The following is a 288,358-nucleotide window of genomic DNA, read 5'->3' as shown; positions in this document are numbered from 1 at the left end:
ATGCATCATATGATTTCGATATCCTTGAGTTTGTTGAGGCTAGTTTTGTGGGCTAATATGTGATCTATTCTGGAGGATGTTCCATGTGCACTTGAAAAGAATGTGTATTCTGCTGTTTTAGGATGGAATGTTCTGAATATATCTGTTAAATCCATCTGTTCTAGTGTGTCATTCAAAGTCATTGTTTCCTCGATGATATTCTGTTTAGATGATCTGTCTATTCATGTAAGTGGGATGTTAAAGTCTCCTACTCTTATTGTATTATTATCAATTAGTTCCTTTATGTTGTTATTAACTGTTTTATGTTTTTGAGTGCTCCTATGTTGAGTGCATAAATATTTACAATTATTATATATTCTTGTTGGTTTGTCCCCTTTATTATTATATAGTGTCCTTCTTTGTCTCTTGTTACAGTCTTTGTTTTAAAGTCTGTTTTTTCCAATATAAGTATGTCTGATCGAGCTATCTTTTGACATCCATTTGCATGATAGATGTTTCTCCATCCTCTCACTTTCAGGTGCTTTCAGGTCTAAAATGAATCTCTTGTAGGCAGCATATAAATCGTTCTAGTTTTTTGTTTTGTTTTGTTTTGTGTTTCCATTCTGTCACCCTATGCCTTTTGATTGGAGGGTTTAGTCCATTTACATTCAAAGTAATTATTGGCAGATATGTATTTATTGGCATTTTATTATCTTTTGTTTTTGTTTCTGAAGATTTTCTCTGATTCTTTCTTATCTTTCTTTCATGGTTTGCTGATTTTCTTTAGTCATATATTTGGATTTCTTTCTCTTTGTTCTTTGCATATTTATTAGTGATTTTTGGTATATGGTCACCATTAAGTTGTATATAACCTCTTCTGCATATAGCAGTATGTATTAAGTTCATGATCATTTAAGTTTGAACCCATTCTTTACTCCTCTCCTCCCCACATTTTAGGTATATGTTGTTATATTTCACATTCTTTTGTTTTGTGAGTTCCTTGACTGATTTTTTTTACAGAAATATTCATTTTTACTCGTTTTGTGTTTCCTATCTTTATACTGTCACTTTTGATCTTTCTTTTCCACTCAAAGAGTCCCCTTTAATATTTCTTGCAGGGTTGGTTTATTGGTCATGAACTCCTTTAGTTTTGTTTGTCTAGGGAACTCTATCTCTCCTATTCTAAATGGTAGCATCGCTGGATAGAGTATTGTTGGCTGCAGATTTTCCCATTCAGCACTTTGAATATATCATGCCACTCTCTTCTGGCTTGGAAAGTTTCTGCTGAAAAATTCCCTGCTAGCTTTGTAGGTTTTCCCTTGTTTAACTGTCTTCTTTTGTCATGCTGCTTTTATTTATTTATTTAATTTTTTATTATGTTAGTCACCATACAGTACATCATTAGTTTTTGATGTAGTGTTCCATGATTCATTGTTTGCATATAACACCCAGTGCTCCATGCAATATGTGCCTCCTTAATACCCATCACCGGCCTAGCTCCATCCCCCAACCCCCTCCCCTCTGAAACACTCAATTTGTTTCCCAGAGTCCATAGTCATGCTGCTTTTAAAATTTTTTCATTTTCACTGTATTTTGCCAATTCAATTACAATGTCTTGATGTGGATATGCTTTTGTTGATTTTGTTGAGAGTTCTCTGTGCCTCCTGGATCCAGATGTCTGTTTCCTTCCCCAGAGAGATTAGGAAAGTTTTCAGCTATTATTTCTTCAAATAAATTTGTTGCCCCCTTTCCTCTCTCTTCTTCTTCTAGGACTCCTTATTATATGAATGTTATTACATTTGATGGTGTCACTGAGTTCCTTAAGTCTACTATTGTTTTGAATAATTCTTTCATCTCTGTTATATTCAACTTGATTACTTTCTATTACTCTGTCTTCTAGGTCACTAATTCACTTCTCTGCTTCTTCTAGGTCACTGTTCTTTCCATCAAGTGTGTTTCTCATATTGTTTATTGAGCTCTTTATCTCTTCTATGTTATTCCTTATCTCTGGCTAAGGGTCTCATTCATGTATTCCACTCTTTTCTCAAGTCCTGTGAGTCTCCATATGATAATTACTTTAAATTTTCTATCAGGCATGTTACTTAAAACTGTTTCACTTAGATCTCTGTCCATGGCCTTGTCCTATTTTTATTAAGGTTAAATTTCTAAATTTTTATTTTCTCATTTGTGTAAGTCTCTGTGCCTGTTTCTGCATGTTAGGAAAGTCTGTGATGTGTCTCTTATTCTTGATGGTAATAGGCTTATGAAGAAGGGGTCCTATAGTGCCCAATTGTGTAGTGTCTTCTGCTCCCCAGGGCACTTCTGGGAGTGTCTCCAATGTGGGCTCTGTGTGCTCTGCTGTTTTGCCCTGATCACTTTATTCTTCAGGTCAGTCATCTGCAGAGCCTCTCTTTGACTGCTGTGGGAAGTGTTTGGTTCCTGGCCTGAATGTGGTGAATTTTAATTAGGTGTACTCTGGCCTGTTTGTGAAATGAGACCTGTCACCACTACTGCCAGAACTGAGGCTCTGCAAAATTCCCAGGTTGGGAGAGGCAGTGTGGGCAGGGGATTGGGCTGTTCTTCTGGGGGAGGGGGCCCACTGCACTGGGACTGAGGCAAGTGGGACTGGGAATAGCAATTCCACAAGAGTATGGGGGACAGGGCTTTGTGTACGCAAGTTAGGTAGCCAATGTCCAAGCTGTGCTGGTTCCTGCAGATCATCCTCTGGTTATGCTGAGGGACATGGGAGGGAAATGGTGCCTGCCAGTTCCTCTGTTCCCAGAGGGAACTCTCCGTGAATGCTGCCTCTCTGGGACATATTCCAATAGGAGCAAATGACCTCCCCACTATGGGTCCCAGATGCTCTTCAGATCACTTTTTCCACACTGTATATCCATAGGTTGTTTGCTTACCTTCTCTCCAAGAGCAGTGCAATGCCTTCTGGGCTTTATCCCAGCCAAACCTGCTGATCTTTAAAACCCCAGGCTTTGAGCCCCACTCGTTGCCAGAAGTCACACAATTTGGATCCTCTAACTTTCTAAGCCAATTGCTATGGGGATTCATTTTCTGAGTGTGTTCTCCTGTGTGCTAGTCTGTTTCTTGCCCTTCTCCAAGACCATAGCTCACTCCCCACCACAGTGGCCATGATCCGTTTCTCTCCCAAATCACATCTTCATACTTCCTAACTTCTTCAACATGGCCTCTTCTCTACTTTTGTTGTGGAGTTCATTCTGCCAGTCTTCGTCAAGCAGTAGAACAGGTAGATGTTGAAGGGCACAGAACTCTGTGACATTCTATCTATTTAATAAAAACAAAACAAAACAAAACCTTCCTTCCACCCCTGTGGAAACCAAAATCCAGAGCAATATTCACTCAATGAAACAGACCCAAAAAGAGAAAATACACAGGTTTTCTCTGGTGCAAGCGCCTGTGGTGCCTGGATCAACCGAGGGTGCTTAGGCTCTGGAGTCCTGTCTCTGGGGCTGTTCCTTCTCCTCTTCTGTAGCCAGGAGCAATTACTAGACAATCAAGCCACATTCCTGGTGAGATGTCTCTGAAGTGGGGAGGATATGAGAAATGGAGGCTAGAAACATGAAAGACCAGTTTTATCCACTTTATGATTTTGCCCAAGGCTATTCTGTTTATATTACAAAAACCTTTCAATAGTTATTTATTTCTGCACCCCTCATATATTTATTTTGTGTATGCACTATGCCAGGCCTAAATTCTGAGCCTATGAAGATAAAGTCCCTACCATCAGAGAGTATGTAAGTAAACAAATAAAAGTTGTAGGTAAAAGTTTTTGTTTATTTGTTTTCTTTATGATTCAAACCTGCCTGAGGTGTAAGGTAGCATATTAGATCACACTTAGGGGCCAAATAATACCGCTTTCGAGAGACTTAGGTATCAGCTGAGGAGTCAAGTAATAAACCAAAGAAGACTAATTAATAATACAAGACGATTATGGTAAGTAATAAATCGCCTGCAGTAACAATAGATTCAGAGAAATAAAGATTCTTGTTTGTTACTTGTTATAGAGCTGTAAGAAGGTTTGGTCATGTCAATAGAATTTAATGCCCTTGTATAGCTTGAAGTTAGTTAGAGATTAAAATTTTAAGAATTTTATTTACTACTTAAAAATTTAAATAGCTATAGTAGTAGGAATACCAGTCACCTAATCTGAAATATAAAGCATGGACTAGACCTGACCTGCACTATATGACCATACATTTTCTACTACCTTTTTTAAAATGAAAATTCTATCAAACCAAACATACATAATAGTCACTGAATCAAATAGTCTTTATAAAACGAGATTTATAATATAACAAATGGTTAAGGTTCCTGTTAATATCTTTCTCAATAATCTTTTCATTTTTTTCAAATCAGTTTCTAACTTTCATACTGTATGCAACTATTAAGAGCCATCTATTAACTGAAATCATCTTTAAAACTCACTTCGCCCTGAATTTAATTGTGTAATTAAACCTTACCTGGGACTGCCAACAATCATCTAATTTCCAGAGAACTTGTCATCAAAAACCCGTGAAGGTTTGCCGATCTCCAAGCTTTAAGTGTTTTAATGTAGGGGAAAATTCAAATAACTTTTTATTTCACAGACTATTTCTAAAGTAAACTGACACGCACTTTAAATTCTCCTCTCTCTGACTTCCTTTTTCTTCTCTCCGTATTAGTAGTCAAAACAAATGAGGGCTCACTGTATATTATCAACATTATCTCCTTTAGTCTCCGTAATAACTGTGAGTTCAGTGATATTAACACCCCCCTCCTGTTACAGATGAGGAAATGCAGATATAGAGAAGCTAAATAACTTGCTCAGAGACACACAGCTCATAAGGGGAAAAGCCAGGATTTAAACCCAAGCAGCCAGACCCCAGAACCCAAGCTTTCACTATTAACAAAATACCACAGACATGAAAGAAAAAGACAGACAGCTTGACAGACTCTTTAATAAGATTTCTCTTCATTTGCTGCTTTATTCCCTAGATAAATCTACAAACATAAAATAACATTTGGATATCACAGTGCTGTTCCTCGTTATATCTTTGCAACAGTTTAGCTAACAGGAAAAGTACATATTAATTTATTAGTATATTTTTCAGCTCTCCTACTTTCCCCCTCACTTCTCTACAATCCAGTAACAACAATTTTAATGATAGGGATGTCAGAGAGATGGGTGTAGAGAAGAGAACAGAAGGTAGGCTGAGAAGGAAGAGAAAGATCTTAGCCATTGCAGTCTGAATTTTGGGGAGAGTTGTTTTTGTTTTAAATATGGAGAGAGAGGGAGAAGAGAGGTAATCTTCCTCAGTCTTTTCTGATCCAAACCTCTCAGAAGATTAGTTTATATTTCTGTCTCCACTTTTTCATCCATGCAATCATTCCTAATGCATAGTGATAAGGATTCTTCCCCATCACAACCTTGGACAAGATCTCACTAAGATATTAATGACTTCTTTATCACTGTATCTATAGGTACGTATTATTTCTACTGCTCTGGACTTTTCTATTACAAACAAAATTGATGGTTTTTCTATCTTTCTAGAAAGAGAAACATATGAAACTTGCTACTTAGTAGTCTTCGTTGGCACTTTATTCTCTAATTTTTACTTTCTAATACCTATTGCCAGTTCTATTCTATCTCCTTATTAGACTTTTCCTTCTCTGATCACTTAAAACTTCACAAAAAATGTGTTGTTGAGCCACTGGTCTTATTCCATATTCTTTCACAGGTAGATCTCAGCCCACACTTATTATTTTAACCACCAGCTATGTGAAAATTATTTCTGAATTGATATTTCTGGTTTAAAAGCTCCTTCCAGCATTGACTGTGTATATACCAATGTCTGCCAGATACCACCATTTGAATGGACAAAAGCCTTCTTTAAAATTAAAATGTCTCAACATCAGCCCATGCTCTTCCTCTCTAAACTTCTCCAGGATTTTTTTAAAGATTTTATTTATTTATTTATTTATAAATAAATATAGGGAGAGAGAGTGAGTGAGGGGGAGAAGCATGAGCCAGGGGGAATGAGAATCTGAAGCTGACTTTATGTTCAGCACAGAGCCTGATGCTGGGCTCAGTCCCATTACCATGAGACCACCACCCGAGTGGAAACCAAGAGTCGGTCGCCCAACAAACTGAGCCACCCAGGTGCCCCTAGGATTTTTTTTTTTAAAGATTTTATTTATTTATTTGACAGAGATAGAGACAGCCAGCGAGAGAGGGAACACAAGCAGGGGGGAGTGGGAGAGGAAGAAGCAGGCTCATAGCAGAGGAGCCTGATGTGGGGCTCGATCCCACAACGCTGGGATCATGCCCTGAGCTGAAGGCAGACGCTTAACCACTGTGCCACCCAGGCGCCCCACCCCTAGGATTTTTTAACACAGGTGACAGGCTTCACCATCTACCTAATCACCTACACCATAAATATTTATTCTTAATTATTCCTTTACCCTTATATTGTCACATTCAATAACTATCCTGCTGATATCACAAAAGTATATTTCAAATATATCTAGTTTTTTCCTACTACTACTGCATTATCTTTAAAATAGATTACTTTAGGGGTGCCTGGGTGGCTCAGCCATTAGGCATCTGCCTTCGGCTCAGGTCATGATCCCAGGGTCCTGGGATGGAGCCCTGCATCGGGCCCTGCTTCTCCCTCTCCCACTACCCTTGCTTGTGTTCCCTCTCTTGCTGTCTATCTCTGTCAAATAAATAAATAAAATCTTTAAAAATAATAATAATAATGATAACTGTTACTTATTACTGAGGACTTAGCATGTACCTAGCATTGTGCTAAGTTCTTTACAAACAACATTTCATTTAATTCTCTCAATTCTATGTGTTAGGAATTCCATATTACACAAATGAGGAGGAACCCAAGGATCAGAGACTAATAAGCAACTTGACCAAGATCACTCAGCAAGTTATTGTCAGCCTCTCAATTGGCTCCAAGCTAACCCCCTCAAATTCGTTCTCCATATGTCTACACCTGCTATAAGGGTTGTAAACCCTTCTCCACTCCTTATAAGAAAAAGGACCAAGGTCTCAAACATGACATAGAAAGTCTTCCATAATCTGGCTTCTACCCACACTTCTAGTCATCCATTGCCCCTTTTGATCTCCTATTTTACGCTTTAGCAACATTAGTAGAGTACCCTCGATATCATCTGTGTTAAGCCTCTCTGAGTACAGTCATCTTTGCTGATTCTATTTCTTTTTTTTTTTTTTTTTAAAGATTTTATTTATTTATTTGACAGAGATAGAACAGCCAGTGAGAGAGGGAACACAAGCAGGGGGAGTGGGAGAGGAAGAAGCAGGCTCATAGTGGAGGAGCCTGACGTGGGGCTCGATCATAACGCCGGGATCACGCCCTGAGCCGAAGGCAGACGCTTAACCGCTGTGCCACCCAGGCGCCCCAATGCTGATTCTATTTCTTGCCTCAAAAGCCTACCCACCTTTATCTGACAATTCCTGCTCATCAATTCAACCCCTTCTAGGAAGATTGCCCTCCTCTATTCTCCATAACCCTCAATTTAGGTTAGAGTCTCTTCACAAGTACTCAATCACTGTATTCACTGGATCATGCCCTATTTGAGGGAAAGGACCATAGTTTTCTATTATATAGAGTGATGCATAATAGACCCTTGAAAAATATTTTTAAATGATTGAGTAAGTAAATATATTCTGCCAAGAACAGTATTGATATACCAAATTTAACCTAAAAATTCTTCTATGAATGTCTTATTCTATACCCAGATATCACTATGTATTTTTGAGAGAGCTGTCATTATTTGACTTTCTCCTACTAATGATTATAAAGGTTAATTTTAATAAATTAATGTTGAGTCTTTGTGCCTTTCTTTCAGAAAAGCACCCTGTCACAACATCTGGAAATATAAAATGATGTTATAAAATTGTTAAAAATTATAAAAATTTTTATGATGGAAAAAAAATATGATCATAACAAAATTTTGTTTTACATGAAATAATCCATATAAAAATCCACAAATAATCTAAAAGTTTATTAAGCCTATTGTAGATTCTTTCTGCACCCAGCTCCTCATCCAAGATAAAATATATGATTTTTATTTTAATTTCCTTAAGTTGCCCTGCCTTATGTTTTGATAGCTTATAGACTATTATAGAGAGAAGCAAAGAATCAGAAACACTAAAAACAATTTCTAAATAATCTCTTTAAGATTATATATATTAGATGTGCAATAGGGGAATAACTTTCTACTAAAATACTGGGTAGAAACTGGAGTTCAGGGGCACCTGGGTGGCTCAGTCGTTAAGCATCTGCTTTGGTTCAGGGCGTGATCCCGGCGTTATGGGATCCAGCCCCACATCAGGCTCCCTGCTCCGCTGGGAGCCTTCTTCTTCCTCTCCCACTCCACCAAGATTTTATTTATCTATTTGACAGAGAGAGAGACAGCCAGCGAGAGAGGGAACACAAGCAGGGGGAGTGGGAGAGGAAGAAGCAGGCTCATAGCCGAGGAGCCTGATGTGGGGCTGGATCCCATAACGCTGGGATCATGCCCTGAGCCGAAGGCAGACGCTTAACAACTGAGCCACCCAGGTGCCCCAATAAATAAAAACTTAAAAAAAAAAAAAAAGAAAAGAAACTGGAGTTCATTTCAATGACAAAATGTATCTCTTATCCCATAAGTCAATGGCTATCCTCATTATCCAAGAAAGGCCCTTTATGAAACAAATAATGATCGGTAGAGGGATGACCTGAATTTAAAGATAAATTATATGTTTTGACTGATGTCAAGTTAAGAGATACCAAATAAACAAAACTCCATTACTTGAATTCAGCAGCTGAAGTACAGTCATCCAAACTTTCAGTTCCCATTCCACATAAAGACTGTCTCTAGAAGCACCAGCAAAACAGCACCATTCAATAACCACAGATGATATTATTTTAAACTATCAAAATACTGTTTTGTCCAAAGAAATAAAAATTACCTCCTGCAGAAACTTTGAGACTCCTGTTTAATGTCCCCTTTAAAATGGAAAAACACCCATAAATTCAGTAACGTATGTCAAATATAAAAAAATAACAAAAGAAAAGGTAACGAGAGTGAATTAAATTTTATTAAAGCTTCGGTCATTAAGCTCACCTGGTAACTATTTGTCAGGATGCAGTTTCTATGCAGTTTTATAATAACACTTTCTGTAACTTGATAGAGTTTAAGAAATAAGTTTATGATCAAGAGCATTCTAAGACTTAAGGATTATCTTTGTCAACTAGCCGGGTAACATTTAAAACGTCCTGGACCCTATTCCAGGAGTGGAGAACTTTGAGAGATCAGGGCATTTTGAACCTTGAACTTTTCAGTGGCATTTAGAATCTCTCAGAAGGAAATGGGGTGGTGACTTTTATATTCTAATGTTTCCAAAGGCTTTCGTGACATCATATCATAAGAGCTCAACAAATCCTTCCAGCAATTGGCTTCCTGGCAGCTTGCCCCTGTTTTATAACATTTGAGTACATGAGACTTCAGTCATTAAAGACCTCTCAATATTTATCAAGCACTAATTTGCTTTCTATATTTGTCTTTCTGAGTAAATTCCAATATCGTTGGGATGCACATTTCCTTTTTCTGCTCCACAGTGATGTTCTTCTATCAAGAGTTATTAGTGAGGATTTGGCTTTTATGATGATAAAAGAACAAGGCAGGCAGCATTACTAAGAGAGATCCTAATGGTACCATCAAGTCAGATTAATGAACAGAGGTTCCTAGTGGATTTCTAAAAGAATTTAATAACCACTTACATATAAGATGAATTTAACATTTTACTTTATAAATTTACTCCAAATATTATGTTTAAAAATTTGTACTTTTCTTCTCTTTTTTTGCCAGTTAAGCTAAAAACAACCATGTCTTTGATTGACTTTACTGTAATTAAGATAAAACAATATTAAAAGAATTTAAAAGGTGATGAGTTTTAAACAACACAAATACAAGAGCTATATTCTCATCATAATTATTTTAGACAGGAAACAATTCCAATAAACTGATTTTAGTAGTTTTAATATGACAAATTTTACATCCAAAATCTCCTTACTGAATTATTTCATTGAGTTTAAACCTCTCTGGAAAAGATTGTGATGCCTTTAAATTGGGCAGAGGAAAATAAACATTTCTTAGCAAACACTCCTGACCTTATAAGGCTTTGGGAAGTGTGTGGAGGTAAGCTCTTTCCTGAAATGTCATCGTCTCTGAGGATAGAAAAGGGATCTGGTTGCCAAGTGACGTTCTAATTCTCATGGTTGGGCCTCTTTTCTGGAAAAAAAAGTCATGCTCCATTTAGTAATTCCAATGTTTCTTCCTCTTCCTGTAAATGAAGGGTGCGGGAGTGGGGAACACATTCATTCACAAAAAAGGAATAGAAATATGTATCCCGTGGGAAGGAGCCATTTATAGAACTGTCTAAAAATATGTATTTGGGCAGGTCAGATGGTATTTTGCAATATTATTGCAATGACCATTGGATTTGTACTCTGGCTGTAGACATGTGTTCATTTTTGAAGCAAGAGTCATCTTGAAGAACTAAGAAACTGGGTTTGCCAAAGAGATAAATTGTTACATGGCTAATTTCCTTCTATCCAGTCCAAACCAGCTCTCCCAAGCAGAACTTATAGATATCTGTGAAATTAAAAAAGTAATAGTCTACTTAAAATTTCTTACTGATGGCATTATCCTCATAATATAGTCTTACAAGTTATAGTCTTTTTAATTTAGTATATAATTTTATGACGTATTAAATAGGTCATAAAAATAACTGGGCAAGAAAAAATTGAGACATTGCAGGAGAAATCCAGGTCGTACAGCTCATCGGGCACAGTGCACCAGAAAACTGATCATTCTTTGACTCTGCTGATTTGGGGCATGGATTAACTTTCACCACAGCTCATCAGGGCCATTTGAGAATAGGCACAGGATGGTGTGTTAAGGAACACAGATTATAGACAGAAGTCTTGGTTCCTAGTCTTTCCCACAGCCCTCCTCCCTGTCACACACTAGGTGATCTTGGGACAAGATTTTAACCTCTTTAAACCTCAGGTTCAAAACCAGGAATGAGGATTAAATAATTCCTAGGCTTTTTCTGGCTCTAAATTCTTTGATTGTGTGTGTTGTATTATTATTATTTGCTCTCTCTCAATTGTGGAAGAAGACCCTGTTTTGCTTGTGTTTTATGTTCATTCAAGTCAATATTTCCCCCTGGAAATTAACCATAGTTTTATTTTCTAAAATTCATCATTAGACTTTCTGACTTGGATTATCTTTTTATCTGTGAGACAAACAGGACGCATCATGCCCTGTTCTTAAGAAAAAGCTGTGTCTAGCTTGAGGATCAACATGGAAAGGACAGAGGTCACAGTCTTCCTGAGATGATGGCCACTGTCTGCATGGGAGTCTGCTTTCTATGAGGAGGATAAATCAGGTCATTTTACCTTTGTACTCCCTCATCCCTTTAGCCCTCCCTCCCCCTGTGACCATCATGTTATATTTGGAGCTATAAATGGTTTTCTTTACTATAGTGTTGCTGAAATTTAAGATGATTACGAAACAAAAGAAGAAAAACTGAAACTTTATGACAAATAATATATTTTCAGTTTCCAAAGTGAAAAAACACAGAGTTGAGTTCTTCACAAGGGAGTCTACTCAAAAGCACTTCCCCCATACTTCCTAAATTACCTCTCCCCCCCAACTCCCATAATAATATTAACAGCAATCTCTTCTAGTGTTTCCTTTTCTAAAACTTCTCTGAACTAATCTCCACCAATTTTTTTTTTCCAGGACACTTTAGCACTATTACCTGGATATATTTTTCCACAGTGCATTTTCCCATATTTGAGTTATACAGTCTAGGTTCTTGAAGGGGAAGGATTTTGACCATGTAATGAAGAGACAGGGACCAACTAACTGCCCAAATAACTCTTCCTTCTGATGGAGAAGAAAAGCAAATACCTCATCTCCAAGTCCTTATATAACTTTGTCCTAAATCAGAAAAGTGAAGTAAAGATCGTGTTTAGATCAAGAGATAATATCTCTTCTCTATGATCCCAGTCATTTGGAGGTACCTGGCCTATGTGAACGAAGGCAATCCTACATGAAAGTAGTTCAGGGAAAGAATTGCTCAGTAAAATCCAGCTTTAGCAGTAAAATGAAGGAGCCAACTGAACCATTATATAAGCAAAAACCAAGTCCTAATTGCAGTGTCAACCACAGAAGGTAACTTTGCTGGAATTTCTAAGGGGTTTCCAATGTTGTGGTGGTGAGAGAGAAGAGCTGTACGTAAATCTCACCAGCTCTGATTTCTGTTGTTGTTGATGTTTTAAATTGGTTTCTTGAAAGTAGAATCTAATTTTCCTGTTTCCATGGAATATCTCCCACAAGTTGATCAAAGAACCCCTAGTTACACTCTGATTCCAACATTTAGCAGCTCTGCCATCTGGGGAGCCAAAAGATTGCTTTACCACATCTAAACACATGCATTAGGAGGTTTATTAAATGTTGTTTGGTTTTTTGGGTGGTTCTCACCCCACACGGACAAATTCTGTACCAATTGAAAAGTAATCAAAAGGGCCAGATACAGATGAAATACATTGCTTACTTATATCTGATAAGGCTGGATTCAGAAACCTCTCTTGTGCCTGAAATCAAAATGGATTTCTTCACATCTAGGCACTGGAACTTACAACTGGAGTGAGCTGGATCTGCAAAGTAGCACACAGTCTATTAGCTGCCTCACACTGAGCTGCAGAGAGAGCTCAAGACGAAAGGTCACAGTGTTAACAACCTTGAGCGTATTGACATTGAGCATTAGAAAAAAGAAATGTAGATCAATGTAAATCAGTTCCTACCATCACACTCATCACATAATTCACTCCTCTTTCCAAGGAAAGGAACAAGTGAGAGGTCAGAGAAAGGTAAATGGTCTAGTTGTAATACTTTTGAGAGTGAAAAGTTCCTGATTTATGAACAAAGTAGAACATGGGAAGAGAGAATGTATGGTTTCCCTTGTAATGGTAATGAGACTAAAAACTCTTAGCAAATTAACTGACATTTCTACTACAAACCAAATTTTTTTTCAAATTAGTAGTTTTAAAACCTGAACCCTATCTGATAATTACTAGTGCTGCTATTTGTTTTTCTTCAGAGTTTGTGGTAGATTCATTCCTTTATTTACTCAGCAAACAGAGTTCTTACTTTGTAACAGATACTAGAGATATGGCAGTGCCCTTGACAAAAACATGATGTACTTGATGAGATAAGTGAGTAAACAGCTTTAACGTATGGTGGAAAGTATACAGCAGGGGACACGGAGAGGGAAAGCTTCACAGAGGTGGTGATACTGACATAGAAACTTGAAAGATAAGCAGGAGTGAAACTGGTGGCAGAGAGGGGAAGCATTCTAAGCTGAGAGAGAGTGGCATGCTCGAAGGGAAAGCTCTGCTGCCTCAGGGAGCTCCAGGCAAGGAGTGTGGTTTGCCTGGAATTTAAGGGACATTGGAAAGGTGGATTTCTTCATCTGCCTCAATTACCATTGTATCACTTCCTTCCAAGGACATCACTTCACACTTTTATGCACCCTCTTTCTCCTTCAAGGTCAGGACAATAACAAAAATAGAGCCATATTATTCTTTAATGTCTTCTCCCTACTTTCACAAGAAGAAAAGTACATTCTAGCAAGGCCAAGGTTTATTTCTTGGTAGCCTCTTCTTTAATATCCACCTTTGAAGGAAAAAGTTTTCTTATATTTATACTTTATTTTGTTTAGAGAGTAAGCCCAGTTTTTCCCATAAGTTTTTTGTTGTTGTTGTTGTTGTTGTTGTTGTTGTTTTAATTACTGTTGTGTCTTTTCCTGGCGATATTTGCAGTTCTTTGCTAGGACTCTTGTTTGCCCAACGATACTTCCAACTCCATGAAATCATAAGAGAAACTGTCTCATTCAAAAAAGCAATGGTCATGGGTGTATTATGCCTGAGAATTCAGAATACATATGGAACAGAGGAGAAAATTCGATCATGGAAAATTGGGCTTAAGTCTGCTGGTGAAGAGTCTTGAACCCTTCACAAAGAAGTCATTTGAAGGAAGCAACATGGACATATCTGTGTCTTAAAAGAATTTGTGGGAATGGACTTTCAGTGAAAAGACTGAAGACAAAGAGATTAATTATTAACCTGCTGCTGTATTCAAGCAATATTATTGGAACTTTAGGTTGAGGTTAATAGGAGAGAAGAAAGGAGTGGATCTAAGAGACGGTTAGGTCAGTTTGACCAGATGAGGGGGAGGAGATGGAGTAGTTGAGGGTAGAGGAGGGGAGAGCCCTTTGCTGAGATTAGACATACAACAGGAAAGGGACTTGATGGGACAGCAAGTGGAGGAAAATACTGAATTTAATTTTGGACGCTTTAAGCTTGAGGCCTCTATGGGACAATCAGATCACAATTTTTTGGAATACTTTCAAAACTAGTAAAAGGTTCTAAGGAGTGGATCTGATTTTTCAAAAACTGACACAATTACCTTAGAAGTAGAATTGCTATGCGACCTATGGTTGGTCTGCATGATTATAAATCGGTCATATATGTGGTTTTCTATAACCTTGCTGTAATGGAATTTACTTTTTAGACCAAGTCGAGGCAGCCTGGCATAGACTAAAGATTCATGAAAGATGGCTATGCTTAGGCAATAAAAAATAAGATTTAAAAAGTATAGAGTCCGAAAACTAAGGAAAACTTTCTTAGTGGAAAGATAGACGATTTCAGTCAAACCCCGCCCACTTCCCACTCATCTGCTTACTCAGGGCCAGGACGTATTTTTGTTCTATCAAGGCTCAGGTAATGTTTCCAATGAAACATTGTTTCTTGACACTTCAACATATCTTCCACAATGAGATAAAATTTCCTTAGTTAAGATCCATCTTCTTTTTGCAGACTTTAAAAAAAGAAGAATTTAAATAATAGAAGAGAAATATATTCTTAAATATAAAAGTCCACAAAATGGCCAATCCCTCATCTAGCCTACTTTCATGAGGTATCACCAAGAATTATCTGAGGATTAGTCAGAATATTAAATTGCAATTATCCCTATGACTAATAATGAGAGCTTAAAAATGCTATATTTTTCTTAGAGGATTAGAAATAAGCAAATGAATGTACCCTACATCTCTCTTGATTCAAAAAGTCAATGTCATCAATTGCTTTAGGAAAGCTATTCACATCCAGAATGTGCTGGATTTCCAAAAGGAATAAAATTGTATCTTACAGTTTTTTTCAGGTTGGGCAATGAGGGTATTCTGAGGGGCCCTCTGAGATGAATTGAAGTTTATCTAAATCCCCCATAGTATAAGAAATGGAAAGTAAATAGAGAATGGCTATACCATATAGAACTCTAGCAAGGTTTTAAACTCCTAAACAATGGTTTTTAAGATTATAGAAACTTTTGTCCTGAAAGAATAGATAGAATTTATTATATTATTCCGTAAGATTGCATTGTAGTCTCCCTTAGATCTATTTTCTCGAAGTATGTAGTGTATTAGAAACGGGCAAACAATAGTCTTAATTTACAGGTTCAATGCTAAGTAATTAAGTGATGTCTCATAATAAGCATATGCTAAAGAAGGAAGTTTTAGATTAAAATCTGTACCATTCCATAAGGCTCATGGAGTAATATTTTTAAACTGTTTTTTAAATTAAAATGACAATACATTTATATAGAAAAAATATCTAACAGAGGAAAGGCAATTAAATAAGAATTAAGTCTTTCTCTCCTGCCATCAACCCAGGACCCGCGTTCTGCAGCCTCCCCAAACTTCCCCTCCCCAACCTACCCAGAAGGAGCTACCGTTATCAGTTATCAGTTTTTCGTATATTCTGCAGGAAAAACCCTTTAGATATACAAGTATATATTATCAATCTATCTTCCTATCTCCTTTTTGACACAAATATGAGCACGTAATAACTTATTATACCATTTAATTTTATTTTCAGTTACTGTATCTTAAATATTATTTCATATTAGTGAATAAAGAATCTTTTTTTTTCTTTTTCATACTGCAAGCATGGTGTTCCATTGTATGAATGAACTGTAATTTTAGAAATAGCCTTTTCCCAAACATTATATACATTTGGGTAGAAACTACAATGGCATTTGAAGGATCAAGAATAAAAATTCCAGTTCCTCTTCAGGTCAGTTTCAATTTCATTTCACATCTCTGAATAATTTTATAAGTAAAGGAAGAGTGCCCCCATCAAAAAAAAAAAAAAAGATGAATTGAAGTTTATCTAAGTTATCTGTTTCTATCTCTCTGTCGAATAAAAAATAAAATCTTTAAAAAAAAAGAATACAGACTCAAAACACTTAGATTCTTCACATATTAAATTGAAAAAGTCAGTATAATAACAGATCGGTATTTCCTCCCTCTCTACATTTATTCTGAACCTTTAAAATGTTTCATATTAAATATATGTTAATAAGATTATTAGTTTTTAGAAACTCAATAATAAAATAAAGAACTTTGAGAGGATTGCAAGATCAGGGAAAAATTGTAGTCAGAGGAAATTCATGCATGTGACTGTTCACGGGAATCATAGATACCATTCGCGAGCCTCTGCCTCTTGCTTAATAGACTGAGACTGTTGAGTCAGGAAGTGAATTCCTGAGCTAAATAGTCTGGGAATTTCTTATGCCCTTCTCAGATTCTTTTTTGAAGACCATCAGCAGAAATTGTTTACTGTAATGGAAGTTAGGGAGAGCATTGATCTTAAAAGTTGACTCAGTTTCTAAGCTTGTCTGTCATGAATCCACCAAGTCAACACATCCTGTCAGAGCTCAACAGCAGGTGGAACTGGCAGAGTGTGTAATGTCCTGCCCTTTCCCTAGCCGCATCCCAGAGACCGCACAAGCTGCCTTCCAAAGATCCTGGCTACTACAAGACAGCTCGGACTAGGACCTGGCCCACTCCTCTAACTCAATAAAGCTAGGAGTCTTTGTGAGACTGTGTCTCTGACAAGGCTTTTCTAGTTGTTTCCCCTCTTTATTCTTTTTTTTTTTTTGAGATTTTATTTATTTATTCGACAGAGATAGAGACAGCCAGCAAGAGAGCAGGGGGAGTGGGAGAGGAAGAAGCAGACTCATAGCAGAGGAGCCTGATGTGGGGCTCGATCCCATAATGCCGGGATCACGCCCTGAGCTGAAGGCAGACGCTTAACCGCTGTGCCACCCAGGCGCACCCCCTCTTTATTCTTAGAGAGCTAATCACTTACCAGCATTTTACTGAAAATATTACTACAACTTGAAGTTTCTAGTTTGAAGGATTACAGCAGAAAAACCAGCTTACTGTGTCTGCAAGCATACTTTATTTCGGGAGGAAAGAATCTCACCAACAATGTCATGGATTCAGTAGAGCTGGTGCTTAAAATGTGTCCCCTTCGCAATAACAGAGCCTTCTGTGCACTGCATGTTGATCACACTATTTGACAGGATTCAGCCTGGGGTTCCTCTCTTAAGAGTCTATTGTGTGTTAATTTTTCTAGGCTCCACTGCTTTTGTCTTTGCCGGTGAAGCCTATTGAATTCAAAGCCAAGGGCTGCCAAGGGCTGTAGTCCTTTCCCAAGCCCAGATCCAGTCTCCTGTTCTCCCATAGAAAGTTCCTAATGTCATCTAACCTCATCCCGAATTCCCTATTGCATCACCTCCCCCCATTAGGCTAAAGCAACGGATATCAATGAACACATTATGAGAGCAACACATTTGTGAGAGCTTCCTATGCTCATTAGGCACTATGCTTTGAGTGGCCTATGCAGTTTCAGAGACCGTATCTGTAGCTAAATGAGTTTGCCCAGCTTCTTCTCTGCCTCAATCTTTGAATGGAGTTTGGTTACTCCTTCCTCAACACCTTGCATTATCCCAGTTGTAGAATGTCTCATTCCTAAATCTACCTGAGTTACCACATTTATATTTGAGGGAATTCTTCATTACAACTAATCTTCCTTTTCTGGCTATCAGTCGTATCCTGGGCTGACAGTATTCCAGCTGATAAAGCCATGTTCTCAAGAAGGCTATTCTTGATCACCTGAGGCCAGACGGACTGCGTGTACTCTTTCTGCCATAATCCCTTCTATTTATGCCAGTTGACACCTATCCCATTACATTGTCAGTTTAGTGTCAAAAGTGGTATCCTATTCATCACGGCCCAGGGTCCAGCACATTGCCTGGCATGGAAAAGGACTCCATAAATATTCTCCCAATGAGTAAATGAATGAAAATTGGAGCCAAAGAAGAAAGAACAAGCATAGAGAGGGATATGTGAACAATCAGAAGTAGAGATGTGGCAAAACCACCACAGATAATTTCTTTAAAAGTGTATTTGCATGAGAAGTTAGTCTGACACATAACCATGAGTAACCCTTGTGTAAACCTGCCCATCTATGGCAACGTAAGTGGGGATGGAGTGAAATGAATTCTAAACCAGAGAATGGGGTAATTTTTGAGAGAAAATGTGTTAGAACAGTTGGAGAAATGTAAATACACTTTATCACAGATTGTTTTAAAGGCATCTTGCATGTTATTACATGCAAGATGGCAAAATGATATTTAAAGAATATATACTTCTATTTGCCTTGTGTGTGTTTCTTTTTGAAGAGTAATTTTAATGAAGCAAGTCTGATATAATGTTATCTGAAAAATAATGAGGCAAAATGGGTAAATGATTCAAATACCACTACCACAGCAAAAAAAAAAAAAAAAATGTGCAGGTAAAATAAGAAGAAACATCTCAAAATATTACCAGGGTGTGTTTGGTGAAAGAATTATGACCAACAGTTTTAATACTATTTAGTATTTTCCCAAAATACTGTTTAATAAGTATATATTGCCTTAGTTATTTACAAAGTTTCTCTCTTTTTCTTGCCTAGATTATTTCAGTGAACCAAAAAATGTAGTTCCCACAGCAACTGGACAGGTTACATATCTCTTTCCCTGACTAAACATAATTTAATCATTGACTCTTTTCAACATAACAGGACAGTGAAACTCTATATGAAAAGAATTAATGCCAAAACGAAATGTCTCATTATGCCCTTAACATGAACACTAATTATTATTACAAAAACATTAATGCTTTAAGATACTTGCAGGCAGAGACCTGCAATTCTTCACTTCTCTATAAACAAGTGTCTCCAAGAAGGTGGGGCACCCAAACATGTCAAATAAGAGTTCTCATCCACCCTTTGTCACATCCAAATGTGCAATCATAATCATGCATATGCAGACATCAGTGTATAACACAGACAGATTGCTGATGTCGTATACAAGCCTGGAGCTCATTTTGAAAAAAAAGCATATGAAAGGATGTCTAGGGGATGCCTGCATGGCTCAGTGGGTTAAGCATCTGACTCTTGATTTCGGTTCAGGCGGTGATCTCAGGGTCGTGAGATCAAGTCCCACGTCTGGGACTGAGCTCAGTGGGGAGTCTGCTTGAGACTCTCTCTCCCTCTCCCTCTGCCCCTCCTTTCCATGCTCCATCTCTCTCTCTCAAATAAATAAATAAATCTTGGAAAAAAAGGATGTTTAGTTGAACAAATAAACTATAGAAGCTCCACTCATACTCTGAGTAGGGGTCAGATAGAAAACCAAATACTGTATCTGTGTGCATACCTATATGGATAGATAGATAGATAGATAGATAGATAGATAGATAGATAGAAAGAAAGAAGATAAGATAAATAGATCCCTGCCTTCCAGGATCTGAATATATCATAAAATATGTCATAATAAGTATTTTTCACTGAAATTTTTGGTATTACCACAACTTTTTTTACACTGTCATCATTTTACTTTTAAGAATTGAGTTATAGAAGCTTTGAAACAAAATTCTAATTATTTATATAAAAGAAATAGCTATTGGCTCTGGTCATAACATCATAACTAAAATCACAGGTAGTATCATTTGAGGCAAATGTCAACTAAAGATGGTCCGACTTATATTACCAGGTTTTTGCTCACCAGCATAATTACTAGTACGTCAATTACTAAAACATCCTTCCTTTTAATTGGTTTTTAAATTGTAAATTTCTGTTATGACCATTCATTTGCAAAAAAGAAAAAATCTTGAATTATAATCACTTCTGTAATGCATTCTCCATCTTCAATAATTAAATTTCAAACCCACAAAAGTTAATTGGGTTTTATAAGGGAACATCATAGAAGTTAATGTTTTTAAAACATATAGAAGAAATAATGTAGTGATGTTAAAATTTGTCTTTGAGATTTATTAGAAAATACATGACTATCAGGCTATTATAACAAATTCATAGAAAAAAATCAGAATTTTACTTTTAGTTTATGTGGTAAATATGAATTTTGTTAAATCACTTTCATAAAACTTTTGACGACTAGCCCATGACAAATTAACTCCCTAATTTTAGTCTCTTATCATAGAAGTTTGTTTCTTACGTAATAGACTCATTCCAGAGTTTATTGTTCCCGCATACATGACTTTCCTCTTTGTGGTGATTCAAAGATGCAGGGTTCTTCTACTTTATGCCTCTTCACCTCATAAGGTCTTGGAGTTCGTCTGTATATACCGGGCAGAGAAAAAAGTGTAGGGAAACACACCTACTTGGTAAATACCGTGACCTAGAAGTGATATATTCTGCTGCCACTCACATTTCACAAGCAAGAACTAGACACGTGGGCCCTCTGAGCTGCAAGAGGAGCTAGGAAATGCTGTCTCTAGCTGGGGAGCCACTTCCCAGCGAAAGCTCAACACTGCAGAAAGGAAGTCACACATTTGGGGAAACACGTCATCATATCTCCCCTCCCTAGCAGTGGAAATAACAATATTTTATTAATATTTGCTTCTTTGTGCCAGACATGTTTGATGTGCTTAATATATATACCATTTAACAACCCTATGGGGTAGGTAATATTCTCCTACCTAGTTTACACATAAGCAAACAGGTGCAGAGGATGTTCCCGAGTATTTTTTACGAAAGACTTTCTTATGATAAAAATTAAATCCTACTCTAATTTTTCAGAAGAAATGGTAAACTCATTTACATACAGTATCAAAATTAAATGTGCATGTAAGTACAGATCAGAGAATAAAGATTTTTTTTTAAAGATTTTTTATTTATTTATTCAACAGAGACAGAGACAGCCAGTGAGAGAGGGAACACAAGCAGGGGGAGTGGGAGAGGAAGAAGCAGGCTCATAGGGAAGAGCCTGATGTGGGGCTCGATCCCATAACGCCGGGATCACGCCCTGAGCCGAAGGCAGACGCTTAACCGCTGTGCCACCCAGGCGCCCCCAGAGAATAAAGATTTTATTTAATTAAGAAATACTGGATGTGTCACAAAGCAACATCTCCTGCTCTTTTTACAATCAATGTCATTTTTTGAATTTTCATACATGGAATTATTTCTTGATTAGTAAATGTTTTCAAATGCTGCTTTTAACTAACAGATAGAAATTCTATCACTTTATCATGCGTCTCTATTGTATAAAGAGTTAATTACCAAAGAGAGTGGAAATTCAATTTTCTCTATTGTCCAGTACTTCTGATTGGATCACTTTAACCTGAGGACTTTGATAATTTTTATCACTCTGCTTTAGATTTGAGCAAACTAGGAAAGAGTTTACTATCCACTTGATGATTGAGTAGCCTTCTTTGAATCATTTAAAAAAACATGATTTTGGAATGACTGGAAGCTTGCAAAAATGCCGAATGTTGTATTTTATAATGGAGTGGTTAGAGAATACTTAAGAGAACATACACATATTAAAAATATGAAATCATTATTTCTCTTTTCCATTTCTACACACTGTCATTTTTCATTCTATCATTGATCTTAGCCAAATAATTAGACATCACTGCTTATAATGTTTGTAATTTTATAGTGTGTGGAATCTGTTAGGTTTGTGTTTGGCTGCATTCTACAAAGAGCACAACAGATAGGGCTTAATCAGTTAGGTCATTCATTTTTCTCATACAAGTTGTCTGAGGGGAGCAGTCTTGACAATTGAAGCAGCTTCACGATGTTGTCAATTCTTCAGGTTCCTGTTTTCCTCCTCTTACCATCTTAGACATATAGTTTTTTATCCTCATGATTGCAAGATTGACCTTACACCTCCAGTCATCATATCTGTGTTCCAGGCTGTGGAACGTACAAATGGCAAAAATGCTTTTATCCTACCAAGAGTTTGCCTTTTGTTTGGGAAGGAATACCTTCCCCAGGGTCTTCTCATATATCTTCCTGTCTATTCCTGTCTTTGCAGCCACTTCTAGCTGCAGAGGAGTCTGTTTTTAGCTGGACTTATTAGTAACTTAAACACAAATCTGAGTTTTCTAAGGAAAAGAGTTCAACTGGTAGTGGTGTATTTTGTTTGTAAGAACCACAGTTAAAATTTGACAATTTATTAAATTTTACATATAAAGTTAAGACAAAAGCAGGCAACCAAATCTTCCTTACTGAGAATAACTTATCCTCTTGACATCTTTCAGGTATTTGCAAATGTACTCCAAAGTTGTCCTTTGATATATTACAGGGTTTTCAGAAATAATTGCAATGCCATTTTTTAAACTTTTCTGCAAAAGTTAATTTAACTCGGATAGCACTTAGATTCCACGAAAACTTAATTTAGATTTCTGGATGTTATTATGTCAGTTTTGAAGTGGGTTTTGTTGCTTTAATAGTATTTTCAATTTTTAATCGAAATTTGTAGGATGTTGTATATCTTAGGCTATATGGTTTGAGAAACATGCTGCGCTCTGATTGCTGACATTCAGTGTGTACCCAAATGTTCGCAGTGTAGTACATTAGTATGCAAAGAGAGAAGATACACAGTAGTATAATTCCATTTTCATTGCCTTTTTAAACTCCCTTTCCTGCTTTATTCTAGAAGATAAGAGCAAGTTAATCTAACATTTCATAGAAACATCGTGGCTACATTTTCACAAAGATAAAAGTGTAGATGATCCTGTCAAAACCGAGAAAACCATCCTCGTTGAAAGTGTTGCAGAACTACATGCTGAAATTGATAAAGACGCAGTTGCAAGATTATCTCCGAGTGTAGAATGTATGTCAAAATGGGCTTTGTCATCAGGGTTGATCGAGACCTAACTGTACACACAAGCCAGGTCTAATTATTATTTCCATGCAGTGAAAAGGTTGGGGTTTCACTTTATCTCAATAATGAACTCTTGTTTCAACTCTAGGAAGACACTTCCTTGAGCAAATACAAAAAATAAAGCAAGCCAGGAAGAATTGATTTGCTCAGTAAGAAGTGGTGCTTCATTTCTAGCTTATACATTGAGAATTCTTTCTTTCCTAAAAATACACCATTGGCATTAACTAGCTCCAGGTAAACCTCAGGAAAAACCATTGTAATGCTTTTTGATTCTAGTTTGATTGTAAATCAAATAGTAGGAATAATATTTTTATTTATCTATTCCTCAAATAGTAGGAAAAATGTGTTTTCAGTGATTGGTAGCCTATCATCAAGTTTAGTTCTTTATAGATGTTCTAAAAGATTTTTCCTTGGTTTTGGCTGAATATTCATTACTGTGCATTGCTCTACATATAAGTAGACCAAAGTGTGTATTATTAGTTGTCATTAGCTTTCCTACATCTATTTCTGTGGACAATAATAGAAGGACACTAATACCATTTATTAAGTGTTTTTAATCTGTCAAGCCATATTTTAAGTAATTCATATAAATTATCTTATGTAATTCTTACAGCAACTCCATATAGTGAGTACCATTATCACACCCATTTTCCAGATAAAGAAGCCAAGACTAAGAGAATTAAAATAACTCAACCAAGGCCATGGCTTGCAAGAATCAGAGTCAGGATTTAAACACAAACAGAAAACCAGGAAAATTTCCGTTTAATCAATCTAATTTAATAATAACATTTGCATCAGATCAGGAGAGGTGAATGACAAGAAATATGGCTAATGATTTTGAAATCATCTCCATCCTGCTGATATACGAGTTACATTATGAAATTTTTACTTAATGTTAAACTGGAATCAAGTCAAAAAAAAGAAAGACCTAAAGGAAATGATTATGACAAGAGAATGGTGCTTGGTTTTAAATCATGAAGACAGGGGAGATGCCATTTCCTTCTTCTTTTTTTTTTTTAACATAATGTTGCATTTTATTTTTTAATTTATTTTAAATTTATTTATTAGGGCACTTGGGTGGCTCAGTTAACCAACTGAGTTAACCAACCCACATCTCTTGATTTCACCTTGGGTCAGGGATCTAGCCCTGAGTCCCATAGCTCAATGCCAAGGCCAAGTCTGCTTGGGACTGTCTCCCTCTCCCTCCCCCATCCCTTCTGCCCCTCCCCCTGCTCTCTCTCTCTCAAAAAAATAAATAAAACCTTTAAAAGAATTTATTTATTTACTTAAGTAATCACTACACCCAATGTGGGGCTCAAACTTAGGACCTGGAGATCAAGACTCACGTGATATTAAGACTGAGCCAGGCAGGTTCCAGGGAGATGCCATTTCTAAAGAGTTCAGATTTTAATTGAAGTTTATACTAAGGTACCTGGATTCTAAGAAAAATCAGGAAATGTGCATGGTAGAGACTGTTCAGCAGGTATGAATGTGTATTAATACAGATCAATACCTCTTTGCACCGCAGTGACTTTGGGAGTACCGTCTGGATTCTGGAGGTGAGCAGGACAAGAGGAAAAAGGAGTAGCATAGGGAGGGTCTATGGCAATTTGACAAGCTAAAGAATAATTGTTTATTTGCTGTTTCTCAGAAGTCCAGATTGATATTATACCTCATTCTAAGACTAATTCTAGGATGTAAATCGCATCTTGATGTAGCTTCGGTTCCTGCAGCATTAACGAGAGTAGTAAGAGGACGAGGATTTTACCGTCCGTCGGGTCGGCAGCTTAGACCTGTACCAAGGCATCTCATTTGCCAATAACTTTTGTCACAGACCTTAGCATGGGGAAACATTTAATTCTGTAAGCCTTTGGGTTGTTTTCCAATGTTATTGGAAGAGTGAAAAACCAAAATCTTTGTGCTTTGGATTGTTTGCCCAGACTGGGGACTGTGACATTAAATTCAATCCCCTTTGACCTAACTACCTCATCTCTGACCCCTAGTCCTCCAATTGAGATTTACTGATCTGTGAATGTCACAACACAACAAGTAAAATACAAAACAGATTTCCTGCAGAAAGATTGGAGATGGAGCTCACATTTTTGAGATGTTAGAAAAATAAAGGGAAAGACTATCAAGGATGCACAGCAAAATATTTTTCCATCATGATTTAATGTGTGCCTTTTTATTTTTAAGCAATTTGAAAAAAGGTTAAGTAGAAATAAAGCAACTAGGGAAAAAAGTAAACTTATAGCAAAAATTGAGAAGGAAAAGTTTTTGAGTTCCACATTGGATATGGCTGGGTTACTTTACTTGGAAATTCCAGTTTATATTGAATTAAAGGATTAGCTAATGAGGAATAATTGAATTTATTTAAGATTAAATTTATTTAGTAATTAGTTTCATTACATTTTTTTCCTAAAGTTTTCTTTATATATGGCTTAGGAGGTCAGGATAATAGAGTTCAATCCTGGGTGTGCTCTGTGGTAATGTAGCCGTTAGCCACATGTAGCATTTAAATTTGAATTTTCATTAATCAAAATTAACTAAAATTTAAGACATAGTTCTTCAGTAGCATCAGCTGTGTTCCAATAGCCACACATGGCTACATCATTAGAGAGCCAAGAGAGATCAATTCCATCTTTGCAGAGAGTCCAGTTGGACTGGTATAGTGAAAACAGCATGGGCTCTAAATTTAGACAAACTATGGTCTTTAAGTGTAACATTTAAGTACAGGATAATTAATTTATCTGAGTCACAATTTTAATTTTTAGTATAGAGGTAACATTCTATAGTTCACGTCTTTGTTAGGATTAAACTCTAACAGTCTTAGATCAGGAAATCTCAGTTTAGGGAGTTAATAATGATGTAAGAGGGTTGGAAGCATGGGTTCTGGGATCAGAATGGTCTAGGTCTGATCCAATTATACTACTTACTAGCTATATGATTTGAGTAAACTACTTAGTTTTATAAATCTTGGTTTCTACTTCATAAGGGTGTTGTAAGAATTAAAGAATTATCTCAAAAAAATACAAGGACAATACTCGGCATAGTGCACAAGACCCATTCAATATTCAGCAAATGTAAGCTAGTAAGTGTTTAAAATGATGGTTACCTATCAAACCTAAGAAAAATTTATATGCTGCAAAGTAAGTTCCATAAACTCTATCAACCAAAATAAAAAACTATAAGATGCTGCCAAATATGTAAGTAATACTAATAGTAATAATTATCACTGCTGTTATTATTAAGGAGTGGGATGTTCCATTAATTCAATTCATCTGTTACTAAAATAAAGGTTTTTTTCTCAATGTTTTCCTAATGTCAATGTTTTAAATAACACTTTTTATCTCATAAATTATTTTTACCCTAAGAATTAATAAATAGATGTTAAATTAATGTTAAAATAAACTCAATAGAGTAGGGTTTCCTTACTATAATTTCACTTTTAAGTAAATAAACTTCCTTCTTGCCATATACTAAGGCATCTTAACAGATAAGGGTCTGTTTCCATATTGTATTTCAATTTTGAAAGATGACACTCACTCTGGGTTTCATGATCACACGAGTTAGATTTTATTTTATTTTTTTAATTTTTTTTAAAGATTTTTTATTTATTTATTTGACAGAGACAGGCAGCGAGAGAGGGAACACAAGCAGGGGGAGTGGGAGAGGAAGAAGCAGGCTCCCCAGCGGAGGAGCCTGATGCGGGGCTCGAACCAAGAAGGCCGGGATCACGCCCTGAGCCGAAGGCAGACGCTTAAAGACTGCACCACCCACGCGCCCCACGAGTTAGATTTTAAAGTGGTGGAAGGTTTACATTGTTTTATTTTTAGATGCTTCCACGCATGCACATTCAGTTTACTCCACAGAAAAAGCCTTCAACAGCTTTAAATTCTTTTTGGAAAAGCCTTGAAACTTAAAAAGAAAGATTTCCATGCATTAGTCGGTTTGTGGTTTTACCACTATGATTTTCATGGGGGAAGATTCTTTAAAGATTGTATTTAAACTTTATACCATATACTTTCATATTCTCATTTTAATCTATAAATCTTGTATACTATGTATGCACTTTATTAACCCTACTTAAGGGTGTGTGTGTGTGTGTGTGTGTGTGTGTGTGTGTGTGTGTGTGTATGCATATGGCTTGGACCAATGGACTATACGAAAGACATTTAAGATAAAAAAAATAGGTGAGGGGCGCCTGGGTGGCACAGCGGTTAAGCGTCTGCCTTCAGCTCAGGGCGTGATCCTGGCGTTGTGGGATCGAGCCCCACATCAGGCTCCTCTGCTATGAGCCTGCTTCTTCCTCTCCCACTCCCCCTGCTTGTGTTCCCTCTCTCACTGGCTGTCTCTCTCTCTGTCGAATAAATAAATAAAATCTTTAAAAAAAAATAGGTGAATAACTACTTAATAGAAAAATCTCAATACTTACATGGTTTACGTGTAAAGACTATTTAAAATGGAAAATAAAATCTACTTTAAAGTATAGTAAGAATCTTCCTGGAAAATATGTACAAAGCACTTGGTAGAATGTACGTATAATTGTTTAAAATACTATTTTTTTTTTTACTTAAATTTGGTGTTTTTGCAGAAAAGAAAAAACATCTGTGGTGTTAACAATTCAAAATTACAATTTATAGGTTGACTACCTGGAAATAAATACAATCAATATTATGATAAGTTGTCCTAGCCTAAGGTGCTAAGAACACCCATGGTTAACATCCTCAAGAAACAATTGAGAAATTTCCTGAGATAAAAGGTAACTATTGCAGTGAAAGCCAACTTAAATTTTTCCAGGGCTACTATTTTAGTATTTCTAGTGTATATTATTATTTTAGATAAACTTCATCTTTCTCCAGTCTTTGATCAGTTTATGAATTGCATGTCATCTTTGAGTACAGAAAAGTACAAATTTTTAACAAGTGTTTGTGCTTGTTGTTTCTAGGTCATAATTTTAAAATCTTGCTCTTATCATTTCGTCAGTTTTCAGAAAAATGAAGTACCCTTAAAAGGCAAAGGAGGGAGACTTCATAAAATCTTCTTTTGGTGGTTGTCTTTTCAAAAAAAGGCATGGAAAAACTCTGAAAGAAAGATATAAAATACATAAGAAAATATGTAAAGTAATGCTACATAGGAAAAAGAGAAAGGGATGAGGTAATTTGTTAAATATATCTACTAAACATCATTTGTTGATCACTCTAGTCTATACAATGCTAGTAAGAAAGAATCCTTGGGGGGAAGGGAGTGAGAGCATCGGGTAACTGGGTGATGGGCATTAAGGAGGGCATGTGATATAATGAGCACTGGGTGTTATATATAACTGATGAATCGCTGAACTCTACCTCTGAAACTAATAATACACTATACGTTAATTAATGGAATTTAAATTAAAAATAAAATTGTTAAACAGAAAGAAAACAACAACAACAACAAGGAAAGAATCCTTGAATATAAGAAAGTAGACTAGAAAAGGAAAGTTGAATGTGTGCTTGAGGGACAAAATGATAGGGGGAGAGTATTACAGATAAAGTCCTGGAAGTGCTATAAACAAGGCATGTCCAGGGAACATGAAATATTTCAGTTTGGTTGGAATATAAAATGTGAAAATCAGAATATTTAGAGATAATTAAGAAAATGTTCATTGAGTCGAGATTATAGAGAAGCTGCCTGCTGGATACTGTATTGAATCGATGGTTAGGAATCCTAAAATCATTTTGATCATAGAAGCAACATGAACAGTGTTGTTTGAAGATGAAAGAAAGTTGGGGATAAGAAAAGATTAGATGCAGAGCACAACTGGGTGATTCTGCAGGAGCCTAGAGAGAGGGTGGGGACAGCCTGTAGCAAGAAAGAGCAGTAATGGCAATGAGAAGACTTTTGGGAAATGTGCTCTGGGGTACTAGCAACAGTTAGGTGTGAGTGTCAAAAGAGAGAGAGAGAAGCCAAGAAGTCTGAAAATTTGGCGTGGGGTCTAGTAGACAATGGTAACCATGATAGAATAAGAGAACTCAGAAATACAAGCATTTGGGGAGTGAACTGACGTGATGAGTTTAATTTTTGTGCATACTTGTAGCAAATATTTATTGATATCCTATCATGTGCCAGAAACCAAGCTAAGTGCTAGGGATAAAATGCCGAGCACAAATAGATTACAGTCTATTAAGGAAGACAGCTGGTCTGTTTGATAATACAAACAAATATAAACAGTGTAACAAATGTGACCAGCACCTTAAAGGGGAGATATCTAATTACACTTGAGGCTGCAATAAAAGAAGTCTTTCCAGAGCTTCTGGGGAAGTACTTTTCTCAATAAAAGGACTCTTAATCTGAAATGTGAATGGTTGGTAGTGAGCCAATAGAAGAGGAAGCCAGCAAAAGTCCTTCCAAAGCAGAGTGAGTGTGTGCGTGTGTGTGTGTGTGTGTGTGTGTGTGTGTGTGAGAGAGAGAGAGAGAGAGAGACAGAGACAGAGACAGAGAGAGAGAGAGGTGTAGAAACAACCACCATCACTGCTATAGTACCTTGTGGAGAGAAAGAGGATGGTGTGTGTGAGAAATGGAAAGATGGTCATGTCACTGAAGCAGAGTAAAAGAAAGGAAGGCATGATTCTAAGTGAGAGGGGCAAGAAAGAGCTAAACCATACAGATCCTTGTAGTCTGTGTTAAAAGATCTGTCACCCTAAGAGCGATAGAATGACGTCAACAATGTTTAAACATGAAAGTATCATAATCAGAGGATGAGGTGTTAACACTGACTATCGTGGTAGGAGGCAGGGGAGAAGTAAATACATTTAAGAAATATTTCAGAAGGAAAAAGAGTAGAATTTTATGATAAATTGGAAATTGTACATTAAGAAGAAAGAAGGGTCGGGGTGACTTCTATATTTTTGTTTTACCCAATGGGATGGGTGAGATGGGAGTCGATGGAAAAAAATCCATATAAAAGGAGGACACTCTGAGCTGAATTTTGGACTCATGTGATTTAAGGCACCAACAGGATTTCCAAACAGATGTATCCATAGCTATTCAAATCAAAGAATAAATATTCCTGAAATAGGTGAAAAATGGAGGTGAAGATTTGAAAGTCACTGGCAAGAAAGCGATAGTTGAAGCCATTAAAGTAGATGAAATCCTCAAATAAGTACAGAATTAGAAGAGGGAACCAAAGGCAGAACTTTAAAAAACATTCACATGAGAAAACAAAAGGAAGAATTCCCTGGGAAGGTGGCAGGAAGGCATAATCACAGAGATAGGAGTAGAATTTGAATAATGAAATATTGTGCACGTTCATGAAGATGTAATTATATATTGTTCATATATAATCCCTGTTATTTATTTAATGATATGAACAGCATCAAAATGTGCAGAACATTGCCTTTGCCTGTCTTCTAGATACCCTTTCCCCACCACTCAGTGCGGGCGCGTGCGCACACACACCTGCTCCCCTGCTCTGTGAGGTAAGTGTGAGTAAATGGTTGTGAAAGTTTCTCTTTGTATTCCTAAATAATGGGTCTTTATTTATACCACCAGATTCTTGCTATATTCTCTTGAGATCTAAAACAAAATTTAAGTAAGTATCATATTATTTCTAGCATTAACTATCAAGAAATTATAGCTATTATTTGAGCTTAACTTGTTGAAGTCATGTGGCATGGGGCCAGTTTAACTCAACAATGGACGGTATCAGCAGGCAACAACAAAGTCATAGGCTTACATGAAAACTATAAAAGGATACTTGCTGTATTGTTCTTGCCCTTGGAATGCTCCTTCCTTCCTTTCCTGTTTTGTTGCTGCCATAGGATGTCAGCTCAAATTTACTGTCATCGTTGTCATTTGGCCAATGAATATCATGAAATGCGGTAGGCACTTAACCTTGTAAGAGTCCACGGAGCAGGCAGTCTGAAGTCTGACTCCTCTAAAGAGGTTATCAGATTGGCTGAATGTTCTTGGAATACAAATGTGACGTTTGTCTTCTTTTTCCCCAACTGAATGTACTTTTCAGAATTGCTTTGTATCTCATATAAAACTTACGGATGTTAGGAAATAAAATCGGCTTTCTCACAAATTTTCACAAGTAGTCTACAGATCCTGAAATTCCATAAAATTTCCCTAAAAACAAAGACCTATTTTCATGGGAAATAAACATAAGGCAAGATTTCTTAACCTCAGCAGGACTGCATTTGGGGTAGATCATTCTTTGCTGTGGGGGTTTGTCCTGTGCCTTGTAGGGTATTTAGTGGAATCCCTGGCTTCTGTCCTCTACATGCTAGTGGTACCCCTCCTCCCAAGTTCTAAAATTAAACATTTCTCCAGACAATGACAAGTGTCCCCTGGGAGGCAAAATCACCCAGGTTGAGAATGACTGGCTTAAGAGGAGGCCTTAACGTAAAGTTAAAAATGAGGAGAATTTGTGAAATGTGAACTGTGGAAACATAATTTAAATTTTCCTTTGCCTTTCTCTCATTATGTGGTATAATTGTATTTAAGGAAGAAATAGAGACTTTTAAATAGTAAAATCACCTATTTATAGTAATAATTTGCGAATCTTTCTTGTCCTAATGAAAAATTAAGTAAACACTCAGATATTTTGTTTTTTCTGTAGTGTTTTAAATTTTATATACCAGTTTCATCCATCCACCCATCTAACTATTCATTCAATAAGTATTTACCAAGCTCCGTTTATGCTCTAATCACCAAGTGTTAGGGAAAACAACAACAACAAAAATAAAACAATGAGGGAGATAATCAAAGTCACTGCTGCTCTCACAGAGTTTATTTATTTATTTATTTTTTATGGTGAAAATTTATATTTAGATTTGGTCAGCTGGACTCAGTTTAGATGATCCCAAGTTTGTTGGCAACATTCAAGCATCATAGTCAACAGCCAATTGAACATATACCTTCTTCTCTCCATTGGGCCTGATCAGGGTGCTGACCTTGGCCACATCAATATCATAGAGATTCTTCAAAGTCTGTTTGATCTGGTGCTTGTTGGCCTTGACATCCACAATGAACACAATGTGTGATGTCTTCAATTTTTTTTGTGTGGCTGAGTCAGTGGTGAGGGGAACTGATGATGTCACAGCGGTCAAGTGTGTTTCTCCTGGCATGCCCTTTTGAGGATATTTGGGCAGAGTTTAAATTTGAATATGTGAAAACACAGCACACAAATAAGATTCTGATGAACAGTGAATTAAAACAGCTTGATGTAATTGAACAGGCATTGGCAAAATGTTTTTGCAAATAAAGTTTTATTTCTTTACATACTGTCTAGGGCTGCTTTCCTGCTGCAACATCGGTCAATTAGTTGTAACAGACAACATATGGGGAGCAAGACCTAAAAGATTTGCTATCTGGTCCTTTACAGAAAAAAAGAAATTGCAGACTCCTACAAAAGACTGAGGTTGGGTGGTCATTTTTGATTGAATAATTGGAGAACAATTATGATGCTGTGATTTATAACAAATATATATTTCGTCTCCATCCTGTTCTTACACACAACTCTTTACCGTAATTTCCTAGCTGATAAGAGCAATTAAGGTGTCTTTTGTTATTCATAACAAATGCTTTTCAACCAGGCAACATTTATGTTAATGAGGAGAGTTTTGGAAAGCCATGGAGGAAGAGGGCTGATGGCCCGGGGAACCAACCAAGTGATTAGAGGATTGGAACTTTCAGTCCCACCCTTCCACCTGCCCTCTCTTACCTCCAAGATGGGGAGAATGGCTAGAGATTGACTTAATCACCAACGGCTAATGATTTAATAAATCATATGAATGTAATGAAGCCTCCATTAAAAACCCAAAAAGGATGGAGTTTGAAGAGCTTCCAGGTTAGCGAACAAGTTTGGCACATCCTGAACACAACAGGGCAGAAGCTTCTGGGCTCAGGACATTTCCAGACCTGGCTGTATGTGTCTCTTCATTTGACTATTCATTTGTATCCTTTAAAATCCTTTGTAATAATAAATAGGTAATCTAGTAAGTAAACTGTTTTCCTGAGTTCTGGGAACTGCTATACCAAATTAATCAAACCGAAGGAGGGGGTTGTGTATTGATGCAGAATGAAGAAACCTTTTAGAATCTCTAAAAGAAAGAAAGTTTTGTTGGAGCCCAAACTTAGCTGCCCAGGAAACACGCTCTTCAGAGGGAAGAAATTGTCTGGAAAATGAGCACTTTTTACAGGGTTAAATACTTTTTTTACATCTTGTAAAAGCTCAAAGATTATAGATTAACATATAGGCAGGAATCATAAGTTTTAACATCAAGGAATGCAGGGAGTGGTAGGGGCATTGATAGGTATCTTAAGGACAAGATGGCTTTCCTTTAGGCTACTGAGTTACAGGGTGGTTGTGCAGTGTATTCTTGGGGGACCATAAATTAGGCTTTTGGTTTAAACAACATTTATGTACAATCAGCTGACTTAGAAAGAAATCTAAATGGCTTCCCTATACGTCAGGCCTTTAGAGAGTTTTTCTCCCACATGTGGGAACCTCCAATTTCTAGCCACTCAGTCAGAAGCACAGGTAACCATCTAGACTTGTGATTGGCATCTAAAGTCTGGGATGGGGTCATCTTACCGGACTGAGCTCCTAATTTGTATGATCTAATGCTAACTCTCGGTGGATAGTGTTAGAACTGAGTGAATTTAGGACACCTAGTTGATGGTCAGAATTGGAGAATTGCTTCATGTGGGAAAAACCCATACACATTTGGAGTTCAGAAGTATTGAGTGAATAGTGAAGAAATAACAGGGGAGGTTTTCCCTAGAGAACATTCTGCACAGGTGAGATTTAGAGTGATAGCTGACTAGAAGGAATCAGTCTTGATGCGATGAAGAGGAGGGGTAGGCAATAGGAATGGCTGGAACAAAACCCCTGAGGCAAGAATGAGCCCCTGTGGGTGAGGGATGGGAATGGTCAGATCGGAAAGACATTGGGGGCCAGATCAAGTATGGCCTTGTAGGTAATAGTAGAGATGAGGGCTTTTACTCCAAGTGTGTTGGGAAGGTGAGTGAGATGTGAGAGTTTTGTGTGATGTGAGCTAAAGTATATTTTAACAAGAATACTCTAGCTGTTGTGCGGAGAATGGGATGCAGGAAGACAAGGGAGATCAATTAGGAGGCCCATAGTCAAGCCAAGTTTCTAGGGCTGGGATGTTAATAAGTAGAGATAGAAAGAGAGTGAGTTTGAGTTAAGTTTTGAAAGTAGAATTTACTTGACTTGCCAAAAACATGGATTTGAAGGATGAAGAAACAGCAGCAAGAATAATTCCTAGATTTTTGTCTTAAGTATTTGTGTGAAATGCAGTGCTATTTACTAATGTGGGGGTACACAGGAGGCAGGAAGTGGGATTGAGAGTCCATGATATCAGATGTTCTCCTTGGGTCTATTAAACATGGCTGTGGAAATAGCAGGTAGGTATTTGGATATATGAGTCTGGAATTGTAGGGAGAGGTCAGATTTGGAGATGGGTATGTAGACTGTACGTAGAAATGATATCTAAAGCCAGGAGAGAGGATGAGGCCATTTAAAGAGGTGTTGCAGTTGGAGAAGGGCAAAAGGTGGATATAAGGTAGAGTGCTAATCAGTTCCATATTCAGAGATCAACTACGAGGGGGCGATGCAGCAAAAGACAAGATGGGGTAGCTGGTATGGTAGCTGAAGTAAAACTAGGATAGTTGCTGGTATTGTCATTGTCTTGGCATCGTCATTCGATGAGCAGAATACTCTGTCATCTTGTGAGAACAACTATGTTTCTACCTCAGAGGAAACTGAAGTAAATGTGATTGGGTGACTAGTTACCAGGCAGTTATCAGTAGAGTGAGGACTAAGCTCAGAGCTTCTTATTCATCTTCCGTACAGAGCTCTTGGAACCATGAGATATCTTAGGGGACACTTGCTTTTCGTCCAGTTAGCATCTAGACCTCCCCATTTCATTCTCACTCCCATGAGGCTGCAGGGAGACCCCCAAATCAACACTTCGATCTCCTGGATCCAGTAACTGGGGGTTGGATGATGACACAAGCCAAGCCAATCAGGGCCCTCCCTGTTGGTTTCCTCAAACTATCGGAAGGAGAGCTTCCTTACAAGGATAATAAGCTATGTGAATGAGCAAAGGTTAAAACTGCCAGTGGCTAAATTCCTACTAAGAAGGACCAAGACAGAGGCAACGCAGTGTTTGAGCCCCTAGAACCCCGATTGGGCCTGAGCCAAAGGCACCGTTTCCCCACACCCCCTTCCTTCGTTATTTTACTTATACTGGTTTGAGATGGGTTTTCACCAGTTAAAACTAAAAATTTTCTGGTCCAATGCTGTTTCTTGTTTAGTTTGTGTACTAGCACACTCTGTACATGAAATAAAATGGAAAGGTCAGTGTTTAATGATAAAGTATCTTGATTTAAAATCAAACAGTTCAGCTATTTAACATAGACAAATTAAAGGATTTTTAAAGTTTTTCGGGACGCCTGGGTGGCTCACTCGGTTAAACCTCTACCTTCAGCTCAGGTCATGATCCCAGGATCCTGGGGGCAAATCCTGCTTTGGATTCCTTGCTCATCAGGGAGCCTGCTTCTCCCTCTGCCTGCCTCTCCCTCTGCTTGTGCTCTATCTCTTTCCCTCTCTCTGACAAATAAATAAATAAAATCTTTAAAAAATATATATATAAAAAAGTAAAATTTTTCTTCCCCTTGCTACTCAAAAATATTTAGTGATGTGAGAAAAATAGTTTCGACCAAATTGTTGGTCTATTAAGTGTCAACGCTTTGAGAAAGGAATAACTTAGATTTTTGTGTGTGTGCTGTTGGATTTTTTTTTTTTTAATTTAAAACAGCTCTCTTTTTTCTCCTCCCCTTTATTTTCATGGCTTGATGGATGGACAAAGAAATATTTCAGGGCAATGTTCTCCTGATGTTTTCATTTGCCTTTCTGTCTAGTTCTTTAAAGTGTACTCACATTTACCTTCTTGCTGCCCCTTGAGGTCTAACTTGATAAATCGGTCCCCGCCACAAGTGTTTAATATAATACTTTTGTATCCTTAAATTGCAAAAAAAACTTTTAAACTTTTGAAATAAATAATAAATTAACATTATTATGACTATTAATATAGTCAAGGTTACCATTGTTATTAGACCCAGTTGTTCTCCTGAAAATGCTACGGTGTAAGCCTGTATTGATTTATTTTGACTGAAGGTAATTAGAAGTACTTGTCTTCCATTGTGTGAGGAATAGAGTAGGATTTTCTATTACTCATTCCATTGGGATCAGAATGAAAAATCTGACTTCTGTATCCAACTGTGAATACAGTGGCTATCGTTTTGGTGCCATTTTTTTCTCTTGTGAAATTATATACACCGTTTCCTTTTTTATTATCGGGGGAAAGTAATCCACTATTTTCTGGGACTATCTTAAGGACAGAGGTAGTGAAATTATAGCATGGACCATGGACTCTGTATTTGCAAGTGCCTACCTCCAGGGCCTATTCATAATCTCATTCTATCTACTACAGTCTCTTAATTTCTGATACCTTGACATCACAAATTATAAATAATCTGTTTTCTCGTCACGAAACAGAATGGGTCCCACTGATATTCAAGAAGCACCAATCTCTACAGTTAACTTTTGTCACTACATAGCTCATTCCCTCCACTGCTGTATCTTTTTTATTCCATCAAAAGTTATTAATTCAAGTTCTACTTGCCCTTTTTCTGGCCCTGATCCGATCCAGCCTTGTGTTTTTACATGTCAGATGAATAATTCAATTTACACTGATACCAAGCAGTTTCCTTCACTCCTCAATTGGTGTACTATTTGGACAAGCTAGCATTTATTAGATAGTTTCACACTTTTTGCTTTAATAACTACACTTACCTCCTTTTCTATTTTTAATGTGAATTTTGTGATACATGCATCATTAAGACTTCTTTGGAATGAGTCCCATCTATTCCATTTCAGACTTAAGTAAATGTTTTTGTTTCCAGAGTGATAAGCTTCCTTAACTAGTTAAGTATGACTTATTAGTTTTAGACTTATTGAGATTCTCCTCAAATCCCAATTCAGCACAACTCTTTAATTATGTATTACATATGAAGTTATTGTAAAGATTTTTCTTCTCTTAAATTTCTATTTCTTATTAAAACTTAACCTTTGATGATAGCTCAAAAAAAATGTTGAGGCATTCCTAATAAATGGGCTTACCCATTTCAGTCATTAGCTAAATGTCATCTGATGTCTTGTCTTACATAAATGTTGAATTTAGTCAGTAAGAGAAATTACCTGAAGTGTATTTGAAGACTTTTCCTTTGATTCCGGTATAGAAGTTTTTTATGGTATACTTGAAAAACTTTCTTGGATTTGGGCCTGCTGTGTGGTAAATTGTGCTATCCATCCATAGAGATTGGGGGTGTGTGTGTGTACATGTGTGTGCATGTGATTGATGGTGAGAAAGTTTATTTATGCAATTAACAAGATAGGTAAAAAAATAGCTGAGTAACATTTTGGATGAAATATACTTGAGCTTAAACAAACAAATGAGCCAATAGACCACAACTAATCATATAGAAGTCTGCCTTAATAAACTTACAGTCTGTAAAATGACTAATCCAAATATACTCTGTCAGTCCACACATAACAGTATTCATATCTGAGTATCATATTTTTTAAAGACTTTATTTTCTTAGAACAGTTTTAGGTTCACAGCAAAATTGAGGAAAATGTACAGATTTTTCCCATAAACCCTCTGCCCATCCACATGCATAGCCTCTCCCATTATCAGTATCACCCAGCAGAGTGGTACATATGTTACAATTGGTGAACCTGCATTGATGCATCATATTCACCCAAAGTTCACAGTTTACCTTAGGTGAGGATCATATTTTAAGACATATAAACAAATTGGAGTATGACCAGAGAAGGAACACCAAAAGATAAAGGGACAGAAACCAAATAACTTGATGACCAGTTTAAGAAACTAAAGTAATTTATCCTAAAGAATAGAAGGTTCAGCACTTGTGCACTGTTGGTGGGAATGTAAATTGGTGCAGCCACTATGGAAAATGGTATCGGGGTTCTTCAAAAAACTGAAAGTAGAAATACCGTATGATCCAGTAATTCAACTACTGGGAATTTACCCAGAGAAAGTGAAAACACTAATTCAAAAAGATATACTCACCCTGTGTTTATCACTACATTATTTACAACAGCCAAGATATGGAAGCAACCTAAGTTTCCATTGATAGATGAATGGATAAAAAGATATGGTACATATAAAAAATGGGCTATTACTCAACCATATAAAAGAATGAGATCTTGCCATTTGCAAAAACATGGATGGACCTAGAGGATGTTATGCTGAATAGAATAAGTCAAAGAAAGACTATATGAAATGCTATATGATTTCCCTTATGTGTAGAATCTAAAAGACAAAATGAATGAATAAATAAACAAAAAGCAAAAACAGGCCCATAAATACAGAGAACAAACTGATGATTGCCAGAGGGGAGGGAGATGGGGGATGGGCAAAATGGATGAAAGGGAGTGGAGAGATTTAGCCTTTCAGTTATGGAATGAATAAGTCATGAGAATAAAAAGTACAGAGTAGGGGATATAGGCAATGGTATTGTAATAGTGTTGCATGGTGACAGACAGATGGTAGCTACACTGATTGTGAGCACAGCATCACATATACACTTGCTGAATCACTATGTTGTACTCCTGAAACTAATGTAACATTGTGTGTCCACTATACTTCAATAAAAAAGTAATAACAAATATTTTTTAAAAATATGTACTTAAAACAAGAATAGAAGGTTCAGGGGGCTATGTGTTTTCATAATGATATACTGTGAAGAACTTTCAACCAAAAAGAAGATTGCATTTTTCTCTGTGGTTCCAAGTGGCAGAACTGAGGTCACTGAATTATCTCTGAGTACATGGATTTGGGCTCTCTGTGAGGAAGAGCTTTCTTCTCACCATCAGAAGTGGCTAGACGGGAATGGAATCCCCTTTTAGTATGCTTAATCAAGGACTTTTCTATCACTAAGTAGGGGGTGTGTATGTGGAATCTAAGCATTAAGATCTTCTTAACCCAGTGATTTCCTCTATCTGAAGATTTTTTTCCCATTTATCAAACTAACACTTATTTTGCCTGATATTGTTAGATACTGTGATACAAAAGAAGACAATAAACCTCCATGAGAAAGATCTCTTTATCATCAAATATGGCCTCAAGCCCATGTATGTGAAAATGAATTCATTATAATCCCAAGTCTATCCCCCTTCTTGACTGTTCTGTTTTTACAAATACACATATGGTCAGATATGTTATTTTTTACTTCATTTAATTTTTTAAAGATTTTATTTATTTATTTATTTATTTGAGAGAGAGAGAAAGAGAGACAAAGAGAGTGAGAGCAAGAGAGCTCAAGCAGGGGAGTGGCAGAGGGGGAGGGAGAAGTAGGCTCCCCGCTGAACAGGGAGCCTGATGTGGGACTCAATTCCAGGACCCTGGGATCATCACCTGAGTTGAGGGCAGACGCTTAACTGACTGAGCAATGCAGGTGATCTGTTATTTTTTTACTTTATTTAAATTCATATTCAATTAGAGTCAAAGTCATGATCTTTCTCCTGCTTTAAAATGTGTCTAACATTCATCCTTCTAATTTCTTCCTAGTACCCATCATTCCAGATCCTAAACTGTTGAAACTCCAACTGGGTCAACAGTGTGGTAACAAGAGCCCTCACTACTATTCTCTTTATTTCCATATTTTCTTAGACAGTCTACCATACTAATAATGATGTCCGTCAAATACTGATTTTATTTTACTTTTACCCTCTTCAGTAACGCTTGAAGTTACTTTTTGACTGCAGAATTAGTACAAACTCCCAATTATATCATTTAAAACTTTCCATAATTGGTTTTTATTGTCTGTTGCATTTTGTCATTTTTAATGTGAACTTTCTGCCATAGAGTTGGCACCTTTCCTTCCCTTGGACACATAGACTTAATAGTTTGTTATGCTTCCTTTGTGCATTCCATTTAACCCCCATCTTCAAATTCACATTTTCTCCTTCAACATCCTTGAAAGTCCAGTTTGCTTTATCCATGGGGCATTCCCTCACTTCTCTTGCCCAAGTTAAATACTCATTTTTTTCTTACTTTTATAGTAGGCACTGTAATTATATACTTACATCAAATACTTGTTGAATAAACTAGTAGCAGGTAATTACAGCAGGTATGAGAGAAACTCCAGACTTATAACGTAGTCCTGTTCGTTTCCCACCAATAATATGGCTTAATTGTGCATTATATAGTCTCAATTTCACAATAATACTTATTTCCGACAACGTGAGAGCCTGAAAGAACACGTCTCTGTCAATATCGACAGGTGAGAGGAAATGTTTCCATCAGATGCACTGTGGCTAAGAGGCAGAGGATAAGCCATCTACACCAGAATTTAGAAAAGAAGCTTGCTTGAAAGCTGGAGAAGCCATGGTAGCATCTCAGTTTATTTTTAGTTCAGCCAAGAAATAGCTAATTTCATGCAAGAATTACCTTGTACCTGACCCAAAGCGAAGACTCTCTGACTATTCTTTATATGCATTGATGCAGTAGTAGAATTGTTTAATGCTTTAAAAAAAAATCAGCTAAGGACAAATGAGAAAAAAGAGAGAGATTTTTAGGGTATAAATTAACTCCTTCCTTCCTTCCTTCCTTCCTTTTTTGGGCAGAATTATTGTAACTGGGGGGAAAAAAGATTGTCAAGAGTTTTAGCAACTGAGAAGAATCAAGAAGGTTATTTACTCCAGGAACTTTTATAAACATTTTTTTCCTAGTGCTTCTTTAGGAAATTAACCAGCTCTAGCCAGTGGTAGTTAGGTTTCTCTCTCTGCTGTTGACATTCAACTCATACAATCCCCTCATTTATTTTTCTATGTACATTAAAAAAAATCAATGTTCACAATTTTGATTGCTTTCTCAGCAATCTTTTGTGACTTGTGAGAGTAACATGGAAAATTGAGAGGAGGTCATTTAGAGAGCAGGCATATGGAGAAGAAGAGTAGGAAATTAACTGTATTCCTCACCTCAGTCCCTTCCCAGAGGATGCCTTCCAAAATGCTACCTTTTATTTTCAAATCCATTTTTCTTCATATTTAGATGCGACTGTAGCTGGTAAGAAAGCCTTTGATCTATATTTCATAGGTCAGTATTATTCATGTGAATATTCCTTTTCATGAGTGTAGAAAATATAATCTGCTTATATCTCCTGACTGAGGTCTCTACCTCTCATCCTGGCGTGCTGGTCATAAAATTATATTTTAAAAGGACATCTGTTTTTTTCATCAATACCACAGATTAAATAACAACATGAAGCCTTCTTGATCTTCTCTTTTAATATTGGAAATAGACACTTTCTTCTGGTTAGCAGACAAAACGAAAACAAGATGTGACAGAGAAAAAAAATGTATATAAGTGGACCAAGCGACTTCCTGCTGGGGAGGTGTTTGATGTGGTGGTGGGGTGGTGGGGTATAGAACCCCAATCATCAGCCCTACACAAGCCTGACACTTCATAAAACGCTACCTGATGAAGACATCCTACTGCCCTGGAATAAAATGGAGCTGTTTGGAAAATGATAACACATTGAGTTTATATACCAATCATGTCAGAAAATCTGTCGTAATTTTTTAAACAAGCAACCGTGGAGGGAGATGGCTGCAGAGAAAGAGGGCAGAGAGAGAAAACAGGAGCTTGCCTGAAAAGATTGAATACAATCTGGATGCAATGTACACAGTGTGGGAAAACTGTGACGTTAAAGAGCAGGGACAGCTGAGTCCTAGAAACTTAAGATTGGTTAAGTAAAGCAGGTTTAGTCAGATGGGCCGCATAAAGGCAGTGTGAAAGTGTGTGTGTGTGCACACAGTGTGTGTGGGGCAATGCCATGAAGTAAGAAAGGAAAGCAAAAAGGAGATGGTTAGACTATCCCAGTCATACCCAGCTCCAACCCCTACTGAAAACACTGGAAATCTAATTGATAAATGGCATAGTCTGATAAAATGTCTGTGGAGAGATGCTGACAACTGATAGAAACAGAGTTTTGGTGATGAACTTAATACTGTTGATTTCTTTAGATGTTGCTTTGAGAGAGCTGGGGCTTGATTAGTACCCTTTCTGGTTCTTTGACATGCAGCGCCCTGTTGATGGAAACGAATCCCACTAATGATTGTCTATATACCTTACTCATAAATCAAGAAATTAAAATGACAGGTAGTAGGGGAGGTAGTAGTCCAGAAGTTTGTCCTTGGGGTGTCCCATATTTCTTGATGTCATCTTAGAAGGTTACTTTATTTCTAGATGATTGCTGTTTCACTCAGTGTGAAAAGGCACGTACAAAGTTAGTGGTTAAAATATGCAAATGGATAAAAAACCAATAACCCTCTTGGTTTTGAAAATTTCTTTTGTAGTCTGGGCAACTATTTAAAAATAGGAAAATGAAGCTAATAGTTTTGTTTTTTTAAGGTTTCATTATTTTGTGAAAAATATATTCCATGAATATTGATTGATTTTTAAAGATTTATTTATTTATTTATTTATTTTTTTCTTTTCAAGATTTTTATTTATTTGACAGAGAGAGACAGCCAGTGAGAGAGGGAACACAAGCAGGGGGAGTGGGAGAGGAAGAAGCATGCTCCCAGCAGAGGAGCCTGATGTGGGCCTCTATCCCAGAATGCTGGGATCACGCCCTGAGCCGAAGGCAGACGCCCAACAACTGAGCCACCCAGTCGCCCCATAAATATTTATTTATTTGAGAGAGAGAGAAAGAGAGTGCACACACCTACATGCTCACGCATGTGAGTAGGAGGAGGGGCAATGGGAGAGCGAGAGAGAATCTCAAGCAGACTCCCTACGGAGATGAATGCGGGGCTCAACCTCACCACCCTGAGCCCAAACCAAGAGTTGGACTCTCAATCGACTGAGCCACCCCGGAACCCTTCCAAGAACATTTTATTTTATTTATTTTTTAAGATTTTATTTATTTGACAGAGACAGAGAGAGACAGAGAGGGAGAGCACAGCAGGGGGAGCAGCAGAGGGAGAGGGAGAAGCAGGCTCTCTGCTGAGCAGGGACCTGAGGTGGGGCTGGATGCCAGGACCCTGGGATCATGACCTGAGCTGAAAGCAGAGGGTTAACCAACTGAGCCACCCAGGCTCCACTACCATGAACATTTTAAATCCAGATTTTATTAGTATGAGAAAGTATCTTATTTTTTTTTATTTCACTCTGGCTACTGGAAGAGAAAACTTGTAAAAGAAACAGAGTATGTAAAATTTATTTAACAACACATAGACTGTACATAAAAGTATATCTAATGGTATAAAGGCCATACAAAACTGCAAAATTTTACATAAGCACCTGCACACAGGCATGAGCAAGTGGAATAATTTCTTTTGGGGCAGGATTATTATGACACGGCTTTGCTGGTGCTGAGGTGTGTTGGTGTTTCAACACTGTGTGAAAAGATAACCATCTTTTCTGTTCTGTGCGCTCTCTTCCTTCCTGACCCATCTTGAACCCTATAGCTGATCATCTGAACTATACTCTCTCACCAAAAGATTTGATTTTTTTGATTTCTTGATGTCTTTCATTCTTGCATTTTTCAACAACTGTTCAATCAAAACACAAACCTGTGTTGAAGCTACAATCTTACTTCCCCAGCACCCTGCTAGAGAAATGCACAAATCCTTCCATGTTGGTATCACTGTCTAATTCATGGTCTCCGAATTCCACTGTGTCCTTAGAGTCGAGTCTGTGTCTTTCTCTTACTTGTCCTTTTTCTTTTCTTCAACTCAAAACCTTCACCCCTCCTAAGTTCCCTTCAATTTGAGAAGTCTATTTTGTTTACCACTTCATCTAGTAGAGTTAGAAACCTACAAACGTGATCACCCTCAACCTCTTACCACCTCTAGAAATATATTTATAATAGAAGTATGCAAGTTTCATAGATACTATTATTTAAATATTTCCATGTTTCTCCCTCTTCATTCTCAGAGGTCTTCTGTTTTTTCATTCTTGTATGATAACATGCCCTTTAATCTCTTTCTTTCTAATGTATTTTTCAACCTGTACACTCATGCTTAAAATTTTTTCCAAAATTTTGCCCTCCCTAGCCCCACCCAATTCTACATTCATCTGTAGATACTAAGTTCTCTTCTTCATCCTTACACACAGATTCCTTAAAAGACTAATCTCTACTTTTTGTTCCTCATATCCCTTTCTTTTCTTTTCTTTCTTTCTTTCTTTCTTTCTTTCTTTCTTTCTTTCTTTCTTTCTTTTTCTTTCTTTCTTTCCTTCCTTCCTTCTTTCTCCTTCCTTCCTTCCTTCCTTCCTTCCTTCCTTCCTTCCTTTCTTTCTTTTTTAAAGATTTTATTTATTTATTTATTTGAGAGAGGAGAGAGTACACGAGCTGGGAAGGGTTAGAGGGACAAGCAGACTCCTGCTGAAGGCGGAGCCTGAAGCTGACCTGTGAGATCATGACCCAAGCCGAAGTCAGACACTCAACCAACTGAGCCACACAGGCGCCCTCGTATCCCATTCTTTTCAACTCATTCTTCAATTGACATTGTTCTCATTTAGATCACAAATGATCTCTCAGTTATTAACTCCAATGGATGTTTTGCATTTTCTTTATTGGACCCCTCTCCTACAACTGAAATTGTTGTTTGCTCCATGCAAACACTAGGCTCCCCTGGTTTCTAGGATACTACCTCCAACTGGTTTCTTTTGTGATCCTCCATCATTTTATGATTTCTTCTTTTCTCTGATTTTTTCTGAATGTTGACCTTCAAGGTTCATCTCTCAACTCAATGCTCTTCTTATCCCAGATAATCTCCCTTTATGCCATCACGTCCCTCAGGTATTACTCATTTGTCAATGTTGCCAAACCTAAGATCATATATTTCCAATCACCTAACTTAAATATCCTGCTTACTTGATATACGCCTTAAATTTTTTATTTTTAAAAACCAAATTAATTTTCCCTTTCCCCCAAATAGACTGTCCTTTGATATTCTCTGTGATAATTGCTGAGGTTCTCTTTTGCAAGGTCATTAAAACTGGGATATTGACCATCATTCTTGACTCCTCCATTTTCTGCATTTTTTATACTCCTGTATTTACTAGTGATTACTACATTAACTAATCTGGTTCTCAGCCTCAGTTGCTGATTAGGATCCCCTAGTGAACTTTAAAATATTCTAGATCAGTGAAAGCAGAATTTCTGGGAGAACGGCCTGGGAGTTTGTTATTCTAATGAGCAGAGAGGATTGGAAAACATTGTTTTCAATATTTCTCAAATATCTCACTTTTTTCTTTTTACCTCCAAATACCACTGCTTCATTTTAGGTCATCTTCATCGCTGATCGCATATGCCCTCCCCGGCTACCCTGCCTTCAGTTTTCACCCTCTGCAGTCTATTATCAATCTGACCATCAGAAGGAACACTCTGGAATATGAATGTTACAATGTCATATGCCTCAGTTTTCTAATCCTGTGTACTCTCCCTGACTTAAAACCCTTCAGTGGTTCCCCGTCAAAGAAGATAAAATCCAAGTCATTAATTGGGCACCTGAGGCCTCATTTTAATTTACTTGTCATTTGTCACTTTTTTCCTTTGATTTACCTTTCTCTGTTTCCCATAAAATGGACCCACCTATTCCCTATGCATACAAAGTTGTTTTCTTTCTTTTATGTCCTTGCTCATGAGGCCTCCTCTGACTAGTAATGACCTTTTGCGATTAACAGCTAATCCTGTTTATTTTATATGTTTCAGCGCTGTAATCACTTTTTCCATGCTGGGTTAGGTGCCTTTCCTTAATTTCTCATAACGATCTCTGCCTCAAGAAATTACTGCTTTTTTACCACTTGAGTTTATAATGATCTCCGAATATGCCTGCTTTCTCTTTGAAAACAATGACTAGTGCTTAATCATCTTTGTATTCCCTGGTGTCTAGCATAATTCTTGGCATATATTAGATGCTCAAAAAGGTTTGTTGAATACATGAGTAAGTGATCTGTTAGAACTTATAGCTGATAAAGTTGGATGCCTAGATGTTTTGTCTCAAAACAATCAAGAGATTTCAAATAGAAAAGGATAACTTTTGTCTGTTGAGAATTGGGAACTTAGGATCCAGGAGACAGACTTTCTGTAGATTTAGAATATATTAGATCTCTGTTGACATTATTAAAGCTACTCCTGGAGGTAATGTGCTTCTGATTTATACATTCATTTCAGAACTTTCTGGTTATAATTTGGCTTCTTGAGTAGAAAAATGAAAATAGTCTGTATTAATACCGGTCTGATTAGCAATTATATTTCTCACACAATTACCTAGTTTGTATACTACACATTAATCTCCTGAATTTGAGTTTATTATCTATATTTTTAGGGTTCAGTCACCATTGACAAATTTTCCACTTTCCAGATCTGCCAAACTGAGTGATGTGATCAGTCCCAAGATCCCCTTCAGCCTTAAAATTTTGAATTTATATATTTTGTTTAATTGAAAAATTAAAATAAAAATTCAATTTTGTATTAATGTGGTATAAATCAAAATACACAGGGACTATAGAGAAATTACTGTGACAAATTCTATCAAATTTTACATTCTTTACACATACTCTTGAGGAAAAAAAATTATCTACATTTTTCTGAATCAAGGCATGTTAGGGAAACATGGAAAATGTACTGTGAAATACAAAGAATGCAATGGATGTACAAAGGAATACAGAACTGAGGCAAAGTAGTAGGTTTATTCTGAGCTTTGAAGTAGCTATATTTAACACTTTAGTATAAATCCTTTTTATTACAAATAACAACTGTCAAGTCATTTTCCAGAAAATAATTGAAATGATGGACCTGGGAATCAACTGTCTGGGAAAGAAGATCACAAAGAAGTGATTCTGAAGGTTTTTCTCCCCCCACATAAGTAACTGTCTAATCTGATAAACACTTTAGAGTGGAAATGCATGAAGGCAGTGGTTTACTTGATTTTGCCCATTCTGCACCCTATGAGATTGACTTGTTCAGGATCACTGAGCCCACATGCTATAATGAGAATTATATATCATTTACTATACATACTTTCATATGATAAACTTTAAGTGTATATGTATCCAGTAATAGCAGTTGCTAGTTTTTGCTAAGGAACTGGTAACTTATTATAATATAAATATTTATACATGTTACATTTTATGTATGTATTATTATACATATATATCTATATGTTCTGGATTTCAATGGAGTATCCTAAATTTTCATTCTCTCATTCCACCCGCATTGGAAACTCTAGGTTTTGCTTCCAGAACTGATTTATTAATCATAAGTTTAATTCTTAGAACAATATCTTTGTGGTAGGAGTTGCCAGTTTCTTGCCAATACCTATTCACCCCTTTCTCTTTAGAAGCCAAACTCTAATTTTAGGCTGGTTATATTGCTTCCTATTATAAAAAGCACATTGTCTTCCAGACATTTTTGCAGCTAAGTTTGGCCATAGGACTGAGTTCTGTCTTTTAAAGAGAAATATTTGTATGAGTTCTCTGAAAATTGCTTAAAGGGGATTGACTGAGCTGGAAGTTCAATACAGCCTTTTTTTTTTTTTTTAAGTTCCATGATTCATTACTTACGTACAACACCCAGTGCACCATGCAATACGTGCCCTCCTTAATACCCATCACCAGCCTATCCCATTCCCCCACCCCCCCTCCCCTCTGAAGCCCTCAGTTTGTTTCTCACACTCCACAGTCTCTCATGGTTCATTCCCTCTTCTGTTTACCCCCCCCCCCTTTCTTCTTCCCTTTCTTCTCCTACCGATCTTCCTACCTCTTATGTTCCATAAATGAGTGAAACCATATGATAATTGTCTTTCTCTGCTTGACTTATTTCGCTTAGCATTATCTCCTCCAGTGCCGTCCATGTTGCAGCAAATGTTGAGAAATCGTTCTTTTTGATGGCTGAGTAATATTCCATTGTATATATGGACCACATTTTCTTAATCCAGTCATCTGTTGAAGGGCATCTCGGCTCCTTCCATGATTTAGCTATTGTGGACAGTGCTGCTATGAACATTGGGGTGCATATGGCCCTTCTCTTCACTACGTCTTTATCTTTGGGGTAAATACCCAGTAGTGCAACGGCTGGGTCATAGGGTAGCTCTATTTTTAACTTTTTAAGTGACCTCCACACTGTTTTCCAGAGTGGCTGTACCAACTTGCATTCCCACCAACAATGTAGGAGGGATCCCCTTTCTCCACATCCTCTCCAACAATTGTTGTTTCTTGCCTTGTCTATCTTTGCCATTCTAACTGGCGTAAGGTGGTATCTCAGTGTGGTTTTGATTTGAATTTCCCTGATGGCTAATGATTTTGAACATTTTTTCATGTGTCTGTTAGCCATTTGTATGTCTTCATTGGAAAAGTGTCTGTTCATATCTTCTGCCCATTTTATGATTTGTTTATTTGTTTCTCGTGTATTGAGTTTGAGAAGTTCTTTGTAGATCTTGGATACCAGTCCTTTATCTGTGGTGTCCTTTGCAAATATATTCTCCCATTCCATGGGCTGCCTCTTAGTGTTTTTGACTGTTTCCTTGGCTGTGCAGAAGCTTTTTATCTTGATGCAGTCCCACAAGTTCATTTTTTCTTTTGTGTCTCTTGCCTTTGGAGATGTGTCATTAAAAAGGTTGCTGTGGCCGATGTCGTAGAGGGTGCTGCCTATGTTCTCCCCTAGGATTTTGATGGATTCCTGTCTCACAGCGAGGTCTTTCATCCATTTGGAGTTTATCTTTGTGTATGGTGTGAGAGAGTGGTCAAGTTTCATTCTTTTGCATGTAGCTGTCCAGTTTTCCCAGCATCATTTATTGAAGAGACTGTCTTTTTTTCCACTGGATGTTTTTTCCTGCTTTATCAAAGATTAGTTGCCCAAAGAGCCGAGGGTCTATTTCTGGGTTCTCTATTCTGTTCCATTGGTCTATGTGTCTGTTTTTGTGCCAGTACCATGCTGTCTTTGTGATCACAGCTTTGTAGTACAGCTTGAAATCCAATATGGCCGTTCACTTTCTTAGCTTATAGTCTGAAAATCAGTGGTGCTAGCTGGAGCACCAACAGCCATCTTGGGTCCTGGGATGATACAGAAGATAGGAGCTTGGATCCTTGAGAAAATTGTGGACCCACCATTCCTAGCTATAATTCCTACCTTCCAACTTTTTGTGTGTGTGAGAGAAATAAAGTTCTATCTTGTTTGCCATTCTTGTTTTTGTTGTTGCTGTCACTGTTAAGGGAGAATCCCAGTTGAGCCCAAACTTGTGGTCAAGAGTCTGGTTATGTCTGATGAAACCATATATCCACCACCCTTTATTGTCAGCTATTAGTATGTGTTGTTAAAGACAGATGGAAATCTATTCCTCTTAACAAGGAATGACTTGTTAAACCCAAATATAACTAGGTAGTAATGCTCTTATTTCTCTCTAGGCAGTGAATTTGTGTCCATTCCAAATGAATCTCTGGAAGATTCGTTTTCTGTGTTGTGTCATTTTCTATTTTTATGTTAGGAGAGGCACTGAAAATCTGCCTTGTAGGAAATGTAACATCTTGCTTAGAATTGTGAATACAGTGGATTCTCCATTGCACAGAAACAGGGAGAGCCTTATATTTCCTATATGATACCCTTAAACAGTCCATTCATTCATTCATTCATTCATTCATTCATTCATTCATTCAACAAGTATTTTGTTTTTGAGTAGCTATTATGGATCAAATAAATTAGGGGAAGGTTTTGTTATTTAGTCAACTCCTGTCTATTATCACATGGGACACCTGTGAATTTGGAGAAGTTAGAAAAAAAGAAAAGAAAAAAATTGAACTGAATGAAAAAAGTCTAAAAATTTGTTCCAAAGAGTTGTCTTCTTTTTAATTTCGTTTCCCCGTGTTCAAAGACAGGACTGTAATCCGCATTCCCCAGACGGCACCAGCCTGTGAGTACAGATATTAATGTTAAATATTAGTGCTCCAATTGCAAGGAGGCATAGTTGCCATTACAAAATTTCCCAGCACTCCTGCCACAAAGTCTCCCAGTCTTTTCTGGGAGTCCTAGGGGAAGGGTCTCCCATGTGCTGATGATCCATCTCTTCATATTATTCACCTACTGGCTGCTCTGGTGCTTGCAAGGCTCTTAGGGAGGAGTCTTTTACCATTCTGCCTCAGGTCAGGATCTTCCAGGAGAACACACCTCTCCTGTGAAGACACTCTGTCCCAGTTCTCTCTAAGTTACAAATCACCACATTGCCAAAGGATGATGCATTCACATTAAACTGCACTGTGTTGGAAATTGACTTCTTCTGTGTAGAAATGAGAAAAGTATTTCTACAATCAGCTCTGTCACCTTGAAATACTATGGTTTATGCTCCCAAGTCTCCTATGAACACATTTGTATGTGTGCACGTGTGTGTGTGTGTGTGCGTGTGCACATGCTTGGATTTATAGTCCTTCAGTATGCGGTCCTTTCTTATACTCAACCTTTTGTGTTCCCATCGGAGGCTCCTGGGGTATGAAGTTTTATCCCAACAGGTCTTTATTCTACCATGTACATCAACTCATGCTAACAGCTTGCAGGAAGGGCTACTGCCCCATCAGTTAATCAGATAACCAAATCCCGAATTCTAGTTTGGGCTCAAATGGGAACTCTGCTATGTCAGAACTTAACTTAGACTTTAGATTATGTTTACAAAGTTGAGAATGAAGCTGAAATTTCTTGATACTGTGTGTGCATTATATGTGTGTGTACATATATACATATATGTATTACTATATCCCATAAAGCTTGTAATTTGTATCAGTACAATATGCTTGAAACATAGGCAGTGCCATTTTCTCATTAAGTCATCTCTTTCAGTTGCAAAACTAAGGAATGCCACATGCTATAACATGTCTTTTACTTACTCTACATTTATCCAGATGTGAATATGAGTAACGTACTTATAGTGCTCCCTTAAGCCACTATTTTCCTACGTGGTGAAAAATCTTCTATACAGTTTATATATTTTTGAATTTATTTAAAAGGTGACCTAATAAATTTTTCCCTTTGCAGTCTCCCCTTAGTAAATGTAGCTACTGTCACCATGAGTAAAGGAAATATGAATGGGTGGAGGAGATATGGAGAGGTCAGCACTATTATAGATAAACTCAATGTAAAAACAAGGAACTACTCTTTAGTTATTGGCGTAGAAATAATGGCAAGAAACAAAATTACTTCCTGAACCACATTCTATCATCTGACTAGTTGCAAAGAGCTCGTTTTGCCTGTTTTAACAAAATGAAAAACTTAACCATCTGAATTTAGGGCTATAGAGTAAATTGTAACAACTCAGGATCCTTGACAGTAGTAATCACAGTACTAAATGAACATTTTAGCTAGAAAGTGGTTAGAACCATTGAGAAATATTTTATCAGGTTAACAGGTTAAAGAAAGAATATATATATATACATATATATATATTTAAAAGACACAAAATATCACAACATCTGAGAAGCCTAAGGTGTAAAGTGTATTCGGCAATTGTTAGTAGCACCTGTGGTATTTAACTGAGGTTAAATAGAAAGAAATAAAAGACATTTGTTTAATCTGTGATCTTGTTGAAACAAGGGTCCCAGCACAGATTTTTCCTTTTAAGATTAGCCAGATGTGGTTCTTTCTAAGAGCATAGTGGTGGAACCACAGAAGAGAGATCACAAATGTTAGGAGAGAATGGCAGATACAATAAGGTTTTTAAGACGGAGAGAAGTCTATATAAAGCTGACTCAAACAAAATACAAAAGCTGTTTCCTCTTCAGTCATTTATGCAGAAACTTGCACTAAATTAAAAGGTGTGATGCATATGTTAGCAATCCCTATAGTCTGGTTCTTTTACTGCTCTGGCCTGTTTAGTAGGGACTATTTGGTCAGCACTGTCAACTATATGCTTTTTCATCAGCCCGATGTCTGATCTGCACTTTCTCTAGAACTAACAGTAAAAGAGATACAGTCAGAAATCTAGAAGTTTTGGTTGGCAATCAGGTGTTAACCCTCGTTTACTCTATGCGAGGTTTATATTTCATCTTAGAAACTAGCTGGGTGACTGTTGCTCTTTTTTGACAGCCAGCAAGAAGCAATGCCTTAGACCTGTTTGGCTGCTGTCCTGGGTAGAAGAGTTTGGCAGCCCTAAGGAGATGAAATTCTTCAGCTTCGGGACCCGCCCAGCGTACACCCTCTCAGCCACTACTCTGTTGCTATGAAACAAAAGACTAGGAAGGTGAGCAAAGCAGGAAGTCCCGCCTTTTAGCCCCAGTTGGCTTTGGCTCGGGCTCCCAATGCTCACGCCCACCCGCCCACTCCTTATTGGTCAGTTCCCTAGTGCCTGGCATCCTTTCTTCCATTTCCTTTCCCCTTTCCACTTTCGTTCTTGGGCGAGTCCCGTCCCCCCATTTCCCTCCGAGTCCCTTTCTGTTTGGGACGTGCCGCGAGCGGGCCTTCCTTTGGGGCCATTGTGTACTGTGGGAGACGTGGACTGGGTGGTATTGCGAGGACAGCCGCCTCCCGCCCATTGGCGCCGCCCGCTGTCGGGCAGTGCAAGGGCGCGTGGGATTGGCCTAGAGGCGCGCGGCCCCGCCCCCCGGCTCCGCCCCGCTCCCGGGTCTCTATGTGTGTGTATCCTACAGGGGTGGGGTATCCAGCGAGTGGTCTCCACTTCCAGCTAGTGCTGCTGTGGCGTCCCGCGGCCTCCCCGAGAATCAGGCGTGAGGGGAGAGCGGGTGTGGATTGGTCTTGACGGTAATTGTTGCGTTTCCCCGTCTCGGTGGCTGCGGCTCTGGGTTGCTCCTTCCTCGGGAACGTGCTTTTACGGCGACCACACACTCCCTACCCGGGCTACCCACGCACCCTGGGCTCGTGCGTGTAAAGTAGGACCCGCGCACGCCCGTGTCTCTGGACAGCTACGGCGCGGAAAGGCCGGGAGGCAAGGGGACACCGGGGAGGCTTGCGGCTTCTTTCCGGCCAGGGGCCCTGGGGAAGCCAGCTGCGGGCCACGGAGGTACAGGGGACAGCCCTGGCTTCCAGTTGTTGTCGCTGCCGCCGGCACAGTTGGAAGAGGGGTATTTAAAGACCGGAACCCAGGCTGGGCCGGGGGAGGCGGGAGAGGGAGTGAAGGGAGACGGGCGGCTGGGATTGCAGACATCCCGGGTGTGTGTGTGGGGGTGCGTCCGCCCGGGAGCCGAAAGCTGGGAGCCCGAGACCTACGGGTCTGCGGGCGCTGGAGGTGCGAGGGGATACTTTGGCCTTTCTGTATCCACCTTCCTCCCCCAGCTGAGGTCCAGAGTGGCAGGGGAGGGGCCTGAACAAGGAGGGGACACCGACGTTCCGAAACAAAGCTTTGGACCCCCACTCCCCTTGAGTGAGACGCGAGGAAAGGAGCGAAATAAGTGAACTCTCTTCTCCTTTCTGTGCCCGCTCTTGTCAGTTTCTCACCCCTCTTTTTTTTAGTAGGTTATTTGTTGGTTTATTTGGCTCTTAACTTGGGGCTAACTTCTTACCGCGTTGGTTTAAAGAACTGTGTGTTCGTGTGTCCATGTTCCCGTGTCCGTACTTGTTGGCTTTAGCGGGGAAAATCCAAGTCCTAAGCCTTTGTTGACAACAGATATGTCCCTTGTGCTCGTGTAGAATAATCTTTACGTTTATATAACTCGGCGAAATCTAACAGTGAAAGTGAGGTTTTCAAGTGAGGCTCTCAAAGTGTTTTCTGGGAGCTTTAGTTCTGGTATACATTGAATTGAAATTAAGGCAGGGATGGGGAGAACATCGTGTTCTTATCTAGTTGGAGGAAACCTCTGTTCAGTTGTTGTTTTGTTTTGTTTATTATGGGTTTTTTTGGTTATGAGTTGGGTATCAATCAAGGCTTTGCTACGTGAAATTCGAGAAGGATGCATCTTTAACCCTTAGTGCTCCAAAAGCAAATCTAAGGTTACTGTTTGTTTTGTGTACAGATTGAGAGTGCAAATTCATAGCTACTGAGAATTTGAACCTGGGACCCTGGATTTTGTTCTCAGTGATGGAGGATGTAGTGGGTACAAATTAACCTGTTCAGTTTTCTGCTGGGTAAACATTTTCATGACCAACTAACTTTTTTTTTTTTTTTTTTTTATCAGCCTTTCAAAGAACTAAGGTTCCAGATGGCAAATTCTATGAATGGCAGAAACCCTGGTGGTCGAGGAGGAAACCCCCGAAAAGGACGGATTTTGGGTATTATTGATGCTATTCAAGATGCAGTTGGACCTCCTAAGCAAGCAGCAGCAGATCGCAGGACTGTGGAGAAAACTTGGAAACTCATGGACAAAGTGGTAAGTTCTGTATGCTTCTGCCTCTATGTAGCCTTATTTGCCCTGGATATGGTTTCTCCTTCTATGGTTTTATTTGTACCATCAATTAATATTATTGCTACCATTAATTAATAATTGTTGTTATGGCAACAGTCTTTTGATTTGGATTGACCATTTTTCTTGCATCAACTCTGTGTTTTAAAAAGTTGGATTCAGGGCAAAGACTTGTTTTTTTGCCTTTTGTCCTACTCTTCAAGGTTCAAAGTTCCTCTATATGACTCAGATATGCAAAGTTTTTACTGTTGGCTGCTCTTTGTTGGTACGTGGCCATAGAATGGTTTGGAAGTGTTTGCTCTGTCTTATATGAGGTTGTGTTACTGTTAAATAACAAGAGAGTGCAAACAAGTGTTTTAAGAAAACCCTCTGAGGGACCACTCATGACAATCACAATGCATGACACTGAGAATGTTTACTAGAGGAAGAACCAGATTAGTCCCTAAGTGGGGAAGCAGTATTTGAGAGAGTTTCCATTTTCATCTGTGAGAATTCATCTTCATTAAGAAACTTTTTGTTGTTGTTGTTAATGGTAGAGTTAGTTTCTCTCATCTATTCCATTTTGAAACAGGAAACCTTTTCGATTGCACATTGTTTATTGTGAAAGGAAAATTTATGATGGAGGTGGTGGGGCTGAGAAACCTCTGTGGTTTCTGCATGTTGCTTTCAGATGAATAATAATTTTACAAGAAGAAGTCAAGCTGGATGTCGGTACCCTGAGAAGTCTAGGCAACCTGAATATTTTACTGGAGTCTACTGATAAACTAGCTGTCGGTGTCCTATCTTACTAAGTAAGATTATGAAACAAATATGATTAAGATGTAGCTTGCTGCTGTGCAGAATTAATAGTTCTTATTTTTGAAGCAGTAGTACTATCCCCTGTATATTGGTAAATGTTTGTAGCACCATCTGGTTTCATTTCATAGGTATTTGGGGCTAATTATGAATTTAGTTGATGCAGGGCTCTTGATATTTTTGTGACTGCAGAAATGGAGGTTTAAAAAAATATCCTTTGTAGGGATGTGCTAAAGCCCCATGAAATCATATAGTAACAGTCGCCTTCATTTTGGCTTGTAACTGTGTATGAATACTTGCCACAAAAAGCCGCTGTCAGTGTGGTACTAGTAGTACAGGAAGGTGATAGGATTCAGTTCATTTTCATTTATCCTTATGGAGAGTACAGATGGATAGATGAATGATAGGCCTGCCATTCTAGGGCCGGTGGTGCTAAATGCAGAGCCAGAAATTTTTGCCAGATAAATATCCTTAGTTTGGGGCTTCATTGTGACCTATTTAAGCTTCTGCCAATTTATTCAAATTGTGATATTAAAATGCTCCAGACAGAATGATGTCATAGTGTCAGAACATTGCAACTTGCTGCTTGAGGTCAGGTTTGGATTTTAGCGTTGGATACTTAAGAATGAGGAGTATGCAGTGGGAAGAACTGCATATATTTGGCAGGCACAAGACTAACTGTCTTTGCTTTTCTGAAGAGGATGCAATTTAAGGTCACTCTCATTGCCTAAATCATTAGTTGGGCATAAGAGGAGGAATGCATGGTTTTCCCCTAACTTACCTGTTAATATGAGTGGGCAACACATGGGTCAGATTCTACCAAGGAGCTGCCTCTCCCTCCCCACCCCCTTCTGTGAGTGGTCAGAATTTGTACATTTGTGAGTGAATGTTAGCACAGCAAATAAAAAAGACTGATACGAGGAAGTGGTGAGCTGCAGTTAATAGAAAGTCATTATTTGTGAAAGAATTAAAAATTATATTCATAATTTTGGTTTGTAACTGATCGTTAACATACGTTTTATCCACTTTTAATTATTTCACCATGGCTTATGGTAAAATAGATGGTTTTTTGATAGTTAAGCCTCTGCCATTGTTTATTTTATTAACCCTTTTGTGGGTTTAGGGTTTAGCCTCTCCAATTGAGGAACCTGACTCATAAGGCAAATTGTTACTGAAAGTCTCTACTTACTGGAATGTGGGTTCGGGTGTTGGCAAAGGTGCATTGGTATGGCTTTCCCTATTCGTCTTCATTATTTGTCAAGAATGAAAATGATGGTGTTCATTTATGAATGCATCCATGGGCTTTGTGGAGGGAAAACACATAAATCACTATAAAGGGTGTTTATCACTACTCTATCACACAGTAATAAAAAGGCATTGATAAATTACTAACTGAAAATATATTTTATTTAATTGTGAAATGCAGAAGCATCCCTCACTTGTGTTTACCTTTTTTTTTTCCTTTGTCAGTGGTGAAGGAAGTGGTTCATAATCTCAACATTGTCCTGGTGATTACTTCAGGATCTTTATTATGAGTCCAAAAGTTAATCCCTTGACGTATCACCTAACTGTTTTATAAAATAACAGCAATAGCCTGAGTTTAGCTTGTGAATAACAGAAAATAGTAACTTTCAAGTCTAACCAGTAGTTACATGAAAGGCAGGGCTAGGTGTTTGGTTAGCATTTTTTCTTTAGGAAGCCTCTTCAACAAGGGCAGGTCTTAGAAGGATAAATGTGATGCGAACTTTAAGTTCAATACGTTGCACCTACCCACAAAGCAAAAGAACTTATTTTACAGGGGACATGAAGCAGTCTCAGACCATAGGAGAAATACCCAGTAAGTGTGTAGTTTTACCATTCCTTGGCCTCTAGAATTTAAAACAGTCAACTGAGACTCCAGTTCTAACTAACTGTCATGTTTTCAGAGGGCAGACTTCTTCTTCTTCTTCTTCTTTTTTTTTTTTTTTTTTAAAGATTTTATTTATTTATTCGACAGAGATAGAGACAGCCAGCAAGAGAGGAAACACAAGCAGGGGGAGCGGGAGAGGAAGAAGCAGGCTCATAGCGGAGGAGCCTGATGTGGGGCTCGATCCCATAACGCCGGGATCACGCCCTGAGCAGAAGGCAGATGCTTAACTGCTGTGCCACCCAGGCGCCCCCTCAGAGGGCAGACTTCTATACAAGGTCACTGAGAGTAGGAGGGAGTCATTGCTCAGTTGTGTTTGTTTGTGAGATGAAAAGTGTTTTGTAACCAAACATCAGTTTACTGAGAAAAAGAATGGTAGCATATCCCAAAGCATCCCATTTAGACATATTTTCTGGCCTTAGCTCTATGTGTCAGTTTAAGTCAATAGCTAACCCCAAACTCTTCCGGTCTGTGGATGCCTGTTTGATACTCATGAATACACATCCGGGTTCAAATATACCTGACATATGGAGTCTGTTCCAAAGCTATTATAGAGATGGGTCTCTTAAACACTTAATCAACATTTATTGAGAGCCTACTATGTTCCTACTAAGTGCTTGTTACTAGGGATACAAAGCTAGATAAGATGTATAACTCTGCCTCTGACCTGTCAAGGAACTCAGACACCAACATCAGAGCCAGGCATATAAATGGTAATTTATTATTTATATTATATTTATTAGGTCATTACCATGTCGTATGGACAAGGCTGTAATACAGACCTATGGGAAGTGCAGCGGAGGCAAAGTGAAGAAAAGCCTCCTTGTTTTTCTGGCTACTGTTCAGACAGTTGTCTGTCTGGATTCTGCTGGGCACTACCTTTAGGAACAGCATTATTGTACTCTTGTTGGAAATGCTGAGGTGAGGGTAAGGAAATGATTGCTAATCAGTATGGGAGGAATGATGATTTATTAATGTGAGGTTCCTGAGCATGGCTTTCACGAGCGTCTTAGCCAGGTGATGGAAAATGGAAGAAACAGTTTTCCAGCTAATAGATACTAAATGTACTGAGCTTACATGGATGTTCAGGAAATTAGAAAAGAATTAATTGATGTCAAAGAGCAAAGCAAGTTGAGTACCTGCCTACGTTTTGTCTTGCTGTCCTTGTCATTTATTTGAAATTACATCATTGAAAGAGTTTTAAAAGCATTTAAAAAGTGATGATGCCAAGTAGCCTTTTCCTGCATTTTACCCTCAGTACATCGAGTACATTTGTCAAGCTTGGAGTGTAATTCATTCTCCATCTTTATAATTTTACTGCAACTGTAATATATTTTAAAGGTTGTCAATCAAAGATGCTTGGAATACATGCAGCTATTTTAACAAACAATAGTCAGTATTCTTTTCTAAGATGAATTGCTCATACCTCTGAAAAATATTATATGTGGGATAAAACGTAGGTTTTGGATGCCTGTTGTTTGTGTTTGTTGAGTTTGAGATATCACCGTCCCTGGGCCCTTGGAATAGGGAATATCATTTATTTGAATTATTCTTCATGCATTTTCTTTTCTTCAGTGAAGTTGCTCCATGTTAGCAAAATCATGGGCACTGCTAAACCTGGGTAGATGATAACACATCAAGTGTCTGAACAGTTTTGCTTAATACTGAGATTTTGAACTTGTGTTTGGCTAAGTGAAGTGATCCCAAAGTTTGCTCCTTTCCCCTTTTAGGAAAAATTTTTGATAAAGTAAAAGATTTAAAGGAATCCTACCACATTGCCTTGGTTTATCCTTGTGACTTAGGACATTCATTTAACAGAAGATTTAATCAGTTAGTCATCTTTTCAACTCTTACAAAGTCTTTACCATTCAGATTTTAAATCAACTCCTCCTCTCTTCAAAGTTGCTTTATATGCGATCTATTCATTTCACCATTCATTTATCAAATTCCATCTATGGAGAGATAGATATTTATAAATACCCATTCCATTCTATGTAGTATAGTGTAGTATACTTACTCTAGAACGTAGAAAGTGCTGCCGTGGGTTGTAAATACAGTGCTGTGACATAGGCTGTGGTGGGGGAGAATGGCTTGCTGGGGGTGAAAGGTCGATAAGGAACGCAGCTTGGTAGAGGTGTTATCCAGCCACTCTTTCAAGGATGTTTTGGATTCCACTGAGGTACAGGACACATCAGGCTGAAGGAATGTGGGTAAAGGGAGATTGTTGAGAAGGTAAGTTAGAGAAAGATGAAGAGGCTTTCTGCTTTTTCAAGGAGTTTGGACTTTATTTATTTGGTAGAAGAGAAATGTTAAAGTCTTTGAGCAGAGTGTGAAAAACAGTCAAGGCTATGCTGTGGCAGATTACTCTCGACTCTATGAAGGATGGATTAAGAGAAAAGAAACTTAAAAATAGAAGTAGTGATCAAGAGGAATTAAAACAGACGGGGCAAGAAATAACGAAGGGCTCAGCTGGAGAATTGAGAGTCAGTATAGCAAGTGTAGGTTCAAATGTGGGAGGCATTTTGGAGGTAAAATTTACAGGTCCCAGTGACCCTTTAAATATAGAGGGTGAAAGAGAAGGTGAAGTGAAAGTGACTCGAGGTTTTTAGCCTGAAGGCAGTGATGCTCTTAATGAGATAAGGAACATAGTAAAAGGGGAAGCTTGGGAGCTGGTGCATAAGTTTGTTTTTGGCCATGTTGAGTTCGACATGCCAGAGTGAAATGCATTTTGAAGTAAGAAAGCTGAATGTGCAGTTGAAGAGAGAAGTTGAAACTGGAGACACTTGTTTGGTAGATATGCCCGCAGGGGTAGTATTTCAAGCTGTAGACCATCAAGAGATTTGCAATGCAGAGTAGTAGAGGAGAGTCAGAGGGAAAGTCAGAGATTGGCATTTTGTCTGTGTGTGGGGTTGTACTTATAATTAGATGGCAGTGAAGGAGAGAGAATCCTGCAAAGGACAGTGATGAGAGAGGTAGGAAAAGAATTAGGGCAGATTGATTTCTTGGGGAGAGACAGCTTCAATTAAGGAGATAGTTTCCAGTTCCGAGAAAACCAAATTCAAGTCCAAGTAGAGAAAACCAAGCAGGATAAAAGTTTAAGAAGTTGCTGAATTTCAGTAGTAGAGGCCATTGTTGACTTTTCAGAGTAGTTTCATTTACATGGTGGGGCTAGATTAAAAAGAATGTGTGGATAACTTAACAGTTGTTCTCTAAGTGTGACAACTGGTGAAATGGAAAGAAGTTCTGATAGAGGGCTTGAGGGTTTGAGCGGAGCATAACTTTGTGCATGGTGCTGTAGGAGAGGTTCACACATTGAGGGGAAGGGATGTAGGTAGGGAGCGATGTAAAGTGTAAAGGAAGAAGAAATAATAAAGGGTCATCCTAGATTACAACGTGGGAGGGAAAGGCTAAGAACAAGTAGATGAGTAAACCTTGGGAGATAACTAACTTCTACTTAGATAAGAGGGAAGTAAGGAAACAGGGTTTTGAGAGAATTTGTAAATTTTATGTTGGGTTGTCAGGAAGTGATTTACATTTGTAATGTTTAAACCACATTTTAAAATTATATATTATAGAATAACAATATATATTTTAATCAGTCTTCTAGCAGTTAAATGGATAAATAAGTAACACATTGAGATGGAAATAAGTTCTTCTCCTGTATAGTAAGATCATTTTAGAAACATGCTGTGACTTAAATGATGCCACAATGCTATTTTTATCTACTCTGCTTGGGCATATGGGTAAGTTGATTTGTTGTTGTTGCTGTTGTTTTTAGTATTTGCAAATTGCTGATATTTTCCTAGTCATAAAGGAAGCATTTTGAAAATAACTGACCAAATTTTTAGCTCTTTTACATATTAATATTTAAATAATTGTTAAGCTCATTCATGCCATCTTCCAATAGCAATAACAAAAATAGTGATTAAGGTAAATGTCCTACCTGTTCAGGTTGTACGTCAGCCGAGTACTGCTGATGTATTAATTCCTATCAGGAGTACTGACCTGGGCTTATTACTGTTAGCTGCTTTCAAGCACAAAACACTCCAGACTTTTACAGAGTTTCAGGTAGTATGAAGAACTCTAGGAGCTGAAAGAACTCTTAATGATCCTCAACAGAGCAGTCAGTGTCCCGGTCTAATTCTCATATGTTGGCAAAATCTGCAGAGTTTACCAGGTTGTGGTATAATACAAAATACAGAAAAAAGAAGTACTAGGAAGTCCTGAGTGCCAACTCTGTGCTAGGTACTGCGCAGAGCACTTTACATTCCCTCTTCTAAGAATCATCACATCCTAAGGGTTTTCTAGAAGAAGAAACTGACCCAAAGTAGCAAAGCTAATAAATGGAAGCACTAGAGCTAGGTTTGATTGACTCTTGAGTCTGTTTTCATAGTATGAAGATTCAGGCACACCGTTCCGTGGAATAATATGATTCTTCCTCTTTCCACGGGAAGGGAATCAAAAGGCTCTTTACCCCCTAATATTTGATATGATTAAATTCTTCTCGAAACTTTGTACTCACTTAGACAGGTTTATTCACCATAGTTATGGTTATCCTATTTGTAATACTATCTTCTGAGAAGTTCGTTGTTCCTTTCCTCCTTCTACACCTTCTTTCCTCCATCAAGTATTTATTGTGCATCTACTGTATGCAAGATTCTACGTTAGGTGAAGGAAACAGACCAGTAAGAGATACATTCTCCACCTTTAAGGAAGATCAGCTTTCATCTGGAAGGAAGATAGTGAACAAATGAATACACAATTGATATTTTAGTTACAGCTAGTCAGTTATTTAATAATGCTTATATTTAAAGAAAGCTTTTAAAGGAAGCTTCACTGAAAACCATAAATGATTTGCTAGTTGCCCCCAGATCCTACCTTAAGTAATATACTAGATTCATAACCAATTTTATATGCTAACCTTCTTGTTTTCCCCAATTAATATTTTATATAGAAAGAGTTTTGTATTATTTTTATACTCTTTACATTTTGTACTGTATACGTTTATGTACTTTTATGTACTTAGGATGATTTGCTAAATTAAGGTGGGAAGAACTCAAAGGACTCATGGATGCTTTTTATCATAATATACTTCTGACTAATTGCAATAAGGAACCTCTTAAAACATTTATGTGAGGAGCACAGACAAGGGATTCTTTCAAGCTTTTCATGCTGTTGTTGAAAATGGGGTATTTCACTTCGTGGGTATATTGCTTGATTTAATATAACTGAATCCTCCATGAAGTGAAGTGTGCTTTATAATGAAAGTCTGTTATAGTATAGGCACAATTCCTCACTGTTGAAGTATCCATTTGCTTCAGTAGAATTTCTTTCATACATTTCAGGGGCTGGGGTGAACCTAAGAAATATGTTAGCTGACCTAAAACCTCTTTGTTAACTTTTGATTGGAAGTTTTAATTAAAACACAATGGGGAAAATCTTTAAATACAGAGGTGTTCCAAGAATAATTAATAGCTTTGAAAATTGTTATAGCACTAGCAAATCCTGTGTTTATATTTGTGCCTTTGCTTTGATATGGTGAAATATGTATTTAATGTATGTGAATATACAGTATATATATATAGTGTGTGTGTGTGTATATATATATGACATATATTTTTATGTATGTGAAACGGTGCAGACATATATAGAGAGACCCCCTTAAAAATCTCTAAACACATTTAAACAGATACAACAGGCAGTTGCATAGTGTTATGGAGAGAGTGCCTGACTTTCAACTCTAGATGTTCGGGTTTTGAGCAGTAAACTCAGCTACATTCCGTTTCTTTGTTTTAGTATTATTCCATCACAAGGAGGGAATTGGTCATTGTGATTTCCAAGGTTCTCTTTAGCTCTAAAATCCTTTGACTCAATGACTATAATGGAATTTGTAGCCTAATTCAGTACTGCGTGTTTCGCCTGTTAGTTCAAGAGCAAAGAGTAACATTGCTAATGAGCCGATTCTTTCACGCACTAGTTGATGCCCTAAAAAGTTCGTCATTGTATAATATGACCGTAGATTTATTCTTTTTAAAGCTTTTCTGTGTTGGCAATAGGGAGCAACTTAGATATTTCTAGAAGACATCTAAGTCATTTGAATCTGAACTTGAACCTTGTGGTGAGCTTGATTTTTCTCCTTAACATACTGTTTTTAGAAAAGCAATTTTTCTTTCTCTGGCTTTTGCAGTTCCTTGCACATAGCAGGCACTCAATAAATATTTATTGTATTGAATTTGACCTGCTTAGAAGTCATAGTCCTGGTGTAGGGTTATTCATTTTTGGCAGGAGCTGTCATAAATCACAGAGTTTAATACTAATCCAGCTGATGAACTGTACACTCAGCAGCATATCATAGCTCAGCATTGTACGCTTACACTTTCCCAAATGCAAATTTAGAAAACTGCATGGCCTCCAGGAGCCCTGATGAACGGAATCTAGCCTATTTTAAATCTACGTGGGTCACTCACCTGCAGGTTTCCTATGCCTTCACCTCTTAGAATGACTGCCTTGACTCCTCATGCTACTGCTCTACTCTCTGGTGCCTCTCAAGCCTTTGCATACCCTTTGGCCTGGAATATACCTTTTGCAAATATAGGTATGCCTTTCTTGATACTCTTTTCCATGTCAAGATAGGAGGGAGCTGCTGCTTTTCTCCTCCAGCACTTTGTACTCTCTTCCATTACAGCCCTTAAAATCTCCTGTAATTCTTTTTTAAGCCACCTGTCTTTTTCACTGGAAAACTCCTTGAGGACAGGTCTGTGATTTATTTCATTCTGCATTCCCTAGGGTCTGAAACAGTGCCTGACACAGACACGTTTGTAAAAGTAACAAATGGGACTTGAAGTTCATGGAAATTTGCAAATGGTGTAAAAATAAAAATGTAAATGAGGTTAGCCAGGGATCATTAATTATATGCCTAATTCTAATTAAATTGTGAGATAGTTAGAAAGAAGATCAGCCTGAGATTCAGAAGATGCAGGCTCTTGTGTTGGAGTAATGATTTTTTAATAGTCCCTTAATCTTTGTAGTTCTTCGTTTCTTTATCTGAAAATGAATGGATTGTACAGGATCTTTCCGAAGATCCCTTAGAGCAAGAATTACATTGCTCCTAAGTTAATTATAGAGAACTAGGTCTCTTCTGCCAGACTCCTTGAGGCAGGAAGTATGTTCTAGTCATCTATAATTTCCTGGCAATAGCTCAGTACCTGGTGTATAGTAGTTATGCAAACAATTGTACCGAATAAAGCAATAAATTCCCAGATAGAATTACAATTTAAATAAAGCAAATGAGAAAAGGTCAGGTAGAGGATAGTAAATTAAAAATCTGTAACACTTAAAATAATCTGTTAAAGAACATTTACTTGGAATGTCTGAAGAAAATACCTGAGAGAATTTTTTTATCAGTTAAATGTTCACCAGTAGACGAAATTAATTTAAAACTGCCTAATCCCCTAACTACAAGTTAATAATTTATCAATCTGTGACATACTATACCAAGTTTTATGTCACTGAGATTAAACTGTGCCTGCCGTAGGATGTGGCTGGCGATATTTTTGAAATTTGTACGTACTTGTGATACTATTTTATAGTTTTAAGAATTGAAAAACTTTACCTCGCTTGGATTTGTTAAATCATTGACGTATTTGGGACTTCATCAGTCTTTAGGGTAGACTGAGCTTCTCTGATTATATCATAGTCACAAAAGTAGAAAGAAGGTAAAAAGCTTTATTAACCCCTTTATACTTTTCTCATGATTTGACATTATTTAATAAGTTATATGGCATCTTACCTTTCCAAGAAATTAAGGGCATCAAAATAATGTTCTTATATTTAATCTACATTGTGCCTTTACGTTATTGATTTGAATACTAGTATATTCAATAATGAAAATAACGGAGTAATGTAATCATGCAGTTTGTGTGTGTGTGTGTGTGTGTGTGTGTGTGTATGTATAATAAGTATGTACATGAAGTATTCTAGAGAATCAACCAAGCCATCTATGTATCCATTTGTTAATGTCTATACTATATGCTAGATACTTCTACATTGTATATAACCACAAGGAGGAAGATACGATAATGTCCTCCGCTAATGTGTGAAATGGTTGTCTTAAATTAAGGGCTGATGCTTGATAGTTTGAGCCAGATTTTTCTTCCCACAAAAATTGTATAGTTATTTCTTAAAACAAGTGTGATAGTAAGTGTGAATACTTTTTTCATTTGTTGTTTCCTGGATTTATTGTGTTTGTGGTTCTTGAAGCTATTACTGTTCAGCTGTTTTCTATTTGGCCTGAGCACTTCTGTGAGTAACTCAGGGGTGAATCCATGTTTTGTAGAACCTGAAATTTGGAGAAGTCCTTTTAAAGAAAAATAATACAGAAATACAAATACAAAATTGGGTATGAAAGTGAATATTTTTTTAGATTGATAAGTAAGACACAAGTTATAAATTTTTAGAACATTGATAAATCCACAAACATCAGAGAAATAATTTTGACTCTGTACGCTTTATACTTTGATTCTCTTCCATTGCCCATGTTTATTTCCAGTTCTGTAAGTGACCAAATCTGAGTTGGATCTTCCTGCTCCCATGCTATTTGCAGCTCCATGGACACTTGAAGTCTCCCCAAATCCATTCTTCTATTGCGTTGGCTGACAACGATTTAACTAGCTCTGAAAGTGACTGGGCATCTCACACACCTTCTACCAAAGCCACACTAAATGTATTTCCAACTCAGATTCCCATCAGCCAGATTTGAAAAATGCCCACAGCCGTTCCAGTGCCACCCAGCAGGAGGCTAAGTGCGATGAAAGGGAAGTCATACTGGAAAAAGACAGAAACCTTACCAATTATGTTTAAAATATCTTGCTCTGGAAAGTGTTACAAAGAATCCATGAGGAAGGCCTTAGGAGAGGGCTAGCTCTCTGAGGGACCCTCAAGCCTCTGCCTCACTGGCTTCTCAGGAAAGCTGCCCTTCTGTGTGAGAGTGTGCACTTTTACACTGTGTACGCTCTTGTGCCAGATCTAATGGTTTCATTTAAAAATGGTTTATCTGGGTGGTTCCTTTCACCCTGGTTCAAGGGGGAGGAACAAGATGGGTTACCTTACTTTTCGCAGAAGTTATTTTCAGTTCTGCAGGCATTCCCAAATGCGCCAGTGGTTGGGTGGCCCCTGATGGAATGACTGAACCGTTATGTAACATGTGTTTATAGGCATGGGATACGATGTGGGGAGGTGGAGGAGACTCGTTCGGGCCTGACACCTGTTTACTACTTAATAACTCAGTTATTAAAATTGCACCTCTTTTATTCTCCTCAGGGTTCAGGAACAATATACCAAAACGTTAATTAAAATCTATGAAAGACAGGTAACTGGGAGTTCAGTGTAGTAAAATAATACCTAAGTGTGAGACATTGGTTGCCAGCAGAAGAGACCCATTTCCTAATTTTTATTAAAAAAAAAAAGAGACTAGTAGTGGTATACAATACTTAGCACACTGGAGTTCTACAAAGCCATGAACAATGGGATATTGTAGAAGAGAGAATGAAAACTTGAGAGGGGGAAAGTAAAGGTGTGACAGTGACAAAGATGAATGGGTGGAGAAGAAAATTAGATTTAATTGTGTCAAGATGGATGCAGATATTTACCAGTTCTTTGTAGAATGGAGATAGTGTTTTAAGATCAATATTTATATTGTGGAAAATGAAGAAATAGTAGTTTGATAAATTTCTTAACTTTTCTATGAAAGAAATTATTGTGGTTCCTATGAAAATGTTTTATTTTTGTCTCTTTTTTAGGTCAGACTGTGCCAAAATCCCAAGCTTCAGTTGAAAAATAGCCCACCCTATATACTTGATATTTTACCTGATACATATCAGCATTTGCGACTTATATTGAGTAAATATGACGACAACCAGAAACTTGCCCAACTCAGTGAGAATGAATATTTTAAAATCTACATCGATAGTCTAATGAAAAAGTCAAAGCGGGCAATAAGACTCTTTAAAGAGGGCAAGGAGAGGATGTATGAAGAACAGTCACAGGACAGGTACGAATGCTTCAGCTTTTATTGTTTTTGCTTCACTGAATAAATGTCACCATGTATTTGTTTCAGAAGAAATTTTGCGTTTGTAAAATTGCTTTTCTTGTTACTTAAACCTTGTAGTTTTACTTAAATTTTTTCGTGATAATAGCTACTTTATGAGACCCTGGGTTTTTTTTAGACTTTGGTTTTTAGAGGAGTTTTAGATTTACAGAAAACTTACTCCAAAGTACAGAGTTCCCATCTACCCTCCTGTTATTAATATCTTGCATAGTGTAATACATTGATAAACCAATATTGATATAGTACTATTAACTAAAGCTCAGAATTTGTATTAGGATTCACTCTGTGTTGCACAGTTCTGAGGGCTTTTACAAATATGTAATGTCATGTATCTACCATTATAGTGTCATATAGAGTAATTCCACTGCCCTAGAAATACCCTGTGCTCTGCCTATTCATTGCCTGGCAACCACTTATCTTTTTACTCTCTGTATAGTTTTTCCTTCTTTAGAGTGTCATACAGTTAAAATCATGTAATATGTAACTTTTTCAGACTGCCTTCTTTCCCTTAACAATATGTGTTTAAGGCTCCTCTTGCCTTTTTGTAGCTTGATAGCTCATTTCTTTTTCTTACTGAATAACACTCTGTTGCATGGATGTACTGCGGTTTGTTGATCCATTCATCTCCTGAAGGATATCGTGGTTGCTTCCAATTTTTGTCAGTTATGTATAGAGCTGCTGTAAATATTCGTATGCAGGTTTTTATGTGCACGTAAGCTTCCAGTTCATTTGAGTAATGACCTAGGAACATGATTCATGGGTCTTATGATAAGCCTATGTTTAGCTTTGTAAGAAACTCCCTACTGTTTTCCAAACTGGCTATACCGTTTTTGCATTCTCACCAGCAATGAATGAGAATTCCTGTTGCTCTCCGTGCACCAGTATTTAGTATTGGAGGGAGTGTCTTTAACACGCAGTCTTGACTGGATATGTGCATGTCATAGATGTGGATGGAAGATGATGCTTGATTCTCACGGTTTGACTGTTAAGTGAGAAACTGAACAGGGGTGGCAAAGACTGAAGGGATGTCAACTGAATCTTCACTTTACAGCCAGGATTCCAGACCTAGAGACACCCCTTTAAAGTTTGTCGTCTGCTATTACAATGTTACATCTCATGATATATCTTAAATCAAATGAAGAAAAGTAGTTTTCCATTGCTGGGATATTTTAAATACATCTAGAATATTCACTAATAGTGATAGTATATTTAGATTTCCACATTTGAAAACAAATGTTAATTAAAATATATAATATCTTAATATAGGTAAGTTGGATTTTAGTTTAAGACACTTAATCTTTCTGGATTTTAGTTTCTTTACATAAAGGAAAACCTCCAAGAAACCTCTAGTGTTTCTTTCAGGTCAGAAAAGCTAGCCTCATGTAGTCTGATAAAACAGAGGGTTACATAATAGCAAATTCAGTTATGTAGGTGTGTAGGTGCTGAGCTTGTCTGTAAATAACCGCCAAACCAATACCCGGAATGAGTAAAATCATCAAAGTCAAGCGTGGAAAAACCCTCTGCCAAAATGTAAAATGGCATAAATGTCTACTTATTTATAATTTGTTTTCTAAATTAGTGATAAACTCTAACATAATCATGAATGTCTACCCAATTATAAGTCTAGGCTTCTCACTTAATATACTTGGATCACAGCGTGCACTTCTGGAAGGTGGGGAATCTTTCAGTTCCCTTTTAGTGTTAAAGCTCCAAGGCTTTCCAGGACTGCCACGAGGAATGGGAATCACCACATGGTATCAGAAGCAGAGTAGGGAAATATCATAGTGATTATTTCTTCTTACAGTTTTTTCAAGAATGACCAAGGTTATGGGGAGGCCAGCTGTTTATGTTTACAGAAACTGTATTTTTACTTTGTAGTTCTACCAGTGATTTAATAAAATCAAGTTGTTTTATAACTGTATTTATACTTCTTATTCAGACTTAGTAGCCCTGAAATTCTTCAGGAACCAGCAAAGAAATCCATTTAATTTCACTGATTAGGATATCAGGTTAGTGAGAAGGCATTTAGTTTCTCAGTCTAGGAATTTGAGCGGATACACTGTTTTCATTGGATGTAGTCATTTGCGATGTGGTAAACTTGTACCCCACTTTTATGACTTCTTTAGAAACCTGAAACATTTAATAACCCAGTGGATGTAATTACCATTTCATTTATAAATTTTGATATTTTTGGCTTTTTATGTGGGAGCATATCATGGGGGAATCTCTATAAATGTTGGTTGCTTGTGGTAGATTTCCACAGATGATGATAGGTTGCATAATGCTGACTGATCACATTGAGGTGGCTCTATAAATTCTGTGTTTTAAGTGTCCAAGTAAATTTTGTCACTCTCCTAAATTCAGCCCTAAGACAAAGTTTATTAGTTTCTATGCTGATAGTGTTCTGTGACCAGCTGTTTTTATGCAGAACTTACATTTCATACATTTAATCAGAGTTCATAATAATGGACCATTCTTGCTATACCATAACAAGGACACATATTTTGATTTATGTTTCTTTTGGTGGTAATATATTTTTACACATTCACTTCTAGGTTTCCTTAGGATTTTAAATGAAAGCTGAGGCCAAAGTGTGCCGTTGTACATGGAACTCTGGGACGTTTTGCTCTATAGAAATTAATAGCAACTTCTTAGAATGAATGTTCTTAAGTAGGCAACAAACTATTCAGTTTGGTAGGATGAACCTTATCGAACATGGATGATGCACTGATTACTGGGAATATTAAAAATTCTCTGAAAAATCTTTGCTTCTGCAAATAATGTCAATAGGGATGTTGGTATGATGAGCTAAAAACTGAAGGGAGCAGTAATAGGAGAAATAGTGATTTGGAGCCCACTGACTATACCAGCATTGCCCCGAGTGATTATGCACTCTATTGAAGAGAATTGTGCTGGGTGAGTTCATGAATCGAAGAGTTTATTTTAATGTTCCTGCTGTGTCAAAAATAAAGTTCTTTGTGGATTTGTTTTAAATGTAAGGGCAAATGGGAAAATTTCAGGTATCAACTTTGAATAAGCTCAGTTTTAATTGATTGCTGAAATATGAGTAGCCTGAATTTTTTAAAAACAATATTTACTTATTTATTTGAGAGAGAGAGAGAGACCACACGACCAGGGGGGAGAGGGAGAAGCAGGCTCCCCACTGAGTGAGGAGCCCCATGCAGGGCTCCCTCCCAGGACTCCGGGATCGTGACCTGAACCGAAGGCAGACGCTCAACCGACTGAGCCACCCAGGCACCCCTGTAGCCTGAATTTTTAAAGCAATTCCATAAAATTTGTGACAAATATCATAGGTAGAAGAATAAATGAAGAAATATAGCAAATGGCATGCAATGTGTTTTGTGTATAGGTGAGAGGTAGAAATATAGAAGAATTTATTTGCTAGTGAAATAGATATTACAGGCATCATGAAAGCCTCTTCGAGAATGGATGGAATGATAATTTTTGGTGAGAGGCATATGCTGTATTCCTTGCTGGACTTTTACAGTAAACCTCTTCTTCAGTATCACTTCTCCCAGGTTTTTCTTTCTTTTCTTTTCTTTTTTTTTTTCTCTTTTCCTGCCTACAAACAATTGAACCTCACACTGAGTTAGTATGTCTCCAGCTGAATGTCTAAACCATTCTGAGCTGCTATTTTTGGGAAGAGTAATTCAGTGATTTCTGGCACACAGAAAGTTTTCGTGTGTATGTGTGGGGTGGAGGCTGGGGATCATGTAGAGAAGGGAGAATTTGTAGTTTCAAGCACAGAGGAGAGGTGGAACTTTTTATCATCTGGCTTAAATTTTTAGTGGCAAAAGTCAAAATGAGTGTGAAGGTAGTTATAGCTAACAAATGTAGAATTGACAGGAGGGCCTTTTCTTCAGAGATTTGACTGGTAGTTTCATCAGTTGGCCATTTCAGTAGTGAAATTTACTCTTTCCTGTCAAAAGTTATGTGTTAATCACGTGCTCGGCAAGGCTAGGTTTTGGACACTGTTTAAGAACACCCAGAGGGAATGGCCTAAGGGTACTCACATTTTCCATTTTTCAGAGATGCTTCAGTGAACCAGAGTGCAACAACCCATCTTCCCCTCCCACACTCTGGTTTACAACCACTGAAACAAAACCAAAAGTCAACTGAGGTGGAAAAATAACTCTACGTTTGATGACCTATCAGTGAAGAAATAAAGGCTTTTAAAAAATTCAAGCCAGAGAGTAATACATAAATGCTGTCATCTTATTAATGTCATTTCAAAGCCACTGGACCATTCCTTACGCACATGAATTGTAGAAAATCATAGCGTGCAAAGCTTGTATAATAATATGCGTTCCAAGTAAGATCTTTTTTAAAAAAGTATTTCAACATAGAAAAATTAGTCCTGGAAGATGCTAGCCTTTATTTAAAATCCTTCAGGAGTATCAAGCAAAAATCTTTCTCTCCACTGACCATTTGATTGAACAAAGAAAAATTTATTACCTTCTGTATTAATGAAGTGTTTTCCCTCTACAGGACTACAAATCACTATACTCACTGTTTATACCTGTGCTGTAACTTATGAGATAGTGTACCAAGAACATTTTGGAACAGATATTTTAAAGATACATGGTTAGGTTAAAAGTGGAATCACAAAATATCAGCAACAGGGGTGCCTGGGTGGCTCAGTTGTTAAGCGTCTGCCTTTGGCTCAGGGCCTGATCCCAGGGTCTTGGGATCGAGCCCCATATCAGGCTCCCTGCTCCGCTGGGAGCCTGCTTCTTCTCCCACTTCCCCTGCTTGTGCTCCCTCTCTCGCTGGCTGTCTCTCTCTGTCAAATAAATAAATAAAATCTTAAAAAAAAAATCAACAACAATAACAGGAACAACAAAAACACAAAGTTGCAAACAAACCTACTTAGCTTTCTTCAGACCCCTGTATGCCAACATGGCTTTGGCCAAATAATAATGTATCAATTTAGATGTTTAAATTTGTATAAATACAAATGTAGTTGATTGCGTTGGTCATGGAAGTAGTAATGAAATTCCTTCTGGGTTTTCAGTTTAACTGTGTGAAGAGATCTACCTATATGCACAATTTGGGCTTTATGTAATAGTTTTCATTATTACTAGAATTCGCAGGTTAATGGCCTTGTTTAAAATGCCACATTAAGTTCTACATTTTCTCATAGGCAGCTCTGTACGTTGCGAGAAGGAAATAAGCAAAAGAGTGCTTTTGAATGTCTGATGCCATTTCTGCTCCAAGTGTTCTTTGTAGCCTTGGTTGGTTTCCTGACTCCAATCTATATTTTTTTAGTCTTTAAATTATTTTCTGGATGGCCACAATATTTTTTGGTTCAGACATTTCAACATCATAAAACAAAGATACAGTTTGTTTCAAACTAAAGCTACTGTTGCTGTATCAGTCTGTTAAATAATTTTTTAAATCCAGTAGTAGTTTCTAGTAAGAATACTGTTTTTGTTATTAGAATAATCATTTTCAGGAGAATTAGTCTTCGGGAAGTTATGTCTTTCTTTTATAAATAATTTGTACAGTATTGAATGTATTTCATATATTTTATGATATATCTATTATTTAATGATGCATAAGAGGGAATGGTTTATACTTTTTTAAGAAATAATCTGACATTAAGAAAATTAACCTAGGCTTTCTATTTCTCTCTCTCCTTTTGTTTTTGTTTATTAATGGTGGAAATTGTAGTGCTTTTGCATTTCATGAGGACAAGGGACAAGTTGCAAGTAGAAAAATATGGTCTAAATAAATTTTTTTTTGAACACAAGTGCTTTAGTATAAACATTCAGTTGTCATTTAATTTTTTCAATTTGCATTCTGAGCGTGTTTTTTCTTTTTGATGGAAGACTAGAAGAACTAAAAGATTAACTTTTGATATTTTAAAATAGTATGTAACTTGGATTGAGAGGACAAATAGTAGTCAACCCTTTTGAGTAGCAGTGTCTGCCAGGTAGGAAATGGAATTTTCTTTAGAAAACTTGAAAATATTCCTGAGACTGACTTATCATAAATGAATAGAAAGTTTATTTAGTCTTGATAAGAATGCTTTCATTCATATTTTTTAAGCATCTGAGAGATGTGAATATGCTTTTCTAAAGTTTGGAATTGAAGGGGCTTATTAACACACTGTGAAAGGAGAGACCACAAGAAAGTTATTTAGACAAATGTTTTCAAACTTAAACAAAGGGAGTCTGTTAGAGTGGGCAGGTGAGAGCTTGAAGAATCTTTGACTGTTAAGGACTTTATGACTAACTACATCTATGCTGCTTTTGCTAAGTAGATACAAAGTAATTTTCTTATTGATTTTCATGTAAGTGAAAAGTGAATGGGGTTTTGCCAACAATTTCTTCTTTGGAGTACATTTTTAAAATCCAAAGAAGTTATTAAGATATAATTTAAAACTAAATTCATTTTTTTAAAATTTTAAATAAAATGTTTACATTTAATTCATTTAATTTAATTTATTTATTTTATTTACTTTCCCCCCCCCGCCGTATGTTGATAATCAGGCAGCCTCTAAATAACTCCTGATTTATTAGCTTTTAAAAATTTTATTGCAATTTATTTGAATTTCTTCCAAGTCAAATTATATATTATACACATATGGTATTTTGATTTTATAATTGGAGAATTTTTTCTACTTCCAGTTTAGAGTTTATTAAATGTTTACAAATTCCTGAGAGCAGTAAGCATAGTATTATAAGACAGTAAACCAGCTCACAAGACTCAAGTGAACTTGGCTTTATGGTTGAATACCTTTTATGTTTTTCAGTCTTAAGGCAGCTTATTAAAATTGATGATTTCCTTTCAGTAAATATCTGGTGACATTCAAATTTGATAATTAAAATCCAGAAGCACTCAGGAAAGAATGCCTGTTTTTAGTTTCATAATAACAATACTCCCAACAAAGAAGGTTGATGAATGATGTCTTTCAAGCAGCAGATTTGGTATTTAGTTAAAGACAGCTCCTTTGGCAGTTTCTTAAAAAACTAAATTGAAGTCTGTTTATAAAACAGACAAGCTGCAGTAATAATCATATAGCCTGAGGAATGCTTGGAAATCTAGCCCAATAAGTGCCCCCCCCCCTTTTTTCTCCCAGTGATTTAACAAAGTGGAGTTTCCAGGAATCCAAACAGATTAGCATCCAGCCCTAATTGGATAGATCATAAAATAGTACTCATATCTGACTATTTTGAAATAAAGTGCTTCAAAAATGTTCAGTTTTCTAAATCCATTTTTAATATTAAACTTTTGTCTCTTTAAGTTATTAGAACTTGAGTTCTTGTTTGAATTCGCATTTATACATTAATTTATAGATGTGCTGATTATAGCAGGATACACATATGAGAGAATTACAGAAAGCACTCACTTATAGATTCAGATAATAGATTGAGGCTGCTTGGTTTGGTAGGATCATTGAAGAAAAAATAATTCAGATTTATTATTGCACTGTATTACTTTGAACATCTGATCATATGATCACGTAGTCCTATGTAATCAGACATATGTAAGTGTATTAGTTTCCTAGGGGTGCCATAAGAAAATATAAGCTGAGCGGCTAGAACAACAGTTTATGTTATTTAAGTTGATTCTCTCACACTAATGGAGCTTCAAAGTCTGAAATTGAGGTGTCAGCAGGGCTGTGCTCCTTCCAGCTCTAGGGCAGATGCTTCCAGGACCTTTTCAGTTTCAGTGGCTCCAGGCTTTCCTTGCCTTCTAGCAGCACAACTTTAATCTTTGCTGCAGTCATCACAGGGTGTTCCCGTCCCTCTGCATGTGTCCCCATATCCCTCTTCTTACAAGGACACCAGTCAGACTGGATCAGGGCCCAGCCTAATGACCCCATCTTAACTTTATTACATCTACAAAGATCTTTTTTCCAAGTAAGGTCACATTTAAGGTAGGGTTGAGGTTAAGATTTCAATGTATTTTTATTTGTTTTTGAGAGAGAGAGTGCGAGTGTGCCAATGGGGATGGGGGGGCATGGAGGGGCAGAGGGTGAGGGAGAGAGAATCTCAAGCAGATTCCACGTTAGGAATCTCACACCCAGCGTGAGCCTAATGTGGGCTTGATCTCACAGCCCCGAGATCATGACCTGAGCCAAATTCAGGAGTCAGGAGCTTAACCAACTGAGCTACCCGGGCACCCAAGATTTCAATATATCTTTTTAAGGGACACAATTCAAGCCATAACAGTGACCAAATAAATGGTAGTATAAAATTTATACTCAGGAGAAGAAAATGGAAACTCATTAGAGTCTATGTCACGAGAAGTATGGAAGACTTTTCTCCATTGAAGATAATGCCAAAAAAAATTACTTAAAACATTTTTTTGGAAGACTTGTAGATCAAATAGTTTTTGTAGTTTTTTTTTTCAGATTTATGATAAAAAGCATGGTGAATTAATTTCTTGATTAATTTTTCTGCATCTATTAAAAACATGGTGTGACTTACACTTTTATCAATATTTTTATATATGTCGACATAAATGAATTTATAAGTACCTTTTTACAACAGACGTTCTTACTGATTTCAATGTTATTTGTCCCTTTTTAGAAATTATTACTATAAATTCGTATATTTAATCAAAGGTTGTAATATTAGTAGCCCTGATTATCACTTGATTAAGAATCCTTGTTTTACTTTTTTATTTTGTGATAAAAACTCTGGAGGATTAATTAAAATAGTTGATTATGACTTACATCATCATTGTTAAATCTGTTTACAAAGTTTCCTGTATTGCAAATTAAAAAAAAAAGAGGTGCAAAGTGTGCTCCATGTTGGCATAGAGAAGGCTACACCCCACACCCACTTTAATATGAAGATATAGAGTATTGTAGGTATGGATTTCAAATAGGGAATCAATTCAAGGGTCTTAGTTTAAACAAGAAACACTTGTTTCTACAAGTGGCATGTTGAATAGTTTAGACCAGGGTCAGCAAACTGTATGGAGCTAGATAGTAAATATTTTAGATTTTGCCACATGGTCTCTGGCAACTACTCAGCTGTGCCTTTATGGTAGGAAAGCAGACATAGACCATACATAAATGGATTGGTTTGGCTGTGTTCTAATAAAACTTTATTTACAGAAGCATGTGGTAGACTCAGTTGGCTGTGGGCTATAGTTTGCTAACTCTTGGCTTAAAGTATTAATCTCATTTTTGGACAGTAAAATTTTGAAAATGTTTTATCAACATGACCAAGTATGTAAGTTGCATGAATTAAGAATGTGTTTGGCTAAAAGTAACAATACCTGACCAGTAGTAGTTTATGAGGGTAGGGATATATATTTCTCAACAATGCTGTCAGGAACCCAAGCTTTTTCTGGCTTTGTAATCTCCTTAGTTGGGTTTGTCCTCATTCTAGACACTTCATGATTGTAAAATTTCTGCTGTGGTATTGTCTTTGTTAAGGCTACTAGACAGGAAAAAAGGGCAGGGCAGCACCACATATGTCTGTCCTCTTTTTATCATAGATCAAAAAGCTGCCTGGAAGCTTTCTACCTGACTTGCTCCTTCAAGCAGATTTCTCTGAAGCCTTTTTAGTCCACCGAGTCTCCCTTGCTACAAAGGTGGCTGGTCTATTGATATTATAAATTTCAGCATTCATTCATATTAATGAAAGACAAGGGAGAAAAGGATTGGGAAAGGGTATTCAGTCAGTCTACAGTATCTGCCCAAATAGATAACCCAGCGTGTGTGGACACAATTAATTTAGACATATTTTATGGTGTAACTTGACTTTAGGACTTATTTCTTTAAAAAGTATTTTGTCAAGAACTAATTTTGAAGGTAATCAGCCACACTTCATAAATGCTGACAAAAGACATAAGAATGGTTGGAGAAAAATGACTGTTTATTAGTCGTAGTAATAGCATTAAGCAGAATATCATCATTTGTGCAGGTCCCTGAGTCCCAGTTCCCACAGGGGGATATAAAGGACAGGTGAGACTTGCCTATCCGGTGGGTTGCATTAGGAAAGAACCCTGAGCTTAAGGAACCTGCATCTTTTATAATGGGAGGTAAACTGGCCTAACCTTTGCACTGGAAAGAGATACTGGATAGTAAATCTTGTTTTTGTTCCGGAAAGAGACATTGTTGCTATCATCCAAGGCTGTTTGCTATATAAATGTTTCTGAAAGGATAATCCCAAACAAAGGGTGTCAGTATCTGTGATCCATATACATACAGACATGTGAGAGACCCATGGAGAATTTTATCCCAAAAATATATGTTCATTTCTTTCCTAGAAACCATAATTCTGTTTTAAGTTATGAAATTTGAATCTCACTTAATAATAAGATATTATGGTAGTATTTCAGATTGTTAGTAAGACCAAAATCTTGGGTTCTGCCATATGTAATAAGTTGTATGTTATGAAATATCAAATATTTTAAGAATCTCATATATATGAAATAATTGTGACATCTGGGGCAATAGTGAAAACTTTAGAGTAAACTTTTTCTATTCTCATTGGCTTTATAGGAAAACAGTATTTAAAAATAAAACAAGGAACAAATTTACTAAGTTTCATCTCAAACTTATCCAAAAAAGAGAAAACAATGTTTTCTTTTTTCATTGAGTAATACCTCTTTTAAACTTTGACTACTGTAAACTTAAGTTTAGACACAAATAATTGAAAGCAAATACTTTGTTTCAGTGGTAAGGATGATTAAAATTATCTTTTATAAGAAATGTATTTATCTTTGTCATCAATGACTACAGTTCAGAGATGAGTAGTTAGTATTCCAATTCCCTTTTTTATCTGGAGAAGCTAACTTGATTGGAAGTTACATGAGTTGACAAGAATTGTATATATTTACATGTGATGTATTTCTTTTTTTTTTTTTAACGTGTGATGTATTTCTAAATGATATCTCATTACCAAGTTGGCAACAGCCTGCAGCTGTTGGCATCTGAAGGGTATCAGCATTGCAAACCTTTTCACCTTTGTTTCAGGAGAACTCATTTGAACAATTAGCACATTTTATACTTGTGAAAATGAGGTGTTTTCTCATCTTCATTAAGCCAGTATTAATCCTGTATGTCAAATGGTCAGTAAATATGACTTTTATTTTAATAAGACAGTTTATATTTGTTAGTTAAATTCAGGACTGTTTATTTAAAGTTTCATTTCGCATGCCTTTTTTTGTGTGTGTAAGTGTGTGTGTGTGTGTGTGTGAGAGAGAGAGAGAGAGAGAGAGAAATGTTGCTTGAGAGAAGAATGCTGCCTGTAACTTTTTATGCTTTTAATTTTTCTAGATGAGCAAAGTATTTTTTTTTTCCTTTAGGGAAATTAGAAAGTTTACCTGAATTTTTTTTCTGAAAATAAATTGTTAACTCATTTTACAGATGCTGCAAACACTTCAGTTATGTTTCTATAAAGCAACTGAAGTTTGAAGTTGGTAATTTATCATATTACTTTTTTCCACTTTATCAGTATTTGGTAAACTACAGCCTGTGGGCCAAATCTAGTCCTCTTTTCTTTCTGTAAATAAGATTTCAGGAGCACGTGGACATGTCCATTCTGTGGCTGCAATGGCAGAAGTGGGTAGCTGCCACAGAGAATATATGGTCCACAGAGCTGAAAAAATGTACTATCTGGGCCTTCATTGAGAAAGTTTACCAACCCCTGCATGACTGATATAATCGCTTACGACAGTCATAGAAACTTGGCATTTTCTAAAGGAAACATTTTCTTTACTCTTTCTTTTCTTCCCGTTTCTGCCCATGATGCTTTATGAACTGCTGGCCATTGTGATCTTCTAAGGGCAATAAAATATTAATGGCAGGTAGTGCGTGACTGAGGGCTGCAGTTATTAGAGATCTCCATTGCCTATTTTGTGTTAGGATTCTGATGTGTATAATTTTAAAGTGCATAAAACTTAACTTTCCTTAGTTTTTTTTTTTTTTTTTTTTTTAAACACAAAATATGTCACTAATGTGTTTGGCAGTCATTTATCTAGTGGTTTCCCTACGGAGTCCTCAGACCAGGAGATGCATTCTAATCTTCTAATGATAAAGTGCAGATCCTTGACTTTGTACCTTACCTCTGTCCTTACTGGGTGGCATCTGAGTATCCACATTTTTAAAAGTGCCTTAGCTGTTTCTGATGTTGTGCTTGTTGTCAGAGTCTCCCTGAGTGGAACCATATCCCCTTCAGTGTGCAGTTACCAGTGACTCCTGAGAGGGCACAGGGGGACAAGGATTCTGGGTCTGACAGAGCTCTTTGTACTTGACTACACTTCCTTTATCACCACTGCAGGGCTCTACTCCCAGTTGTACGTCATTTTAAAGGATCCCCAGGAAGGATAAGTTCAGTAACGTCTTTGAAGGAATTTTGTTGGAAAAGAAGGATTGAAATTATCTTTTTACATTCTTTCAGATTGGCCAGTTCACTACCCTGAGAATTTACCTTGGCACGCCAACTTTGTATCCGACCATTTTCCCCCTCACCCCCCATTTTTGCAGATCCTTTCTTATTATTAATATAGCTAAAACCCCCACTTAGTCTCCACCCTCATGAGCTTTTTCTGATTACTCTTGCCAAAATGTCTCTTCTCCCATGGACTATAGCATTCATCAAGGCCTTTCATGTAACAAATGTATATTGTCAAATAGTGCTATCTTTTGTGAAAAGGACAGATCATTTTGAATATTTCATTATCTAATCTTTAAGGCAAAACTAATTTCTTCTCCTTATGTAATCTTTCACAGTATTCAGTATTGCATTGTTGGCAAACACTCAAAAAATACACACACACACATAATTTTTTAGAAGATTTATTTATTTTAGAGAGCGAGAGAATGTGAGTAGGGGGAGGGGCAGAGGGAGGGAGAGAGAGAATCTCAAACTCTGACATGGTGCTCGATCCCAGGACCTTGAGATCATGACCTGAGCCAAAATTAACAGTCGGACACTCAACTGGCTGAGCCACCCAGGTGCCCTGATGCTCATAAAATATATTATTCCTTTGGAATTGCTGTAAGATGATTTGAAAATCTTGCTTTATTCCTGGATTATGAGCAATGAGGTCCCAGAAACAGGAGAAAGTGAAAATGTTACACTGGAAAGTGTCCGTCTGATGAAGTGTCCAGAGGCTTAGCTTTTAGAATTTGTAGATGAGCTCTGAATATCAACTTCAAATTTAGTAATGAGTGCCATTGATTTTAGAAGGAAAAAACGTCCATAAGCATAATCACACCATTATTATTTATTGTAGATTATTTATATTTTGAAACAGTTTTTTAATTCTATGTGTACCCAAAATGTCGTTAATGCAGTGACAGTTTTGGATGAAGCTAGTGAAGTTACTAAGACTGGGAAGCACTTCTTTAATGGAGTGACCTGTGGCTACTCTTAGTACCTATAAGATAAAGCCCTTAAAACCGACAACTTCAGCATTCTGCCTGTTCCCACAAACTGCTCATGGCAACAAGCATATTTCATGGCTTTCCTATTGACTTATTAGTTCTCCATCTGAGCTCTTACGACTGTTTTCACTTCCTCTTATTCTGATTTTCACATTTCTTCAAAGACTGTTTTTGTTTCTGTGCTATGTTGTATACATGACTCTGAATAACAGGACTTTTCAGCAACTGGGGAATCCTCCCAAAATCTCTGCTTTCGACATGAAGAGTCCAGTTTCGTTTGTTACGTATTTTGCCAGAAGTACTTCATCCTCTTCATGGCTGTGCAGCAGACGGGGTAGTTACATCATTTCACGACTCTTCAGAGAGCGCCTAAGTACATGTGCACCAGTTTAAGAAGCCTCATTATGGCAATCATCTTGTGTTCTTATGGATGGAATTCTCTGATACGTACAAGGATTTTCAAACTTGAAAATTAGTTTTCAGATTTTAGGTAAAATTTTTCTGTAGGACTTGATCCCAGGACCCTGGGATCGTGACCTGAGCTGAGGGCAGATGCTCAACCAACTGAGCCACCAGGTGCCCAGGAGAGGGAGAGTCTTAAGCAGACTCTGTGCTGAGCATGGAGCCTGATGTGGGTCTCTATCTCACAATCCATGAGATCATAACCGGAGTCAAAACCAAGAGTCAGACAGATGCTCTGAGCCACCCAGGTACCCCTCTTTTACTTTCCTTTTAAAAGGCAAGTTTGGATGTTTGGGTCTGGTATTCCTGCCATATATGCTACTTTTTTTTTTTTTTTTTTCCATGAGCATACTAGCTGTGAGGGACATCTGAGACATTTTGAATTTATAAACAGAGCCTTTAAAGAAAGGAATTGCTGTTCTCTTATATCAACCAGGAAGACTCAGAAGCAGACTTAAAAGGAAAACAGAGGCATGTGTGTTCTCACTGTGTGTTATTGTTGCGCCCCCTCACATAGCTGTTAGGATTTGTCAGCAGTTTGTTTTGACTCACTCTACCAAGGTGGGGGTGGTTTTGTGTGTTTTTGTAACTTATCTAGTGTGGGATGTCAGTAATCTCAACTTTACCATTTTGATTGGCTATGATCCATCCATTTCTTAGGCCATATTTCAGTCCTGAAACTTGCCCTAAAAATATTTGCCAAATAGTTTTTCTGTTTCTAAAACAAAACCCGATTCTTAAGATACATACCCCCCTTTTTTTGGTTTCACAATGCCTTTATGATATATTCATGGTATTTCCCCAGACTAGTTTGGGAACCTCCTTGAGTTGTCCTTTTCAATTTATCTTGATAGTTTTTCTCATATAACAGAATTTAATTTTATTTATTATGTCGAGACTGGGAACACTCCTAAATACACTTCTCATTTCCTGGGAGGTGGTTTTAGACACATATAACCACAATAGATTGTTTTGATCAGGGATGAGGACATCTCTCTCTGAAGGAGAGGTTGGAGCTCCTGAAATGATTTGAATGGGTCTTCTGATTTCAGGAACCATTTATCAAGAGAAGGTGGTCTAGGCAGAGGTGTCTGGACCCCTTTACTATGTTCTAAGAGAAATGGCTCTCCAGGGAGTAATGCAACATGATGGTCCTGGTACATCTTTTACATGACTCTAAGGTGGGGAGTAAAGCCTTAGGATAAGACACAGAAGGCAAAGTGTTTTCCTTTCATCACCCAAGGTAACCATTACATTTAAAGATCAGCGTAAATGTCTTGCGGCCCTGATAACTTTCCATTATGTAACTGCTCTTTATTTTCTCTACTATATACTTGACATTATTCCAGCAGCAAGTTAAAATTTTCCTTGTATGCTTTTACCGTAAACTGTCATTTATGTGGGATTAAAATAACTAGAATAATTTTAGCATTTTCAGTACTTGACATTTAAGAGAGACAGATGGCAAGTAAACAAGGTAAGAGCAGGACTTTATTTGCTGTATTACAATCTCAAACTACTGTAAAGAATTTTAATTAGATGTTATTTTAGGAAGTTTCCAATTTACTGCAGGTCGTGAAGCTTGGACTGAAGCAGAATGTACACCATGTGTTTTAATAGATCAGCAGCCCACTGATGTGGCTGAAAGTTCGTCTGCGTCTAGTAGGTTATATTTGTAAGAGTGTGAACATTTTACTGGGTCCCACTGTGCATTAGAATAAAACTAATTTTCTTCTTAATTTTAAATACTATTTGAAACTTCTAGTTGCAGTTCAGAATCAAGTGTGTTTGGTTTAAAGATTCAAAATTTTCTTCTGATATCTTTCCTTTTTAGTAAGCTCATTTTTGTTTTTCTTTGTGGTGATTATTTTTAATTTCCCACAGCTCTACCGGAGGTTTTCTCCACTGTGAGGTAGTAGTTGTTACACGTAATTCAAAATTCAGTTATTCGGTTTTCTAAAAGAATTTCTGTGAAATAGGACTTCAAAGTTGTTGTTGTGTTTTTTGTTTTGTTTTGTTTTGCTTTTTGTTTTCAGATAGAAGCTAGTTTTAGAGCTATTCATGGTACAGGAAAATACATTCACGTGTGAAACCTTCTCAGGTTATTCTTTGTATAATTATTTCTTTTCATCTCTACAAATAATGTGAAGATCTTGAAAAAAACAGTTACTTCTCACCATTAAAATAAAAATAAAGAGCCTTGAAATATGACTGGTGCTATACATAGTTCATGGAGGTTAGTAAGTGATATATGCAAAAGGCAGACTGTTCTTGAATTGCAAAATGTTGCATAGTTTGTACATTTACCAGCTCTGGGGATAGCAGGTGTTCATAGTTGAATTGGTGAATAAGAAAACTTACAATGAAAAGTTCTATAGATGATTCTTTTCCCCTCAGGATTACAGCATTTCTGAAGAGCAGCAGTGTGTGTCGCGATATGGTAGTAGTAAAGTTAAAATTGAAAAGTCACTTTAAATGTTATAAACTTAAAGAAGATAACATTTAGAATTTTGAGAAAGGCCTGTAGACATTATGTGTTTTGTTTTTGTTTTTGTCTCTTTTAACATGAATGAGTCCTTTTTGTTTCTTTTTTTCATTTGGGTTTGTAATCAACGTACATAGTGAATTTTATGCCAAAATTTGTTGTAAATACAATATGATATCAATATTATGTAGTCCTCTCCCCTCCTTAGTTAGTTTTATTAATCTTCTGGGTTCTCTTCAATTGCTAGGAATATATTTGTGTTTCCTTCAGCTCTTTTGTTTAAGTAGCACTTAGCATTGTTTTATAGGAACAATACCACCTACTGTGTACAATTACATAAGAAGTAGTTTCTCAGATTCTTAGAGAAAGCCCTAGAAAATTACCTTTAGGAAATCTGTTATACCACTTGTACATTACAGAATTTTAAGAAATATTTCTATAGATGATGTCAATAGGGTATAAGAAGTGCACAGTCATGACATACTTATTTGGGCTAGATCTCCCCCATGTAATCTGTTCTTTTATTATCCGAATGACCCCAGTCCTTAACAATTTGTTTTCAAATTACTCAGCTCATTTTAATCTACAAATGGGAATTTTTGATTGATAAATTTTTTAAGGAGTAGAGCTAATTATCATTCACAATAAAAACCAAACCAAAAACCAAAACATCAGTAGTAAAACAGAGAGGGGTGACTTAATGGATGATTTGAGAGGGTCCGTTTATTCTGGACCTGAAAATCTTAAGATCTAGGAAAGGAATAACTTTCAGATCTTTTTTTTTTTTTTTAATTAAAGGTTTTACCTAATTATCAAGTTCTAATTCCTTTAGAATACTAGTCTTTAGTGATTGTTTTAACTGTCTAAGAGGAAACTATTCTATAATGCTCAGAGTTTTCATTTTAAAATTTATGCTATTCCAGGATTAAAAATAAAAAAGCCGTATCTCAAAATTATTCATTGTTGATGTCACTAGGTTTAAAGGGGCATATTTGATTTTTGAAATTTCTGTGAATAATAAAATTATTTGACTTTTAAGGAAAATGCCTAAGAATGTGAGTCTTCCTTTTTTTTCCAATCAGAATTAAAATCAGACACATATGATAACACCACCTCTGGATGCTGAAAACAAAGCAGCATTTCTTATTCAGAAAACTAAAGTGATCACAAGCAGAACGAAAATATCCTACCGATTGCTTGAAAGCCACACAAGTGGCAAAAAATGTAAAAACGAGTAACTTTTACATTAAGGTTTAAAATTTCGTCTTTAGTTTTAACTGGTCATGGGAATTAATGAGCCCATTTGACCCCGAGCAAGGTATTTAGTGTGCTTTCACTCTTCTGCTTGAAGCCCGACTATGGAATGCTGTCCGGAACCATCATGCCAAATGAGTCATTTTTATTTGCAAGTCTCAGAATTTGTTCTTGTCATCCAAGGCCATGTGGTTGATATGAGTGGAAGCTGTGACGGCTCAAACCTGGAGTCATAACACAGCAAAAAACACTATTTATTCATATGAGTCGTTTATTGTTTCTGTTTCTCCGTTCTCTTCCTTTCCAGCCTCATCTCAAGACAGTCTCCCTCAGGTCTTTGCTTCGGCCCCTCGTTTTTCGGTTTTTCACACTTTCAGAACTTCCACATCTGCACCAGAAGCTTCTTGAGCTTTCACTCTTGCTCATCCTTCAGGTCATAGCTTCCCTGTCAGTTCCTCAGAGATTTCCTTGACCCATCACTCTAGGTGATTCTGCGCTTTATTTTCTTTACGGTGCTCTGTTCTCTTCTCTCCAGATTCTCTTGTGGTCTATATAATCTTTCTTCTCTTCACCACTTCTCCCCAGGGCCTACTCCAAATCCGACACATAGTAGGTATGCAGTAAGCACGTCTGACTGGCACGAGGGCTGCGTGTAGGCTAATCTCAAGCCGTATGCTATCTAAGGAACATCCTAGAACTTGGCAGGCATTCTTGAACCTATGTATGGACAGAAGCTGTTGTTGCTGTTTTTGTTTTGTTCACTTTTGTTTTCTTTCTGGGAATAGGAGAAGAAATTTGATAGTTATTAAGCCAGAGAAATTTAATTAAATTGGGCTTACTGATCTTGTATGGTCCAGAGAGATTTCTTTTAATCATCTGAGGATTTTATTTTCATGTGACATTGTAGAGAGGATGAAAAGGACTTTGAAGCCACATGCGTCACTCTTTTGCCTGTTGATCCATAATTAGAACCAGTGTCTAGAATCTGTTTTAGCATAGAGCTGAATAGCACAGAAACATCAGAATTACAAGTGAAACCACTTTTCACATATTTGTTTGTTGTCCTTTACTGGTTCAAATTAGCATATTTAAATTTTATTGAGAAATATGAAATTGCAATCTGATGCATCCATGGTAATGTTTTTTCTTCATGCAAAGTAAAGTAAAATTTCAAAATCCCTATAGCAAAGGCGTCACTGGGTACATTCTTAGTTGTAACTCTTAAGTTAATGAACATAGTATTATGAATATATTAGGTACAGGGGTCTTTGATATATCTCTCTCTTCATGAAGCAGGTGAACACTAGGCATTACTTATTAACGTCCTAAATGAATTGCCATCTTTTGTTTTAAAAATTTTATCATGCATGATTATTTTTAAAACAATTTTTAAATGATTCCTTACTTACAGTTGTGTCAACCTGAAACTACTTTGACTAGCTTTTTGACTCCATCCTGCTTTTCTGAACTGTATTCTCTTCCTCCGTCTATTACTCAGTGTCCCAACTACAGTATTCCCTCCAAATAGTTTTGTTTATTTAGTTCTCTTAATTTGAAATAATTTAAAAAATTATCATTTTACTCTTTCGCTTTCTCTTGAATAACACTTAAACTTTAGCCTTACTTGTCTAATTTCAGTTTTTGGATTGTACCAAGATCGTTTCCACTTTGTTTCCTTTTCAAATCCCTTTCCCTTCCTAAAAAGCTCTTCCCCTCACTTTTCACGTTTTTAGGGGTTGGGACAAAGATTTAAGTGTACATATTACCTCCTTTGATGGGTCTTCTTTGACCACCCTATCTAAAATAGGTTGTCCCAGTTAGTATTTTGAGTTTGCTGATGTTTTCTCCTTTTCCCCAATTATGTCACTTTTCTTTCAAATAGAATTGAAGTTTTTATTCTTGATACATTTTCTCAGTAATTAAGTGCTAGAAGTGGAGTTTTCTGAGCTTTTACTGTTTGTGAAAACACTGATTGGTTGTGTGGAAACCGAGTTCTGTCTTGGTTCTTTGGATGCCCTATATCCAGTTGATGAAGCTCAGGGTCCTGAGGACTCAAAGAGGAGGGCACCTGAGCCCACCTGGGGGTCAGGGAAGATGTCTGGTGGGAAATTATGTATGAGCTGATACTTGAGGGTTGAGTAGCAGTTAGGTATGGGTAGGGCGAGGGTACCATGGAAGATCTTTGAAAGGAATGGCGAGTAGCCACCTAGCTCAGCAGTGTATGAAAGCATATTGTGTTGGGGTTATGTGGTTTTGGGTATTCAGAAGGGTGGGAATTTGGAGATTAGGGTTTCCTTTTCTAGACTTTTTCTCTTTTGCTCTTCTGACTTTTCCACTATGAGTATGGCTACGTTTCTGATGTGTGGAGGGGAGTATGTATTGGGGGAAAAAAAGAAAGGAAGTCACGCTGATAGTATACCACATAATTTCATATTTAAATGACAGTTTTGCATTTAGGATATTTTACCTGTTAGTTGTTTTTTTGAAGTTTGGTACTACTGATTTCTATTTTTGGTGTTTCATGTGTTTTAAATGCTTTATCCTAAACCATGTGGATATGCACAATGTACACTCAGTTAACACCTGAAAGAATTGACCAACTTTTGAGAAAAGTTTGACCTTTAATTTTGGTGAGTTTTCCTCCTTGTGCCCTGATTGAAGTTGCAGTAGACATTGCACTTCACATTAGGCTCATGTGATAAGTAGGTGTGTGTCTTATTTCCATACCCTAAAATGGTTTTGTCTCTGAAATTATATAATCAGATATTTTCCTGTCTTATAACTTCAACTTTAAAATATAATCTTAAAACTGCAGGATTGGTTTTTTGTTTTTAACAAACTATTAGTGACAGATGTGGTTCTTTAAAGAAAAAAAAAACATGAGTTCTCATCTGTCTCCTCTCACAATAAAATCTGATTGATCTTTCATATTATGATATCATACTTCACAAGGTTAATCCTGAATCAAAGTTACCAACACTTTCCCTAACAGAAGAAAAATATTCAGGTTCTTGTATTACTGACTCAGGGGAAAGTATTACAAACAGAGGAAAAGCCTTTGATAGACAATGTTGCTTCCTCCAGGAAATGAAGTGTGAGGATCTACATAAACGTCTGTCATATAAACAAGGCACAACCTTATTAGGCGATTTTGGACACCTACTCAGTGGCTTTATTAGAAGACCTTCCCCATCATGGTTCTCCAGGATTTATCAAGTGGTTATGCCACAGATTGTTTGGGTTCTTGGGTTTACATTTGTGCTGATTATATATAAAATGAGATAGCTCTTTAAGTTAATACAGTCAGTATTTGAAAACAGCTCTTCAAATATTGTTATCAGGACTATACTGAGCTCAGTTTTTGGTAGTAATGAATTAATTCCACTTCTCGTAATGGCTTTTAGTAGTAAGAATTTTTTTGCAGAGGGACAATTAGCAATATGAAGATATGTTTCCAAAATTATAATAATGTATCTTCTAAAAATTGTTGGTGATATGCTAGATGAAGTGATAGGGAATATTATCTTTTAATTTTTTTAAAAAGATTTTATTTATTTGAGAGAGAGAGAGAGAGCGTGAGCGTGAACAGGGTGGGGAGGGGCAGAAGGAGAGGGTGGGAAACAGACTCCCTGCTGAGCAGGGAGCCCAAAGTGGGGCTCGATCCCAGGACCCTGAGATCATGACCTGAGTGGAAGTCAGACACTTAACTGACTGAGTCACCTGGGCGCCCCATGATGGAGAATTTTAAATTACAGTAAACGCTAATTAACTTTCAAAGGATTTTCGTTGTAGGGTTTTGGTTCATCTTAAAGAGAACTGGGAGAATTGTGAAGTGATGCAGGGCTAGGCATTACTGATATCAGGTCTCATTCTAACAGAAGTAGAGGAGAAAGACATAGATAAATTTGACTTTAAAAGGAATTCTTCCATATCATAAAAATAGCTGCAGTTTTGTGTATAGGAGTTGGTCTTGGGCCTTCACTGTGGGAAAACTCTATAGATGAATAGTATTCATTACATTTATTTCACCTGTGTTCAATACTAAAGTGTTTATTTTGCCATAAACTACAAAAACAGATTGGGAAAGTAGTCTGTATTTTCTGAAGTATACATATTTCATGAGCTTTATAAAAATGGTGTTTTAAGAGATGATCACTACGTTAAAGGACATACAATGTCTCTTTAGCAGTTACTACACGGGGGGGGGGTAGAAGGTAAAAAAATTATTTAAATTGCTTTTTTTTATTTTCAGAAAGACTGTAACTTAAAAATAATTGCAGCTGGTTGTACATGTTAAACTTTCTGGTCTAGAAATGTGGCATAGAATTTCCCTAGAAGCTTCTGTTCCATTGCGGTTGAAATGTTTTCTCACCTTTTTAGACTACTTCGTTGCTGCTGATGTAGGTGATACTCTGAGATGTGCCAAGAGAAAGTTGTGTAAAACTTCCCTTGACCTTTTCTATGCTAAATGCTAAGTAAGATGCCTTAGACCTGCTGATTACTTTAAAAATCAGGTACTTATCTGTGTTCAGATAAGTTTACTTATTAAAATACGTCAATTTATATTTCATTTATAATCATCTGTCTCTTGTAAATTTAACACTTAAAGAAAGGTAGTGAGTATTTTGCCCCAAGATTAAGAGCAATATTACTTAACTTACTGATGCATATGTATTTATTTATTATATATTATTCTATGCTAAAAATATTTGAAACTAAAATGCAAAAAATATTCTGGTGTTTTAAAAAATATTCAGTGTTTCACAAATCCTATTTTAATGTGTCTTGGCATGTATCAATATTATCTCCTTTAAGGAAAGATTATCTGATTTGGTTTAATTTACTCAGTGAAACTGTATTTATATCTAATGGAAGTCATTTTTTAGTTTCCACCATTATCTGTATTGAGGATTAGTAATTGCCCCCAGATTCATTTGGCTCCTTTCTTATTATAATGTATTCCTCCATTGTGATCGACTCATAGTAAAGATAGTTTTGGGGGCTCATATGGAGCTGATGCCGCCCTATGAGTAAGCTCTGACTAATTGGATATGAGTAGAAGTGAGGTGTGGAGCTCCTAGGTCATGCCTTTTAAAGGGAGGCCACATACCCTCCTACCTCTTTTCCTGCTTCCTTCCTGCTGGCTAGAATGTGAAGATGGTTATGAGTCATGTTGGGCCACGTGGAGGAGAGCGATGACGTAGGAGTGGCAGAACTTCAAGGGAGAAGGAGCCTTGGTCATTGACCAGTTTGTAGACTAGAGCTGCCATACATTTAGATGAGAGGGAAATAGACATCAGCATAAGCCACTCTTATTCTGTCACTGTCACATACAGCCAAAACTATGCTAGAATCTTCCACTATGCTGAAAGGATTAACAATTTCTGCTGCCGTTTTTTGAGATTTAAGTTTCAAATTGTATAACGGTCATAAATGAAGGCATGGCCATGTGAAATAAAGCTTTGTTAACTATGCCTCACTTAGCTAAAAGCAAGCACTGAATTCATGCTAATGAGGCTCTTTAATATTACATTGTGGTGGATTATATTATACAGTTATTCTGTGTGATACTGTTTTGTGACTATCCCTAACTGTTGTGTTTCATGACACACTGAGAGTTTAAGCAGATATTATCTGTTGATTGTCCAGATTTCCTTTATTTGTAGTCTTTGTGTCTGCTTTACTAGACCTCCGTTTATGTTCATCCCCCACATCTTCCTCTTCCCCTCCTACCTTTGGCCTGTCTGGTGGCGGGAGCGGGGTGGGGGTTTGGCGCAGCTCTGGCTGGCCAGTTCTCCAGAGCTCTAGGACCTTAATAGAGACCAGGTGCCTGGAACTATTCCTGAGTACACACACTGGTGAAATTTAGTTACTTGCTTAGGGAGTTTGTGGGCTTATGTCATAATGGATGGAGAAATGCCCCGTGCTTCGCAACCTTTTAGACTAAGTAATAACACTTACAAGAAATTGTGAATGTTATAGGAACCGAGTTCTGTGTGGGAGATGAGTACTAGGAAAAAAAAGTTTCATAATGATGAGTGAGAAATTTTCAGAAAGCATTGTGTCGTTTGTCATTTTCAGTCCAAAAGGCAACTTACACCATCACACTGGGGATGGGATATAGCTTCACTGAATGATGTGGTTTGCTCCCAAGTTATTTAGTTATGTTTCATTATATTGAAACACTCTGCCCCTGCAGAATCATTGTAAATTATGTGTGAAGCTCTAAGTGGGAAAGTTGAAAGAAGGGCAGTATTCTATTACAAGAACAATGCATATGCTTCTCTTGGTGTTCTTCCTAAGCTCTCTATTTGTGGCTGTGCCAAATTCCATCACATTCTGTATGCATAGATACAACTGCTTGCAAACACCAGGCATCTTGCATTTTAAAGAAAGCTAGGGAATGGCCAAAATCTTCCTTGCCTGTGATTCCTACCCTCACTTTAAATTTCATTTTATATGTGCCTAAAAAAGTAGAGGGAACGTTACCTTCCATATCAATGTAGAAAACCTTCTAGCACCAGAGTCTATACTCTGATCCTTGGAGCAATACTGGAAGTGTATTTTTTTCACTGGAGCCACTTGTGTATCATTACTCCTCTGTTTACTTTCAAAAAATGTTCGTGTTAGTACTTCCACAATCTTCTGACTCCTGTAGCAGGCACATCCTTATCGATGTCAGTATTAGTCTTCATAGTGTACACCAGCATGTGAAGGGAACTTTCTAGTCTTTTTGCACTCCAGATGTTACCTTCATTCTAGGCAGCTATAATTCTCATCGTATGGACTTCACTCTCAGGGACTCTTATCTTTATTCCACTCGGCCATGTATATCCCTGGCCAAGTCATGATGCTACCCTTGGGAATCCTTAATTCCAAAATCTCATTCTGCAAGCATAGCTTCAGTCCCTCTACCTCTCTTATTTCCTTATACCCATAAAATCTACTCTTGAACGTCATTGGTATTCTCTCTTATTCCTGCTCCACTCTTCTGGTCTCTTGATTCTCTTTAGGCTTCACTCATTTCCATACCCAGCTTGGATCCCACTAATCATTAGGCAGACACATCGGAGTTCAAACTCTATTCTCCTAGTTGCTAATGGTAATTTAGGCAATTTACCTGACTTCTCCATGTCTTAATATCTTTACTTGTAAGAAAGGTATTATAATATCCATCTAGTGGCAAGGTGGAGAGTATATAGGAAAACATTGGTTAACTGCCTAATATAGTTCAAGACAATTAGTGGTTAGTAAATTAATGTGAGCTGCTCTTATCTTTAATATTATTTGAGAGAATGATAAAAGATAATGAAAAGGTGAATGAAGTTGGGGACAAAATAAGGGAGGGTTAAGGAATATAGATGTTACAGAAGCTGTGGAGAACCATTGGGGGTTCTTCAGCGGTTAAGTAGCAAGATTTAAATAATGCACATAAAAGGTGATTCAGTTACACAGTTTCTGTGATAGTGGTAAATGCTAGAGAACGGAGTAGGAAATTTGTTGGATTATATACTGAAGCTATGATGTTCCCGGGTTAGCGTCTCTCTTTTCTTATTTTATCTCCTTTTAATGTAGATCATGTTTTATATTGTTACATTTTGTACCACATGGTTTTATTACTTCTTTATGAATGACTTAATAGAGAAAATTTTGTGTATGTAGTAAATGTGAGTTCATTTCTTTGGTCAGGGAGATAATGGATTTCTTTTGAAGTATCTGCTATATTGTTGCCCTAATTGAGTTGTACAGTGAACTTGAGTCTCCGTAAACAAAATAGAAGACTTGTCATATTGGAACCGTGTAGAACCCCAAGGTGCTTGGCTTTACATTTCGAAAGCATTTGTATTTGTTGTTTTGGTGCTTAATTAGAGCAATCTCCTCAAGATTTTGAATCTTATTAAATTGATTTTGCATAATTTCCATGAATTTCTATGTTACCAGAATACTCTCAAATATGCCATTCAGATTTCAAGTGAAATATGAGTGAAAATGATTGGGGTTCACTTGATGATATAAGGGGTTCTTTATTATTCTAGAAAGTGAATGCTTAACATCAGCCTAGGGTGGTGCCTTCTTAAATTACTGCTTTCACACCTTTGCATCAGGAACAGTCAGCCAGAAGCAGGTAAGAATTTCAACTACTGGTAAACCACTTTGTACCTTTAAAACAATTTCATGAGGAGTTGTTTTTAACCTGAAAACTGTGGCAAGAGACACATGGCCGTAAAATCTGCTATTGTTGGTTTACCTTTCTCTCACATTTTTAGTAATTCATGTATTTATTCATTGGTTCCTTCAGTTTGATTTGTTGAGCACCTACTCTGTCCTGGCCCTGTTTTAGTCACACAGGGTAATTATCAATTATTGAACCTGAATCCTCTTTCATGTGTATTAGAGAATAGACAGAAAATATCAGGAAAATGAAACACTATCTACACTTTGCTTTGAATGCTTTTTTCCTTCTCCTCTTTGTCGTCTTCCATCTTCCTCTCCTTCCTCTTCCTATCCCTGTTCCACCACCCCCTCTCCCCCTCCCCATCTCAGCGTTCAAGGAGATGAGGAGGTCGGAATTTGGAGTGGAATGGTTTTCCCACCCTGGGTTTAAATGATGGCACAGTGTCTCAGAAGACATTAGCTGCAGATCTGTGAAAGCGGAGAGATTGTGACCAGATTGATTCCTTCATCCCATCGTTATCTACTGGGGACCCTTGGTGTGCCAGCCGTATTCCAGGCATAGGGATTCCATGCTGTAAAACCAGCTGCAGCTCCAGTCCTCACGGAGCGTACACTCTAGTGGGGGAGGCAGACCGTGAAAAGAGCACACACAAACGCTATGGTTTCAGTTAGTGATGAGCTCGCTGAGGAAGGGTGGTTTAGGGTAAGAGGATAGAAGAAGAGGGGTTGGTTCTATAGTAATGCCCTAGGTGCTATTCTGGTTACATCTAGTGTTGGCTGCCTGGCTCTGTCATTCCCAAGCTCTTCTCAAGGAGTAGGGACAGTTCTTCCTGTAGCTCCAAGTCTGAAAGGGAGGAAGCAGAGGAGTGAAACCACGCTGTCAGCTGGCGTGAAGTGGAGTGCCTAGTGCACCAGCTTCCTTCTCCACTTCCGCAGGCCGCAAGGAAACCCTCTGCTACCTTGTTATTATCGTAAGCCAGTTGTGAGTAGGAGCGGGCCGAGAGGCTCCAGGGAGTGGTACAGAGATCGGGGCTCAGAGAGGGAGGGCGGGATTCACTAAAGACGGCCTGACTCGACTTCACAGCTTCCCTGAACCAAGGCTAGGTTTGTGGCGTGCAGCCCCCTGGCGACAGGAACACGTGGCATTTGGTGTAGGTTCTAGGTGCGCGTTTGTTAAGAACAGCAGCCTTGCTCGGACAGCAGAAAACCAGCCTCTAGTCCATTTCCCATGCCGGGCCGTGTTGGATTTGAAATCGAGGTTGTGGTAACAGTTTCCACAAATAGTACCCTTGGCGAGGCCCCTTATGCATGAAGTTGCCCTTTAAACAAAGAAGACTGCAGCTACTGCCATTTCTCCCCGAAGAGTAGTGAGCAGGGCTGCAGGGGAACTTTGGGTGGATTTGACAACCTATTGATCTGGACTTTGGGCCATTGTGATTCTGTAGGAAGAAAACACCAGTGGGTTTGTGTTTAGGCTTCCCCGTTAACTGCCTGCTCCTCAGGAGGGCTGAAGCTGGGGAGAAGAATTCTGTGGGGGTTAGAGAACCTCTGAGTTCAAAAGGTCAAGTAGGACCAGTGGCCATGTGGACAGAACTGGGGAGAGGGAAGCGTATTTGGATTTTGTAAAGAAGAAATTGAAGCGTAGTGGGGAGATCCAGAGTCAGCTCTTTAGAAATAGTAGTGGGGCTGAGGTTTGGTGGGGGCATCGAGGGGAGGAGACTAATGGAGAAATGGTAAGGATGGAAGCTCAAGGGAGCTTGTCACCCTCGGCAGGGAAGAATTTCTGAGCACAGACTTTATGGGACCTTGGCAAGTTGGAGCTTAGAACAAGAGAGGATAATTTGCAACTTGAAACAAAGGGTAATTGTGACCAAGACAGAAAAGCATCCTCCTTTTCAGAGGTCTGGACTGCGGAGGTGCAGGGCTTAGCTCGTGTTCTGCAGTAGGCAGGGTACCCCGGTAGAAAGGCTGTTTGTCAAAGTGTGTAGGTCACTGAATTAGGGGTATTTGGAATCTATTGAGTGATTGATTTGGAAGTAGAATATAAGCTGATCAAGAAACATAAAACGTCCTATGTGTTTCTTAAACCGATGACTTAGAACTCAAGATTTTTTTGTTAACAACAGTGTTTTGTGGATCTGAACGTGTCTGCGCAGCGCCTCTGTGGTCCTGAAGGGGTCTGGTGTAAATCCTTGTGGTTCAGTCTGGAGGGGGAGTTGTTCTCACCCTCTCTTCTTGTCGTGGGGATGGAAGGTCTCCAAGAGAAGCAGGGATGAGATCAGGCCAGGGAGCCTTCTGTTCTCTGTGGTTTTGTCTGTCACTGACACTGATCATAGCCAGAAACAGCTGTTTCAGTGAAGTTCGACCTTGCCATCTATTTTCGGTAGAGGCAGGAAGAATGTCAGAGGTGATGTTTGAATTTTAGGGCCTTTTATAAGGGCCTCAGCTGAAGCTGTTTAGACCTTCTCTCCTCTGTTATTTCACTTATCAAATTCAAGCACAGCCTTTTAATTTCAACACACTTAACTTCTGGGGATGAATAGGGCATTGAACGGGTCCTATAAACAAGTACTTTTCAGAGCCATAAACAGGAACACAGCCTCACAACGATACCATGTCTACAAGACAGGGGATGTGATGAGGAGGGCAAGGTTGGAGAGCTTTCTCTACCCCAGCCTGGGGCAGCAACTCTGTTATCTTTGATTGAAGGAACACGGAAGTTGTAACTCAAAATGCTCATGTACCTAACTGCCGTTCTTCAGTTCCCTCCACAGGGCTCCTGGCTGGTATGTGAATAATACTGTATGTTGGCTAAACATATGTTGCCTTTTAAAGAAACCATAAGATGAAAGACAAAGCAAAAAGGGTAGAATTGTTTGAGTACTAAGAATAGCAGAGGATACTTTGAAGACAATTTTAAATCCTCTCACAGGGGACATTTATTTTCCCATCGCGTCTGAAAGGGTCCTACTGTTACCCCTTCACTCTATTTTAGATTTAATATATTTGTTTACTTTGGCTCTGAGTGTGCCTGGAGAGATACTAACCCTCCAGCAAATGTAACTGAGTGAGAACATTATTTCAGTTCACTTTCAAAGGGAGGAGATCCCATTCACAGCACTCAAAATAGAGAGTACCAGTTCATTCCAGAATTGACCAGCCATGGAAAGACTTAGAATCCTTGTTAGCATGCTCATCCTAATAGGATCTGTGCTATTGGAGTTGTTAAAGAATTAACAGGCCTGAGAACTGCTGAAGGATTTTCTTTCTTTCATATTTGCCAGCTTTCCCATGCCTCTTGCGCTGAGAGGTATTTAACACTGTACCCCGTTCAAAAGTTGAATTTGTTGTTAAATGGGTTCAACACTGTCACTGTGTGTGCATGTACCATTGCATTTGTATTTATATATTTGTATATAAATGCATAGGAATATAAATAATTGTAAATAAAAATTGTAATTGTAATTTATAGTAACAAATGACAGAAAATCAGTTAAGGAAATTAAACATCTATACAATGGAATATTTCCATTTATAAAAGTAATGACTTGTATCGATATGTGCTGATATGGAACAGTTTTCAAGGTTTTACACAAAAAGAAAATAAAACAAAATGCAGACGTGTGTGTAGTACAGTAACCTGATATGAACAGGGACGTTTGCAGCCACACACATTCACGTCTATGCTTGTTTATGTTTGGACCATGAGAAGAGCTGAGAAAGGATGGAGTCATGACCTTGGAAATGAGCTTCTTTGTTTCTTCCTTAGGAGGGAAGAAGAAGTTGGGTTAAGATATAGAGAAATACTCAAATGATGAAAAATTAGTTGAGTAAGAAAGGAAGGGAAGTCGTGAGCACAAATCCTATTTTTTCAAATGCACATGTCAGTACCTGGGAGTCTTGAGAAAGCAGGCTCATTGGTTGGGTGATTGCAGTACCTTTTCATATGTTCAGGGAAGAGAATACAAAGGCGTGCTTGGCGTTTAGCATCAGTGTGCTAACGTGTTACTGAGCTTTGTAATCAGGTTCTTTTTCTACTTGCCTTCTAGAAGTTTTCTTTCTTTCTTGTGTTTTTCTTTCTCCTCCCGCCCTTTTTTTTTTGCAGCAGGCTTTTATATGAATCTGTACTCTTAACATTTCCTGTACTCACTGGTTTTTGTGATAGGATGATGCTACCTATTGGTAGAACTGGAGAGGACTTACTAGTTAGATAGATCATGTGCTCTGGCACCTGCCTTTTAGGAGGAGAGTGTAGAAACCTTTTAACTGTTTGGCATTGAAATATTGAAGGTTCTCTTAGACAGATGTTCAGTATTTGAATAGTAGGTTGTGTGTCTTTGATCTTTGAGGGATGAGGATTGTTGAATAATGTTCGTCAGGCACCTAAGTTATTTTGTTTTTAGATATAAGGGACGGAATGAGTACCTCATTCAATTTCCTGAATCCTATAAAATCAAGAAAAATAGAAACAATGGAATATTTAGTTTTTACTTGGCATTTGTATAAAATTTGGAGCGTTGGAGATCGTGGAGTCTTATGGTCCCTTATAGCCATCGCTTCCTATACTACCTTTCAGGGTACAGGGAAGATGTCTTCTTTAAACCAGATCTTATGAACCTCCATTAAAATTGTTGAATTCTTAGTTTTTCTAAAATTAGAATTTCACTTTTCCTAGTAAAGAGCAAAATGGAGTGGGGAGTAGCAAAGGTGGAAAAAGAAAACTTTCTAGGACTTTTTAAGCTGAATGAATTTTCAGGTTATCAGTTCTGTTGATTTCCTTACAATGGGACAAGGTCTAGTTTTTTTGTATGTATTTTCTTGATTTTGTGGTGTAAAATCCTTAAAACTTATCTTAAAGAATTTCCTTCTGTGCTCTTTGAGGTTTTGTATTCTTAATTTTGTGTGTATGTGTAATTCACACAACTTAATTATGGTCACGGGTTTAAAGCAAATGAGTCAATGCCCTCTCTCTAAGCTGGAACAGATTCTTTTCCCTAGTCACTAGAAGAAGAAAGAAGGGGATGGGGGCATAGAGAGAACCGCTAGTTGATGAGCATGGACTTTGATATCTTGGCCTTGATTCCTAGAATCAAATTAAATGTACCCCTCTCGTCTGATCTTGCTTCTACTACTTTAAGCCCTTTCTGCTAGCTTCTTCCAAAATCCTATAATAGTTAGGATGGGTGGATTTTATTATATAAAGATAACATTTTCATCTTAGGATTTTTTCTTCTATGTAATAATAGGAAAATAGTATATCAAGGGCATTTGGAATTATTTGATATTCTATATGTAGAGTGAGTAAAACTGAAATGAAGTATGGCATCTATTTAAAGCATTTTGCTGTATCATTTACAGTATCCAAGATATAGAATTAACCTGAATGTCCTTTGTTTTAATTTAAATTCAATTAGCCAACTATAGTACATCATTAGTTTCAGATGTAGTGTTCAGTAATTCATTAGTTGCATATAACGCCCGGGGCTCATCGCGTCACGTGCCCTCCTTAATGCCCATCACACAATTACCCCATCCCCTCACCCACCTCTGAGTGTCCTTTGATAGACAGGTGGGGACACACACACACACACACACACACACACACACACAGAGGAATATTATATAGCTATAAAAAGGATGAGATCATGCCTTTTTCAATGACATGGATGGACCTACAAGTTATTATACTAAGTGAAATAAGTCAGACTGAGAAAGAAAAATACTATATGAGTTCACTCATGTGGACTCTAAAAAACAAATGAATAAACAAACAACAAAACAAAGAATTTTGTTGTAATAGCAATTAGTGCAAAATTCTTATAATACTCTATTTCTAGAAATGAGAGTGAGACTTTTCAGGAGCAAGGAAACAAAAACACGAGAATAAAACAACATTGTTTGATTATTATTGATTACTCTTGACCAGAAGTTGAGTTGTAGAGCCACTCAATTTCTACACTAAGTTGTATTACCTACTTTGCCTTAGTGTATTTTGATCAATCTATTAATTTGACTTTCAGAGAAACCTAATGCTTCAGCTTAAATATTATAATTATTCCTTTCAAGTACTTTACACAGTAGGTAACTATATTTAGCTGATATATGATTCTAGACTTAGTCAAGTTATATCATTTTGCCAAGTATGTTTGAAGCATAATGGAGTTATTGTCTACATATCAGTAGAAGGATTTCTGTTTTGTGGATTGACAGGTGCAGTTGTGAAGTTAAGTCAGAGGCAGCTGAGTTGAAACAAACTTTTGTTTTCACTTTCCTTTTGCTCACTGACATAACAGGTTTCTCTGAGGATTTTTTTACAAGTCAGCAGCACAAAGCAGATCCTCACTTTTCTCAATCTAAATCTTTAGGCTTTAATTTTTCTATACACTATTCTTAGTAAGTTACTAACGCTGATAGAGTAGCTTAAAATGGCTGTATACTATATTGTTCGTAATTGTTGAAATAAAACTGTCCTTCCCAATTATACATTTTTCTAAACTTCTGTAGGCTTTTTATAATGTAATTTATTGGTTGAGGGATTCTTACAGTTTCTCTTGTGTTTAGAATTATTTAAACACTTCACATTAAATTCAGTGATAATATATAGTTGTTTATGGCGTATTTATTATCAAAAGTAATCAAAAGCCTGATTTTTTTTTTTTAAGATTTTAGTTATTTATTCGACAGAGATAGAGACAGCCAGCGAGAGAGGGAACACAAGCAGGGGGAGTGGGAGAGGAAGAAGCAGGCTCATAGCAGAGGAGCCCGACGTGGGGCTCAATCCCATAACGCCGGGATCACGCCCTGAGCCGAAGGCAGACGCTTAACCGCTGTGCCACCCAGGTGCCCCCAAAAGCCTGATTTTTAATTTGTTGAATTAATTTCAAAATGTCAGTGCTGTTTCTCAGCATTGTTATTGATGTGAAAACACTGTATTGTCATTGTGGTTTATTTTTAAATTGCTCTTATACTTCCCAATAGGGAATACTATTAACACGAACCCATTTCATTACCTTTTTGATGTGTCTCCAGTTCTCCTACCTGCGTTGTAAATATCTGGAGATTTTCTGTCTCAAGCCTTCCTTTTGTCGGTTCAGTAGTATAATCTCAGTACATGTTGATCATTGATGATGATGAACTGTTAAAATTAATGGCTTATTTGCTAAGTTGAATTATGAAATAAAGGGTTTTGGTGTTGAAGTCTAGAATTTGATGTTATAAGAGTATGCCCATAAATACATGTCATTATTAGCGATTTTATTAATTTTCTTTCTTTGGAATAATTATTGTCTAAAGTTTTTTTTTCAGAACAAGTTTTCACTAATTCTGACCAAGTTTGTAGTATTTGTTTTTAAAAAGCGATTTTAATAGCATTGTGCTATATTTAAATGAAATCACAAGGATTTCTGGGAAACAGAATATTTAAACAAGAGTTAATATAATTGAACTTTTGAAATAGTAATTGTTTATTTTCACAAAGCATTTTCATTCCTGGAGACAAGTTTCAGCATAATAATTTAAAATGGTAAGTTATTAGACATAAAACTTAATGCAATGTAGATTTTATTGGCTATGATAGTGAACATTGCTTTGTGTATAAGTGTATAAGTACCTCGAACTCTCGGTATGCTTATTAAATATCGACTTCTTTCTCACATCAACCTGAAACCTTCATGAGTCACTTTTCTGCTTGTTTTATTGCAAAACTAGTGGTATACACAACTCTGTTATGTCTTGGATTTGGGCTTTAGTATATTCCAGTTTTCAGAAGTTGCTCTAAGATTTCCTTTGACCTTATTGTTCAACTCTGTGGCTTGGCCTCTGCTGCGCTGGCCTCTCCTCCCACTGGTTTTTGAAATATTCACTTCTCTGGTTTTTAGTAACATTATCTGTCTCAGCTCCTTCCTTACCTTTAAACCATTCCCATATGCATTCGTCTTGTTGGATTCTCACCCTCCTAATGCCACTGGTCCCCAAGGCTCGGTCTTTGACCAAGTCTACTTTCTCCTGGGTGATTTTATTTAACTCTCAATTATCACGGTCATGTTTCTGGTTCTCTTGTTTGTAATTCTTTCTGTTCAACTTAGCTATAGTTCCATATTGCCTATGAACACATATGCTTGGAACTCATAACATCATCTCAGATTAATGAACTTAACTCCTCTTTCTCCCAATCATCCTTGCTTCTTTCTGTTAGTGTCATCAAGCTTCAAGTTATCTATACTCATCCTTTTCATCTGTTTTCCCTCTTCATTTAGTCCTGGATTGTAGTAATTCTCCTCTCCCCTAAAAATAAACTTTTCTGTTTCTTCCTGTTCCCTGTTTCCTTGCAAGTGTGTTATTTTCAGCCTTCCCACACTCATGGCTAGATTACTGCTAATGGCTGGCCTTTTAGTATCTTGTTCCCCTGTTGTGCTAAAGCCAGAAAGTCTTCTTTAACACTCGGATAACCACTTATGGTCATTTGTCTTTGTTGCAAAAGATTGAACGTCTTCTTTGTAAGATGGTTTTATTTATATACCCTGTCTCATTTCTTACTGCTCCAGTCTGGTTTCCATCTTTTTTCATTCCCTCAATCCTAGAAACATGTCATGCTAATTCTCATCTCTATGCCTTTGGTCATGATTTGCTCTCCCACGCATCCGGAAGCTTTTCATTCTATCCACCCAGTTCCCATCCCAGCTCTAACACGAGTCTAAAGGGCTTGGTGGTCTTTCCTTTTCCTGAACCTGTTTTTAGCTTTAAAGAGCTAGGTGCTAATGTATTCCAAAGTATACTTTGTTTTACATTGCTTGCAATTGTGGTAGACTTGTCACTTGTCAGAGATCATTTATTTTTAGGTAATTACTGCCGTACTGCTGAGCCTATATTTTGGTGCTTGGTTGACTTGATGGTTGATGGAATTGATTAAAGAGGTGATAATGCATCCCCCCAATTTATTTCTTGAAAGCACTTAGCTTGACGTTAGGTGAACAGCCCATGTATACAAACACGTAGAGTCAAGTCCAATGTATGTACAATTTACTTCTGTAGTTATTTCTGACAACTACTTTTTGCTTCTCTTTTTTTATAGACGACTTTTTGGAGTGCTTTCAATTTTTTTAAATGTATTTTTTTAGTATAGGGAATAATGATTAGTATTTGTAAAAGTTCCATTAATTAAGATTCTTGGGAACTTTCCGTGTACCCAAGAGCTTAACATAACAAAATTAGAAGCTTAAGTGCTAAATATGAAGGTTGAGCAAACCTGCTTAGTAGTTGTCTTAAATGGTTTAGATGAAATTACTTGACAGGTTTGCTTCAAGTGGCTTTGTGGCACTCAGCTTGTTCTTATTAATTTTATAGGTTAGCAAAGTAGAAAATAAGATTAAATCAGATAACACCATGCAATTTATGTATGTTTCAGTGGAACTAATAAAAGTTATCATTGCTATTTCATTGTAATATAAATCCATTAACAGCCTTTCTTCCTGTAGTTTTTTGTTTATCATCCTTTGAATGGGATGGATGCTTTTATTTGTCTATACTTCAGTGTTGCACTCAAAGGGAACAAATATATTTTTATCATTTATTCAATAAAGACAGAGGTACCTACAGATGTGTAAGGCACTCTCAGTCTGCCCTGAAGGAATTATCAAGTTCGGGAAATAATGTAGATATACAGAAGTCATTATGATTTTGCATAGAAGGGTGATGGAAAATGCTTTGAAAGAGGTATAAAGAAAGAACTGAAGAGGGAGAGTTTTCTCATGCCAGTCTTGCCTGATCATGGAGTATTCTGGGGAGAGCATTTGATTCTAGCTTCAGAAGTAGGTGGGATATTACTGGGGACATGGTGGGAGATAGAGGCACTGTACTGTGCAAGGTGTAGGGGTGGATGGTGCAAGGTATGTGGTGGGGAGGGGAGGGGAGGGGTGGGAAATTTGGCTGTGGATGTAGGTGATACCAGATCTTGAATGTACCTGAGTCTTAGACTAAGGAATATGTCTCATATTCAGTAGGCCATGAAGAATAATTGAAGAGCAGAGGTGTGTTTATGAAGATTTGACACCACTGTGTGGGATAAGTTGGAGTTTGATGAAGTTGGTAATTGGGAACTTCTATAGAGGCTGTTGTGGCATTTTTTTTTCTTTTTTAAAGAGAGGGAGAGAGAGGCAAGGGGAGTAGGGGCAGAGGAAGAAGGAGAGAGAGAGAATCTTAATCAGACTCCACACCCAGCATGGAGCCCTGTGCAGGGCTTGATCGCACATCCCTGAGATCAAGATCTGAGCCAAAATCAAGAGTCGGACATTTAACTGATTGAACCACCCAGGCACCCGTGAAGCCTAAATTTATGATAGTCGCAGTGAGAATGGGAAATAAGAAATAGGCATAAAAGTGATTTCAGAAAAATCAGTGAAGTGTAGTACCACATCCCTTTAGCTTCCATGAATCTGTGTAGTGGTTTTTTTCAGGATATATTATACGTTTATACTATCCTCCTCAAATATGGTCAATGGTGGAAGATACTTGATTAAAAGATTTTACTTGTAGCACCAAAGTCTGTTTATTCTCATGACAAATAACTTAGATCAGATTTGTTACAAAATTATTTCAAGTTAAATATACTACTTTGCGTAAAACAAAACAAAAGAAAACCACAGGTTTACTTAGCCTCAGTGACTCTCATTGGTTGATTTAGGTATATTGACAGATTCTCATATCTGTATTCTTTCTTGTAGGCTTTATTTTTCTTATTATCTTTGATGAACATATAAAGTACATAAAAGCTTTGGTTTGGGAGCATTTAATCCTGTCCAAATTCCTATTCAGATTTTGAGTCCTTCTCCTTGTTTTCTCAAATTCTGAGGTAAGAGTGTTTGAGTGTAAAAGCCAGATGACCTTTCTTTTCATTTTCATTAGTGAGAATTTAAAAAAAAAATCAAAATTACTTAATTGAGCTGCATTTCAAGTCAAGCTGCATTTGAGTTTCAATATTCTCAATCGATTTTTTTCTGCCCTAGGATTTTTCTTCATAGGAGAGTCTGATAGGCTTTGCAGGCAGCATATAAGACAGATTTTCTTTACTGAATTGCTGCCATTGGTGAGGAGGAGGAGAAAAGCAGATTTCCCAGGAATAGCGAAGACAAACAGTCACAGTTTTCTAAGTGTGGTTGAGTAATACGCAGCTTGAAGTTCTCGTTATTGAATTTTTTTGGTATAGGCTTACCAGTCACCTACAAAGTATTGGTTCTGTATGTACAGCTGCTTACTTGTGCCTCCGATGTGAGTCTTCCTCCACAAAATTACACGTTCTCTGATATTTCTGTGATAAATTATAAATGCAATATTATTTTTGGCCCTTGGGGACATGATCTTACAGAACTTGAAAGATGAATTTGTATTTATAATTTGAACTAATATTTTCATAGTCAAAATATCCTATTGCTTAGAAGGATAGATGATGGATTTTGTAACTTTACTCTAAAAACCTCTGGATAAAAATTATGTTGTAAATATAATAAAGTGGTTAAGGAGTACCCATTTTATATTTAAAACTAATTTAGAATAACCAATAACTACTGTCTGTAAAGTGGGTTTTCTTTTATTTCCATATCTGTCATTGCCAATCTTTTAAAATATTTTCCCCCATGAAACAAGCCTACAGAGATGAGCCTACAGAGATGAGCTCCAAGATACCCATATTGGAGATTTGGTTTGATCTAGTTAATTTGACTTCTTCCCGTTTTATGCTTGTACCTGTCACTTAGGAAGAATGTGTTATGATATAGTGAAATATTCTCTTCATGTTAATCACTCTTCTTCCTTTGGGAGAAAATGACCTACCATTGTTTCCTTGTGTTGACTGAGGTAGCGAAATTTTACTCATTTAAAAATGTTGTTTTTGTAGGTTAGTTTTAATAATATTTGAAATATCATTTTTAAATTCATATACTACTTTCTTTTTTGCTTCATCCTTTAAAATGCAATTTTCCATTTAAATCTCTGAATAGATCTGAGACATAAATGGGCCTGATGATTTTATTTGCCTCTTCTAGGTAAGAAAACCGATAGACTGTCAGTTTAAGTGACCTGGCTAAGATGACTTAGTTGAAATAAGAGATTAGGATTCTGAAATTAAGATACTGATTTTATTTAAAACAGTAGTTAAGGAGAATCTTAGCAATTATCCTGCATAATTTTTTTTTTTTAGAAATAGGAAGAACAAAAAATAAGACTGAAATCTTCAATAGGTTTCGAATATTAAAAATAACCTCTAAGATCCTCCCGAGTTTATCTCTTATTAGTCCTCCAGCTTCATCTCAAGCCTAATTTCCCTTATGTCTTTGCTGCCTCTACACTGACCCTTTTTCCAAAGCCTCAGAATCGCTCTGTTCCCTGTTACCACCGAGCTTTTGCCCATGCTCGCTTCTGCCTGGCATAGATATCGATACACAGTGGTGCTCAGTAAATACTTGTTGGATGAATGGATGACTTTCTGAAAGTATCTGGACTGAAGTTTCACCGCAGTCTCTTAACACACATGGTCAGCCAGTCCTCTTTGTCAGTTTCTGCATTGTCCACCTTTACTCTGTGTGCCCCTAAGAGCAAAGCAGTGATGAGGGTTTAACCCTAGGCTTCAGAGTTGGAGGGTCAATTAAAACAACAAACGAACAAGTATACAAAGGGGAAAGAGAAGAAAAGGAAGCAAACCAAGTAGATAAAAAGAGGGGATTTCCAGAGTTAGAGTTTCAGGGCTGGATGCAATATTGGAATTTATGTAGGCAGGTCTTTTTTTTCCGACTTTATATTTGGAATGTCATCCAGTCTCCCCTAGTATTTATACCTTTATAACTGAAGCACAGTATCAATAGGCGTAAGTTGACTTTGGCATCATTCACAGAGCTCATTCAGGTTTCTCCAGTTATGCAGGCACTCACTGGAGAGTGAGTGAGTGTGTGTGTGTGTTAGCTAATCATTTTTAAGATGAGAAAATAGAAGTTTATAGACTTGGATCAGTGACTTGCTCAAGGTCACTAAGCCATGAGACTAAATAATTGATTCTTAAATTCCGTGTTGCTGTGGAGTTCTATCATAGATTTTCTCCCAGTATCAGAGATTATTCTTTCACATTAGTGCCAGAATTTGACTAATCTTCCTATCTTGAAAGATATTAACCGTGCCTCTTAGCCAACTATGTTCATGCAGATTAAAAAAATTTAATTTTATCAACTTGGATCTGTGTCAGAAATTGGAATTAAAGCCTGACTGCTGTTTTGGCCCAGCAGGAATCCCCTAACATTCAGGGAAAGGCCTAATTGAGGTTTCCTGAAACTACTCTTTAATCACTTGGATTAGAATAAAAAAGAAATGTTTTTAATCACATACATATCTGCTAATGCTTTTCATCTGGTAACTAATTGCTTTGATAATAAAAAGTAGTAATAAAAGTGGAGACTTAATGGATTTTAAACATGTGGTTTCTGAACTATATATGTTATAGAATATGTATATTTACTGCATTAGGCCGTATTTTAAACTTACATCTATGAAGGACTTAAGGTTTATAATCGATCCGTGGGCAACCTGAGCATTTCCGGGAAGTAGCAGGCCTTTATGCCTAACAAGAAGTATGAAGAAAATAACATAAGAGTTTGATTTGCTGTTAGAATCTGATAATCAAATTTCTTGCTGTGTTGCAAGTCATTCTATTTAATCTTGTCTACATTTTAGAATTGTAGAAAAAGTGGTTCATAATCATGGAGTATTTTCGCAAACTGTGGAATGTCTTTGATTGGGGTCATTAAGTTTTCTCGCATTTGACATGACCAGCACAGCCTTTATACTTCCTTGGATTTTTGAGATATAGGAATAAAATGTAACCAGGATTGGCTATTTCTATTGTAAGTTCAAGTTATAGCTAGTTTGTTTTTGTAATTCACTAGGGATAGGCTATCTATGGAATATAATTTGTCTTTCTAAGTGTGTGAATCTCGTGAATTTAGCATAAAAATATTAAACCACTTCACATAAATCTGATTCACAAAAAGTAATTCTGGATATCTTAACTGAATGTTTTAATTTTTTACAAGAGTTTTTAAAAGATTTTGAGCCAAGATACTTTTATTTTAGTAATAAAGTAGAGAATCCTGTATCGAATATAATTAAAAATGTACACTGTATCATTAATTTCATTTAATAAAAATTAGGAAAAAAGCATTTCCCAGTAGGAAATGTCTTTGAATTGGCACCATTTCCAGGCAGTCATTGATTTTAAACGGGCATAAATCCATAACAAAACTCGTTTCACTTAATTTGTAGAGCTCCTAGCCAGGCTGAAAGCATGTTCCTGGGTATACACTGAGCGTATTTGGTGGATCATTAGCTTATATTCTTCTTCTTGAAGTCAGTGGAGAGTTTCAAAGTTTCTTGTTGTTGTTGTTTTTTTTTTTTTCTTTTAATATCTACAAACATGTTTCTTTAGGAATTTTAGACTCATTATTTTTGCTATGCTAGCTATACTTAGTTATTAAAGGGTGCTGACTCTCTGTAAATGTCCCATCTTCATTTTTTACTGAATGTCTTAATTTCAGAAGATGATAATGGGACATTAAAACCACATGTGTAGTTTACCACTGCTTTATTGTTTTGCTACATACCATTAAACAGTGTCTGTGACCTTTGCCCCATCTGAGCTCTCATCTGTTTGAGAAAGCAGTTAACCAACTAGGATTTGCAAAGGAAAACAATAAGAACAGTGTTTGGCAGTTTGCTTGGTCTGCCTGGGATTTGTACACATTCCTGTCTCCCAGTCCCTGATTTAATGACGTTAATCACTGTAAACAAGAGTGAGCATAAAGCAGACTTCTTATTAGATATGTTGGAATTAAAAAAAAAAATAAGAGACAGTGATAAGATTATTTTGGTTTTTTTTTTTTTTTTGATTGTACGTTTTTAGGTTTAGGTTCACAGCAAAGTTGAGGGTAAGATACAGAGATTTCCCATATACTACCTGCCGTCACTCATACATAGCTTCTCCCATTACTACCCTTCCCCATCAGAGTGGCACATGTTATAATTGATGAGCCTACATTGACACGTTCTATCACCCAAATTCCATAGTTGACATTAGGGTTCACTCTTGGTGTTGTATATTCTATGGATTTGGACAAAGGCATGACATATATTTATCATTATGGTATCATACAGAGTATTTTCACTGCTCTAAAAACTTCTGTTCTCTGTTAATTATCCCCTCCCTCAACACCCTAGCAACCACTGATCTTCTTTAGTGTCTGAATAGTTTTACCTTAGATTATTCTTTTGCTTGTTAATCTGACAATGTGTATGCTTAGAAATAAGAAAAAGCCTGAAGGCACGGCTTATAGGCTGACCAATGGTTATGTGATAGATACATCATACTGAGTTAGTTGTACGGTGTCCTGTTAATCCCGCATCAACTTTTAGAACTTCACATAGCAGTCAAATGATTAATGATACAATTTTTGAGTAATGATCATCCATTTGTATCATTCAGTTGGACTGTGTTAATAATAACCTATTATTAAATTCAGATGTTGAATATTTTTTTTCCTGAGCTTTTATTAGATCCAGTGTGTTGCTTATATACTTTTTCTTTTAACCACCTCTGATTTTATTATGACAAAGTAGACTTTAGTGAAACCACAGTTTTCTTTTTCAAAATTTTTTCATCTGTACATTTGTCTACTTTCAATTGACTCTCCATTCATTTGTTTATCCAAGAATTTTTCTTTCTTTCTTTTTTTTAAAAGACTTTTTAAATTTATTAATTGGACAGAGAGAGACACAGTGAGAGAGGGAACACCAGCAGGGGGAGTGGGAGAGGGAGAAACAGGCTTCCCGCTGAGCAGGGAGCCTGATGCAGTACTTGATCCCAGGACCCTGGGATCATGACCTGAGCCGAAGGCAGACACTTAACGACCAAGCCACCCAGGCGCCCCATCCAAGAATTTTTCTGTACGTTCACTGCTGTATCACTATTGCCCAGAATTGTGCTTGTTAGATAGCTAGACTCAATATTTGATGAGTGAAAGTAGTAATGAATGAATCTGCTTAAATGTTGGGTTACTTTGTGTTTTTATTTAAGCAGTTGGCAGAGCATTGATTCTGATCTTGGAATCTAAAAGCTACAATTAAGTTGTAGCTGTTACTTAGTTTTAGGAATTTTTCTTAACTTACTTTCAGTACTCCTAGTTTTTGGATATAATTTAGTCTTGAATTTGTCCTAAAATGATTTTAAAAATTGTCATGTGAAAGTATTCACATCAGTAGGTACTAGTTTCTCTAAATAAAACAAGCCAACTTGACAAGTAACTTAATTTTTAGAAATATTGGTAATGAATAATGTCTACTAATGCTATTTTCATGTTTCAAGTACTTTACTTTCCTTGAATGTATGTTATTGCTGGTGCCTCCAAGAGTGAGATCTAAGTCATAATATTCTGCTATTTTTAGCTAAGTTATTAATATTTACTATGTACAGAGCATGTAGAACAAAGCAAAAGAAATAGAAATAATGACTCCTGCCTTCAAGACCGTGAGTGTATAGTTGGGTAAATACAGTACAACAACATAAGAAAGTCTATAATACGACATGAAACTGATGTAAAGTTTATATATGAAAACACAGAGTTAGCCTTAATAGGATCTCTGGTGAATGAATTGCTTGAATAATTTTCCACTAAAATAGATTGTAAAACAAATGCACGTACAGATCCTTAGAGAAGGAAGTGTTACATAGAATATGGGATATGGATTGAGCATGACTTAAGGTTGAGGTGGAGATAATAAAATTAATAATTTAGTCTTATAGTTTTAATGTTATGTTAGGAATGTTTAAAATGAATTTTATATACTTCTTAAGCATTTTAACAAAACACCACTTTAGATAAAAAATTGAATAATGTTTTATGGAAGGATGAGAAATTAATTTTTTTTTCTTTTTAAACTTATATGCAAAATGCTTTTCCCATGGTTTTAGAAGTTTCAGTAGAAGACAAAAAATATATATGTATATATTAGTACTAAAACCTAAATAGCCAAGTTAGCCAAACAGACAAAGGATCAGCAATATCTTTTGGGAAAAATTTTACAATCACAAGTTCTTTCTTGGCTGGTTTTCTGATTTTACTACATAAAGCAAATATGTATTTATTACATACACAATGATAGTATAATTAATGAGTAGTGAATGGAGTGTTGTAAGATTCTGATTCTGGTCCTGGTTTTGCTTCCAACTGGTTGTGTGATGTCAAGCAAGTTTTTTGGGCTTTTTTACTTAACTGTAAATTCATGGAGTTATACCACATAAATCTCTTAGTTCAAAAACAGTAATTCTGAATAATCTTTGCACTAACAGCAAGATCTTGAAAAGGATCACAGTTTTTTTTTGGGGGGGGGTTTGGTTTTCTTTTTTAAAACAAATCAGATTTTTTTGTTTTGGTTGTAAATTATTCTTAGGTATATATATGTTTATAGTATATATTACATTATGTAGTTATATATTTGTTATACTTATATATATGTTTTCCCTGTGTTTCTCTGAATATTGTGGTATGTTTCACAAATAAAATTACTGTATATTGAACCATTAAAAATGCATACTGGATGCACAGTAAATTCTCAGGATTCTTTACAAAATTACATTACTAGTGAGTACAGTAATTAAACTGCTGAGAATGAAAGATATCTTGTGTTTTTTTGATGAAAAGTAGACTCATTAGGAAAATAGGTGATTAATCTTTGTAAAATTTTGTCTGGTAAAATTTATTTCAGTGAAATTTGGATGTATTAGTAGGAATTTACTTAGAAAAGTTAGTTTCCCTTTGTATGATGGTATTCTAGTAGATATATGTATGGTCTACTATTCTAAGTACTAACTGACTGAAGTATTTAATATGGTATTTGTTTTAATCAAAACTATCTCATTGCCAGAGTTAGACAGTGAGTAAGTCTAAGAAAATCTTGATTTGTGTCTCTGAATAGCTCAGCAACAGTAGCTTAGTAATTTCTGTGGTTCCTTTTTAGGTTTATAATGAAAATGAGTTGCTTTAAATTTTTTTTTTTAATTTTTGGAAGCAACAATGAATATTTTACACAAATCCATAGCTAGAATTGGCCCCGTTTAAGTTTCTTTGCTTTGGATAAATTAAGATTTAGTTTCTAAACATTTCTATATTATTGATCTATATTTTAACAGTTTTCCATGTTTTTTTTTCTATATCTCTTTTTTGGAAATTTCTACTCATTTTATAGATCTTAACAGTTTTCCATGTTTTTTTTTCTATATCTCTTTTTTGGAAATTTCTACTCATTTTTAACTTAAAAATAATGTGGTATAACATGCTGTTTCCTGTGGCATATCTGTTTTCTTTGAGTTGCTTTTCAGCCCTCTATTTGGCAAAGCTTAGCGAGGGGTTAAGGCTTACCATATCTTTATGACCTTTAAAAAGATAATCTGTCGTCTTGCTGATAACAGATACGGATCTCATACTTAACTATCTCTGCTTTTTTTGAGAAGTTTTAAAGTTAGTTCATTAGACCATATGAATAAATAATAAGTTCTACTTTTGCTTTGAAGTGGAGTTTAGTGAATATTTGAGAATATCAGCAGCTTGAAGGATGGTGTGCCATTGTCCTGAAATTTTGTGTGGTAAAGATGGTTATGTTTGTTGAGATTTTCCAGGCACAAGGTGTCTGAGTGTAAGAAGCTAATTCATTTATTCATTAACTCAGCACATGTTATATTTAATGCCACATGAAAGTGACAATTAAAAATCTCTTTCAATTTCTGACTTTTTAAAACCAGAACAAATTTCATTGATACTGTTGTGTATTTAGCAGACACTTTTCCTATTGAGTCCCTGCTACGTGCAAATCCTGAGAATAGGTACTGTGGTGATACAGTGGTTAACATGACCTGCTTTCTATCCTTAAGAATCCTTTTTTCTGTTCTTTTTTCATTCCCCCTTTTCCTTCCTCCTATCCCTCACTTTCATTCTTTTTCTTTTTTACTTTTTCTTTTTCTTTTTCTTTTTTTGAAGAGAATCCTAGCAGAGGAGACAGATATGTGAATATAATTCAAGGGAAGAAGAAATATAAATGCTACACTCTGGATACGGGCAAAGTGGTGTGGGGGCCTGAGAGCAGAGTAGGCTGGAGATAGCTTCACTATTTGGAGAAGTAGTATTTGGATAGCTACCATTGGAAGGAAGGGTTTTATAGTCTGAAGCCACAGCATGTGTAAAAAGAGAGGGTTCTGAATGCACTTGGCATGCCAGGAAATTCCAAGTAATAGTATAAGGAGTTGAGTCAGATGTTTTCAGAAGAGGTATAATGAAAAATTGTGGCTGGGATTGCCAGTTCAGGCTGGAGAGAATGAATGGGATGGTCAGAAATGTGAACTTTATTAAAATTAGGGTACCACTGACATTTATTTCAGGAAGTGGATGAAGTCATTTAACTTGTGCTTTAGAAAGCTGATCAGGAGGGAGCATGAAAGTCAATCAGAGGGGAGAGATTGAAGGCAGGGAAACTGAGAAGTGCCCACGGCTATTGTTTGGATGAGCAATACTGAGGGTCTGACCTCTGAAGAACAACTATTCTGGTGGTAGATGTGGAAGTTCCTGTGCAGGGAGGGAAAGAAACTGAGGAATCTAGTGTTGCTTATTTTTTGAGGTAGCTGGTTGTGAAAGGTATGAGAGATGGAATGTTCTCTCACTGTGGAGGGAAGATAGAGGGACAGCTACTCTACTGCAGGGGAATATCCAAGTGGATTCAAGGATCCTCGAAGAGGTGTCAAAAACTAAAGAAAAACAGAAACAAAGCAATAGGTAGACTAGAAAGCAGGAGCAGATGACCTCAAAGGGCAACTGTGTCCAACAGAAATCTAATGCAAGGCACATATAATTTTAAACTATCTAGTGGCTATATCAAAAAAGTAAAAGGTAGTAGATGAAATTAATTTTAATAATATTTTGTTTAGCCTAAAATATCTAAAATATCATTTCAACATGTAATCAATATTACAAATTCCTAATATTTTACATTCTTCTTTTCATGCTAAGTCTCTGAGATCCAGTATGTCTCTGTACTTAGAGCAGATCTCAGTTTAGACTAACCACGTTTGAAGTGCTGAACAGCACATGTGCGTAAGGACTGCTTGTATAGGGCAGTGCAGGTTTGGGAAGTCATTTTTTTTTTACGTTGTCTACGATTTACACATATTAAAAATGTTGGAGTTACCGAGTGTACGTATGCAGAGAGCTAAGTGAAAACTGATGATTTCTTGGAATAAAGTTGTAGCTTAAGAGAGAAAAAACATAAGTTCTTGGCTGAGTAGAAGAAACTTCCTTTCAGCATTTACCTAAAATCACTCCTGTAATTGAGTGTCTGGCTAGTTCCAGTAACTGTTCCTAGTTTCAAATATTTTTAAGCCAGCAATACATTTTTGAGGGGAAAATGTAACTTAACAACATTGAGCATAATGAAAAAATAAGTAGCCACTTCAAGGGGTGTAACATAATAAATTTAAGTTTATTCCATTATTTAGAAGAGTATATACACAGCTTTATTAACTTTGTCATATTAATCAACTTCCAGACTATTTTAATTTGATTTTCTACTAAGAATGAACTGCTCCCCCCCCCCAGCCATTAGAATAATAGAACAAATAATTAAAACTAGCTCTTGAAGGAGTTCTGGGACACAGCTGAGAAGGGCAGTCGAGCTACACAACTCCACTGTGCCCCACCCAGACTTTCAGTTCGAGGAGGATGGAAAGTGTGTGCAGAATGCTTTGAGATGGGCTCCTTTTTACTGAGCTTTGAGAATCGAGAGGAGGTGGTTCATGCAACAAAAATGAACTCTGAATGCCTTTAATGATACCCTTGACAATTTGAAAGGAGATGTATTTAATAATGAATGGCATTTACAGTGGGGAATCAGAGACATACAAACTGCCATAAAAAGGTAACTCAGTAGGGTCTTGAGAAATTAATCTCAGACCTCATAAATTGAGGCTCTCTCCTCAAATACTGAGCCTAAAGAAATAAACAGAGGTTCCATAATTATTCCACAAATTGTGTATTCTAAATCTCTTGGGTAATTATCGCAACTAAAAATTACACATTACAATAATCACAACTAGTAAATTACCTGGAATTGCTTACTCAGTGAATATCTTTCCATAACCAAAATTTGTACATAACATGACTATGCATGAGAGCTATTTATAATGGAGTGCTTGTTAGCGTTGGCTGGGATGAAGACCTCACTGATTTCTCTAATTTTCATCAACACTACAGGTTTAAATGTTAGCTGCCTCGGTATGTATGTCGAAGAGTTGTCCTAGTCTTAGAATAAAGCAGTTAAACTGGTGAAATCACATAACTAGGTTAAAATGTACACAAATACATTTATAAATTGCAGGAAAATGCTAACCTTTGTTCATATGTTAATCCCCTTGCTAATGTCATAAAAAGTTTTCCCTATTATTGAATTCAGTGTCTTCTAAAACAAGTATAAATGTCATGTATAATAAATAGAAAATTTCAGTGTCTTCTTAATGTTTTAGGGGACAATTTAATAGTGGAATCCACTGGTACTATTAAGTATCTGAGCTGCTTCAGCTAAGCTAGTTACATCCTGGAGTAAAGATTGAGGGTGTGTCTACAGGGAGTCAGCTAAACATCTTCCTCTTTTCTGACTTTCCCTCCCAAAACATATGGGCAAGTGCATGATTTTTTGGGGTAGACTCTCTTGGAATTTGAATATTTTTTTCATCCTTTGGTCCTGGCTGCGAGTTCTTTGGAAACTCTGTGGGACCTGCCCTGGTAGTGAGCTTAGTGGCTGGGACAGTAATTTGGTGTTTGGCACACATCCCACGAACTTCCACTGCAGGGTTTAGTTGGCAACTCTGGAGGGCACTGGTTCCTAACCTCTTGGCTCACAGACCCCTTTAAGAATGTAGGAGAGACCTGTGGCTTCTTTTTCCCGTAAAGATGTACAGAAGCACCTGAATACTTTTGCATAAGACTAAGGAGGAATTCATGAGGCTAAGAAGCCAGGTGGGAACTGTTCCAGCTGCAGAGGACTGGCTGTGAAAAGGGACACTGATGCCCGAAACAGAACGACCAATTGTGTGTGTGGAGGTTGCAGTAAGGAATGAGGCTGGAGGCAGGGACCAAGTAATGAAGGACAGGAATCTGCCATCCAATACAACGTGGGTGTGTGTGGGGGTGTGAATTTCTCCTTGAGGTATTTTCGATTTATGTCCCATTAGTGGCTTGCTTACAGGATTATCCTGAAAATTGTTAATATGATTCAGCTTATTATTTTTGGCAAATTGATATCCTTTATCACCCCTGATTTAATTATGTATATTTTCCTTTATGTGTTTGAAGAAAGCGGTTTCGACTCCCTCTTAAAATCCAGGCAACCTCTTCATTTTCCTACAGACATCCCTGGGATCTTTCAGGATTCTGTCCTAGGCCGCAGCTCAAAGTGACCCCCTGACAGAGGAGGACTCCTGAGCTTGTCCCCATTTCTGAAGCATGTTTTTGAGGAAATTCCATTATTCCTAATTTTTACTCTTAGGAGTGTTAACAAGCTTTTTGTTGTTATGTGCTTAGAGGATCTTGCCCATGCCCAAACAATGCCAACAGAGACAACGAAGTGCAGGGGTGCCTTCAAGATGACAGCGGGCCCAGGCCAGCCTGTTTTAGGAAGCCCCCTCACTCTTCATGGTACCACATGGTGAAAGAGGAAGGCCATTTCATGTAAATGAATTCAGTGATGTGGTTAAGCACAACAAAGTTCTTTGTAAAATGAAAATTAAAATTGTTCAGAACTGTCTTCATGCTTAATGCTTACTTAAAAGGCTAAATGACTAATTGGACTAGCCATTTGTTAGATTACTCATTTTAACCTTTGAGTTCATTATCTTTTAAGTAGCAAAACATATTTTAAATAGTCTATAATAAATTGAAATATTAAAAATATGATATGCTTGCTCATTAAAAATACTCTTTTCCCACTTTTATAAGTATGGTATTTAACACAGTAATTAAGTATCATTTTAGTCTCCTGTACCTGGGTTTGCAAGCTATTAAAGTTATAGACCACTTACGTGTTAATAATGGCTGCTGCTGGTTTTTATGTTATTTTCCTGGGTGCTTTAAAGATTATTTTTATTACTTAGCCAATATTTCAGTGGCAGAGAGAAGGTAAATCCTCTCTAAAATTTGGCTTTCAACTTGCTCAAGTCATGAATGATTAATAAAAATTTTTTTAAAAACTCATTAGTCAAACATTCAAAAAGTGTAAGTGTTTTAAATTCCTTTGCAATAAATTTTTTTTTAATATGCTGAGGTAGCATTTTCGCTCTCTTTTCAAGTGGTTGAAAAAGTCAAAGGAGTCAACGTTCTTTTTTTAATGAAGTATGCATTTCACGGTCTTTCACAATTTGTTTTTATGTTTATTTACTAAATTTGATTTGTGTAGTTGTTTGCTAAAACCCATGTCTTTATACTTGTTCCTTTTTTTTCCTGTATCAATTCTGTAAATACAATTTCCCAGTAAATCAGGCCATGTTAGAGATTTATTGAAAAATTATCAGTAGGTGTCCCTGAGATATTACTTGGCTCATAGTTTTGGATTGGGGTTAGTAGTTTTATATATATTTTGTTTCTTGGAAATTTGCAATTCCAGGTTTTTGTCAGCAAACCCATTGTAACCAGTTAAGCGCTGGCCGTTTCAAGAATTCTAAAGTTAATTTTTCTCTAAATTAAATGTGAGTCTTGACAGTGATTCCCAATCATGGCACTGTATCAGAATCACGTGGAGAGTGTTCAAAGTAAGGCCTCGATTCTCTGAGGCTCCGATAGCCTGGGGCTGGAGTGGGCCTTGGCAGTGATGGGCCATACGTGCTCCTCCGGTGATTCTGATGTGCAACCCACTGCTGGAGCTGTTGAGTGTTGGAAGGTACCTGGTGATCTTCTTAATGGTTTGCAACCTTGGGTGCACATTGGAATCACTTGGGGGATCTTAAGCAACTCTGGTAGTTGGGTCCCACCCCCAGAAGTTTTCATTGTTCTAGGAAATTGCCTGGGCAGGGGGATTTTATAGGACAGCCAGGTGATTGTAACACCAAGGCAAAATTGAGAACCACTTGTCACCAACTTTTTTTTTTTCAGATGAGGAATCTGAGACCCAGACCAAAGAGATTATTAAGTGACTTGTTCAAGATTCATAGAGCAGAACTAGAATTCTAATTTGTGGACTTGTAGTCCAGTGTTTTTACCAGGACATCACATATTTTAATGAAAGTGGAGGTTTGAGCATGTCATAAGTACCCCCGAAATTATGTTCCTTGGCTGCTTAGTCCAGAAGATGACGAATATTTTCTCTGTTTTAACACTGAAAATGTGAAAGTTCTTGCTAAGTTTGAATCGTTACCTCAGTTATTACATAAGAGAAATTAGGAGCTTTGAAGTATTCTAGAACTTGTGCACATTATCTAGAAGTGAATTAGACAAAGAGATAACCAAAGTGAAATGTGTTAGACTAGGTTAGCCTCATGCCATTATTTCTATAGCAGAAATTATAATGCTTGTGTTTGTAACTTGGGTCATTTTCTAGGAGAGGGTTGTACAGGCCTATATGGTTGGAGTTACAACTGCAGTATGCATTACAAAGTGTACTTTATCAATAACAGTAATAGCAAAGGTAAAAATTAGAGCAGTGCTTTGGAAATATATCTTCAGAATGTCAGAAAAGGAGAAATGTTGAGAAAATGTTATAGGGTAACTATGTAGTCTCATATATTTGGCAAACAAATGTGTGTTTGGTACTCTTAGGGCAGGGGGTAGGCAGTCCTTATCCTTCAGCCCACATCTAATTAGCTCCCCAAACACACAAACAAGGCTTTCTCTAGTCATAGCTCTAGCCCCTGCAACACCTGTACCTTGCTTTACTTATTACACTTGTCTTTCTATTGTCTTTAGCGTAGCATCTTCAGAAACGTAAGGGTGTGTGTCTGGGGCCTCCGCTGGGTGGGTGGAGCTTCTCTCCATGTGTTTCATCCTTAAGGAGGATAGTTACAACATGTCACAAGATGGTTCTCAGCAGCAGGAGGGGCGACCCACCAATGCGCAAGGGCTAAAGAGGGCTCTGCTTCTGTTGCATTTAATAATGGCTCATTGAGGAAACAAGTCACATGACCAAGCCTTGATTAAAGCAGTAGAGCATGAGTTTCCACCTCTTGATGGAGGAAGATTCACATTGCAAATAGAGGTATGGAAGGAATTTGTAGCTGCTATGTAATTTATTCAGTAAGTATTTGTTGATGGATTACAACCTGTTTATTCTTCATAGAATATTAATGGCCTAAAGGTGCAAGATAGATATCCTTTGAAAACAAAAGAGACATTTTAAAAGAGCTCCCTTTGTGAAGATTTGTTCACATCTTTCTCTGTTTATCATGGAGAACTGTTTTATTCCTGCTTCTGCAGAAAAAGAGTCTTTGGGGACCTTATTTGTTTAAAAAAAACTGTGGCTCTGTAACAGAAATGGGTACAATAAATGACAGGTTCAAATTTTAATGTATTTCAGTACAGTATACTTTTTTTTTTTTTAAATGTGATTATATGGATGTTTGTTTTGGAGTCTTGGTGGATGTCTTCCTTGGAGTAGGTTTATCAGTTTTAACAATAGCCTTAAGACTGTACACACCTGGGGGCGCCTGCCTGGCTCAGTCCCTAGAGCACGTGGCTCCTGATCTCAGGGTCGTGAGTTCAAGCCCCATATTGGGTGTGGAGCGTACTTTAAAAAAAAAAAAAAAAAAAAGCTATACACACCTGATTCTGAGTTGGGTGTACGTAGATCTGTGTAGGGGAGGGGTGATTGGTGTAGACACTTATTCAAGGTACATGATAAACTCCCAGTTGCTAGAAGAACATTCTTTCATGCTGTGTTCACCTCCTACCTCAAAACTGAATGTTTAAAAGTATGTTTTATTCTTGTCTGGATTATAATGTGAATAAATACTCATAGAAAATTTGGAAATATAGAAGTTTAATAACAAAATAAAAATCATGCATATATAATCTTACCACCCAGAGATAGCATAGCCCAAATGTTATTTCTGAATCAAATGCTGAAATGCTCTTGTTTCTTTGCTTCTTATGCAAATATTTTAATTGTAGATGGGATTAGTGTGTATATATGAGGTACTAACACTAGAGAATGCAACTACTGCCTTATCTATTTAATAAATGTGTGCTAATTGTGCCTATTATATGTAGTTAATAAAGACTATCGAAAGGTGGCTTTTCCATGCTTACCTGTTGTTTTTTTTTTATAACTTCTACATTAAAATTCTTGTTTTTCCCTCTCCCCTTTATTTTGTTTGTTAATTTATTTTGTTAATTCCCTCTTGGTGTTCTCCCTTTTTTTTTTTTTTTCTCTCAAATGCAGGGACTTTCTTTCTTTGCTCTTTCCCATATTTATCATGTGTTCTTTTCTTCCACTGGTATTCTTTCCTGCATTTCCTTCTTTATTACTCCGATCATTTTTATACATTTTATTTTTCAATCTATACACGGTATTAAGTTCTGAGAGATTAGCAATAAGTTATCACCATGGAGCTCTTTTTATTTTTCACTGTTTCTTCTTTTTAGAAGTATTGATGTTTCTTTTAAAAGGAATCGGGTCCTCCCTTGCTGCTTAGCCCTACCATTATGAGGAATACAACTTCATCAACTTTTTGCTTTCTCTGTGATGCCCTTCCATCCCCAAACAAAACCAAACCATAAATACCTCCGCAAATTCCTGACCTCCTCACACACATTCATTCACTAACAGGAGATTTTGACATCTAGACTGCAGCTTTTCGTTTGAAATCTTGCACGTTTGCTTAAACTCATGTCACTCAAAATAGGCAGCAAGGGGGGAAAAAGGGTAGTTCTTGGGTTTTAAAAGAGGAAGTTTTCTTACCCACCCCTAATCTCAATCTCTAACATCTGGTTCTGAGTACAGATGGGGGAAAAAAAAAAAACGACTCAAATCCCCATTCAGCCTGCTCTTACCCCCAAACAGTTTGATTTCAGATAACATTTCTATTTTTATTGTGGTCTGTAGGGTCAGATGTTCTGGTTAATGACTTGTAACAGGAGATCTAAAGGGGGTGCCCAATGACTTATATTTTTCTGAGTTGTTGTAATGCAAAATGCCAGCATTTCAAATCTCTGGATAGGGTTAAATTTAATCATCCTTTAATGAAACTCTGAAAGAAAGAAATTATTGTTGAGCCCATGTGTTTCTGCCTTGTTTTAGAAATGATAAAAAACAGACATGCTTAATTCATCTACCAACTTAAAACATCTACTTGTTTTATAAATAATAAAAAGCAGACATTTAATTCATCTACTGTAAAAATAATTTTTATATTTTAACTTTTGAATAGGTAATGAATTCACATGGGCAGAATTCAAATAGTGCTATTGGATATCTGTGTATTTTTTTTCTAAAGATTTTGTTTATTTGAGAGAAAGAGCATGAGAGAGAGAGAGAGAGAACGAGAAGGGAGGAGGGGCAGAGGAAGAGAGAGAGAAGTGGACTTCCCACTGAGCAGGGAGCCCGATGTGGGGATCTATCCCAGGATCTGGAGATCATGATGTGGCTGAAGGCAGATGTTTAACCGACTGAGCCACCCAGGCACCCCTGGATATCTGTGTATTTTTAAAACTACACATTTAAAAAAATTTTTAACTAGCACTTTACATCAATATAACTAGTTTAATGTAGCATTTTAAAAAAAGAAATGTCAAAATTTCTCAATTATTCTGTTTGTTACCTTGCCTCTTACAAAATCTGTGGTGGTTTTTTTAAAGATTTTATTAGAGAGAGGGAGAGCAAGTGTGCAAGCGGGGATGGGGGAGAGGATTGTTGGGGGGTGTTGGGTGGGGAGAAGGGATAGAGGGAGAGGAAAAAAGCTGACTCCTTGTTGAATGCAGAGCTCAAAGTGGGGCTCGATTCCATGACCGTGAAATCATGGCCTGAGCTGAAGTCAAGAGTCAGACCTTAACTGACTAAGCCACCCAGGTGCCCCCACAATATCTGTGTTTTTGTTAATGGGTGTCAGTCACCTTAAAATTTGGAATGGCCAAAACGACATGGTCTGGATCTGCTCTTCACCTGGCACCTGATGCCTGCTCAGTAATCAGCACTTGCCTTACTTTTACCGTTGTGGTGGACATAACCAGGGAAAACTGCCTCGCTCAAGCTTGAATAGGTTAATGAAAAGGATGGAGCTTCTACTTCTCAAATTATTCTTTCTGCTTCAATGCGCAGAATTAGGAGACGTCTGAGAGGGAAGGATTCATACCGAAGAAAATCAAGCTGTCCTAATGTCTGAATTTATAAATTATGAACTTAAATTGGGCCTAGTGTTACCTGCATTGTTTTCCATGTTTATATCAGAAATTCAGAGGCATTTTTTAGGAAGACTGAATTTTTACTGAAATTTTTGGTTTATTATGGGAAGTTAGTGGTTGGATTTTTCAAGGGAAGGAAAATGGATTAAAAAAAAAAAAAGTCTGAGATCCACAATGGCAGGTTGAAAAAATGATGAGACCGCTTTCTCTCTGATACTAACCTCAATTCATGGACTTTGGCAGTTTCACATTTAGCTTTAGGGGTGTTAAAAGATAACCTGAGGCATATCAAAAATTTTAAGAGTTTATTTGAGCAAAAATCAGTTCAAATCTGACAGCATCCAACCTAGCAGAAAGAAAGGAGCTCCAAGGAGCTTTAGAAAAGGAAAGATTTTTATAGGCAGAAGGGAGTGGGAATAAGGAAGTTATATTAGGCAATAAAGCAGATTGGTTCTTCTGAGGTTATTTTACTTTAGGGGTTGGTGGGAATCTATCAGATTACCTAATTGGTGCCAATCAGGTGATTCCCGATTGATTGGCTTAAGATTCCATTTCTGGGGGAGCCAAAACTGTAATTAAGTCTTGATTTGGTGACATGGGACTAAGCACAAGTGACTCCATTTGGAGCTTGTTGTCTTGTTCAAACGGGGTGAGCTTGGACTGAAAACTAGCTAGTGGGGAAGTCAGTCTCTTGAGGTCATAAGCTTGTATTTCAAGAAGTGAATGGGAGCAGAAGTCTTTTCCCCTTCCTTTACCCAGAGAATGGGGGGGAATGTGTGTGTTTGTGTATGTATAAAATATACATATTCAACACCTATCTTTCTACATATTTATAGATATTTATATTAATAGATAACATCCATATATAATCTAAATATCACTAGAGAACTGAAAACAGACTTTTTTTAAAGATTTATTTATTTATTTTAGAGAGAGAAAGAGAGCACAGGGGGGAAGGGGAGAGGGAGAGAGAGAATGTTAAGCAGACTCCCCACTGAGTGCAGAGCCCGACACGGGGCTTGTTCTCACGACCCTGAGATCCTGACCTGCCTGAGTCGGGTGCATAACCGACTGAACACCCTGGGTGCCCCATATGGTATGCATTTTTTGAGTCTCTTTTGCTCAACATTATGATTGAGTCATCTTATTGCTGCATGTTATTGTTGTTTATTCGTTTTCATTACTGTTTGGTATTCTGTTTTATGAATATTTCACTATCCATTCTGTAATTGATGGACATTTGAGTAGTTTTGGTTTGAATAATGTTGCTGTGAAGGTTCTAGAACATGTCTTTTGGTGCACATATGCATGCATTTCTGTTGGATATATATACCTAAGAGTGAAATTGCTGGGTCATAGTGTATGCATGCATTCTGATTTAGTAGAATATGTGTATACATTTTTGACATTTTAATATGTTTATATGGTATCTGTTGCTAACTTTCTTGATCATTTAAAAGCGAGTTATGGCTTGATTAATTGGTTAGCCCACAAGAAAGTATTGCCTGTTTATGTTAGAGGCTAACTCTATGTGTGGTTTCAGTATAGCTAGGAGTTCAAAGACTCAGTTCTAGCCCCTAATTGGTCTGATATATTGGGCCGGTCTCAACCCTTTTGAGTTTGTGGTTCCACTTCTGTAAAGGAGAAGATAGAGACAATTATATGATTTATAATTATGGTGATTTCATCTCTACATTTTTGACATTATTTTGAAATGTCCTAAAAAATGTGTTCTAAGTGTGTGTTTGCGATATCTGCTAACTTGAGGAACAAAACCACCTAGTAAGTTTAATTTCTGATCCTGTCCTTTTCACTATAATTAAGTAATGTTGGAATATGCAAGAATCTACTTGGGCTTTTCAATAAGGAGGCATGGCTTTTAATAATAGGCTAATTTATGTAGGACCCATGTTAAAATGATTTTTTTTTCCTTTTCATGGTAATAGTTTTCAGGAAGTTAACAGAATATTGGAAACTACAGTACTAAATTTTACTATCCAAATAATTTGATAACCGAGAATTTCATGTACAAATAAATCTTTGAATTTATGAGCTAAAGGAATCAAATGGGAACCATTGTGTTTCGTCTTATTTTTAGTGTTGGCTGCATATATTTAAATAATCCATTCTTCTTTTGTGTTGCATTCTCCCATGTATAATCTGTATTTGCAAGTCATTTTCAGAGTTGGAGAAAAATGAGCTAATATTTAATAGATGAATAATAATTAGTTATTAGCTGGCCGTATTTAGTTCATTTTCATGAGAACCTTCTTCGTTGCTTTTTGTTTCATTTCTTTTCAAAGCCCATTAGTGTGTCTAGCTCAGTTCTTGACTGCGATTAGGGCCGTGTGGAGGGTTTGCAGGGTGAAACTCAAAGACCGGCAGGCATCTCTGAACTCCTCACAGACCCGTCCCTAGCCTGGAACTGGAAGTCATGGCAGGCATTTTAGTGACTCTTTCATGGAGTTAAATTTATTCCATTTAAAGGAATACATGTTTTTTCCTCTTTCTAAATTCTGTCCCTTCTTTTTTTTTTTTTTCTTGTGGTCTGGAAAATATTATTTAATATCATGGATGATAGGTTTTGTGTTAATTCCCTTTTGGTGAAATAAATAGGAATCCTTTGTTAGTTTCCCCTGTTTTTGTTGTGAAACATTGCAAGGTCTTTTAAATAAAAACATCTGGAAAGCAGTGGTTCCGAGAACATCTTCCTCCATCAGTCCTTCCATATTGAAAAGGTTAGCCTCTGTGTATCACAGCTTTCTCAGAGTGCCGTAGTTAATTTTGCCCTTGATTTATTACTCCAAGCTGGCCTCTCAAAGAGCCCTGGGCGTGCTATATGCTCTGTGCCAAGACAGTCTCTTTCTGCTCTCACTTTCCTTCTCTCAGGTGCCAGAATGGAGCAGCATCACCCTCAGGATAACGCAGCTGCTCCTTTCAAACTTGGATGCTCCCTGGCCTTGTTCCAGCCTGTGGTGTTGAGTGCATCACTCCCCCAGAGGCAGTGCCAAGATCCTTTTCTCTTTGATTAGAGGTTCTCATGATAAAATTAGTTAGCTAGGCTTGATTGACATTTTCCATGGGTATTTATGCTGGTGGGTAGGCAGGGAGGCCCTGATTGCTCTTTAATTATTAAGTTGCAAGGAGATATATAGCAGTGGGAGAAATTGATTCTAGGTGGAGAAAGCACCTTAGTGGCATTTGGAGAAGATATTTTTAATTTTTCAGCTGGCAGAAAAATTTCTCTACTCTCCCCCCACCACCAACACACCCTCTGTTGTTCTTGAGGATAGAAACAAACATAGCCGATGATTACTTGCATTTAGGAAGCTCACAGGTTAGTGGTGATGGAGGGAGGTTATTGAAGGGAGAGCTCATTTGCTCCTTTTTCAAATGAGGCACAGGTGAGCCACACTTAGGCTGAACTAGTGATGTGTGTGGTCGTCTTCTGTTTCCTGTGGTAGGAGGAAACAAGCCTTCTCTCTGACCTCTGGCAATATATTAACCACTCAGAAGAATTTAGTTCTCTTAGGATAGAGATGTGGGGGTGAAGTGGGGTGTGGTGATGAGGTTATTATCAGCCTGATGTTGATATTTACGAATGGGAAAAGTACAGACTGTCCCAGGACTGGGCCATCCAGGACTCAGGGTGAGTTCTTCAGAGTTATTGAGCAAGAGTGATGACAAATGAAAGCCCAGCAGTAGTTGCCCTTGAGTCTGTGCTGAAAGAGAAGCTAAATTATTCCAAAACAATGACTTTCCAGCCCTGTGATGACATTAGCTGACTCCCAGCACATTGGCTGTGTCCCGAGAGGGACTGATAGATACGTGATTTGGAAAACAGAGTGGAATCTTTCACAAATCTTTAATTAGGTACTTAGATCTTGAGGCTTCTTTAGATACAGTTTTACTTACAGGCAGAGCAATGAAAAATAAAGCTCTTCTGAGGTTCCTGCTCAGTAGTGCTTTACAGATGTTGACCGTGCATGGGAATCACCTGGGGGTCTTACTACAGTGCAGATTCTGATTCAGCCGTTCTGGGGGGGGGGTCTGAAATTTTGCATTTTTAACAAACTGTGAGATCATGTTAATGCTGCCCGTCCAAGGACTGAAGTTTGGACATAATTGTTAGACATTTACTTTTGTTCTTGCCCTCGATCTTGAATGCTGAACTGAAACCTGAGGGCCACCAAGTAACTGTTATCACTCATTCTTCATGCTTAGTCCGTCTTTCTTACACTTGACTATGAAAATGCTATTCATGATAAAGAAGGTACATTTTCTTTTTCCCTGTGGCATCTATATTATAGGTGTTATTATGGGAAGAATGGTGATAAATAACAGCAATAGGATCCAAATTAAATCCACCAACCAACATACTAGAAATTCTTGCTGATCGGAAACCAAATGCTAGGCTATACATTGCTATTTGCAGACCTCTTCATGTGGTACCATATTCACGTGTGTGTTATACCTAACAGATGTCTGCGAAACAGATTTTTGTGACAGATTTTGACACAGGAAATACATCAGGCTCCATAAAACTTAATGGGAAAATGTATTGCTTAACTGTAGTCCATTTTTAAAGAACAGATTGCAGTGCGTTCAGTAGAATCACTTGGGCCTCATTCTTGAGAGCTTTGGCAGCGTCTCCCTATCCAGAGAGTTCTCTATGGGAACGTCACCTGGTAGCATGGTACTTGATTGGTTATTGATAATGTTGTGTTTGGGGTTGGCCATATTCAGCTCAGTGTTCTATTTTAAATCATGGAAAAAGCACATATTTCTTCACTAAATTCTTATCTGGTGAATCATTTCTGGAAGCGAGGGAATTACTGTGGTATTTTGAAATAGAAACACATCTTTTCAGATGTGCATCAGCAATGTGATCCCTGAGTCTGTTTCAAATGGTAATACACCAGGGGCCGAGAGTCTGCCAAAGTAGAACATCTGCTTCTAAGACCTAGGCTTCTAGAGCATGCCTCTCTGTGAGCTATTGTTTTCTTTTGTTTGTTTTGTCAGTTTGTTAAATCTACATTATATTCCATCAAGGACGCAAGGAAGAAACCCTCAAAATTCAATATTACAATCGAGAAATCTTCAACTAAAGCTTTTAAACTTGGGTAAATAAAGATCTAAGAATTCCTGGTTATTAAGTTATACCTTGTGCTGTATTTTATTAAAAGTGGCTTTGTTTTTTGGATTTTTGTTTTTGTTTTTTGTTTTGTTTTGTTTTGTTTTTCGGTTTTTTTCAGTCTCTCCTTAGATGCAGCCCTCCCTGGTGGAGTTATGGTCAGATATGTAGACCCCTGCACCCTTGGGCAGCCTGGGTAGGTGGTGGGCCTGTGCTGCTACAATGGGCAGGCCAGATAGGAAGGCAGTTCAGTATCTATAGTGTGGTCTTGCTAACCAACCACCCTCTTCCCTGAATACAAATTACTTCTGACCCTGCGGAGTCTCACATTGCCTGACTCCTCTACACCCACAGGCTTGTCTACCAGGCTTGCTGCTTTTATCTGGCATGTTCTTCTGACTTTCCCCTGCCTCTTACTCCTTTTTAAGAGTCCCGGGGTTGAGGACTTTCTCTCTTCAGCTTCTGTGTTCCTGAAGCACATTGAGTGCACCTCAATTATACAATTACACCGTATTGTAATTGTGTGTTTTTATACATAATTACCCACTTAAATTATAAACTCCTGGAGGGCAGGGGCGTAACTGGTTTTCATCTTATTATCCCCACTGCCTAGTGCTAGTGGCAGATCATAGTAGAGCCTCAAAAAATATTTATTGAGTGAATAACTTTATTTAAAGTCCCTGGTATTCCATATATCTATATCTATATATACATATCTGTATCTATAGGTCACAATTTCTATACATATAAAATTATTCTAAAAAACAGGGAGAACTTACATTTGTGCAAACAAGCTAGACTTTCAGAGAAGGGGGGGCTGCATCCTGAGTAAGATATACCAGCAATTGAAAAGATCAACTGGTGCTGCTTTTACAGCCTCATCTTTTCAGATTATTTGTAGCTTTTCTTTCTCTCCTAATATTTGATTCCTTGAGAAATACTTAAGCAGGAAATAAAATTTTCATAAGTTAATACACAGTCTTTCTCCCTTCATTCTGATGTTTAACTGAAATATTAAAAATGGTTTCTACTTTTTAAATATTTGGATTTTCTTATTTCTATTAAGTTTTAAATGCTAGGTATCTCCAGGAGAAGAATTATGATTGATTCTCGTGCTTAGTGTATAAATTAAATGTTGCAGGTTTTTGGGTATAGCGGTACATCTGTCAAATAACCATTTCACTAAAAGCATTGACGTGGTGGACAGGTTCAGGGATCTGTTCGGCAGGATTTTTTAGATATCTTCTCAAGTGATATTGTAGTGATGGTGTAGGTACAGGCAAAAGCCAAAAGAATTATGTTTAAAAAAAAATCAGTGTGTATACTTCAGTGTTGTTAAGTAAGGGATTATTAATAGTGCTTGACTTTTAAGCAGAGACCTCATTGAACAGAACTAGGTAAGCCAAAATCTGGGATGATTTCTTACCTAGACATATGTTAAATCTAGTTATGTTAAGTCATCTTAAAAAAACAAGTGATTTAAGTGGCAGCTCAATTAAAAGACCTTGCTTTACAGTCTATAAACATTTCAGGTCTTTGCTTACATTTTACATACATGTAACACTAAGGGGATTCTCTGCCTTCGAGCATTTAAGACTTGTAGAAATTAAGTCTGTTGTCAGTATAAATCAGTGGATTAGCCTGATGGTATTTTTGCAGTTCAGTTCATTGTGTAGTTATATAAATAAATATGTTTTGGAAATTAACTGTAGTAAATTCCTTCTGATCCAAATCTGAGTAGACAATTAGTATAGTCCAGATTTTGTCTAAAAAAGTCTGTATTGGTTGGTTTGTTTTAGTATCAGAGAAAATAAAGAGGTTGTAAATTTTATAATTCCCAAGGTATAAAAATATTTTGTTAGGTAGAAATACAACTCTTAAATAATGTGTTTGATTTTTTTTTAATCCATGTTACTTATATTGACAGAAGAGGATCCAATCCTTTCAACTGCTACTATTAATGATAATGATTATACTAAGTTAGTAGCACTTAATAGTACTAGTAATGATTAATATTTATCAGATACTTGCTATGTGTCAGTTTCCTAAGCCAATTATTTAACTGCTGCATATCAAACCACCACAAAACTTAGTGGCTTAATTAACAACAATTATTCTTTGTTATGATTTTGTAGGTTGATTTCATATGGTGTTGGCTCGGGTGTTGGTTAACTGGAAGGTCCAGTGGCCTCCCTCCTGTACCTATCAGGTGTTGCTGCCTTGCAGCTGGGGACTCACTAAGGCCTTTCTGCATGACTGCTTGGGTCTCCTCACAGCCTGGCAGCTGAATTCCAAGAACATTTTCCAAGATGAAAAGGCAGAAACTGCAGGTCTCTTAAGGCCTACACTCAGAATTTACACAGTGTCATTTCCACCCCATTCTGTTGATCAAGGCCAGGCATAGCCTAGATCCGGTGCAGGGCGGAGGGAAGTAGATACCACTTCATGATGGGAGAAGTGACAAAGAATTTTTGGCCATCTGTAATCCTCCACAAATCCTATGAGATTAGTACTCTCACAATTCATATTTCAGAGATGAGAAAACTAAGGCTTAGAGGGCACAGCTTAGTACCCAAGGTCATTCAGCTACTAAATGGTTTATGCTCAAATTTAGGTTAATCTGACTGTGGAGATGGAGCTTTTTAACTAATGTCACATACTGCCTTCAGGGTGTAGACTAGATCTATTTGTCTTTCTACTCCAAAACCAGTATCTGAGGGGGTTTTATTGATATGGGGGTTGTTCTATTTGCAATCAGACTGAAGTAGTAAAGGGATTTGATTCATATTATTGATCACCCATCCTTTGGTAAACATAATAGTAGTCTCCCTAAGTTTGGATATTTCTAAACTCTTGGTTGAGATGAAAGTTAAAATTCTTAGACCTGCTGTTATCCTGTGCTTACTACATATACTAGCACATTTCCTTACCAAGAACAAATAAATAAAATTAACTTTTAAACTGTAAGTTTCCCAGCGGGCATATTCTATTTTAGCAGTCTACATTTTTCATATGGTTTCAATATCCTAGATTCTACTATTCATTAAGATGAAACACAGAGCTTTTACATTGCCTTTTTTGTTGTTACTTCTGCTGCTTTGTGGTTTTCTTTCTTTTGAGAGCCAGTGTTTTTCAAGGATTTCTCCGTGTTGAAAAAAGATAAATGCCAGAGATGCCTGTTATGGTAAAGGGCAGAATAAAAATTAAGGCTTCCAAATATACTAATGACTTTTTATGTTTACTCTAAGTTCAGTTTTCTATGTTAGATTTTTGAATCCTGACTCCAGGATCTCTGCAATCTCTGAGGGAGGCATATTAAGGAAAGTCTGTAACTTGGAGATGTTATATAGCATCTCCTGCTTCGTATTAGTTGCAGATTATAAAATGGATCCATGGTTTTTGTTTAAAGTATACGGGCTTTGTCGTGCCAGGGCTCTCTAGTCCCCTCCTGCTGGCTGGAGTAAAAGTGATGATTGACTCAGAATGTTATGGGACCTCAGCAATGATGTACCGCAGTCACCTCACTGTATAGAGGAAAACCTTTTGAATAAGAAGCTTTCAGCTTTTTTTCATATCGTGGAGCTATGAGACAGGCAGGGCTATGTCTAGAACCCTACACTACACAGCCATGTTTTCCTCTACTATATTGGAGTATTTCCTTCATGAGGCTTGTTATTGGCACTGTAGAAACCGCTTGTCTGAGAAGGGCCCATCACCACTGCTCAGCTGCAGATAAGTTAAATCCAGTTTAACTTTCACCAGTTTCAGAAAATCTTAGACCTTAAAAAAATTTTTTAATGTATCTATTGTTGCTATCTATGTTCAGAAAGTTTAAGGGATTGATGGTGGGACAGGGAAATCCTACTACTAACAACTATGACAGCCATGTTTTCTTCTGATTGCTTTACCTTTTTGTTTTTCATTCTGAAAGAAAAAAATGTCTCCATATACTCAGTGCTCCATATACTCATGGGGCACCTGGGTGGCGCGGCTGTTAAGCATCTGCCTTCAGCTCAGGGCGTGATCCCGGCGTTATGAGATCGAGCCCCACATCAGGCTCCTCCGCTATGAGCCTGCTTCTTCCTCTCCCACTCCCCTGCTTGTGTTCCCTCTCTCGCTGGCTGTCTCTATCTCTGTTAAATAAATAAATAAATCTTAAAAAAAGAAAACCCCAGCATTTCTCTGCGAGGCCATAGAACTCTAAACTAGCTCCTTTCTCTTGAATCATTAGCATTTATACATATCATATATTTGGTAAGCTGAAGAAAAAAATGTGGGTAATGGAATCCTTTGGTCATGTGTAACTAGAAATTACTTTCATGCTGTTTTATGACAAAGAATATATGTGATGTACTGATTTGCTGTATAGCTATTGAACTATGTTCCTAAAAGTAACTCAACTTGAATTGTGGGGTTTTTTTTTAAGGACTATTATAAAGGTAGGAGATAAAATCATCAGCTAGATTTAAGAATAATGAGACCTAACAGATTGAGATGACTCCTTATTCTGCTTAGCAGTTATTCAATTGTCTGACCTTTGTATTCCCTGCTTAACGTTCTAAAAATGTGAAATTGTAATTGAGGCCTTTCTTTAGAGAGGGACTTGGAAAAATACTGGTGTGCCATTGGTGAATGTACTATGGCCTAAAGGCTAATATGTTTTAGAAAATTGAGAGTCAGCGGTCAAGTAGAAGGTTTGGGGTGACTGCACCAGAGATGCCTTCTTGACTTGAGAGCCAAAGCAGCCTGGATGTCCGTGGGGCCTGCCACAGGATGGGGACATTGCCATGGGTGTGGAAATCTGTTCACTCTTCCACATGTACATTGCAGGTTTGCCTGAGAACATCAGTAGAATGGCTCTTCAATGGCACTTTTGTTTCTTGTTGAAAATTGGAAAATTTAAAGACAAGAATAGAGAGAAACCAGTTATAAACTATCCAGAAATTACTACTATTTGTGTCTTTTTGTGTATATCCTATAATTTTTTTCTATTTATCTATAATGTGATATTCAGCTTTTAATAGAACTAAGACTGTCCTGGGCCTACTATTTATTACCCTTTTTTTCACCTCACTCTTTTATTTTCTGGCATACGCACACACATACACATACAGAGTGTTAGAACGCAGTGTCCACATCAGATTATACCAAAAATAAATGAGAATTGCTTGGAAAAATGGTGTTTATATTTCCCACAGTCATTTGAATGAAGATCATTTTAACCCCAGCGGAAGAGATGGAAAAAAAATCTCATGATTTTAGCTTTTTTCTGCTGGTAAACACACAAGGTGAGCACCGGAGAGATGAGCTTTATTCTCTTTTGTCTTTCACTTGCTCCAAGAGAGTAGGGTTGAAGTGGGACAAAGGTATCAATAAGGAAAATTCCAGAGCCAAAAGGAGGAAGTAGCTGTCAGGAACAGTTAATGTGATGGGAAACTGTGTAATGCTTCCTCAGAAAGTACAACAAATGTGTTCAATTTGCTTGAGGTTCTGGAAACTACACATGGGGGATATAGCATTAATTTCCTTTAGCTTCCTGGTATTGTATTTCCATTCACAAGGAAATTTAAAAAAAATGGGGCAGAAAAAAAAGATCTTAAAACTCCTAGAACAAAGATATTTCTCCAATTTATAGTTAAACCCCAGATTTTTATTTCTTAAAGCAGCTTTTGGTAAAAGTTTCTTTTCATCAAGGTTTGGAAAGTTGATGGTTTACTAAGTGGCGTTTCTATAAACTGTTTTTATATACTGCTCCTATCTATCTGTTCATTAGCCCTGTTTTGCGTTCTGGAAAAACTTTGTTTAAAAAAAAAAAAGAAAAAGAAAAAAAATTATTTATTTATTTGACAGAGAGCGAGCACAAGCAGGGGGAGCAGCAGGGAGAGGGAGGAGCACGCTCCTTATTGAGCAGGGAGCCGGATGCAGGGCTCCATCCCAGGACCCTGGGATCATGACCTGAGCGCAGGCAGCCGCTTAACCGACTTAGCCACCCAGGCATCCCATGGAAAAGCTTTCTTAAATATTTCCAAGATCCTTGAAATGAACATTTATTGAATATCTGTTGTGCGTAAGAAGCTTTTAAAAGTGTAATAAGAGTTTATCTTCTCAAAAAAAAAAAAAAGTTTTGATCTGGTGGAAGTGAAATGCAGTGTGTCTATAAAGTAACCATGCTGCTTTTCAGAGAAACCTTTGTGCTGTGGCACGTAATAGGAAGTGGTAGAGGTGGCATCCGATAGAGCACATCTGAGAAAGGAGTACAGGGAAGGTACCAGGTACCGTGGGAGGACTTTGACATAAAGTGGTGCAGGTGAAAGTTCAACAGGCTGACGCATAGGACCTTTGTATCAGAGAGGAGAAAGAGACAGGTCAACGCAAGGTGTGAAGCAGGAAAATACACTACTGGATAGCTGGAGGAGAGCACGGAGAGGTGGTGTGAGAAATGGCAGAAAGGGAACCCTGTCCCACGGACAGTAGAAATCCTTGAAGTAAATATTATTTTAGGAAAATTTAAAACCATGTTCGATTGCGTAAAAAAAAAAAAAAGCCATCCTTAAAGTGTCAAATGTGATGAAAAATAAAAATGTGGAATAGGGAGTATAGCAAGTGAAAGATAATTGAAATTTTTCCATTAGAAGCAACAAATACTTACTAATTAACATAATTTAGCTTTCTGCCTCACTGTGATTTTTTTTTTTTCTCGTGGTGGTTTATAGGGCATTGCAAAGAACTGAAAATCTAGATTAAAAAAAGAAAAAGTGTTGCTTCAGGGTCAACTTTGTTTTGTTTGTTGATGAGACTGGTCTTTTATCACATTACCCCAGGTCAGAAGTACAGTTTGAACTTTTAATGTTTCTTTTTCTTTTGGAAAAAAACCTAAACAAAGAAAACAGAGTTCTGTGTACTGGTTGCTTCTATATAAATCTCGTAGCAATGTTGACTTTCCACTTAGTTCACAGAACTTTCATTGTATTTTATCCTAAAGAAAAAAGAATGTAGAAATGGATTTTTTCTTTTCTCTCTCAAGTAATAGACTGGTTTACATTTTTAACGTTTATTTTACAAAAGGATACTTGTTACAGACTAGGTTTAATCAAAAGACAGCCCATACTAAAGACAAAAGAGTTTTCTTTAGTGAAGTGGATATTGTTAAGCTTTTAAACCAGTTGAAAGTACTAGTGATCATATCATACAGTGGTAGGTTCTCATAATAAATTTTCCATATAAAATTGTCAGCATCACCAAAGAGATGTTAAAACTGTTGGAATCACCGAAGAACTGTTGTCAACTCCACTTTGGCATTGCCACAGTATTTTTTAACTGGTTAAAAAAAATTATTTGGGTAGCTTCTTTGAATATATTGAGATAAGGTTTATTGTCCTTTTCTTCATGCAAACTGTCATAATCCTTGGAAATTTCAAGAGCCACACAAATGACCCTATTCATCCTTGGAGTTAATCGAATTCCTAGGTTCCGTAGCACTCACCGTACTGTAGCTACCCGATGCAGGGCCACATTCTGGTCAGTTCTGCATCACCCCAGAAGTTATAAATCCCTCTGCCTCTCTCACTGATTACCACTTTTGTTCTGGTTCTTTCACAGTTACTCCTACTGCACTGTCTGGTGCCTTTGGAGATGTCTGAGCCCCCTAAATTCATAAAAAGTAGGATTGTGCCATCATCTTTTCATTATCTGGGCCTAAACCAAACCTAGTATCTATAGATAACACTCCAGATTGGTGGAATAAGTGACTGGATGAATGAATCGAATACTTGTCTATTGTTTGCTGTGGACTATAAAAGGCTACCATTGACATTTGATCATCTTAATAAAGTGAGAATGATGATTTTAGCCTTATTAAAATGGCCATCAATTTAGTGGACAATAATAATAAATGGGAAAAGGAAGAAAGATTAATGATACTTCTACTTTTAAACAGAAGTAGTAGGTAGAGTTAATAATAACTCTTATTAATTGTTTTTAAAATTTGATGTGTTAGGCTCTTACCTACATGCTTTATTTATGTATAACGATGCAGTGAGACAGGCATTTTTGTCTAACATTTTAAGGGTGAGGAAACTGATGCAGACAGACCAGTTAAGCAACTTGTATAAGAGTAAGGATATGAACCTAGTATGATCAAACTTCAGGATAGGATAGTTCACAAATTCATCAGAATATGTTTTGAATGTCACCTGGGAACTTGTCAAAGGATATTATATTTGAATGTGGTAGGCATATTTCATGTTTGACCTAGGTTTGAGTAAGGCATTTATAAATTGTCTATTTAAAACTGTTTTAGAAAGGAAATTTATTTACTGTGAGAGCAGTGTCCTTATTTTGAGAGCTAGCGTCTTGCTCTTCTTAATAGACCTTCGCAGGCAACACATTGAAAAGTATACCACCAAAAAAAGTATACCATCAAAGGATGCCCAGGGTTCATCTTTCCCAGCCACAATTTTGGGCTTGGCCTCCCTAGCCATATTAGTGGTAGATGATGGATCCTTTAACAGAGGAGGAAGACCTTCCTTAGTTGCCCTATTTAGTGCAGTTTTTGGACTGACATAGTTTGCTAACTTCCTTTTTAAGTGAGCAGTTCAGTTTCTAAAAAGTAACCTGGAACAGCTTGAAAAGGAGTCCTTTCCCCTGCTCAGGTTAGTGAGTTTCTGCTCACGCTCTTTACTTCTCTTATGACTTGGAGGAGACTCTGCGTTTTCATTGGTAACTGCCTCACACTCCCCTTAGCAATATTGGAAACTTGAAAGCATTTGGGCAGGGAATGGGTAAGATCCAGTTTCATTTAAGGCCCTCAGGATCCATCTTAATAATAGTCTCTGTTCCCGTGAGGGAGAAATGAAAGGCAAGGCTTATATCAGCTTAGTCTCCTCACTTTCTTAGGAATTGAAATGTTCCCAAGGTCAAAACCAGTGTGAAATAAGTCTCTAAACCTATCTCGGAGGGCACTGCATCAGAAATACAGTGAATGGAAATTGCTTTTTAACTGGATGTGAGTCTCATTTTAAATGCCACTGTTTATATTCTTTATGTCCTGCCTTTCTTTTTATGTTGAATTTGTTTCACCTTGTAAAGATTAAGAACATGTTCTACCTTTTAAATGTGAGAATTGAATTATTAATAGTTTTTGGATAAAAAATGATCTCCTGTTTCTTCTACCAACGGTAGTACATTCTCGCACACTTTGGACCTCGCTGATACAGTGTCTTTTGAAGTTTTTCACTAATTCACCCTTTAAAGCTTTTTATTTCTTCCTTGATTTATGACACAGCTGTTTCTTGAATGGAGGAAATGCAAGGACTACATGTAATCTGATTAGATTACATTCTTCGTGTGTCCCCCACATTTAGTGGAGGCTACTAATCAAATCCTGATATATTTTTTGTCCATTTTTCAAGTTTAATTCATCATCCCAAGATGGCTATAGTTGCTGTGTTCCCCCTCCATATTGTATCATGATAATCTATCCATGTCTTTTTGTCCCATACAACGTGCTACGTTTATTAAGTGTAGGCTTGTGTCCTCCCATGTCAAACAGTGTGTGCCTCCAGTCTCTGAGGTTGGCTGTAGCCACCATAAGCTACTGAGATTTATCATAAGCAGAGGAACTCCATCATTCTAGAAGTCATGCTAATTCACTCTGTTTCAACCTCACATTCTGTGCAGTACGGTAGCTTGACTTTTGGATAAATTGATTCATACAATATTAGGCCGCCGAATCCAGGATAAAAAGAGGAACCTTGCTTTGGTAGGCAATATTCTTTTTTTTTTTTTTTTTTGGATCTTCTTTAAAGAGACAGAGAGAGAGAGAGAGAGATAGAAAGTGAGAGTGAGTGGGGGCAGGGAGGCAGAGGGTGAGAGAGGATTTTGAGGCTCTTAAGCAAGCTCCACGCCTAGCCCGGAGCTCGACAGGGGGCTCCATCTCATGATCTTGAGTTCATGATCTGAGCCAAAATCAAGAGTAAGACGCTTGACCCACTGAGCTACCCAGGCGCCCCATCGTAGACAATATCTTTGATACTGCTAATGCATTTCATGTTTTTTTAAATAATGTAGCTAGCTTTCCTTCTCCTCCTCCCTCCCTTCCTCTCCTTCAAGTTTCCTCTAATAATTGCCATCTTGAAGCTACTTTTGATTACCTGGTATTTCAAGATACTTCTTTTTGAAACCTTATTTCTTAATTAACAAAATTTCGTACAAAACTTCACCAAATTTTAAAAATGGCTTAGCTCGTGATGGTTAATAGCAGATATGTGGTAGTAATTAGTCAAAATGAAGTTTCTCTTATATGTGAGAGTGTTGCAAAATTCTGTGTAAAATTCAAGTTGTGCTTATAAGATTATTGAGTCATTGTGGATGAAGTTTTTTATTTCTATAGGTGTTTGGAGGTAGGGGAATTTTAGTGATAGAAACATATTCTTAATTAGTAATTATCAAATCCTTTATTAAGCAGTCATCATTTTGGTGTTATGTTGAGCAGCAGTTCATGGGCTTAGGGAAAATTGGCTGAGTAGGGAAACATTTCATAATAGGAAAAAAATTTCATCTATAAAGAAGATGTGAGTTGTTGCCTTTCTTCTGTGTCTAGATGGTTAGAGATGACTATATTCTTGGATTTTGTTTTCAAAAGTGGAAGTTATTTAAAAAAGAAAAAGTGGGATGGGGAATTAAAGAAAGCACATAATATATGGCAAAATAATGCTGAACAACAGCAAAACCCCATAATTAAAAGACAAAAACCACATACTGTGATAATAAAATTAAATGACATTAGATAGTACAATTAGGTGGATTGCAACCTCTAAAAACATCGATCTTTTAAATAATGGATTTTCAAGGTGATCATTTACATATATGTAGTAGATGTGTGTATTTAAAAATTAGATATAAAATAAATATATGTTCTGGCCTATGTGAAAATTAAGGTAACGCAAAACTGTTGCTTTCACATATTTTTAACAACTTGAATTTGAGTTTAAAAAGACTAAAGGAACAATATATCTTTTTCCACTGCTGTAGTTTGTGCAAAAAGTAAAAAATGTGATCTATTTGTAGGAATAAGAAAATTGAATTCTTTCACACATATTATTTATTTTTAAAGATTTTATTTATTAGAGAAAGAGATGAAGCGCACACGAGTTGGGGGGCAGAGGAAGAGGGAGAAGCAGACTCCCTGCTGAGCGGGGAGCCAGATGTGGGGTTTGATCCCAGATCCCTGAGATCATGACCTGAGCTGAAGTCAGATGCTTAACTGACTGAGCCACCCAGGCACCCCTCTTTCACATATTTTATAATTCAAAAGTGATTAGTTAAAAAGGTATTAGTGATTACTAGGGCTTCTAGACTATACATTATAAAGATAGCATGTTACTCTTTCTGCTTTAAAGTATAGTGTCTTGTAGCCAGTTGATCACATAGCTGAGATGGGTAATGACTGGCTTTGTGCTTCAGACTTTAGATCTAACAAAAATGAAAACCATTTGGATATGATTATGATTAAAGAACAAAGACATAAAGGGATGGAGAGCAACCGGTTCAGACAAGGAACAGTTGGTTTACCCTAATTATAGCCATCTTGACTTCTCTTTTTTCTCCTGTATGTATCAATTGGAAGTTTGGTGGAAAATTAACCCTTTTGCCTAATGATATAAATAAATTTGTCGCAGATTTTCTAAAAGAACTTTATGCCCTTCCTTAAAGTCAAATTTCAAAAGTCCGTTGCAGTTTGTACTGGCCATGATTCTTCCCTTTGATCTAGTTCAATAGTTCGGTTTTCATTTCCTACAACTGAATTTCTTGTGTCTGTCATCATCTAAATGAGGGTGTGTTGACATAAATGAGAAGATCAAAGATTCGACTAAAGAACTTTCACATTTCGATTAGGCTGATTGTGTGAAAGTGTGGCTGAATCTAAGAAAATAGTAGAACATTATGTGTAACCATAACGATTTTGCAGATTGTTTATTGTTGGCCATCAGGCATTAAAATATGTCCTAAAATTCTAATTCTTCTTTCTCATAAATCTTCTCATAGTGTATAAACATAGTGGAAATTGGGACATTTTTGGTTTTCCAATACAGATGAATCCATTGAGGTATAGATTATACTATTGCTTTCCTTTCATTCCTACTTTTCCCACTTTTTATCAGGAGTACCTTCATTCATTCTGTATTCATCTTACATGGGAAGTTTTTGGCTTCTTTTCTAAATGTTTTTGAAAGAGTGATACTCATTGACTTTATTGACAGGTGCATATTATATGATCTCTTAGGTACCTAACATGTTTTCGCTTATTATCTGAAGGTCCTTAAGCACAGATATGTGAGTGACTGTGAGGCAAAGAAGCACATCTTGGTGTCCTAAGCCTATTGAAACATTGTAAGGTTTTAAATGCATTGCAGACTTGATGGCTTTCTCTACTAATTATCCTCCATATCTACTTTTAGTCCTAAAGCAATTGCCTCCTCCCCATCCTCACATCCTGACCCCTCAACACACCCGCAAAAGTAGCTGAAGCTTCAAAATAGTGGTATTATATATGTACCTATTGCATTCTGGTGATTCTGAGCAAACAGGAATATAAAGAAGCAAGGTCAGTTCAAAACCGACACGTTCTTCAGTGTTCTGTATTTCAGTTGTTTCTTTACTGTTCAGTGCTAGCAGTTTTGGACTGATTAACGTAATGTAAACTTCTTAGGAAGTGGTAGGAAGGAGTGCCCGTGATAGTAGTATTTTGAAATGTGAATCATGTTTTGAATCATGTTTTAAATCCTGTCAGAATCCCCAGAACTTACTATGGTAATTAGAATGGAGCCGACACCTGCCTTCCCTCCATTCCAAACCATTTTTTTTTAAGAATTTATTTATTTATTTGACAGAGAGACAGAGAGCGAGAGAGGGAACACAGGCAGGGGGAGTGGGAGAGGAAGAAGCAGGCTCCCAGTGGAGGAGCCTGATGTGGGGCTCTATCCCAGAACGCCAGGATCACGCCCTGAGCCGAAGGCAGACGCTTAACGACTCAGCCACCCAGGCGCCCCCATTTTTCTTTTTTCATACCATCATAACTTTTTCTTTCTAAAACAGATTTAATCATGTGCTCCATCTTTTTAACCCATTTTGGCTCCCCCTTCCTTCTAGCAGTGGCTCTTAACAGGGAGCTTCTGAAATATGCAGGTGTCTGGACTCATCACCGGAAACTCTCATTTCTTGGGGGGGAGTAGAAAGCCTATTGACAAAGAGTTTGTTCATTGTTTCAGGTGCCTCTTTATGTCCTGTCCCCACCAAAGCTTTTCATCCTGTGTCATGCCATCTCCTTCGAGACCTTCTGCTCTGCTCTAGCCGTGCTGAACATGTCTATGACACAGTGTTCTATTCCGTCCCTCTCTGCTTCTGTATAGAAGCTCTTGCTGCTGCAATACCTTCTCCTTCCCTTTCCTTCCTTCCCTTCCTCCCCTTCACTCCACGTCTTTCGTCTATCAAACTGCTTAATCTTGCTCAATTCTCCCCTAATGACAGATCTTTCCTCATTCCCCGTGTAGAAGTAGTCCCTCTATCTTTTGTGTTTAGTGTGTATATTTGATTATAATTTTTTCAGGAGTGCATCTCTTCCATTAAACTGCGAGCTCATTGAAATCATGTAATTTATCTTGGTCATGTTTATGTTAAATGAACACATGGGTGAATAATAAATTCCCTCTTAGGAATTTAAATGGATAGTTTGTGTGAACGTTGGTTTTAGATGCATTGTTAAGTTGAGGTTCATGGTCCGCCAGCAAGACCTGTGTTAGTACTGTACACAGTTTTATTTATTGTAATATATATTCCCATTAAAACTTGCACATATATTTATTTTTTTTTTCGTTTTCCCCCCTTCTGTCCACAGGCGAAATCTTACAAAACTGTCCCTTATCTTCAGTCACATGCTGGCAGAAATCAAAGCCATCTTTCCCAATGGGCAGTTCCAGGGAGATAACTTTCGTATCACCAAAGCAGATGCTGCTGAATTCTGGAGAAAGTTTTTTGGAGACAAGTAAGTACAGATCATTATAGTCTGCATCGATTTTTGAAGAATGACCTAGTCCTGCCTCCAGTTCCATATGGTATAGATTTTACTCAAATATTTTGAGACTGTACTTGTGCATTTTTGATGAGTGTTTTGATTGCTAATTTTTCTGTTCAGCCACCAAAACTATGCTTTAATAACTGAGTAGTTTTATGTTATTGCAAAGCAAGTATCAGTTATACTATATTTACTTGATGCGCATTCACTGAGTTAAATAGTTTGCTCTAAGAAACAAAGGTATATAAGATGAAATCTCTCAGAAGCTCACAACTTTTTACGACTTAGTACACACTTAAGACACATATGCACAATAGAAAGCAGGAAGGGATAGATACTTTCAAAATGGCACAAATAAATCGTTCTGACAATTCAGAGAGGGCAGCCGTTGCTTCATGACTGAATGAATCAAGGACTGCTTCTCAGAGGAGGTGATGTGTAAGTTTGGTTGAGACCTGATATTTAGGTGGGAGAGAAAGCCGTGGCACCCCAGTTTAGGCTCTCTTTGTATGATTGCACAGAGAGTAAGTGTGTAAACAAGACAGAGAAATGAGGATCATGTTATCAGAAAGTAGCAGATAAAGATGATTTCCTTTAGGTACTTCCTTCCCAGACAAGAACTTTGGTGAGCCCCCTCAGAATGTCCTCGAGAGCAGGCAGAACCCAGGCTGAGTGTGAAGGGGGAGAGTGATTGCTTACACGTAGATTATTGTTTTCATGCTCTAGTTAAAGTCTGTATTTATACGTTAACTGGTGAAATGAGACCTATAAAATGCTGGTAAATACTTTTGATGATCTTAGTCCTTTGATGCTGGTGAATTAACTGGAACAATGGGTTTCCTCCTCCCCCCCCCCTTTATGAAGTGCTATGCTTATCTGAGTGCTAAGTGCTTAGCTTCGTAACTTTTGGCTTCGAAAATATTAAAGCCCTTTCCATGTTTCTTAAACAAAATGTATTCTGAATGATTTTTTTTTTTTTGGCACTAAAGGGGGAAATACTGTTATTGCCACTAACACAGACATTTTGTATTCCAGAAATCTAGCTATTTATAATGCTCCTATATCCATTCACAAATGTGAAGTTAAAAGGAAAGGGTCATTTTCATCTAAATTAGAATAACAGCCAAAAGTATACTAATTATATATTTGTGGACTGCAATTCTGGGAGTCCGAACTGAGAGGGTTTCTTAAAGTCACAGCTCATATATTTTTTTAATGTTTTTTCATTATATTATGTTAGTTACCATACAGTACATCCCTGGTTTCTGATGTAAAGTTTGATGATTCATTAGTTGCATATAACACCCAGCGTACCATGCAATACGTGCCCTCCTTACTACCCATCACTAGCCTATCCCATTCCTCCACCCCCCTCCCCTCTGAAGTCCTCAGTTTGTTTCTCAGAGTCCATAGTCTCTCATGCTTCATTCCCCCTTCTGATTACCCCCCCTTTCTTTATCCCTTTCTTCCCCTACTGATCTTCCTAGTTCTTATTCCATAGATGAGAGAAATCATATGATAATTGTCTTTCTCTGCTTGACTTATTTCACTTAGCATTATCTCCTCCAGTTCTCAACATTTGCTGCAACATGGATGGCACAGCTCATATATTAACAGTTTGAACCTAATGCAAACAGTTGTTAACCTTCAAAATCTGCTTTATCTTAAAATTTTAAGAAAATTTGTAGGCCAAAATGTTTGTGGTATTTCTTTTTGAAAACTGAAAATTCTGGTGAGTTATGAAATTGTTTGCTTGTCAAAAGGTCAGTAAAAAAAATGGAAAGATCGCTCACGCATTTTTTTTTTTTTTTTAAGAAAAGAGTTTGTTTTGCTGGTAACTCTAGCCACAGAAAATTATGCATTTGAGACCTCTTTATTTCTCTTTATTTATAACCATAGACTTCAAGGGACTGACTTTTCTGCCCAACTGCTCCATGAGTGAAATCACTATTAAATCAAATGGGGGAGTCTTGAAATACTGAGCAAATACTCTCCATACCTCCCAAACCTTTATACCTTTTTTTCCTGTCTTCACTTACTTGAGAAAGCTGTTTCATTTTTCTTTAACATTTTACTTTTGGGATGAGAGCCAAATTTAGAGCTCCTTCTGGAACTCAGACATATTTCCATAGTCATCAAAATTAATGACTCTTTTATTAGATCATTGGAGAAACCATCTTTATATTCTCTGCGGGTTTTTGCCTTATTTCACAATATTTTATTGAATGAATAAGCAAATGCATGAATGATGTAGCCTTTCAAAAGGTTGAATTCTTTTATCTTCCTTATGCTCTAATATAGTTTATATTTTTGCATAACTTCTCATATGGAAGCATTTCTGTCATTTATCTCACTACACATTGAGGCCATGTGAGAATGCTTTCATTTGATCTAACCAGTGCCTTTAAACTTGAGAGCATTATTGTTTCCAAAAACAGAATCATTGAGGAGTTAGTTCTAAAAACAGCCAATCAGGTTATGATTTTTATAAAGCAGGTTTTAAGCTTAAGGAGTATTATTGTAATTTTTTTTCAAAGTAACTGTCATCATAAGATACCAAAATTGAATTAAAATTGGGAAAAAACTGTTTTTTAAAAGATTTTGCAAAACTCCTAAAGGCAGATTTGGTACTCAGGCCTCATAAAAACAGGAAGCAAGAAAAAATGTCTTTATTTTATTTTTATTTTTTGAAATTTTAATTTCAGTATAATTAACATAGATGTCATATTAGTTTCAAGAGTACAATATAGTGATTCAACAATTCTATACATTACTCAGTGCTCATTACAATAAGTGTGCTCTTAATCCCCATCGCCTAGTTCACTTAATCCCCCCACCCACCTTCTCTTTGGTAACCATCAGTTCTCTATTTTAAGAGGTTTTTTTGTTTGTCTCTCTTTCTCTCTCTCTTTTTTTGTTCATTTGTTTTGTTTCTTAAATTCCACGTATAAGTAGAATCATTTGGTGTTTGTCTTTCTCTGATTGACTTTTTAAGCATTAAAGCTTTAGATCTATCTATGTTGTTGCAAATGGCAGGGTTGTATTCTTTTTAAGGCTGAGTAATATTCCATTGCACACATGTACACATCTTCTTTATCTATTGATGGACACTTGGGCTGCTTCCATATCTTGGCTATTATAAATAATGCTGCAATAACTTAGGGGTGCATATCTTTTCAAATTAGTGTTTTTATATTCTTTGGGTAAATACCCAGTAGGGGAATTACTGAATCATATGGTAATTCTAATTTTAGTTTTTTGAGGAACTTCCATACTATGTTCCACAAATGGCTGCACCAGTTTGCATTCCCACCAACAGTGCATGAGGGTTCCTTTTTCTCCACATCCTCACCAGTACTTGTTTCTTGTGTTTTTGATTTTAGCCTTTCCGACAGGCGTGAGGTGATAGCTCATTGTGGTTTTGATTTCATTTCCCTGGATTAGTGATGTTGAGCGTCTCTTCATGTGTCTGTTGGCCATCTGTACGTCTTCTTTGGAGAAATGTCTGTTCATGTCTTCTGCCCATTTTTTAATTGGCTTATTTGGGGGTTTTTTGGTGTTGAGTTGTGTAAGTTCTTTATATATTTTGGATGCTAACCCCTTATTGGATATGTGATTTACAAATATCTTCTCCCACTCATTTCCTTTACTGTGCAGAAGGTGTTTTGTTTTGTTTTGTTGTTAGCTCTATGCCCAACATGGGACTTGAACTCATGGGCCTGAGATCAAGAGTCTCATGCTCTACTGACTGACCCAGCCAGGTGCCCCCGAAGCTTTTAAGTTACTTTTGATGTAGTCCCAATAGTTTATTTTGCTGTTGTTTCCCTTGCCTCTGGAGACATATCTAGAAAAAAGATTGTTACAGTCAATGTCAGAGAAATTACTGCCTGTGTTCTCTTTTAGAATTTTTATGGTTTCAGGTCTCACATTTAGGTCTTTAATCCATTTTGAGTTATTTTTGTTTATGGTGGAAGCAAGTGGTCTAGTTTCATTCTTTTGCATATAGCTGTCTAGTTTCCCATGTACCTTTTGTTGAAAAGACTTTTTCCCATTGCATATTCATCCCTCCTTTGTTGGAGATTAATTGACCATATAATCATGGGTTTATTTCTGGGCTTTCTATTTGTTCCATTGATCTGTGTGTCTTATTTTTATGCCAATACCATACTATTTTGATTATTACAGTTTTGTAGTGTATCTTGAAATCCAGGATTCTGATATCCCTAGTTTTCTTCTTTTTCAAGATTACTTTGCTATTTCAGGGGCTTTTATGGTTCCATACAAATTCCAGGATTAATTGTACTAGTTCTGTGAAAAATGTTGTTGGTATTTTGATAGAGATTACATTAAATCTGTAGATCGCTTTGCATAATATGAACATTTTAACAATATTTGTTCTAATCCATGAGCATGGGATTTCTTTCCATTTCTTAGTGTCATCTTCAATTTCTTTCATTGGTGTTTTATAGTTTTCAGAGTACAGGGCTTTCACTTCCTTGGTTAAGTGTGTACGTAGGTGTTTTGTTCTTTTTAGTGCAATTATAAATGAGATCGTTCTCTTGATTTCTCTTTCTGCTGCTTCATTATATGTATATAAAAATGCAACAAATTTCTGTATATTAATTTTGTATCCCAGCAGACAAAAATCTTTAAGTTTCGTATGCCTAATACTTCATTTCTGTGCTTCTCAACCTTTTCAAAGTCATGGCAGGGCCCACCTCTCTCCTCAGAACTCAAGCCCAGCTGCTAAAAGGCTGTGCCTGTCCGGAGTCCCAAGTAGATCAGTAACAGTCATATGTCATGGTGAACTGGTTGGGAAGGTCCGCATGTGTTAGGTTTTTATGCAGCTTCATTGAATGTTTCAGTGGTTGAGTCCTGCTTTTGCTTTCTTAGTCTGTTGACCAGGAGATAGTAGAAATACGTAGAAAAAGAGAAGTGACATTATTGAATAAATGTGTCTAAGTAAATTCTGCAAAGTAAGGTCAACATCAGACTGAATCTTTGCACTCTGGAATAGTAGTTTAGAGTCCAGAAACTTTAAGCATGAGCCTCAGAAAATGGATTACTGTTTAAAACAACAGAAATCCATTGACAGGATTAGACTGTGGCTGACAGTCATTTTTCTAAGCAGGTCAGGTAGCAGGTTTTGGGCCACTGGTGCTCAGTACTTCTTTGCACTGAGGAGATTTAGACATACATTTCCAACCAAATTATGGTTGAACAAGAACCATGAATTCTAAACCTGCATCTCTTTATGTGTCATCTTCTCTCCATCCTTTACTTCAAGCTCTGTTCTTCAGTTTCAAGTTCAAATCCTTCCCTGTGTTATAGCAATAGCGTTCTGACTGGTCTTTGTATCTTCAGTAACAACCTGCCCTGTTTTTCTTAGACTAGAGAGCTCTCTAAAAAACAAAATAAAACAAAACAAAACAAAAACAGAACTAATTATTCTTTTTTTTTTTTTTTTTGGTCTGAAATGCTTCTATGAATTGTTATTGATTCTAGGTTAAAGTCTAAAATCCCATTAATATGACAAGCTTTAGGAACTGTGTTTTTCTGGCTTCATCTCTTTGTAGTCTACTCATCCACAAGGAAAGAACCTAACTACACGACACTTTATACGTATTTCCCAATGTGTGTTTTTTCTTCCCCCCATTCTTTGTGTTTTTGTTTCCCTAGATTACATCCACTGTTTGGAAAGCCAGTTACCCATGCCACTTCAGAAGCTACCCTAATCTAAGGTGGACAGCCATACTCTTTGCTTCCAAGTGCCTTTGCTCATATCTGTCCTATTAGACTGCAATGAACTGCTGACATGATCACATTTCCCGATAGACTAGAAAGGTTTTTTGAAAGCAAGGACCTGCCTTCCTGATTTTTGTTTCTCAGAACCTGGCACATTTCCTGGAATGTGTATGGACGAATAAATGTTAACAGATTGTATGAATAATTAGATGGATAGTGGGTGGATGGATGATATTTATTCTCTGCTCAAAATTTTCAATGACTTTATTATTTACAAATTGATTTTTTTTTAATCCTTAGTTCCTACAGTTCAATTCCCTGGAAGCCCCCTAGCCTCTTCTTTCTTTTTTACCATCCCAGAATTCTTCAAGTCTGGTTCAGAAGTCCCCTTTTCTGGAGTGTTCTCACTAATATACACCCTTCCATATGCTCAACATTAATTATTCCATGCCTCGTGTCCCTGTCGTGTTTTAGACATGTTTGCGTGTATGTTTACTTTGTGGGTCTTTCCTGCTTGACTGTGAAGCTCCTTGTTGACGTTTTATCCAAAAAATTTCATCCAGATACATTGGTAGAGTTATTATATGTCAAACTCTGTGTCCAGCGTTTTCATATATGCTAACTTCATTTTTTTTTAAGATTTTATTTATTTATTTGACAGAGATAGACACAGCCAGCGAGAGAGGGAACACAAGCAGGGGGAGTGGGAGAAGAAGAAGCAGGCTCACAGCGGAGGAGCCTGATGTGGGGCTCGATCCCATAACGCAGGGATCACGCCCTGAGCCGAAGGCAGACGCTTAACCGCTATGCCACCCAGGTGCCCCGCTAACTTCATTTTTAATATAATCTTTAAACATTATCCTTTAAATGTATTAAATGAACCCTTTAGGTACTGTATACATAACAGATAGTAAGTTTTGGATGAATTCATGTATTTTTCTAGCATTTCTTTCATTGCTTTTGTCCTGGTCTTCAGTCAGGTGGGATTATTTGGCTCTGTCCTGACGTATCAGCAATTACAGTCAGTGCTCATGCTGCTTCTCCCACTTGTAAGTTTTCATACTCTCTGGCATATATGTTCTGACTAATCCCTCAAAGTGAGTCTTGCTTATGATTCTATCCCTATTGTTATTACTAGATCTCTTCTTAAACCCCTCTGAGCTCTTTCTTATCCTTTGTATTTATTATTTTTATTGTTTTAAAATTATTTGTCTAGTTATTTTACTTCCCATTAGACTATGAGCTCCATGAAATCAGTCTTATTTCTTGTATTTCCTGAAGTACCTTAGTACAATGTCTCATATTTAGATTTCAGGAACTGTTGTTTATTTAATTCAAGTGAGTTGAGGAGTAAAGGACCGTGTGTGAGCATGGGCATATGTGAGATACAGACAGGGACACAGTTTGCTTGTTTGATTGATTGGGAGGCAACAGGCCAACAGGTAGGTCTATAGGTAGGTTGTCTGCATTCAGGACTGACTGTAACATTTACTAGCTTTGTGACTTTGGACAAGCTACTTGGCTTCTCTATACAAGCTACTTGGTTTCTCCATGCCTCAGTTTCTTCATCTATAAAATGTTGATAATAATAACAACAATAACTCCTATCCAGGATTGTCATGAGGTTAAAGAGCTAAAATCTACTGATAAGGCACAGAGAATAGTGTCTGGCACATAATAAGCACTCTGTGTTGTGGAATAATTAACCAATTTAAACCTTTCATCTTCCTCAAAACTCCATTATATTAATTATTAATTCTGCAAATAATGCAGTTAATATTCAACTTCATATGATGGATGTTCCATAATCCCTAGGAATCTGAAAGCAAAAGCCAAAAATAAAGAATAAGTTTTCTAAAATTGGGTACAGGATAGAATATAGGAAACTGTCCTGCTTACCATGGAAAAAAAATTACCTATTTAAAGCTAATTTCACTGCCTCTACCTTTGATTTCCTGGGGAAGTGGTATGGACCTTCTTTGGTTTCCTGTATTCTCCTTTCACTTTTAATAAGAAATGAAGGACCATAGTTTCTTTACCTTTCCAGTGAGTGAGAAACTTGTTATTCTAGGATATTAACTAGATCAGTGTTTTCTCTAGTAAAAAAAAAGGCAACTTGGTCATATTTAATTGAAGGAGGAGGTGCACAGTAGAAATTAAGGACTTGTACAAGGTAACTGGACAGCAGGAGCTCAGCAAGAACAGAACTGACCTAGAACTCAAGGAATGCTATTTAATATTTCTCTTATTTAGTCAACTTCTATTATTGCCTATTTTAAAAAAATCTAAGGGTATTTATATTAATAAGGAAAGTGAAGTAACAGGTCTATTTTATATAACTCCTTATAACAAGATCTTAGATACAAAAAGCAAATAAAATGCCAAATTATACTTTTCTACCTTTAAGCAGTTATGTCTTCAATTTGGGGAAGATAGTATATGCAGAGTTGATAAATATTTAAAATCAGTTCTGTGCCATTAGAAAGGTATCTAAGGAACGTCACAGACACTAAATCATTTACTAGAGCATTCAGAGGACCACTCAGGCTCCATGGAGGAGCGGGTGTGTTGCATGGGTTGCACATATGTTAATAAGGAGTCTGTTCCCTGGAAAATGCTGTGATTGGGATGAAACAATTCCAGTGTCTGCTGAGTTCAAAAGAAAGATACAGACAACTTGAAGGTTACGTAAATGCCTTCATTTTTGACTACTTTTTGTTGTTATTTTTTTTTCTTTCTCCTCTCTACTCTGAATCCCTCAGTAAGTGACCTTTACCTAGTGAAATGACCATGGTTTAGGTTCTGGTTCATATCCTTGAAACCTGATGTCATGGAACCGAGAGTATGTTTACAGAATGGACACAATTTAACTGAGCTCATAAACTGATCTATAACCCAGAATTTTTTTTTTTTAATTTACAATGATTGATGCCACTGTCAGGCAGATGAGGATGTGTGTGCCACCACCGATAAATTATATGTGGGGCCATATCAAAATTGCTTGGTGAACATGGAATCCAAATAAGGGGGAGTGGTTTATGACCCACTGTAGGAGTTACCCTGTTTCACGGACTGAAGTATTTGCAACTGTTTCTCTCTCTCTCTTTCTCTTAAACTATGCTTTGAAAGCTCTGCCCTTTTCTGCCCTTTTGTACTTTCTTTTTCCATATACAAAGTTGCATTTTTAAAACCGTTCTTTGGAGCTCTGAGAACAATGGGGACCCACTGATGGGTTTTAGGTCAGGAAGCGGTCACTCTTGCATTTTAGGTCGGTGACTTGCTGAAGTATGGACAATGAATTTGAGCAGTGGCTTCCAAACCCATTTGATTATATTTGTTATTACTAACTTATTATTAAATACTTTTTGACCATATCATTATTTATCATCTGCATATCTACATATATTTTTGTATGAATAACGTGTTTTCTCATATGTAAGACAAATAAAGGATATATAATACAAATTTTAAAAACTGTGTAAAGGGACACCTGGGTGGTCAGTCAGTTAAGCATCTGACTTTTGGTTTCGCTCAGGTCATGAGCTCGTGGTTGTGAGATTGAGCCCCACATTGGGCTCCATGCTCAGCTTAGAGTCTGCTTCAGATTCTTTCTCCCCTGACTCATGCTCTCAGTCTCTCTCTCTCAAATTAATTAATTAATTAATTAATTAAATTTTTTAAAAAACCTACATAAAGATGCAAGTAGAATTTCAGTATTTTCTTCTCATCCTGAAAAGAATCATCTTGTGTACCCCCTGGGGTCTGACTGCCCCAACCCTCACACACTTTAGAAACTAAAAAATTAGAAGAGACATAGAACACTAATAGGTAGGAGGTTGTTGAGAAAACTAGGTAGCAATTATAATATATATAAAATAATCAATATATAAAATAATATATGAAATGTAATCAGTACACCAAATAACTTATACATATATGTATGTATGTATGAGTAAAACAAGTACATGGATTTGAGAATTATATAAAGATAAAATTAAGCATACTTGATTATTAAGATAGATGAGGCAAAGAAAGGAATCAAATGTTGATGTCTCAATTTCTTATTTGAACAACAGGGGACCCTTGACTAAGGCAGGAAAAATAGGAAGAAGAAGAGGGGATTTGGCAACCAGATAAATTCAGTTTGGCCTATGTTTGGTTTTGTGCACCTAGATAAATCCATGTGGTGATATACATTAGTAAGTTGGATATACATCCTTGGGACTATGGAAAGAAAATAGAATAGGGATATAGATTTTAGAATTGATAGGGTATTTATGGGAGTTTGCAGATTGATAGCCTGTGGAATATTTCTTGGCCTTATGAAATATTTAACTAAAATTTGGCGGTAACTTCTAAAAATTTATTTTCTATGTAAATATTGTACTGAATTTCATTGAATAATTGGGAGTGATGGCACCACTAGATCTGAATTCTGACAGGGCAACATTTGGCTAGACCTGGGTGCCAGCTACCCAGTTGAGATGTGCTTGCCTTCGATTCATTGCAATCCTTAGCTGGAACTCTTTACTCATTTCTGTTAACTGCCTGGTTCCCAGATATTTTGCAATATCTGGGAGTTTGTAGTCTCTGAAAGCTATGTGACACCATTGGACTAATCGATGTAGACCATGGAGAATGTGCAGGGAGGTCATGATCTCAGGGTTGTGGGATTAAGCCCCGGGTCAGGCTCCAAGCTGAGCATGGAGTCTGCTTGAGATTCTCTCTCTCCTCCTCCCTCTGCCCCTCCCATTCATGCTCTCTCACTCTCTCTCTAAAATAAATAAATAAATCTTAAAAAGAAAAAAAGAATTCTGACAGATGAGGTATTCGTAGAAGAAATTTAAGGAAATGGAGGAATGACCAGAAAAGTAAGGGAAAAAAACAGGAGGAGGTGGTGGTATTACAGAGACTAAAGGAAGACAGGATTTAAAGAAAGAGGGAGATGAACCAGATAGCAGTACTTAAAGATCAAACTAGATAAAGACTTAAAAGTTTCCATTCGATGTAGTAACAACAAGGCGCTTCTGACCCGATTTATTTTCTCTTTTAGGAAGTTCTGTAAGTCTGCTTTATAACCAAAGCTTTAATAGGCTCCATGTAGTTGCGCAGTTTCTTGTGTGGGGGTTTTAGAAGTGTTGTTGGAAGTTGTATATTTCTTTTGCCTCAGTTTAACTTAGATACCTGGCAGACTTTGCCCATTGCTTGTTAACTTATTTCACTTTTGTAGAGAGATTTATGACGAATTTTGTTTTATTATTGACTTTGTTGTTTGTAAGATAGGCTGGGGTCTTACTGCTAAAGGGAAGATCATTTTAAAGCCTTACTTAAGCCCTTCTGTGGCAGGACTTTCTAATCTTAGGATCTATAACTTCCTGATTTTATTTAATCTGACCTCAGCAGATCAGATTTATCTTACTGTGATCCATATATCTCATGTGTCTTACAAACCTGCCAAGTATCACGAAACTTTCAAAGAAAATATACTGAAGAAAGTTGTGCAGTAGAAAGAAAAGAACAAACACTCATTGTTTTAAGACCAGAATCTTTGTCTATGATTAATGGCTACTAAGTGGAAAAATTAAACATGGAATTTTGACATATTCTTATGGGTTATATTTACAGTTCCTCTTCCCATCCCTTTTCACCAGTAAGCTTTATTTCAAAGCCAGAAAATAAATGGAATTATGTCCAAAATAATTTCCTGGCTATAGTATATTTACCGTGTTCAAAAGTCTGGTTGTGAGATCAGAAGTTAGAAAGCATCAAATATATCATGTGAATGAGATTACTGAGAAAATCAGGAATAATGTTGACGAAGCTGTTTTCCTTTCTTCTGCAATATTATAAAAAGTGTTTGATGCAAAATTTAACTTTCGGAATCTGAAAATGAGAATGATACTTGTCCATTTTATAGAGAAGAAATGCTTGTCTACACTATAGACAACATTTTATGAATGTTTTTGAGAAAAAGTAATTCTAAATACCCATCATGTGTGTCTTTCTGAGAGTCAAGAATTTTCATAGGAATGGTTAGATCTAATTATGAATATCCTTGATAACCATAGTTACCATTGTGTCCTTTATGAGCTGTAAGGTAACTATTTGACCAGAGTTTCGATATGCTCTTTGTGTGGGTTGCTGGAAAACACTAACTTTTCAAAAATAAACAAAAATTTATGTGTTTAGAAACATTTGTGATGGAAGAGTAAGAACAATATAGCCCAATAACAATCAATTTTCCTGTTCTTTAACAAATGACAGAAATAATTACAGAAAAAGATTGATTTAGGGAATAACTGTATACAAAATATCAACAGACTTAGGAGTCACAGTACTACTGTTTGCATCCATAATAAAAATCAAAATATATAAAATGTCTTATGAATGTTTCATTATCTTCTGAACAAAGCTAGCCCTCAATTTGAAGGTATTGACACTAAATATATCTTTGTTGGTCAAAGTGAATTTTCTGACCAAATTCAGATGAAATTAATAGGAATGGGTTAATATAGATAGAACAGATTTTTCATTTTGTTTATTTTTTAAAGATTTTATTTATTTATTCGACAGAGATAGAGACAGTCAGCGAGAGAGGGAACACAAGCAGGGGGAGTGGGAGAGGAAGAAGCAGGCTCCTAGCGGAGGAGCCTGATGTGGGGCTCGATTCCAGAGCACCGAGATCACGCCCTGAGCTGAAGGCAGATGCTTAACGACTGTGCCACCCAGGCGCCCCTTCATTTTGTTTAAAATCAAGGTGACATTTTATCTCCTTGAGGTAGAATGAATTTTAAACAACTACTACCATCACCACCCCCACAACCACAGCAACAAAACCAACAACCGACAAGTAAACATTGACTTCCTAGTTTATATTATGGCAGGTACTCCACCCATTCCCACATTTTCTTCTCTTTTTCCTCTTAGAGTCTTTATGTAAAAATTTGTAAAGCTTTATATATTCAGTTTAAGATACATACAGAAAAGTACACAAAACATAAGTGTAAGGTGAAGAATTTTCATGATGTGAACACACCAATGTAAATGCCACCGAAAAAATAGCCTATTACCTACAATTCCGAGCACACCTTCCCCCCAAGCCCTCAGCAAGTTCCATACAGTGACTGGCTGCTCACGGTATCCTGACTTCTAGCATCATGGAATCATTCATAGTTGAAATCACACAATTATGTTCTTTTAAAAAAATCTGGCTCCTTTAGTTCCGCATTTATGAAATTCACCCATGTTCTTATATGTGACAGACTGCTCATTCTTCTTGCGCCATTGCACAGCTATACCGTACTTTAGCTGTTGATTCTATTGGTGATGGTCATTGGGTTCTTCCTCCTTTGGATTATTATCTGTAGTGCTAGTATGTACTTTTCTTTTTATATTTTTAAAAACCCATGTATGCATTTCTGTTGGCTGTACATCTAGAAATGGAATTGCTGGCTTCTAGTTTCTGCATAATTTTAGCTTTAGTAGCTTTTAGGAGTTTTCTAAAGTGGCTTATAAACTGAAACACCTGTGAACAGTGCCTAAAGGTTCCTGTTGCTCCAATCTTCTAAAACCCTTCGATATCCTGTCTTTTTTTTTTTTTCTTCATAAGCCATACTAACGGGGTCATGTGGAATCTCACTGTGTTTTTAATGTACATTTCTCTGAAGACCAGTGAAGCTGAATATATCTTTGCTTATTGAACATTTTGAATTCTTTGTGTACGTGAAAATCATTTGCCCAATTTTGAGTAGTTATTATTAATATTTAGATGGGAATCTTTTGTCAATTATACATTTCTCCCAATGTGTGGTTTCTTTTTCACTTTGTTAGTGATCTCTCTTTATGAAAGCAGGTTTTAACTTCTCTTTTTCTGTATCCTTTGAGCATTTTGTGTCCTGTTTAAATTTTTTGCTGGCTCCAAAGAAATGGTATTTTCTAGTTTCTTCTAAAAACAACAACAACAAAACCACCGTTAATCTTAGACCTAAATATATGAAAGATAAAAGAATAATCTAAAATAGAATTTTTATATGGTATTAGGTAAGGGTCAACAGTTTCTTCCATATGTATACCCATTTGACCCTGCAGCATTTATTGAAAACATCATTCATTCCCCACTGCTGTTTAAATCTAATTGATGTTGCATATCCAGTGTCCAAATATGGTTGTATTTCTTTCTAAAATTATTGTTTTGTTCCGTCTATTTGTTTATTCTTGTGCTGTTATCACACTCTTAATTATGTACAGAGTGTAAGTTTGTCAGTGTTGTATTTATTGAAGATGGGCTTGATTATTCTTGGCTTTTGACACCTCCCTATAAAGTTTAGAACCAGCCTACCGTTTCCTACTATAGGAATGTCTCCTAGAATTTTTGATTGAGGTTATATTAAATCTAAGAGTCAATTTGGGGATAATTAATGTCTACAAAATTGAATCTGTCAGTCCATTGAAGTGTTATATCCCTTTGTGTTTTTATATCTCTGATTCTTTGTGTGTTTTTGTTTATCTTGTGGCTCCGCTCATCTTTCATTAGCCTCATTCCTGTTTATTTAATATTTTCAGATGCTATTGTAAAAGTCAAGTATTTTTAAGTTTTATTTTCTAATGATACATTGCTTATTTATAGAAGTACAACTGATTTTTTATATTAGTTTTATATTCTGCAACCATGTTGAATTCTCATTTCTTTTCATAGTTCAATATGTAAATTCTTTTGCATTTCCTACATATAAAGCCATGTCTCGGGCAAATACTATTATAATTTTGGTTTCTAATTGCTTCTTTCTATGATTATGTATTTTAAAACAGTTTTAGCATATCTGTTATTTCTTTATTTCTAATAAGCTCTACTGGCTTATAGAGAAAAATAAAATAATCACTTTAACTCCCACCATGATCCAGTTCTTATCAGTTAAGTTGTGTATTGATCTCTCCAGACATTCTAGATAGTTTTTAGCATTGGATCATAAAGGGCGTATGAGTTCAAAAATGCTATTCCCATTTAAGTACGTCATGGACAATTTTCCATGACAATATTCTTTTGTACAACTGATAATTGCTGTTAAAATATTATAATCTTTGAATGTAGTATGTCCTGTTATTACCATTGAGCATATTTGTTTTTAATTTTTTACTATTGTGAACAACACTGTATTGAAGAGACTTATAGGTGGATATTTGTTCTGCTGTTGATTGACTGATTGATTGAGTTAATTTTGTTAGGTGAAATCCCTAGAAGTAGCCTTTCAGGGTCAAAAAATACAGGCTTTTTGAAACTTGCTGCCAAGTTGCCTTCTAGAAATGCTGTATATATTCTCATTCACACCAGAAGTATATGACTTTTCAAATACCCTAGCCTTTGTTGAGATTCACACCTTTATTATGTGGATTTTTTTTTCATATGAGTTAAAAATAAAACCTATATCCTTTTATGAACTGTGGTGTCATGAAAATACTTTGCCCTTTTTTTTGGTAGCAATCTCCTAACATTTTTTGCTCTCCATTCCTTTATTGTTTTTTTAAAACTGCAAGAATTTCAATTCAGAATACCCAATATACTCTTCACTTTTATAGAGGAGGAGAAAAGTCTGGAAGATTTGAGTGACTTGCAATTGCTGACCTACTGACGCCTTTTCAGTTTTGTTTCCCTGTATCTGTTTTTATCTGAAAGGACACTTACTCTGTTTTCAAGACTATAAATAAAGTTACTATTGTTTTCTTGGTAAACAGACCAGACTTATCATCTAATAATAAAATAATGTAGCTTTATATTAAGTTCTTATCTCCCCTGACATGATATGAACAGACTATTACTATTTTTCAGTCCTCAAAAGATTTCTGTGTAGTGGAGAAAGCGAGTGGAGCACAAATTTCTAGGCTTCTCCTCCATGTAACACTCCCTTGCTTTGCCTAGACATAGTTTAATTTAATTACACAAATTTTAGTTGTACACCTTGTTTGTCTTGGGCAAAGGTGAATAAGATACAATTCCTCTTCTTCACGAGCTTCATCTCATGGGCTTTCCAAGGCACCTCCACCTTTTTCTATGATAACTTTTGCACCATGGCACAACGTAATTTATTTACAAGTCTTTCCACTTAATTAGATTGTGACTTTATTTATATTTCTGTTCTGAACCTACCAAAATGCCTGGAACATATAAAGTATTTCTTAGGCAAATTACTTAACCTCTTTAAGCCTCAGTTTTTCCTTCTGTATTGTGAGAGTAAATATATTATCTGCCTCATAGTGTTATTGTGACAAACTCCAGTAATAGGTATTATTAACTGTACTGGGTGATTGGCAGAGAGAGTAGTCAATCAATCAATAAAGCTGACATCAACACATGGCAGCTCTTATTCTTATTGGAAGTTTAAAAATCCTGGAATCATTATTAGTATGTTTCTGGCTAACCATTGGCCTTGTCGTCCATTCTTTGTGGATTAACAGCTACTTGTGCTTTTTAGTAGATTTTAAAGTTAATTCAACTTGTAATTAAAGTGATTTATAATTGTAAGTGGCAAAAAGGACAGATTAAAAAACTTCTGGATTGGAGAGATCTTGAAACTTTTATGTTCTATTCCTTTTCTTTTTCATCCTCTTTTCTATTCCCAGATCTCTGCCAGCACAATGAAGTTTGTACGTGTTTGTAAAACAATTTGTCATTAATATTTCCTCTGACTTCATCTCTAGGGAAAGAGAGTAGAAACCACTACTCTCCGTTGTTGCTATAGTTTAATTAAAGGTGTGAAAGGCCATCCTCTCTTTTTCCCCTCCCCCCAACACATCAAGAAAGAAGGTGGTAGCAACTTGAAGTCCTCTTCGGAAAGGTTAGATCCTTAGTGCAACAGTTTTAGAACAGTTTTTCTTTGTTTGTTTTTTTGCTTTTTAAGAAGTCATTGCACACCGTTTCTGTTCTTCGCTCATGAAACCCTCCTCCTCCCCACCATTCTCTGTGGTGGGTGTTTGGTTCAGCTGATGAAAGGAAAGGTATCTGTTGTACAAATATTGTATGCAGTTATCTAACCAGATAATGCCCTTTTTTCCTAATCCCTGTTACAATCCCTAACTAAGCTTGTGTGGACCTTTATCACAAGCGAGCTGTGCGCAAGTGTCATTTACACCAGTACTGTGGGAATGTGTCTTGTGCCTTTGTAAATTATTGTTCCAAAGTGCTATGTTAGACTACAATTTTAGAAGTTCATACCTTTTTAAAAAATTTGCTCTGGGAAATCATTGGGTATTGAAAGGAGTTATGATCTGCAAGCACATTAAATATTGGGATGAAGATAACTTTTTTCATGGGAACAGCTAACTATCAAAGGTGTCTGGCCAGTTGATTTACTTTTTATACTTCATACACAAGACAAGTTTCTCTTAACATTTCCATACAAAAGTAAAACATATCCCATTCTTCAATCAGTAGTTCTTTGTATAATTTTTTAAAAATTTAAATATTATGATTCATGCCCCTTTTATGAATTGAATATTTGAACCTTAATTTGGGAAAGAAAAATATGCTTTTAAGCTCTGCTTTTGTGGTAACTGTAATGAAACTGGACACAATTGCATATTTATACTTCTCAATAAATCAGTAGCCTTCTAACATTATCAGAAGTTTTCCTTGTTTTCTTAAAACAGCAGCATTTTGTTAACCTTAATCAGAGCCTGACGTGTGTTTCTTCTAAACGGCGTCTGATGTGGTGTGTCTCTTCAGTTCTCTGTGGTTTCCTGTTTTTTTCATACATAGAGAAAAGCCTTTTGATGTATTCAGCCTCATATTTTTCTTTCTTTTAGTGGTATATCAAACCTAAACTTCTTCTAAATACAGCATAGTATCATAAGCCTGCCCTACCATTCATTTATTCATCTTGCCACAGACTACTCCTTCTCTGGAATTCCTCCAGCACTTCCTTATATATCCCATCCCCCCAATATATATATATTTATGTTATATATATATGTATTTTATATATATATTTATGTTATACATATTATATATATTGTTATATATTATATATATTTATGTTATATATTTTATATGTTTATGTTATATATATTATATATATGTTATATATATATATATATTTAACATTACATGTCTTATTTCTACCCTGTGTGTATCTTCTTCAAGGACAGATAGTATCTTGTATTTTCATGATTGTATTTATCCACAGTGCTTTGCCTTAGCAATTAAGAGATCAGTGACTCTCAAAGTGTTTTCCCCAGCCCAGCAGCGTCAGCATCACTTGGGAACTTGTTAGAACTCTAAGTTCTCCAGCCCTACCTCAGTCAAGATGAATTAGAATATCATGGGTTGCAGATCAGCAATTTCTGTCTTAACAAGCCCTCCAACAATCCTGATGAATGCTCAAGTTTGACAACCACTGCAGTGGATAATTATTGAATGAATATATAATCGTACCTTTATGGCGATGCTTCACTGGGAGAATTGGTATAGGATAGCGCCAATGTAGTCCATTCTGCCTGAGTCTTTTAATTCTTAAGAGATACTAGTAAAGAAAAATCTAAGGCTTAAATATTTATAATCTGGAGTGCCTGGGTGGCTCAGCCATTAAGCATCTGCCTTTGGCTCAGGTCATGATCCCAGGGTCCTGGGATCAAGCCCCGCATCAGGCTCCCTGCTCTGCGGGAAGCCTGCTTCTCCCTCTCACACTCCCCTTGCTTGTGTTCCCTCTCTCACTGTCTCTTTCAAATAAATAAGTAAAATCTTAAAAAAAATTTAAAAATAAATATTTATAATCTTATAAGAAGGTATGTATAGCTCTTATGATGTCCTATTGTGAGAACTGCAGCTTACAATTTTAAAAACATGAATGATTTCTTTCTTCCACCTATTCAGGAGTAGGTATTTAACATTCCAAAAGGAGGAAGATGAACTAAGGGATGAATAATGAGTGTTACTTATTTTCATGGTGGGGAGGAGGTGGTGAATGTCAGAAACTGGTCGGGTGGAGGACAGACTCGGAGACTTCCCTGGATACCATTTATTACTCTTCTAAAATTTTTAAATTATATAAATGCATTACTTAATAAAAATTTTGATGCATGATATTTGGGAAAAATAAGTTTTGAATAAATAAGTTTCTATATGCTAGCAAGCGTGTTTGATTAAACAATTTAAAATTTCCCTTTGTATTAATATGAAAGGATAGATAACGCACTCTTTATCTGCAGAATACAAGGGGGAAATGGCTAAAATGCCTTCATGACTTTCCACCTGAGCTTTCTGGAGATGGTGGATTACTCTTTTGTGCCATGAATAAAGAATTCCTACTATTGTGTGAACCCATAGTCTTAGAGTTATTTTAAGGAAATAAAGAGGGGAAAATTCAAGTTGATTCAAAGTCAAATGATCTTGTGAATGCAAGAGGTCAAATACATAGGGCTTTGACCTAATCCCTCCTTTTGGATATATTTTTTAAAATATCTTGATAGCCAAGGATTGTTTGAAAGAGAAATTGACTTAGATTTTTGTCCTGTTCTTAGCAAATGGAAAATAATCCAGTTAGCAGAACCCATTACAGGTGTTCTAAATTCCGAACACCTATTAGTCTTCTTTTTTTGTTGACTATTTCTGTTTTAGTACAAATGCAATTAATTATATTAATGTTATGATTGAATTGTGCTGTTTCAGTGGAAGGCAGTCTTAAATGACACTTGATTCAATTACCTTTTTTTTTTCCCTTACACAGAACTATTGTACCATGGAAAGTATTCAGACAGTGCCTTCATGAGGTTCATCAAATTAGCTCTGGCCTGGAAGCAATGGCTCTGAAATCAACAATTGATTTAACTTGTAATGATTACATTTCAGTTTTTGAATTTGATATTTTTACCAGGCTCTTTCAGGTAAGCTTCCTATTTGCTTCCTCCTTTCCTCTCTCCGGATCTCCTTCCCTGTGTGTGCATGTGATGTGTGTGTGTTCATTCGTGTGCACGTGTGTTGGTACATCTCTCTCACACACGCAGACCTATGAGAAATAGTCTCATTTTTGGGAGGCTGTAATTTTGAAGTTGCTGGTCTAGGTGTTTGGTCATTGCTATGTGTTGAGGGTGTCAGTTCGGGGCACCAGGTGCTGAGGCTGGCGACTGCTTATTAGCTTTGAGAAGATTCATGCAGAGGAGCTTCGTTTTTAAATTTCCTATTTAGTTTCTCACTTTACTTTGTCTTTTTAGCCCAGTAACTGACAGAACACAAATTTTACAGGTGGGTATTTGCTGAGGCTGTACCCCAACTTCTTTCCTTTGTCTCCTGTGTTCATTTGTTGAGAAAGGAAATAGTAAACTTGACAATAAATAGTGAATTTATCAGGTTCTGTATAGAAGATTCCAGTGGTGTGTACTGTTTATAGCTTACATTGCTCATTTGACCATATGTTGTAAACATTTTTCATGTCAATAAATCTTTTTCATCAATATAATTATTAGTTTTCATTTGCTACATAATATTCCATCAAACTAGTATGTCATTAATTTAACAAATTCCTCTTTTGGAATTTAACAAATTCCTCAAACTTAGGCTTTGTTTGTTTGTTTGCTTTTAAAGATTTTATTTATTTATTTGACAGAGAGAACAGGTAGGCCGAGTGGCAGGCAGAGGGAGAGGGAGAAGCAGACTCCCCGCTGAGCAGGGAGCCCGATGCAGGGCTCAATCCCAGGGCTCTGGGATCATGACTGGAGCCGAAGGCAGCCACTTTAACCGACTGAGCCACCCAGGCGCCCTGTTTTTTTTTTTTCCTGTTTCCTCACTAATCTGTATGACTGTGACATTAAGCTTCTTGTCCTGTTGTTTTTATTTTTTAATCTGTCCTTTACAATTGTCTTCACATGGCTTTTCAGAAGCAAGTGTCATTGAAAGATGAAAGCTGGATGCTATCATTTTATTCTTTTGTATATCTTCATGGAATTACCCTATACATGAAGACTTGAAATTTGTGTTTTGAATTTGCCTCTGCTACTAAATTGTATATCATCTACCACATTCAATTCAAGTAGTCAAAAAATGAAAGAATCCCACTTAGAATCTTTATGATTGTAGTAATTTAAATTCTATAGTAAGTGAGGTAAATTGATCAGAAAACAGTCTTGCTTGTATTCTGTTGCAATTTTTTATTATTTTAGTCTGTAGTAAATTTATTCTGTTTGAAACATACTTTCAACAAATGTTGGATATAATATTGGTTTTCATGTTTCCCATGTTATAAGAATTTCCCTTCTCTGATTTATGATTCTCCTTGGCACTAGTTTGCAAGGATCTGGTGACTGATTTATGTAAGAAAATCAAATTGTGTGGGATTAACTTTTAATTTATGAGAGGACCTGTTAACAGAAGACAAACTGATTCTTGTCAACAATACTTACAGAATACATTTTATTTTATTGCAACTTTAAGATCATAATTCTACCTGGGTGTATAAGATAAGAAATTAGATAAATGATTGCAGAAATTGTGCTTTTCCATATTTTCAGTTTACACTAGTTTCCTGATTATTCCCTTGGTATATACAGGCACATCTGGGAGATGCTGCAGGTTCATTCAGTTCCAGACCAGGGCAATAAAGTGAATATCACAATAAAGCAAGTCAAAAAAAATTTTTTTGGTTTCCTAGTGCATATAAAAAGTTACGTTTACACTATACTGTAGCCTATGACATGTGTAATAGCATCATGTCTTGAAAAAGCAATGTATACACCTTAATTTAAAAATACTTCATTGCTAAAGAATGCTGACCATCATCTGAGCTTTCAGTGAGTCCTGATCCTTTTGCTGGTGGAGGGTCTTTGCCTCAGTGTTGATGACTGCTGACTGATGAGGGTGGTGAAGGTTGGGTGGCTGTGACCATTTCTTAAAATAAGACAACAGTGAAGTTTGCTGCATTGATTGATCGATTCTTCCTTTCACAACCAATTTTTCTGTAGCACGTGATATCGTTTGAAAGTATTTTACCTGCAGTAGAACTTCTTTCAAAATTGGGAGTCAGTCCTCTCAAACCCTGCCACTGCTTTATCAACTAATATTCTGAACTTTTTATTGTCATTTCAACAATTTTCACAACATCTTCACCAGGGCTAGATTCTATGTCCAGAAACCGTTTTCTTCACTCATTCCTAAGGAGCAGCGCTTCATCTGTTAAATTTATATCATGAGATCACAGCAATTCAGTCCCATCTTCAGGCTCCGCCTTTAATTCTGGTTCTCTTGCTATTTCCACCACATCTGCAGTTACTTCCTGCACAGAAGCCTTAAACCCCTGCAAGTCATCCACGAGGGTTGGGATCAACATCTTTCCAACTCCTCTGAACGTTGATACTACTACTTTTCTTCTGCTGCATCCTCACCTCCTCAGCCTTCCAGGAATTAAAGAGTTAGGGCGTCGCTCTGGATTAAGCTTTCATTTAAGGGAAGGTTATGGCTGGTTTGATCTGCCCTCCAGACCACTAAAACTTTCTCGGTATCAGCAATAAGGCTGTTTTGCTTTCTTATCATTTGTGTGTTCGCCAGCGTAACACTTTTCATTTCCTTCAAGAACTTCTCCTTTGCTTTCACAACTTGGCTGTTTGGTACAGGAGGCCTAGCTTTTAGTCCGTGTTGTCTTTCAACTTGCCTTCCTCATTCAGCTGAATCATTTCTAGTTTTTGATTTAAAGGGAGATAAGTGTGATGTCTTTCTTTCATTTAAATACTTAGAGGACATTGTAGGGCTATTAATCAGCCTAATTTCGATATTGATGTGTCTCAGGGAATAGAGAGCCTGAGGAGAGGGAGAGAGATGGGGGGCTGTTCAGTGGGACAGTCAGAACACACATTTACCTGTTACATTTGACCTCTTATGTGGGTGTGGTTTGTGATACAGTAGCAACATCAAAGATCACAGATCACCATAACAGATATGATGATGATTTAAATATCTGAAATATTTTAAGAATCACCAAAATATGGGGTGCCTCGGTGGCTCAGTCAGTGAAGTGTCTGACTCTGGATTTTGGCTCAGGTCATGACCTCAGGGTCATGAGATCAAGCCCCATGTCTCGGGCTCTGAGCTTAGTGGGGAGTCTGCTTGAAATTCTCTCCCTCTCCCTCTGCCCTTCCCCCTACTTGCACTCTCTCTATCTCTGTCTCAAATAAATAAATAAATCTTTTAAAAAATAAATAAATCTTTAAAAAGAATTACCAAAATAATGACAGAGAGACTTGAAGTGAACAAACGCTGTTGGAAAAATGGTGCTGTGATAGAATTGCTCAGTATGGGGTTACCACAAACCTTCAATTTGAAAACAAAAAACAACACAATATCTGTGAAGGGCAGTAAAGCAGAGCACAATAAGATGAGGTATGCCTGTATAGGCCATTAGCTTACTTTTTTCAAGATTTTAACGATACATTTTGTAAAAAGATTGTGTTACCTGATACCGACCATTTTATAATAGAATCTCTCCTTTTTTTAAAGGTTTCTGATAATTTTACAAATAATTTATTTCACATAATACAAAGACATTTAAAGTGGTAGAAGCTTTGTTTCTTCCCCTTGTGAGGGCAGAGAAAAAAATTTTTTTCCTGCCTTAAACCTAACTGTTCATTCTAGGAGTGTGTTTTTTTGTCGGGAGCCCGGATGACTTTTTAGTGTGGGTCTTAAATGCTAGAATGCCTCAGTTGTGTATGAAAGTTCTGAGGGCACCTTAATGTTGGTTAAACACTTACCCAAACTGTTATTTAATATGTGCACATATTTTCTTATAAGCTGTTTCACTTTAAAACAGCGCAGGTAATCTTAATGCTTTGTTATGTGTGTCTTATTTATGCTCACTGGGATGGGAGAGGAAAAGAATCTTTTTAAATGGAGTTACTGTGAAAAGTTTTAGATAACAAAACCAAAAAATACTGGTTGACTAAACATGCCTAGTCTCTTTTAAAACACAGAATTATGGGAGTAGCTAAAGAACTCTCGTTAGCTCTATATACTTCCGTGATTCTTCACTTCTTTTGGTTTCATTATTCAGATGCTTTAACTAATCATACATGTACCTTCAAATTAGTTCTATGCATAGAAAAATGGATGTATTAACTTTTACTGATCTTTTATTTTTTACAACTTTAAAAATTGAGTAGTAGTTTGAGTTATAATTATGCATGCTATATGCCAAATGTGTTTTATGAATACTGTAACTGCATGAGCATATAGTCTTGTGTAGTCACAGTGGTGGTAGTTAATTAGCAGTGAATTCTAACATCTCTAAATTGTTGGGAGTGGGGTATTTAGCAGAATGGGCTCTGAGAGTGGCTAAGGTACATGCTCAAGATTGGGGTTTGACCGAGAACTAGCATACGGGTTTGAAGAAGTCATCAGCAGGGACTAGGAGATGAAGTTGAGAATTATCTGGGAAATGAAAGAAGAGAAGAAAAGAACGTAAAGCTGGTTACGAGTTATGTTCTTTTCCCCTCTCCTTATCCTGACATTCTGCCAGAACTTGAACAAATGCTAGGAAGTCATTGGAGCAATCTTGCAGTGGCTACCTTCCTTGTTTCCTCTTTCTTCTGTCTTTAATCTTCTTTCTCCTCTCCAGGTAGTTCAGAGATGCTGGGATTGGCAGGTGCTGAAGTCCTGGAGTGGAAATAAGGGGATTTTGCTTCTCTCTCCCTGGGGCTGTTGCTCCCCTTCTCCTTCAATTTCCCCACTACTAGAGAAGATTGGGTTGCTGAGAAATGGGGCAAGAAATTTGAGGGTGGCCACATAAGGAATGTGTGATTTGGGGGGAATATGTTTGTGACTATGGAATATAGAGCATCAGGGAAATAGGGAGCAAAAGAGGAAGAGGACTAAGTCATCTGTTACATCAAGGAATAAGAGAGCAAATCCGGACAGACTAGTCCAGGCTCCTCTTCCAACAGTCAGTAAAGAGCTATTCTTGAAAAGAGTAATATTTTGGAAGAATAGAAGGAATAGCTTCCTTAATTCACTCAATTAATTTCTGTAGTCATTTAAGAATCTCTAAATAATTTTATGTTGGTGGGTGTGAAAACATTTCCTTTAATCTAAAAACAAATTGCAAAAATAATTTTTATTCTCCAAAGCATTTTATTTTGCCTTCTTTAAGCCATTAGTTGGTAAAATACTTAAAAAACAAAACAAAACAAAACAAAAAACAAACAAACAAAAAAAACCCCACGTAACTACCATGTGTTTCTGACTGTGGGTTGCATTCACAAGAAAAACAGTACACAGACTCTTTCTATTACAGAAATATTTTTGTAGTTAGAAGCTGGCCCTCTGGATTATGTACCAAGAAATGGTTGCTTAGTACTGTAGCATTTGGCTCAAAACTCCAATTTCATTTTTTTTTTCGGTTGTATTCTGATCTGCACATTGGTTCTCCATAAAGTTCAGCATTTTTTCAAACAACTCTTCCATTAATTTTTGTAGACTTTAATGGAAGTGACCCAAATATTTTATATTTGCTCCATCCTTGTCCTTTGTAGATGGGGAAGTAAAACAAAACAAAACCAAACCCAGTGCCTATACTAGCAGCTATTTCTCAGTTTTTTAAAAAACATATACTGATATTCTTCCAAGTATTGTTTATGTAATTTTTAGTTATGATTTTAGAAGAAAATTATAAACATGTTTTTTTTTCCCCAAGTACACAGACAGAACCTCTGATAATAGTGTTCTCCAGGGCTCTTTTTGCCCAATTAGGTATTTTAGTGTGCTGGGGGAATAGCCTGAAGATTTTCCTTGTTATGTCAGGAAAGGTTACAGAACTCTTCATTACTAAATCATTCTTGCCCTTGTTATCCTCATCTCAAGAGGTACAGTCCTTGAAGAATTCCGCCTTGTGAATCTGAAACTTGCTTAACAATAATAAGGAAAAAGTCTCAAAACAAACAAAGGCAGGAGCCCTCTCCCAATGATCATGTCTAGGACGACCACTTCAACAGCTCTCCCTTGGCAACAGAAAATACCTTTTTCTTCCTTTCTGTAGAAGATATGAGTTTATAATCTGGCACATCAGATGGAGCGTGCTGCCAAGTCCATGGAATAAATGTAGCTTCAGCCTTAAAAATATGGCTAAGATGGTGCATTCACACCCTCACGCAAAGCTGTCTATCACCGACTGCCTTTTTTTCTCTTGCTGTGGTAACTGGAGGGGTAACTAATCACATGAAAGAGAGAATGGTACAAACTCTATGTACATTTGTGTACTTCTGTGCAAGATCTTTAATTTACTCACTGCTAAACCACAAGCCTTCTGTCATTGTGCAAGAATTAGCCAAATGTGAGCACAGAAGTATGTTACCATGGAAAGAATTGTAGGTTGGGAGTCAAAGCCTTTTAGACAAATTACTAGTTAGAGGACCTTTTCACCAGTGACACCTCCCTGATCACCATATTCTGTTACTGCCTCATGCTGGTGTCCCTTTGGTGAGCAAGACAGGCACGTTCCTTATTCTCATGTAGCTTCTGGTTAATGTGTAACCGTTGCCAAATCACTTACATTCCATGGTACGCTTCCTGTTCTATAAAATTAGATACTTTAAAGGTACAGCAGTGAACAAAACAGACCAAGGGAGATAAGGAATGTGATGAGAGCTAACAGTCTGAAATAGAGTGGTCTGAGAAGGCTTCACTGAGGAAATAACACTGGAGAGGAATCACTTAGATATTTGGAGGAAGAATTCTGGTAGAGGAATCAGCAAATATAAAGCTTCTGAGGAGGGGGGGATACCGATACCTTTGTGCTCAAGCCAGCTACAAAGAAGCCATGGTGCCTGGGGAAGAGGCAGAATGTGGAGAACTCACACAGATGGGGAGGAAAGGGAACTGGGCATCAACCCTTTAAAATCCTCCAAGACCATTTGTAAGGACTTTGGCTTTTACTCAAAGTTAGAGGGTTTTGGACAGAAAAGTGATGTGTTTTATATTTCAAAATTACCACAAATGCTGTATTGGGAATAGAATTTGTGAAGAAAGTATGTCTTTTTTCTTTTTGTTCTCTGTATTCTATCCTGTTTTCTGCCCAGTATTTCTCCAAAAAGAGAGTAAGGTATCTCATGTTTGCTGTTAGGTGGTAAAGGTTGACCTAAGCTACAGAAGCTCATATTCACCTGAAATATATTTAGGAGATTTCAGTAACTATATTAAATGATAGGTTGGTATATAATTGATAGTTGATGTTATCTAGATAATATCTTTTCACTTATTCATATTTTTAGCCTTGGGGCTCTATTTTACGGAATTGGAATTTCTTAGCTGTAACACATCCGGGTTACATGGCATTTCTCACGTATGATGAAGTTAAAGCACGCCTACAGAAATACAGCACCAAACCTGGAAGGTAAGACTTTTCAGCAGTAATATTATGTGGTAAATCTAATGATGAAAAGTCCTCTCTTGTCCATTCTTAAGTAAATCAGTAACACCCATGGCGGAGGGGGGGGGGATGCTAATAGACCACAATGGTACTTCTTAATTGAATCCTTTTAATCCATTCGTTGTACTTGTACTGAAACTCTGTGTTCAGGAAGTGAAAGAGGATATGGTACCATGTAATTTGACAAACTTAGAAATTCATTAAGTCTCAGAGCTCTGATTTTCAAATTGGAGTAGGGTATTAGCATTGACTGTTTCACGACACCTGTTTGTGTATAAAATTGTATGTGTATATTTGAATACTTGAATATTGTGCTAAAGACAAATCAGTTTCATGATCATTATTTTAGTGTATTTTTCAAGATATTCAATTTGGTTCTATGATAAACACATATGTACTTACATTTGTTTATATTATATGTAATTCTAAGTGTACATATGTACATTATAAACACATATAAATATATAAACATATATAAGCCCATTGTTACAATCCAACCACTTTCATGTTAAGAATTTCTTCCATAATACCTCGTCATTCTTTGTAGCTTCAGAATTTATGTTTTATTTTCCAGATGATGAAACTTGGTGAAACTCAGAGGTTGGCTGTTTTGTCAGCCCTTGTGGCTTTGGCTGACAAATCATACATTATTTTCTGGGATCAGAAAATCTGTCTCTTTCCTCGTTCATGCATTTTCCCCATGTGCCACTTAGAAATGCATTACATAGTAGGCATTTGTGCTGTGGCAAGCAGTGTGCTGGGTATGGCAGCAGTGACACAGTGGAGACCTGTCCTCCTACACTGACATTTTACTAGGACATGCCATCCCAACATCCATTCATTAGTACACTGATTTTCATATAGGAGTCATTTCATTATAGGAATGAATTTGGTGGTTTTTTTAAGGTCACATTTTTCTTCTAATGCCATTTGCAAAATGGTGCAAATGGTGTGTGTCCTTTAACAAAGTAGTTTCTAGTTCAAGCCAATACTGTTGATTCCTTTTTCTCTGCCATAATGAAAATTCCCATTTTCTTTATTTTTAAGAATTTATATGGCATATGAAAAGAAGGTAATGGGTGCAGAGAACAGTTTGGCTTCTATTGAAGTCTTCTGGTTAGATTAAGGAGAGTTGGTTCTCATTGAGATGCTGATGGTGGCTTAGATGAGTCATTCTGTTTTGGTCAAGGATTTGACCAGATTTTTCCGTAACTTCTACTCTGTAGATTGGCATCAAAGTATCTTCTTGTTCTTGGAGTATGATTTGAAAGATGTGCTATGTTTGGAATTACACAATCCTACAAATTTAACACAGAACTTATTTGTGAAATTAAGAAACCAAGTCTCTTTTGTGTTCTCTTGTTCAAGATTATGGAGATAAATAATGTTTGGAGAGAACACTGTTGGGAGCAAAAGCCAGGCCTTATCACTCTTGGAATAGTTCTTTTAATAAAAGGACAATGCCCTCCAAAAGGATGTCTTCCTTGTCTTCCCAATTTGCTCTGTAACAGTTTGTTCTGAGTTTTCGGCAATTATTACTCACCAATTGGGCAGTCTGTGGTAAACTGTTATGTATAAAGTGTGATGTGGTGTATAAAATGTAAAGTTTAGGAAAACTCAGTGAACAAATCAAATGATTTTGATAAATACTTGTTTTGAGGAATACCTGTTTGGCTGTTTCTTCCTCTTGGAAAGCATTTCTTCTCTTTGGCTTCATGCTACAGAAAATCGTAGGACCTACTGCAAGGACATTTGAGTCTCAGGTTTTGCTTTTTGGGGGGATCCAGTTGACAGCCAGAAGTCTGTGTAGAATTATTTTGTCTGATTCTGATTAAGGGTTCCTTTTTTTTTTTTAAGATTTTATTTATTTATTTGACAGAGATAGAGACAGCCAGCGAGAGAGGGAACACAAGCAGGGGGAGTGGGAGAGGAAGAAGCAGGCTCATAGCAGAGGAGCCTGATGTGGGGCTCGATCCCATAACGCCGGGATCACGCCCTGAGCCGAAGGCAGACGCTTAACCGCTGTGCCACCCAGGCACCCCTGATTAAGGGTTCCTTTAATAGGCAGGTTGGTAGCCTATTTTCAGGCTCTCTAGGAGAAAACATGTTTGGACTTTTCTTGAAGAGTCCTTTCTCAAGGTTCTAAAACGAGTATGAAGTTATTACTATTTAAAAATCACAACATCTTCTTTTCTTTAAGAACCCAATTTTCTTCAAAGATGAAATCACCTTGCAGTACTAAATACACAAGTTAATTAAATTGAGTGACTGTATAGCTGTTATATATATTAATTTATCCTACGAAGTTATTTTTATAGTACTTGATTCATCAGTAACTAAGGTACATTAGGAGATAAGAATTTCTGTCATATACGTAGAGCAATCAGGGTACTCAAATATAGCCAACAAATTGTTGACCTGTTTTTGAGCTGCTTAAGGGGTTATGAAATCCAGATACGGTTATCATGATGGCAAGATTGAGTATAGTACACTTAAGTAAAGATAAGTGATCTAAAATGAAATAAGCAGATAACTATATTAATAAATAAATAACAGTGAATTTAAAACCAAGTCAGTATCTCCTTGTCATTGTCATTAATTTGATTTATATTTCTGAACTGTTTAAACTTCCCATTGCAAGACATTGGAGTGGACATAGTTGGGTGGCAGCCATGGGCTTAATCTAGGTTGTCTTCTCATTAATATAGTTCAGCTCTTTTGATCTTTCATTTAAAGGTGAATGGCCGGAATGCTCGAAAGAAAAAATATTATTTTTAAACAAGTCATTAACTTAAAATGTATAATTTTAAAATTACAAAGTGATATATTGAATTCCACGGTAGAAACTGACTCAGTTGCTCTCTGAGGTGAACAAATTAAACTTTTACTTTGCTTTCCAAAAACGATTTCTGTCCTAATTGTTTCATACTGAGCACCCGCTGATGCGGATGGCAGTCGATCCTTTGATATTGAAGTACATGAACTTCAGTTCTTTTGTCCTATAGCCCTGGAGGTGTTTACGTGCAATTATTGTTAGTGCTGCTTTTACAGATCAATGAACGGAGAAGGACAGCGGTGTGAAAATAAGATTAGAACCTTATTCAGATATTCTAAATGATTCCGTTTATTCTTTGACTTTAAAAAAGTCTAACATTGTTTAGTAGTGAGCATACACTTTGAATGTGACTAAACATCATTTTCTCACGCTTTACATACAGCTACATTTTCCGGTTAAGCTGCACCAGGTTGGGACAGTGGGCCATCGGCTATGTGACCGGGGACGGCAATATCCTACAGACCATCCCACATAATAAGCCCTTATTTCAAGCCCTGATTGACGGCAGCAGGGAAGGATTGTGAGTATGAGAAATGGGAGTCAGGGTGCTTATTACTCACCAGCGTGAAAGACAGACATTGCTTTGCGATGGAGAGAAAAAGTAGTGAGGCTGATGATCTGGCTGGTTTGTTTTTTTAATCTCAAGACTGAGGAATGGGGTGCTCCTTAGTTCTTACAGTTCATCTCTTAAAATATTCATTTTAAGGTAACCAGTTTGAATTAAACTGTATGTGACAGCCAGTAAATTCCGTCATCAGATTAGAACATGAGTTTTTATCTTTCACAGGAAAAAAAAAATTAAAGGCACTTAAAAGTAGTTTAAAATAGATGCTAAAACTTATTGAAAAGATAATTCTTTAGAATAACTGACTTCTCTGGCTTCGTGGAACCCTCCAGCTGACAGTTTCCTTTTTGTTTGACAGTAGTACCAGACTTTCTCTTTCTTCTTCTTCTTACCCTTTTCCTACCCCTTACCCCCTTTTTCTGTTTGTGTCATTCTTTTAGTCACACTGGTATTCAATTCCTATTCCAGAATTATATGTTAAGAGCTGAATTCAGTTTAACTTAAGCTATTCTTTTTTAAAATTTAAAAATAAGTAAGTTCTCCTTTGTCTTTTAGAGTAGGAAGGACTTTTTCTCCACAAAGTTTAGGCAATCTGATAGGTGCCTTCCAAGTAGATATCTCTCATTTGTTTTAGTCATGTGCCATTCCCTTCATCTTTTTGTTCTCTTTTCTGTGTTGTTCTATTCTCTTCTCATGTAATTCATATCATGCTCACTTTTCATGCCCTTTGCCCTTACTGAGTAACTGAAGAGACAGATGTTCCCTTATTTGCTACAGCACAGATGGTGATAGAAACCTAGTAGGAGAAAGCCCACAAGAGTTACCAAAGAGAAAATAATTTAAGTTCCATCTTTTCTAAAATAACTGCAAAAAAGAAAAAAAAAGTGATAGGATATATATGAAGAAAAAATGCGTTTTTTTATAAGTTATGAGCTTTCAAGAAGTAGTTACATAAGAATTGTATGGCAGACCGGTAACAAGTTTGTATTTCTGTTTTTTTAACTTATCATAAATTTGCTATCCTCAGTTATTTATACCTTACTTGTAATGCATCTAAGATATATATGTGTAGCTTTTGATTCACTGTGATTACAGGATTTTTTTTAAAGAAAGCGTGCTGTGAAGTTTTACAATCTGTACATGTAGTAATTTTGATACAGCTTATTTACATTGTTTATAATGCCTTCCATCTATTTTTTAAAGGCCAATAAAAAAACAAATTATGATATTGTAATCAGTAGTTTAGCCTCTGAACTCCTACACAAATCAGCTGTTAAAAAATATTTACACACACACAGACACACACACACACACCCCTTCAGAGGCATTTAATTAGTTGAATTTGAACTGTAGTGATAGAGTACATTAAAATAGGTCAGATTAATATTATGATTTAAAACTAGATCAGATTTTTAGATTATATTAAAATAGATATTATTAGATAGTTCCCACCCCACCCCCGATCTGTAAAACACAGGATATTATCTGGCCCAGCTATCATCAGGGGCAGCTGTCCTTTCCTTACAGTTAGTTCAAGTTAGTATGACCTAGATAATAAAGAAGTTTACCTCCATGCCCAGCCGAGGTTGTTTATTCCTTCTCTGCCAATGTGAGAGGGTCTCATCACTAGCACCCTTGTTTACTGAGGAAAGTGACAATTTTCCCCTTATACATTAGATAGACCCTTTTAACCTTTCCTCTAGCAACCTTATTGTCATTTTTGTAATCTTTCAGGTCTGAATTCTTCATAGAATTTCTACACATTTTTTAAGGGTGATGAGTAAAATGTTATATAATAATTTTAAAACTGGCCATTATTTAGGGTATAAAAAGAAAGTTATTCTCACTTAGTACTCTTCATTTAATATTTGTAAAACTTTAACCCACCCCTGCAAAAACATTCTAAATTTTTCATTTCAGATATAGTCAACTCTTTCCTAAATTGTAAAAAAAAAAAAAAATTGTCTCACTGATCTACTGATTAGTTCCTTACCCTATGAGAATTGTCTGTCCTCTAAGTTCATTTTTTTCTGGTTTTACTAGGTAAATTTTAACACTTAAGAACATATTTATAGACTATTTAAGGATAAATATTTTTTGTTCCTTCACAGAACGGTTTTAGTAGAGTTTTGCCCCTTTAAATATTGATCACAGTAGTAGTATATTCTGAATTTTTCATTCAAGCCACCTAGAACAGAGAGCTACCAAACAAAACTAACTATAGAACTTAATCAGTCAACATAATCCAACAGTGATATTACCATTTTTTAAATCTAAAATCGGTATTTGCTAACACAATAAACTTCATTTTTAAAGGAATGTCTGAATGAATAAAAGCTTTTAACAAGATGGCCTTATTGCTATAACTTTCAGCTCTTATTTTAATTATTTGTAACAATGGAACCTCATATTTATCAAGGTTATGTTTGTAGCTTGATTTGAAGTAAATGAAACATGTAATTGTAGCATTTTCTAATTTCTTGAATCATGCGCATACATGTGTGTGTCAGCATGTGTGTAGACTAGTGTGTGTAGAGGTGACTGGAAGGTGGGATGGAAAGTCAGAGGATGGGAAACTGGAGAAGCAGAAACCATGGAGGTGTTTGCACAACTTTTGTAGGAAACTTGTGGGCTTTAATATCATTTTTCTCTCGTGTTACTAAGCATGGTGTAAAGTGATGCAGCTAACATTAATTGTGCTTCACATGAGAGACATGATCATTGCAAATAGATGTACATTCAGAGTGTTTTGGAATAGACCATGAATGACCAGAAAAATAAATTTTTAACTTACCTAAAGGACCTATAGTAAAGGTGTTTAATTGGAAATAGTTGCTTAGTGGCCAAGTCCATATTCATTATGTATTTCTTATATGAAAATGATTTCTAAATTTTAGATGTCCTAAAAGTAACTTGTAATATTATGGAAACAGTGATAGTAAAGGTTCTTGATATAAGTTACAAAGGAATTTTCAACATGTGGGTTTTGAATATATAAGAATCTGATTAAATAATCTTAAATGCAATTTAAAAATGTATATTTATGGTAACAAAATTTCTGTTTATAATCCAGCTATCTTTATCCTGATGGGAGGAGTTATAATCCTGATTTAACTGGATTATGTGAACCCACACCCCATGACCATATAAAAGTTACGCAGGTAAGGACAATTTCCGGTAACGCATTTATAATTGTTAAGTATCTAATGCTTTTGAAATGAAAAGTATCCTCTTATATAAGCTGTAGCTAAAATTATGTACAGGTGTTTCATGCAAAAGATACTTTAAGGAATTCTAAGAGTGTTTGAAAAAATACATTACTTTCTCCATTTTTTGGATAAAAATTTCTGCTGTTAATATTCTCGCTTCCAATATAATATTGGCATTTATGCAGATAGATGATAGCGATAGATAGATAGATAGATAGATAGATAGATAGATAGATAGAGATAAATCCACAGGTAAGTAAATAGATAGATAGAGATAAATCCACAGGTAAGTAAATAGATATGAGGAGAGAGGCATAGGTTTAGAAAACTCCAAAGATTAGAATAATAACATGCTTTAGCTTTTACAGTCAAATGAGTACTTGAAGCTTATTGAAGATAATAATTATATCCTTATAAATCTATTGTTGGCAACCTCATAGATTGAAAGGGAGTGTAACTTGGTAAGCCTTTCTTAAGGGTAATATTCAGTAATTATCAAAACCTAAATAAAGACATTTTTTACTCTAGTTTCTGTATATATCACTCACATATACACAGAAAGATCTGTACTTTGGGGTATTCAGTTAGCATTTTTCCTAAAATGAAAAACTATGAACTATTTAATCATAGGTTAAGTAAACCATAGTATTATATCATACCGTATTATACTGTAAAGTCATTAAGAGGAGGAAGGTGGCTCCACATATTCACATGGGAACTTTGGCATCTTTATTATGTAAAAAGTTTCCATTACTAAGAAGCTCAATTATATAACATTTCATTTTGTAAAGTTACGTTATGTAAGTCCAATTTCTGGAAAGAAAGAAAGGAAGAAAGAAATTACCATATATGAACCTATGAATATACTTTTTAAAAATAAAAATTAAAAAATACCAAACTGGTGATGTTACTTAACTGAGGGGGTAAGAAGCTTTGGGAATTAGGAAGAAGATGAAAGGGAGAACCTGAGTACTTTGTTTTACATATAGTCTAGTTTTAAAATATTTTATAATTGATATATTTTTTGCTTCGTATAATAAATAATAAAAAATCAAAACGAGAAATTATAGATTTGGGGGAAGACAAGAGGCAATTTTTTAAATTTTATTTTGAATTCTCCAGATTTATTCCCAGTGGTCTTGGTATTATTATGTGAAACAGATTTGTTGACATATGTACAGTTTTTAAAGTATAAAATATAATTGACATTATTTTAGTTATGTAATGATTCCTTATGCTCTAATACATGTAAAAGGACACTCACAAAAGACAGTTCCTCTTTATAAAGTCATGGTTTAAAAATACATATTCAGGAGTAGTACCATTCCATTAAATTATTCATAAATATTTGGATTACTTACCCCTTCAGTTCCATTGAATTTTGTATCCGTGCTTTCTGCTCACCGTAATTTTTTAATAATTGCAAACCGGCCCTTTGGATGTCATAACAATATAAATCCTTAGCTATTATTTTAGAGACTTCAGTGACTTACAATTTATTTTTAATTGCTTTAGATTTCTTTATTGTTCATCTTGATACATTCTCATCTTTTTTCTTAATTACTTTAAAAATTAAACAGTCACACATACATACTTCATGGTAGACACAATTTATATATGAATGGGTGTGTGTGTGCATGTGTATTTGTGTGTGTGTGTATGTATATATATATATTTTTTTCTCACCAAGATTATAAGATCTTTTAGTAAACTAGCGGTTAGGTATTGTCACTTATTTATCCTGCATAGGGCCAGGTACCTAATAGGCACTTATTAACTGAAACATTGCCTTATTTAAATGAAATTTTATTTCCATAATTCCTTTTCTTTGTGTCCCTATTAACATTTTTTTTCATATTTTCTTTATACACACTGATATATTTATGTCTTCTTTGTGACATAGATCTTTTCACTATTTGGATACCAAGAATTTTACTATGTCAAAATGTTCAAAACTAGTATATCAAGGGAGTAGATGTTTAATAAAACAATTTTTGGTTGCTGAAGTGATTAGTTTTCCTGACAGTGCTGTATTGGGAAAAGAGTATGCAATTTAGAGATTTAATATAGAATTTGAGGAAAACAACTTAAACTTATTGAGCCTCAGGTATTTTTTTAATTCAATATATCTTATTATGCTTTGGAGATTATATGAAATAATAAATGTGGACCACAGTCCATAGCATGCAGGGAGGGCTTAGCAAATGCTGCTTTTCTTCTGTCCTGGAATTTCTAAAGGTATTTAAGAAAGAAAATTGAATGCTCAATCAGAGTCGTGTGTGTGTGTGTGTGTGTGTGTGTGTGTGTGTGTGTGTGTTTGCAATTTTATAGTAAAATTAGATGAGTATGTGGCACTTACAAAGAAACTAAAGTTATTTATATTTTCTTTCAAAACCATAAGTTTTGTCTTTTGAGTCACCACTGAAGCAAGTCCCTTCCTAAAGCAACAGTACAAAACATTAAGTAATCTGGAGTATTAAAAAAACTTACACAATTGCAGATAAAAGCTCAAATGTTTTAAAAAAATGACTTTGTAGACCAAATTGTGATTAATAATTTAAAATATGTCTTAAATGGGTAACGTATTCCTGACAGGATCAAGTGTGAGGAATTTACTGTAAGTCATTGTATTAGAGAAAATTCAATGTTAAGAGTTAGAAATACATTAACACTGCCTTTTCTGCCTTTACCTCCCCCCCTGCCCCAAATTCCAGGAACAATATGAATTATATTGTGAAATGGGCTCCACTTTTCAGCTCTGTAAAATTTGTGCTGAGAATGACAAAGATGTCAAGATTGAGCCTTGTGGGCATTTGATGTGCACTTCTTGCCTCACAGCATGGCAGGTATGATCCCAGTTTAGGGAGCAACACTGATGTCTTCCTTATATCCCCTCTTACTATTTCTCTTTGCAGTTTTTTTCATCTTAATGATTTAGGAAATGGTCTGTTAAATGCTTTCTTTGAGTAGTTGTTTAAAAAAAATCTCATGTGTTTGATTTTCTGTTTTATATAATTTCATTTTTCTTGCTGTGTTTTATATTGTTCCTTTTGCATGTATAATTTAATTTTAGGGTTTAGTTATAAGTAGTTGTACCTCAATAAGTATACATTGATTTAATGTTTTAGACGAAGACCTAGAGAATAACTGGTTTCCCCAAGGGCTTTCTTATATATCTTTATCTGTAGTAGAGGTTGGGGGTTTGAAAATGGATCTTTGGACAAACTTCCAGTTTTGAGTATTTGAAAGGATTCACAGATTATTTTGATCAAGTTATTTTTTAACTGCTGTTTAACACAGTCAATATTGAAGTCAATATTATTGATGGAGTTTAGAAAGCAAATAATTAAGTTTTCAAACATTTTAATAAAAAATTTGCTGTTGAGTGTATAATCGACATCCCTACCCCATTCCTGAGCTACCTCAGTCTTTGATGTTCTGTCCAACCCTGAACCTCTGTGTTGCCTGAGAGGAAGGACAGCCTTAGAGGGTCAGGCAGGGAGAATGCAGACTCAGGAGCGTTGGTGCTGTTGAGCTCTTCACTTAGTAATAAAATATAATGATTTTCACATTTTCACAATCTAAAAAAAGGACCTCCTTCTTCCTTTGGGGAGATTTGAGAAATGAAGAAAAAGAGGAAGAACGAGGAAATGAATTACAATTGACTTATGTTTTCTTTTCATTCTTTGCTTTAAAAAATACTTATTATTTTAGAGACAGGAGAGGAGAGAGAGAGAGAGAAAACGTGAGCAGGGGGAGGGGCAGAGGGAGAGGGAGAGGGAGAAAGACTCTGAAGCAGACTCCCCACTGAGCACAGAGCCCATCGAAGGGCTTGATCCCAGGACTCTGAGATCATGACTTGAGCTGAAATAAAGAGTTGGACGCTTAACCTACTGGCCACCCAGGTGCCCCTTATTTATGTTTTCAGTGCCATTTCTGAACTCCCAGATAGCTTTCCTACCTCAGTAAAAATTGTTCAACATCCCTACACTTCTCTTTTTCAGTATGCATTTGGTTTATATTTTACTTTAGGTTTTCCTTGATATCCATTCCTTGATATCCTAATTTCCCTTTATCCCTTCAAGATGTTGGTGAACTTTGTGTCGTACAGGGAGAAGTTGGAAGAGCAGTGATGCTCAGTGTGGGGTCAGCAAACTTACTCTCAACCTATGGGAACTTGATTGCTGTGTAAATTATGTTAATTGTTCTGCAGACCTAACAATGTCTTTTTATAAATGACTTTCAGTAAGTCACTCTGGTAGAAGAGAGAAGTATGTTTGCAAGTGTGTTTCACATCAGTCAGTAGAAACTATTACAGAGATATTGACTCAGTGCCAGACTGACAGATGGGACTGTTATGATGCTTTGCTTTACCTGATACCCATTCAGTATCTCGGGATAAATAGAGGCCAATTGTGTTTGTCACCTCTTTGGATTGACTTACGACTTCGGGATGGTGGTGTGGTTCTCATGGGTACAGAGAGGCTAAAAACTTTGTATTTCCCCCTAAAGAGACCAGAATTTTATGCTGGTACAAACTCCCAGTACTCTCTGGCCCCACACACGGCCTGTGTCTTTGGCCTGTACTCTTGGGGCTTCAGGCTGGGAGCGTACACATACGTATATATGGTAGGACTTGGCATCTTTAACTTGATACCTACCTAGTATTTGGAAGTTAAGTGGGTTAAAAGTCAGAAGCTCCCATTAGTTTGGCAAAACCTTTGATCACTAAAGATTATTGTTTAAAGCATCATACAGAATAGCTGTTTACCTTATAGCCCAAGTAAAAGAGTATCACTGAATATAAAACAAGCAGATTTCATTTATTTTACTTTTTGCATAGGTCTTGAAAGAAATTTATGTTCTAAAATTTCGGGACAATACTACACATTTTATTTAGTAAGTTTGTGGACTCTTTGCAATAAATAGGTACGTTATGTGCCAAAGACCCAGGAGCGTTTCCCTGTTGCCAAGGCTGTTATGAGCCCTTTGTCCCTTACATCACCACAACTTTTCTGTATATTACTGTGCATTCTCCAAATAGTACAGTTCCTCCTGCCAGCATCTAATCAGTTCCCTGATTCACTTCATGATTTTTTGTATTGGTCTAATGGCCTTATGTAAAGATGTGCCCCATCATATTTGTAAATTGCTAACATTCACTTTTTTTCTTTATTACTCTGAATTACTTCTCAGTTTTACTTTTAGAAATTGAGGAAGTGCATAAATTGCCAAGCACTGAAAACTTAGCCTTTGAGTAAAAGTTCAGGAGAAGGTCATTATAAAATAGTGGTTTACTAAGTGAAGGAGTAACCAAAAAAATGACAAATACAAAAAATACTCAGAAGGTTGATATAATACTCAAATTATATCATACTCCTGCTACTAACAAATAATGTTATTATTTTAATCTGATCGAAAAATTTTGCATATAGGTTAGTGAAAATTGTTCAGGAGCAGTATTTCAGCATTATTTTTTAATTCCTCCCACACAAGACACTTTGCAATTAATAAATATTCTTCTGATGCATTTTGTATATGTCCCTGTAAACTCTTACCTCATTGTGTTTGTATTGTGAACAGTACATAGTTACCCAGCTCTCTTCAAGAACCTAGTTTGGAATCCCTCTCTTCTAGCATGCTGCCTGCCTCCACAGCGGTAGATACTCAGTAAATATTTATGGACAGTATGCTAGAGAGTGTAAAGAGAAGACTTAAGATTACATTAAAAAGATGTTAAATAGGTAAATGAGGTAAGTTATTGATATTGTAGATCATATGTCTTAGCTCTGTTCATTTTTCTTTTGAAAAGTACCTATGATTTTTTTTCAAAGACCTTTTATTATGCTGAAGATCAGAGAATAAATTCTAAGAATTTTAAACCTAAGATCCATTTGTTCCGTTCAATAGCTGCTGGATGATTCCCTTCAACTTTTCACATTTTAATTTTGTCCGCTTATTTTTGAGCCACATTATTTTACTTTTATCGCTTGCAATAATACTGGCACTAAGCTTGAGGCAGTAAAACTGAGTTTCTCTATTACTTTTTTATGCCAAGAAGCTGTGCATGGTGATCCCTGGTTCAAGTTTTCTCTACCCTGAAAAAAATTGCGCTTAGGCCAAGGTTTGCAAATTCCAAAGTGATATTCCGTAGTCTTTCTATCTCAGTGGGATCTTAGTGGTTAAAGGAAGCATCAAGTTTTGAACATCTCCACTTTGGGATAACCTGAATATTTCTACATTTACATATAGATTTCACAAAGTGGTGTTTCCTGCCAACCAACAGATCTGTTTTGGCCGTTTTTACGTAATATGAATAGCAGTGTTTGACAATCATTTAAGCATGTTGTTGCAAGATACCCTTGTTACTTAATAAAAATAAAATTCTTGTAAAGCTAATCCAGTTAAAATGCAGTTGACAAACCGTAGATATGCTAAAAGCCTCACATTGTGGCCTCAATAAGCTGTTCAAAGGACTTCACCTACTGGATGGTGAATATGAGAAGGAAAAGAACAATTATCGAACATTTCCATAGTTCTGCAGGATTTTGTTGAAGATTGTATCTGAACTTGGAGATGCAGTGGGAAATGTTGTATGACTAGAAAGCCTGGGTATGACTCCATATAGCAATAGGTCTCTCGTTTTCAGTGTTCTCTTTGTTCAAACTGGTACAGAGCTAGAGTCCATATTTTCTGACTTCAAAGCCGTTGTTTTTGTTTTATATGCTTGTTTATTTTTTCTGTAGAGAAAAGGTTGTTTTCAAACTGAATTATGCATAAGGATCGTTTGCTACTTTACTTGGTGGGAGCAGACATAGATGGTTTTATCCATCATTCTGCAACGTCTCAAATCCATTTACTTATCCATATATTTAGGAAACATTCCTGGGCAGCTGCTATGTCCCAGGTTCCATACTAATCTCTGAGAAAGGAAGTTACACCATTAAGACCCAGGCCTGACCCTCCAGAAGTTAAAATTAAATCTGAAAGTTTTATGAAGAGGCATGTGTTAATAATCATTACTGGAAATGAACATCCTGTGATCCTTTAAATCTAATTATGGATTCGAGACATCTTTTGTTACTTTCTACTACTTTGGTTGGGAATGCTGATTGGAAAGGGATTTTAAAGGTTGCTCGTCTGCCAAGCAGCTCTGATACATCAGTCAGAGTCCAATAGGAAAGAAATATTAAACCCTGACCACAAAACATTATGTGTTCAGCCAGTGTGCATTTTTAGCAAGTCATTCTTCACCAACTTTTCCTTCCATTTGTTGCCCTCCTTTGGTTTAATTGAATTCATTGGAAACTGCAATTTTAGGTAATTAACGGAAACCCTAAGAAATGCATGGTAGAAGTGTCAGTTAGCTGTGCCAGGCGGCAAGTGGTTACCCTTTCATTTCTGTCCTAATGGCCCATTAGTCATGCCTCTGAAGAGGTGTCAGATACTTTTTTCTCCTTCTGAAACATCTGTGTTATTTAATAAATTGAATAAGCAAGCCAGAGTTTGCACAGAATACTAAATAGTTGAATAATCACCCCTCTGGAGACATTCTTTGAAGCAGCATCACTCTGGGTGCGGCATTTCTGTTCTGTCTTTGGCAATAAAACTCGCAGTTTTCTTCTACTTCCTCGCGATTGCACAAAACAGTTTCCTTGACAAAACGTTTTTCTTCTGCATCCAGAACTCCTCCACATCTTTTTGGGGTGGCACGTTGCACAGCAGTGAGGGTGCAGGCTTCCACAGGAGGAGGGAGTTCCTCAGTGAGGGACTGTTCTCATACTGTGTCTGTCCCCCCGCGCCCCAAGAATCTAGACTGTGGCTTCTGAGCTTACAGATGGCACAAATTCTAAACTGTGTTCTTCCCATCTTCTTTTCAAAATAAAAATGGATATACATATATCAGTTGGATATGCAACCTTGCTTTGAATTACTGCCAAGGACTTTAATTCAATTAAAAGTAAAATTAATTTCTTCCTGTGATTATTCATCTTTTTCCAAATAATTTACAAGAAAGATATCTGGAATGTTCAAAATAAAATTTCACAAAGTCATTAGATGAAAATCACTAAGCCCTGATTTTAATATGGAATATGAGTAAAGATTTTTATGGCTGTCCCGTATTCAGAGAGCATTGTTGGGGGAAAAATGTGTGAGAGGGGTGAGAAGCCAGCTCACAGGATCACATTTAAGGCACAGAGAAATAATCTTTTATTGTATCTTCCTTCAAAAGTAACCAACCTTTGTATTTCTAGCCTCAGTGAAAATTTTTAACCTTAGTACTAGAAATAAGATTATACTTGCCTTTACGATGGTTATAAATTGGTATTTCTGTACTTGATTGCATGTTGTGTCTTTTTTTATAAATGTGATCCAGTAAAATGTTGGAGCTCCTGTTTCACTTTGGGAGTAATATACAGGCTATCCGAGTCATCCCAAAAATGTCATAATTATTTCATGAATGACAGTGATGACAGTAGGAATGAAAAAGAGGAGAAAATAAAATCTGGTAGAGCAAGTGCTTGACTGTATTAAATGCGGGCTGACTGTATGTGCCTGGACAATAGCAGGTATTGGCACCTGGGAAAGGTTTTTGGTTGGCTCTAACAAGAGGCCTTCCCTACATGTTCTAAAAGTTAATTCTTCCAATCCATGAGCATGGAATATTTTTCCATCTTTTTATGTCTTCCTCAATATCTTTCAAAAGTGATCTTATAGTTTCTAGGATATAGGTCCTTTACGTCTCTGGTTAAGTTAATTCCAAGGTAACGTATGGTTTTTGGTGTTATTGTAAATGGGATGGATTCCCTAATTTCTCTTTCTTCAGTCTCGTTATTCGTGTATAGAAATGCAACTGATTTCTGGGCATTGATTTTGTATCCTGCCACCTTACTGAATTGTTCTATAACTTCTAATAGTTTGGGAGTGGATTCCTTTGGGTTTTCCATATAGAGTATCATGTCATCTGCAAAGAGAGACAGTTTGACTTCTTCTTTGCCGATTTGGATACCTTTGATCCCTTTTTGTCTTCTGATTGCTGTTGCAAGGACTTCTAGTACTATGTTGAATAATAGTGGCGAGAGTGGGCATCCTTGTCGTGTTCCTGATCTTAAGGGAAAGGCTTCCAGCTTTTCCCCATTGAGAATAATGCTTGCAGTAGGCTTTTCATAGATGGCTTTTATGAGATTGAGAAATGTACCCTCTATTCCTACACTCTGAAGGGTTTTAATCAGGAAAGGATGCTGTATTTTGTCAAATGCTTTTTCTGCATCAATTGAGAGGATCATATGGTTCTTGAGTCTTTTCTTGTTGATATGATGTATCACATTGATTGATTTGCGAGTGTTGAACCATGCTTGCATCCCAGGTATGAATCCCACTTGGTCATGATGGATAATCCTTTTAATGTACTGTTGGATTCTATTAGCAAGGATCTTGTTGAGGATTTTGGCATCCATATTCATTAGAGAAATCGGTCTGTAATTCTCCTTTTTGAGGGGGTCTTTGCCTGGTTTGGGGATCAAGGTAATATTAGCCTCATAGAATGAGTTTGGTAGCTTTCCTTCTGTTTCTATTTTTTGAAATAGCTTTAGGAGAATAGGTATTATTTCTTCTTTGAATGTTTGGTAGAATTCCCCAGGAAAACCGTCTGGGCCTGGAGTTTTATTATTTGGAAGGTTGTTTATCACTGACTCAATTTCTTCATAGTTAATTGGCCTATTTAAGAAATCTATTTCTTCCTGTTTCAGTCTTGGTAGTTTATAGGTTTCCAGGAAGGCCTCCATCTCTTCCAGATTGTTTAGTTTTTTGGCATATAGCTGTTGATAAAAGTTTCTAATAATCCTTGCAATTTCAATGGTGCTGGTCGTGACCTCTCCCTTTTCAGTCATAATTTTAATAATCTCAGTCCTTTCTCTTTGTTTTTGGACAAGTTTTGCCAGTGGTCTATCAATTTTATGGATTCTCTCAAAGAACCAGCTTCTAGTCCTGTTGATCTGCTCTACTGTGGTTCTGGTCTCTAATTCATTGATTTCTGCTCTAATCTTGGTCAACTCCTTCCTTGTCAGTGGGTTAGGCCTGTCCCTCTGTTGCTGTTCCAGTTTCTTGAGGTGAGAATATAGAAACTGCATTTTAGATTTTTCTATTCTTTTGAGTGAGGCTTGGATGGCTATGTATTTCCCCCTTAGGACTGCCTTTGCAGTATCCCATAGGTTTTGGACCGTTGTGTATTCATTCTCGTTGGTCTCCATAAATTGTTTAATTTGTTTTTTGATTTCCTGGTTTATCGAGTCATTCTTGAGCAGGATGGTTCTTAGCCTCCAAGTGTTTGAGTTTCTTCCAGGTTTTTCCTTGTGGTTGAGTTCCAATTTCAGAGCGTTGTGGTCTGAGAATATGCAGGGGATAATTTCAATCTTTTGGTATTGGCTGAGACCTGTTTTGTGTCCCAGAGCATGATCTATTCTTGAGAATGTTCCATGGGCATTTGAATAGAATGAGTATTCTTTGGTTCTGGGGTGTAGTGTTCTATATATATCTATGAGGTCCAACTCGTCGAGTATGGCATTCAAAGCCTTTGATTCTTTGCTTAGTTTTTGCCAGGGTGTTCTGTCTATTTCTGATAGTGGGGTGTTGAGGTCCCCTACTATTACTGTGTTCTTATCTATATGTCTCTTTATTTTGGTTAAGAGTTGGCTTGTGTATCTTGCTGCTCCCCTGTTGGGGGCATATATATTAATAATTGTCATATCCACTTGTTGAATACTTCCTTTAAGAATAATATAGTGCCCTTCTGTATCTCTCTCTATGGCCTCTAGTTTAAAATCCAGTCTATCTGATATGAGAATTGCTACTCCAGCTTTCTTTTGAGGTCCATTTGCGTGGAAGATGGTACTCCATCCCCTTACTCTAAGTCTGAATGCATCTTTGGGTTCAAAATGAGTCTCTTGTAGACAGCAAATGGATGGGTCATGTCTTTTTATCCAATCTGCAACCCTGTGGCGTTTTATGGGAGAGTTTAAGCCATTTAGATTGATAGAGATTANGGGATAGACTGGTGATGGGTAGTAAGGAGGGCACGTATTGCATGGTGCACTGGGTGTTATACGCAACTAATGAAGTCAAACTTTACATCGGAATCTGGGGATGTACTGTATGGTGATTAACATAATATAATAAAATAAAATTAAAAAAAAGATAAAAAAAATAAAAAAATAAAAGTTGACTCCATTAAATAAAGCACCTTTAGAATGCAAATGCATAAACTTCATCCATTAACATTTCAAATGGACTCTAGCAACAAATATTTTAAAAGCTCTTACTATGTAAAAAAATATATCCCAAGGAATGCTATAATTATTAGGACAAGTTTTTCATCTTCCTATTGAAAGCTGAAATTTTATGGAGAGAGCCCTTGTGGCTCAGTCAGTGAAGCGTCTGCCTTCAGCTCAGGTCATGATCCCGGGGTCCCAGGATGGAGCCCCCATCGGGCTCCCTGCTCATCAAGGGAGCCTGCTTCTCCCTCTGCTCCTCACCCTTCATGTGAACTTTCTCTTTCTCTCTCTCTCGGGGTCATGGATGATTTACTTAAAAACAAATTTTTAAAAAATAAAATAAAAGCTGAAACTTTTCAATTAGAGCAAATGATATTTATTGATTATACTAGTTTATTTAATTTTGAAATTTGCTATTTGAGCAAAATATTTTTTTCATTTTTGAATGATCAGTAGTAGGCAGCTATTTTTCAACTTTATTTTAGCCTGGGTTATGAATATGGTATTGAGGAACCCCTACATCCTGATGCTGCAGTGCAGGATAGTGGTAGGACAGCGATGTATGTAATTTCCTGCCCACTGCTGCTCAGCTTCGTGACCTCCAGATTCCGTCAACTCTCAGCTCTCTTACTGGTAAAATGGGGATAATCATGGTATCTATCTCATAGGGTTAAATGAGTTAATATATGGGTAGTGCTTACAGTAGTGCCTGAAATTTTAGTTAGTATTGTTCCCGATGGTAGTAACTGGTAGTATCACTTATGAAGGTGTCTCCAATTCTGATTATTCTTAATTTATAAACAGTGGTGATTCTGTGGTTTTAAAATTGTATTCATTTCATTATAAGATGGGGATTCTTGTGGATATGTGAATTATTTTCAGATGCTAAGACAGGTTTCCTCAGTTATCTTATTATATTTCTTTGCTTTTGAAATTATCTTTATAGTAATTATGCCAGAATTTGCATAACACTTTGAAAGCTTTGAATTAATTTATCTTTATTGGTGAAATAGCCCTTAACCTGTATATTCCTTCATAATACCCTACAAATAAGATGAAATGCCTTACCCTGTGTCACACAGCTGTGATTGGTAGGTGTGGGATTCTAATTCACGTGTCCTGATCCAGAATGTCTGTGTTCTTTTTCTGATTTGCTGTTTTCACGGGCCTCACAACTTAAAACTAGAAGAGTCTAGATTCACCAACATCTTTTTTTCCTTGCTCCTCATAAAAGAGCACCAAAACCAGCCATCTCTTTCACTCTGGGTCATTTATTCTAAGATTACTATTAACTATCCTCATTGGTTCTTTTAAGAAGAAATTATTGAATTTCTGTAGGAAATATTGCGCTCTGAAAATGCTTAGTATGGACCCAATTTATTCTCAGCATATGTATGTATTTTTCCAGTTATTTACTTATTTATAATTGTTCCATGCTTTACAGAAATGATTTATGGTAACTTCAAATCTATGTGAAATATAGCAAAGTAATGTAAATTAAAAGTTACTGATACAGAAAGCACACATACACACACACAGTGAAAAATAAAAAATGCACTCCAAAATGAGACTGAGGAAGTCCTAGTTATTTTTCAGGGTTCTCTGTATATATTGAATATGTGGGAAGCCACGAAGTGATTAACCTTAAATTAAAGTGTGACCTTTAATAATCATCCTGAGAGCAAATAAATTGTACTATATACAATGTGTATCTTAAAAAAAATGAAAGAAGATATTTAAGAGGTAATACCCATCTGAACAATGTTTAAGCAGAAAGAATATAGAAGCTGACCGATACATGATGATGATGATAATGAGATGAGATTTTTACCCAGGGTGTGACTGGGGACTGGGTGATTTTAGAAGTTAAAGAATTTTTTTTTTCTATTTTTCTGTTGAGTGTTAATTTGTTCTCAGGTTGCCTGAATTATATGTCTGTTTAATATCAGTAACTTAGTATTAATGGTTGGCATATGAGTCTGAATTATTTTGTCATGACCATATAGCACAGTTACGTTTCGGATGAGTGTAGTACTCGCTGATAACTTCTGCATCTTTGGTTTGGAAGTATTTCTTATTTGAGGAAGTAAAATCTACTGAGTCAGTTAGAACAGATGGAGTCCCCAGTACTTCCTCTTAATGTTCTCAGGATGTGAATATGTTGAGGACTGGAAAAGAAATTATTTATTGGTCTTTCTTTTTCATTAACATACGTTCCTTGATCTTGCATTAAGTGTATGTTGACAGAAATATTATTTTAATTATGAGGCACAATCCTGATGAGTTATATGTCTGTTGAAGACATTCTTCATGTGTATTCAATCAGCCATCTGACAGAAACTAGAGCAGGGTACCGAAGTGGCATTTGAAAATTTATGGTTAAACTTAATTTGCATATGGCAGTAGTCAGTATACAGAGACAGTGATGGGTGAAGTCATATTTGAGTAAATACCATTAAGGAGACAGATTCAATGTGATCCTTGCCTGCAAATCAAAGTGGATATACATTGCAGCTTAGGCTTTTGGGGGGATTTTTTTGTTGTTATTAATTTAGTGAGTCATGTGAACTCTCAACAGAGAGAGAGCTAAACAGAAAATATACTTTCTGATATATTCGCAAAACAGTGACTCTAACATACATCAGTAATTTGTACAGTATTAAACTTTCAGGTAGCAGAGATGGAGAAAATCTAATTTCAGTTATAGATGAACTATTCCAAGTCTTTTCCCTGGTGCCATCAAGATGCTATTACTGCCCTTCCCCTCCTCCCTTTTCCAAACTCATCTTTTCAGTTACCTTCTCTCAAGAAATGAATGGCATAGACTGGAAGTCATCCTTAAGGAAAACAACAAGAAAATTGGCCTTGAAGGTTCTAAGAAAAGCTTTTGTAACTGAATACTGTGGCATAAACATTTCAGGCACTGTGCTTAAAACATAATGACTTTAATGTTTCAGTTCAAGTGGACTAATTTTTAGTTACGGTAATTATACTTTAGTTAGGTCTTAAAAGATTTTCTATTTTTAGATACACATACTAAAACTTTTATAGATGAATTTATGTATGGGATGTGCTTCACAATAATCCAGGGGTGGGGGAAGCAAGTGAATGTATCAATGAAACAAGACTGGACATGAACTGTTCGTTATTAAAGTTGGGTGGTAGGTGCATACAGATTCATTACAGTTTTCTCTCTACTTCTTCTTATGTTTGAAATTTTCTATAATTTTTTTTTAAATGTATGAATGAATGACGTGCCTACTTAGGGCCCACAGCACTACTTTCCATCCTTCGTGCACTAAAGACACACAGGGAACAGCAGCTCTTTCCCATCTTGCTCTTATATATCAGAACGATCTTTCTGGAATTATTTTATGTAGATCTGTAAGAAAATTCCATCACAAGCACAGAATATGGATCCCTTTTGACTTTAATGATAGGGGATTTTATCTAGATGATAACATATATCGACTGCACTTGGCATTCAATATTCTTGTTAACAAAAGAGAAAAGTTTAGCTTTCCTCAACTATCTACTGCCGTGTTAGGAAATGTTAATGTCATATAAAAGAATTAAGTCTTAGTTTTATCATCTGTAAAATGATGGAGCAAAATCTTTAAATTGCCTTGAAGCCCACCAGCTTAAGCACATGTAGCAGTAAACATCAAAGGATTTTGTATCAGCCTGCCTGTATTTCTCCACACCACCTTAGTTCCCCTACTTTACCATCCCAAGTTTCTTTCCCAAATTATCTAACAGTAGATGAATAAGGGAATGTTGTGTTTTCATTAACTAGTGCGAAGAGCATTTGTTTTTCTTTTTTTTTTTTTTTTTGACAATGTGTGTGGCAAAGGGAGATGTTCACTCTGTTAATCTGAGTGATGTTTGGATGAGAATAACCCACCAACCACAGGATCTGCCAGAGTGGATCCCCAGCAGTCGTCCAGTGAGAGGAAAGCAAAAGTGTTATTCCACTGCTGCTCAGAGCATCGGTGTAGGGCTTGCAGATAACCAGCTTCCAGGGCGCCTGGGTGGCTCCGTTGTTAAGCGTCTGCCTTCGCCTCAGGGCCTGATCCCAGGGTCCTGGGATCGAGCTCCCTGCTCCGCTGGGAGCCTGCTTCTTCCTTTCCCACTCCCCCTGCTTGTGTTCCCTCTCTCACTGACTGTCTCTCTGTCAAATAAATAAGTAAAATCTTAAAAAAAAAAAAAAGTTAATAACCAGTTTCCCATCATGCCAAGTAGGTGGGATGGTCTTGAGTTAAGTACTGAATGGTTTCTTTAAAGATGTTAGCTCTCTTTGCATCCCTTGTCTCATCTCTGAAATGGGATGAATTAGCACCATTTCAAATGATTTTATGCTTTTTACTATTTTTTAAATAACACACTACTAAAATCAGGGTAAAATGTAGAAACAAATATGGCGGTGAGTATCCTACGCCATCTAGCTCTAGAAGGCAGCATTATGTGCAGGATGACAAAAGTCTTGTTCTATTTCCTCGCCAATTGTGAATTCTTAATTCAGTTAGTTTTGAGAAATGGAATTGGGAGACTTTGCGCAAAACCTTCGATAATTACGAATAAATGAGTTTCCAACCCAAAAGTATTAGCACAAATCTTTTTGCAGTATCTAGTTTGAAAGCAAGATGAGGGGTAAAATTTAATATTTCACCTGGTATTACATTCCAAATGAGCTGTGTCAGAATGACAGGTTCTCAGGACAGTTGATGGTTCCTAGATGTCAATTTACTTTCTTTTTTTCCCCACTGATTATAAATCAAGATTTTTAAAAACCTAGGCAATTAAGTAATATTTAGCCATAGTTATATACACAGGAACTTCACCAGAATGGCTTGCTTAATTGATACTACTACTTTATTTATGATGAACTTTTATCAAAATGTCCTTTTTATAGAATGTTTAGCACTGGAGCCTTTTGGTAAAGAGGGAAATGATTCAATTTCCAGTTTTCCACAGGACTTTCAAGTTTTGATATATTACAATTGTAAGTGAAAATTCAGGAAAATAAAGTTAGGCTCCTTTTCTTTGGTAAATCAGACTTTTTTTTTTTTTAGAGAAGTTTTTCTTTGAAAGTTTGAGATACTGAACATTTATTGTATATTTTGTTGGCTCCGTGTTCTACTCTATTACTTCTTTAAGACAGATCTTCCTTCACTCTCACTGCCTACCCTAAAACCTCTTGTTTGCAACTTCTTTTTATAGTTGAAGAACATTGGCCCTTCAGCACTGTTTTATTGGAACAAAGACCAATCACATTTTTTTTTGTTTCTTCAGGAGTCAGACGGCCAAGGCTGCCCCTTCTGTCGCTGTGAAATAAAAGGAACGGAGCCCATAATCGTGGACCCCTTTGATCCAAGAGATGAAGGTTCCAGGTGCTGTAGCATCATCGACCCCTTTGGAATGCCCATGCTGGACCTGGATGATGATGATGACCGAGAGGAGTCCTTGATGATGAATCGGTTGGCAAATGTTCGAAAGGTAAAATGATAAAGCACAGGTTTCGTGAGGCTGGTATGTGGGCATGAGAAAGGACTGATGCTGTCACAAATGGGCTAGGACTGAGTTGATTTGGGCTTGGGAAAGAAAGATGGAAGAATCAAAAGGAAGGTGAGGACCTAGGTAATGTTGACAGGTTGATGAAATCCTAGACTGAGAAAGAACTAGCGTCTACTCCAAGTACTCTCACTGGTTTTAAACTTCAAAGTGAGAGATGGTGAGAGTTTTCATATAGAATTAAACATCGTCTAAGATTGACAGGAGCTGATCTGTAAAGAAAAAATTAAGAAAAATTAAGAAAGTGAAGAAAAAATTAAGACAGAAAATAAAAAAATTGAAAGTGATGAAATGGAATAAAAACAGTCTTTATTGAAGTCTAAAGGAAGCATCTGTTCGAGCTATTTTCTTACCAGGAAAGCCAGCATTCCATTTGGCTACTGAGAAGTCACGTAAGATTTACTTTTGTGAATTTACCACAGTATGGGCTTCACTTATCAAAATTACTGACCCAGAAAATTGACTTTGTCAATTTACTGAGAATGGAGGCTCCTGCCCAGTTGGAGTAGCTAAGCTCACAAAAGGCTAGTCAATGAACTAGAATGCCAACTGAATAATTTACAAGCCAGAAATAGAATGATTAAGAGAACTGGACTCTTAGATATCAGGTTATTCTGTGTACAGAAAGATATATGAAATTTGGATTACACTCAGAAGTTCTGTGTTCTCAAAATCAGAGAAATGGCAATAAGTGGTATGGAAAGATCTGCAAATAGAGTGTGAAGGTGCCCCGTCCCAGCCCTCCTCCTGACTCATGGCAGAAGGGCTCATCAATCATGGCACTCATCCCCGCTGAGGTCACAGCCTTATAGAACCTCCACTGCAATTCATTAGGACTTGGCAGGTAACGTGAATCCTATTTGCCATCTAGGTGGAGTGATTATAACGTTTAATGGCATCAGATTGTTGGCGTCCGTCTCTGTGCTAGGGAAGCCCTTGGGGCAGGAAACAGATGAGGCGTTTGTTTGGGTTACTCCTTCTTGCAGATATCAAAATTTACCTCTGAGGTTCCTGTATTTTCTATATTTCAGCATTCCATTCTCAACAAAGGTGTAGACCCTTGGTATTTTTTACATTGTGCCGATACGTCACCATCACCAACATGGCTACTCTGACATTTGCGGTCTGAGATTATTTCTACTCTTCAGCTCATTATTTTTCATAAAGGTCATAATTTGACTCTCAGAGAAACTACTCTTAATTCTACCCTTTCATCCTGACAACTTAGTTTTGAAGCATGTAATTTCTTTGACCCAAGAGATGGAAGAAAGGAATTTGTTGTTGCTCAGTATCTTTTATATGAGCAAAGCTTTTTTTTTACGTATTTTTTCCTCTGAACAACTTGCAGAGGTAAATATTCTTCTCATGTTTCAGATAAGGAAGTGAGGCGCTGACTACACTTGTCACTTGGCTGCGTTTGGCAGTTGAAGAGACCAGATTCTAACTTAATGTTTTCTGGATAACAGTACAGCACTATGTCCTAAACTGCATGTGCAGCTCTCTCTCATGCTGAGTCATGAAATGGTTTCTACTAAGTCAGATTATAGAGTGTATGCTAGAACATTCCTCATACAATATTATTAATTTTAACTATTAGTGGTAATAAAATAGTAACATTGATGATTTCAGTGACAGGGTACTGTTCTGGGTTCTTGAATCCCTGATCTCATTTGATTATTTCACCAACCCAATGAAGAAGCTACTGTTACTGTCCTGTTTTACAAAGGATGAACCTGAGGAAGAAAAAGGTGAAATAGCTTGCCTAAGATCCCAGTAGTACTCAATAGCAGAACCAATACTTTATTCCAGATTTTCCTAACTTCAAAACTCCAGTTGTGAGCCATCACCCAATATGCCTCTTTTGCCCTCTTTGCAAGATGTCATACACATTGTACTCGATAGAGTGTAACTACCTGTCCTCTGAAGGTCTTTTCAGTTCTGTAGTATAATGTATATCATGAAAAATGACTGACCCCCAATACAATTTTAACCAGAAGTTAAAAAACAATTTGAATTTGATCTGGTGATAAAAACATTAAATTCTAAAAATATTTATGCCCTATAAAAATATTTATACCTACACCTACCTAATAGGTCACCAAAAACCCAAGCAAATTCAGTTGAGACCTGCCAACTGATACCTAATGACTATTAAATCTGTTTTCCGGTATACTAGCTATATGTGGCTAATTTAAATGTAAATTTAAAATCATGAAAGTTTAATAAAATATTCCTCAGTCCCATTGAACATACTTTGAATGTTCAACAGCCACTTGTGTCTAATGGCTCCCATATTGACCTGTACAGATATAGAACATTTTCTATAGGTTTTCAGATATCGATTATTGATAGAATAGAAATAGCTATTCTCCAGTAGATAATTCTGTTGGGGAGAGCTTTCTTAAATCATCCCTGTAGGCTCTTATTGGAAGAAGCTAGGTCTTGATGCAAAAGACCTTTCCTTTTAATTTGATGACTTAATGGTCTTAGCGTGACCTGGATATTTGACAGTGATCTAGCACTGGAATCAGCAAGCTATGGCCTGTTTTTCTTGGTTTGTTTTTCTGTGAGCTAGGAATGATTTTACATTTTATATGTCTATATATTTAAATGAGTTTATAAGTACCTACATAATTTCCTTGATTTTTTTTTTTCATCTTGGCTTGGCTTGCAAAGCGTAAAATATTAACTATCTAGCCCTTTAAGAAAAAGATCACAAGCCCCAGATCTAGACACAGTAAGCATCTAAAGAATGTTAATTGAATGCGTGGATAATCGGGGATGACAGAAAAGTCTTTAAGAAGCATACAGCAGCTCAAGTAGTTCACATGACCTAGAAGGTAATGTTTCCTAGCTAGGAAGAAGGCATTTCACTTTTCTTTACTAAATGGATTTTCTTCTTTCAGTGATTGATGTCAGAGAAGGAGAGCAGTGTCTTAAGAGGAATTCTTTCAGGAACTCTGTATCCTCTAACTGCTCAGGGGGAACAGTAGCTGCCCTCCAGGAAGAAGTTTAGGGAAAGTTGCCGTCTTGGTCTGTTTCCTGCTGAATTACCTTGAAGCTGGAGCCCTGCTTCAGCAGGGGCGCTGACAAGCGATGGGAATCATGGTGACATGAGACACGCAGCAGGATCTTCAAGGATGTTCAAGGCGACTCTTCGTGGTCTCCCCACCTCTTCTCACCCACTCGCAGGACTGTGTATGTTTTGTTCTCCCTGGCATACTGGGGAGCTTTCTGTCAAGGGAGCCGAGAGGTTTTTACACGGATCTTCTTTTTAGTTTACCAAGAGAAGAACGGTGGTCTCAGATGTTCATTGTCCAGAGCGAAGTCCCCCTTCAGTGGCTTAGGTGGGAGTCACAGGGTGCCACTGGAGATTTCTCTCCTTTCCTCTGCAGTTGTTAGATATTGGAGAAATTTAAACAACTGTCATTATTTGTTTTTGAGTCATATTTCAATTAAATGTCTTCATGTGCACTTATCTGCTTCTAGTCAATTAAACAGATTGTAAATTTTATGATATTTCATAAATCCCTGCCGCTTAACTTTCAGTAAAACCTCAGTTTTAGTGTAGACGCAAGCATCAATTCTTTCTAATTGGAAAAAACATTGCTGTGACATTATGTTCTTATGGCACTTTATGTGTACTTCTGTCTCAGGGGTTATGCAAGATTGTTTGGTTCTATTTAGAGGACTGCCTTCTTTATTAGACTATTAATTCTTAGGGCCAGTGTCGATGTCTTCTTTCTTTTTGTGTTTCTGGGTACATAAACACATGCAATAAATATTTATTAAATGAAATAATAAATGGACATGCATTCTCACATGTTCTTTGAAATCAGTGACTTAATTTTACACATCTTTCTTTATTCCAAACTGAAGACTGACTATAAATATACAAAACATCAAATTAGATTCTATTCAGTTCTAACAGCTGAGGTTGTAAACAAATATTACACTTTTATTTTGGCACGATAGCTCTTCTACCTGAATCTTCTCCCTCTCTGTTTTTTCATTCTGTTGCCTCACTCACTCATTCGTTTTTAAAACATTTCATTCTCTCGACTCCCAGAGTGACTGTAAGTCATTGTCCAGTGGAATGATTCAGTTTTCTTCTATCTTCGGTTTCAAATACTCATCTTCTCCTGTTTATGAGCATGTTGACGACTATATTGTGAACTAATTTTTGCCTGTCTTAAGCATATTGCATTCTTTAAATTAGTAATGCTTCTATCATAGCATGGAGGACTGAGCTGTTTGTATATTCCTGTTACCATGGTGATATTCTGTAGCTGGACTTTATAAATAGTTGCATACTGAACATACAGAATATCTTTTTATTGTTTCTTTTGTAAATATAGTAATGCTAATCTTACAGAAGCAAACAGAATGCATAAATCTACAATACAGCATATGGCTTACCATCCTAGAAATAATCTATTTGATGATTTTAACTAGAAGATGTTTTAGATTTTGCTTGAAATTGTACCACTGCCTGAGTACTCAAGCTGTCAGAATTTCTGGATAATTAGATCTGAGTGAGTCCTCAGAGGAAGTCTAGGGTGTGATTGGTAAGATCACGTCCTTCTCTCTGACTTCAGTCAGATCAGAGCTAAGAAAAGGTGTCTATTGCCAGTCAGAGTTTTGTTTCATTTTGTCAAAGGTGTAAGGCGTCTTAACATTTCCTCAGCAATTATGCTGATAGAACATATTTTTCACCAAATATATAAAATTACAAACAAAATAAAGTTTTGCATTCAAAATGAAAATGTTCGCAGACTGACCTAGTATATGAACTGAGATTAATTCCTTAGGTCTTAACCGTTCCATTTTCTTGAAACTATATTTAAAATTTTAATGAATGGCCATGTAAAGAGAAATACAGGTGTGACCAGAGTTCAAAGGAATTATTCTTTTATCCTTTTTTATACATTCTCCTAATGTTGCCATCATCGGTTAAAATACATATTACTAATTAAAAACTTCATATATTACCTAAGTCTTGCTTTTCCCAGTAATAATGTGTGAGGAAAGGACCGATGGTATTCCTGACCCTGAGGAAAGAGTTCATGTGCACACATCAGTGTTTTTAGGGAAATGTTGCTCTTTTAATGTGACTTAGGTTCCAGCCACAGAGCTCAGGTCCATGTGGGAGTAATAAAGACAAAACTTACAATAAAAGTGAAATACAAAAATAACAGTAGACATTCAAGATATAGGGCATGGTTCTCAGCTACGGACAGGTCTACCTCCTGAAGGTATTCAGAAATATGTGCAGACATTTTGATTTTCAGTGACTGAGGGGTGGGAGAAACCTGTGGCATTTAGTGGCCTGAGATATGAGACCTGCAGCAAGCACCCAGAAAGAATTATTCTGCTCACATGCCAGCAGCCCTCACCTCTCCCACTGGATGGTACAGGTAGTCATGGCTGACAGTAAGCAATCCAAAGTCAACAGGTTCCTTTTGCCATTTAACTGCATTCTGTTTACTGACTTTCCGAGAGTTCTCTATGCAAAATAGTAGCATTTTTTTTTTTTATATTAGTATGGGATTAACTGAGGGAACATCTGCCTTGTCCCAGGGCTGTACGATGTTATAGGTGACTGCAAAGACATTGTTACAGATTCCTTTAAAACAGTTTGAATAATGGGTAATTTAGGAGAAGCAAGCACCTGAACACCGGTACCTCATTTGAGTCCACCTCCTGTAGTAGACTGGAGACGGACGCGGTGCCTTGCTGTACTAGCCCTTGCCCTTGTTTTCCTTCCCAGAGACCTACATAGTGCCTAACGCACAGCGTGCCACTGAGCAGAGGTGGGTTTTTTCCGTCTTGTTTTGTTTTAGCTGAATGATTGGTAGTGACACTTAAGAACAGTGCTCTTAAGGTCCCCAGAGTCCAGCCACCTGGCTTTATGTTCCACTTAATATATATGTGCCTTGCATTGGTTAGTTACCCCCCTGTGCCTCAGTGCCCTTGTCTGTGAAACCTTACTGAGAGTAGATGCGCTAATATAGATAAAGCCGTTGGAGCAGTGCTGGTACATAGTGGATGTTGAGTATGAGTTGTAATTAACATTATTTTGTAGGCTGTTATTTATGACGAGATACTGCTGTGCTTCTGAGAGTTAAATATCAGTATTTTTGAGATGTCTATGGAAAGTTTTATTTTCTTTTAGATCCTGTTAGCTATCATCATTTAGAAAGAACTGGACACCAAAACTGTGTTGGTTTGGCAAGCAGTTGGTGGTATTTCTTTGCTATATTAATATCTACATAGTTATGATATGGCATGGCCACAGTAAAATAATTTATAAAATCATCCTTGAGGTTTAAAACTCAAAGAAAATGCAGAATTGCCAACACGTCAGCTGAATAACAATTTTAAACACTAATTTAGATAAGCTTACAATAGTCTTGTTTTCCACATAAGTAAATGAAAACAATTAAGTAGTCTCTGAAGTACGGTGAAGAGCACAGTAACTAAATAGTAATTGTTCAAACCAGCTGTACCTGGTATTTTGCAAAGCAGTATGGGTTTCACATGAGGGCGTTTTTCAGCCACTGAAGTTTATTCCTTTAATCACCAGAATGTTCTTGTTTCTCAGCCATTTTTGTGGAAATATTTCTGAATTATATGTCACCCTTCCCTGACTTTTCAAAATTGACTATGCAGCTGAGTGAATCAAAGGACATAAGAAGCCACTACAATCAGCCTGACGTACTTCTTGAAGCTTACATTTGCTATGAGATTTCAGGGGAGGTTGCATGAAGAGGGGGGAGCCATACATTTAAATTATAATTGCATATAATACTTGGATCAGGATGCAAAATTCATATAGATGTTTAAAGTAAAATATAAACTTCAAAGAAATTTCAGGGCTGTGGATGCTGGTCACTGCCAGGGGCTTAGGTCCTCATAACAGGTCCTGCAGGAGGAAGCAGCTTAGCTCAGTGTAGTTAGCACTGTTTAACGTCTTAATGGAGCAGCATCTCTGGGGTTATTCCACTTGTGAGGCTGTTTGCACTTGTTTGAAGTTAATTTTATCAACCACCCGTCAAACCTTAGGGAAAGCAACTCTTCCTTCCACTAAGTAGTTCTCCAAGGTTAAGTTTCTAACCCTTTACCCATTCTTCGCTGCTTCTAATTTGTAGTATCTAAAAATTTCTGGAAGTTGTTAGTGGGATGTAAGCAATAATAATTTAAAATAGTGAACCTCATTGTACACAAATCAAATATCTGTATGCTTAGTGAGGTAACAAGGTGCCTTGCATTATGTTCTTATAGGAAAAAAATGCAGCAGAAATTTTCCCCCTCTTTAGAGGACTATTTTTGGGGTAGGGGGACTGGTTGGTTTTGTTTTGTTTCATTCCTGTATTTTAAGACTTCTAGAGTGGTTTTAGATTCACAGCAAAAGTGAGGGGAATGTACAGAGATTTCTCATATACCCCCTGTTCCCACACATGTGTAGTAGCTTCCCCCATGGTCAACATCCCCCATCAGAGGGGCACATTTGTTACAAATGATGAACCTACATTGATACAACATTAACATCCAGATTCCATGGTTTCCATTAGGGTTCACTTTTGGTGTTGTACGTGGCTATGGGATTGGACAAATGTCTGATGACACGTATCCACTATAATAGTATCATGCGGAGTATTTTCACTGCCCTAAAAATCCTCTGTGCTCTACCTTTTTTAGAATGTCATATAGTTGGAATCATACACAACGTACCTTCTCAGATTGGTTTCTTTCACTGAGTAATATACACGTAGAGTAGGTTTAGTTTTCTAAGACCACCAAACGGTCTTCCAAAGTGACTGTATTATTTTATATTCACACCAGCAATGAATAAGAGTTCCTGTTCCCCCACATCCCCTCCTGCATTTAGTGTTGTCATTGTTCGTGATTTGGGCCATCAGAGAAGTACAGAGTGGTATCTCATTGTTTTAACTTAAATTTCCCTGATGATATATGACGAGGAGCATCTTTCCATATATGCTTATTTGGCATCGGCATGCATATCTTTGGTGAAGTATCTATGAGGGTTTTTGACCCATTTTTTAATCCAGCTGTTTTCTTATTGTTGAGTTTTAATGTTTTGGGTTTTTTTTTTTTTGTATATTTCAGATAACGGTCCTTTACAGATGTGTCTTTTCCAAATATTGTCTCTTAGTTTGTAGCTTGTCTTTCTATTCTCTTGATGGTTTCTTTTACAGAGCAGAAAATTTTAATTTTAGTGATGTCTAACTTAACCGGTATTTCTCTCATGGATCATGCCTTTGGTGTTGTATCTAAAAAGTGATCACCAAACCCAAGGTCATCTTTATTTCTCCTGTATCTTCTGGGGTTTTATTAACTGTTGTGAAGGTACAAAGTCTTTGTCCAAATTTATTTATTTATTTATTTATTTATTTATTTATTTAGCATATGGATGTCCATTTGATTCAGCACCATTTGTTGAAAAGACTGTGTCTGCTCCACTGTATTACTTTTGCTCTTTTGTCACAGATTAGTTGACTGTTTTTATGTGGGTCTATTTCTGGGCTCTTTGTTATGGTCCACTTAAGTATTTGGCTATTCTTTTTTTTTTTTTTTTAAAGATTTTATTTATTTATTTGACAGAGATAGAGACAGCCAGTGAGAGAGGGAACACAAGCAGGGGGAGTGGGAGAGGAAGAAGCAGGCTCATAGCAGAGGAGCCTGATGTGGGGCTCGATCCCATAACACTGGGATCACGCCCTGAGCCGAAGGCAGACGCTTAACTGCTGTGCCACCCAGGCGCCCCTGGCTATTCTTTTGACAATTCCACAGAGCCTGGATTATTGTAGCTCTATAGTAGGTGTTGAAGTCAGGTAGTGTCAGTCCTCTAACTTTGTTCTTCTCCAATATCATGTTGGTTTATTCGTGGCCTTTTGTCTCAGTATAAACTTTAGAAGTTTGACAATACAAACAAAATAACTTGCCAGGATTATGATTGCAATTGCATTGAATCTGTAGATCAAATTGGGAGGACTTTTATCTTTTACTCTCAGTTTCTCCCTAAATTCCTACAGATTAAAGCTTCTGGAAGTGGGGCGGTAGATAAGCAGGGCATGATTCTATTGCCTTTACATCACGTTCCTCATATAAGTTTTGCTTATTATCTAAAAGAAAACAATGGTATGGGTATTCCAAAATAGGTAACATAAGTCATAATTGCATTTGGGCGTGTGCATGTGTGTGTGATGATTGTTTATGTAATGGATACCCTCAGAATAATATTCAGTATAGGCTATTCTATAAAAGACTCTTGGTTTTATGTTCACAAATTAACATGAGAAAGAACCAAGAGGATAGTTAGCAGCAAGGAAATGATACTTAAAATATTATATTTTAATGATAAAAGTTTTCTTAGTGTCCTTCATTAATTTTCCTGCACTTAGAGAAAAACGTTGACCTTCTAAGAGTCCTTCTCGTCATCCTTATAATTTGTGGATCTACCTTGTTCAGATATGAAAATTCATTAAGTAAAAATCTTGTTAGAAGTATTATAAAATTGACTTTGATTATCTCTGGGATTGTCAGTACTCCCATCTTATTAGTAATTGGAGAGGTTTTCTCTTGTCCTGTTTTTAATAATAGCCTGGCTGGGTTTGAGATCTTACCAAATGTTTTGCCATTTCCATAATAATGGATCTTATTAAAGGTTTTATAAAATTGCTCTTTAGAAGGTGTGGATAAAATGAAGAGTGACTAAAATAGAATGAATCCCCGATTATTATTGGTAATTGCTGAGCGTGCTGAAATGGGCTTTTGACTACTTTACTTCTTGGGCCTTTTCTCTCAGGATTTTCTGTTAAAATTGCAAATTCAGATTTCCCTATTCATTATGGCAGTCATTAGCATCCTATTCTGAATGCTAAAGAATTTTGTAAAGTTTGTCAGGGAAATAAAGAATAGCATTTATTCATTTCAGGAAGCAAAGGGCTAGGAAAAAATTGGTTAAGTATGTAGACATAAAAGAATCAGATGTGGTCTTTAAATTTCTAGAGCACCAGGATTCCAGTTTGTTAAAGGTGTACTCATCACTACCAGTATTAAAGAATTTAGAAGAAATTGTTAGTGAGACGAATATGCTGGTAATATAGGCAGGAGTTAAGGTGCTCGGCTTTTGTATTTTGAAAGGAGCTGAAATGAAAAAAAGATAATTTATTCTAAAGTTCTGAAAGCAAGTGTAATAGTAGAAAAAAATGAGAATTACCCAAAATCAAGATAAAGAATGAAATTATAAAAATCAAGCATTCTGTAATGTGAAAGGATAGTTCCATCCTCCCAACTCTTGTAGTTGCATTTATGTAAATGATTGTTTTATATGGTGCAGTAAATTCTATACAGTTAATTCCATGTCCATACCCTACTTCCTATACTTTACTAGTTAATTTTCCATAGCTTTTCATTTCTTTATTCTACCTTAATAGAGTAGACAGATAAAGAGGGAGTAACCAAGAAAGGACTCCATTTAAGGCAGTGGTGGAATGGACATGGTCTTTTAAAGTATCGCTTGATTACCATGCCTTCTTATTACACTAATTAGATTTTATTTATTCATTAGGAGGTTAAAACCAGAAGAACAGAGGTAAATTCTCTACCATAAAATAATGAAGAAAATAAATTTAAAAAGTTATTTACAACAATTATAACATAATAGAGGTTCACTGTCCTAATAAATAAAGGGCTCATTCCAATCAATGAGGGGTACATAAAAGAAAATAATATAGATAATGAGACAAAGAACATACAAAGCCAGTAAGCCAAAGAAGAAATACACATGGCAAAAAATATTTCATTTTTTTTCTAATTATTAAAGCAGTTCAAATTGAAACATCAGCATGTGCCACTGAAATGCCAATCAGCTATCGAAGTAAACAAAAAATCCAAAACTAGAAATACTTTATGCCTTTGAGGTTTGTGCAGTGGTAACCATCACACATAACTGGTAGAAGAATAAATTGTTTTTACCATCTGGACAGCAAAAGGTCTTATGCATATTCATAAATATTTACCTAGTGTAGTTATGAGCCTATTATCCTATGCCCAAAACATTCTGTGATTCTGCCCTTAAAAATTAAATGCATGTCAAGTATAGTCAAATAAAAAGTTTTTTTAATTAAATAAAGTCAAAGTCTCTACAAAAAAATTAAAATGTGTAAGACCAAAGACTTTTTTATGTTTTTACTTTATAATAGAAAAAGTTTGAGAATAGCCCAGTAGTTCATGGCAGGAAATAATTATGTAAATATTGGTATATCCATATCATTCACCCTTTAAAATTATATTCATGAAGACTATTTAATGGCAGCTAGAATTCTTTTGCTATAATACTGTTAGCCAATATAGAGTAGATTAAAAATGTGCATATGTGATTAGGAAACATCACCAATGGTTCTGTGTGCATGTTCTCAAAATCTCTTTGTATTTTCTTAAAATTCCAAGTTATGTGCAGTGAATTATGTTCTTTAAAATGAGAAAAAAAAAGTGGAACAGTGAAAATGCAATTGTGAAGGCATGAGGAGAAGTGCGCCAAAATCTATACAACCTATTATGGTGAACAGTTTGACAACATGCATACCTTAAACCTGTTAACCTCCTCTTTACTACTTTTGCTCTTATTATTTATTTCCATATTTAAGATGTTCTCCAGCTCAAGGTGAAAAAAATAAAAATGTTAAATTTTAGAAGTTTATGCTAATGATCAGAATAACAGCAAATAATCCAAATGACATTTTTGACTTTTGAATGCCATTGTAAGACTTTAGTCTAATTATTCTTTTAGATATTTGATTTTGTTTAGGCCTGATAGCAAGAGGAATTGTCTAGGACAAACTGAGAAATAAGGGTGGGAATCTTTTGTTTAAGGATATCTCTAACAGAATTATCTTTTGGTAGTGAAGATGAGCAAACTTTGGAACTTTGGAGATGTAATAGATCGCATTTTGTCACTTCTATATCAGAGGAGTCAATACTCCTACTTATATCATCCAAATAAAAATTAAATGTTTTGTAGCACCTTTTATTTCATATTTCATTTAATTTTCTTCACCCATAAAGTTTCCATGAAATGGATTAACCTTTTTTTAATTTACAGGTAACAATATTAACAGGTGGGTGATTTGTGCAAGACTGCGTGGCATTTTAAAGTTCTAGCTGAAATTCAAATATTATATTTAGAAAATATATGTGGATGAAGTCAGAGTATATGTTTAATTATATGGTTATTTTTTTAGTTATATGGTCATTTGTTTTTTGTAATCAGTTGGCTTTAGGACTTCAGTTTGACAGCCACACTTGAAATTCAAGTGTATCCCTATCAACAAAAATACCTAACTGTTATTATATAGGATTAAATAAGTGTTTTCCTACTCTTGTACTCAAGAAGTTTTATGTACGTGTATTAAATCTGCATTTCTATACAGAATGGAGATGGTTATGATTATGAGGAATATTGGACACATCAGTAAGAGGTAGTTAAGTTAGCATAGTTCAGTCTTAGAATTGAAACCCGAGGCAGAGAGTAAGTTCCAGGTTTGTTGTTTGTTGTTGCTATTTTCCCCAACAAATGCCTTTATCACACATCAGAAGTAGAGACCAGTAAATGGCCTGAGTGATCTTGGGATGGAGATTAGACCTGTAGAAGAAGACACAGGAGAAAGACCTGAGGGAAATGTCTGATTTTGGAATCTATTTGGAAAATAATATAAATTGGTAGACTAAAGATGACTGGCCACATGCCTTTGTCACAGCTCAGCTTTAGAGGCATTTGTCATTCCTATCTACGCAGGGGGAAATTCTGATACTGTAGAATCACAGTCCTTTAAAAGGCCATTAAATATTCAAATATTATATAGAGGTAGGGGTATAATTTAAAGGGGAAATAATTTTAGATCTACATTAAATCAATCTATTTGCTTCTCTTTATTTTCAGAAGGGAAAAAAGGGCCAACTTTCTATTCTCATTGAGTTGATAAATTTTGACATCATGAATTTTTAATGTCTCATCTAAGAATTTAATTATGAGCTGGGTGTGAAGCATTGTGTTAGGTGTCTTTTCTCCTTAGACTATCAAATAGGAAGGAAAAATGGTGATTATTCAAATATATTAAAAGTGGCCATTTGTGTAACCATCTACTAAAACTGCCTACTAAAAATGTTTACAGGGGCGCCTGGGTGGCACAGCGGTTAAGCATCTGCCTTCGGCTCAGGGCGTGATCCGGGCGTTATGGGATCGAGCCCCACATCAGGCTCCTCCGCTATGAGCCTGCTTCTTCCTCTCCCACTCCCCCTGCTTGTGTTCCCTCTCTCGCTGGCTGTCTCTATCTCTGTTGAATAAATAAATAAAACCTTTAAAAAATAAAAAAATAAAAAAATAAAAATGTTTACAAATGTTCATTGAATTTTGCCAGCAATGAAAGTTAATGCAAAGTTTCAGTACTCTTAATTACAGAATTCTTCACAGAGAGAGCGAAAGGTTCAGCAAAGAATAATGCATTATTAATCTAAAGGGCACTGTTAAATTATCTACTCTTATGTGGGGATTTTACTATATTTCAGGGGAACTCAGGAAAATAAATAAATCATGGTAAATTTAGTACACATAATTAATAAAAATGAAATGTTCTTTGTTTCTTCACATACAAATATATCCTCTATAAAAAAATACTTTAAGTCAACTTACAGATAGAGTAATGCTTCACGATGAATTAGTTTTTCAGGAGGATGGTGTATAATTACCTTGAGAGTACAGTATGAATTGTGCTTAAGCAAGATCTGCTTCCAGGTATATTCACAAAGCTGTTGAGTCTGTGCTTACCTGGAAGTTTCGAGAAGTTCAAGGTTATTGCTGCACCACACACACGGGTTTGGCTGTCTCTCCTGAGGGTTTTCCGTATACCCTTTCAGTATCTAATAGTTGACTCATTTCACATCAAATCTGTCCCTTTATTTAAACATATCAGGAATGTGGTAACTTTAAATATTAGTAATTAAAGCACAAGTCAAGGTCTAATAGTGATGGTGGGCTGTTGGCTGTGTCAGAATAATCTTTTTCAGGTAATGAAGGACGCAGGGAGAGAGTTGTGGAAGAAAAGTGCTCAGAGGGGCAGAGGTTTTATTCAGCAGTCTGCTTTGTGTGCGCCTCGCACGGAAAACTGTGTGTGCAAACAACTAAACAGATGAAGCGCTACGTATTCATCCTCTCTCTCTCCGTGTGTGTGTGTGTGTGCGTGCGTGCGTGTAGTTTGGAACAGGAACAGTGGATAGTTCTGTTTCTTGAGTCTGTTTTGTAAAGGACAATAACCAGATCAACAGAGCATTTTTATCAGGTGATGTTTCGTTAATTCTCAGAGAATGTAATTTATCCGAACAGGCATTGTGGAGAGTTAGAGATCCTGTGACAGCTCCCGATCTAAAATACTGTGATACTGTGATGCACATAGTTTACATCAGGAATTCTTTCTTATGTGTATGATCATTTTTGGATCATTTTTATTCCACAACGTTCAAATTCCTGACCGTGTGAGGCTCCATGGCTTTTTGGGTAGATCGTTATTTTATTAAGAATCACTGGCTGGGGGCGCCTGGGTGGCACAGCGGTTAAGCGTCTGCCTTCGGCTCAGGGCGTGATGGGATCGAGCCCCACATCAGGCTCCTCCGCTATGAGCCTGCTTCTTCCTCTCCCACTCCCCCTGCTTGTGTTCCCTCTCTCACTGGCTGTCTCTATCTCTGTCGAATAAATAAAGAAAATCTTTAATAAAAAAAAAAAATCACTGGCTGCATTAAAGTCAGTTTATTGTGACTACAGAGTTTCTCCTTTTTCTCTTCTAATTTAGTAACAATTGAGTTTTTGGGTTTTTTTTTTTTTTTTTTGCCTTATCGCAGGGTGAGAGATATAAAAAAGAATCATGGAATTACTAAAAAGAAGACAAGGTTCTTAAAATTGTCATGTAAAATTATGGGTAAATTTGTTGACCTATTTTAGTTATTTGGCACCCTTGAGAAGCAAAAGAATTGGTAGCTTAGCAATGTCATGACAATATTCAGGCATATCTGAGGTATTGTCTAGAAGATTTTGTGTAGCCACTCAAATTTATTTTTAAGAAGCCTCGGGTGCCTGGGAGGCTCAGTCAGTTAAGCATCGGTCTCATGGTTTCAGCTCAGGTCATGATCTCATGGGTCTTGAGATCAAGCCCTGCCTTGGCCTCCCTGCTCAGTGGGGAGTCGGTTTGAAGATTCTCTCCCTGTGCCCTGCCCCCACTCTCTGTCTCTCTGTCTCTCTCTCTCTCTGTAATACATACACAGACCTTTAAAAAAAAAAAAAAGCCTTTGCAGTGGGGACCATGACTCCCCTCTCCTAAAGTGTGGTCTGTGCATAGTGACTTCCTTGCAGAGAGTATAGTATGGACAGGGAGAGAAAAAGGAGTAACTTGACAGGGAAGAAACCTTGACAGATAGTACCTTAGCCGTGTAATCAATGTCAGCATCAACAATGATGAATCATATTGGTGTGGAACTTGATATGATGTGGTTTTAAAATATTACTTGACCTTTGTCTTCCTTCCAAAGCCCCATAGCCCTCGTCTAATCCTGAGAAAAACACCAAACACCAATTTTAGTTAATTAGAAAAAGCCTTACATAATGTAACCAAGTATGGATGTGAACACAAATCTATCACCCTCTCTCAGATAAAGACAGAATGACTAAATCTTTGTCACTGTTGCTACAGCTCGAATTAAATTGTCGATTGTTGACATTGACTGCTCTTATAAAGGTGAGTAATGTTAGGGGGAAACACTCTAAAAATACTAGTATTAGGAAACAGATGACTATCAAGGTATAGTGGGTATAAAAATCAAACCTAGATCTCCAAAAAGCTAGTAACTTAGTCTTGAAAAGGAAATTGCCTGATATTTCATAGCAGAATATTGTTTACCTTGGTAAGGCTATTTGATTAATTAGCATGGTTTTTATATGAAATCACAATCAGGTAATGTCACATTAAAAAAATATTCCAAAATAAAAAATGTTACATATATACAAATCAAAGTACTTGTTACTGGCTTTTCGATGCCATTTTATCTAGAAGACAAAGTAGAAAACCTTTAGTAGAAAAGAAAAGCATTTAGCTTGAGGATTTCTTTTCCATGTGAAGTCCTGGGGAAAAAACAATTTGGCTGTTTTTATTTTAAATACACATTTTTATTTTTTTAAACCCTGCCTGATTTAATTGGTTTGTACGAAAGTAGGCTATGCCCTGGATATATATTTTGTATAGAACAAAATGACTTCTAAGTTCTAGAATATACTATAAATCAAGGATTTAAGAAAATTTCATAGTATAGAAACCAAGAGCGATGGGCATTACTGCACTGTGTATTTCTGGTTTCCTCATAAAATGTGGACGAGCTTCTATGGGAAATGTTTGCATTTGATTGTTTTTAAACTATGCTTTTGCTCTTCTTTTTTCCTAGGCCTTGTCTGCAATATGTAGGAGAAACTTACCCCTTTATTCTTTACATAATACTGCCCTTGAGGAATAATGTGAGCACTTTCAATCTGTTAATCAGAATAAATTGAGTTTAACAGATGTTCAATGGCAGACACCTTCTCAAACCAAATGTCTTCCTTAAGAACTGAAAGGCATACACTTAACACATGAAATCAATATCCTCTTTCTCCTTCTCTATTCTAGTGCACTGACAGGCAAAATTCACCGGTCACGTCACCAGGATCTTCTCCCCTTGCACAGAGAAGAAAGCCACATCCAGATGCTCTCCAGATCCCACATCTAAGCCTGCCACCAGTACCTCCTCGCCTGGATCTAATCCAGAAAGGCATAGTTCGGTCTCCCTGTGGCAGCCCAACTGGTTCACCAAAGGTAAACTGATTTTATTAGAAACACAGATAATGTAAGTGACACTTATTGATTGCTCAGGTTCCTTTGAATTCCGTTACTTGCATTTCTTGTGCTCTTAATTGTTTATGAAGAACTTTGATGTGTTTCTCATTTTGTCTATGGTGAGCCCACTATCATGTTTTTGCTTTATTACTGTAGAAGTTACAAAATGATTCAGAGAGAGCATATGTCTGTAATATCTCCCTGGTTTGCAAAAATGCATAGAAGAGTAAATATAGTTATTCTGTAAAATGGATTTAAAAAGTCATTGTATGTATTAAAATGAATTGCATGCCCTTATCAAATGATATTTTACGCTCATTTTCATTGTGTCATGACAAGAAAAAATGTTATGGGAGTATATTTGCGTAACGGCTTACGATGTGATAAATTATCACCCATGTTTCAAGGTGACTCAGAAGAGGGAATTATTTGTAGAGTATTTTTATACCTAAAGGAATTAATTACAAAGAATTACAATATTTGCAAAGTAATTACATTACTCTTTAACATTAAAGACATAATTCTAGCAATGTAAATCTATGCCCATGGTTTGTTTTAATTTTGTGAGGACTTATTTTTCCAAATTTGATAAGGGCATATTTTGCTTTATTAATTATAAGACTGAAAAAGTTAATTCCATTGATAATATGCTTTAGAGTCTAAAATGAGTCAGAACCACAATATTTTAGTAGTATTTGATTATTCTCGATTACAGTAACTTGGTTTTAAAATCAGATTAAGATTTTTTAGGGTTGCATTTAGTTAGAATTATGTAAACATATAGCACATTCCTCTCTTCTGTAATATTTTCTAATCATAAAAGCGCAAAATCATTCATCAGATGAACCATGTAAATAAAAATAAAACCATGACAGTCTCATAGATTCAGTTCAGGTGCGTGTACCTGCATATTTCCAAATGGGAATTAGATTGATTTTTTTCATTTTAAGGATCCATACACATTCAGATAAGTTCTGCAAATAATGATGCTCTATTATTTATGATTTCCCACTATTCTGGTAATAACTGGTAAAACACAGAATCAGAGCAAATTTGCCCCTTATCAGTTGCTTTATGTTGCAGTAGCAAATACAAAAATGGCAGAACCAACACTTTCATTCTTTCAGAGATACTACAAATTAAGTTGCTCTTTCAAAAAGTAAAACAACAGCAACTTTGAGTTTCCTTTATCTCTCCTAAATTGTGTAAAGGTGCAAATAAATTAAGGACTAAATATTATTTTCAGTCAGTCAAAATCATCACATAATTTTGATATTCTGCTACTTTTTCTTGTACAGTCTTTATAGTCTTTAACATTCAGGTTTATGTATTCATTTACACAGAAAATTCTAATGAGATATATTTACATAAGCTTTTCATTAATTTTTTAAAATGTCATTAATTGATGATAAAAAGAAACATTAAAAGATGATGCAGGAATCTAATAAAATTCCACTATGGCTTAGAAAACAAAAGTGATAATAGACCAGTCTGGGAATCATTTTTTAAGTGTATGGTACAACTTCTAATTTATTTATTTTTTCCATGGTATCTCTTCAGTCTTCTCCTTGCATGGTGAGAAAACAAGATAAACCACTCCCAGCACCACCTCCTCCCTTAAGAGATCCTCCTCCACCTCCACCTGAGAGACCGCCCCCCATCCCACCTGACAATAGACTGAGTCGCCACTTCCATCACGCGGAAAGTGTGCCTTCCAGAGACCAGCCAATGCCTCTTGAAGCCTGGTGCCCTCGGGATGTGTTTGGAACTAATCAGTCGGTGGGATGTCGACCCTCAGGGGATGGCTCTCCAAAGCCCGGAATCACAGCAAGTTCAAACATAAATGGAAGGCACAGTAGAATGGGCTCTGACCCCGTGCTTCTGCGAAAACACAGACGCCATGATTTGCCTTTAGAAGGAGCCAAGGTAAGAAATAAAGCAGAAGCTAAACAATCTTCTCAAACTCTTCTGATAGGAGCTAGTATAATAGGTTGGGCAGTGGTTTTTTGTTTTTTGGGGGTTTTTTTTGTTTGTTTTGTTGTGTTGTTGTTTTTTTTTTTTGCCTCGTGTGGAACTTCCCTGAAGGTCTTTAATTATCTCCAAGTTATAAATAATCAGAAGCTCATTAAAACTTAAAAGAACTCAGGAAGAAGGTTCTAATTAATGATTTAATTTTAATGTGAAGACACTAGATAATTTGCGGTAGATTTATTTCACCTTCCCTTATTTCATCTGCCAAAACCTTTTCCTATTAATAACTTGGTGGTGGGAGAATCAGCACTGTTATGTTTTTTGGGTTTTCTTTTTTCTTTTTTAACTCACCTGGTTCTATCTAATCTGAAAAAAAGTTGATTATAGCATATCATAAATTGGCCATTGGAATTGTTGCCAAGGACAGTGACCTTGTGCTTCCAGGTAAAATGAACTTCTCCCATACATTAAGATACCACTTCCAGGTCACTCTTACAGAGCAAGCTCTTTCTCCATAAAACTGAAAGAGACTCACACATTTGAGCTCTAACTTGAAAGATAGCACCACTATCATTTATAGACCCAGGAAAGAATTTAAGCTCACAGGGAACCAAAGAGGCAGCAGCAGAAATCATTGAGGTTAGAGTTCTTGGTAGGCCCTTGGCAGAGCTGTACTGTACTATTTTCTCGTATTTGCTTCCATGATATTTTTGGCTCTGAGATCAGATGGTTGCCATCTTCCCTCAGCTGAAGGAGGCTTTGCCTCCTTTTGGAGACTGTAATATTAAAGTGATGCCTCTATGCTGATCTTTACTTGTTATTTTAGGAGAGTAATCAATTCCTTCAAAATAACAGTTTGCAGTTGGTGAGTTCACCATATATTAAAGAAAAAAAGAAATATGAATTTTGATATGTCTTCAACATCTGTGTGTGTGCCCACGCATATGTGCACGCACGCACATGCTTGCATGTCAAGGTTAAGTGATGAGGAAAACTTTGTATAATAATATTTAACTTCAGAGATTCTAGGGTAGCCAGGATATGAAGAGTCAATTTCTGTTGTGGCATTCAAAGCAAAGGGGGAGGAGTGGGGGGAGTTTGCCATGATTCTTCGCCAGTGACTCACCTGGGTACCTTCGTATTTTAAATATATCATCTGTTTAAAATATGAAGTTCTCTAAAGGTTTTCCCCAAGGTCATCTAAACACGTAAATGGAAGAAAAAGTACTTAAAAAGCATTTTTATAATGTTTTCTGAAAATGGAGTGTTATCTTACTCAAATGTATATTTCTACCACCTAGAATCTGGTTTGGAGGGATCTACCAGGTTTTTGGTTTTTTTTTTTCTTTTTTTCCATTAACCTCTATAACTTTTCATTCATACCTGGCCGTACTTGTCTTGAGAAGAGTGTTGGAATGAGCTCTGACATGAATTGACTGGTTATGTTTCGCAACATACTACAATTTATTTCTTGAATGGACTTTGGAAATACTTATAATAATTATCTTAGCTAATTCATTGAAGACCTCTTATTTCCAGGTTCTTTTACATAATATGTTATACAGTTTTAGCACTAATATAAACCCTGTCCTTCAAAGCCCTAGAACACTGGCTGTTAATTTTTGTATGGAGGGTTGCCATTTTTTAAATTGGGGTTATAATTTTGTAGGTTATAGGTATGAAATTTTATTATATTAACTATAGGTATAAAATATTAATAGTGACTTCAGTTTTAAAGATTCCTTTAAATGTTTTCTATGTGAACTTTTGTGTCCTGATCATTGATACGTATTAATGTCCCAGAGAACATTGAGTAAATTGTACAGTGTCTTTTAGTGAAATCTGGATTTTAATCTTTTTTAGTTCTGGCTAAATAATCCTCATTAAGATTCTTTAAGGTCTAATCTCATGTGTGTATTAATAATGCAATGTTTGTATTCTCAAAGTTAATTTCATGTTACAATCAGACATAAAGTTTTAACCAAAATTAGATTTCTAAGATTTATACTTCAGTCTAGTTGTTCAACTTCTATGGTGGATTATAAAGAAGGATTTATATATAGTTAATGTAATAAGTTTTGTAAAACAGGTGTCTCCTCTTCTTCTCTTTTATTATCTTTATGAAGGAACTTCGGTAGACCGCAAGGTACATCATAATTTACATACAGTAGAAAAAGCCTAAGTCCTCTTCTCATTTCACTGTTGGGAACCCTAAGAGGCTGGCTTTCACTAACATCTGACAGAGGACCGGGTCCATCTGGGATCCTGTGGTTCTCAGTTTCTGTGATCCTGCCTTGGAGTTTGTTTCTCACCTTACATCTTTATAGTTCCTGCATCCAAACTGGTTAAATTTCACATTCGTAGGTGCTTTCTGTATGCAAGACCCTCCTCGTGTTCCGGATAACCAGAATCCCAATGTTCTCTCCCCTTCCAAATTTAACAAAGTGTTTTTATGGCAGAGAACTCCTTCAGGCAGAAGGAAAACTGACAAGGCAAACCTGGTAGCTGCATTTTAACAGGACTAAAAATCTTACCAGCACAGATCAACCAGGCTCTGGAATCAGAGCGGAGTCTTACTTCCTGCTCTAGAATTTACTTTGTGGAGCTGAGCAACGTACTACATCTTTGCCCCAACTCCACTTCTTTTTCTTACCTTTATTTTAAATGAATAGAAAGATTTATTTATAACATAAAAAATATTTCCTTATTCTTTTTTTAAATTCCAGTATAGTTAACATACAGTGTTCTATCAGATTTCAGGTGTACGATATAGTGATTCAGCCCTTGCATACGTCACCCTTTGCTCCTCACCACAAGTGCACTACTTAATCCCCATCACCCATTTCCCCTCCATCCTCCCACCCACCTCTCCTCTGGGAACCACCTGGTACGTCTGGTAACCATAGTTCAGAGTGTTTCCTGGCTTGTCTGTCTTATTTTTCTTACTTTATAAATTGGAAGAATAATAGTACCTTATCTAGGAGAATAGTCACCCTCCAAATACCTAAATCCTCCTACTCCTCTGGTCTGGAATAAAACCAAAAGTAACAGCTAGACATGAAGGAGCAGTAGAAGTTGTAACAGTTGACATTTTCATTCAAAATAGTTGTCCTTTTTTCTTTTTTTTTTGAGGTCCCCGACTATTAACGCATTATTATCTATATGTCTCTTTATTCTGGTTAAGAGTTGGCTTGTGTATCTTGCTGCTCCCCTGTTGGGGGCATAGATATTTATAATTGTCATAGCCACTTGCTGGATACATCCTTTAAGAATAATATAGTGTCCTTCTGTATCTCTAACTACAGTCTTCAGTTAAAATCTCATCTGTCTGATATGAGAAGGCTACCCCAGCTTTCTTTTGAGGTCTATTGGCATGAAAAATGGTTTTCCATCCCTGCACTTTCAGTCTGGATGTATCTTTAGGTTCAAAATGAGTCTCTTGTAGACAGCAAATGGATGGGTCACAACCCTGTGGTGTTTTATGGGAACATTTAGGCCATTCACGTTGAGAGTGATTATTGAGAGCGATGATTTTAATGATGTCATGTTGCCTGTGAAGTGTCATGTTGCCTGTGAAGTCTTTGTTTCTATAGATTGTAAATTTCTGTTCTGTATCACTCTTGGGGCCTTTTTATTTTACAGAACTCCCCCTTAATATCTCTTGTAGGGCTGGCTTGGTGGTCACTAATTCCTTCAGTTTCTGCCAGTCTTGGAAGGTCCTTATCTTCCATCAATTCTGAATGACAGCCTTGCTGGATAAAATATCCTTTGGCTGCATGTTATTCTCAGTTAGAGCTTTGAAAATACCCTGCCAACCCTTCCCGGCCTTTCAGGTCTCTGTAGACAGGTCTGATGTTATTCTGATATTCTTCCTCTGTACGTAAGGATTTTCTTCCCCCTGGCTGCTTTCAAGACCGTGTCTTCAGATCTAATATTTGCAAATTGCACTATGATGTGACATGTGTAGGTCTGTTCTCATTGATCTTGGGAGGGGTCCTCTCTGCCTCTTGGACACGAATGCTTATTTCCTTTGCCAGATTAGGGAAGTTCTCAGCTACAAATTTGTTCAAATATCTCTTCTAGACCTCTCTCTTTCTCCACCTCCTTGGGAATGCCGATGATTCTGACATTGGAACGTTTCACTGAGTCAGTAATCTCCCGTAATCTACATTCTTGAGATTGGATTTTTTTGAGCCAAGTTTCCATTTTTACTTTCTCTTCTACCATCCCATCTTCCAATTCAGTAATTCGTTCTTCTGCCTCATTTACCCTGGCCGTCAGAACATCTAGTTTAGACTGCATTTGATTCATAGCATTTTTAATTTCTGCCAGATTCGCTCTCATTTCCACCCTTAGAGATTTTATATTCTCATTAATATTTTCGTTAATATTTTTTTCAAGCCTACACATCATCTTGACCATTGTTACTCTGAACTATTTCTGACAATTTGGTTATATCCATATCCATCAGTTCTGTGGCAGAGGCCACAGTCTCTGTGTCCTTTCTTTGCTGAGGGTTTTTCCTCCTTGTCATTCTGATGAGGAGAGGTTGTGGGGATGCCCAGAGCCCAAATTATTGACCAGGATCCAGGCAGTGTGCACTTGTTTTATAGGGACCTTAGGTACGTGGGCTTCTTGATTTTTCAGCCTGCCTTCTGGGGGAGGGGCCTGCAGCTCTGATACTCAGGCAACCCTGTTTTGGTAGAGTCGCCCTGTCCTCTGCAAGGGGGGTTGGGGATGGGCACAGTGTGAACCAGTATTTCCAGGCTTTTGTTTTCTGGCAGCTTTCCCTGGCGGTTTTCTGTGCCTCTTCTGAGAGTCAGAGCAGCAGCGGCCGTATCTTAGCCTCTGTCTCAGAACAGACAGATCGTAGTCTGCTCTCCACTGAGCTCTTCTGGCCACTTTAATTCTGTTTCCGTTGGTGCTGCTAAAAACCCCCTCAGTGTCCCCGGATGTGTGCCCCACAGCCACTCTCCCAGCCCTCCTTCCAGGGCAGGCATGTCTCTGTCCTTTTTGCTTCTAACACCGCCAGCCACCCCTGGTTCCCGCGCGCTCCTGAGCTCCCTGTTTCAGTGTGGTTCGCGTGCACTCCGGAGCGCCAGTATTCCATCTGGTTGCACCCGCAGTCCGAGCTTCCAGTTTCAGTCAGGTCGAGTGCGCGCTCCAGAGCTCCCGGTTTTAGTCCAGTTCCAGTGTGTGGTCCAGAGCGCCGGTTTTCAGTTTGGTCGTGTGCGCATTCCCGGGCTCACGGTCCCAGTCTGCTCTCTCGTGGGTGCAGGTCCACAAGTCTGCCCACTCCCCCGTGCAGGTGGCTACTGCTTTCTGGTGCCCGAACGCGGTGGCTCCCTCCCCCTTCCGTTTATCTTCCGATATCTGCGCAGCTTCACGGCTCCCCACTTCGTACCTCAATACTCAGCACTGGAGATGTTCATTTGTAGAGATCCAGATGTATCTTCTTGCATTTTGGGCTGATTTTGTGGGTGTTCAGGGCGGTCTGGTAGATATCCAGCTCAACTCGGGGGACCAGCTGAAAAAAGGGTCCCCTACTCCTCCGCCAACTTTTCCGCCTCTCCCAAAACCTGCTCCTTATTAAATATTTTGTTGGCTAGATATTTATTGGTGGTGGTGGTTTGTTTTAATTAGCTGAGGTGAAAGTATTTTTGTTAAAATGTTTTATAATATCATTGGATACTTGAAACTTACCTTTTATATATATATATAAAATATATGCATATATATAAAATATATATACATATATATATGTGTATATATATATATCTCCAGATACTAACATTGTGTTAAACTATATTTATTCATTCCTCTTGAAAGTTTAAGAATACTGCTGTTTCTAATATGGTAAAAACTATCTCTGACTTGTGATGTTACTTCAAGTGACATTATTCTAAAATGACCCTGTGTACAATAATCTTTTGAAGATGCTGCAAAATCGAAAGATTACCCTTTTTGAGATTTGGCTTTAGCTTTTTGGTGGAGAGGCCCATATTTATATGAATGCCTTGAACTTATCTATAAATCTGAAGGGCTATCAAGAAAGAAGTCCTCGGTGTACACTGGTTTCATTTCCAATCTGATGTAGAAGGACAAATTGTAGCAATATATTTTGGGTAGTATTTGTGTGGCTTCACATACGTGGGACAGAGGAAAGCGGTTGCCTTTGGAGTTTTGTACAAATAAAAAGTTTTGTCTTAATTGTGCTGAGATGATCACAAAAGACCCTGTGTCTCAAGGGTCCCAAATACTTTAATTTTTAGACAATTTCTGAATCGTAAGATGTCATTTCAAACTTCAAGATTAGCATTAAATGCTGTCTTGAGGCATGTGAAACATATTAATCTAGGATAACCTAGAATTTATAATAAGTTACATAATAACTCAGATTAAACTTCTTCCATAAGCCTTAACTTTCCCTAATGTCTTTTTATTTCTTCAGCCTCTTTCAGCTATATGAGTATTTAGGATGTTCAAGACACCAGGGGAAATACAAAAGGAATAAAGCAAAGTCTGTGAGAATGAGACAGGTGTATGATTAGTTAACTAGAAGATAAGGCATAGGAGAAGCATTCAGAAAAAATAATATGGGCTCCTCGAGAAGCGAAACGAATCTAATTGAGATGCAGTGTAGAAGAAGGAATAAAGAAAGCTGCACACAGGAAGGTGACTGGCTTATAGACCTGAAAAGATTGATAGGTGTTTTTGTAGACATGACAGGGAGGAATAGCATGAAGGCAGGGAGAATGGGCATAGGGAAGGAAGTCCATTGGATAGATTGGATGGATAGAATAGAGAGAGAGAATAGGCAGGGTAGGTGAAATTACAGCAGTGTAGATTGTAACCAAACTAGAGTGTCCTGAATTCTATACTAAGTTAGAATTAATTTGTTGACAGGAAAAAGGTTTTAAAGGTTTTTGTTGTTGTTTGTCTGTTGGCAGAAGAGTAATAGGATCAGAATATTTAAATTAGTAGCATTTTCAAGGGAGTTGTGGTAGATTTGGGTCAGCTGGGAAGGCAGAAGAAAAAGATGTCTCCTTAGTTAAGGAATTAAAGAAAACCTGAATCTGGGATGCTTGGGTGGCTCCATTGGTTAAGTGTCTGACTCTTGATTTTGGCTCAGGTCATGATCCCAGGGTCGTTAGATTGAACTCCGTGTCAGGCTCCACACTCACTGGAGATCTTGAGGTTCTCCCTGTTCCTCTGCCCCTCCCTCCCCACCCCATGCCTCTCTTCAAAACAAAACAAAACAAAAAAACAGAAAGCCTGAATCCATGGGGTTTCAGTGTAAACTGTTGCTGCAGTCGATGCTATCAATCTATACATTTGAGGAAAAATTTTTTTCTCTTATTTATAAACAGGGTTTTCAGATTAACAAAGAATATAAAATATTTATTTTTAGCCCAACTTGTAATTTATTGCCCTCACTCAGATGGTGGCAGCTAAAATGATTCTAGGTCTACTGGAATGGATGCAGGTGGGAACATGGATTTCAGAATGAAATGGTGTCTGGGATCTGTTTTGTAATCATGTAACCTTATTATAGCCTCTAATGAGGGAGACATGCAAAGGAGAAATTGGAACTCTAGCACAGGTCCTCATTTTTAGAGTGACACTTCAGTGCTATAAGATTTAGGTTGTGTAAGTCTGAAAAGTGATCATTGATACATTTCAAATGTGTTATTTGAACCATGTTTCTTAAGTTGCAAGAGAAGGGCATGGACTTTTATTTTCCATTCTAAAAGCTTCAACACCATTTTAGAAATAAGAGGGGATGAAAAGAAATTGGTAGGTTATCGATGGGGCTATTGGGCTTTTCAGGTTCTTTATAGCCTTTTGCCCCCACATCAGCCTACCTTTTAAATATGAATTAATAAGAGTTTAGGTGAATGTTAAAACTCTAGTGATTACATAAAGATTTTAAAATACATCTAATCTTTTTTGCATATGTGTGAATATACAATGTTATTCTCTCTCTTTTTTTTTTAATTGCTTTAATTTCAAGTTGTTGCATTATTCACAAGGAATTGTTCAGTCCCTGTAGTGTAACAGAGAAACCTGGAAATCGGGATATTTTATTCTGAGTAATTAAACACTGGTTCTCTGTGGTCTCTTATGAGCAAGGTAACAATTTTAGTTTGTGCTGTTCACATGGAAAATTTCATTTAAAATTGCACACACTTTGAAAGCCAGAACAGGTCTCTCGTTGCCAATAGTGTTGAAGCTTCAGCCTTGTACAATCAGAAAAGAATTTCTGATTGTACTCATGTACTGTTTTATCAAGAAGTTTAAAAATGTCCTGTTAACCCCAGAGAGAGATCATTTAGAACACTTGTATTTGGGAGAATTGAAATAAGAAGTGCACCGGTCCTCTTACTCTTCATGGAATCCTATAGAGAATGGTCACTTTTCCATAAAAACTGATTGGCATTTGGGAGATTTTGCTGTCTGGTATCTAGCTACCTGTATCTGATTTATAGAAATTATAGTACATATTCCTTCTCAATATGTTCAAGAATCAAGTTGTATTATATTTGTTACATATAACTTGGTACTCCTTTGGGTGGTGGTGAGTAATTGTTATGGTGCTACCGACTCCTCAGTAAATTATATGATACTTCACTTGTTTAAATAAACTGACATTGCATATGCTTTTCCAAATTATAGTTTTTCTAAGAGCTGCTACCGTTTTGGGTCCTCCAGAAGTGAAATTCTAAACTAGCCCTTTGATTTCCTTTCAGGTCTTTTCCAATGGTCACCTGGGAAGTGAAGAATATGATGTTCCTCCCCGGCTTTCTCCTCCTCCTCCCGCTGCCACCCTCCTCCCTAGCATCAAGTGAGTTCTATTGAATGTGGAGAACATTTATCCATGTGTAAAGCTATGGTAAACAGTGGATGTGAGGTGTTCAATACGCAAAGTACAAGGTGAACAGAAACACATCAATAAAAACGACCCAGCCAGATTTATAAACTAATGTATCAGAAATCAAGATTCTTCCTGATTCTTTGCTGGGAACCACAGCATTTATGACACTTACCGAAACTCTGAGATTACACACAGAGCAACAGGGAGAGAAAACTTAAGGCTTCTTTGTATCCGAGAAGAGGACAGAGTAGCACAGTGAGCTTTCCCCTCCAATTTACCTTTCTCCCTGAGGGGTGTCACATTTATCCCAACTATCCAGTATGATATCAGAAAATAATCTCTTATTCTTTCAATTTCCCCAATTCCCAAACCCATTCAGCCACTAAGTCCTGTTGATTGTTCTTTGGAAGTTTTTTTATAATCAGCTATTCTTTCCCATCACCTCATAGCTGGACAACTGAAAGAATCATACACATGATGATACATCATGATCTTAGAATTCTTATCAGTGGATTTTAAAATGACTTAACTGAAAAATAAGTTCACCCAGGTTGTCTCATTTGAAAAATGGGGACACAAGAGACACATTGGACAGTTAGTTAAGTGATCTACCCAAGTCAAACCAGGATAAAACCAAGTCTCCTGATTCCCATTTTCCACTCTTTATATTAAATCAGGCTACCTGCCTTTTCTCCAATATATTTTGTTGATATAGCTGAATGAATTTAAATTCTGCTTTCCCCAGATCACTTTCCTCCTTAAAACCCAGCACTGTTTTTTTCTTTTCTTTTAAATTAATTCTATGCTCTTCTGCTAGCAGTGGGATCCACAGCATTTTACCCAACTAAAATATTGTTCAGTAATTCCTAATGCTTGCCCTCCACTCTTGTCTTGATTTTTTTTCCTGGTTTTATGAGTTTTTCAAGCTGTTTCCTCCTATGTACCACACTTTCAGAATCTTTATTCTAATGGTCCACGTCTCAGGCTCTATTTCTTTATGAAAACTTGTGTGACATCTTCATTCGTAATGACAGTATGTGGTAAGACATTCTCATTTTTCTTCCTACCATTTGTAGGAAGTAGTTTCTTCCTACATTTAACTATGAACTCTGTTTCACTGTCTTCTAATTTTAAAGTGCTTATTCACATTAAAAAAGATGATAAAGTTTTGAGGGCAAAAACTTTTTCTTAAATTTTCTGATTCTTCCCTAACACCTTACTGTTTTTGCTGTGTAGTGAATACACCGAGAGTACCTGGTTGCTTGGTTGATTATTGGGTACGATCTCACTTCTAATTGAAAGTCTTAGAGCATCTTTACTCCTTCCTCTGCTGGTCACTGAGCTCCCCTATACATAAGAATACAAAAGAAGGATAAGCTAAATCCTAGCCCCCAAGAAATTTACACTCTACTTTAGAAAATAAAATGAACATGCATGAAATCCCTAGAGAACATTATGCACTAAATTGTATAATTCTAACTTGTTAGTTTTTACTTGTGCTTGGAGGAAAGACTTAACAGTCCAAGTGTCTTTCATAGAGAAGATGGAAATTTCCTGAGTCATGGAGAATAGGCACAGTTCAAAAAGAGAGCAGACGACAAGAAAAAGCAAGAGTGTGAAATGTGACATCATTCAGGGGACAGTGGGAAACTAAGCTAATTGGAGCATTCTCTAGTGGTAACTTTTCTGGGAACTGCCAGAAAATGTAGCTGACATAAAAATTGGAAACAAATACACATACTCTGTATAGTAGGCTCTAAAACAGTAAGAACATATGATATCGTAGCCTCAAAAGAACTCTGGATATGTGTATATGTAATAAAACATCTATGTTCAATTAACTCTGAGAATTTAGAGAACATCAGAAAATGAAGTAAATAAAATCTTGCCAATTAGAGATTAAATTTGCATATTCTGTTTAGTAAATTCTTATAGGCAAGTGGAATAAGAAGCAGAAGTTGCAGTTTTCTTCATATATATTTAATATTAGATACCTGTTTCTCCTGTAAATCAAGAATAAATTCATAGCATAATGTATTTTATTAATATTTTTCTGGTACTTCAGTTTGTAAGTGCATGTAAATATATGTTGTTCCCATTTTCTCTTGACTTTTCCCTCAGAAACTGTGCAGTTGCTTTACTGAAACATAGAAATAGTTTAACAGTGTATGTTTAACAGCAAATTAGTTTTTGATTTTGCATGCTGCAAATTAACCATAATTAACAATACAAGTGTCGACTTAATGTCACATTTATCTCTTCAGTTTTTTATTCTGACTATAAATAATACTTGTTCATTATATAAAATATGGACACTGTAGAAAAGAAAGAAAATTAACAAATATGTAAATATAAGTATATACATACTCAAAATATCAATGTCCAGAGTTTTAACATTTTGAAATCTTTTAGACATTTTTTTACATGATTTAGATTATATTGTAGAGACAATTTCATGTCCTTCTTTGTTATTTAATATTTTAATAAGCACTTGTCTTAATCATTTATGGACTGTATTATTATAAAACCAGCATGGAATTCTGAAGTGAACGTTAAAATAATCAGACTTAATTCCAGACCCGACTCCAGCATATTAAGTATTTGTCTGTCTTTGAACAAGGTAACTTCTCAGCCCTCACTTTCTCCATCTGATAAATGAAGGGCTGTTTATCTTAAATGATTTCCAAAATTCTTTTGAGCTTCAACTTTTTAGGTTCTATGAAATATGTTTTTTAAGGGGTACTCATCTGTAGTGTTAATTAAAAATGAAATATTTGGCAATTTAAGTGTTCATTTGTAGTCGGCTGTTTGCGTCTCATTGCTGAAGCCAAAATGAGTTGGATTACAGCTCTAGTTTTGTTTGGTTTTGTTCTTTATGTTTGGTCTACTTGGGCCTCTTTAGAATGTATAACCAGAGTCCAGTGAGTATGGACCCTTAGCACTAGAGGGGCATAGAACAGAGGTCTCAGCAAATAGGGATGAGATAAGGATGTTGGATGTTCTAGTACCTAATTCCATGTTAGACTCCTTCTGCATGTTTCAAAATCAGCCCAAAGCAAAGTCACAAAGTACTACCTAACATAGACTTCTCACAAATGTTCTCGCAAATGTTGAAAATCCCAATGGTGAATTCAGTAAAGTCGCAGCTAGCATTTACCTTTTTAAATGTACATTGTGTTGTTATAAATATTTGCTAAAGTGTAATTGTTAAATTATTTGATGTTACCATGATTTCCATTTACTTGATATAAGAGGCTACTCTCTGATAGTTTTACTTTCTTATAAAACTATATGTTTGCAATTATGTGACTTTTATTGTATAACTTGAGACCTAGAAGAATATAGAATTTATTTTTAAAAAATGTTCTGTTGAAGCAAGCTGAAACTGTACTAGTGTGCATAGATTTAGTTATTATTTTTTTCTTAGTTTTTCTAAATGGTTTCTATTTAATTAACATCATTGACATTTAGCTATAAGTGTGAAATTTTAAATAAAAGCTTAAAACATAGGTACTTACTATTTTCTAGAGAGGGAATGAAAAAAATCCTATGTGGATTATTTTTACTTCGTAGTATAAATTTTTACTAAGTTATGTTTGTCTTGAAATAATTTGACTAGAGTTGAATAAGGTATTCTGGGGTTAAATAGTATACCTCCTTTAAAGCCAAGATAAGAAATTTGGTTTGGTTAGTTTTGGAAAGTTTTGATTGGCATTATGACATGATACTGGTTTGCATTTGTAAAGAATTACCCTGGCTGCTATGTGGAAAATTGTCTTTAGGACAGCAGAAATGAAAGCAGGGAGACCAATGGAGAGTGTCGTCGTCTGATATGGTAGACCAGTCAGAGATGGTCAGGGCTTTGACTGGAGTCATGGTGATGGAGTTACTACTGGGTCAACTTTGGGGCATATTTTGATGCAATGGCACTGTTAATAAACTGGATATCTGTGAGGTATGATAGTCAGCAATGACCCCTCTATAGGTTTTTGGCTAAAGAAACTGAATCGTTGGTGCCATTTTCCAAAAGTGAGGGAGAAGAATTGATGTGGGAATAGGACAGAGGTGTAAAATTGAGACTTAGGGATCTGCTGAGTTTGGGCTGCTTATTACATACATACACACACACACACACACACACACACACACACCTAAGTAGAAGCTTTGAGGGAACAGTTGGACATACCATCTAAGCTTAAAATGTGTATTATATTCAGGTGAATATTTCAGCAGGTACTACTGAAAGCTAATAAGCTTATTTCTGTATGCTCAATGCTCAAATTTAGTAGATTGGTTACACTCTCAGACATTTGAGTGTAACTCTGAGATTTTAAACAATATGGGAACTTAGATATTAAAGTATTACCTTGAAGTAGACTATACCATTTACCCCTGAAATGTTAGAGAAAATATATTTAGAACACTTCTGTAGAGTAAAATTTTAGTAAACATTATTGTTTATAATCAAAATCTCCATTTATATACCAAATTGCTAGGGAAAATAAACTAGAAATGTAGCTTTGTGAATGTAGCCTCAACAACTGCCCCCCCTCCAGTGAGAGTGACCAGAGTAGGTCCACGCTTCCAAACATCAGCCTCTGTGGCGTGAATGCGCGTGTGCCTGTGATTGTCTTTAAACAGTCATCAGAATGGTCTATGTATAAGTTTAATTGTAAAACTATAAAGCTAGATCAATGTTTGAATGAAATGATGTGGTGAGTTCATGGTAGAGGGGAAAGTTTGTTTTGTTCTGCTTTGTTTTTAACTAGAAAGTGGATGACATGGAAGAAGAGAAAAAAGTACTAAGCCATGGGCGACATTAATACAAATACCACACTACACTTAAAGGGAGTGAGCTGGATGGGAATTTCTCATTTTCGATATGGTGCATACCAGGCTTCATTACGTGTAACTAGTGTCAAAAGAGCAGGAAAATGTGTTCCGTTATTGTTCACCTGAGGAGCAGTGTAGACAGTATGTACTTCAGTTTTACATGAATCCTTTCTATGCTCAATGATAAGAAAGTATGGTAGAAGACTTTTTAATGGAAGATTAAAGCTGTATTAGGAGCTACTCTATCTTCTTAATCCTAGCAAATGAATATGGTTGCTCTTTTACTAGTTTCAGAACCAGCTTTCCTCTAGTAGTACCTTAATATTGTTTCAAGACTTGCCAAGATATTACACTATTTTTGTTTGCTTTACCTTGGGTAGATGGAAAGGTGCACTATGACTGAAGATGGCAGTCCCCCCCGCCCGCCACTCACTCTCAAAAAAAAGGGAAGAAATGTGAGCCATTGGATGCTATTTAAATATACAATGTAAAATATATACCCTATGCTGTCTTTTTTTGTCCCACAGAGACATAATCTATCATATATTCTCCATTTCTCCATGAACGTATTGATCTGTTGATAGAATATGTGTAGGGTTAGAGTGAGATTTTATTTTCATATTAAGTGAGGGCATCTTGGCATATTCACAACATTCAAGCATTTCTTAGTCTCTATTAAGATTTCTCTGTCGTCTCAAATAGAATTCAATAAGTTATCTGAAGGCCATTAAGAATATTCAGCATATTTTGTGAAAGATGCTTATCTACAATATCTAAAATGAGTTAAAATGAAAGTCTTCCACTGGTTAAAGCATAATTTATATACAGTATGCACAGCAAAATTCAGCTCGATGAGTTCATATCATAGCCATGTAATCACCACCACAGTCAGATCACAGGACACAGTTCCATCACTCCAGAAAATCCCCCTGTGCCTTATGTCAGTTTCTCCCCTCACCCCAAACCCCTGGAAATTACCAATCTGATTTATGTCCATATAGTTTTGCCTTTTCCAGAAGGTTGTAGAGCTAGGATCATGTGGTACAGACTTTGGGTCTGCCCTCTTTCTACTTAGTGTACTGCACGTGAGAGTCATCCATGTTAGCGAGCCTCTCAGTAGTTTGTTCCTTTTTTACTGCTCCAGAGTAAGTGTTCATTATAAAACATACTGTGGCTTGGTTATCCATCCCTCCACTGAGGGACATTGGGTTGTTTCCAGTTTTTGGTGGTTACAAATAATACCACTTTAAATATCATCGTGAAGTCTTTAATGTCCAACATATATTGGAAAATTAGATTCTCAAGAAAAGTATGTGTTTCTTCAGTATCTATCTTCTTGATTTCTAAAGCAGACCCCCTAAAAATTTTAGAGATGTACATTGGTTCTGAATAAGTTAACTTAAAAATGTAACTAAAAATTTGTTTCTCCAATTTATATACAAGTCCGTGAAATGCTTACAATTAAAGCTTACAGGAAAGCATATGTAAACGTAATAATATGCCACACCAGCTTTTCTCAATGTCATGGAAGAACCCTCAAAATCAGTATGTATTACAAAACTCACTCTGATATACTGGGGAAATTACTTATTTGTGGCATATGTGCAATCATTTCAAATACAGCTTTATTTTGTGTCACCAGTTCCCAGAGCTATGATTTCTGTGAGTTAAGTATTTTCCCTGTTAAAAGTGTGATAATTAAAACAAGAAATATGGACTAATGTATACAGCAGGTTCTGAAGAGTCTGTTTTAAGAAAAGATATTTTTTAAAACCTCGCCTTCAGATACGATTAAATAAACATTCTTACGTGTAGAAAATGAGCGAATATATTTAAAATGCTTTTCTAGACTATGAAAGAATCCTAAAAATGATGTCTTTTTCCCTTAACAGCTTGGTCTTCTATTTCTCTGATAGCCACTCCTTTTTGTCTAAAAGCTGTGAGTGCTCCCCTGGACACACACCATCCCAGGGCTTTGTTGACTCGGGGGCCACCATTATGCATTTTGCAATTCAGGACAGAAATAGGTGACAGACGTAGATGAATATATAGAAAACACAAGGTCAGTGAAGGAACATGTACCAAATACATCTAATCGAACAAATTGAAGTTGAAAGAAAATTGTTTTGTCGGGCAATGTCACAGAAGGCTCATATATAGACAATGAAAATGGATATTTCTGCTTTGCCTTTTTTTCTGGAAAAGTTGATGGGCTAAGTGAGTTATCAAGAATTGCTCAATTGAAGGAAAGAAAAGTGCATGGCAAGGGTGGTGTTTGAGTCGTAAGTTAAATAAAGCCAGTGGGATATGCAGGTCACCCCTCTGATGATGTGCCTCATACCAAGCATATAAAATGCTATAGAGTAGTGTATCTGTGAGTTTGTTTTGAAATGTAAAAATCAGTAAGAACGGCGTTAGAAAATATACTCTTGGTTAGTTTCAAGTGTGCACTTGGAGAAAATGGCTGTATTTCGCACTGAAGGCTCAGCTAGCTAACACACAGTGAATGTAACAAGAGGTGCAGGTTGGGGAGACCATGGCTGTGCATCTCTGAGAGACTGTCCCCTTGTGCATTACCAGCCTATTAACTCCAGAATGACAACCACAGTGCAGAACGTTCCGTGAGTGTATGATGATGATATAAAGGGAATGAAGTAATGAATGTAAATGGTAAGATAGTTTACTTGGCAGCTTTAACTTGGAACCAGCCAAATACAATTTGCTCTGTTTTGTTCTTCTGATACCCTAAACATTTCTCAGAAACCATATCAATGACTGAAAATTTTCTTGTGTCCCGTAAGTTAGCTATTTTCTCCACTGCCAAAAGTAAACATACATGATAGCTAATGAAAATTGTGAAAATAATTCTTTACCACTTATTTAATGGCAAGTAAAATTGAACCTACTTTTTGAATTAGCTTGTGAAGGGAAGAAAAATAAAAATTACAAATAGTTTAATTATTAACTTGATTTGAGATTTCACTTTTGGTATTTTATATACAACTTCTTTATCTTATTTGTACCTTCTCTTTTTATTAAAGCTTTATTTTTTAGAGAAGTTTAGAGTGATTAGAGACTTTATTTTTTTTTAGATTCACAGCAAAATTGAGGAGAAGGTACAGCAGTTTCCCATATACTAACCGCCCCCACACATGCCTCACCTTTCCACCATCAACATCTTCCACCGTAGCGGTATCTCTGTTAAAATGCCTGAACCTATATTGACACATAATCACCCAAAGTCCATACTGTACATTCCTGTTTTTTATGGTAGAAACTGCTTTTATTTTTCCCTTCAGAACTGGATAGGATTAATTTGATATAAAAAGTTACGTAATGCTGAATAAAATGTACTGGAATGAGGGGCGCTTCTGTGGCACTGCTGGTTAAATGTCCAGTTAAGCATCTGACTCTTGGTTTCGGCTTTGAGATCCAGCTGGGCGTCATGCTCCCTGCTGAGCATGGAGTCTGCTAAAGTTTCTCTCCTCCTCTCCGTCTGCCCCATCCCCCATGCGTTCTCTCTTTCTCTCTCTCTCTTTGTAAAATAAATAAATCTTTAAAAAATTTTTAAAAATGCACTGGAATGATATTCTTATAAACTGGTTTATCTAAGTAGAATGTTATACTGATACAAGAAGTTTGCATTAAAAACACAAAGAAGAAAAGTAACTTATTAAAATGGTGATAAATGGGATATTTAAGCACTTTTTTGGATTTAGATACAAATTCCACTTGAAGATGTTTTTCACTTCTAGATATAATCCACTAAAACCTATTTAAGCTAAAAATCTATGATTACTAAATTTTAGCAGTAAGCCTTTATTATTCCATACAGTCGTAGGTGGACTTTACTTTTCATTTTCTTCAGAAATATTCCATCTGTTGATTTGCCGCAAAGCAAAAGGGGGGGGGGAATTACCCAGATGAAATTCTTTATCATTGAAGAGAAAATATAGCATCAGCTGTAACAGATGTGATTTCAAAAACTGTCCATTCTTGTGTCAATATGCAGCACTTCTTTGGAAACTCTTAAATTGTTGAAACTAACCCACAGCGGGCAGATGGGAGATTTCTGACATTGATGTTGTTGAACATTTGGTTAATAACATTTTTCTTTTATACAAGATATGCTCGAATTGCATAGGAAAAAAAGATTCATTATGAATGAAAGTATACTAGGATATAGAAAGGATGTACATTGTTTCATTTGCTGATAGAACCCATTCTGGTCCTTGAGTTGGGTAAATCGCTGTCCATGTTTCTAAGACTCAGTAGAAAGGTCATGTTTGAAATCCCTGCTCTAATAGCCATAAGATCACCATTTTGCAGCCCACGTACTAGTCGGCCTTCGTTTGGAATATACACACGTCTTCTAAGGTTGCACCACAGGAGCTGTAATCAGGTTGTTAGCGTGGGCTCTGGGCAGTGACAATGGACTTTTTGTCACTGTGCTTTCATCTCACTATAAACTGCCATTTGAATTTGGAGATTGCTCAAACAAACAAGAATTCAAAAATCAGTATTGAAAAACTCTTCAAAGACAGGTAAAAATACGCTTTTGAAAAGTCTTAGGAGAGATTTTTCTTTAATCTTTGAACTTTGTAAGGATTCAAATACATAGTTGAAAACTTTTACGTTTTTCACAATGTCTTCTTGTAATGGACACAAAGAAAAGCTCTTAAAGTTTTTCTCATTCTAACTAGTGAGAAGAAATCTAAATGAAATAGTTATTTCAGGCTTGATGGCACAGATACCAAAGGACTCTTGCTCCCTCTACAGAAGGTGCTTCAAAATTGCAGTCACAGAGATTTAGAAAAAACATACTTTTAATGAAACAGAGGTTTCACCATGATTAACAAAAGCTTTGGGTTTATATATACCAACAATGTCTTGCAAATTGGTTCGGTGTCAATAAGTTAGGGTAGGTTCATGTGTTTCTACTTTGGTATTTTTCACTTGCATAAGGAAGGATTAGATTAAACTCCATTAGCAACAACTGTGAAAAACAGTAGGTTTTGTTCCTTGTTCGGCCTTGTTTTCTTTTATTTACTCTCATGGATGCGTAAAATGCTTGAAAATTTCTTTTGATATTAGGTGATTGTTGTACTCCTTTTCATTCTTTTTTGTTTAGCCAGGGAATTGAACCCATAAAAATAATGTACTGTACCTCAAAGACTTAATAAGTTCTCTTATTATCTACTTCCACTTGTTCTAGTCATTTTCAGTTCTTAGTAGTTGTTGGGGGAAAAAATGAACAATTTGAATTGTACTTGAACTTCACAGGAGAAGGAATTCATTTAATTGAACTGAATTTTTTTTCAGCTATAGGTAATATTCACAAGAGACAGTTTTACCTTTCTATAAAGACTTCATTAATAACATAAAACTACCATGCATATATATTTATTATCTTAATTTACCCACTTAAGTTGGAACAAAATGTTAATATTTTAATAGCTTTGGTTTGGATAATTTTATACACCCTCTTTTAATTTCAAGACCTTTTTATTTAACTTGACAGGACACTAGTTTTTCTTAACTGTGTCATTTAAAATTATAAGTATGAAAATTCTTTCATTTCATCAATAGAGTCTTAACAAAAGATTGAAAATCCTTTTCATTTGTATTTAGTATAAGAACAGCCCTTCTGATGTTACCCTGTAATTGAAAAATGAACACAAGTGACAAAGTAGCTCCTTTGATTGGAATACATCACATCCGACTTGCCTGTTCTGAATTGTTATGCTTAAACTAGACTGGATTTTCTTCCCTCTCTGGTAGGTGTACTGGCCCGTTAGCAAATTCCCTTGAGAAAACCAGAGACCCCGCAGAGGAAGACGATGATGAATACAAGATTCCTTCATCCCATCCTGTTTCCCTGAATTCACAACCATCTCATTGCCATAACGTAAAACCTCCTCTTAGGTAAGCATGTGGGCAGCTTTTTATCACCTCCCATCTGCATACACATTATCATGTGTGGTTTTTGTTTTTAAGCAACTGAATCACGTTTATTTAATTAAAAATCCTTGATTTCTTAGTCAAAGCCTCCTCTTCCTATATACTATTTTCTGCATTATTTTCAGAGAAAATTAAAAGATGCAGATTTCTCATTAATCAGGAAGTCATTTATCTAAATTAATTGACTAGCAAATCTAATGGGACATTTTGTTGCCCTCTCCCCCCAGCAAAACAAATTATAGTCTAATAAGACTTTGCTGTACATTACGTATTATGGTGATTAATTCATGAATTTTCAATATGCTATTTTCAGTGCATTTTATCAGTTTTGAGCACATAGCTCATGAAGAAAAATCAGTGCTCAGAAACTAAAGTATTACCTAACCTTCATTAGAATTTTTTTCATGATGTAAAGACTAGTATAATATATATTCATTTCCCTTCTTGATATGCTACCTACTTCTATTCATCATACCCTGAAGAAGCATAAAAAAAAAAACAGCAATAAAAAAAAACTAAAAGTATTTCCCTTAGGTATTTTTTTTTTTAATAGGAACTATTTTACTTTTCCTTAGATCAAATAAGATTGTGAGGGATAGTGTCTTTTTCTTCTTGTCAGTTGTTTGTTCTTCTTATAATGGAGACATCCTTGGCCTTTGAAGTGACAGCTCCACTGAGGTATAGAACAGTTATTAAAAAGAGGTGATGTGTATTGAAAATATTAGTATGTTTTTAAGTAGAAGGATGATTCTGCGCTTACATAATTGACTTAGTAACGTGTAATCTTAAATATTTGTCTTTTTTCTCATCTGACTTACATGAGGTACACAATAAGTCAAATCTCAGTTTTAAAACTTCCTTTGTGAGCTCATTTCCTTTGTGAGACAGAATCCCTAGAGCGATGCTCAGCGCACGGCATGGGGCTCGACTGCGGCTGGTGGCCCAGCCGTCCTGCCTCCCAGCAGCTCTTGATTGAGGATAGAACTGCCGAACACTTCAGTCCTCTGTGTCAGCTTTCCTTCGTGTGCCATTTCCTTTTCAAGGTCAAGTCAATCACTGGAAAGCATTTTATGAGTGCAGTGTTTCCTTCTTTTCAGATGAAAAATCTAAAAAATGTTTTAGTGCTTTTGAGTATCACACGGAGGTAAAAATGCAATACTTGGGGAAAAAGACCAAGTCTTCATTTTAACCAGAGAGCTGTCTACCTGAGTGATCCTGGTTAGAAATATCAAGACTGCAGAATTCTTAACCAGGATTAGTAACATTCTGCAGTCTAGGGCTTCATATTTCAAAACAAGAACCAAAGCATTTCTTGCTAATCACTGATGTTTAAGACATTTGTTGATAAAATGCTATCATTGAGAAGATAAATAACTGAGAGGCAATTTGTTATATCAGAAGAACCAAATGTCGGGGCGCCTGGGTGGCACAGCGGTTAAGCGTCTGCCTTCGGCTCAGGGCGTGATCCCGGCGTTCTGGGATCGAGCCCCACATCGGGCTCTTCCGCTATGAGCCTGCTTCTTCCTCTCGCACTCCCCCTGCTTGTGTTCCCTTTCTCACTGGCTGTCTCTATCTCTGTCAAATAAATAAATAAAATCTTTAAAAAAAAAAAAAAGAAGAAGAACCAAATGTCTACTACTCTTATTAAAGGAAAGTTATTCCTTCACATCAAATACAAATTGTCACAATTTTTAGTTCTTTTAGCTCTGACAAATGTACAGTAATTTTTAAAGACTGAAATATTAGATGAGCTTTTTTGGTTTCCTTGGGATTTCATTTTTTTTCATTGCTGAAGAAGTGAGAGGTATAATTTAAATGCTTTAAATTTTAATTGTCAGATCATATTAGATAAGATTTTTGGTGGCAGGCCTCCCAAATCCTGCAAATAAATTTGAATTATGACCACCATTACCATCTTTCTATTGTTATAGAGAAGTAATAAATGTTGATAATCCCTAAATTTAATTGGAGTGATTTTTTATCTAATTTGTTCTCGAAAGCCGATGGATGAAGTAACTTCTTATGTCCTCCACAGAGCACTCTTTAAGCTTAAACACTTCCTTTCCCAATACGTTTTTCCCCCTTTGGAACATCAGAAGAAATAAATTGTCTATATGTGGAAAAAGTTAAACAGTAGATGAATAATTCAATTCAGTTTCAGTAAAAATCCATCATTATGAAAATTCAATACATGATAACTATTTTAAAATGAACCATCTCTGGCCCCTGAAACAGACGTGGCCACCAGAGAGAATGGAAATGAATTTCAGACGAAGCACTCTTGTAGTAACTATGTAAATATCCACTATCTCCTCCATTATGTATGTGCTTTTACTTTGCCCCAAAAATTCAGAGTAAATCAGAGAAAAGGAAAATAAAAACTCTGCTTCCTATAGCTTTTTGTGAACAGAATAACTTAGTGAGCAGTGTTCATTGTTACACAGTAGCTATATTCTAAAGACAAAATATGCTCTGTACTTTCCCTTCCTACTACCTTCCCATGTCCCAGTTTTGTCCGTTATGCTCATGGTAGGATTCCAACAAAAATGCTTTTTTAGTAAGTATTATCCTTTACGGACACCCAGATTAAAATATTTGTTGTGTACCCAAGGCCTTTGCCGAAGTCATTTTTCTACAGTCGTCAGAGTGCCGGAATTTTGGTCACAGCAGTAGTGAAATTCTAACATAGGTCTTCGACTATGCCTATCACAATTTTAATGAAATTATGGAACATTCAATAATTCTTCTTTGATGGGCTCTAGTTTATTACAAGGAAAGCTTAAATTACAGAAATAAAAATATGTTAAATACCATCGACAAATACCAAAGTCATTGGGACTGTTACATATTTATTTTTGCCTTACTGCATGTTTTTCTTCAAAAACCGGACAAGGTATTATTGAACTCGTCCAAATACATGTTAATTTTCACAGATGTATTTAGCTTATCAACAGTTTTTGTGGCCTTTGTAATTCTTGATTTCACTTTTAAAAAAGATTGTCTTCCATGAGGTATTTACTTCTTTGTAAAAAGAGTTGAATAAGAATATCTAGATAATATTTCTTATACTTTTTCCAGAAAAGGAAATTATATTTATTTTCAAGCTTTAGCATATGAGCAGGGTTGCTAATTCCTATCACCCCTCCAAATTACTTTTAAATGGAAAGTAGTTTTCCTTATGACTCTTGTCCTTTGATCTCTGCTGTAGGTCTTGTGATAATGGTCATTGTATATTGAATGGAACACATGGTACATCTTCAGAGATGAAGAAATCAAACACCCCTGAATTAGGCATATATTTAAAGGGTATGTATAAAACATCTTCTCTTTGTGTTCTGCATCTTAATGGGCAGAATTTAAAGGCAAAATTCCATGCCATTGTTGTACTGAAAATACATTAAGATTTTGTGTTATCCTCTAGGAGATGTTTTTGATTCAGCCTCTGATCCAGTGCCATTACCACCTGCCAGGCCTCCAACTCGGGACAATCCAAAGCATGGTTCTTCACTCAACAGGACGCCCTCTGATTATGATCTTCTCATCCCTCCATTAGGTTGAAACCTTTAAAACAATTTTCAAACAAGCCACCCTGCCTCTTCTTTCAGTTAATATCTGAATTCTCAGATTTCAGTGTAACACAGACTTACAAGGTTATGAATTTGTCTGAATTAGAATGGATTCTCTAGGTAGTGGGGGCTCTCAAGTTCATGTAACCACTATTTCACTTACACGACTGAAGCAGCGGTTTACAGGGCTGGACACCAATCTTCAGTTTATCAAGTCATCTCTTCACGTACAAATGCAGTCTAAAAAACCCGTGAGAGCATCCTTCCTTCCCCTGAGCCCTTGTGTTCTAGTAGATTTGAAGTGTTATCTGAGATTTTCTTTAAGTACAATTCTTAATGAACGTGTACTTACTTTTTCTTGGAGCATAACATGGCCCAATTCCACTTACTTAGCTAATTACATTATGGAAAATCATATATTTTATTGTAGAGAACTGAGAAATAGATTCTGTCTTATAATCACTGCAATTACACATCCAAAGAATGTGTTTATTCTGTGTTTATTAATTCTAGGTAGGAAGTTTCTCACCCTATTTTTAGAGGAAGACAATTAGAATCTCCACATATCTTAAGGCTTCAGGATAACAAGTCATCATAACATAGAGTGATGTATGATGAAGGTCCATCTATAAGTTTCTCTAAATTGATTATTAGGCACCCAGAACTGTAAAAGCCCCTTTTGATTTTTTCCCAGACACCATCAACCCATGTTTCTAGTTAGATAATTGCAGTGTCTTTTGCTCCAGCTCTTTCTGTACTCAGCGCTTCATTCTCACCTACATCAATTTCAGGCACCTGCTAACTTCCTTACCTACAGCTTTTTTTCTCCCTCCCACTTCTTCCTGTGTTCTGGTTTTTGACCTGTTATCCAGGCCTTCATGACCTAGATCAGCACTGTCCAGTAGAACTTGATGCAGTGCTGTAAAGAATCTATATGTCCACCTGCACGACTGTGGGTGGAACTGAATTTGAATTTCAGCTCAGCAGCTCTCTCTGTCTGGTTGGTGACTACCATATCAGACAACGCAGATCAGTGCTCCAGCTGGTCTTTGTAAGTCCGCCTTCCTCTAGCTCTTCATGTACATCTCATGCTTTATTTATACGATTTATACTATGCCCTCTGTCTAGAAGACACCGTCCTTGCATTTAATGAATAAATGTTTTTGAGCCTCTGATATCCCAGGCCTTTCTGTTCTTGGTAACACCTCGCTGAATACTGCTTTCTACTTTTCCTGTCCCCCTTACAATGCGGAGCTCTATGAGACCTGAGGGACTCTCACCTGTGAATCATATCTCTTTGTGAGTTCTTCTTAGTTCTTCTTGTGGAATCTAAGCTCCTTGCATCAGGGCCTTGCGATTTTGATCTTCACATTACCCATGTGCCTAGCGTGGTACCTGACATTGAGGGGCCGAAAAAAGGATTTGGATGAATAAGATAATGAACGTAGCAGATAGCTGAAGGTTGGAAGGATAGCAAAGCTCTCTTTCCTCCCTCCCCCCCACCTCCAAATATTTTAAGTTAGAAAAAGACTTATGATCATTAGAGAAAATACTTTGAATACGTTTTGTAAGGCAAGTTGGATGAATGATAAAACTATTTTTCTTTAAAATACACCTTTGGCTTAAGTCAATAAATTTAAGTACATGAATTTTTATTACAGGAATATGTAGGTGTTTGCTTATACCCTGTTTTATTCACAGAGTATTTGAGATTACTTACAAAAATATGTACATTGCAATTTTATTGTTTTAAAAAATTGAAATAAGGGAAAATGTGAGTAGAATAGTAAGATGTAGCAAGGGAAAAATAAGTAGACATAAAAGCATGCTGCAATATTCTATAGTTAGTAAAGCTGGGAAATATGCAAATATAAGTAGTTTGGGGACCACAGGAGAGAGTTCTGTATTTAACTGTTCATCTTTAGAGATAACTGATGAACAGAAAAATATATTCCTCTACCATAGGTACATTTTCTATATTTTGACAATGAAATATATGGAACATTAGTTTAAATGAATTAAAATCCAGAAGAATGAACTTTAAAAGATAATCTATTCTGTGACATTAAATTTTTTGTGCCCAGTGTGATTTTCTAATAAGAGGCTGTGAACTCTTGTTGTTACATAAAAATTTCTGTTTTGATGGTATGAACTATGATAATTTTTAGTTCAAACTGCGTGTCTTAATATTATAAAGGTTACAAGTCGCTAATAAGCCCTTTCATAACCTGCAATGCTGCTTTTTACCAGAAAGGCCTGGGAGCTTGAAAAGTTTGCACATGTACATGTGTGTCTGTGTTTCTCTTCAGACACTCCCAGAAAATAAGCAGCTTTCGTTCTCAAAGTTGGGAAACTGAGATAAACCCAGCAGGTGAAGGTCTTCATGAGCTGCAAGAGAAAATCAATCATTACTTTGGCCTGATGCTCTGTTTTCATTAATGAAGTTCTGCTGTTGATATTGACCTTTCTTTAAATGCAGGTGAAGATGCTTTTGATGCCCTCCCCCCATCCCTCCCACCTCCCCCACCTCCTGCAAGGCACAGCCTCATCGAACACTCAAAACCTCCCGGCTCCAGCAGCCGACCATCCTCAGGACAGGACCTTTTCCTTCTTCCTTCAGGTAAGAGGGAAAAGCCAAAGAAAACTTTTCACTTAAAGCAAGAATGTTTCTAAGATCGTACTGTCAAATAAACATCAGTAATTTACTGAAACCAGTAACTCCCTAGTGGAAAAATCTGGGTAGAGAAAACCAGCAGTTGGGTAGGTTTGCTTGTCAGTTGGTTGATTTAATGCAAAGGATTACAAAAATGTCAGAAGCAACAGGAATCATAGATGCCGTAGAGCTTGTCTGATCCAGATAACATCCTTATGCCACAGAAGACATCCCTGAGACCCAAAAGGGCTCCATGGTTGGGCGATGAGTGATGAGGACAGAATTCATACTCCCCCGATTCTGAGTGTAGTATTTTTTTCCTAATAAGTTTTAATTTTACTAGCTATGGCTTTGGGTCGCAATTATATTCAAAAAGATAATATTTTGGTAAATTGCATTAATACAACATCAGTAGATAAAATTTTTCTGAAATACCTGCATTTTATTGTTACCATTGTAATATCTCAATATATCTACTCAAATTATTCTTTTTCAAGGAAAAATTAATAGCCTTTCTTTTTTAGCCTTTCAAGTGAGGAGTAGAAATAAAAACAAAGAGACTTATAATAAACCATCCACTCCATTAGTCAGAACTGTCAGGAAAAAGCGATCAGTTACGTTGAATCAGCTGATATTAACTGTTCCAGTCTGTCACGGTGTGACTGTGATCCGTGTTCGGAAACCTTTGTCTCAGTTTGGTTTGGATAAACATAGGGTAAAAATTTTCTTTTTAAAGAATTATCTTACGTTTTTATATTAGATAAACCTGAAAGTTTTTATTAAGTGCTTAGTTTGACCTTGGGCCGCCTCTGTGTCTCAGTGTAAACTTGGGAAACTTAGCCATTATCATTCACCTTTAGTATTCGTTTTCCTAGATATTTTTTTCCACTCAGTTCAATAACTTAGAAGATTTGAGGTGATTTATGGATGAGACACACAAATTATACACCTATAACGTGGAATAGGTATCTGCAGCTTCTTAAAGAGTTTTTCATCTTTTAAGAAATAATTTTGAATTTAGTTTTTCATCGGTAAATATTATTTGTCCTTTGTGTCACACGCACTGCGAGGTGCCTCCCTCCCCTCCTGGTGTCCGTGTATTCACTGGATACTACCAATCAAAGAGCGAGGGTCATACCCCTTCTAATCCAAGGAGAAAGCATGGATAACTATTAGGCTCCTAGGAGTGCCTGGGTAGCTCAGTCGGTTAAGCATCTGCCTTCTGCTCAGGTCATGATCCCAAAGTCCTGAGATCGAGTCCCACTTTGGGCTCCTTGCTCAGCAGAGTCTGCTTCTCCCTCTGACCCTCCCCCATCTCGTGCTTGCTCTCTCAAATAAATAAAATCTTTAAAAAAAAAAAAACTATTAAGCTCCTATTCATTCTTATAACACTGATAATATTTATCTTTTTCACTTATTCAAATCTTTGTTTTATACATGGATTTTAACATTAAAAAAAAAAAAAAAAGAGTCACTCTAAACCTTAACCTTTCCAAGGCTAACTTCTGGATAGTCTGTGGTCAGATTCCTACAAGTTACCTATCACCTTTTATCTACGTAATTTAAGCCCCATTAAATAAAAGCCAATGTAGTACCTTCTTTTAAAATTAAGTCAAGCTTTCCAGGAGTTGGAAGAGAATGTTTTACACAAATACACACCTTTACCTGTGTTTAAGTAAAAGAGTTAACTGTAAAATGTTTTAGTTATCATAATTTTATTTTTCATTGTGCTTTATGTAAAAAAACTTCATAAAAATGCTGTCGATATGACTAAAAAAATTACAAAATGAAAATGCCCTTTTAATTAGAAAAACAAAAGTTGTATGAACTGTTTTTATTTCGTATACGGGTTTGCTTGTTCTGATGTTGCATGGCTGCCGACATCCCTTGATAATAAATATTTCTCAGAAAAAAAATAGTAACTTCTTTTCCTCTTCCAGGCTTTCATATCATTAACATGACAAATTTCTAGTCTGTTCCAGGTCCTATGTGAGATCCATTGAGACAACTGCTTTTAATCAATTCTATTTATTTTTTATTAAAGCATAATTACCTTACAGTGTTATATAGTTTCAGGTGTACAACATATAGATTCAGTAATTCTATATGCTACTCAGTGTTGGCCACAGTAAGTGTAGTCACCTCTGTCATCGTACAGTGTTGTTACAGTGTCACTGACTCTATTCCCTACGCTGTACTTTGAGTCTCCGTGATTTATTTTATACCTGAAAGTTTGTACTCTCTTAATCTCCTTAAGCCACATGTTAGATTTCCTCCTTTTCAAAAGAACTATTTTAATTCTTCTTACGTAATAATAGAACATGAAGGTTTCTTTTGACTCATAAATGAGCATTTAAGTGTCATTTTGCAAACGATTTACTACATTATGTAGCTAAAGTATAAGATTTGTGACCTTCCCTCACTCTTATGTCAGTGAGCTTCATTAAAGAATACTGCGTCAATGATAAATGAAAGTTCAGCTCGCTAGTTGTAGAACCGGGAGAGGGAACTGGAGGAGATCGCTGTATTAAAGCAGACCGCATGAGCTTTGTGCTGCTGTTGCTTTCGCTGTTGTTCGGTCTAGAAGACTGTAGTCTAGGATAACGGTAAACCTTTACTGGGCATGATTGAGATTTGGTTTCCTTATTGAAATCATTATCCCTAATTGAAAACAAAGGATAGATGTCTTAAAAAAAAAAATTGGATTTCCTCTTGGTGTTGTCTTAAATACCTGATCAAACCTCCCTCCTTATTCCCAGCATTCAGTGCCCTGCACACTGGAGTCAGGATCACCTTTCCAGCCTTATAAGCCCACTGACTTCTGTGTAGCAACAGTGTTCAAACTGCAAGGTCCTGTGTTTCTGCAGAGGAGCCTTAGGACTCCTGCGGGATGTGGGGGGAAGCAAAGTGGGGCCATGGCTCTGATGCTCCTTTGATCTGTTTTCTGCCTTCATGCAAGATTCCTTTGGGCAAATAGTCGTGCTCACTGCTGTGCGTGGGCATCTATTCTGGACGGACTAGTCTTAGCTTAACAAAACCCGAAGAATCTTCAAAAAGAGCTTTATACTTTGCTAGCATATGTGTGCTTTTGTTCCGAATACAAAAAGGCACTTCTTTTGTGCTGATGGGTTGGAAACGGCACCCCCCCGCCCCCCTCGTGCCAGGGCCAGTGCTCCAGGAGCAAAGCCAAGGCTGTATTTAAGCTGCTCATTCCCATAACTGCATGTCTTTGTGCAGTGCGCAAAATACACAGCCTATCTGGCAGCCCTCGTTGAAATAGTTCTTGCACTATTTTCCTAACCTGGAATCTCTTTTGACATCCTTATCCAATCTTAAAGTCACAATTCAACTCGAAAAGCCAAAAAAAAAAAAAAAAAAAGACTTTATTACAGTTAGATGAAAGTTTTCCAGTTGCATCCAGAAATGCAATGTCATAAGTAAAATAGAATATTTAGGTCATTAGCAAGAGTTATTGAAGAGGATTTAGGCGGTTCTGTTAACTAGGACCTTTGTGAAACATTGTCACCATGTGGCTACCAAGGAGCTCCTGCCATTGGAGGGTTGCACCGAGTGCACACCGGGGGACGAGTGAGGTGAGGTCCAGTGCTCAGCTGGCACGGAGACCACTGTGGTGAGACGTTGAAGGACTTGACAGGCTAGAGCAGTGGTGGGTTCTCAGACTGTAGTCTGCAAACCAGCACCATCAGTGTCACCGGGGGACTTACTTAAAATTACAATTCTTAGGCTCCACAGAGGACTTACCAAATCAGAAACTCTGGGAGTAAGGCCCAGCAATCTTTCCACAAGGCTCCTGGGGAACTGTGAGGCATGCTCAATTTTGAGAAATACTAAATTGGGGTATTCCTGCTGGAAGGCAGCCAGGGTGCTAAAGGGAATTTACACCTGACCGCAGAAACCACAGCAGATTAAAGGAACTGCAACATTTAATGAGCAAGGCGACCCTGGATATACATGTTAGGGTTGTCTCTAGTTACAGTATCTGTGAAAGAAGGGCTAGATTTCCTCAGTGTTTCCTCTGAAGGGCAGACCAGTGAGAAGAATGATTAACAATGAAAATGTCTTCGTAAATTCCTAAATTAAGAATTCTTAAACATTTTTTTAAAGAGTTATTGGATCGGAGGGGTGGTGAGTTCTTTAACACTGGAGGGTTTAATCAGTGGCCAGATCACTACCTAGTAGGGATTTTATGAATGTAAGTTAAAGAGTCTGTGGGCCACAGAGAGGGAGGAATTTGATCTCACCTAAATAGCTCTTCAGACCCTTCTAACAATTAGATCCTGCATTGATATTCTTTTAAAATTTGGAGGATAACGGATAAATCTTCCAGATGGTTTTTGGACAGCCCCACAGGAAATATGCCACTGTTTTAACTGTCCAATTTTATTTGCCTCTTTTTCTACCCTTGAGTAAATGTTTGGAAGTGTTTCAGATAATGAAAAAAAAAAGGAATTAAGAAAAACATTTCATCATGCCGCCTCCTAGAGATAACCATTTGGTAGGTTTCCTTCTTACACAGCATATTTTCAATCAATGCATATTTTCACACTTCTTTTATAGTGTGCAAACCTTTCCTCCCAGTCTTTCCTTAGATTTTTATAATCTCTATTTTATAATCTCTAAACTATTAAAATTTCAATTTAGCATTACCATACTGTAAATCACAGGTAATAGTACTCTGCTTTTTAGAATAGATTAATCCCATCGTGTTTATTCACTCATTTCTTGAACATTTATTACTATATAAATGGTACGTTGGCTATGGCACTTTCAATTTGTATGTTTTAATTCTAACTGTGGATATAAAATTTCACTTTAATTGGTTTTTGAAGAACTTATTTTTAAAAACTTTATTGCTTTTCAAATGTTCTTTATCAGGAGACAGTTGGTTGTTATTGTACTGTCTGTAGTAATTGTGTTGTGTATCTTTTCCCATCGAAGCATGAGTACTTTCAACTTTACAACTTGCTCTAGAAGCCCAGTATGCCCTATACCTGACCAGTAGCAAGCTTAGCGTGAAGGAAGACACATCTGGTAGTGAGTCAGAACTGAACTAAGGGTTTTTGCTCTTTATGGTAATATTTTAGTGTACCTGGTGACTTTTAAAATGAAATTGTTTAACGGAGCAATATCATACAACTGTATATTTTGTTGCCTATTTATGACCCTGCAGTGTATCCGGAATCTAATGTTTAGTCTTAAATGCTTGATTAGTAACAGCATAAGTATATTTGACAAACCTGTAAATTATTCCTAAAGAAAATTTTTAAAAGTATATGTATTGTAACAGGCAGTCTTTCCTCAGACCTAATGTTATATCAGTGATGTTTAAAATGCACAATAATGAAAGGTAAATTTTATTGAATATTTGAATCTGAATCTTTGGATAATTTTTAAACTTGGGCAGAAATCACCATACCTAGTTCTAAATGCTTCACTCTTCCAAATCAAAAGATTAACATTTGTTGCATGAGATTTATCTTCTCATTGCTTCTCAAAGTATTTCAGCAAAATTAATGAGGCTGAACCATTGACTCTTCAAATATCAAAAGTGCAAAATCTAACACTAATTTTAATCTTGAATTTAATGAAAGCAAGTAAAGTAACCTCACTTAGGTCAAAAAAAGTCTCCAGCAAAGCTAGGGATAATTAGTGTACTCAAAAAGAGGAAAATAATAATCAAAGACTTCAACTCTTGACTTACACTATCTAGTTAAAAATTAGTATAAATATGTTCATTTTCTTCTTAAATAATCAAATTCTTACATATTCTTAATGACAAACTTCAAGGGACATTAAAACAATGAAATATAATTGGATCCTTAATATTTACAATCTTAATCTTACATTAGCAATTCAGATTTCACTGATTTTGAATTTATGAAAAATATAAATTGGTCTTGGTTTATTTTGGTAGCTAAAAGCAAATATTTATGACATTTAGGCTACTTGCTAAGCAGTGTGCTTGGTGTACTGTGTGTTAGGGGATATAATTTAAACATGACAAGTAACTTAAGACCCCTTCTCTCGGAAGAGCTTACCGTACCTCTGGAGAGACTGGCAGACATAAAAGTAAGTAATGTGAGAGAAGAAAACAGAGGAGCCAGAGACAGACATGGTGGCTAAGTAAATTATCAGTGAACCAGACACTGGAGAGGTAATGTGTAGCTACTCAGAAATGAAACCAGTTCTGTGGATTGAAATCCATATACTACTAATTTTAAACCAGTTAGATTTATGGTCCTAACAATTTAATAAAGTACCACTGACAAAATTTATTTTTCTGCCTTCAGTTCCAGTTAATAAACATCATTAAAAGCAGCAAAATAATTTTTAATTTGTGTATAATTTATAATTTGCACTATTGCAGATGTCCCCACTCTGATTACCAAGGTGGTTAAAAATACCACTTTTTACTGTATATGAAAACCTTAATGTTACTAAGAGCACAATTTTTAACAATTGAATCTACTCTTCAGTGACCCAGTTAAAAATGATTTTTAGCATGCAAAGCCCAATGTAGTAGTATTTTAAAAGGCACTTTATATATATAGGCGATTTCACACACAGGGATTCATTTAATCTTCACAAATCCCAAATGTCAGTACATTTTACAGATTATGCCTAACACTTAGAGATTAACTGCTTTGATGATGACTCTTACAGGCAAAATCCAGAACCTTTTTTTTTGCTTTGCAAGTTTGTTGAGTTTTTTTTTTTTTTAAGATTATTTATTTATTTGAGAGAAAGAGTAAGAGCAGGAGGAAGGGCAGAGGGAGAAGCAGACTCCACTATGAGCAGGGAGCCCGAGGCAGGGGGCTCTATCCCAGGACCCCAAGATCATGACCTGAGCTGAAAGCAGAAGCTTATCTGACTGAGCCACCCAGACACCCCTACTTTGCACAGTCCTATTCATTGTACAGGACAGAATGGGACAGAAAATAAGAATTTAAAGCAGCTTTTATCACCAAGAATTTTATAATTAAGATCTGAAAAAATATATAGTTAGTACTTTGTATTGTCTAGGAATAAATGGGAAGAGTGTATTTGAGCAAGTAATAAATTAGAAAATAGGATTAGAAGATGGTTAATATCAGTCATGATATTCTTGTTCTAATTTATTTTTAAAACCTTTGCTCTTCATAGAGAATTTCTAGAACGTTTTTCTTCAGTGTCTTGGTAGAGATAATCATTTTAATTTGAAAATTATCTTTACTTTTAAGATCCCTTTTTTGACCCAGCAAGTGGCCCAGCTCCTTTGCCTCCTGCTAGGAGATTGCCAGGTGAAAATGTCAAATCCAACAGAACATCACAGGACTATGATCAGCTTCCTTCATCTTCAGGTGAGTTGGCTAATAATAGTAATAATGCTTCCTTAATGTTCATATAGTGCTTTTTGGCTTTTCAGAGCACCTTTTTATTCATTATATAATTTAATGAGCACTGCCAGCCTAAAAAAAGTATTTTTATCACTTTGCAGTTTGCTTATAAAGCTTGTATTATGAGAGAAATGCCTACAAAACTGCCTTGTGAAATAGAAAAAAAAATACCTTCATATTATCTTTGTTCACTCAGTAAAACACATACTTTCATTCAGAATCTATTCACTCTCTAACTTGTGTTTTGCCTTACGAGATAGGAGAAGTGGGAAAAATCTCTTTGTACATCAAAATGCTGCATTCTCTTATTTTTTGACTAAAGGAAGAAATCTCTTTAGAATTAATATTGGCACCAAACTATTAATTTTCAAAGGGCTGTGCCGCAGTGCCCCACTGGCAGCTATTAAGTAGAATGGGAGAGGGGTGTGTCGTTTTAGTAAATACCAGTCATACTCCTGGCCATTAATAATGAAATGCTGGGCTTTACTTCTTCGGGAGGCCTTCCCCACCACCATCTCTCAGATAGTTCCCTAGATCTTATGCAGTCGTTTTCTGTTCTCTTCCTGTGCTTTATTTTTCTTCGGTGCACCTGTCACTACCTGAAATGCCATTCATTTGTTGCTTTGTTATTTGTCTATCTTCTTTACTAGAATATTAATGCTTTGAAGATAGGAGTCTTGTTTCCTTCAGTGCTGTGTCTGCGTATGTTCACAAGAGTGCCCAGTGCATGATTCTTGGATAAGGTGGATAGCTGAGTAGGGGAGTGGATGGGTAGAAGGAAGGGAGAGTAGCTGATATATGTGTTATGCTGAACACACATTTTTCTTGAAGTACAGCTGACACAATGTTATGTTAGTTTCAGGTGTACAACATAGTGATTTGATGAGTCCATACCTTATGATATGCTCACCACAAGTGAACCTAAGATCTGTCACCATTCAATGTCCTCAACAATACCACTGACTATATTCCCTGTGCTGTACCTGTTACCCTTGTGACTTACTCATTCCATAACTGGAAGCCTGATCTCCCACTCACCTTTACCCTTTTTGCCCATCCCTCTATACCCCTCCCCTCTAGCAACCATCAGTTTGTTCTCTATGGGTCTGTTTCTGCTTTTAGGGTTTTTTTGTTCATTTGTTTTGTCTTTTAGATTCCTCATAGAAGTGAAATCAGATATATTTGTCTTTTTCTGACTTACTTCACTTAGCATGATACTGTTTAGGTCTAACCATGTTGTCACAAACAGAAGATCACATTGTTTTTTATGGCTTTTTTTTCTGGCCGGGAAATATTCTGTATGTATACACACACACGTACACACACACACACACACACACACACATCTTTACCCATTCATCGATCAATAGACACTTGTGTTGCTTCTGTATCTGGGCTATTGTAAATAATGCTCCTGCAAAAAATATAGGGGTACATATAGCTTTTCAAATTAGTGTTTTTGTTTTCCTTTGGGGAATACCAGTAGTGGAATTACTGGATCATATGATATTTCTATTTTTAATTTTTGAAGGAACCTCCAGACTGTTTAACCCAGTGGCTGTACCAATTCCCACCCACAGTGCTCGAGGGTTCCTTTTCGCCTATCCTTGCCAGCACTGGTTGTTTCTTCTCTTTTTGATTCTAACCATTCTATCTGGTGCGAGGTGATCTCATTTTGGTTTTGACTTACATTTCCCTGATAGTGTGAGCATTTTTTCATGTGTCTGTTGGCCATCTGTATGTCTTCTTTGAAAAAATGCATTCAGGTCCTCTGCCTGTTTTTGATTATTTGGGGGGAGGGGTGTTGAGTTGTAGAAGTTCTTTATATACATTTGGAATATAAACCTCTAATCAAATACAGCATTTACAGATAGCTTCTCCCATTCAGTATGTTTCCTTTGGGGGCTTTTTTGATGGTTTCCTTCATGATGCAAACGCTTTTTATTTTGGTGTAGTCCCAGTCATTTATTTGAGAAGACCCATCTAGAAAAATGTTGCAAAGGCCAACGTCAGAGAAATTACTGCCTGTGTTTTCTTCTAGGAATTGTATGGTTTCAGGTCTCACATTTAGGTCTGTAATCCATTTTGTGTTTCTTTTTGTGTCTAGTGTAAGAAAATGGCTCAGTTTCATTCTTTTGCAGGTAGCCGTCCAGTTTTCCCAGCACCATTTGTTAAAGGGACTGTCTTTTTCACATTGTATATTCTTGCCTTTGTTGTAGATTAATTGACCATATAATCACGGGTTTATTTCTGGTCTCTCAATTCTGTTCCTTGACCTATGTGTCAATTTTTTGCCAGGACCGTAGTGTTGTGATTACTACAGCTTTGTAGTATATCTTCAATCTAGGATTGTGATACCTCCAGTTATGTTTTTCTTTTTCAAGATTGCTTTGGGTATTTATGGTCTTTTGTGGTTCTATACACCTTTTAGTACTATTTGTTCTAGTTCTGTGAAAAATGCTTTGTGTATTTTGATAGAGATTGCATTGAATCTGTAGATTGCTTTTGGTAGTATGACATTTTAATTCTACCAATCCATGAGCATGAAATATTTTTCCATTTGCTTATGTCACCTTCAGTTTCTTTCACCAGTGTCTTGTAGTTTTCAAAGTACAGATCTTTCACTTCCTTTATTCCTAGATATTTTGTTCTTTTTGGTGCAATTGTAAATGAGATTTTCTCAATGTATCTGCTACTTCATTATTAGTGTATAGAAACGCAACTGATTTCTGTTTGTTAATTTTGTATTCTGCAGTTTTACTGAATTCATTTATTCTAGCAGTTTTTTGGTAGAATCTTTAGGGTTTTCTATACTTTCAGTACTATGTCGAGTAAAAGTGGCAAGAGTGGACATCCTTGTCTTTCTCCTGATCTTAGGATAAAAGCTCACTTTTCACCATTGTGTATGATGTTAGCTGTGTATTTTTCACATATGGCCTTTATTATGTTGAGGTATGTTCCCTCTAACCCCATTTTGTTGAGAGTTTTTATCCTGAGCAGATGTTGAATCTTGTCCAATGCTTTTTCTGTATCAAGATTTTTATCCTGTTCTGTTGTTGTGGTATATCATGTTGATTGATTTGCAAATATTGAAGCATCCCTGCATCGCTAGGATAAATCCCACTTGATCATGGTGAATAATCCTTTTAATGTATTTTGAATGTGGTTTACTAATATTTTGAAGATTTTGGCATCTATGTTCATCAAGGATACTGATTCTATAATTTTCTTTTCTTGTGGTGTCTTTGTCTTAGTGGTTTTGCTATCAGGGTAAAGCTTTTTCTTGCAGAATGTCTTGCAGAATGTGTTTGGAAGCTTCTATTTTCTGTTTTTTTTAATGGTTTGAGGAGAAGCAGTATTAACTCTTCTTTAAATATTTGGTAGAACTCATCTGTGAATCCATCTGGTCCTGGACTTTTGTTGGGAGGTTTTTGATTATCAGTTCAATTTCATTACTGGTAATTGATCTGTTCAGATTTTCTATTTCATCCTGATTTAGTTTCAGAAGATCTGATGTTTCTAGAAATATATGTAGGTATTCTAGTTTGTCCACTTGGTTGGCATATAATTTTTTGTAGTGGTTTCTTATAATCCTTTGTATTCTGTGGCTTCAGTTGTTACTTCTATTTTGTTTCTGATTTTGTGTTTTTATTTCTTAATGATCCAGCTAAAGGTTTATGAATTTTGTCTGTTTTTTCAAAGAACCAGCTCTTGTTTTCATTGATCTTTTGCAATGTTTTTTTTAGTCTCTAATTCATTTGTTTCTGCTCTGGTCTTTTTTATTTTCTACTTCTACTAACTTGGGTTCTGTTTATTCTTCCTTTTCCAGTTCCTTTAGGTATAAGTTTAGATTGTTTGAGATTTCTGTCATTTCTTAAGTAGGTCTGTATCACTATAAATTTCCCTTTAGAACTGCTTTCTCTATATCCCAAAGATTTCAAATCGTTGTGTTTTCATTTTCATGTTTCCTTGTATTGTTTTATTTCCTCATTGATTTTTGATGCATTGGTTGCTTAGTAGCATGTTGTCTAGCCTTCATGTGTTTGTGCTTTTTCCAGTTTTTTTTCTTGTGATTTTCTAGTTTCATAACATGGGGTTGGAAAAGATGTAGGATATGATTTCATTCTTATTACATTTGAGACTTGTTTTGTGGCCTTACATGTGATCTGTTTTGGAGACTGTTCCATGTGCACTTGAAAAGAATGTATATTGTTGTTTTTGCGTGGAATGTTCTGTATATATCTGAAGTCCATCTGGTCTGATGTGTTGTTCAGACATTATTTCCTTATTGATTTTTCTGCTTGCATAATCTATCCATTGATGTAAGTGGAGTGTCAGGGTCCCCTACTATTCCTGTAGCACCCTCAGTAGTACTCCCTCACGTCTGGTACTGTTTGCTTTATGTATTTAGGTGCTTCAGTGTCGCCAGCATAGATACCCAAATCCTATGTTGGATTAAATCCAACTTGTTGCACTGACCCCTTTATCATTATGTAGTAGTGCCCTTCTTTGTCCCATGTTACAGTCATTGTTTTAAAGTCTATTTTGTCTGATGAGTTACTACCCTACCTTTTTTATTCATCTCCATTCTCGTGGAATATTTTTTTCCATCCTTTCACTTTCAGGACATATGTGTCTTTAGATCTGAAGCAAGTCTCATTTAGACACCGTACAGATGGGTTTTGTTTTTTATCCGTTTGGCTATCCCATGTATTTTGATTGGAGTATTTAGACCATTTACTTTAATTATTGATAGGTATGTACATTTTGCCATTTTGTTAATTGTTTATTTGGTTGTTTTATAGTTTTATGTTCTTCATTCCTTTCTCTTTTTACTTGTGATTGAGGACTTTCTGTAGTATTATGCTTAGCTTTCTTTCTATTTTTTGTGTATCTGTTATAGGTTTTGGTTTTATAATTACCATGAGGTTCATATATTAACATCCTAGGTATATAGCAGTCCATAGTAAGTTGATGGTCATTTAGGTTCGAATCTATGCTAAGAGCATTCTTACTCCCCCCACCAAATTTTATGTATATGTTTTATTCATAATTTTATTCTAATTTTGACCTTTTCTTTCCCTCTTAAAGGAGTTCCTTTGATATTTCTTGTAATGCTGGTTTAGTGCTGATGAATTTCTTTAACTTTTGTTTGGGAAACTATCCTTTAATGACAGCCTTTCTGGGTAGAGTATTCTTGGTTGTAGGTTTTTTCCTTTCAGTACTTTGGTTATATCATGCCACTTCCATCTGGCCTGCAAAAATTCTGCTGAGAGATCAGCCTTGTGGGCTTTCCCTAGTATATAACTTTTTGCTTCTTTCTTGGCTTTTAAAATTCTCTTTAACCTTTGACGCTTTAATTATTATGTATCATGATGTGGACCTCCATGGGTTCAACTTGTTCGGAACTCTCTGTGCTTCCTGAATCTGGAGGACTGTTTCCTTTCCCAGATTAGGGATGTTTTCAGCTATTTCCTAAAATATGTTTTTTTCTGTCTCTCTTCTCCCTGTGGAACCCCTATGTGAATATTTGCTTGATGTTGTTAAAGAGATCCTCATTTTTTTTTAATTCATTTTTCTTTTTGCTGTTCAACTTGTGTGCTTTCCATTATCCTGTCTTCAGACCCATTTTTCTGCATCTGCTAAGCTGTAAATCTCCTCTAGTGTATTTTCCATTTTAGTTATTGTATTATTCAGCTCTGGTTGGTTCTTTTTGATATTTTTTTATCTCTTTGTTGAAGTTCTAAGTTCTTCCACTCTTCTCTGCAGCCCATCATTTTTATGATCGTGACTTTACACTCTTAAGCAGTATGCCTGATAATCTACATTTCATTTAGTTCTTTTTCTCAGGTTTTGTCTTATTCTGTCATTTGGAGCATGTTCCTCTGTCTTGTTAGTAGTCTAGTCAGGGTGCCTGGACCCTGCTCCCATCCACTCGATCAAGGTGGAGGGGGAATGGAAATTGTGTATTCACCAGCCTCTCCAACCTGGAGAGAGTTTTAGCGGCTCCCCATTGTTTGGCAGGGTTCTAGGGCTAGTCCCTTTATATTCTAGTTGCTCTTTTAAAAGGTTTAAACCACAGCTTTGTTTCTGTGCCCTAGAGCAGACAAATCTGCTCATGGTCCCTCAGAACCATCCCTCCACATGGCAGCTGGCAGCATCAGGGGTGAGAGTTCCCTTCATGACCGTGTCTCCATCTCTCTTGCTGTTCTGTCTGTGGTCTTTTGTTGTACAGAAGCTGGTCAGTCAGCCCTCAGTTCTTCAGGAGGAACTGCTTTATAAATAGGTGCAGAGTTGGTGAGTTCAGGATCTTCCCACATTGCCATTTTGGACCAGAACTGAACACACTTATTTTTTGAGCAAAATTTTTATCTCATAATTATAAACATCAGAAGTTTTTCCTATGTAGATTCTTGTCCTCTTTCAAGAAGATTTGCTGATAGTGACAGCCATATCCATTCTGTAACCTCTGAATCAAGATGATTCATGAGTTGCTTTGAGAATTATCATCACGGTCGTTCTTATGTACTTGAGGACATGTTTGGGAGAAACCCCTCTATGGTTTTACATGTTCTAACATTTGAAGATATCTCAGAAAATTATAGAAAATTTTATTAACCTGTTCAAATTTTGGTCCATTCTGTCTTGCCTATTTACTTCTTGTCCTTCCAAGATTTCAGATATATCCCTGGATAGCCACTGAAACACTGCAGTTCCAGTCGAAAGGCTAGATTTCCAGATAGATGGAAAAAATGTGAAACTCAAGAAGGAGTGACATTATCTGACAGCCTCTACATAAGAGAAGGAAGCAAATCCCTTAGGGAAATAACATTAAAATATCACTTCAAGGGAAGTACCATGACTGATTTAAAATAACCTATTCACTGCCACCAACTCTAGATTAAAAGAAACATATATTCAAGTTTTTTGAAGAGTTGTGGCCAAAAGGCTGCATTTACACGGCTTCTTTACAGTTTTGCTCCATAATATCTGGGTGTTGTAGAGCCCAGAGGAACATCATTCACATATGATTTCAAGTGGTGGGCATTCTGATTAGCATCAAACTAGAAATTTCAAGGGAAGAACTTTTGAGTCACGACCTTGTGGAAATATCCCCAAATAGGCATTTACCAGAAGCCTGAACTAGCTTTTACCTGAGTGATAAAATCATCTTGATTATTACTCTGAGGGTCTCAGCTAGCTGTAACATCAAATATTTCAACCTACTCCCTGAACTCTCTTTACAAACACAGTTGAACCACAGAAAATAAGATACTTTTTTTCCATCAGGATATTTGCTGACATCCAGCTCACAGGACTAACAGGCTGCCCACTGGTTTATTTCATACCAGCAGAGGGCTGGGCTTGGCCTTTGGATTAGGTCTGTCCATTAAAAACTAGAGGCTGGGTGCCATGCGCCTTTAGGATTCTAAAAGCCCTTATTTTGCAGGGATGTGTTTTTATTAAGGTCTTCCTAAGATGACCTTTAAGGATTGCAGTGTAATCGCTGTATTTTACAAATTCAATTTCTCTTGTCTTTTATGATGTTCTAAATAAATGATAGTGATTTATATTTAAGTTTTCTGTGAAAGAATATTTTTAACAAATTTAAAAATATTTCCTTATCTTACCTAAAAAGAATGTATGCCTACATATACCAGCAGTCTTCCCAATATTTTATTCCTCCCCCAAAAATATAGTATTCTTAGATGTAAAAATTGATATTTAATTATATGAATGACATAATAATCAGAAATAAGTGGATTTTTAAAAAAGTGGATTTTACCAGACTATTAAATTCACATATACCTGTATGTGGGGCAAACTTTTTTTTGCTAATAATCTCCTTATTTCTTCACATGGGGTTCATATCTATACCAGCTATGTGTGGGTTTTTATAAATTTTACAGTTTGCTTCTCTCTTGTTTTAAGATATAACGTGCTATGGTTTGACTACCATTCTTTAAAAATCCAAGGAAGCCAACTTATAGAATAAGAAAGTCATAATGATGTGTTTGTGCTCATGTGGATGAAGTACAGCATTAGCTCTTGAGAAGCTTTTCCATGTTCTTGGTATTTAGAAGGCAGTTCAAGACAACACTAAAATTAGAATTTCAGCACACGACTTATGTTAAATATGTTTAACTGGTAAAAGATCTTATTACCAAATACACTGGCAAAGTAAAGGAGGTCTTATCTCCAATACAATTTTTTAATAGCTTAAAGGAAAAATAATAGAATATTGAATGAATTTTATATTAAGACCAAATATTCTGTAGGGATCTTCTGTCGATCTATAGAAATATTAAGATCTCAATTGAAAATCATGGCTTCACTTCACTCAAGGGTTGGAATTGTGTATTGTCATTAGTGATAAGATGTCTGAAGATAAATTGTGTTTATAAGATTTTGGTTTGTGTTTCAACAAAGGCAAATGCAGTATTATAGAGTTTCGCCACAATTCAACTACCTGAGACGTTTTTCCTTACACACAGCTCTAGTTTTCAAACTACAGTATCTGGAGTCTTTTTTCTTACAAATTTAATAGTAATATAGTTCTCTTATAACCATTTTCTGGATGTATTACAAAATTGTATAACTTTAACCTTAACTATCATAATTATCTACCACTGTGTATGTGAAGATTTTTTTATTTGTAATTTAGTAAAAACTGTATTAAAACATGTCCTTCTATAAAATCAGTGTATCTATACTATAGTATCCTAATATAATACAAATGCGATACTAATTGCAATAGAAGTTTGTGGCATAAATGAGTTCTAGAATTGATCCAAATACCAGAATAACAGAGTCATACTGATGATGTATTTAAAATTTCTTTTAATGCCTTGCTCAGTTAAGTTTATATTTTTCTTTTAATTATCAGATATTGTTACAGTTGAGAAAATCAATAGGCTGAGTCTTGATGTCTATCTCAAATATTATCCATGAAGTAGTAAGAAAGTCTAAGTAACTTAGAGATGATGTCTCAGATTGTACATAATAATCAATTTCTAAATATGTTAGGCAGTTACTATGAGCCAAATGTTAAGCTAAGTATTTTAAATACAGACATATAGATTATATAGAGGAGATAATTTAACATACATACATATATAACGATACATACACATTTATATGTATAACTAATCTATTAGATATAATGAGTAGTTTTTATAAATACATAAATTTTATTCTGCACAACCTATCTGAAATAGTTATTAACGTCAATTTATAGAAAAAAGTAAATTACCGAGGGTCTCACAGCTAGTAAGTATCCGTGTAATAGGATACGAATTCTGTGTTTTATCAGTAAGCTATGTGTGCATTTTTGTTATTGTTGTTGGCAAAGTTTATCATCCTGCCAGTAGCTAAGCCAAAATTAAGTTTAAAAAAATCACAAATGCCTATAATAATTATTGTTAAACTGAGTTTGGAGATGCCCAATGATAAAGTCTGATAGAAGCAAAGCAATAGTAATGATGACAGAGGGATGGAAGAGAGTATTAGAAATTGTACTAGAGATTTCAAAACCTGGATTCTGGTCATTTTTCAGATCATCTTAGGAAGCCACCCACTCTATGCTTTCTATACTTTTTATATCAGCAGAATGGTTCTATTTCTCCATCCTAGATCTTTGAGCAGCTTAGACCTGTGAAACTAGCAGAGGGGCTCTGAAGCTATTTGCTTTTTTTTTTTTTCTAATTATGAAAGTAGTACATGCACGTTGGAGAATAAAATACAAAAACAAGAAAGAGAAATCACTTGTCACCCATTATCAATCAGGAACATTGTTGCCATGTTGGCGTACTTCCTTCTAATGTTTGTGTACATGTCCACAATGTCGAGATCATACCCAGTCAATTCTATCTCAGTTCTATTTAACAGAGTGTCATAAGTATCTCACCACATCATTAAATTTTCAAATAAGTGTCATTTTAAATTATTGTATGATAGTCCATCATTTTTATGTGCTGTCAGAGACCAATATTTTAAAAGTCTAACAGAAACCCTAACTTTATTTGCAAGAAAATAAATGAATTAAATGCCTCTGCTTTGGTCTAGAAATACAGAAACTTGGTGTTGTAGCTATTGTTAAGTAAGGCTTAATATGACAGATGGGAAATGGATTCATCATGTGATGACATTTGCTTATTAGACATATCTTTCATGGACTTAAAAAACCACCAAAGTTTAGACAATGAAGGGAGTCATAAATAAGGACCTCTTGGGGTGAAGTAGCTGGTAGTCCCCGAAGTAGAAGTGCCATAAACCCTGAGAAACGTGAGCAACAGCAGTGTAGCTTGCCTTATGTTTTTTTAAATCATAATCTGCCTAAGGACCCTTTTAGACCTTTCTGCTTTCCCCAGTCACCCCTTTCCTCCTGCAACAATGACAGTTTAATACCACAGAGATACTTTCTATTCCCGTGTACCCTTTAAGCATCTAAGATCTTTTCTTGTCCCTCAAGGACCAATTTCGCCCTCCTGGGGACACTGCCCTCATTTAGAATGCACGACCTGGACTAATCATTTAAGATATTATTCCAACCATGTGTTCATCAGGATAATTCCCATGCCATCCAGGACTTTTCTCGATGTTGCTTTGCTCCTTTGTATGCTCAGAAAATGAAAATTGAATCAAGATTTAACCTTAACCCACTGCTTCTCAAATCTCTCAACCCACCACGGAGTTGACCCTGAATCAATTTCCTGATTGTCCACTTTTGGCTAAAGGCCCAGTGTTGTTCCAAGTCTATTTTATCTTAAAAACCTGTGCTAATTTTACCTTGTCCTCCTTGGTAAATCTGTAATCCTTGAGTAAAATTGGTGCTCCAAGAAGACGTACTATTTATATCCTATGGCTCCATGTATTTTTGCACTTGTTTTGATACCCTTACCATTGCTTATAGTTCAAAAATACGATGAGCATGGGTGGCAGCACTACAATAAATACATGTCATCCTTAAGAAGATACTGAAAGGACATTTATTCAGGTACAGAAATTCCCATGGAGTTGGTAAGATTCATAGTAATTCCAATGTACTCCAAAAGCATAATAACTTTTGGGGACCTATAAGATAGTTTCATCTTCTGTTTCATTACTCCTTTCTATTACTTACCCATTCTAAAGGGAAAAAGGACCTGGTGTCTCTTTTAGTAACTGAAGGTTCTCTGTAAGCTTTGGGAAGGGATATGTAGAAAGAAGGATGAGTTTTAAGCAATTTGCTCTAATGAGGAACATGAAAATGCTCTGCTCTCCCCCTTTTTTTTAATTAAACAAAGGATCCTTTAAGAGAGAGAGGGAGGGAATCTTAGGCAAGCTCCATACCCAGCATAGAGCCGGATGCAGGGCTTGATCTCACAACCCTGAGATCATGACCTGAGCTGAAATCAAGAGTCGAACACCTAACCAACTGAGACAGCCATGCGCCCCTACCCGCCCTTTTTTAAAATAGTTTCTACTCTTAAATTGTAACAGATCTTCCTTAATAAGATGTTGCTTAGAAGCTTTCTATGGAATTAGCACTCATAACAAATTCCATGTTTTTTCCTCTTCCACACTTCTGACATTACTATTTGTAGTAATTACTGTTCATGGCATTTAAGTATAGCAGTTATCATAGATGTGAATTCATTGCCCTTTATTTTTAATGTTCAATATATGTGCTGAAAAGACCATTACATTAATTTGCATATTGCCTCACTGAGAAGGGATAAATAATATCTCTAAAAATGAGATGGGAAAGTAGATTTAGAGAGTAAAAATTGTACAAGTAAATGCCTTAGCTCAAGGTCACTCAGAATCTTAGTTGCCATAAGCACCCATCTCTGTGTGATGTCCCTCATCGACCTCAGAGGTCTCCGGTGTAGCCGTCAGTTACCTGGTGCGGAGCTCCTCTGGCCAATTAAAGCAGCTGAACAAAAAATTAAGATATGCCAAACTGAATAAATATTCATCAGTAAGTGGAAATTTATAATAAGTGGCCAAAGTTGCAACAGGTTCCATTTTACTTCTATTTGTAGGCTCAAATACATGATATAATTCAAATTTTAAATAATTTTAAGATTCTGAAGAGAGGTCAGCTCTCTTTTGAGGAAATTTTGAGTTAGGGCAGTGAGGACTAGGATTAAATGAGCAGGGATATGTGACTTTTGGATTTCAAGGGAAAATATCTATTAGGAAAATAAATATTTGCTTTAAGGTTTTTTGTTTGTTTGTTTGTTTTAATGAAAGTGTTCAAACTCTATCATGATTCTTTCCAGAGGTTGTTTGACTCACTTTCCATAGTTGATATTTCAAATATATTTGTGTGCAAAAACAAAAAAAGTTCCAGGATCAGAGATACCTCACTACTCTAGAATTGACTTAATCATCAGGTCTATGTATGTGTTTTTCCTTGCTAACTTAGGTTTCAAAAGAATAATCATCTGCAAATTCCATTGCCAGTATTAATTATAGCAGCCTTATATAACAGATAGGTTTCTTGGGGTTTTTCCTGGTGAAAGGTACCTTGTTTTAGTGTCATCTACCAGGATAAAAAATACATACATTTAGGGTAAAGAGAAGAGAGTGGAGTAGGTAGATTCCGAGCTCACCTCCTCCCACAGACGGACTAAGCCTGCAACACCTATAGAGCAACTCCGAGAATGACCTGAAGACTACCAAAGCAGCTCTTCCACATCAAGAAGGGTAGAAGGGACAGAGAGGAGGTGTGGCTGGGAACCAAACCCCTGGCACAGCAACCCACAAGCAGGAGGGATATCACAGGTACAGAGGTCCTCCCTGAGGAGTAAGCAGTTCAAACCCCACACTGGGTACCCCCCCATACACCCTAGGGACCTGCATCAAGAATATGAAACCCCATGTCTTTGAAAATCAATGGGGCTTCATTCCAGAAGAGCCAGAGGGCCATAGGAAATCAAGACTCCACTCTTAAAGGGCCTGTACATAAACTTACTCCAAGACCCAGCACACAGGCAGCAGCTGGAAAAGCACCAGGGCCATCAGTGAAAATTTATTATCTTAGGGTATGTGCAGGAGGGGGAGAGATCTGTGGAAACTTTTTTCCTGGAACGGAAGTGTTGGCAGATACCATTTTCCTTGATAGCCCAATGCTGGTGGTCACCGGTTTTGATGCTCTCCATCTACTTTCCTAGCACTGCTCACCCCATGCTGGCATTCCCCTGTGGATCCAGCCTGCCCTCTCCTACAGATGTCCCCCCTAAAGTGGTTCCTACCCTGCCACACCTGGAGGGCAGCCTTGGTCAGCACAAGGGTAGAGGCCAGCCCCCCAAACACACAGCTCACACATGGAATACCCATGAAGTACCTGGTTCTTATGACCAAGGGAGATTGTACTTCCAGGCCTTACAGGACACCTTCTATACAAGGCTGCCACCTTCAAGACCCAGAAATGGAGCTGACCTACCTAATACATAGAAACAAACATGGAGTCAGACAAAATGAGGGGACAGAGGAAGAATTTCCAAATGAAAGAACAAGGCAAAACCTCAGGGGAGAAAATAAAAGAGAAACTAAATGAAACTGATATGCAACCCATCTGATAGAGTTCAAATAAATGGTCTTAAAGATACTCAGTGAGAATTTCAACAAAGAAAATATAAAACAGAACCAATCAGAGCTGAAGAATACAGTAACTAAGTTGAAAAATACACTAGAGGAAGTCACTTGTAGCTTAGCGGATTCAGAATAATGGATCAGCGATCTCGAAGACCAAGTAATGGAAATCATCCAAGCTGAACAGCAAAAAGGAAAAATGAGGATAGGTCAAGGGACCTCTTGGACAACATTAAGCATACTAATATGTTATAAGGATCTCAGAAGGAGCAGAGAAAGGAACAGAAAACTTATTTGAAGAAATAATAGCAAACTTTCTCTAACCTGGGAAAGAAAACCTGTTTAGGCCCAGGAAGCACAGAGAGCCCCAAACAAGATGAACCCAAAGAGGTTCACCCACAGACACATAAAAACTAAAATGCCAATAATTAAAGATAACGAGAGAATCTTAAAAGCAACAAAAGGAAAGCAACTATGTACATACAAGGGAATACCTGTAAAACTTTCAGCTGATTTTTCAGCAGAAACTTTAAAGGCCAGAAGGGAGTACATGGTATATTCAAAGTGCTGAAGGTGGGGAGGGAACCTACCACCAAGAATACTGTACCTGGCAAGATTATCATTCAGAATTGAAAGAGAGATAATGTTTCCCAAACAAACAAAAGTTAAAGGAGTTCATCACCACTAAACCAGCCTTACAGGAAATGTTAAAGGGACTTCTTGGGGGCAGGGGGGCCTTATATAGTAAAACTAGATCAATAACTTATAAATGCTCTGAAGGTTAGAGTAGTAAAATCAACTATCTACAATAATTAGTTAAGGGATGCACATAATGAAAATATGTGCAGTATGACATCAAATACATAAAATGTGGGATGCAGGGTAAAAGCATAGTGCTTTCAAAGTGAGTTCAAACTTAAGTGACAATCAAAATAAATTGCTATATAAATAGGGAATTATATATGAAATTCATGCTAACCACAAACCAAAAACCTATAGTACACACACAAAAAATAAAGAGAAGGAAATCCAAGCATAACACTAAAAAATGTCATCAGGTCACAAGGGAGGAGAGCAAAAGAAAGGAACAGAGAACTATGAAAACAACCAGAAAACAGTTAACAAAATAGCAATAACTACATATTTATAAATAATTTCTGTAAATATAAATGGACTAAACGCTCCCACCAAAAGAAATAGGGTGAATGAATGGATAAAAAGGATCCATCTATATGCTGCCTACAAGAGATTTCACACCTTAAAGACACATGCAAACTGAAAGTAAAGGCATGGAGAACGATATTCCATGAAAATGAAAAAAAAAAAAAAAAAAAAAACCAGACACCAAAGACGTGAGAAAGGGTATTACATAAGGATAAAGGGATCACTCTAAGAAAAGGATATAACAATTGTAAATACCTAATCACCTAACATAGAAACATTTAAATGCATAAATATTAACAGACATAAAGGGAGAAATTGACACTAATGAAATCATAGCAGGAAATTTTAATACCCCACTTACATCAATGGATAGATTATTCATATAGAAAATCAATAAGGAAACAGTATCATTGAACACCCCATTACACCAAATTAGCTAAGATTTATACAAAACATTCCATCCCCAAACAGCAAGGTATACCTTCTTTTTAAGTGCACATGGAACTTTCTCCAGGATAGATCACATGTTAGGCCATACAACAACTCTCAATAAATTTAAGAAGATTGAAATTAAGCATCCTTTCTGACCACAGCCGTATGAATTTAGAAATCAGTTACAGGAACTGGAAGAAACAAAAACACATGGAGACTAAACAACGTTCTGCCAAACAACCAGTGGGTCAATGACAAAATCAAGAAAGAATAAAATAATACCTTGAGACAAATGAAAATGGAAACACAAATTTCCAAAATCTTTAGGCAAAAACAATTCTAACAGGAAAGATTATAGTCATACAGGCCTACTGCAAGAAACAACAGAAATCTCAAACTATTTAACCTTACACCTAAAGAACTAGAAAGAAGAATGAAGCCCAAAGTTAGAAAAAGGAAAGAAATAACAAAGATCAGAAGGGAAATAAATGAAATAGAGACAAAAAAAAAAAAACCCACAAAACAAAACCAACTTAAAAAAAGCTCAACAAAACTAAGAGCTGGTTCTTAGAGAAACAAAACTGATAAACCTTTATCCAGACTAATCAAGAGAAAGAGAGGATTCAAATGAAATCAGAAATGAATGAGGAAAAGTTACAACTGAGAAATACAAAGGATTATAAAAGGCTACTACAAAAAATTATTTGCCAACAACTTGCACAACCTAGAAGAAATGGTAAATAGCTAAGTCTCTAGAAACACAATCCTCAAAGACTGAATCAGAAAGAAATAGGTAATATGAACAGACGAATTACCAGTAATGAAGTTGAACCAGTGATTTAAAAACTCCCAGGAAGCACAAGTTCAGGACGAGGATTCACGAGTGAATTTTACCAAACATTTAAAGAAGAGTTAATACCTATCCTTCTCAAAATATTCCCAAAATTGAAAAGGAAGGAACATTTCCAAATTCATTCTACAGTACCAGCATTACTCTGAGAGCAAAATCAGACAAATATACTATTTAAAAAAACAAAAAACAAAAAACAACCTACAGGCCAATATCTTGGAAGAACATAGATGCAAAAATCCTCAACAAAACATTAGTGAACAACATTCAAAAATACATTAAAAGGATCATTCACCCCAATCAAATGGGATTTACTCCAAAAGTACAAGGGTGATTCAGTATCTGCAGATCAGTGTCATGCACATTCGCAAGATGAAGGATAAAGTCCTATGATCATCTCAATAGATGAAGAAGTATTTGACAAAATTCAACATCTATTCATGATAAAAACTCTCGAGAAAGTGGACAGAGAACATATCTTAACATAGTGAAGCTGTATATGACCGGCTCACAGTTAACATCACACACAACAGTGAAAAGTGAGAAGTTTTCCCTCCAGGATAAGGAACAAGACAAGGATGCTCACCCTCACAGCTTTTATTCAACTTGTTACTAAACATCCTAGTCAGAGCAGTCAGACAAGAAACAAAAGGCATCCAAATTCGTATGGAAGAAGTAAAACTGTCACTAGTTGCAGATGACATGATACTATATATAGAAAACTCTAAAGACTCTACCAAAAAACTATTAGGATAAATAAATTCAGTAAAATTGCAGGATACAGTATTAATATGTAGAAATCTGTTGTATTTCTATATACGAATAATGGACTATCAGAAAAATTAAGAAAATAGTCCCATTTGCAATTTCGTCTAAAAGAATAAAACACCAAAAAAAAGCCCCCCAAAAAACAAAGAAGAAAATGCCTTATGAATAAACTTAACCAAGGAGGTGAAAGACCTGTACAGTGGAAACTATAAGACATTGGTAAACAAAATTACTAATTTGAAAATATATGTGAACCTCTATGTTCATTGCAGCATTATTTACAGTAGCCAAGTCATGGAAGCAATGTAAGTGTCCATCAATAGACGAGTGGATAAAGATGTACATGCACACACAGAGACACACGCTGGAATGTTACTCAGCCATAAAAAGTGACATCTTGCCATTTGCAACAATGTGGATGGACCTAGAGGGTATTATGCTAAGTGAAATAAGTCAGACAGATACCATATGATTTCACTTGTATGTGCAATCTAAAAAAACAAATGAGGAAAAGAAAACCAGAAACAGACTCATAAATACAAAGAAATAGTGGTTGTGTGGAGTTTAGGGAATGGACAAAATAGCTGAAGGGGATTAAGAGGTACAGACTTTCAATTAGAACATAAGTACAGCATAGGGAATATAGTCGGTGATACTGTAATAACTTTATATGGTGACAGATGGTAGCTACACTTCCTGTGGTATTTCATAATGTATATAAATGTCAAATCACTTGTACACCTGAAATAAATATTATATTGTATGTCAACTATACTTCAGTTAAAAATACATATGCTTATTACATTTAAAAGTTCTAAATCTTAAAACTTCATTGCCAGTTATACTATTAGATGTGTCTCAGGCTGCCATAGTATCCTTCCCATTCTAGGAGCGTATTTAGCTGTTCTTTTCAATGATGCTTGACAATCTTGTGCCCTTCTCAGGACTTTGGACAAAAGCAAAATAATAGTATTAGAAAAACTCTTTGAGACTTACCTATAGAAAACTGGGAATTTCGACTTGCATTTAAGTGTAAGGACTTTTTTCTCATTAGAAAGTAAATCAGAACAGACAAGATTTCAGTGTATGACTTCTGTGGTGATTGATTAAAGGATAGCTTGCTAGAATTTCTCAGTTTTTTGGAAATGATTAGAACCAAAGTAACATTTATTGCCCATCTCTGCATGACATAATGGAAATGCTTAATAGAAAATACATGGAACCTGAAAACATAGTAAGAGATGCAATTTAGTAGATCATAATAACTTGAGATGTTCAGTTACAGATGCAAGATACAGTACATACAGACTTAAGCTAGCACCAGAAATTAATGTGTGTTCTTGTATATGAGCATAATTTAATAAGCTTTATCTATAGCTATATTTTTTCAAACTGGGAAGTATTCTGTAAGAAAGGAAAAATTAAAAATAAGACTATCATCCAATTTGGTGTGGAACCAAACATCTTCATACTTTTATACCACTATATTGCTGGAATGGTGAAGAGGAAGTTTTTAATGAGTTACCTTCTCATGGAAAAAGACTTATGCGACAAATATAAAGGAATGTATTAGATAATTTTTTTGATTCAGACTCTATTATTGAAAATATCAGCTTACAATTTCTCACGAAGATATTGGGAAAGTTGGCAAAGCAGCAGAGACCAGGAGGGCAAGGATGGGGACAAGAGTCACAAGGCATTTGGGTTGTAGCCTTACTTCCTCCTCTACTTAACTATGTCCTAAGATTTATCATTTGGCATTTGTCAGTGGTCTGAGAAAGATATTAAAGAATTGTCGATGTCTAAATAGTCTTAAATCCATAAATGTGTTGCATGGCATAAATTTGATAATTTTTATTTTAATCTTTAAATTTAGACTTTTGAAATACAGTACCAAATATAGGTATTATGGACATCTGTGATAAAAGTGCCTTCTCAAGTTACCAGCCCATGCCCGGGTTATCTGTGAGGGGTGGTAGTCTCTAATTCTTTCTCTTAGTAGAGTACTCTCCATTCATGGGCACCAATGTCATTTGATTTAAGTTTGAGAAACTTATCAGGGGACTGATCTGGAGCCTGAATCGCATTGCTCATGTTTCTGCTGGCTTTGCTTTTTCTCTAGCATTGGAATCTGGGTAAAGTATTTGAGCAAAGCAGTGAGTTTACTTCTGTTTAGCCTATTAACTAACAGTAGACTCGAAGCATCTAGTATTTTTCTCCCCACCCCAGCATCAATGGACAGCATCATTAGCTTGAAAAATCAGACCGGCGGAGACATTACAGCGCTCAGAGTAGTAGTGCTATGGCTTGGGTGGGCTAGAGGACCTGCTGGGGGTTGGGCTTCCAGGAGTATCAACCGCCTTGTAACAGTCCTCTGCTACAAACTTCCCAAGAAAATTCCTCCACCATAGTAGGAAAGAATAAGCTAGTGTACCCACAATGAAAGCCTTTCTTTTTCAATTTTTTCCCCTTCTCTGCCTGTTATTTCATATAGCTTAAAGAATAATATGTGGAATTGGGAATAAATTTGTATTAGTTTCTCAAACTTCCAACACATTCTAACTCAGTTTTTTTATGTTCAAAATGGGGACAATATGGCCTACCCTGCAATAGTATATAAAAATGGGGGAAAGTTTATTTTTGGAGGTAATGAAAAATAGGGTTTTCCTATAAAATGAGATCAAACTGGTATGGTGTCTTTATTTTTAGCCCATTATTTACATGATACCTCTCTTTCAAAATCTACACAGATGGTTCACAAGCACCAGCCAGACCTCCTAAACCACGACCCCGCAGGACTGCACCGGAAGTCCACCACAGAAAACCCCACGGGCCTGAGGCAGCATTGGAAAATGTTGATGCAAAAATTGCAAAACTCATGGGAGAGGGTTATGCCTTTGAAGAAGTGAAGAGAGCCTTAGAGATAGCCCAGAATAATGTGGAAGTGGCCCGGAGCATCCTCCGAGAATTTGCCTATCCGCCTCCAGTCTCCCCACGTCTAAATCTATAGCAGCCGGGACTGTCCACACCCAAATGGCAAGCAATCGCTATTCCAGGATCGTGGGAAAGAGACAAGTGAGAGAAGGGGTCTCCTCGGCGCGGCATCCTGAGAAGAGGCTTGGAAGTGCTGCTTCTCCGAAGACAGCTGCTCGCTCAGGATGTCAACGGCTGCGCTTCCTTATTTCTGCTAGCCATACTTTTAAAATCAGGGTTGAACTGACATAATTTAAAGACGTTTACTTCCCTTGAACTTTGAATCTGTGAAATGCTTTTCCTTGTTTACAAGTTGGCAAAGTTGCAGTTCGTTTTTGTTTGTAGTTTTGTTTTAGGGTTTTGGTTTTTTTGATCCCTGTACTGTGTTTTTGACAGACCCGTGGTGGAGTGGTCAGGTCTGCTGTAACATTTCCCACCAGCTCGCTTGCTGTCCGGTCAGCAGCTGAGTCACACGATCATTCAGCTCGCTTCCATCACGCCCGGCCCCACGACCAGCCAGGTCCATTCCATTTCTCCCATTTACGAGATGCTTCAAAGGTTCTGATTTTCAGCGTATCGAACTAATGAAAAAAAAAGTGTGTGGCCTTCACTACTGAGTCTTTTCTTTGGAAACCTTTGCTGTTGTGAGACGGGAAAATTATATTATGAATGTATAAAGCATTTTTTCGTCCGTGAACTCACTGCCTTTTGATAAGGGGTTTTTCATATGGTATAGAGGAACATCCCTTTTTAGTGTAAGTTTTGTGATCTTTAACCTCCCATATTCTCATCTTGGTCATCCCAAGGGTGTCACTACTCTGTAAAAACATAAAATATTAGGAAGCAACTACTGCAGATGTGGGAGAAATACATTTGCACATGACCATGCTGTGTTGAAGTTATATAATGAGGTCCCTGACGTTTACGCCTGCATTGCTTTGAGGCATGCTGAATAAGAGGGTCGTCTCCCTGAAATAAGTTAATAATTTTCAGATAAAATTATGATCATGCCTCTCCCAAAGCAGAATAGAGTTCATTTCCTATTTGAGTGATTACACACTGGTACCTAACAGGTGTAGGAACCAGTTCATATTGCAGTGAAAAAAGTTAAATCTTTGATGCACTGTTAAGTGCCCATGCTACTGTGGCAATGTTCTGTTTTTCTTTTTCTTTTTTTTTCCTTTTTGGCAAACTCTCTACAATCAAATCAGAGTTCATATTTAATTTGTAGATTCTCATTGTTCCATCCAGTCAGGGGAAAGAAATTTATATAGTTTTGCTTTTTTTTTTCTTTCAAAATGGAGGTTGGTTCTTCAGAAACCATGTTATTACTTTTAATAAATCTACAAATATTTATTGAGCATCTATGATGTGCTTGACGCACTATGTTTTTAAAGCACAAACTGTCACAAGCTGATCGCAATATGTTTTGACGGCAACAGTCTCTCTCGATAGACAAAGCCTAATGAGAAGTTAGTGGAGAAATGGGACAATACCCAGGTCTGTGTAAAATGCTTGAGCCCACGGAAGCTTTTCTAAATAAGGACTCATCGCAGGGTCGTGCACTTTTCTGCCGCTCCTCTTTCAGCTTCGCACCGGGTGTGATGGACAAGGATGTATCCGATACTGAGCCTCTCTTCAGGATTTGGAAGGACAGAACCAAACATCTAACAGGACCCCATGGAAATTAATGTTCAAGCCTGGAGCAGTCACCCAGTTGACCTGGGGGGGGAAATAATGCATTGTTTCGCAAAGTGACATGTGACACGTGCCCTTGATGGTTTGGCTATCACAATAGGAGGTACTTGAGAGGAGTCCTGGGCTCGGGTGTTTTGATTTCTTCAAGTGATTCTGCACTGGTCGGGGTCCCCAGAGAGGAATGTTTACTCTTAGATGTTCCACCTGTGAGCAGGTGTATGAGTGCAGTTATGTACACTTTCAAAAATGGCATCAGCTAATTCTTCATTGATTTAGGAACTCCATGTACATCATCATGATTATTCACTTTTTTTTTTTATCAGTCTCTGATTTCACGTTGGAATAGCACTGTATGTTTTGTGTTTTTTATGACTTGCTGATCATAGGTACAACTAAAAGCCAAAAGTTGCCACTTCATTGTGATAACATTGTTATAACTTTAATAGATTAGAGATTGATGTAAAATACAAATGTTAGAAAAACATAGTACGTCCTCAAAGTTTTCAAATAATATATGATAATTTCCAGTGAGAATTAGAAAAAGACTGGTGAGGATATAAATTTAGACCTACATTTTGTTAAAAATCTATTTTGCAAAGAAGACTTACTAGCCTCCACTAAGATCTCAGCATCTTGAACTCAATAGCAACCATTACTTTTATCATTAAATAGAATGAATCAGAAACTTCTATGGAATAGAATGGAAAGAGGAAAACTTTCTATCAAACGTGGTCATGAAAATCCCATTGCTGTCTATTTCCAATGACTACCAAACTAAAAAAAAAAAAAATTGTGGAAATAAAAATAATTATAAAAATGGCTACCCATTAATGATTGGAAATGATCAACACTTGGTTTCACTGTGATCCAAAAAGTTAGACATTCCTCCCATTTCTCAAGACTTGGTAATATAATTATTTTTTAAGCCAGCACACCATATAATTCATATAATTAAAACAAATTATGGCCAACACTAACCTGCTCTCCCCCACCCCCCAACATGTTGTGGGGATAGAAGTACTTATCCTCATTGATAGTCCAGTAAATTAGTCTCCATAATTTTTTTTTTCTCCTTGATGTCTACAATATCCTGGCCAAATTTTCTAGAATTGAATCAGAGCAGTGCTTATGGTTAACTTGAGCTTCCTTCCACAAAATGACCTTTGGTTCTTCCCTGTCCATTTTCCCTTGCCTACATTGCAAATAGTCTTACTAAAGCCCTAATTGCAACTTCAAAGGGCCCATTTGTTAACTCAATATCTCACACACAAGAACACTTGCAAAGATTCTTCATAATGTGAATTTTTTTCTTTTTCAGTTCCAGAAGCATTTCCTACAGTTTGGACATTACTTTTCCTCTTGAATTTTCAACTTGAAGCTTTAATTTGCACTGAATTATCAAACCTGGTTAAAATTTTAATTTTTTCTCTTAAGCTGACAGATTTGGAAGCAAATTACAGTGTGTTTTCAACAACACAGGTACTGCCTGTTGACCTGGAATTTTAATGCTTCTAGAAGTTTCCAAAAAAGACAGCAATAGAGTGAAGGGTTTTCTTCCCAATTACTATTTTTTTTAAATGCCTTTTTTAAACTTGTCTAATGTGGCAAAATAGTTATGTGTTCAATTAATTTATATTCATTTTTTTTCAATTCTGGTTATTATGTAAACACAAGTACTTTATCTGTTCTTTTAAGGTATTTTATAAAATGAATCTTAACAAAATGCGGAGTTGGTGTTTTATTTTTCAAATGAACACAAACATTTCTTTCACAGCATCTCTATGTTTTCTTTTTTTGTGTTAAGCAAAAGACATTGGATTCAAGAGCTAAGTGGACAGGGTGGTAGGAAATATGCATCCCAGATGGTTATTAAATACCAAAACCATATAATTATAAGATATTTACATAAATAAGCTCCTTCCATGTCTTTGAACTGAAGGAGTTCTATTAAGGTTCCAAGTAAGAACCATATCTGGGAAAAGTTGAATGTCTTCAGATGACAATTGAGAATTCCTAATTAACTGTAACATCTGTTCTCTAAATTCTTGGTTTTTCTAATCATTTATAAGGGAGAGTATATAAAATAGGCCAGTATATAATGGGGAGGGAACAATGGAGATTAAAAGAAATGTTAATAACTACTTCCATATCAAAAACCATAAAATATTGTGAAAGTAATTGATATGTGCAACATCCCACATATAGTTGTAATAGTTATACCCTCAAAGCACATATAATTAAAATGGGGGGATATACATAAGCAAATAGTTCCAATACAATAAATGCCGTATATAAATTATCACATTGTACTGGAATTCTGTACTTACAGTACGTGCTTAAGAACTTTTTGGGGCCCTTACTTTATGCAAAGAACTTAGTAGTAAAATATGTAACCCTCTCAACAACCATCAGGCCTCTTCTAGGACATGGAAGTAAAGGAGGGTGTGATACATTCCTTCTGGAAATTTCGACCAGTGATAAGCCTGAATAGCAATTTGTCAGCCTAAAAGAGGAGCAATATTTTTGTTAAGAACTCCAGAAATAAAATATTTCCACTAAGACCAGCACACATCATTAAATAGTGACTTAGGCAAAGGTGAGAAGTAGTGGGGCCGAGGAACTTGGAAAAGGCTAGGGAGGGCGTGCTGGCACCTGTTGGTAAAGGACCCTCAAATGACACATCAAATGACAATAGGCTAAGGAAAATTTAATTTCCATGCCTTTTCTTCACGTCCCTCTTTTGTTTGATCTTCACGTGAAACTTGAACGGTATTCTTAATTATCTGGTTTCGCTTCTTTTTCATCCCTACTGCCACTACCCTCTGTTAGGTCTGAATTATGACTCCCTTAGAATTTGATCTCCTGGCTCTAGTGCAAGACAGAATGAAGGTTCTGAACTTCAAATCCAATGTTGCTCCTCAATGTAAAACTCTTTATGGCTTTCAATGCTGGGGGTTCCCTGTCTGCATTCCTCTTTATCCTTGCCTCCCATCCCAGGCCCTCTTCACTTCTGCTGAACTTTCAATTGCCCAAATATTTTTCATTTAATTCATACATGCTAGTTCTGAATATGCTTTTCCCTTTTCTCAGTCCAACCATTATTTTTTCAAAATCCAGCTCAAGCGTTGCCTCTGAAGTAGGCACAGGCTGAGTTGAGCATATCATCTTTTTACGTCACGCAGGATGGTCTTATCATACCTAGGTGGTTCTGCAATCGCTATTCCATGGATGGTCCCAACTAGACGGAACTTCTTTAGTAAAGGTAACAAATCTAATTTCTGTGTCCCAAGCTCCTAATACAGAACCCAGTATGAGTGCACAATAAAACATTTAAAATCAATAAAAATTGCACCATTAAATAGCCAATACGAGAAACAGTTTCAGCTCTGCCACTATCTGTGTGGATTGGTATCTCTTTTCTTTGCTCCTGCTTTTTTCACCCATGGACCAGAAGACACATAAGCCTACTCACTAAAGTGACTGTGGTAGAGACTTAAGTTTTTGTTCGCTGTTGGCATGGGGAACAAAAATTATTTAATAAGCAAAAAAAAAAAATCAGATTCACAAAGTAAAAACTGGGAGATTATAAAATTTTTTTGGTAAAGCTCAAACCTGTGTTGTAGTAATTTTAGAACTAAGACAATACTTAATTCTTCATAAAGAGTTTATGACAAATGTCTGTTTAAGGGATCACTGCTCACAGATTCCTGTGGCAACGTAACAGTGGTGAAGAGTACAGGCTGTGGAGCCAGGATCCGAGGATCCGTCTCTACCTCTGCCTCCTCCAGGCTATGTGACCGAGGCACCAAGTGTCCTCGCTTCTCTGTCCATTAGTTGCCGCATATATAGAAGAAGAATGGCAACCATACCTACAGTAAAGGATTGATGGACTCAGTGAGTGAATCCAGATAAAGAACCCAGAACACACCTGGTACCATTGACTGCTCGATAAATGGCAGCTCTCATTACCATATACCCTACACCCCGGGAGCTGAAGCCACATTCCATCTCCGAGAATCTCCGGAGTAGACTGCAAAGAGAAGCATGTTTGATTATTTCCATCACTTCACAAAGCAAAGGGTAGACAACAGCGGGACAGGACCGGTGTGGCTAAACTGAGGAAATTTAAAACCTTAAGGGTATTGATCTGTACATTCTGCTGAAAAGCTGCAGAGTTTAGTTTTTGACCGAAAACCTCTACTACCCTCATGTATTCTTCCTGAACTCATTACTCAAAGCCCCGTACAGTGAGGGTAGAGATTAGAGATGGTGAGCTGGCTGGGCCACCAATGCCAGGCTGGGGTCCTTGAGAGCTGCTTTCTTCCCCATTGACCACCACCTAAACTGAATATTCAGAACCTCTTCATTTATAGACAAAAGGCTTTCTTTTTTATTTTGTTTTTCATTTAAAATCCAGTTCATGCAAAAAAAAAAAAATTGTCTCTAGGGTATAGAGAAAAGTGTCAAAACTAGTGAGTTTTCTTAGTCCCCTCATACCAAATGTAGCCAGATGTTGAAAGGACGTTCCCTTTCCTCCTAGAACAAGACTAAAGTTCCAAAGTTGAAAACAACGCATGAAATGCATCCATATTCTCAAAACCCACCCGGCAAACCTCTGCAGGACCCATTGAGAGGCTGGTGGCAGAATTTTCTTCTGCAGCCTCCAAAGTATATAAACAGAAGAAGATGGATTCATGGGTTGGCCTGGGAGAAGTGAGGAATGAATAGGAATGTTAAGGATTGAATTCACCTCTCCCAATCCAAGTGATTATATCTCCAAAAAACTAATTGCAGAGATTAGAAAACTGTCATTTCTTCCTATTGGATGTCTGAGCAGCGGACTTACCCATCTGCCATCTGTGAGTATTTGAGCAGAGTAACAACAAAATGGTCTGCAGTGAATCACTGACAAGCAGCCCCCCCGGGGGGGGGGGGGTGGGTAAGGATGCATCACATTCCCATGGGGCAAGCAGGCCCCTGTCAAGACGGCTGAGTCTTCAGCCGTCTTGACAGGACCCAAGAAGGCCACCTACGAGGCACAATAACCCAAGCAGCAAAAGACCTCGGGGTGTACACCACCAAACCAAGCATGAGGGAGTTCAGCCAATGGATATCTTACGAGTCAGACAATAACCTAGTGAGTGACCTCCTAAAGAACATATGGACACAATGAGAGCCTACACTGAGGGACTTACCACACACACAAACACACACACACATACACATACACACAGGAAAGAAAAAAATCAAGGACACACTACAATTGCGCTTGTGAAGAAAAAGAATGTGCTCCCATTAACTCTCCCTCCCCTGTCTCAACCCTGAAGCAACAGAAACCTAGAGGAACAGTAGAAAAGAGTAGGTCTTGCTTCTTCTGGCCCCCAAGACTGAAGTCTGGCCAGGGCTGGGAGACACTGCACAGGCTAGACTGAATTAGAATATTGGTGACCAAATAAGAAAAGAGAGAACTGACAGTCAAATACAGTGATATTAGGGGGAAAAGAATTATAAACATGTTGGCAACCCATCAGGTTCAAAGTGTTCAATAAATTGGTTACTAAAAATAAAGCAAAAATCATTTTATTTAACAGGGACTTTGGTGGTTTCCTTACTTTAAAAAAAAATAATAAAATATCCAAAATCATATAGCTGCTACCACAGGGTGCTTCTCAAGGAAGATGCTGGGGGCTGTGCAGATCCATTTGTTTCTTGAGAAACTTCCTGCCTGGCAAGCTCAGTTCTGTCCAGCCCTCGAGCTGCAAACTCAGGTTATCTGGCCCACAGTCTCTGCAGTGGAAACTATGTTCTCTGTCACCCAACAGGGCAGGGTCCTGCCTCATCACCAACTTTCCCTTTACTGCAGACTCTCCTTTTCCCCCAGTAGACCGTTCAAACCTCATTTGTTAGCTGGTTTATGGAGTAAATATGTGGGGCATGAAATAAAACATCTGGCATCAACTTACCTAGACTATCACTAACTGTGCCAAAATTACTCTCAAAAGGAACTCTACATTTCCCTGCAGAAATGTGCCAGTGTAAGATACAAAATACCTTCGCAGAAAGTTAAAATTAACCACAAGTACCTAGGCCCTAGGCTTTTCAGACTTGAATCAAAAACAGCAGTAGCAAGACAGTTATTGTATAAATGTTTAATCAAGAGTGATATAAAATGTTATTTATCTGGAATTTCTTGCAAATAAGGGGGGAATAGACGGTTGAAAGCAAGACTAATGTATCTCTATCGGCCTTTGTAATCAGTGCTAACATAATTAAACATTTATCGAGCACTTTGGATTTGGGACTTTTTTCTGTTTTGCCTTCAAAGTTCTAGTTCTCAAAACTCTTGAAGTAGGTGCATTACACTTGGCATCTTCTCTTTGCGCATTAAGAGAATTTATAAGCCAGAGTCAAAACTAACTTTCCTGCTCACTCAACAATTCACAAGAAGGGCGAGAATTATAATCCATCAATTAGTCCCAGTCTGCACATTCGATATTAAAAATAGACCTCAGAACAATCAGGCAAGATCTAAGCATTCTTTCTGTGGGCAAGAAGGGGAATTGAAAATGAGCAAGTATGACTTTCACCTGCTACCATTATTGCACATGGCAGCACTGGGGGCCAGAAAGACAAACGTGTTTATTGACCAGTTGTTTTGGATTAAGAATGGTTTGGCAATTGGTCAACCCTATTCTGCACAGTGAACCAACCCACGTAGCTGAAGCTGAACCATATACTGCAAATTCTGCAAAGCAGCTGCAACTTGCAAATGTGGGAGAGTGAATCCATCTGCATTCCAAAATGCCTTAGCTCGATACTATGGGTCATTTGAACTAGCCATTTTCAATGTGTATAAATACCTATTTTGTTACTAATTGACTGTATATAAAAAAGAGGAAAAGAAAAAATTACATTACAGCATACCATCTCTCTGCAAAAGTAAAGCAGATCCTTGATCGATTCAGTGAAAAGCCAATAAAGCAGGGAAGGGGAACAAATAAATATTCTCACAGGTTAAATCAAAAACATCTGTTTCATTGTGAAGCTCCAACGTGTAACACAGAAGCACTTCTGGCCACCATGCTATTAATCTCTGAGAGGCTATAAACTTGTCACGTTAAGGACGCCGCAAATTCAGCTTGAATATACTTTGCTTTTCACATTAATGGCATGTAAGGGCACTTAGGCCTCTCGTCATCACTTCAGCGCCTTGAGAAGACCAATGTTCTTGTTCTCTTCTCAGAGGGCCACTACACCACTTTAGTTCGTGACTTGTCAATCCTTTGTGGTATTAACCCCTTAAATTAAATTCACTTGGAGTTGAAGATTGGAACGAGAGCACTTGCTTCCCTTTAGAGATCACACGCTGTCATTCCACCTGGAAAACTCAAAAGTATGCAAAAGTATTCAAACCCTCCACTGTTGATTAAGGTCTGTTCTGATGCGAATAAGGAGATTCGAGCTGCACTTTCCTCAGGAGAATGGTCAAGAATTTGATAAAACGTTACCCCTGAAATTCTAAATCACAGCACAGATGGAGCAGTGCTCGGACTCTATTTTGTGGTCCTTAAATTCTACCATCCTCAGATTTTACTTCATGCCCAAATTTCTTCACCTAGAATGAAAAATGTACACCACAAGATATTGTGAAAATCCACAGGTGAGTTTAAACGGCTTTCAATGGCTTCGGTGATACTCTCGACTTCTTTTCAAAAAATATTTCTATTATTAAATTCTTTACATTTTTTACAAAGATCAGGAACCGGGACTCTCTTTCATTGTTCACGGGCTCATTTCCCCCCAACTTCCCTAATGCATGGTTTCCATACATAGTTTCATCTCATCCAAGTTCTTAGCAGCTCTAAAATCTTGGTCATCTCAGGGATAACAGCCCCCAGGAAGAATTCTGGCTTCTAACAATGTTCACCCATAACTTTAGAAGTCATTAGACCATGATATCATTCTACTATTAATTATTTGTCATATAAAGACCCAGGAGAAAGGTTAATCAAATTGGTGACTGCCATTTTGGTTTCTGAACCATATAAACAAGTCGTGTTATGTCTCTAGGCCCATTTCTGCATCTACAGCATATCAAGTTTAGGCTGGCTTTTTCTATAGATTCTTTCAGATCTCAATCTATATGGAAGAACACCAAGATGGCAACATAAGTGGCTTCTGAGTTTCCCTATTCCCATTGATGCACATGAATATATAGCTACCCATGGATCATTTTTCTCTGAGAGAATTCCAAAAACTAAATAAGTGATTCCTATATCACAGACAACTGAGGAAATGCCTAAACACCTACATCTAAACAGGTAGGACAAGCTAAGATACATTCTTGCCATAAACCCCATGCCAGTCATAGCACCATACCATCCAGACAGAACCCCTAACCTGTAGCTTTACCCTGAAGAGCAAAGGAGTGGTTAAAAGGGTACAAACTTTTAGTTATGAGTAAGGCCTGAGGATCTTATGTTAACAATGTGACTGCAGTTGATAATAATGAATTGTATAATTAAAATTTGCTAGAACTTAAGTGTTCTTACCAAAAATAAGGTAAATATGTGAGGTATGGCTGTGTTCATTGTAGGAGTCCTTTCATAATGTCTATTTCAAATTATCACATTTTGCATTTTAAATTTTGCTTGTCAATTACACCTCAAGCTGACAAAGAGATATGAAAATATAAATCTAAATGGGGACAAATTTTCTACATAAGCCACTTCATCTCTTGATCAGAACTGTGAAAACCATCAAACCTTATTTTGAGATTAGAAACCTGCATTTCCTTTCCGTTAGAAGACTGGCCAGGCTATCTTAATGACACGAGTCATACACACCTAAATCTGATTGTTGGTAGCCCGTGAATGATAATTCAGAAGCAATAAGTGTGAAGCTTTTTTAGATGAAGGTATACTTTCAGTTGAACTCCAGTAATGCAGGAATTCGAAACCCAACACAATTTAAGGCAGAATTTCTGGGAGACTTCTGCACCAGCTTTCAGCTCACTATGCTGCTGTCTTTGGTATGTTATTAGGGAGATTAACTTTAAGCACTTACTGGTTTAGTTCTTAGCAAGATGACTGACCTTTGTTTCCATCAGGGCAGTGGGTTTGCTATAAATCCCCAAGCCTTCAATTCTGGAAGCCTAGAGATAAGCAGCTACTGAGGGCTTTACACTCACTCCTGTTATCTGAAGACACCACACCACACACTACAAAACCTACCCACTTGAAGAAACCTTTAAAGCCCATGTGCTAAATGTGAACTTATTTGAGGCATTACTGATGAGCTCTTTTCATAGATGGGTAGACCTGGAAGAGCCTTCGAGAGCTCACCGCGTTCATCTTCCTGACCTCATTGCTTTGTCCTTGTCATCTTAAGAGATATGTACACCATGTGCAATCCAGATCTGAGCTTGCCTGGATTTCTAGCACTATTCTTGGTCGTTTCGTAATATTCCTTCCAACTTTATAGGGGAGTTCAAAGCACTCAACATTTTTTAGTTATGTAAATTGAAAGCAAAGAAACATTGACATATTGCAAGACTATCCAACACTGAGATCATGTATAAATTTTTCATGTATATTTAGATGCAATTAAGTTTCCCTTAGGTTAAAAATATTCTGGCTACCTATAATTCAAATATTGTCAGTGTTGTTCCAACTTGAGCTCAAACTAGGAATACGACATGGTGCCAGCTACAATCCCATGCTTCATTTTCGCAAACGCAACTTTTTACTGTTGAGGGCCCCAAAGAATTGCTTCACTTAAAAATATCCACCCTAGGGACTCACTGTCTAATGGGATGGAATGTGTGCATTAGCCTGACAAAATTCCATACTAAAGATCTTTACTGAAAAATTTTGTTAGAGATAAATTATTATAAATTGTGTCTACTAATTTTTATGTTAATTAACTATGTGTGTATGCATGTGTCTTGGGGGTGGGAATGTACAGTCTGGAATCGGTTTAATGGAAGAATATTGTGAAATTCTAGCTGTGTCATCATTGATTCTTCACATGACGGTGAGAAAGATAATGACATTATTTGTGACCTAGTCTCCTCATCTACAAAGAAAAATGGTGGTACAGTCTCTCATTTATTTAAAAGAACTTGGGAAAAATTAAATAAGCACTATCTTTTAAAAGTTCTGAAAAGATGATTCAAAACCAATTAATAACATATTGAAAGGTGCATTATTACTTTGACAACTTCAAATGAGCACGCTAGCACGTAGTTAGTGATTCCGTCTTTAAAGTGAAGAAAGGAGGCATTTTTTTTGAGAGCCACATCCTCATCTGAGGCATCCTCCCTCCCCTGAAATTAATCAGCACGCAGCAAATCTGCTCTTTAGTCAGTGTTAAAATTGTGGCAGCCTGCTGCGCCTGCCGTCTTGACACAGCAATTACAGTGCAAGAACAAGACATTATTATCAATCTCTAGATGCTGAAACAGTGACATCCACCAAAAAAGGGAGTAAATCAGAGGAAATGGAAGACAAAGACAGGGAGACAACTGCAGAGAGGGGAAGGGAGCTGGGGAATGCAAGAAACAGAGATAAAACAAAACTCTAGAGGAGAATAAAGATATTAAAAGATCAGAGAAAATATGGCACCAAAACTCCACTGCTGGATCACATTTTAGTTTCACCGGCGACATCTGTCAGATTTAGCATAACTGATGAGCATTAACAAATAAAACTTCACAGAACTTGCGAAGCCTGCAATTTATTGTCCACCATTAGAGATTTGAGATGAGAGGAGGGCTCGTTTCCAAGGAAAAATATAAAATAGGGCAAGGTCGTTTGGGAAGATCTGTCAGTTCTTTCCATTTAATTCAACATACACTCGTGGAGTGTTTACTTGGTGTCCCATATTATATAAAATAATGGAAATGAGACACAGTCCCTACCTCAAGAGTTCGTGGTGTGGGGCGAAGTTGGGAAACATTCATAACTGATAAAATAGAATGAATCAAGTATCTACTTACAAGTGTGGATAGGTACAGAGGATGGGTGCTCTCACGGTATCTACCCTCTCCCACACTCTCAAAGCTAGAGGTTCTTTTAGCACTACTCTTTTTGACAATCCTCCATGCTCTTGAATTTTCTCTGTCAGTGCTCATGTCCAAGAACATTGATGGAAATTTCTGCAGAACCACTGTTCTCCAATAGCTAACAACATAAAGGAAGCTAATGAATATAATCTAGACATTAAAAGCACGGACTTTGGAGTCAGGAAACTCGTAATTAAATCACTACTTTCATCATCTTGGACAGGTTACTTACCCTAAGTATCCTAAGTATTACCTGTAAAAGCAGGGTCATTGGATATACTTCACAGTATTGTTGAAAGGATTGAATAAGCACACAGTAAACACTTAAAATGTTAACTATCATTTTCTAATTTGGGGTTGTATTAGTTTTCCAGGGTTGCCATAACAAAATTCCACAGACTAGGTGGCTTAAACAACTGAAATGTATTTTCACACATTTCTGGAGGCTGATAGTTCAAGATTGAGGTGCCATCAGGCTTGGTATCTCCTGAGGTTTATCTCCTGGGTTTGCAAATGGCCATCCTCTTGCTGCCTCTCACAGTGTCTTCCCCCTGTGCACACATGACCCTGGGGTCTCTGTGTGTCCAAACTTGGATTGGATTATAGCCCACCCACATGACCTTATTTTACCTTATCACCACTTTTTAAAGATCCTATCTTCAAATACATTCACATTCTGAGGTACTGGGAGTTAACGACTTCAACATAGGAATTTGGGGAGGACACAATTCAGTCCATAACTGAGGGAGAGTAACATGCTGAAAATAAATTGATACACACACACACATTCACACCTATGTGACTTTGTCCCAGAAAATCTAGAAATTTTTCCTTCGCTCCAAATGCTCCATCATGTGCCATCCCAGTCAATACTACCTTCTCTTTAAGAAATAATCACTATTTTGACTTCTTCTAGGATAAATTCTGCCTGTCCTTGAACTTCATATAAACAAAATCATAGAGTGTTATTCTATGGAGTTTGGTTTCTTTTATTTAATAATATATCTATAAAATACATCCAAATAGTTCTATATAGCAGTAGTTTCTTCTTTTTAGTTGCTATGCAAGAATGTAATTTGTTCATTGATCCCATTTGAATTATTTTCTGTTTGGGAGTATTATGAATAAAGCTGTTACAAACACTCATATGTCTCTTAGTGAACATATGTATTCATTTCTCTTAAGCAAATTTGGTTATTTAGAGTTATATTGCTTAATTTACAAACAAATGAAATTTTCTAGGTAGTTTTTTCTTATTTTAATTTAATTTCAGTGTACTTAGAAAACATACTCTGAGTAATTTTGATCCTTTGAAATTTGGCGATATTTGCTTTGATGCCAGTCTATACACTATTTTTATAAATAATCCATGTATACTTGAAAAGAATATTGTGCAATTACATAGTGTAATGTTCTATAACTGAAACTGATGCCGATGAAGTGAAGTTGTTTAGTCATGTGTTTTCATATCTTATACCTATTTACTCATTTTTTGATAATTAAAATCTTTACCCAATTATGTTTTTTCTATTTCCCTTTTTGTTTTATTAACCTCATATAGTTTAAAGCTATGGTATTAGGTGTATATAAATTTGGGCTGTTACAGTTTCCTATTGAATTGACTTTTATCATTATGAAATGTCCCTATCTTTGATAATATTTTCCTTAAAAAATATTTTTCATATATTAATAAAACCCACACACTCTCTTGTGGGTAATGTGTTCATGCTACATTTTAAAATTACTTTATCTTCAGGAGCGCCTGGGTGGCTCATTCAGTTAATTGTCCGATTCTTGATTTTGGCTCAGGTTGTGATCTCAGGAATGTGAGATCCAGTCCTGTGTCAGGCTCTGCACTGGGCATGGAGCCTGCTTAAGATTCTCTCTTTCCCTCTCTCTACCCCTCCCTTCCCCCCACCCATGTGTGTACTCTCTCTCTCTAAAATAAATAAATTTTAAAAAATACTTTATCTTCAACCATTCTTTTTCCACATATTTAAAGAGTAGTTCATCTGAATATATGTATAGTTATCTCATTAGTCAGTATGACCATCTTCGTCTTTGAATTGGAGTGTTTAGCACAGATGAATTTTAATTAGTCATATCCTTAATTGTAAGTTTATGGTCTTGCTATTTGTTTCTGTATGTCTTTGTTTATGTGCTCATTTTCTAGCCTTCCTTTGCATAAATAAAACTTGCTATTCATGCAATATTTCACTATTCTCTGGGTAGTTAACTAAAATAATTTAGAGATTATAATACACATCCTTTACAACACTTGAATATTTAAGACTATGTTTATCTACCTTAAAACTGAATTGCTCTTTGACTTGCTTTTATAAGTTCCAGGTATCATCTATTTTCTTGAACATATTAATTGCATTCATTTTAAAATTCTTTCTAAAAATATAAGTGTCTGTATCATTTATTTGTCTCTTCCTATTTCCTGTTGTTTTTCTTAGTATCCAGTCAATTAGTCTTTTTTTTTTTTTTTGCCTTACTTTATAATTCTGATTGGAAATGAGACATCATGGGTGAGGAATTGTAGAGGCTCTTGATGGCTTTTTTCTCCAAAAAGCATCAAAATGTTTTTAAAGGTATTTAGAGTTCAGGTGGGTCACTTATTCTTTTGAAGATTTGTTTTAGTCTTTGATAGGTCTGGCCTGTTTGTGGGTTTTGCTCTTAATCCTAGGATATGCTCTTTCAGGGCGGGCCACAGGGAATGCCTAAGTGCTCACCAGGCCCCTCTACTTGAACAGAATTTGAGCAACCATCTGCATCTCCCCCATGTAGCACGGAAATCTCTGCTCAGCTCTTCGACCTCCAGCTGCTGCTGTCTTCCGGGTTTGGGAAAACCTTTCTGTATGTTTGTGCAGTTTAGGAGTCAATAACTTAAAGGGAAATTATACATGGGTTTTTATTCTCCCTTCTTTATGGCCCCATTCTCTCTGGGATTTTGCCCCTCTGGCAGCTCTGGTGTCTTTATTTTCAACCAGGTTATATCGGCGCTTTTTGTTTGTGCTGTATTCCCCTGCTTAGTTGCTCTCTTGTGTTGTCACCATTATCATTGTCATCAATACCACCACCACCACCACCATCACCATCACCACCACCACCACCACCACCACCACCACCACCACCATCACCCACCCACCCACACACACAATTTCTTTTTATTGACCGGTGGGCTGATTTAATATCACCTACTTTGTGATGAGCAAAACAGGTACTTACTGTTGGGCTATTACCTTTAATACACGAGTGTGATTCTCTCTACATTAGATTTGAAGTTTAATAGTAGGTAGATTTTATTGTCTTGGTAAAATAGTGTTAATGAGTGTGAATTTCTGATACTATGGCAATTCTCAGGGAGATTCTTGGTGCTTCTGGGAATATTATAGATAGATACGACTACAAGGATAGTGTTCAGGTAAAACATGAAATAGCTTCTCAGTAATCATATATCTAGGGTCTTAATGTGTATAGCTGAGAGAAAGAATGTGTTAACGAACTGGGAAGAGCAGGGGGTTGCTAATTATGTGGAAAATGCATGTCAGAAAAAGACCATGAAGTAAATTAAACATTCATGGAGTACCCATGTATTAAGTGCTATACTAAACATGGTAGACCTGAAGGCTATTTATTTCGGGGTATTTGGTCCCAAAAGTTAATTATACTCTTGAGAAAAAAAAAGATTAAATGGAAAATTATACAAATTGAAGTGCTATATAGCTGTTTAAAATAGCAATAAGACTTCCGAAGAATGTACAAAGTAGAATGTATATATCAAACTTAAATTTATCTCCGTAAAAAATAAGAAAAAGAATAAAACAAGTAGTATATTTAGTTCCCATTATCAGCAGGATAAAAATCTTAAATCTCTGCACCTTACAAAAACTAAATGAGATGAGGCCAAACTGCACTTTACCACATAGGGTGACATGAGTTTTCATGCCCTAGATAAAAAGATTATGGCTCAAATGGGAGTTTTTAGTTTTTCTTTTTGTCTTATTATCAAATTATAGGGCTAGTTGGATGCCGGTTAACAATATTTTAGGCTTTGTGAGGCCCAAGAGGGTTTCAGGACATGTCATTCGAAGTAGGATTAAGACTTAATTTCATTTATACATGGCTGCACTGCAGATTTACTGAATCATAATCTCAAATTATTTTCACCAAGCTCGAAAAAGTGTTTCTGACCAAGCCAGGTTTACAAACTAGTGTTTTAAGCTAGCAATTACATTTTATCACTTTTTAATCTGTGAGTGCATTCAGAAACTAAATACAGAACACTCCTGCATGTTCAACTTCAGTAAGATATTTTACTAATCAAAAAAAAAAAAAATGTAGTGAGTATATGCCTCCCAAATGAAATGAAATAGGTAATTTCAAAGATTAAAGAAAAGTTAGGAAATCTTTCTTGACTACTATGACTCTCATTTTTATATGAGATTCTTAGGAGAAGTATTTTCATTTTTGATGCTTTAGAAAATAATATACAATTTCTGGTCAGGCAATATGACTGCCTAAGGAACTGAAACATTTCTTCCTAAAAGTAAGTAGAGATGTTGAACACAATAAAAATTTGGAATTCATAACAGAGCTTGCAAGAAAGAAAAGAAAATCTCAAGGTGCAAGAAGCAAATAGTGAACTGAAAACTAAGGTAGTAAACATGCGAACTTATGTTGTCATTGCCCAAGAGGCTGTTATTGTTCTGAGTCACGGAGGGGAGTCTTTCATTAAGCTCATGCAAAGAGAGTTGACAGGGCCGTGGGCCCTTACAAACTAGGAGTTAGAACTCCTATATAAAACTAGAATCTCAAAGGGCCAAATACTCAGCAAAAGGCATATTATGAAAGTCTGCACATAACACAAGGAATAGAAAAGAAAATTTATATGTCTCAACCAAGACTCTAGATGGAAAACAAGTATCCCTGGAAAATTTGAAAAGCTAAGTTTTTAAAATTCTGCATATTTAGATATTGAAATGACAATACCTTTGAAATGATACAGTATAATCTTTAAAAAAAAAACAGCACAAAATATATGTATTTGTTGAGGTAAAGAAAAAATAAAAACCATAAAGGTGAAAAAAGAACAATAAGAAATTTAGTATGACCAATTAGAATATTTAGAAACAGAGACTGAATAACTGAAGATGGAGCTGATATATTATAGTGGAATTCTTTAAGGTTGTGGAAGAGAGTTTGAAAGCGAGTACACTAGAAAGAGAGATCCCATACAAATGGATAGGTAGACTGATAGAAAAGTTTGATCTCTGCTTCCAGAAAAGAAGACAACAAGAACATGATTTAACCTCCTAACATAAATAACCAGAAAACTAAGACTGTTTGAAAAAACAGCAGTTTTCAGACACTGGGCAACAGGCAGTTTCCGCACTATGTCTAGGTATAGAGAGACACTAAAAAGTATGTGGCATCTTATGGAGTTCTGAAATTGGAGATCAATATTCAGGGAGATCAACGAGATGAAATTTGTGGGCAGAATTCCAGAAATTGAGAAAGTCAGCAGAAAAAGTGCCTCAGATACCTGCACCGGCTTCTCTTTGACACTTTACTTAAGACTACGTACACGCCGAGTACAACTCTGCAAACAGGAGTAAAGAATAACCAGGGAGCTGTAAGGAGAACAGCTGCCAGAACTCACAGTGGGGAAGGGTTATTTGAGTGGAAATAGCCAGAGTGAAAAGTCCTCAGTGATCATTAAAGTAAAATAAAGCCCAACAGTCTTCCAAGTTAGACAACAAAATCTAGACCTTCAACAAAGTAATCAGCATCATGTCCAGCATCCTATCGAAATTACTAGATATGGCAAGAAGCAAGAAAATGTAACTAATAGCCAGAAGAAAATTCACTCAGTGGAATCAGATACAGAAATGTCAGGGATGATAGAACAAATATAAAAGTATATTACAGTAGCTATAATTTTACTTATGTTATGTATTTAAATAGGAATATGGATAAAATTACAGAAATGTTAGACATTATCTATTTTGGGGAAGACCTTTTGAAATGAGACATTAAAACCAGAAAACATAAAGTACCAAGTATGTGTACATGTATGTGGATGGACAAACACACAACTGCCCTATTTTCTCTTCCCATTTTCAGAACTATTTGAGGAATAAGGTTCATGAGATGAAGATCAAAAGATTATTTTTATTACTGTATAGTTGGTTAGGGAATATAATTTTATTCTGTAGCCATTTTGCTCTCCATCATGTGAGATACTGGCTTGAAGAGTTTGTATCCCTGTGGGGAACTTGGGACAAGGAGAATGAAAGTTCTCAACAGAAATTCATAAATCTGATGAGATATAATAATATAAACAATCACAGACAACAAAAGATATCTTCACGGTGTGTAACTAGGGACATTATACCCAAATTGCCACAACATATTATCTCTACTTGGTTTCAGATTATAAGAAAGTAGCTAAACTTTTCTGGTGGTCCACACCTTGACTCCTTGAGGGACAGAGTAGCCTACATTTTCTTCCCAATTCCTTTCCCATCTCATTACTTCAGATCTGTGTTCCTCACAACAACCAGTAGGTGCCTTGATTCCTCCAGTGAGGTAAAAAGGACAGCGGACTCAGATCTTTTTTCGTTGTTGTTGTTACAGATTCTATCCTCTTTCCAACCAGTATGGATAAGTATCTTTAAAAATCTGCAAAAAAACCTTCTAAAATACTATCATCTCCGGGGGATAAGATAATGTTTTATTCTTAATTTTCCCCCAGATCTCTTTATTTCCATCAATAGAGACCAAGAAGGACCCTCAGTTCCCACCAGCTACGGTTCTCATGGGATGGTATTTAATCAATGACTTCTATTGTTGCAGTCATTTACCTACACCTTGGTCATTCCCCTTCCCTCCTTAGTATGTCAAGTCCTAGAGGGATGAAATTCTCTCACACTATTGCTGCTGTAAATCTTAGTGACTTTAATGTTTAAGTTGATAATCCTTCCAACATTCTGACCTTCTTTGGGTCAGTTATCTTGTGTTCTAGTCTACCTCAGCTACTCACTCCTAGGTCACATCTAAACTTTGTCATTGCCTACAAAGAAAACCCTCCATAATCTCAATTTCATGCAGAAAGTTCTCTCATGATCCTCTCCCTCTAGTAACATAACTCCTGATTCCTCAACCCTACCAGTACCTCTAATCTACTGATCATACCATCTTGTCATTTTCTCTCATACCCTTGATGGCCTTTCTCCTTTCATAGCTAAATGCTAGGCCAACCATTATAATCTCTTCATTGCACTCACTGTCCATTCCCTTACCCTTCTCTTAGCATATTTTCTTGGCCATACTAAATCCTGATTAAATTTAAGCCTTGGTTAAATCACATTCTCTGCTACTCCATGCTTACAGCATGCAGCTAAACACAGCAAGAGAAAAATACAAACATGCTGACTGGTACACTTTAAAATCATGACCACAAACCTCAACACTAGCCTTTAATGCTAGCCAGAGATCCTACCACATCCACCCTGGCCATTTATTCTCACTGTTGTCTAGGTAATTATTTTACACACTTCTCTTTCTACTCAAAGATCCCAAACCTCCTGCCTGACCTTTTACTGTCAGTTGATAATTTTTCTTCCACTTCAGTGAAAAAATGAGAAATGTGAACCAATCAGTAAAAACTCCCTAAGATTCCCACTGCCATTTCTACCCACCTATGAGCATCTGCACTCCTAGACTCTGCCTCCCCACCTGACAACATAAGAGAGCTCCCTTTGCTCCTATGCGAAGGCTACCCCTCTTGACAATGCTCAAGTGTGGAGCAAGAGTACAAATGAAAGCCCATTCTGTATATATATATATATGCACATCATTATATATATATGCACATCATTATATATATGCACATCATTATATATATATGCATATCATTATATATAATCTCCATGATGTAATATATATGCATATATTACATGGATACACATACATCATACATTATATAGTGTGTATGTGTATCTAAAACGGTGGTGAGGAAGACACCAATGTAAATAAGAAAGGAAATTTAGGTATAGAAAGAAAAGATACTTTAAATAAGAAAAAGTAACCGTAGACTTATTAAACATATGCGGTGTCCCAAGCACTGGGCTAAGGTCTTACATCATCTCATTTACTACAAAAAGTAATGCATGTAAAGAAACTGAGACTTTGAGCAGTTAGATAACTTGCCCAAATTATACAGCTAGTAAATGGTCAAATTGGGTTTTCCCCAGTGAGAGTCTGACCCCAAAGCCCACTGCGCTATGAGAGAAAAACACCATTATTTCCTGGGTGGCTGGTCCTAATGAATTTTCTAGACATTCTCATTTCCAGATGGTGCTTTGTAATGCATAGCTCCATGAGACTGAAGCAGGAGCTGATGTGTGGCTTGGCTATAGTGGGGCCTCCTTGGGTCCCAGGGTGGCATGGCTGTCTTTCGCTAAAACCCTGCCAGGACGGGCCCCAGAGGCAGCAGTATTTCAATTATAGATGTGCTGATTCCTAGATGTGTGATTTCTAATCAGGTTATAAAGCACTCTGGGATTCCTCTGAATGAACTGTAGCCTGTAAGTGTAATTTGCAGTTTCATTTGCCCTCTGGTCAAGGAATTGGATCAAGCACCTTGAATCAAACTCCGTGCCTAGCCTTCTAACCGTGTCCGTCACTAAACAATAGTGGTGACAGCTTCAACTACAGACAGCAGGTATCTTAACATGCTTCCCTCGGCCACCAGGGTGAGTCAAAGCTGCACTTAAATGACACTTCCTCCATTGAGCTGGGAAGCCCGAGGTACAGTGAGGTGCTTGACCCCCATCCTGAAGGATCTCGAGAGCGGATTCTAACCTCTCTTCCTATGTTCAGTGGCAGCAGGTCGGTAGCTCCACTTTGGGCATTACAGCAGAAGAATTTACACTCTGGATACAAATACTACAAGTAGGGGCTGCCCCTTCCTCTAGAGCTATTTTTACCATCCCACCAATGTAGAAGTCCCCAGAATTTTATAAGTGTCTCAGGTCCTGCCAGAAGGAATGTCATATGAAGTGTAGGATGATTAATGTACAGGTCTACGGTCAATGTTCTTACTTATGAAATAGGGAACACTGCCCAGGCTCATTACTCTTGGTGATGCAGCAAAACAGGTGCTGGGAATGAACTCTGTGCCTTTCAGAGCAGTCCTTTCTCCCATCTACTAGCCTGGTACTTCCTGGGTACAGAGAGAGTTGGAATCACTCAGAATGAGGGCCAGACATCTTACAAACTGTAACAGGAACTGTAGGATTTTGACAACACTAGACTCCACATAGGACTCAAGGCTGCAGGACAGGACCTTAGCAAAACAACTTCACAAGGTGGTCTCCACTCCACAAACTTTTTTCTTTTGTTTCTCATGAGAACGCTTAAGTTCTACCGTCTCTCAGCAAATTTCAATTATGCAGCACAATCCTATCAACTACAGTCACCATGTTATACGTTAGATCCTCCGACTGAATTTATAACTGGAAGTTTGCACCCCTTAACGAACATTTCCCTACTTCTCCTACCCCACTCCCACCCCCAAGCCCTGAAAACCACCATTCTATTCTCTGTTTCTATGAGTATGCTCTTTTGAGGGATTTTGGTTTTTGTTTTTGTTGGATTCTATATATAAGTGGCATTTCTCAGTACTTGTCTTTCTCTCTCTGGCTTATTTCCACTTGGCATAATGCCCACTAAATTCATCCCTAATATCACAAATAGCAGGATTTTCTTATTTTTTTGAGGCTGAATAATACTCCGTGTGTGTGTATACATATATACGCATACACAAAGAAGTGTGTGTGTGTGTGTGTGTGTGTATACACACAGAGGCTGAATAATACTCCGTGTGTGTGTATACATATACATGTGCATATATATATAACATTTTCTTCATCCAATCACTGATGGACACTTGGGTTGTTGCGTACCTTGAATATTGTTGAATGTTGATAATGTTGCTATGAACATAGGAGTTCTTTTAGTAATTTCATTTCCTTTGAATATATACCCAGAAGTATAAATGGTGGCTCTACTTTTAATTATTAGAGGAAACTACATATTGTTTTTCATATTGGCTGTACCATTTTACATTCCTACCAACAGTGCATATAAGTGTTCCCTTTTCTCCACATCCTTGTCAACATTTGTTTTCTCTTGTCATTTTTATAATAAGCCATTCTAAAATATGTGAGGTAATATCTCCTTGTGGTTTTGACTTGCATTTCTCTAATGATTAGTCATGTTGAACATCTTTTCATGTACTTGCTGGCCATCAGTATCTCTTCTTCAGAAAAATGTTCATTCAGGCCCTTGGCCAATTTTTTAAATTAAATAGTTTTCTTGCTATTGAATTGTAGGAGTTCCTTGTTTATTTTGGATATTAACCCCTTATCAGATATGAGGTTTGCAAATATTTTTTACCATGTGGTAAGCTGTCTTTTCATTTTATTGATAGTTTCCTTCGCTGTGCAGAAACTTTTTATGTTGATTTTTGCTTTAGTTGCCTTTGCTTTTGGTGTCAAATACAAAAAATCATTGCCAAGACCAAAACAATGATCCTAACCCCCTGTTTTCTTTCAGGAGTTTTATAGTTTCAGTTCTTATGTTCAAGACTTTAATCCATTTTGAGTTTATTTTTGTGTATGACATAAGATAGGGGTCCAGTTATATTCTTTTACATGTGGATATCCAGTTTTCATAACACCATTTATTGAAGGATTACCTTTCCCCATTGTAAATTCTTGGGGCCTTCATTAATAATTAATTGACTATATATGCATGGGTTTGCTTCTGGGAATCTCTGTTCTGTTACACTGATTTTTTTATGCATATACTGTTTATTACTATAGTTTTATAATATAGTTTGAAATCAGGACATGTGATGCCTCTAGTTTTGTTCTTTCTCAAGATAGCTTTGGCTAGTTGAGGTCTTTTGTGATTCCATTAAAAATTTAGGATTCTGTTTTTTACTTCTGTGAAAAATGTCATTGAAATTTTAATAGGCATTGCATTGAATCTGTAGATTGCTTGACTAGCATGAACATTTAAACATTAATACTTCCAATCCATGAACATATCTTTCCATTTATTTGTGTCTTCATTTTACTTTCATCAATGTTTTGTTTTATGTGCACAGATCTTTTATCTCTGTTAAATTTGTTCTTACTCTTTTTGATGCTACTGTAAATGGAGTTTAATTTCTTTTTCTGATAATTCTTTGTTGGTGTATAGAAATAACTGATTTTTGTATATTGATTTTGTTTTCTGCAACTTTACCGAATTTATTAGTTCTAACAGATTTTGGGTGAAGTTTTTAGGTTTTTTTTTAATATATCATGTCATCTGCAAACAGAAAATTTTACTTCTTCCTTTCCAATTTGGATGCCTTTTCTTTCTTTTTCTTGTCTGATTACTATAGCTAGGACTTCCAGCACTATGTTGAATAGAAGTGGTGAGAGTGTGCATCCTTGTCTTATTCCTGATCTTAGAGGAAAAGCTTTCAACCTTTCACCTTTGAGTATAACGTTAGTTGTGAGCTTGTCATAGTTGGCCTTCAATATGTTGAGGTACATCCCTCTGTATCTAATTTGTTGAGTTTTTATCATGAAAAGATGTAAAATTTTGTCAAATGCTTTTTCTGTTTCTACTGAGATTGTCCTATAATTTTTATCCTTCATTTTGTTGATGTGATATATCAGATTTATTGATTTATATATGTTGAAACATCCTTGCATCCCAGGAATAAATCTCATCTGATCATGGTATATTATCCTTTTAATGTACTGCTGAATTTTGTTTGATAATATTTTGAGAAAATTTTCATCTATGTTCATCAGGGATACTGGCCTGTAATTTTCTTTTCCTGTAGTGCCTTTGTCTGGCTTTGGTATTGCGGTAATGCTGGCCTCATAAAATGGGTTAGGAAGTGTACTCTTTTTGGGGGGGGGGATTAAGAAGGATGGTATTAATTTTTCTTGAAACATGGTAGAATCCATCAGTAAAGCCATCTGGTCCTGGACTTCTGTTTGTTGGGAGGTTTCTGATTACTGGTTCAATCTCCTGTTAAACGGTCTGTTCAGGTTTTCTATTTTTTCATGACTCAGGCTTGATAACTTGTATGTTTTTATGAATTTATCTCTTTCTTCTTGGTCATCTAATTTGTTAGCATTAAATTGTTCCTAATAGTTT

The 288,358-nt window shown here is 36.7% G+C and overlaps 1 protein-coding gene and 1 long non-coding RNA gene across 8 annotated transcripts; both read left to right on the top strand.

Moving 5' to 3' along the window:
- Positions 1-52,716: 52,716 nt before the first annotated feature.
- Positions 52,717-266,779, top strand: CBLB (Cbl proto-oncogene B). 7 transcript variants are annotated; one of them, XM_011220820.3, is made up of 19 exons: positions 52,718-53,004; positions 54,375-54,566; positions 67,098-67,348; positions 140,639-140,785; positions 160,276-160,432; positions 167,792-167,913; positions 171,168-171,305; positions 174,424-174,511; positions 177,274-177,405; positions 191,122-191,325; positions 208,128-208,313; positions 209,895-210,260; positions 219,056-219,150; positions 229,795-229,938; positions 233,183-233,280; positions 233,396-233,527; positions 236,020-236,160; positions 243,435-243,554; positions 263,136-266,779. In XM_011220820.3, the coding sequence occupies exons 2-19, from the start codon at positions 54,399-54,401 to the stop codon at positions 263,393-263,395; spliced, it is 2,949 nt and encodes a 982-aa protein (XP_011219122.1). In that variant the 5' UTR covers positions 52,718-53,004; positions 54,375-54,398; the 3' UTR covers positions 263,396-266,779. The 7 variants fall into 7 exon arrangements, with proteins under 7 accessions (XP_019651808.1, XP_011219122.1, XP_034513615.1 ...); XM_034657724.1 differs by lacking the exon at positions 52,718-53,004 and adding an exon at positions 53,152-53,263; XM_019796248.2 differs by lacking the exon at positions 52,718-53,004 and adding an exon at positions 53,302-53,324.
- Positions 191,332-195,201, top strand: LOC117801846. Its single transcript, XR_004624595.1, has 2 exons — positions 191,332-192,244; positions 194,307-195,201. It is a non-coding gene; the product is annotated as an uncharacterized LOC117801846 (long non-coding RNA).
- Positions 266,780-288,358: the final 21,579 nt, after the last annotated feature.

This window comes from Ailuropoda melanoleuca, chromosome 1 (genome assembly GCF_002007445.2).
Source record: "Ailuropoda melanoleuca isolate Jingjing chromosome 1, ASM200744v2, whole genome shotgun sequence".
NCBI lineage: Eukaryota > Metazoa > Chordata > Mammalia > Carnivora > Ursidae > Ailuropoda > Ailuropoda melanoleuca.
Note: the sequence above shows the minus strand (reverse complement) of the source record. Positions and strands in the feature narration are given on the sequence as shown.

What these genes read in the sequence shown, in the direction of transcription:
- CBLB (XM_011220820.3), top strand. Translation starts at nt 54,399, where the DNA reads ATGGCAAATTCTATGAATGGCAGAAACCCTGGTGGTCGAGGAGGAAAC. An exon ending in GACGGCAGCAGGGAAGGATT is followed by an intron (nt 171,306 to 174,423) that starts GTGAGTATGAGA and finishes TTTATAATCCAG; the next exon opens with CTATCTTTATCCTGATGGGA. An exon ending in CCTTTTCCTTCTTCCTTCAG is followed by an intron (nt 236,161 to 243,434) that starts GTAAGAGGGAAA and finishes TTTACTTTTAAG; the next exon opens with ATCCCTTTTTTGACCCAGCA.